Source organism: Pantherophis guttatus, chromosome 2 (genome assembly GCF_059756535.1).
Source record: "Pantherophis guttatus breed Tessera chromosome 2, ASM5975653v1, whole genome shotgun sequence".
NCBI lineage: Eukaryota > Metazoa > Chordata > Lepidosauria > Squamata > Colubridae > Pantherophis > Pantherophis guttatus.
This window is the reverse complement of record NC_142064.1, coordinates 80,838,500-81,126,857: the sequence shown is the minus strand read 5'-3', so window position 1 is coordinate 81,126,857 and position 288,358 is coordinate 80,838,500. Positions and strand designations below refer to the sequence as shown.

At 39.9% G+C, this 288,358-nt stretch overlaps 1 protein-coding gene across 15 annotated transcripts; it reads left to right on the top strand.

The window, feature by feature from the left end:
- Nucleotides 1–54,397: 54,397 nt before the first annotated feature.
- Nucleotides 54,398–264,319, top strand: ELAVL2 (ELAV like RNA binding protein 2). 15 transcript variants are annotated; one of them, XM_087886313.1, is made up of 9 exons: nucleotides 54,398–54,603; nucleotides 109,810–109,925; nucleotides 180,707–180,797; nucleotides 182,818–183,061; nucleotides 223,116–223,219; nucleotides 247,157–247,310; nucleotides 252,112–252,337; nucleotides 258,896–258,934; nucleotides 261,546–264,319. In XM_087886313.1, exons 3-9 carry the CDS (start codon nucleotides 180,726–180,728, stop codon nucleotides 261,874–261,876), a joined length of 1,170 nt encoding a protein of 389 aa, XP_087742439.1. In that variant the 5' UTR covers nucleotides 54,398–54,603; nucleotides 109,810–109,925; nucleotides 180,707–180,725; the 3' UTR covers nucleotides 261,877–264,319. The 15 variants fall into 15 exon arrangements, with proteins under 15 accessions (XP_087742439.1, XP_087742447.1, XP_087742442.1 ...); XM_034410533.3 differs by having other exon boundaries at nucleotides 54,518–54,603; nucleotides 182,821–183,061; nucleotides 261,549–264,319; XM_087886318.1 differs by having other exon boundaries at nucleotides 54,518–54,603; nucleotides 182,821–183,061.
- Nucleotides 264,320–288,358: the final 24,039 nt, after the last annotated feature.

Here is a 288,358-nt window from a genome sequence, read left to right as displayed (position 1 = left end):
CTACTTCTGCTGACTGCCAGCTGCCAGCAATTTGGCAGTTCAAGTCTCACTGGCTCAAGGTTGATCAGCCTTCCATCCTTCTGAGGTTGGTAAAATGACCTAGATTTTGGGGGCAATATGCTGATTCTGTAAACCGCTTAGAGAAGACTGTAAAACATTATGAAGTGGTATATAAGTCTAAGTCCTATTGCTATTGCTATTTCAAAGGATTTAACCATTTGGTTAAAAAATTGACATCCCTACAAAGCAAAAAATCTAAAATTTTCTTTGAAAGCAATGAAAAATTGGATTTCATATTGAGGGTTTTGTTCTAAAACCTTATAATTGCTTGTCAATTGTAATGTTTAATCCACATACATATACAATTTCTCAACACAGAATGTAAGATTTAGTCATATTCCTTTGATGTCATGTTTAATTTTAATTTCAAATCTATGGGATATATAGATACATAATACAACTTAAGGGTCATTTAACCTATTTGAGCCGTGGTGGCACAGTGGTTAGAATGCAGTACTGCAGGCTTCTTCTCCTGACTTTCGTCTCCCTTCAGTTTGGCAGTTCAAGTCTCACCAGGCTCAAGGTTGACTCAGCCTTCCATCCTTCTGAGGTCAGTAAAATGAGGACCCAGATTGTTGGGAGCAATATGCTGACTCTGTAAACTGCTTAGAGAGGGCTATAAAGCACTATGAAGCGGTATATAAATCTATGTGCTATTGATATTGATATTTTGCAAAATCTCTGGATACACTATTTGACTTTAGATGGCAACAGTGGTGAAATCCTCCTAAGATCGCCACTGGTTTGCTGCCCGTGCATGCATGATGCACGCCAAATATTCGCTGCACGCATGCATGCATGGTGCATGCCAAAAGCACGCTGCCCACACATGTGCAGTCCGCACCAAATGCACTCTTCGCATGGAAAAAGAAGATTTTACTAGGTTAGAACAGCAAGGGGGGGAACAGCTGTGCCGTGCAATTTAACTTCGCTAGAAAGCAGGATTTCCTGCTTTCTAGCGAAGCTAAACCGCACAGCACAGTTGATCGTCGGAAATATTGGTTCACACAAACCAGTAGCTTTTTTTAACTACCGGTTCCACCGAACCAGTAGCTTTTTTAACTGATAGTTTTTATGACTACCGGTTCACCTAAACCGGAGTGAACCAGTAGCATTTCACCCCTGGACAGCAAGTTTTAAATAAGGTTTCAACTCTTTTCCATTTTGATATGCTAGTTTTCTCAGAATAGGGAAGCAATTAGGGGAAAGAAATTTGATAGAGGTATTACTACAGATCTTGAGAAAGAAAGATACTTGAGAAAAACCTCTATTCCATATCAGTATTTAATTTTATCATGAGGCCTTGCATTCCCCCTCATCTCTTGGTTGGATTACTACAATGTGGTCTACATGGGGTAGAATATTTAGAAACTACAACTGGTACAGAATGCAGCAGTGCAGACAGTTCTGGAGGCCCCTCAGATGGCACATGTAACTCCACTGTTGTGTGAACAGCACTGGTTGCCAGTTTGCTTTCCAGTCCAATTCAAGGTGTTTGTCATTACATTTGAAGCCCCTTATGGTATGGATTCAGGGTATCAGAGGAGCAATCTCACCACAACAGGATTAGTCTTCCCAACTTGCTCCAGCGGAAATTATTAAGGAATTTCAACTGGCAGAGTCAAAGAGAAGAGGCTTTTCTGTTGTGGCCCCCACCTTTTGGAATATCCTTCCCCTGGAAATGACTCTGGCCTTCACACTTCTCATCTTCTGAAAGAGCCTTAAAACCTGGCTCTGCCAGCTGGCCTGGTGTCCCAATAGGGTACTCTACACTGGGGATGGCTGGTGGGCTACTGAGAAGATTCCCCATCCATATGGCACCTATACTCTTGATTTTTAGTTTCTTATTTAGTCTTCTTAATTGTAACTGTTCTCCAATATCTTTTTTCATTTTGTAAGCCTCCCATAAGCACTGCAACAAAGGCATAGGTAGCATATAAATTTAATAAACAAATAGATTTTAGGACTAGAATAAACTATTTTCAACTTGTAAAAACCCCTCTGCTTAAAACAGTTGTGTTTTCATCCAAGGTAGATTTTGGAGATCTGCTTTGAATATCTTTTTTTAAAATGACATATTAATGCAATTTGTTGTCTGGACTTCACCGCACAATTTGTGTTGAAGAAGAAACATGGAATTACATACAACACAGAGTTTGATCTTACTGCTCTATTCACTAACAAGAGTCTACCATTTTCTATATTTCAATCAGCGATAAAAAAGTAAGTGGTTAGTGTGTGTAGAAACGTTGTTACTAAGGTGGATATAAATGTTGGAAGTTGGTGTGTTTCTTGCATATAATTTGAGCATTCCTGAGAGCAGGAAGCTGACCTGAGCAAAGATTTGTGGAACAGCTCTTAGATCTATAACAGAAAAAAGATGTATTTACCAGTAATGGATTAGAAGGATTGGCAAAGCCTAGCATCTAGCAAGCTACATCACAACAAGGGAAGAGTTCCTAGACCATGTGTTCTGCCCCTGTGTGTGATTCCAGATTAGCAGCCTCTTAGACAAAGAGCAGGCAAAATTCTAGACAGAAAGGCACAGAGTAATTCCTTTCTCTCTATCTGCACCCTACTGCCCCCTTGTGGTCAGTAGGTCACGAGACGCTGAAGAATCAGTGCCATTTGTTTTGGCTTTCCATGACTAAAAATAAATAAAAAATGGATAGTTATAAATAGGCAATGGTAAGATAGCTAAATAAAGTTGCATTTCTGTACTTTTAGAAATAATTATTGATCAAATTTGTATGTTGCCTGGCTCTCAATGACTCTGGATGTCTCAAATAACTAAAACAAAGAAAATGCAGTAATAACCGGTAAAAAAAGTAAAAGATGACAAGGACAACAGACTGAACAAGAAAGAAGGAAAAACGAGCTTCGTTCTTCCTCACCAAAGGCCTGACTAAATAACCAGGTCCTCAAGGCCCTTCTAAGTACCAGCAGAGTGGGAGCTTTGGAGTATCCTAAACTAAGAAACCAAAGTCATGAAAACCCTTCCTTTATTATAAGATTATAGTAACAGAATCTTGCAAGTCTGAATGCACCTTCCTCCCCTCTCCATTTGTCTACAATACAACTAGGGAAGGTCAAGACTGAGATGTTTACTCCAATTACACTCAAATTTCTTTTGTTTGACCATTGTCTTAGTTGAGGCTCTTCCCCCAGTTCCTCAAGGTTACTCTTATTACACCATCTGAATTGCAATTTTGGTTTTGTACACACCCAGATTCTGTTAGAGTTAGGTGGCTATTACAAATTTTATAAATAAATAAAAAATAAATCAAGGCCACACAGTGTCACCCATGTCAGAAGCAGCATGTCTCTACATCTTAATGACTGGAAACATGAATAGGAGCATACCAACCTTGGTGGGTTTCCATATGTTGCTGAATGCTTGACTAGAGAACCTATCATCTAGATCGGCTTTTCATCCAATACATTTGGATGTTTCTAATTTTAAGGCTATGGTCAGGGAGGAGGAGAGAAAAGGTAAGTCAATAGTGCAAAAAAATAAAATAAAATAAAAAAGATCCCCCACCTCATTACTGCTGAGCTTCCCTCATTCAAGCCCATTAACATTAACCATCCACTGTGCAGCACAAGAGCTTTAGGATGGAAGACCCATCACTTAATGTCACAGTTCATCTTTTCATGCCAACCCCCTTCCAAACAGTGTCTTCAGTACAAGGGGAGACTAGGTGTGGCTTAAAATCCCAGATTCCAATTATAATGCTCAACTCCATTCATTCCATTCCAGCTTCCTGCCTACCACAGATTTTCTTTTCAAATAGTCAGCCCATCTGTCCATCATTCCCTATGAACATTCAGAAATGCTTCCTGATGAAGGTGTCCAATGAAATACCCATTTAATCCAAAGCTGCAAAATAGTCGCCCTTTTCCTTTTCTTTATCGTTCCAACTGTGAGAGAGTCGCTCAGAGGCATTTGTTGAAATTGTTGCTTTTAAGCTGGCTTTTGTGGAAAAGGATTTCATGACTCTTGACCCCTGGAGGGCTGCTCTATGACCCACCACTTTTCTTTACCATCTGGCATGTTTACTTGAAGCAAATGTGCCAGTTCAAAGGTCAGCATAGACATGCAAAGGGCAGCTTTGTCCTAAAAGTTGCAAAGAATGGGTTGGTGTGCATTTCATGCAACTGTAGCTGAATACAACTAGGCAAAATCAATACTGTAGTTCTATAATGTGTGTGTCTGTATACATGCAAATGTTCAAACATGCATATGTATATGTACACACACACACAAATACACACACACACATACATATTTTATATATATATATAAGGCTGTGATACATATAATGCAGAGGCTTTCAGTCTCCTTGGAAGTGAGAGGAAAGGGTCTCTTTTTATTGGTCAGCATTAATACATTACACAAAGGACTGGACATAGCCTAGAGGCCTTGAATCATGAAAATTAGAAGTAGGCCAGTTTGAGTAAAAAAAGATATCATGACTCCAGCTGTCAGGTCAACATTTGTTTACATCATTCCCTCCCCCGCCCCAATCAAAAAAGCTCTGCACAAATTGGTACTTTTATCATTTTATGTCTTTTAAAGGACTTGCGGGAAATCACTATTAAACGTGGTGTGTTCTTTTAAATGAGTACACTGTTCATAAAATATAGGAAAGGGAATTATAGCTAGGCTAACGTTATCATTTGGCTGCAAATGCTTTCCCTCTTTTGGCTCAAATGTTTTTGTCATTTAAAAAAAAGGTATATTCTGTCACTTTTCCCTCCGACTTCCAGAAGGAGAAAGAGGAGCTTTTCTCAAATGGGATAGGAACATGAGTGGGCTATTGCATATGTGCTCTTACTTTTAACTTTATCAAGCTAGAAACAAGAAATAAGTATGAGGCATCTTTTATTGATTTACCAGCAGAAAAGAAACAAAACCTATTTTGGGAGGAAGGAGTATTGTTATGTTCGCTGCCTTGGTTGTATATGGGGGAAAAGAGGCAGAATAAAAAAAAAAGACCTTGTGGGGTTTTATTTACCCGGGTTTAAGGGGATGAGAGATGAACAAAATATGTGCTCTAGTGTAGTAGATGTTGTTGTTTAGCTCCCGGTCCGATTACCCTGTCTACAATTAGCCAAAACCGAATCCTATCTGAATCAGCTAGTTTATGGGTTGATGCTGGTGTTATCTGATCCCTTTTATTTCCCTATGCAGCCACAAAGAGAACTAAGCTTTTATTCTGAAGAAGGCCCCTTCTTACATGAAATATTCTTTCATCCATATTTAATAGTGCAGCTATATAAAACTGTATTAGATGCAGACTACAAATAAGGATGTTGTTTGAGTCAGAAATTCCATAATGCTCTTCTTGGCAGATAGCCAGATAAATCAAAACAAAAACAATGAAACAATCTTAATGAATCTTGATGTACCAGCCAATTATGAACCTTAGCATTTTTGTTTTCTTAAGAGAGGAGTCTCTTTTCAAGAGAGATCACCCACCACATAGCTCTGTTAAGATTGTTTCTAGCTCTTCAAATATCATGCTGCTTTCAAAGTTTCAGAAGGGGTACAAATATTTGGCAGAGCTACAGAAGTCTGAATTAAGGGCGTACATTCTATTGAATCCTTATAGAACGGTAACAATAGTTGTCAGGTGATTGTTGCTTCAAAAGCAATTTATACCCCACAATTTATTTCTGTGGACTGGGAAATATTTGTTACACAGTGCATAGGAACCCTTGTTTGAACCAGTGATTGCATAAGGATAAAATGCAGAGTAAGTGGGAGAAGTGTACATCCAAGAACATTTTAGTCTGATCCATTAGACTATTTAGTTGCCACTTGTGTCATGATGAAATGACTAGTAGCAGGTGTGTTGCACTATGTTTATTGAAAATAAGGCCCACCCTGAAATTCTCTTGAGATCTTCAGTCTAGAGAGCCCCAGGCCTGCTATGCTTTTACCTTACTTCCTCTTTCCACTTGCTAATATCAGCTCCCTTTGTCTCAGTCACTCTACCATAGTGTCAAAATTCTCAGGCATGTGGGTGTGTCAATTTTCAGGGGCAAGCTACTATTTTTAAGACAGTTTAGTTGTCATTTTCACATTTTTTTGACCGCGTTTAAGCCATTCACATTCTTTTTTTTTTTCAATTCTTTAATATTAAAAAAATGCTGGCTGCTCACCTTCCCACATATGAATGAATACATGATGACATCCGAAAATAGTCTCCTGTGAAGGGGAAAAACAACCTTTGTAACCCACAAATATCAAACATATTCTTACCTCTATCTTGAAAGATCTCTGAGTCCTAACAATCACTTGGAGTCAAGCTCCTACCATACCCAATTTACAGATTGGCAGTGGATCCTTTAGTAAATCCCTGCCCGGTGGCCTAGTAAACCTACCTACCTACCTACCTACCTACCTACCTACCTACCTACCTACCTACCTATTACATTTCTAAAATGCCCAACTCCAAAAACAATCCATGGACTTTCACAAAATTAAAACCTGAACCCCCAGACACATAGATAATCCTATGAAAAAGGTGCCAGGTTTTGAACTACTTCACCAACAATGGACAATCTTGAATAAGATTTGCACCTCACAAGGCATCTGCCGGGATTCGCTATATAAATGGGTATAGCATCCTCCCCTCAGTGTGACTGTGGGATCCCACGCCAAACTCAAAGGTTTGATCAAAGGTCAGCAGTCCGGCGGTTCGAATCCCTAGTAGAGGTCTCCTCTGTAAGCAGGGGGTTGGACTAGATGACCTCCAAGGTCTCTTCCAACTCTGTTACTGTTACATCATGAGTGGCTGTAAGCTGAGGGCATATACTGGTTCAGTATCTGATTTATTTTTCCGCTAAAGGATGAGGTACTTCATGGTTAGATGACCTAGACATTGGTATCAGAATATACATCTTTTAACATTCATATATTACTGTGTTTTTAATTTAGAGTGAAACATACATACATACATACATACATGCATACAAAAATGTATGCATGTTATGCCATATGCTAAATAATAAAATAAATTAAAAAACTTAAAAACAGAAAAAGATGTATGTGTCTCTTTATATCATTATACTGATTTACAATATTTATATTATAATTTGAAATATGTAAATAGTAATTATAATGGGTAAATAAATAAATGTGGTTTTTCTTTCTGTATTCGAACTGCTTTACTCAATAATGACTCTACAAACACACACACACACACACACACACACACACACACACACACAGTGTGTACCATGTCCCCACAGGCCAATTACAATACATTTTATTTATTCCCCCTCCCCTTAAGAAAATGTTATTAAATTTAAAAATGCTGAAAGACCACACGTCAAATGAGTAAGGCAACATGGCAGCTAATTCGAACCTTTAAGGCAATTTCTATGCCATTACATATAATATAACTTACATTATTATTATTGTTGTTGTTGTTGTTGTTGTAAATATATATATATATATCATTACACATAATGCAGTTTGTGTCTCTGGGACTGGCCTATGATATACACACGACCAAGAAAACAAATGGGGGGGGTCACAATTTTACCTCATGGCCTGAGGGAAGAGAGCTGCATTTTTAAAGCTTGCTGGAAGGTGAATGGGGTGGAGGCCGAACCAATTCCTGTGGAGGGGATGCTATTCCAGCACAGAGCACAGAGAAGGCCTCATCCTGATCCCACGTTGTTTAATTGTGGGACTCAAAATCCATCTCACATTGCCTAATGGTAGTAGGCCAGGCAGAGATCCCACAGAAAACTTCCCTTTGGAGAACATGGCCTGAGGTCTAACTTCAGGCCTCAGGGTTGGCTTATGAATGGGAAAAATCTGACTCTCTTTTATAGGATAAAAGTAGCAGTGATTGTCCCAGGAGCCCCACGCAGAACTGAGATCCACCAAAAATACCGGTAGCCCTCAACTTACAACCATAATTGCCCCCAAAATTTCTGTGGTTCGGTGATACATTCTGTGCTAACTGAGCTTTGCCCCATTTTACGACCTTTCTTGCCACAGTCATTAAATGAATCGCTGCAGTTGATAAGTTGGAAATCCGGTCGTTCAGGGAATCTGGCTTCCCTATTGACTTTGCTCATCAAAAGATCGCAAAAACATGACTTTGGGACAGGGGTGAAATCCAGCAAGTTCTGACAGGTTCTGGAGAACCGGTAGTGGAAATTTTGAGCAGTTCGGAGAACCGGCAGTGGAAATTTTGAGTAGTTTGGAGAACCAGCAAATACCACCTCTGGCTGGGCCCAGAGTGGGGTGGGAATGGAGATTTTGCAATATCCTTCCCCCAGGAGTGAGGAGGGAATGGAGATTTTGCAGTATCCTTCCCCTGCCACGCCCACCAAGCCACACCATGCCCACCAAGCCACGCCCACAGAACCGGTAGTAAAAAAATTTGGATTTCACCACTGCCTTGGGACACAGCAACGGTCATAAATATGAACCAGTTGCCAAGCATCTGAATTTTGATCACATGATGACAGGGATTTGCTGCAAAGGTCATAACTGTGAAAAACGGTCATAAGACACGTTTTTCAGTGCCCTTATAACTTTGAACGGTCACTAAACGAATTGTTGTAAGTCAAGGACTACCTGTACAATTCAGTGACTGGAAACACGGGACGGATCAGGGCCTTGCCTTCTATTTATTTATTCATTCATTCATTTTGTCGCATTTTTAATGCCGTCCAACTCCCAAGGGACTTTGGGCAGCTTACAACAGAGAATAAAACAATGCAACAATATCCCATATAAAAGTTAAAAGAAGACATTAAAACATTCTAGACCACCCAACTAAGCCATTATAGTATAAAAAATTCGTTTTGATATGTTGGTGGGATCAAAGAGCTCAAATCATCCTTCTACTTCAGGTCTCTCAGCATCACATAAATTATTCAAAATCTAGCCAATCATGTCACCAAGCAAACTTAATCAAAGAAAAACTTCTGCTATTTCAGCACCAGTCTCCTAAAATCATAAACATTTCTCAGGGAAGCTCAACATCAGTTTCAGAGCTTCTCCACCAAGAGAGATGCCATTCATATCTTTACAGGTAGTCCTTGATTTACAAGCATTTGTTTAGTGACAGAAGTTATAACAGCACTGAACAAAGTGACTTATGACAGTTTTTCACACTTACTACCGTGGCAGCATCCCCACAATTACATGATCAAAATTCAGATGCTGGGTAATTGGTTCATATTTATGATGGTTGCAGTGTCCCAGGGTCATGTGATCACCTTTTGCAACCTTTTGACAAGCAAAGTCAATGGGGAAGTCAGGTTCACTTAACAACCATGTTAAGCACTTAACAAATGCAGTGATTCACTTAACAACTGTGGCAAGAAAAGTCGTAAAATGGGGCAAACTCACTTAACCGATGTTTTACTTAGCAACATAAATTTGGGGCTCAATTGTGTTTGTAACCCGAGGACTACCTGTATTGGGAAATCTGCAATTAGACTGCAATTAGATGATAGAGCCTATCATCAGACTCAATGGTTTTTGCCACTCACACCCAGCCCTCAACAATCAGCTATGAGAAAAATTTGATTCCTCTCCAAATTTGTCACATCAGAATCTGGAGCAATGCAAGATGAAAGGGCAGGAATCTAAAAACATACCAGGAATCTGTCCAAATCATCCATTTGTCATTTATTGTGGGATCTCAAGCCTCACGTCACTTCTCCTTACCGAAAAATTGTTCTGTGAGATCATTTTCCAGAAGCAGCTGAGTCAGACAAAAGTCAAGCTCCAAAGCAGTGCTTCTCATCCTTGGTAACTTTAAGATGTCTGGACTTCAACTCCCAGAATTCCACAGCCCGCATGCCAGAACTCTGCTTCCAACAACATGGTGACTGGAGAATTCTGGGAATTGAAGTCCACCCTTCTTAAAGTTGCCGACAGTGAAAAACCCTGGTCTAAAAGAGAAACCTGTCATACCTTTAGGGAGAAGGAAGTCATCCCCTCGAGTAGTAAATACCAGGAAATGCTTACAAACCCAGTCATTAAGGGTAAACTGTGATCAAAGGAGACTCATAGTCTGATTCTTATGCCATAATTGGAGAATTCCCTTTCTATAAAACTAAGACCTGATTAAATTAACATCAGGTTAAACTCTTGTGCTTGCTATGACATTTCAATTTGTCCTCCTATGTTTTAATGCATTTTAAATTGCTTTATAAATGCATTCTTTTTTTGTGTATTTTTTTTAAAATGATGAATTATACTTTTTAGATTGCATACCGCCCTGCTATCTTTGAATGAGGGGTGCTTTAAAACTATTTTAATCGTAACTACATTCATAACTAAGAGTATAATAAAGGATCAGTGTTATAGAATATCTATTAATTCTGTGTTTTTCTAGTCCTCCATACACAATAGTCTGAAATTCTAATTCTTAAGATGACCTATGAGATAGGTAAATTTAAGACTGTTTTGTGGAGTTTCACAGAGGAACATGACAGAACATGGGATGGCAGATGTCAACATACATTTCTCCAGTTCGCAGTGCAGTGAAATCTATGAAACTGAGGAACTGAAAGTATAGACATAATGCCAAAATAGTTGCAGAAGCTGGATTTTGAACCTCCGATTGAATAGAACATAATTTCCATTTTTTCATCCAGCTGCATACTGAATCCTATCTTCCAAAGTTTTGCCTCAGAAACCTAAACATCTTTGTTTTCAATCCCTTGCCAATTGGGTAAAGATTGTACATTGCCTTGAATATATAAGCCATTAAAGTCAGTAAACAGCTAAAATGAATAAAACAGTAACTTACGCATTTTTAACACCTCTGAGTCAAAGGGAAAAAAAGAACAACATGGAAAAGGAACAGATGCTCTCTTCTAAATACTAGACCCACAACTGGGAATATGGAAGTTGTAACTCTTGCCATCTGTTTTCAAGTGTTCATTTTTGCCCTGCCCTCCTACAAACATTTCTGATTGTGGATATCTACTCGGCAGAAAAATAGACAGAATCAGCAGCATATCAGGAAAACACGAAAAATGTTCCTTTAAATTTACCGAAACAAGAACATTTCCTAGTAATTGTCCAGCATGTATTCAAATTGTGCTGTATCCTCTTTGTCTTTTTTTTACATATTTTTATGTTATTTGTTTTATTTTAATGTGTGGAATGCATACTTCCTAAAGCCAACCAATGGAATAGTTCATTCATCTTATATTGTATAATAACCAAGCATTTTTAGGCATCAGTATAAATCAGTTCTGCTTTGCAGTCCACTTGAGACAGCAGCTTTCCATTTCAACAAAGTGATGTCCAGATTTTCAATAAAATGTCTGGACATGGGTTTGCTAGTTTACTTGGAAGCAGAGGGAGATTTTACTTTAAAAAAAACACATGTAGTGAGCTGGAGTATTGGCCTTTTCTTTTCAGAGCAAAAGCAGTTCACTAATTCTCTTTGGCATCTATTTAAAAGGTAACTGTTTTCCTTCTCTAATCATTTCTTACTCTAGGGAGTGGTGCTCATCTCTGTTTCTTAGCTGAGAGAGCCAGATTCCATGGATATGGAGCCAGCGTGACTGTATGCCAAAATGTGCTGCACACTATTACTTTCCCACCGAAGTAGTACCTATTTATCTATTCACATTTGCATGCTTTCGAACTACTTGGATATGGAGCAAGAATGGGAGCTCATCCTGTGGCATGGTACTTGGGTCTCAAACTACAAACCTTCTGGTTGACAGCCCAGCATCTTAACCACTTGGCCACCGTGCCCCTTTTGGCCTCTACTTAACTTTTGAAATACTTCTTGGAATGATCATGTGACCATACACAATCAGTGTTCCATATAATTTCTGCTCTTGCTGGTGGGGCTCCAATGACAAACATCTTCCATTGACAAGTTGGCATTCAACATAAATCTCTACATGAAATAAAAAGGTTTTGTGGGTAAAATTGTAAGAATAGTGACTGTGACACAAAATAGAACCCTGGTAAAATATGGAAACCAGTATGTGTTTAATTGAATATACAGATTTGTCTGCAAGCTCCATTTGAGCAATGGTAAACGTAGACTTATCTAGAATACTCATACCGAATGGATTTAACAGCTGAGTGGAGCAATAATTATTCAGGTAGAATTGGAAAAGAGAGTCTGGCACTATCCTGAGAATGGGGGACTTTGGCATTCAAAAGAAATAAAAAGTCAAGCCATCTTTCACATTTCAAAAATGAATCAGATTCTTTTTTTTTCTGCCAGCTGATGTTTATCCCACCATGAACAGGTGTGGCTTTCACTTCAAGATTTTATATCCTTAATTTGGTCTAATCAAACTGTTGGAGAAACCAAGAAAAACTGAACTGGAGGCCCCTTGGCCTACATTCTACACTCCAGTACCTAAAATTAGAACATCTGGGTAAAACATGGAAAGACCGAAAGCACAATGCTCTGTCCGTTGAGCTTTGAACATCACATGGGCAACCTGCAACCTTCAGCTTGCACGAGACCTTCATAAATCTTCAGTGCAACTGACATAGATGCCCAAGCTGGATTTTATTTCTGCCAAATTCTCCTGAAAACTGCACTCCCACAAGTGTACCTTATTCCATAAAGATGACAGGCATTCTACCTTTGCAGGCAGAATGATGTGCAGGGATGACTCTTCCTAAGCATCATTGCCCTGCTATAAATTATGGTACAAAAACCAGATCACAGCTCACTGAAATCATAGTTACGATGGGAAGAACAGTGATGCAAAAAAGGGTGAATTACACTTGCTTATATGAGAATGTGTGTTTATAGTTGTGTGCAAGAAAGGAGCCAGAAAAAGAAAGAACAGTGGCTGTATGATTTTATATTTGAAGGCATAAATGTGTGTCTGTGGATATGTGCAATGTGTAATACTTAGATGTGGGAAGATGTTATATCTGCGCTGCTGCACGCTGAACCAGTTTAAGCTTTCAGATAATCTTCAAGAGCATATTTCATAAAACAAATTTTAACTATCCAAATGTGAGGTGATTCATAGTCAGGGAGACTATAACATAGTATTTAACTCTGGAGTTTTTGGGGTCTGTCGAAATTGAGAGAACAGATATTTCGCTAAAATTACTGTAGTTCAAATGGCTGAAGTGAGATCTGAACCAAGGATTTCCTAGCTCATGAACTGAGACACTAACAATTACACCAAAGAAGTGATCCTTTCTATCTTGTGTAAAAGAGACAACTTCCCTATCACAATGTTCCTATTGAACCTGCTGATTTCTAGTCCTTTATTTTGAGAACAAAATTCTGAAAATGATTCTGCAAACACATTCAGAAAGATTATCTAGGATTTTATTTAATTTGTGGCTCGGCACACCAGTAATTCTCAAACTTTTGCTGGATGTGTCGGAAAAAATGATCCAGCTGGATGCCATGTTTTTTCCCCCCATTTCTTCAGTCAGCCCAGGATTAATACATTGGCTGGCTTCAGCAAGATGCCAATTTATAATATGGTTATGATAAATCCTCCCTTGGCTAACCTTCCTGGTTTATAAGATTCATTTAAGTTGATTGTGAGAACTACTTTATTCCTCCATACTAATTACTTGCATTCCAATTTCCATCCTAGTGCTTTTTGAAAAGAAAATCAATTTTTCCTTGACCATTGTTGACCATTGTAGTAAATATTAAGTACAATATTTCTTCTATCTATGTACATAGTTGCCCGTTAACCAACACCAACCTGTAAAATCAATGGCCAATGGGAAAAACCTGTCAATGGGTAAAACCCAACTCTAGACCTTGATCTTCATTCCTGATAACCATTCGCATGCCCTGACAATGTTATCCTTGCTCCTTTCTGGGTTTTATTTACTTGATTACTTAACTACTTGCTGCAGTTTATATACTGTCCCAACCTAATAGGTCTCTGAGCAGCGCACACACATCTGTACAAAAGAAAATTAAAAACAATAAACAATAAAAATGAACTGCAACTGCAAGAAATATATACATCTATAACAGGAGAGTCCCATTCATAATAAATCCATTCCCAAAGCTTTCTGGAATAGCTAGGTTTTAATGGCCTTTGGAAAATCTAACAAGGTGCAGATAGCTTAATCCCAGGGGAAATGCTGTTTTAGTGATCAGGGGTCACAACTGGAAAGGTTTGTTTCCATGATCCCTGAAGAATGACCCTTCCTGGGGGAGGATCCCATAGAAAGCCCTTCAGATTTTACTGAACAGGCAGAAGTCACTATAAGAAGCCATCTTATACTTATTCAGGTCCTAAGCCATGTAGGGCTTTAAGGGTGACAACTAGCATCTTGAATTTTACCCAGAAGGAAACTAGTAATCAATGCAGCACTTGAAGCAGAGGGAAAGCCTTGAGGTTGCATCCATAACCATTCTGGCCCAGATGAAGCTTCTGGATAGTCTACAAGAGCAGCTTCGTGTAGAAAACTTTTCAGTATTTCAAATGAGAGGTGACCAAGTATGAATAATTGTGAGCAAAGCTTCCCAATTCCAGAAAAATCATAACTGCTATATTATATGCCACCTAACCATACTTGTCACCTGCTGTGAGTTCAAGAGGATTCCAGGATTACAAATAATTTCTACACAGGACAGAATAACTCTGTCCAGAATCAAATAGGGTAAATCTCTAGTATCAGAGGGCTTTTAAACCCATTGCCTTTCCATCATGCTGGGATTCAGCCTGAGCCTGTCCCTCTGTCTTCAGACCACAACAATCTCCAGGTACCAGAATGATTGAACCCTCTAGGGCCACGGCATGGGTGGCTATATGTGAACTTATTGGAATGAGAGCAACTTCTATGTATCATGCACTACTATATGCAGCTTTCACATATAGCAACTTATTTCCTTTTGTCTTGCTCAAAAGATGTGATTCCACAATGGGGAATCCTATGTTCTGACCTAGGCTCCCTTAAAAAGCAGGAAGCAGAGTCTTGGTCCCGGCAAAACCTCTTTTATTTACATGACTATGAATTCCTTTCATTCACAGTCAGCAAGGCCTGTCCAAACAGTTTTTCAAAGGAACATTTATCAACACAGACCTTATCTCACTTGGAAAGCTGCCAGGTAACTAGTTTCCAAGGCAAAACTTGGCACAGAGTCTGAGAGTCACGGAACAAACAAATTGTTTCCTGCAAAAGCCCACTTCCCGTTGGCTCCTCTTTTGTTTCTTATGGGAGGGGCCAATCACCTCCAAGATGTGGCTTTACTCCCAAGTCAACCCTGCTTTCTTAGTTGTTCTTGTCTTCTGGCAGCTCTGCGCATGCGCACACTGGGAACAGGCTCCAGCTGTTCCCTGCCTCACTGCTGTTTAGCTCCCTCTCTGCCTCCGACACAGAGCCCTTGTCCGAGCTTTCCCCAGCCCCCAGGACTGGCCCATGTTCCTCCCCAACCTCCTCACTGTCCAACTCTGCTGCCAGCTCCGCTGGTCGCCGGCTGGCCACAATACACTATTCTTTTTTATGGCGGACATTTTTTTTCTTTTCTCTGAATAGCATCAAGCATGCCCAAGGTCTCCGGAAAAATAAAACGGTGGCTGTGAAAAGACAGTCACCAAAATCAGCTCAGCTGCAGATGAGTTCTTTTTCCCTAGGATGAAGAAGCAAACAACTACCCTTTGCTCCAGAATTAGTCTCCAGAAAGGGCAATGATGATGAACAATGCAGGAGTAGGAAGAAACACTTTATTCATCTCCAGAGAACCAGGCTAGCAGAGAATTCACAAGCTGTATCCTGGTGCTTTTGACCACTGCATGACTCCTGAGGAAGCAGATATCATTCTTAAAGGTTAAGCGCAACAAACAAATTTACCTTACGATGAGAAAAATGTCAGGGGAAAAAATTAATTACATTTGAAAAGATGCTCGTGTGTAGCCAAAGACTTACCTTGCAGTTAAATCAAGATCTTACAGTTTCTAAAATGTCAAATTCATTTTTAAACCTAAAAAAAGGGAGTGATGGTAGATAGAAGGGCAGAATATTCTTGGTGCAGGGTTGCTAATAAAAGAACCATCAGTGCTGCCTCCGATAACCTTACCTTGCAAATAAACTTTGAATATTAAAACAAGAGACAGCAGTGAAACTAGTATCTGCAAACTTATAAATTCTTGCAGGAAACTTAGCCAGGAAAAAAAAACCCTGAGTGCTAAGATGCTTAAGCCTTATTTGGGCATTTGTTAACAAGTTTAGAAGCTTGGTCTAATGGAGCATTATAATTGTACTAATGTAATAACTTCACTGCAGACTTAACTATCTAAATGAACTAACTTAAAAGTACTTAGTTTATAAAGTGTATTGGTTTTGATTCAGGAAATAATAGATGACTATCATGTCATTGATGGTTTTTTTTTTTATATTATCACATAGCCCAATTCTCCATGAATTTATCCAGACACCATCTAAACTAGTGTTCATCATATCAGAGAGCAGCAAATGTCATCGTTTAATTATACATTAGTCACCATAACTTCCCTTTCTGAGAATAAACCACTTTTAATTATGATTGATTATGTGCCATCAAGTCATTTCCAACTGTTAAAACTACATAGACAGATTTTTCTCCATGACTGTCTAACCAGGTTTATTTATACGGTATATAGAGGGTAACCAGTAGCAAGGTGGATGGATTCAGTTATAGTAGCAATGGATGCAAAGTTGGAAGATAGATAGATAGATAGATAGATAGATAGATAGATAGAGGTGGAGGTGGAGGTGGAGGTAGAGGTAGAGGTAGAGGTAGAGGTAGAGGTAGAGGTAGAGGTAGAGGTAGAGGTAGAGGTAGAGGTAGCTGCTGGTTATCCTCTTTTCTTTCCTTCCACCTGTCTCAGCTTTAGAGCTTTTTTCAGAAGAGTAATTTTCATCATATATCTAAGGTAGGGTAATAAATCAGTCACTTCAAATTAAATATCCATACCATCACTGAATAGTTGCCACCAATTTTTGTCCCTTGAAGCATTCTTAACCCCCAACCCTAATATGGGTTGGGGGTTAGCCTACTCGGATAAGAAATCCATACAAATTAAAAGTGAGTTCAAATAATTTTAACCAAAGTTCTCGGGCATGTCCTAGCCCTCACATCTTCCACAGAACAACTTGTGAAAGGAATTCTGAGAAGTAGTTTAGGCAACTAATCTGAAAAAATCAAACTCCCGAGTGAGCTGCACTCCAAACATAGAAGCTCACCAGGCACAACTTATTATTACAAAGGCTTGAGTTTTGCAGAATAAATTTTTCATTCACTCACAAGAGTGCTTTCTTCCTAAGCTTCCACTGCTTAGATGCTTCCAACTGTGAATGGACTGCTTTGCAGGTTGGTTAGTCCAATCTCTGGTTTTTGGCTCTGAATATATAAGATGAAGTGGCAGAGTTGTGCTGGTTAGCAAAAATTTTAAGGGATGTTTTAATGCTCTCATAAAACTGCCACTGGGGCTGATCTTTCCATAAAGAAGCTGTGGGGTGGACATAGTTAAGAACAGCTGAAGGTCTCCTCCATTTCTCTAGCTAGGTTCTCTGGGATGTTCCCTTCCAGCTTTTTCTTAGGGAAATGGAGGCAGTTCCAAACAATAGAAATAGCACTTAGATTTCTCTTCTGCTTCACAATGCTTTACAGGCCTCTCTGAGCAGTTTACAGAGTCTGCTGACTGCCGGCTGCCAGCAATTTGGCAGTTCAATTCTCACAGTCTCAAGGCTGACTCAGTCTTCCATCCTTCCGAGGTCGGTAAAATGAGGACCCAGATTATTGGGGGCAATACGCTGACTCTGTAAACCCCTTAGAGAGAGATGTAAAGTACAGTGAAGTGCAGGGTTGAAATCCAGCAGGTTCTGACAGGTTCTGAAGAACCGGTAGCAGAAATTTTGAGCAGTTCGGAGAACCAGCAAATACTACTTCTGGCTGGTCCCAGAGTGGGGAGGGAATGGGGATTTTGCAGTATCCTTCCCCTGCTACGCCCACCAAGCCACGCCCACAGAACCGGTAGTACAAAAATTTGGATTTCACCACTGGTGAAGCGGTATATAAGTCTAGGTTTATCACTATTGCTTTGAGCAGGGGGTTGGAAGACTTCCAAAATCCCTTCCAACTCTATTATTCTATGTTCTGTGTTCAATTGTGGTTGTTAGTTGAGGACTACCACTAAACGGTTGACACACTGGCTCACTACTATCTTTGTGGTTTGGAAAGAAGAAGTCTTGGAAACCTGTAAGAGGATGGTCAGGATGGTGCAGCTATGAAAAGAGGAGAAGGGAAGATGTTGCTAGTGCAATGGCATTGATGCTGGGGCCAAGTAATTAGCCAGGGAGAGAAAGGGAAGATGCGGGAGGGAACAAATTTCATTAACTCAGCCATTAACTCAGAGTTTTGCATTAGAAAGTACATATGCTGGTTCTCTTAAATGGAGTCATGTCTGGCCCTTGGTCTCCACTGAAACATAATAGGTGTTCTAAGTATTTTTTTCTCCTCTTCATTCTGCAGAATCTTCAGCATTGGGGTAGCCCTGGTGGCTCAATGGTTAAAGTACAGCATTGCAGGAAAACTCTGCCCACAGTCTGGAGTTTGATCCTGATGGAGCTCAAGGTTGATTCAGCCTTCCATCCTTCTGAGGCCAATAAATTGAGGTGCCAGGTTATTGGGGCCAATATGGTGATATTGTAAAGAAAGTACTATAGAAAGCTATGTGGCGGTATATAAGCCTAAATGTTACGGCTATTCTGTCTGGTTCAGGCCGTAATTGGTTTTATGTATCATACCCAGCCATGTTAACTTAGTTTGATGCATGATGTGGGGTAACCTCAAATAACATGCTTTTCCAAAATGCCAGGTTCAACCAAGTTCTTCATCCCATTTAGCTGAAATGATTCTCAGATATGGAAATGTAGCTCACTCTTCAACTTCTCTGCTGAGAAGCAAGCATAACATTATTTTTAGCAGAGACATCTACCCGACTTTATTCGAAGGAGCAGCACACAGTATTCAGCTAGTATACCATGGGAAAGGCACTCTTTTGTTCTGACACTACAAGTTACTCTGCGCTTTGCTTTTTTGAGTCACAACTGTCTTCTTCAACATACAGTACAGACGACTGTAGGCAGTAAGCCTACTTTTATATGCCCTTTGCAAGCGATCGGTTGAAATGATTTAGTGAAAGTCGTTTGTCATTGCTCGGGAAGAGGTTGCTTTGAGAGACAAACAAGGGATTGACAGGAAAAGTGAGAGAAAGGGAAGTGACAGAAAGGGGGGGGGCAGGAGAATTCAGAGAAAGAAAGAGTTGCTCCCGTTGATATACATTCTGCAAGAGGTTGTGTTAATGTGATCTTTAAAGATGCTGAGCCCTGGGTATTCCATTACATCAGAAAGCTTTATATCTGTTGTGACCTAGGCCCAAGTAGTTATTACCAGACACAATCAGTCCTAAACAAACATATTTTATTAGAACAGCTGAGAATTAGTTTATTCTCAGCTTAGTCCACATTAAACAGTCCTTCGGCCTTATCACAAACCTTTGTCTTCTTTGGCACCATGCCAAAGGCTTTTCTTGGCAAAACCCCACAAAGTTCGGAAGCAAGAGATGCCGACAAGAAACAAATGTAGCAACATTGCTTTCCTACAGATCCCAAGAGCTGTTGCTGCTCTATTAAGCCTTATGGGAGGGCCAATCATCTCCTGGCCTTACTCCTGAGTCATCCTTTTTGCTTTAGCTGCTCTTGCTTTCTGGCAGCTCTTCACATGTGTGCACAAGGAACAGGCTCCTCCTGTTCCTCTGCCTCTCTGCTATCCACCTCTGGAGGCTCCGGAGTCCACGCATCGCTCCCAGATGGCCCTGGCCCCATCTCTGCCTCCAATGCAGAGCCCTCATCTGGGCCTTTCCCTGACTCCAGGACTGGTCCATTGTCTTCCCCAGCCTCCTCATTGTCCAACTCCACTGCCATCTCTGCAGGCTGCTGGCAGACCACAACAATATCAGAGGTATCCAACCCTGGTCTACGGACCAATACCAGTCTGTGGCCTGTTAGTAACCAGGGGCGCACAGCTGGAGGTGAGCAGTTGGCGAGCGAGTAAAGCCTCACCTGTATTGCAGCCACTCCCAAATGCATCACTCCTCAGTTCCACCTCAGACCGTCAGACCAGTGGTGGGTTTCAAAATGTTTTACTACCGGTTCTGTGGGTATGGCTTGGTGGGCGTGGCATGGCATGGCTTGGTGGGCGGGGCTTGGTGGGTGGGGCTTGGTGGGCGGGGCAGGGGAAAGTTACTGCAAAATCCCCATTTCTTCCCGATCAGCTGGGACTTGGGAGGCAGAGACTAGATGGGGGCGTGGCCAGTCAGAATAATTACTACCGGTTCTCTGAACTACTCAAAATTTCCACTACCGGTTCTCCAGAACTGGTCAGAACCTGCTAAAACCCACCTCTGCATCAGACATTAGATTCTCATAGGAGCATGAACACTACTGTAAACTGCACATGCACGGGAACTAGGTTGCATGCTTCTCATCCCCCCCCATTAGAATTTAAACCATACAATCTCCATCCAAGGGGCAGACAATCCTTGATTTATAACAATTGAGCCCACATTCTTTTGTTGCTAAGCAAGGCAGCTGTTAAGTGAGCTTTGCCCCATTTTGCAATTTTTTTTCCTACAGTTGTTAAGGAAAACTTTGCCGTTCTTAAGTGAACCCCGCGAGTCATGAAGCGGATCTGACTTTTTTGACTTTGACTCCCTATTGACTTTTTTTTTTTAATTTGATTTATATGCTGCCCTTCTCCGGAGACTCAGGGCGGCTTACAGTGCGTTAAGCAGTAGCCTTCATACTTTTGTATATTTATACAAAGTCAGCTTATTGCCCCCACAAACTGGGTCCTCCGACTTTGCTTGTCGGAAGCCAGCTGGGAAGTTTACAAATGGTGATCACATGATCCCACAACAATGCACCAATGCAACTGTCATAAATACATGCCAGTTGCCAAATGCCATAGTTTTGATCATGTTGTAGGAAGTTAGCACCCACCCTTTTCCTAGAAGAATGAAATGTTTTAGGAAATATTAAAAAGGCAGAATATTATGTTTCCCTGGATGAGAAATGGAGAAGCATGTTTTGAAGACGAAGCAGCTCCCACCTTCTTGCCCCACCCTTTGTCAATGCGCCAGAGGCAGAAACTCAATTCCCTCCCATCTTTGTCAATGGACCATCATCTGCAACACAATAGGACCCATCTAGCAACAGAAACTCACCACATGGCACCTGGGAAGATTACATCAGCCAGCAAGGCTAGCTAAGACCCCCCACCCCCTGGGAGACTGACAACCAATCAGGATACTCTTTCAGGGCCCCAGGAAGTTCAAAGCCAGAGAAGGCATAAAACCCGGGGACTCACTGCATCTCAGCCCTTTTTCTGTTCAGGAACTCAAACCATGTGATCCTGTCCACCATTAAACCATCTTTCCAAGCAGTCTTCATGTTTCCAGTGTCTTTTTTCCCCACTTGGAGCTGAACCCAGAAGGATATTTCTTCTAACAATGTGATGATGGAGATAGTTCAAAGATCGTAAGTATGAAAAACGGTCATAAATCCTTTTTTCAGGGCTGTTGTAACTTCAGATGGTCACTAAACAAATGATTGTAAATCAAGCACTACCTGTATTTCTCCAAAAAAAAACCCACCAAACAAGATGAGGCAACTAACCTCATTACCCATCTGGTAATGTTTGTAAAATATTCTTCTCACCAAACTATTGCCATGGCCTATTTTAATCATGTTTCACATGCATATTTTTAAATACTATTTTAAAACTATTTTAATATTGTTCACACTACTGCTTTACTGTTGCCTTTATTATAATATTAGGGTTGCATTTATTGTTATAAATATTATTATTGACTTCTTGATTTATTTTATATTGTTTTCCTTGGTACATGATGTTTTTAGTGGAAGGCTGCTGCTTTGTTTTTTAAAAAAACAATGTTAAGTTTTATTAATTTAAAAGAAAGAAAGAAGAAAGCATACAAAATACAACTGCTTTGTCTGTTTTATATTGCTTTTTTCTTGTCTTTTACAATGAAGCTGAACTGAATCCATTTCTTTGCTTTTTTAAAATCGATTTTTACAGTGCTAAGAGAACTGTGGTTATTAGCTGTTTATTAGCTGTTTAAAAATACATAGCATGATAAATAGGTGGATGAAATGAAATTAGCTCTTTGTAGGCTAAAATCAAAGATTTTACAGGAAATGTTATATGATATATGAGAATGTATATATAAGCTACTTTTGAGCATTAAACACTTTTACCAAGAATGAAAAAGGAAGGGAGGGGGGAGGAGAAGAAAGAAAGAAAGAAAGAAAGAAAGAAAGAAAGAAAGAAAGAAAGAAAGAAAGAAAGAAAGAAAGGGAGAGAGAGGGAGGGAGAGAGAGAGAGAGAGAAAGAAAGGAAGGAAGGAAGGAAGGAAGGAAGGAAGGAAGGAAGGAAGGAAGAAAGAAAGAAAGAAAGAAAGAAAGAAAGAAAGAAAGAAAGAAAGAAAGAAAGAAAGAAAGAAAAGAAGTGTTGGGTAGATTTTAGTAAGAAGGAAGATAGGGTATCAAAAGGGAAGAATGCTAAAATGCTAAAATCGATCATCAATCATTTATGGTGACTAGCTTTATTGATCAGTTTTGTTTTGCTTTGCTTTGCTTTGGTTTTTCTTCAAAATACCTTATTTTGTTTCAGAGAAAGGTATATGATGCTCTCTCTTTTTCTTTCCTGATATTAACAAGTTTTTTTTTTTTCCCAAAAGCAGAATGGCGAAGCTGTGAACACTGTAAAGCAGAAAATAGATTTTTGATATCTTGGCTTTATTTTTCAGGATCCAATTAGGAAGGGCTCATGTCCCCCTCTGGGCTTGAGGATGAGATAAATGACGCAGAGCCACAGAAAAAAAAGGAATAAAAACTGGAAAGTCAGAGGTTGATGATGATGAGTTCCTGCTGCATCAGGGTAAGCAATGTTTTAAGCCAAGTGATGTGTTTTGTTGTTGGTTTGGTTGTACATAATAACAATAATAATTCTGTAAACAGACTTTGAAGGCTGCACGTGGCTGGTTGTGATATCGACAGAGGGAATAGGATCAAAATTCTGCTTTCTGGACCCTGGAGTGTTGGAGGGAAACAGAAATCTTAAATAGCAATAGCACTTAGACTTATATACCGCTTCATAGTGCTTTACAATCCTCTCTAAGCAGTTTTACAGAGTCAGCATATTGCCCTCAACCATCTGGGTCCTCATTTTACCGACCTCAGAAGGATGGAACACTGAGTCAACCTTGAGACGGTGAGAATCAACTGCCAGCTGCCAGCAGTAGTCAGCAGAAGTAGCCTGCAATACTGCATTCTAACCACTGTGCCACCACGGCTCTTATGGTGGCCCCGTTTGCATGGTTCTCTTTCCTGTGCCCCCCTCCCCGTTCACATACATTTTGTCACTAATGATTGGCAGCATGATTTGAAGAGGATTACTTGCAATAGTTGGCAAAATGGAGCCATGAGATTGCATATGACCTACTGGCTGATCTTATCTTCTCACTGGCCTATTCAAACCAAGTTTCAACAGATATATGTTCCTACACTGTCTCTGGTCTTTGCTGTAATATCCATACAGCTACCTATTGTTTAAATTTGAAATCACAAGGTCAACACGTTGTACATTTATTTATTTAGCGTATGGCACACCGTACATGGGTTTGCAATATATATTAACACTAGCTGGACACCTGTGCTTCACTACAAAACTATGTGATCGGGCGTGATGAATGGACATTTAAATCCTGAACCTTAATGTAGAATGTGTAATTATGTAGCATCAGAGTGTGTTAATATAAGGCAACTGACAGTTAAAACAGAGGGGGGGGGAGCAGAATCCCAGCCTGCAGGCTGGATGAGTCATGCGTTGGCCACGCCCATGCCCAGTTTAGCAAAGGGATAGCATCACAGCATGTTAATATAAGGCAACTGGCAGTTGGGACAGAGTTCCTTTCAGGTGGGGAGGGGGAGTAGAACATATAACTCCTTAGCATCAGAGTGTGTGAATATAATACTGTATATGAAATACTAATGATCTGATGGGCATTTCGAAAAATCCTTTCTTAGCGAGCACCTAGAAGCCAAGAGGAACATATGTGCCAAATTTCAAGTATGTAGGCTTTTCCGTTCTGGAGATTTCGTGATGAGTGAGTGGTATTTGGCTATATATATATATATATATATATGTATATGTATATGTATATGTATATGTATATGTATATGTATATGTATATGTATATGTATATGTATATGTATATGTATGTATGTATATATGTATATATGTATATATGTATGTATGTATGTATGTATATATGTATATATGTATATATGTATATATATATAAAACATATTAACATATCCACATTTCACTTAAATCTAAAAAACACAATAAAATATGAATGTTAAAATGTTATACTTTGTACATGAAAAAAATGGATAAAGCAGATGCTTCTTTAATTATAACAATTACATTAAACAAACACAATGTCATTTCTAAAAAATGGAGGAAAGGTTGACTAAATGTACAAGATTGGAAGAGGATCTTCAACCAGACACTCACTGGATATACAGCATTTTATATACAGCATTTTACAAACTGCTTGCCCTACAACTTGTCTGTTATATCCTCTCTACTTAACTAATCAGGTGCTCTAAGAACACCATCTTGGCAACGATCATTCAGATCATTAATCTTTCCCATTTGCAGGCAGAATTTCCTGCTATTTAAAGGTAGGCAGTGGTGAAGCTCTTGCTTAATAAGTAACTTTGTACCTGTACAGCTTTAACAATTATCAATTAATATATATATATTTATTTATTCATCATAGGTATATAGCCACCCATCTCACCATCATGTTCTAAAGTAGACAACAGTGCTGCAGTAATAGGAGCTCTCAGATAAGATGTATGATCTTGGTTCCTTCCAGTCTGATTCAGACCTACTTTGACATGTGAACAACCTTTGTTATTGAGATGGATGCTCTCCACCAAGAGAGAGATACCAGGAATATAGCATTATTTTTTTTAAAAAAATAAATTTTATTTCTTTAAACAAATACAAACAGAAAGTTTATCAATAAACAGATTGCGGTGAGAACCTTACACAATATATTACATTCAGTCCAAATATACAAATGAGAGATAAAAACTAAGCTAACATTGTCCTCTTTTTATTCTATTATTTAACCAAACATACCATAGGTCCTAACACTGGAAATATGCGGAATCTTTTTGATCTCTTAAAATTTTTGTTAGCCTATCGGCTTCTGCACATTCCATAATTTTCCCTAAAATCATATCTTCAGACGGTAGGTCTTTACCCTTCCAATTTTGGGCGAGACATATTCTTGCTGCAGTTGTAATATAGACAATCAGATACCATTTGTTAGTGCCTATTTTATCTGGCCTAATGTTTAATAAGTAAAATTCAGGTTTCAATTGTAATTTGTATCCAGTAATTTCTAACAACCACCTCTGAATAAGTTTCCAAAACTCAATTACCCTGGGACAGGTCCACCATACATGGAAATAAGTACCTAGCTCCCCACACTTCCAACAGTTTGGGGAGAGTCCAGGAAACATTTTGGATAATCGGGCAGGAGGAAGGTGCCACCTGTATACCATCTTGTACAAATTTTCCTTATAGGCAGTTGCCATCAAAAATTTCAATTGTCTAGACCAAATTTCTTCCTATTTCATCAAATCAATTGATGAAGGAATATAGCATTATTGATAGTATTAAGTATTTGAACAGATTGTTTTGTAAGTTTCATTGACTACCATATTTTCCTGGAATTTTGGAGGAAGTAGAAGCAATACACTCCTATCTCCCTGAGTCTGGAAAGAGTTCAGAAAAGAGCAAAAAAGATGATTAGGGCACCGGAGTCTAAACCAGTGGTGGGTTGCCCCTGGTTTGGACTGGTTCGCAAGAACTGGTAGTAAAACTGGCGGGAGGCTCCGCCCACTGACCTGGATGTCATCAAAGTTGATCTGTGCATGCGCAGAAGAGTGCGCGCAGGTGCAATGCGAACCGGTAGTAAAGGTAAGTCGAACCCACCCCTGGGCTAAACATATGAAGAACAGTTGCAGGAATTGGATTTATGTAGTCTAGCGAAAAGAAGGACTAGGGATGACATGATAGCAGTGTTCCAATATCTCAGGGGTTGCCACAAAGAAGAGGGAGTCAGTCTATTCTCCAAAGCACCTGAAGGCAAGACAAGAAGCAATGGATGGAAACTAATCAAAGAGAAAAGCAACCAAGAATTAAGGAAGCTTCCATTACAATTGTATGTCAACGATTACCTGTATTAAGTTAATGATACTCAGTTATGCTTTTCCTTTCTTATGAGCTCAGGGTTGGATTTTTCCAGAGTGAACTCCTCTCTGTCTCCTGATTGAAAAGGACTGAACAAACTGAAGCTAAACCCCGATAAAGCACAACTATTCCTGTACAAGATCTGGGTTTCAATCTTTCAGAGACAGATTGTTGTAGAAGACATGCATTCACATTCCCCCTCATTGACCATAAATGCAGTCCACGAATCCTTCTAAAACCAGTATAGATAATGGATAGTCCCATAACAGCCGAAGCAGAAAAAGTCATATATCAACCACCCACAAATTTGCAGTGAATAGGTGGCATATACATCTGTCATATAGATAAACAGACTAACTCTTCAAAACAAAGTCCCATTCATATCTGACACCCGGCAAATTTAGTCAAATTTACCATGATGACAATAATCAGGGTGCTGGAGACATTATATAATTCTGCATTATGTAACACTGCTCAAATGGCAGGTCATTGCTTACCACTGAATCATATACTTATTCTCAAGTGCTCCATAAAAGACTGGATTAACTCCAAAGATTTAGAATTTGCATTCTGTTTACTAGCAGCCGTTAAAATAAGTATTGCACAACATTGGGAAGCAATAAAAAGCACTGAAATTTTTGATCTGGAATAGGATATGCAATTAACATGGCTCATAAAATCAACTTATTCTATTAGAGGTCGACAGAACCTCCATAGTGATCAGTTTGTACAAAAGAGGTTGGTATGTATAAATGACACATTTGAGGTTATGATCCAACTGTGGGTTTGGGTTTTTGTTTTTTGATGTTATCATTGGGCTCAGAATGTGTTTGCAAACGTGCTGTTCATAAACCATAGAAACAAGACATGGTGAGGAAGGAAGGAATAAATAAAACTTTCTTATTCAGTCAAGTAGGAAAAAGCTGGGAGAAGGGGAGGACTATTAGTATAGTACTATAATACTATAGTACAATGATGGCTAACCTTTTTGCTGTCGCGTGCCAAAAGGGGGAGTGCGGGGAGTGTGCACGTGTGCCCATACCCATAATTTAATGTGCCCCACCTCCCCACGCATCCACATGCAACCCCCCACTTTTGACATGCGTTGGCACGGTGAGTCCGGTAGGCCCGTTTTTCGCCCTCCCTGGGCTCCAGAGGCTTTCTAGGAGCTTGGGGAGGGCAAAAATGGGCCTTCCCCACTCCCTGGAGGCCCTCCAGAGGCTGGAAACGGCCCGTTTGCCGACTTCCGAAAATCAGATGCGGGCGCTGGAGCTGAGCTAGGGCAACACTCACGTGCCCACCGATATGGCTCCGCGTGCCACCTGTGGCACGCGTGCCATAGGTTCGCCATCACAGCTATAGTATATTGTTTTCTTTATTTAATTCCATTTAGCAGTAGCATCCAAAGTAGGTTGCATATGATACTACGGACTAAACATACTGGGTATATCTGTTAAACATTTAACATGCAATAAGAAATTTTATTTAAGTGAAAGCTAAAATTTAAGTGGCTTTTAATGTTTGAAATAACAAAGCTGAAGATGATCAACACCCTTAAGCTGCAGCACGACTTTATATTTCTATTATACCTGCTTTCTGTAAAATTAAGAACTGGATAACATCAAGAAATGATGCCTGCGTGTTCTTGCTTTCATTTACCCCTAAGATTTTATTTTATTTTATTATTTTAGAAATGTGGCATGTGGGGTTTGTTTGTTTTTTAATTATGAGCTTGAAATTAGACTTGAGAGCAGGATATATTTTTTTTAATTGATCTGTAAACTGACTTGGGCTTTGATAGCTTTAGGGTAAGCTATAAATGTTTTAAGTAAAAAACATTTACTTAAACTTAATATAAAGCCAACTATTCAAACCAATAATCTGCAGTACTAAGGAGATATGGCATGATAACATCCTGAAGTCATGATTCTTAAAAACAAATGGCCCACATTATAAATAATAAACAGATAGTTTATTAACTCTGGCTGATAATATTTAGCTGTCCTAAACTGCAACTGGGGTCAGAAAGCATCTGGAGAAAAACTGAGAGTGGTGAAACATTTAAGGATAAGAAACTGAGGCTTATAGCTTGATTCTATCCAGTTTCTCAGAATAAGTGGACCAAATTGCTTAAATTCACCTCTTGGAGTAATTTGCATGGAACATGGATATACGACCACAATCGAACCCAAAATTTCTGTTGTTAAACAAGACTGTTGTTAAGTGAGTTGCCCTCCATTTTATGACATTTTGGCCAGTTGTTAAGCAAATCACTGCAGTTGTTAAGTGAATCATGCCATCGTTAAGCGAATCTGGCTTCCTCCGTTGACTCTGTTTGTCAGAAGCCAGCGACGAAGATTTCAAATAGTGATCAGATGACCCCAGGACAGTGCAACTGTCATATGTACATGCCAGTTGCCAAGTGCCCAAATTTTGATCACGTGATCATGGGGAGGCTACGATTGTCGTAAAGGTGAAAACCAGTCAGAAGTCAATTTTTTCAATGCTATTGTAACTCTGAGCAGTCACGAAATGAATGGTTGTAACTCAAGGACTTCCTATAGATTATATTTCTAAATAAGTAGGAATAATAGTTCACAGTAATTCCCCTCCCTTCCCCACACATACAGTTGGAGTAACAGTTTCATTTCTGACCAGAAATATTTTGGTTGTAATGTGATTGCTGATTGTCCAAGATCACACACTGTGTAAGTCCTTACAAGGGGGAGCAACCTGTTACAAAAATAGTGGAAGCCTATTATCTTTTTTTTTTTTTTGCTTTAATTTATATGCCGCTCTTCTCCGGAGACTCAGGGTGGCTTACAATGCGTTAAGCAATAGCCTTCATACTTTTGTATATTTATACAAAGTCAGCTTATTGCCCCCACAATCTGGGTCCTCATTTTACCTACCTTTGAAAGGATGAAAGGCTGAGTCAACCTTGAGCCTGGTGAGATTTGAACTTGCGGTAATTGCAAGCAGCTGGTGTTAATAACAGTGTTTTAGTCCACTGTACTACCAGGGCTCTATTAACAGGCAAACAAGGCTCTATTAACAGGCAAACAATCCCCAAAATAAGAAATAATAGTTTTCACATTCAAAATTGAATCTCACAAAAATTCAGTAATTAAGCTACTTTCTCATCTAAGAAGCCTGATCCAAACTGTGTCACAATGTAGTGCATACAAGTTTAACTTGATCAGAACTTTCTTTTATTAATTAAAATAAATGGAGATCCATTTCTACTAAAACAGAAATATTGCAACTACTGAATTACCACTGAACTAATAAATACTAGGAAATGAACCTGTCACAAAACTATTTAATTCAGGTGTGTGGGCCTATGTCTGTCTGTCTGTCTGTGTGTGTGTTCAAGACAGCTTTTTTGTGGGGGGGGGCTCCTGCTAGCTACCTAAGCTAGTTCCTGCAGCTTTCTTGTGAAGGCTTTTCAGAATTGGCTGCTTCCTGCCTACTTCCTTTGGCTGAGAGAGAGTGACTAGCCTAAAGTCACCCAGTTGGCTTCATGTCCAAGGTGGAACTAGAACTCATGGCCTCCCAATTTCTGATGCCTTAACCATCTATCTCTAACTCTATCTATCTCTATCTCTACTTAAATCAATATCCGTATCATCAATATCAATACTTAACCATGTATATCCTAATTGGTGGTCACCACAATATTAAAAAATTGCTGAGAGTCTGGAAAGAATGCAGAGAAGAGCAACAAGTGGGCTGGAAGCTAAAATATATAAAGAACAGTTACAGGAATTGGGTATGTCTAGTCCAGGGATGGGATCTACTTACCTTTACTACCAGTTTGCAGTGGGGCCACGCTCTCTTCTGCGCAAGCGCAGAAGCGTTTTGATTATGTTGGGGTCGGTGGGTGGAGCCTCCCGCTGGTTTTACTACCAGTTCTATAGAACCGGGGGCAACCTACCACTGGTCTAATCTAATGAAAAGAAGGTCTACAAGGAGACTGATAGCAGTGTTCCAATATTTGAGGGGCTCCTACAAAGAGGAGGTCAAACTATTTTCCAAAGCACCAAAAGGCAAGACGAGAAACAACGGATGGAAACTAACCAGGGACAGAAGCAACCTAGAACTAAGGAGAAAATTCCCAACAGTGAAAACAATCCATCAGTGGAATGACTGATTCAGAAATTATGGGTGCTCCATCACTGGAGGCTTTGAAAAAGAGACTGGACAACCATTTTTACAAAGTGGTATAGGTTTTATTACTTGAGTAGGGTTTGGACTAGAAGATCTCCAAGATCCCTCTCAACTGTATTATTCTATGTTCTATAGTTTTAATCACTTGTCATCCTTTGCTTAGGTATTAGGCCATGAAAAGAGAATTGAAATAGGATTTTCCATTGCTCAAGAACATTATTTACTTAACCAGACTTTAATAAACAAGCCAGGATCAGATAGATTCACAAAAATGCAGACACAAAACCTATGGTTGATGACTAGGCTTTAGCATTATGCTACAGTATGCTAAAATCAAACAACTGATACTCTTAAAATGGTTTTGTATCATTTTCACTTCCAGCCTATAATTGTAAAGAGTATGGTTTAATTAAATTTGTATTTTTGCTTTACACTTAAATGCAGTTCACCCATCAGGTAAAACAATTGCTAATAGGTTATACATTGTTTATATTTTGTACCTATCTATAAAATCTTATTATCCAAAAATACTTCGGGGTTTGTGGGTTTTAGTTCAGAGTCTTGAAAAGCAGATAATAATATTTCTTGTTTATAATGGGATTGAATTGATTTAATTAAACTTTAATTTCTCACTTTGAGCAAGGACATGTTTCATATATGTGTATTCAGTAATAGTCCCGGGCAATTTGAATGTTGTTACTTTAAGGCTTCAGAAAGCTGAAGATTGCATAAATATTTTCTTGCATGGGCTGCTGTTGTATTATATCAAGTTCAATCCTTGATCTGGGGGGAGGCAAAAGAGTAAAATGGTTTCATTTCAATTTAAGCTAGACTCAATTTAGATTGTAACCCATTTGTCATCTTTATAGCCATGTAAGCTATTTAGCTTGTCTGCTATCTGCTCCTTTTGATCCAAGCCAGAAAAAAAAATGAAAAAGCTAGGATAAATCCTGAATGGATCTCCAAGGCTACCTGCCTCTGAATAGAACTTGGTGGGAGAAGTTTGGGTTTTCAGTTTCCCCCTCTTGAAGATCAGGCTATTAGGAGCAAAAACAAAGCCCTGGGATTTAAAAAAGATACTTGGGGAAAAATTTGTTTTCTTTTTAGACCATGGCGCATCCTACCAAAACAAAGGTAATTCTTGCAGGACCAGGGATGTATACAGATAGTCCTTGACTTATACCCACAATTGAGCCCAAAATTTCTGTTGCTAAGTGAGACAGTTGTTAAGTAAATTTTGCACCATTTTACGATCTTTCTTGCCACTGTTGTTAAGTGAATCACTACAGTTGTTAAGTTAGTAACACATTTTTTTTTAAGTGAATCTGGCTTCTCCATTGATTTTGCTTGTCAGAAGTTTGCAAAAGGTGATCATATGACTTCGGGGCACTGCAACCATCATAAATATGAATTGGTTGCCAAGCATCTAAATTTTGATCATGTGACCAGTGAACGCAAGTATGAAAAACAGTCATAAGTCACTTTTTTCAGTGACGTCACTTTGACTGGTCACTAAATGAACCATTGTAAGTCGAGGGCTACCTGTATATGTGTCACACTTCAGTTCTGTTGTCCTGATTAGGGTGGATGTTCTACCCACTGACTGCTTGAGGTGAATCAGATAAAAAGCCTTTCCTTGAGTCCTTTGTCCAAACTAATGACTGGCTGCACAGTCATTCATATATATACATACATACATATATATATATGAATGACTATATATATATATATATATATATATATATATATATATATATATATCCTCCTCCCTCCCTACATCTCTCTCTCTCTCTCTCTCTCTCTCTCTCTCTCTCTCTCTCTCTCTGTGTGTGTGTGTGTGTGTGTGTGTGTGTGTGTGTGTGTATAAGCCTAACTTTATTGTAATTACTGTAATTAATGTAATTTTATCACATTTTGCAAAGCATTCACGTATAAAACATGAATCAACAATCAAGAGAAAAGATGAAGTATGAAAAAAAGAATAGGGATAGAAATGTGACATGGTATTTATACAGTATATAAAGAATGTCTTCTTCCTTTTTTTTCCAAAAATGTAAAGAACAGTTATTTTTGACTATTCTCCCCAGTAAAAGAAACAGGATTTTTTTAAAAAATCTTCTTTTTCCTTTTTAAATTTTAACAATCATCAAATCTATAGGTCAAAATTTGATTTTTCTCCATCTCCTGCAGAAAGTCCACAAAGTGTTTCCAATTATAAATGAATTTCTTGAAAGAGTTTTTTCCCCCCATGAGGGCCATTAACTTAGCCATCATTGCCAGTTCTGTCATCTTTATTAACCATTCTTCTTTCATAAGACCTTTCCAACGCTGAGCATTTAGAAGTGGTGCTATGACGAATCTCATTTTAATAAATTGTATTCCGTTGCTCTTGGATGCTTTGAAAACTATTTACAATATCCTTCTTAGTAGACTGTCTGTACTTATCTGGCTGAGTTACTGCTGGCTGCAGAATACCTGGAACAAGATTATGGATATCACTGCATTAGAAGAAGTAAAAAAGTCTTCATTAAACCTCAGACTTCATTGTTTCAGAAAGTGGCAGAAATACCCTGAAATTATCCTATGAACTGAGACTTTCAAATGCTTATTGTCATCTGGGTACAAATATCTTTGTGCAGTAATAATCAAAGTTTACAACAGTATTCATTACATTAATATTAATTCTCTGATTTTAAAATACTAATATTGAACATAATAAATATACGTATTCACTTCTCCCTTTTAACATGTCTTCTAATAAGAATATAATAGTAATATTAAACATAATAATCATAGTATATGTCTCTCTCTCTCTCTCTCTTAACATATTTTCTATATTTCATTAATCTTCTTCTTTTATTTCCATATTTCTAACTTCTGTTTTTTTTCTAACCATTGATAAAATAATTCCCATGTCGTGTTGTATTCAGTTTGTTTTTTCTCCTTAATTGCAAGTGTTAATCTATTCATTTCTGCACATTCTAATATTTTCCTAATCACAAAACACTCCACATTCTTACTGCCACATTGAAAGAAGTGAAGCAATCGAAAACTGCATGTGATTATGCTTGGACTTCCATGCACACATACTTTATTAAACTCAGTGAATATAACAGGATTTAACTTTGTGTGAATATACATGTTGATGGCTCTCCATCTTTAGAAATCTTCTCTAGTCTGTTTCAGAGCAAACCAGCTGATCACCCTGCCCAAATTTCCCTATCAACAGCATACAAAGCAATAGTCCGTTATTCTGAAAATTGGAGCATACCAACATCACTGTATTCGGGAGACTTAAAACCTTTGCTGGCTGCCTGCAGAAAATAGAATGAGAAAATGTTTACTGTTCTCTATCCATACAGTCTTTTTTTAAACCAGAATCAAGTACAGGTGGTCCTCAACTTACAACATTTCATTTAGTGACCATTCAAAGTTACAAAGGCCCTGAAAAAAGTGACTTACGACCATTTTTCGCACTTACGACCTTTGTAGCATCTCCCGTGATCATGTGATCAGAATTCAGATGTTTGGCAACTGGTTCAAACTTAAGACATTGTTGTGTCCCAAGGTCATGTGAACCCCTTCTGCGACCTTCTGACAAGAAAAGTCAATGGGGAAGCCGGTTTCACTTAAAAACCAGGTTACTAACTTATCAACTTCAGTGATCCACTTAACAATCGTGCCAAGAATGGTCATAAAATGGGGCAAAACTAGCTTAACAAATCTCTCACTTAACAACAGAAAATTTTGGGCTCAATTGTGGTTGTAAATCGAGGACTACCTGAACAGGCAAACCTTGACATGCAATCTTTTGTTTAACGACCAAAGTTACAACGACCCTGAAAAAGTGACTGACGAACATTTTTGACACTTACAACTGTTGCGGCATCCCCATGATCATGTGATCAAAATTCAGAGACTTGGCAACTGGCTCATATTTATGACAATTGCAGTGTCCCAGGGTCATGTGATCACCTTTTGTGACAATCCTGGTTGGCTTCCAACAACCAAAGTCATTGAGGGAAGCCAGATTTACTTAAAAATCAAATGGTTCACTTAACAACTGTGACGTGATCCCCTTTTGTGACTGTCTGACAAGCAAAGTCAATGGAGAAGTCGGATTCGTTTCATGACTGCGTTAACTAACTTAACAACTGCAGTGGTTCTTTTAACAACTGTGGCAAGGAAGGCTGTAACATGGGGCAAAACTCAGTTAACGACTGTCTCACTTAGCAAATAACTTGAAAATGCATGGAGAGATGGATCTCACACGCCCTCTCTCCCAAGTCACAGCCTGTCTCTGATTTTATAAGAAGAAAACTGACCAATTTTATGATTCTGTTCTAGGAATCATAGGATTTTAACTTGGTTCCTCATATTCATTCTGACATTTCTATTTTATCTACCCTTCAAGCAATGACAAATCAAGTTCTCTCCCCAAATAGTCATCTTATGTCATGGGTCTCCAGGGGAAACTGAGTTGATAATTTTAAACAGTCCTATAATTATATACTAAAATGACTCTACAACACTGGTTCTGTCTTAAATATAGTAGTGGCCAAAACTGTGGAAACCTTTTGGGAAAAGTGTATTTTTTTTTTTTTTAATTTGATTTATATGCCGCCCTTCTCCGGAGACTCAGGGCAGCTTACAATGCGTTAAATTTTCTAAAACTAATTTTCTAAAACTAGCTAATAACATCACTCTTTTTTTGGAGTAGTACCATAAAATTATATATCAATGAAAGATAATTTAATCAAGGATGTAATGCGATAACTTTCATGAAGGATTTGCTATTAGAATAGCAGTTACAGTATAAAGAAGAAAAGTGAAACACGTAGAAAAAACGAGATATACAAAAATTATCACCATGTCAGTTAATACTTGGTTGGGTAACTTTTAGCATGAATTATGGCCTTACAACGTCTTCCCATGGAGTGAACCAAGTCTTTTAGTTCTGCAGCTGTTATAATGTGAAACCAAGATTGAACGATTGCTTCTGTTAACTGGGTTTTATTGCTGGGGCGTTTCTGACTATCAAGTTTCTTTAGTTGCTCCATAGATTTTCAATTGGGTTAAGATCTGGGCTATTCCCAGTCCAATCCAGTAGTGGAATATCTTAAAACTCCAAAAAAAAAAAAAAGTGGTTTTAGAAAATACATTTTTCCCAGAAGGTTTCCACAATTTTGGCCACTACTGTATATGGACTCGAGTTTAAAACAAAGAAGCTGGTGATAAAATTCACCATTGCACAACAGACTGACAGTTCTATGACATTTAGTCATTTCTATTTGTTAATCGGGAGGATAATGAATTCTAGCTTTACTTCCATTAATCCAAAAGGATTAATTCAGAGATCATGGAACTATTTTGTTTACTCTAAGCCCTAATAAATTAAAGCCGTTATTTATCCAAACATAGAAAGCGATTTATAAAAGATAGAGGGAGAGACTGAGCTTGCCTACATCAGATAACTGATCTTAACTTTTATTATTTATTACCCCAGTTATTTTTAACCACTATAAAAGGTAGAAAGTCATTTCCGTTTTTTTTCCCTTTTGGGCAAGATTGGCCTTTGCTGTGGTGGTAACTGCAGGTTCCAGTATTGGAAAAATAGAAAAGCAAGGAGCTTTTTGACATTTAAGGGTTATTGCACTAGGTAGGCTAATAGGATGGACAGACGGCCTTCCTGGGCGCACAATCACTTTCCTTTTGAAGCTCCCATTGATTATATTAAATATTTATAAGATTTTAAACAAACGCTCTAATACGGGGAGCTGAGATCAGACATAAAGATTCCGCTCCCATTTCCTAGCATCCAGCTTTACTTATTTAAAATGAGCAATAAGCTTCCATAACAACAATAACAATAACAACAACAACAATCTTCTCCTTCGGGGAGATTGAAGATGCTTTGAATTTATGAAAAAAAAAGGAGGGGAGGGGGAGAAAAGGACAGAACTATCCTCTAAAGCCTCTGAATATTTTTAGTTTTCAGATGATGGTCGTTAGCTTGCTAGTGATAAAACATATTGTAATACTTACAAACAGGAGTTCAATTATTATTAAAGTAGTTGTGAACAAAAGTTAGTTTTTTCCCCTACTCTCCTGAATTTTTTTCCCTCAACATGAGATTCCATGATGTTCCCCACCAGAAAATATTAGGTAAAAAAGAGGAAATATATCCCATCCCTGCCTCCTCTCCGTGCTGTATTTTCTATGTCCCTAATTTCTTCATAGTAAGGTGGAGGTAAGTGTTATAGCATATTGTCAGAACTGCTACATGAGGAATAATTCAGTTGTCTGGAATAGCAATAGCACTTAGACTTACATACCGCTCCATGGCGCTTTACAGCCCTCTCTAAGAGATTTACACAGTCAGCATGTTGCCCCCAACCATCTGGTCCTCATTTTACTGAACTCGGATGGATGGAAGGCTGAGTCAACCTTGAGCTGGTGAGAATCGAACTGCTGGCAGTCGGCAGAGTTAGCCTGCAATACTGCATTCTAACCACTGCATCACCAGGGCTCCCGGTTATGGATATTTCTCCATCCCATTCATACGTACATCATTTACTGACTGTAGAGATATCTTCTCATTCTAAGGATTTCTCATTCTTTGAATTTTGCCTAGCCAAAGAGCAAAGAGCAGGAAAAAGAGGAACAGCACTTAGTCCTGTGTAAGGCAGATTTATTTACTGTAAAACATACGTTCTCAGATTCCAGACACACCTAGGTTTCTATGCAAAATGCTTCTCTGATGCTAAGGTTCCTAATGAATACAAAGAGGAGGTTTTTTTCCTTAATAATTACGAATTTCTTTGTTAAAGTGAAACAAAGTTATATTCCTGAAAGACACTCATAGATTGCAGGCTAATTCTGCTGACCGATTCTCACCGGCTCAAGGTTGACTCTCACTTCCATCCTTCCAAGGTCGGTAAAATGAAGATCCAGATTATTGGGGACAATATGCTGACTCTGCAAAATGCTTAGAGAGGGCTGTAAAGCACTGTGAAGCCAGTGGTGGGATTCAGCCAGTTTGGGAAAAGTAGTTAAATTGCTCACTGGCCCTACCCCTCCTCACCCCGTCCCTTCCAGGAGTCCCCACGTGCCCCATTTTGGTTCCCAGTTAAGTGCAGGAAGGCCTACTAGGCCCAAAATGGGGCATGGGGTTGCGGTGCCCCCCCCCCCATGGCCTGTTTTTGCACCCAGGAGGCTTCATGGAGGCCTCCTAGGCCCAAAAAAAGGGCCTGGTGGCTCAGCAGACTGATAACATTGTGATTAACACCAGCTGTCTGCAATTACTGTAAATTCGAATCTCACCAGGCTCAAGGTTGACTCAGCCTTCCATCCTTTCTAAGGTAGGTTAAATGAGGACCCAGTTTGTGGGGGCAATAAGCTGACTTTGTATAAATATACAAAAGTATGAAGGCTATTGCTTAACGCATTGTAATAGCGCCCTGAGTCTCCAGAGAAGGGTGGCATATAAATCAAATTTAAAAAAATAAAATAAAATGGAGCCCCGGGGGGGTGCAGTGTGGCCCCCCACAGCCCATTTTCACTCTAAGGAGGCCTACTGGGCCCAAAATGGGGCGCAGGGGGCAGCACATCCCCTCCATGGCCCGTTTTTGCTCCCAGGGGGTGCAGGAGGCTGAGTGCTGCAGTTGCTCTTGGCCAGATAAGAGTCTTGGAGGTTTGAAGAATTCAGGTCCTCATCCTGAATTTCTTGGTCCTTTTCTGTCCCCATCTCCTTTTATAATTATATGCACCACTGCTGCCACTTCTTTGGGACAGAAGGCCCTTTCCTTTTATGGGTTTATTTTGCACCTTTTTGGGTCCCTTGTCCCTTCAGATATGCATGTACAGCTGAACCAATTGTTTTTTGTGTTTTTTTACTCTATCCATTTGGTACTTCTTCTCTGTCCTCCAGCAATACTTCCTTTTTGGGGTTGCTTCTCTTTTTAGGCTTTTTGCTATATCTTGCAAAAGAATCTCCATATCTCACCCTGACCTCACGAGGATGATGGCTGTGCTGTTTATGAGGATGTTTAGAATCTGGCTTGCTGCCTTTCGGTTTGGGTTTTCTTACCTAAGTCATCTGAGAACCTCCAAATATTACTCAACTATTATCTCTCTTCAACCCAAGCAAGCATGGCCAATGTGAAAGATGCTGAGAGGTGTCATTAATAGAGCTGGACGACACAGAGATCATGTTGGCATGGACTGCAGAGTAATAACAATTAATAACTTCTGGAGGGTCCTGGATGTTTCACCTTACAAAAATAAATAATAACAATAATTCAGAAACAATTTACTGAATTTTCCTGGCTGCTTCAGAATCTACAGGCTTCTTTCCATATTAAGGTGGATCACTGGTACTTTCTAACAATAATAATTATTATGTGTCTTTGAGGGAACAACAAGAAATCAACTCATCTCTACTCCTGAGTTTTTTATCCTGGAACCCAATAGAAATAACTAGATCTTCACTGAGAGGCTTAGTAACAAGCAAATATTCTAATTGTTTTTGTTTGATCAACAACTTTTCAAACTGAGGGGCAGAAATCATCCACATCTTTTTATAGATGGAGCAACATTTATTCTGCATTACCTCCTCACCATAAATCAGTACTAAAAGAGGTTTTAAAATATTGCTTGTTGGAAACAGTTGCTTGCATTTTGTTAGAAACTTAAATGGATAAGAGCTTTTCTTACTATGATTCTGACCTAATTTTGAGAGTTATAAACCTAGCACCAGAACTGGAGGACATCTGCAATAGATAAATTACTTCAACTAATTCCTTACCTTAATTACATTTTAACATTGCATAGCAGCACACGCTGGTTTAATGCTGAATAGTAAAGATAGATGTGCTAGATACCCCTTTGCGTACTTTAAAATATGAATTGGCATTTAATATCTTCCCTTCTGTGAAATAATATTTTTCAAAAGCCCTGTTATTGGACCGATTGTGCCATTTACCACGGCCAAGTACATTATTGAAGATTTCCTTAGAAACTTCAGTTTTGTTTTCTAACAGGAGTAGGCTATCTTTTGGGGGACCACGAACCACTTTTGGAGGTTTGAGAGATGCCATGGGCACAGTTTAAGTCTGTTAAACATGGAACATAAAACACTCCTCTAAAGACTCATTTCAGTTCTAAGCATTAAAGAAAAAAAGTTATTCTGAGTACATAAATCTGTGGCAAATTTATGTTGAGAGGGAACATGCTTTAATAGACCTCTCTGTGTGGGCGTGGGTGTGGGTGTCCATCTACAGCCTCACCAGATAAAAATTAGGTTCAAATCTAAGTGATCTCTTCTATTTTTCTATGTAATGGCATGTAGGAATGATGTAGGGGACAGGACAAAGAGATGCTGCCTTGGGAATGATCAGATAAGAGAGACATAATCTACAGCTCCATAATGGGTGGAGCAAGAAGCTCCAAAGGGAATCTTCCTAAATTCTCAGGCTGTAACGGCAACCGTGGGAGAATTGTATTTTTAGACTTGCAAGATTCTGTTAATGTAGCTTTACAACAAAGTAGAATTAGCTGTTGTGTTTCCTGCCTGGTCTACCTGTTAAGGATGACAACTGGGGAAAAATGTTTTATTTCTTTAATTATTTCAAAAATATTTTAACAAAAATATAAACATTTTAAAATCCAAACACTTAAAATTTAATGTATTGTTTCTAATTAATCTGGTTCCCTAGTCCGTTATAAACTTTCTTAAGTTAAATTCTTGTCAAGATTATTGCTGTTGATCTTAAATTCTTTATATTGTTATTTTACTCTTTTCTTTAATTCTTTAAGCTGGAATTATCATTCACTGGGTGAGGGTTTTTTTTCCTTGCTGCTCCAAAAATGTCTTTTAGCTATAAAAGAATTATAATCCAGAGCTGTTTTAAGAAATTAGGGTTTTAGTGAACCCAGTATCTTTACAAGCTTCATTGCGGCTGTGACATTAGGTTTTTTTTTGAAAGAAATGTTTTATTTTTTAAAACAAAACATAAAAAAATAAATCCATCATCCATACAATTGCAAACAGTGTGTCAGTCGGGTACAAATCTTTTTTGCCTCCTCACCATATTCATTACTACTAATTATCTAATTTTTCAGATTACCAATCTAATAAGTATCTTTATAATATAATCCTCATTAATCATTCAATTTTGGTTTCCCCTTCTTTCCATAGAGATTATTTTGAAATATTTGTATTATAACATTCATAGTCATATAACTTTGTATTATATTTTGAGGCTGTGACATTGTTGACTTTACTGTGGCTCCTGGTACTCAAACTCATAAATTAACCACATTCCTGCATTCTCCTCACAAGGAGCAACTGCCCGAAGCACAAGTTGGCAATCTCTTGACCTCACCTTGTCTGAGGTGGCGCCATTAGCACAGGCTTATTGCCTAACCATTGGTCTCTACTGCAGTGTTGTTTCTGCTCTTTTGGAGACAACTCAGTCTGCCATTACCTCACCCAAAAGTTCTCCATTCTACTCAGAGAAAATGTGATTGTGACAGTTCTTATATGATCTGTTTGATGGTCAGAGACATCAGTAACAGGCTTCTATAAAAACTCACTATAAAGAAATCAATTTCATGCCTACTTTAATGGAGCCAGAATATCTCCTGCTGCTAAGAAAGACCTTCCTCTCGCTTTTCAGAATATGGGCTTGATAGTTAGAGTTTAGCAGAAAGCTCACTGGTTGTAAGAACTTTTCCATCAGTACATCCCTTTTCCATAACCAAAAACAGCTGTATATGATTGGTTTTTAATAGGAGTTACTAATTTCTGATTGGCAACTAGATATTAGGAGAGAAAATCCTATTGTAGCTTGCCCAGTATTTCCACTATAGAGTAGAAAATTGTCCTCATCCATTATATGTGTGTTTTTTTGTCAGGTACCAGGAAAGACTGCATATGGTAAGTTGTATCAGCTATGGATAAGGTGAACATTCAAAGCAAGGCTGTGTGATTACGTAACTTGGAAAACAGCTTGTTTTGACTTGGACGGAAACCAAATTAATAGATCTGCTTATAATCATGAAAATACATCTACTCTTCTTTTTTATAAAAAAAAAAATCAGATCTGCAATACTCATTCTATTATTTGTGCCAATTTTTATGTCTCCTTCTCAGCTTTCCTAGTCAGAGTGACAGCTCTTCAAACTGAAGGAGGTAGTGCCAAGTCCGACACCCATTTTAAACTGGTCTTAGAATGTATTCTTGGAATTGCCTGGGTTCAGCATCAAAATTATCATGATTGGTGCTACCTTGCAAGCAACATTAATGATGCATCATGTGTGCTTATGCTACCTAGGCCAGCCATCTCAGCAGTTTCAAACATATTGATGTGCAACCCACAGACACTGATTTGTAAGACTTTTACAAATAGGAAGGGGAGGGAGACACATTTATCCAAAGAAAACTTAAGTGATGCAAGAAAGATTTCTTGTCGTCCCAAATGATGGACCACAAATGGGTAGGGAAGACACTCCAACCCAATTTTCTCAAGTTATCGTGAAAGTTTGCGAGATCTGTATAGGTTCAAAAGTAAGTGATTTTTTTTTCATATGCAAGATTGTATATTTGCAATAGAAACCATTATTTAAGTTTTTAATTGTTTTAATCATCAACCAGAGTAATTTTGCCCAGCCTTGAAGTTTGGCCATGCTGCAACTATTTACAGTATTTGATTTTTTAGAAATAAAAAGAAAGCAATAGAAAGGAGTGATATTGTGGTGGAATGTAGTCTGGATTCCCAGGAGGGAGGGCCTGTTTTCCAGACGACAAAGAGGCAGTGGAGCTTGGAAAGTTTCATCAGAAGGAAGAGGGCTAATACAACTTCTCTCTGCCAGTCCCAGAGTATATCTCTAGCTATGCAGATAGTTTGCTTAATCTGGCAAGATTGATGTGAAGCCCCCAAAAACCAAGAATGACATGCGGAGTTACTTCTGAGTATTTTCCTTTATTGCTCTTCGCCTACAGATGGAATCTTGCCAGAATCAAGCAACTATCTGAATAACTGTAGATATACTCTGGACGAGCTAGCGAGGAGCCGTTTTAGCCCTCTTCCTACCAACCAAACTTTCTAACCTCCATTGCCTCTTTGTCCTCTGAACAGCAGTCCCTCCCTCCCAGGAATCCAGTCTACATTCCACCACAGATATTTTTCTATATAAGTATTACTCGTAGAATTGGATCCTCACATAGGCAGATTCAATATTAATAGCAATGTATCTACCAGTGGTATCCTATATAGCAGGGATGGCTAACCTTTTCCAGACCGTGTGTCCAAACGGTGTGCGCACTTGTGCACAACCGAACCCTCAAAATGCAATGCACGTGCAACCCCTGCGCATGTGCCCCGCCCCCTGCACATGTGCACGTGACCCCTCACATGTACCCCACCCCCACGCATGCACACACGGGCCCACTCCCCGTGCCCCACCCCTTGCACATGCACAGCTGAGAACCAAAGACCAACTGGCCGGCGGGAGCCACACGTGCATGCGTAGCAGAGCTGAACTGGAGCGACCATTCACGTGCCGACAGAGAGGATGCTGCATGCCACCTCTGGCACGCGTGCCATAGGTTCGCCATCACAGCTATATAGGATACCTGGGCTCCAATAGCAGGCCCCACTTATTGGTCATACCAAATGATTGAGATGACTTTGTAATGCCATGGGCACCTATGGTAAAAGCAGCCTCCTGGATTGAATTTCTGCATCTCTTCTTTTTTCTCTCTCTCTCTTCAAACTGAATATAGGGGTTCATGTTAAAAAAAAAAGTTTTAAACATCATTTTCATTGAATGCTTGTTTATGTTGGGCATTACACTATTAACAAGTGGCAATTTTGCATGGTTTCATTGTTTTATCTTCTTTGTGAAACCCACTTTGGGCTTCTTCTTTTAATGAAACGCTGGAAATAAATGTTCTAAATAAATAAGTAAACTATATTGATTCCAAGCCTTCCAGTGCATGGCTAGATAAAGAGATGAACAAACAGATCAATTCTATCAGTCAGAACAGGGAGATCCAAAACTCAGGCCAGGCTCATATGCTAGCAAGATGGAAGGGAGTGAAGAACTGAGTATTTCTGCTTGCTTTCTTTTATCACATTCCATCTTTCTTTCTGGAGAGGTTTTATAGCTTGACATCTATTGCCACAGTTTTCAACCTTTCCAGCTTAGCGGACTGGCAGAGGCGGCGGTAGGCGGCAGAGGGGGGGAGGGGGAAGAGGGAATCGTTTCATGCCCATGCATGGCTTTCACAAATGCAGCTTGATGCACACATGCGCATACGCACGCTCACCCATCACTTACACAGCCTGGTTCTGAACGAGCTACGGCCCAACACTGGGTCATGGACTGGGGATTGGGTACCTCTGATCTACTGAATTCAATGGATCCGTCACATATGCTCTCAGCTTAGTTTTTGCCTCCTTTTTGAAAATGTTTAATAAGACCAATAGTGGGATTCAGTCGGTTCAGGCCAGTTTGGGAGAACCGGTAGTTAAATTGCTGCTGGTCCCTCCCCTCCCCACCCTGCCCCTTCCAGGAGTCCTCACGCGCCCCATTTTGGCTCCCAGGTAAGTGCAGGGAGGCCCACTAGGCCCAAAACAGGGTGTGGGGGGATGGCGCCCCCCCTGCCGCAGCCCGCTTTTGCTCCCAGGGGATTCCTGGAGGCCGATTGCTACCTGTCACGCCCCCCTGACCATGGCCACGCCCACGCAGCCGGTCACTAGGACAGAGAACCGATTGCTAAATTATTATTATTATTTTTTTAAATTTGATTTATATGCCGCCCTTCTCCGGAGACTCAGGGCAGCTTACAATGCGTTAAGCAATAGCCTTCATTCTTTTGTATGTTTTATACAAAATCAGCTTATTGCCCCCACAAACTGGGTCCTCATTTCACCTACCTTAGAAAGGATGGAAGGCTGAGTCAACCTTGAGCCTTGGAGAGATTCGAACCAGCAGAAATTGCAGGCAGCTGTGTTAATAACAGGGTGCACTAAACCCCTGTACTATCAAGGCTCATTTGAATCCCACCACTGAGTAAGACTGCCTTTCTAGATATAATTCCCTCGGATCAAAGTCCCAATGACTGAAAGAAAGCTTCTATGCAAGTTGACAGCACTATAAAAAGAAATGAACTCAAAAGGGGTTTTTAAACTAGATTTACAAACTGCCTTTCAGCCAGGAGCACAAAGTGGAAGTCAACCAGTAAGCTTTGTGGTTGAAAGTGAACCTAGAACTCCTTGCTTCTATTTCAACATCTTCACTACTATACTAATTTTGCTATCAGTTTTCAAGCATCATGGTCAAATACGATGAAAAAAGGTAGTTGAAGGTCAATGCGTGGACATCTGCAGGATCTTTTGGCATTCATCCAAATGATAAAAGCCGCATTACACTTTTGTGACTCAAACTTTTTATATGTGCATAATGTCACAACAGATGTACAAAGGGGGGGGGGAGAGGCTTGTATTGCAATGGCATGATGCTAATCCCATCATTCTGCCACCTCTGTACTCAGCATTCACCCCTTGATGTTGCTGATCCAGTATCAAACACAATGATGACACATGCATCATCACATCATTTTGAAAATGACAAGAATTATATAATTTGCGGCATGACATGGCTAATATAATTGAGATCATTTACACCATGTTTGCAATGATGTCATAATGCACATGATGTTACCCATCCCCTTACATCAGGGGTAAGGTGTGGGATTCTACCAGTTTGCCCTGGTTCAGGCAAACCGGTAGCGGCAGATGTCATCAAAAATGCTCTGCGCATGCGCAGAAGCTTCTGCCATGTGCAGAAGCGCTGTGCCTGCACACTACCGATAGTGAACTGGTAGCACCAGGATTTGAATCCCATCTCTGTCAGGGGTGTCAAACTCAATGCTCGCAGGGTGCTTAGATCTGGCTCACAGGGCCGCCCTGGAAACAGAGAAGGACCAGCCCGTGGTACCTCTGCATGCAGCCCTCCCAAGCTCCATTTTTGCTGGCAACGGGTTGCAGGAAGCCATTGCAGCTGAAAACAGAGCTCGGGAGTCCATTTTCGCTGGCAGAGCTCTTGGGCTGCCACAGGTGCCCCGACACAAGTGACATCAAGCTGGCCATGCCCCCCCAGCCCCCTCCCTGTTGCGGCTCTCAATAAAATCGCGTTTGACATCCCTGCCTTACATACAGAATATCAGTGTTAACCAGCCCAACTTACATTTTGATCAATAATGGTGTTTCAGTCCACAGCTGAGCTGTAATGGAGGGTGGAAAAACTAAAGAAAATCTCAGCATTTGCTTTTCTTGCTTATATTTATATATATATGCACATAAGCACACATATAATTTCAGTGGTTCCACACCACTTTTTGAAACTCTTAAGTAGTATTTTCTTTCTCCTTTTTTCCCCAAAACAAGCACATACAAAAAATGAAGTGACAGTTTGTGGCACACAAGGGAGTGCAATTAAGAGTATTCATATTGTCACCTCCTGAATAGACTTGTCACATTGCTATTCAGAGTTTCTGTCTGGTGACAGAGAAATATCAGAAAATATTCTGATTTTTTTTTTTTTACAGAAAAGCAAAAATCTATTGTACCGCCACAAGATATAATCGTTATCTGCATGTAATAGCCTTATTAAAAAGTTTGCAAGCGACTGCCTTCTGTGATTCTAAAGAAGAAATGTAGGACTGTGTGCGTGTGTGTGTGTGTGAGTGAGTGAATGAGTGAGTGTGTTGAGAGGAGAATCATGATATTTAAACAAAAAGGAATTTTAAAAAAAGATGGGAAGTTGATATGGGGAGTGTTCCCAAAACTGTAATATAAAGAACAATAAAAGATCTCAAAGAAACAGTTAAAGCCGCACATTAAAATTGGGTTAAATATGCTTTGTTTGCTGTCCAGGTCTCATAATATCCATGTACAGTTTTGCACTGAAGTCCATAGGAACCTTCATCTATATCTGACAATATGTATAACTTTTTGCATGTCCCAAAGGTGTTTTTCCAAAAGGCAACTGGGGTTTTTTTTCTTGAAGATGTTTCACTTCTCATCCTAGAAGCTTCTTCACTTCTGACTTCTTCAGTCAGAACTGAAGAAGCTTCTTGGATGAGAAGCAAAATGTTATCAAGGAAAAAAAAAACTAAGAAAGTCCAGTTGGAAAAGCACCTTTGGCACAACCATGACCTGGAACCATGACCCCCTAAAAAATGAACCTCAAACCTCCCCCCCCCTCTCTCCCTCTGTCTCTGTCTCTGTCTCTCCCTCTCTCTGTCTCTCTCTCTGTCTCTCTGTCTCTCTCTGTCTCTCTCTCTCTCTGTGTGTGTCTCTCTCTCTGTGTGTGTCTCTGTCTCCCTCTCTCTGTGTCTGTCTCTCTGTGTGTGTCTCTCTGTCTGTCTGTGTATATGTCTCTCTCTCTGTGTCTCTCTTTCTGTCTCTCTCTCTCTCTGTCTCTCTCTCTCTGTCTCTCTCTGTCTGTGTGTGTGTGTGTGTGTGTGTGTGTGTCTCTTTCTGTCTCTCTGTCTCTGTCTCTCTGTCTCTCTCTCTGTCTGTCTGTCTCTCTCTCCCTCTCTCCCTCTGTCTGTCTCTCTGTGTGTGTGTGTGTGTCCCTCTCTCTGTGTGTCTCTGTCTCTCTGTCTCTGTCTCTCTCTCTCTCTCCCTGTCTGTGTCTGTGTCTGTGTCTCTGTCTCTCTCTGTGTGTGTGTCTCTCTCTCTCTCCCTCTCTTTGTCTCTCTGTCTCTCTCCGTCTCTCTCTCTTACCTTCCTTTTCTCTTTTCCTTTTCCATTCCTCATGAATACAGCAAACAGAAAATTGTTTTTTCTATATATCAGTATCACGTTTCGATTGTGATTTACGTAATAACATCACCTATTATTACCACCTTTTTTCCTGCAGTTAACAGAAGCTGGGCAAGTTTTCTTATCTGTTACTGCCATTAGCAGCCTTCTTGCTCTGAGTAATCCTATGGGGTGAACAGCATCACAGCTCCAAGGACGTCACAAGCAATAAGTCTACCATTGTGTTATCAATCTTTGCTGCAACTTATTAGCATGGGAAAAACAATACAAAGGAAGCAGGAAGCAAATGCTTAGCCAAATTTCTCTTTCATTTTTTAAAATTCATTTCAGTTAGTTTACCTGTTGATTGTATGAACCGCATAGGACTGCAACCATCGATTATTGGAGAGGCTCTCTTAAAAATAAATCTGTACAGGGGACATTAAAACATAAGGGGCATGGTATGGACACACCTAATGTTATTCAAGCCACTTTAGAATCTGATGCAACAAACTGCTCTATGCCTAACATTTTATACTTTCCATTTTTTCCAGCTTAGGTTTGGTAGCCTTAGTTTTCTCTTTTTAAAACAAAAGACTAGTTAGTTTTTCTCTATTACGTCAAATTAATTCCACATAATTGCATATATCCTTCTCCATAATAGTACAACATGAATATGCTATGAAGAGAGGCAGAATAAAATCAGTCACTTTCAAGAGGAAAAGTAATAGAGTATCAAAGAAGTCCATTTTAGAAACTGGCATTCCTTAGCATGTTTTCAATAATTATCAGATTTTTTTAAAAAACAATTTTCAGTTTTCAGAGAACAGAAGTAGTTTCCAAGTAGAATATATATGGGTTCCAAGTAACAAATCCAACTCTTTAACCCTGAAGCCATTTTGGAGCCTTTTCAGGGCTGTCAGAATACTTATTATGGGGAAGACTAAAGAACCACTAGCATAGGGATGTCAAACTCACAGGCAGCGGGCCGGATGCGTCACACACTGGTCATGCCCATCCCCACCTTAGCGAAGGGGGAAAAAGTCATGACAACGACTTACGAGGGGTACTTACGAGACCGCCTTCTGCCTCCAATAGCCTCCCATTGACTAGTATGCTCCCACAGAGAGGGTCTCCTCAGGGTGCCGTCAGTTAGACAGTGTCGATTGGCGACCCCCAGGGGGAGAGCCTTCTCTGTGGGGGCACCTGCCCTCTGGAATGAGCTGTCCCCGGAGATTCGTCGGATTCCCGACCTTCGTACCTTTCGCCGTGCCCTTAAAACACTATTATTCCATCAAGCAGGGCTGGCCTAAAATATGATTTTAATGGGTTATTTTATTTTAGATTATTGGCCAAACTATTTAATAATTTTAAATTGTTTTTAACTTTTATATTGTTGGTTTTTATCTTGGCTGTACACCTTCGGGAGAAGGGCGGTATAAAAATTTAATAATAATAATAATAATAATAATAATAATAATAATAATAATAACAACAACAACAACAACAACAACAACAACAACTTCATTAAAGAAGTTTGAGTAACTTCTTTAATGAAGAATGGTAAGCTTTCCTACTCTCATTCTTTTGAATTTGCACAAATGTAAAATATGGGATTTTAAATTTAATAAGGTTGTTAGAAATGCCGGTCTGGATTGGGCACCATTAATACTTGAATGAGTTTCTTCTGTGTACACAAGATGCAACCAAAGCAGGCAAAATCATAGAAGAGGATGGAATAGAACTAGAGAATGAAGAAATGATAAAGGCAATAAAATCAGAAGAAGGCTACAAGTACTTGGGGATTTTAGAAGCCTCTGACTTAATGCATAATAAAGTCAAGGAATTAACTTCAGCCAAGTACATTCGGCGAATTCGTAAGATATTAATGTCCAAATTGAGTGGAGGAAACATCATAAAAGCCATAAATACCTGGGCTATACCTGTGATTAGATACTCTGCAGGAATAATTGACTGGACCCAGATGGAGTTAGACAATTTGGACAGAAAAACAAGGAAGCTTATGACAATGAATCATGCCTTGCACCCTAAAAGTGATGTTGACCGATTATATTTACCAAGAGCAGAGGGTGGTCGAGGACTCCTACAAGTAAAGCAGATTGTGGAAGAAGAAAAATGCAGCTTGAATGATTACATCCAGAAAAGTGAAGAACCAATGATTAAGGAAGTAAATAAAGGAGGCCTTTTAAAGACAACTAAAACAAGAGCAGAATATAAGAAAGAAGTAATTGAGCAGCGAGCTGAAAATTGGAAACACAAAGCTCTGCATGGCCAATACTTGAAAAGTATTGAAGGCAAAGCTGACCAGAAACTAACTTGGAACTGGTTAAGATCAGGAGTACTGAAAAAAGAAACAGAAAGCTTTATTTTGGCAGCTCAAGAACAAGCCCTAGCCACAAACTGCATGAAGGCAAAAATTCAACATGTTACTACCAACAGCAAATGCCGCCTCTGCAATGAGAAAGATGAGATAGTCAACCACCTGATCAGTGGGTGCAGCAAAATTTCACAAACTGACTACCTACAACGCCATGACCGTGTTGCTAAGATCATTCACTGGAAATTGTGCCAGAAGTTTGGATTTGAGTACAGCAAAAACCACTGGGAACATCAGGTTGAGAAAGTTTTAGAGAATGAAAAAACTCAAGATCTTGTGGGACTTTAGGATTCAGACTGACAGGCACTTGATCCACAACACACCTGACATAACAATAGTTGAAAAGAAAAATGTATGGTTCATTGACATTGCAATACCTGGTGATGCACGGATTGAAGATAAGCAGCAAGAAAAAATCACAAAGTACCGGGATTTGCAAATTGAAGTTGAGCGACTGAGTGGAAAAAGAAATCGTGTGTTGTCCCAATTGTAATTGGAGCCCTTGGAGCAATACCCAAAGGGCTACCCCGCTATTTAGAAATTCTAAATTTGCCAGACTTGAACATTTTGACTCTACAAAAAACCACCTTACTCGGAACAGCTTACATCCTCCGATGATACCTTAACAGTTCCTAGGTCCTTGGTTAGGACTCTAGCTGCTGAGCTATTAACCAGCCTCAAAGGCTGTGAATCTCACTAAAGATTAACCAATAATAATAATAATAATAATAATAATAATAATAATAATAATGCCACGACACCCCTGCACTAGCATTTGTGTTGACACATCTAAGAGTTGGATACTGAAGAAATCACTGGAAACTTTCAAGAAGAGACTGGACTGCCATTTGTCAGAAATGGTGTAGGGTCTCCTGCTTGGGTGTGGGGCTTGGACTAGAAGATCTGCAAGATCCCTTCCAACTCTGTTAATCTTTTAATCAAATGACCGCCCATGAATTCAAGATTGAAACGCCACGGGATTGCAAAGTTTCTAGCCTTATTTATGGAGAGGTTGGATCATAACACACGTTGTGCTGATGCCATGGTTTATTTTAACAATGGTTTCTTAAGGAAGTCATGTTGTCCCTTAACTGAGATGGAAACTGGCTGCTTGATGTGATGTTGTGCTTTTAGGTTGATGATGGTGATAATGTATTTATGGTGAGAAATCTTCATCACAGGTTCAGCAGGTTCTGACCAGTTCTGGAGAACCGGTAGCGGAAATTTTGACTAGTTCGGAGAACCAGTAAATACTACCTCTGACTGGCCCCACCCCCATCTATTCTCTGCCTCCCGAGTCCCAGATGATTGGGAGGAAATGTGGATTTTGCAGTAACCTTCCCCTGGAGTGGGGTGGGAATGGAGATTTTACAATCTCCAAGCAAGAGCCTGGATAGCTCTGCAGACAAAAGCACTGTAATTTAATACCAGCTGTCTGCAATTAAAGTAAGTTTGAATCTTGCCAGGCTCAAGGTTGACTCAGCCTTCCATCCTTTCTAAGGTAGGTTAAATGAGGACCCAGTTTGTGGGGGCAATAAACTGACTTTGTATAAAAATATACAAAAGTATGAAGGCTATTGCTTAACGCACTGTAAGCCGCCCTGAGTCTCCGGAGAAGGGTGGCATATAAATAAAAACAAACAAACAAACAAACAAAACCCAATATCCTTCCCCTGCCACACCCACCAAGCCATGCCACACCCACCAAGCCATGCCCACAGAATCAGTAGTAGAAAAATTTGAATCCCACCACTGATCTTCATCCAATGCCAATCAGCTTCAAACGACATTTCGATGGCCAAGCTGCAGAGGGAAGGGAACTTTGATTTGATTTTTTTAAAAAATTAATTCTTATGTCAAGCAAAATAGATGGCACAGCTTGTGATGTTCCATCTCTCCTCTCAAGAATCAAGAAGTTTGTCTTTATTCTCTGAGTAACGGCATATGTTTAGTTATTTTGCACTAACTCTTTTAACACCAGCTGCAATGGCTTAGGAAGGCACGGCCTCTCTGCAATTTCACTAGGAATGCTCAACGGACAAATGCCAGCTTTGTGAACATGTGCTGGGTGAAGTCAACACATGCTAAGGAATGCCAATTTGTGTGCCTGAGCTGCATTTCTGAGCAGAGGAAGAATCCAAAGCAAAGAGAAAGCATTATCTCCCCTTTTCTCTGTGTACATTCATTCATCTATGGATTGAATACAGAGAAGAGCCACAAAGATGATTAAGGAACTGGAGGCTAAAACATACAAAGAACGGTTGCAGGAATTGTATGTCTAATTTAATGAAAAGAAGGACTAGGGATGACATGATAGCAGTGTTCCAGTATTTAAGGGGCTGCCACAAAGAAGAGGGAGTCAACCTATTCTCCAAAGCACCTGAAGGCAGGACAAGAAGCAAAGAATGAAAACTAATCAAGGAGAGAACCAACCTAGAACTAAGGAAAAATTTCCTGACAGTTAGAACAATTAACCAATGGAACAGCTGGCCTTTAGAAGTTGTGGAGGTTTTTAAGAAGAAATTGGACAGCAATATGTCTGAAATGGTATATGATTTCTTGCCTAAGCATTAAGTTAGACACCCCCCCCCCAAGGTCCATACCAACTCTGTTATTCCCAACTCAAAGAGTGTGATATGAACAAGGTGATACAACTATTTTTGGGAGGTTTAACATTTTATTTCAAAAATAGTTGTACAAAAATGTGGATTACTGGAAAGCTACTTATATTGATCACATTCAGTCAACAGGATGAGCACTCTTCAAATATCTGACTCGTTGTCACATAGACGAAAAGTGGGATCTTATTCATTGCTAACCCAAAAGGCAAGAACAGGTTAAAATTTCAGGTTAGATTTCAAAAGGAGCTTCCTGACTGAACTATTAGCCAGTGGAATAGGCTGCCACATGAATTGGTATATTTTTCTTCAAACAGAGGCTGTGGTTGGATTAGAAGACCTCCAAGTTAAATATATTACAGTAATAGATTAAATAAGTAATTTGCCCAATTTGAGACTATCATTTTTTCCCTTCAATGTTATGTCATTATAATAGACTATGGACTATCCCCACAAGTATTCATTCCATTTTTATTAGTTGAAGGGACAACTATGACATGTGACATAATTTAATTGAAAAAATAATGTACATTTGGAGACATGCCTTTCTGCAGGTAAAGAAATTCAATTCTGGTTTTGACCTGTGATAGTTCTTTTCATTGATCACTTCTGTTTTCCAAATATGCCTTGGATCAGGTTCCTTACATTTATTTTACTTGCCTGTTTCTCAGTGTGTTCATAACTACTTGTTCCAGTAACCCTTTCACACGTGAAGATCACCTACATCTTGATTCAGCTGAACAAGAAATGTGCATTTGTGTTATAACCTAAAACCCTGGATTCTTTTTACAGTTGATTGCTATATATCACATATTCTGAAATCAATACTTGCTTCCTGGGTGCACAGTTTACAGTAAAATATGACTCCTGGGAATTTTTGAGACAAATGGGGGTTTTATTCAATGGACCAGGCATTGCATTTATTTGCTGGTGAATCCATAGATTGCCAGTTCCCAAATATAGGCTGTCTGGAGTTTGGGGAGGAAAGATGAGATAGAAATTGAAGAAATAAATAAGTAAACATGCAAGACTTGTACACAGATGTTTCTAGTACTGCGTGGTTAATGTCTGTCTATCTGTCTATCTGTCTGTCTGTCTGTCTGTAATGTATGTATGTAGCACAGAGAGGGCATTATAAGCAGACCTTCCTATGTTGCCTCAAATGCAATCACTTCAGCTTTGGTCTGAGCTACCAATTACCAAGCAAACGGCAATCAAGCTGATAAATTTCAATTAACTTGCAAGCATGTCCAAACCAGCCAAGATAACCGGGGATGCTGGGAAACTGGATGTGGAAAAGCAAGGTCCCCGAGATGTCATACACATCAAAGGAAACCCAAGAGTATGCGCGTTAAGCAGGTCCAAATCTGAAACTATCTTGATTTTCTCCTATTTATATTTTGATCTTGATTTTCTCCTATTTATATTTTCTCCTATTTATTTATATTGACACTTTAAAAAAGAAAGAAAGAAAGAAAGAACAGCAAGCAAGGGCACAATGTCAGAATGCCAATCGTGTTTTTATTTATTGAGAGAAAGAGAGAAGAGAAAGGGTGGGGGGGGGGGCGAATTCTACTTTCTGCCTGACTGCTTCAGTTTTATTGAAGGAAAATTATCCATCACTGGAAAGCTCTACCAGAGTCAGCGAAGCAAGAGATGGGCTATCTTTTAGTCAAGGCTCCCTCATCCCCATCCCCACCCCCAACCACCCCCACCTCTTTTCAAAACAAGTGAATGTGCAATGCATCTTTATAGTGGGGTTATGTTGGGGTGGTCCTTATTAAGCAAATATATATATATATATCTTCAAAGCTATGATAATTAGTTCAACCAGCTTGGCTCTATCTCTCGAAGGCGATCGGACTAGATTTTTTTTTTTTTGGTGGGGGGAGGAGAAAGAAGAGGGGTGGTCTGCTCTTTCCGTTCTGATTGGTCAACCATCGCTCCTTTTGTTTTGGAGATGATTACAGAATTGACTTTCAAGTGCTACGCTCGCTCTCTCTCTCTCTCTCTCTCTCCCCCTCTCTTTCTCCCTCTTTCTCTCTCTCTCTTTCTCCCCCTTTCCCCTGCCTCCTTATCCTTAAATGGTACGCGCGCACACCCCGCATCAATCCTTCTGAACAGGCGTAAAGCTCCCTTTTTATGCAAAGCCTGTGGCCAGACATTATGCGTTTGCAATGGTAAGTGCCTTTTTTTTTTTTATTACGGATTCCCTCCCCACCCACCCCCCCCTCGCCCCCAGACTTTGGGAGGGAGTGGGAGGAGAGAGAGAGAGAGAGAGAGAGAGAGAGAGAGAGAAGGTCTGAGGTTATTTTTTAAGGAAAAAAAATATGCAAAAGGTTTTGCGGGTGTGAGTGTTTCGAACCAGTTTTCCACCCCCGACCCACACCCCCATTAAAAGTGTGCGTTAAGATGCCCGGGCAAACTTCAAGCTTATGTGGAAGACTTAAGGGTGTAGTAGTAGTAATAGTAGTAAGATGGTATTGTGGTGCCGAACTCCGCGGCTATTCTTCTTATTGCCGGAAGCTACTTTCGGAAACCCGAGGTGCAACTTAAAACGGGTCGTGAATGGTGCCAAAGGAAAGAAGGGGGGGTGGATTGGCGGGAGGGGGGGGGTCCCGATCTCTTAGCGCCGCCCAAGAACAATGGAACCACTCGCTTCCCATTCATAGCAAACTCGCCGCATCTCCTCGCCCGCCGTGCGTTGCGCGCGCCTGTTAACCTTGCCGCCTGTTCGTCGCTCGGCGCTGGCGGTCAAGTTTTCCCACGGATCCCTCTGCCACTCCGCGCCTTTTTTGGTGGCGGTGGGGGTGGGGGTGGAAGCCCCGTCTCAGCTTCGCCTTTGCTGTTTGGATTGCCTTGTCTGGTCCGTCCCCTAACTACCCCCGCTTCACACCAGGAACGGTTAACAAAATTGACCCCCCCCCCACTTCCACGGGTTGCCTTCGTAGGAAGGATGGGAAAGAAGGGCGAACTTCTGGGCTACTGTTTATTTATTTATTTATTGGTTCGATTTATATCTCGCCCTTCTCCGGAGATTCAGGGCGGCTTACAATGCGTTAAGCAATAGACTTCATACTTTTGTATATACCTGCTTAGTAGGGCTTTGCCCCCCCCCCAAACGGTGTTCTTTTTTTATATACAAAGTCAGCTTATTGCCCCCACAAACCGGGTCCTCATTTTACCTACCTGGAAAGGATGGAAGGCTGAGTCAACCTTGAGCCTGGTGAGATTCGAACTTGCAGTAATTGCAGGCAGCTGGTGCTACTTAACAGCACTTTAGTCTGCTGCACCCACCAAGGCTCTTAACAATCTTGATGTCTGTCCGGTTACTCCATACGCCACAAACTGCTGGAGGAACCCGACAAGCTAAATTGTATTTCTGGTCAAATGAAGCGAGCTTGTGCCAAAGGTGCTTTTTTTTTTTTCCCCAAAAAAGGCAACTGGGCTTGGTTTTGTTTTGTTTTTCCCTGAAGACGTTTCGCTTCTCATCCAAGGAGCTTCTTCGTGTTTGTCTTCAGGGGAAAAACACTTGCCTTTTGGGAAAAAAAGCACCTTTGGGAAACCATGACTTAGATGACTCAAAGTCTCCGTAGACACTTAGCAAGCTTCTAGACCACATCTTAATTGTGTGGATTTTTTTTAGAGATGGAGAGATAGAAAGCTTAGTGGTTCTCAGTTCTCCAAGCTCGGCCTCCCTTGTCCTTCAGATAGACAAGGACATCTTGAACGGGAGTGGTGGGAACTGCAGTCCAACTAATCAGGTGGGGAAATCTGTCAGAAATTATCCAGGCTGGTTTAGTCTTATCTTCCCAGAGATAAGAATTGCGGTATCTCCTAACTCTAGATTCTTGTCTTCTGTGGTACAGAAACCCATCTACGTGTTTCTCTTAGATACAATTCCTGCAACGTTGGAGATTGGAAAAAAAAAATAACAAGAGGATGCCACTGTAGAATAAGGCTTTGGATAGGGTGGTGAACTGTTGTGCTAACATCCTGGTTTCCTTCCAGGAAACATAGTTTCCCATAGTTTTTGAAGAGGGGGTTCCAATTTTTAAAGAGGTGCTTTACATAGTTATATCACACACAATGATTCAACAAACTGAGAACTTCACAATTGAGTTTCTATCAGCTTTGGGGTTGTCAGGTTGGTTTTTTTTTTTTGCTATAAATGATTATTGGATGAATAGTGAGCAGATTGTCCAAGACTTGTTGTTGTTGTTGTTGGCTAGTAATTAGCATTGATATGTGTGTGTGTAAATGTGTGTGTGTGTATACACACATGCACAAAGTACCACTAAGTCTTGGCATTCTGTTCCTGATTATTTTCATATACAGTAGGGAACAGATCTTTATGGTTGCTAGCTACCGTATATAGCACAAATGTACCAGCCGTGAAATATAATAGTGAGTCATTATAATTATTGGCAAAATTTTCCCCCCAACAAGTATATACCCCATCTTCCTGTTTCAATTTCAAGAACGATCCTAGGCAGAAGTTCAATGGGACGTATTTCTAGTGCACTGTGATAAAGGTCATTCTGCAGCCTTTTAAAGAAATCTGCATTGTTTGTAAAATAATAATGTAATCATAATAATAATTACTGTCACTTGTGCGGTGGAAAGGAATAATATTTCCTGTCACTTGTGCAGTGGAAAGAGCATTTGACAATTCTGTTTAACCTACTGTTTGGCTCTGATTTGTAGGACCAGCAAAACAACCGGAAAAAAATCCTGAACTGTTGTTTCTACAAATGTCAGGGGTCCCTATAATTTGCTGTTAATAAACCTAATTATTTTTAATGGAATGCCACTAATTGCCATCCACCTCCGTTCTAATCATTAGTGCTATTGAGCACCATGCAGGCAGAACTTCAGATACTCAGCTGGCTTCAGTCTTGCTGAAATGAAGGGGATGTACATTGGGAAGAAAAAAAAAAACTCGCAGTACAACTAAGTTGTAAGAAAATAATGGCTTGTCTTGTTTTTTCTCAGCCAAGCTTGAAAACAGCTTTTTATAAGAAAGAGATCGTTGAATTAAAAATACAGAGCCATGGAAGGGTCAATATCCGTCATATGACATCTACAGTTTTAGGTTGTCCCATTATACTGAAACAGTACATTTTTGGCCGTGGGTTGTAACTTTGTAAGCAAACACGATTTTCAAAATGATTTTAAAATGGGGACTGTCACTTGGTTAAAAAGTGGCCTGATCTGCCCCTGCATTTTAACAATTACTTTGATTTATAAAGGGAGAAGCTTTATTCCCTAATTTTAGCACATTTAGTGACTGTTAACCAGAATAGCTACATTAACTTAAATTCAACAAATAATATGTTACAATGAACTTATGCTAAGCTCTAAATTAAACTTCTGCTAAATCCATATTTGTCACCTAATTGAAGCTACTATCTTATTGATAGGATTGGCTGAATTGCCTAATCTGCCGATTAAATATCTAAGCTATTCTTAAATAAAAAAGCAAGGTAGATATAAAGTTAAAACTTCTTTTTCCATCGGTACAGTCCAGTCTGTATCCTTAAACCTGGTTAAAAGGCAAGAATCTAATAGGTATAGCTCCTTATACAAGGGCTCCTTTTCAAAGGCACTGGGGGGGAACATTGTGCTTATCTTCTGATAAAAGTACTGCACACTCTTGGAAAAAAAGATTGGTTAAAAGAAGATGAGCCTAAGGCAGGAAAAGTTGAGAATGGAGTAGAAGTTCAGTCCTTTGGCAAGACAATAATTTAGGGAGAGGTTTATTTCATGCTGAATGAACAAACACAAAAAGGGATTTTTGGCTTCGTAAGACATTAGATTTTAACCACTTTATCTTATATACAATTCAATGGATTTGCAAGAAAGGCAGAGTCAATAGCAACATAGAAAATATACAAATTGTACCAGTAAATTTCACTGTTTAGAAACTCAAGGATGGAAGTCCTGGCTGCTTCTGCATTTGGCCACTTTACGCCCAACAATAATTGATTTCATATTGTCAGCAAAATTGGCCCAGACAATGCTGGAAATGAATCTGCATTTCTGCTACGTTTAGGACCTCTTTCATGAACTCTTCTCTAGACCTATCTTTGCCTAGTGAGTTGAAACTCTGGGGTGTTTTTTTCCCCTTCCTTCCTTCCTTCCTTCCTTCCTCCCTCCCTCCCTCCCTCCCTCCCTCCCTCCCTCCCTCCCTCCCTTCCTTCCTTCCTTCCTTCCTTCCTTCCTTCCTTATGTACTCTAATATAATTAACTGTGCTTGAGAAATCTCTATTCAGATTTAGTGGCTTGCATCAGAAATAGGTCTAAAAATGCCAAACCCTGCTAATTAGTACCATGCCTGGCCAACTTTATAATGTTGGTTCCATTTTAGAGAAGAAGGGGGGGGAAAGTAAATTACTTTCTCTCAGTGGAAAGTAACCCCAAAGTTTATTGGAGACATAAAAAAAATGGATTTGTATTTTCGGTGATCTCATTTGGCATCTGGTTCTCCAAGCCAACTGGGCCTGGAAAAGGCTACAAATGAGTCAGATTTTCTGTTGTGGTGGAGGACATTGTGCACAAAGTCCATTTAAGCCCATCTTTGTGTAGATTGAATTATCTCTGTCTGTCAAGCCAGACCTTTTTTCTTTTTTTCCAGTATGGAAAATGTATTACAGTAGTTTCCCAACTCACAAACCACTTTCTTAACCAGTACGGATGCCATAGTCAAAAGACTCCACTGGAAATATCTTCCTTTTCTTGTACGCATCCACTGACAAAAGAAGAAGACATAATTTGCTCCAGGATTGTCGCTCGAATCTAATGGAACAATAGGTAATGTTGCCAGGGAAGATAATGTTGACAAGAGAATCCAGCTGAGAATTTTATTTGTAACAATACTGAAGGATTCTGAAGGATTCCTTTTCCTCTGGACCAAATTCTGCAGACAGATAGCTATTAGTGAACACACTAATGGCACTGACTGCAGTCTGTGCAAACCACGTTTATAAGGCATGAACAGGAAAGCCGTGAAAAATAAGAATAAGAACAGCTAATCTAAGTAGAAAAACTTATTTAGATTAGGGGACAGACAGGAGAGGACATATAGATTTAATAAACTGATTCATATATCATACTAAGCCATATGAGAAAACACATATTTTCTTTAATGACTGACAATTACGGTAGCTGGCTTCAGACACTGCTAAACCATAAATCATAGTTTTCAAACAACTACTAGTTTTGTGCAACACATTAAGACCAAACCTAAGACAACACATTATGACAGTGTAGACATATGTAATCCATAGTCCTTTGAAAGCCTAGGATGAGAATTTCCTAGATCTGCTAAAGGTTTATAACGTGTAATGCAGTGGTGAAATCCAATTTTTTAAATTACCGGCTCTGTAGGCGTGGCTTGGTGGCCGTGGTGTGGCTTGGTGGGCATGGCAGGGGAAGGATACTGCAAAATCTCCATTCCCACCCCACTCCAGGGGAAGGATACTGCAAAATCCCCATTCCATCCCCACTCCTAGGGGAAGGATATTGCAAAATCCCCATTCCCTCCCCATTCCTGGGGGAAGGATATTGCAAAATCTCCATTCCCACCCCACTCAGAGGTGATATTTGCCAGTTCTCCGAACTACTCAAATTTTCCGCTACCAGTTCTCCAGAACCTATCAGAACCTGCTGGATTTCACCTCTGGTGTTGTGCAAGCAAAGAGAAAAATTATTAAATACACGGCTGGAAATTAATTGTGTTCCCTATCTTTAATTTTCACTAAAAGCAAATGTAAATAAAATCCACTTTAATGGTCCTGTTTCTCCTCACTCCCTTGGGAAAGCAGGCTCCTGGGCATGCATCAAACATGGACTATAACTTCCAACTTAGTGTGATGTGTGTGAGCCCAAGTTTTATGATGACTTACAATAGTCTTTGCCAACCTGGGTTTTTTTTCTTTAAATATTGCATTGCTTCCCCCCCTCCCCCCTGTCTCCCCCATCATCCTCAATTTGTATAGCTTTTCTGCATTGACTGGGAATAATGAATGTTGTCGTTAACACATCTGGGAGACTCTGGACACAGAAAGATGTGCCTGGGATGTTCTCATACAAAAAAGGACTTCTTCCATACCTATGCAGAAAAGGACAAGGGAAGAGAGACAGAAGGAGGGAGGGGGAGAGAGAGAGAGAGAAAGAGAGGGGGAGGGAGAGGGGGAGAGAGAGAGAGAGAAAAAAAATCTCCCTTATTCATCCTAATTTCTTATGTGCCTTGATAAAATAGGAACAAATATACATTTATGGTGGAAAGTAAATAATCTGTGGGAAACAAACTGTTAAGCAAACTTCTTGAAGTATTATTATTATTGAAGTTTTGGGATAGAGCAAGTCTATCTGGAATTTGGAAACGCACATATTTTGGGAGTGTATCTCTATCAATACCAAGAGTAGCTGACTGACTACAAGTGATGGTGAAATCCAGTATGTTCCTTTGTTCTTAACCTTCAGGATAGGAACACGGTCACCTGAACCTCTACCCCCAAAGCTTCATCCTATTGATTTCATCATTAGGGGATTAATTCCTGATGGGGAAGCCACGTTTGGGGGTTTCGACCATTGTAATTTATAAATCCTGGTTTGTGACTAAGCGCTCTGTGCCGAAGTAGAACTAGGGGTGGTTCAACCAAATCAGGGTGAAAGCAAACCATAGATTAGGGCCGTCATCACGCACCATGTATGTGTACACACCTTGGAGACAAATTACGCAGCATGAGAGATCAGTGATGAGATGCTTGGCCTTAAAAACCAACCATTTAAAATTTGTTACGTAGAGTTTTAGTTTTCACGAGAGCAGTGATGGGGGGAGGGCGGCAACTATTTAGCTTCTTCAGCTCAGGCTATTTTTCATCCCATGAAGCCACCTTCTCCCCAGAGTAGAGAAAATACATACAGATCTCTCTCTCATATCTTAATTTCTTCTCTTATTTCAGGGCTAATGCCCCGGGGTGCATCTATGACATAGGTTGAGAATATTATGAGGGATGATGGACTGTCCCTTCCTTTAGCGGTGCTCTTCTAATCAAATTTAAAACACTCTAGAGTACTACAGCACCAACGTCACCACGCCTACTACTCTCTTCCTCCTCCTTTAAGTTTTCCAGCCTTTCAGAATGTACCATCAGAGAGCAAGAAGTATAAATTATGGTGGCATTTTTCAAAGTTGTAAGGGAACTAATTGTGAAGGCGCTCCCTATCGTATTGTGGATCAGGTGAATGTGTGTGTGTGTGTTTTTCCCCCTAGACCTGTGATGATGAACCTATGGCATGTGTGCCACAGGTGGCACGCGGAGCCATATCGGTGGGCACACAAGCTTAGCTCCGGCTGTTTCTGCCTCCGGAAGGCCTGGGGTGTGTGGGGAAGGCCCATTTTTCGCTCTTCCCAGGCTCCAGAGCCTTTCTAGGAGTCTGGGGAGGGGGAAAACTGTTGGACCAGAAGTCAGTAAATGGGCTGTTTCCGGCCTCCGGAGGGCCTCCGGGCAGTTGGGGAAGGCCGTTTTCACTCTCCCCAGGCTCCTAGAGTGGCTATGGAGCCTGGGGAGAGCAAAAAAGGGCCTACCGGGCCCACTGGGCCATTGCATGCCAAAAGCGGAAAGAGTACGGGGGGGGGGGTTCGCACGCACATGCGTAGGGTGCATAGAATTATGGTGTGGGCACATGTGCACAGGACCTCCCCGCACTCCCTCCGCTTTTGGCACGCGATGGCAAAAAGGTTAGCCATCACTGCCCTAGACAATTGCCCAGCAAGAAACACAAATAAGGCACTACAAGTGGTCCTTGCCTTACAACAGTTCATTTAGTGACCATTCAAAATTACAAGGGCACCGAAACAAGTGATTTATGACCATCTTTTACACTTACCAGCAATCCCGTGTTCATAGGATCAAAATGCAGATGCTTGGCGACTGACTCATATTTAGGATATGAACCTAAAGTTCAAACCACAAAACTCATACAAAGTACACAAGGTTACGATATAAATGGTGAGGAAGTCCCACTGAATATAGTGTAATGTAGGTAGTCCTTGACTTACAACGGTTCCCTTAGTGATCGGCACTGAAAAATGGCACTGAAAAAAGTGACTTAAGAACATTTTTCACACTTGTGACCGCAGCCCTATGATTTACATTCGGATGTTTGACAACTGACTCACATTTATGACCGTTGCAGTGTCCCGGGGATCATGTCATCACCTTTTGCAAACCTTTTGACAAGCAAAGACAATGAGGAGACCAGATTCACTTAAGAATGTTACTAATTTAACAACTGCAGTGATTCACTTAGCAACTGTGGCAAGAAAGGTCGTAAAAAACTCATCTAACAAAGCAGAAATTTTTGGGCTCAGTTCTGGTCGTAAATCAAGGAAACCCTGTACATGCGCTTAAAAAGACTTAAAGAGGAACAAAAGTAAAAGCCACACCCTTAGAAACAGACAAAAGGAAGTAACAGCTCACTCCCGTGACTCATCTTCTCTCCCATCGAACCTTTAATGAGTCATTTCAAAATGGTCTATGACAATGGTCATTCAACATGCGAGTAGCCAGAGTGGAAGGACAAAGGGATTGTCAGGAGACACACAATTATGTCATTGGATAAAGCCTGGGATAATGATTGCCAAGCACAGTTCATCCAAATGATCCCTGCAGGGAGTTGCAGAAAAGAGTGTCCCTTATCCACCCCAGGTTTTGTGCCTAAATTGTCCCCTGGGTGCAGGCATTCCCTCGTGCTGCTGAGATTAATGTCAAACAAAGGCACCCATAAATAAGAACCATCAGGCTCCTACTGTAGACGTCAAGGGCGTAGCACTAAATTCAGTGAGACTTGGGCATGTGCGTCTCTGTGAGATTGTATCTTTTAAACAATGGCTGAACATCAAGCTTACTTCTTCCTTAGTCAGAGGGAATTTCAATATTCCCTAGGCAGAGGTGGGTTCTACTTACCTTTACTACCAGTTCGCAGCAGGGCCGTGCGTGCACACGTGCACTCTTCTGCGCATGCGTTTTGATGATGTTGGGGTCGGTGGGCGGAGCATCCTGCCAGTTTTACTACCGGTTCTATAGAACCGGTGCGAACCGGGGGCAGCCCACCACTGTCCCTAGGACCATGGTGGCAAACCTATGGCACGTGTGCCAGAGGTGGCATGCAGAGCCTTTTCTGGGGGCACGCATGCCATCGCCAGCTGCTCTTCTGGTTTCTGGTGCACCAGCCAGCTGGTTTTGCAGGTGCCAGACCACTGGAAAATGGCCAAAAATAGCCAAAAAAACAGGCATGTGCGTGCCAGCCAGTTGGTCTTCGGATTTCCAGTGCTCCGACGCATGCAAACACCAGCTGGCTGGCGCGCATGTGCATGCAGGAAACCCAAAGACCAGCTGACCAGCATGCAGTTGTGCACCAGCCAGCTGATCTTTGGGTGTACAGTGCTCCGGTGTGCGCACATGCACGCCCATGCACGCGGGGCACGGATTTGGGTATTCGGTGCCGAAAAGGTTCGCCAACACTGCCAAAAAGGAAGAAATTACCTCTCAATGACAGGATAATCACAACCAAAAGTGAAGGTAGATGTGAGTGTCTCAGAAAGTTGTGGGTGGAAAGTGGTGTGATGATGATGATGAAAATGATGATGATGATGAGCTGATTAATACCCCTTCAATGAATAAATGTTTTAAAATCCCGGATGCTATCAGCCTCCTCAGGGTCATGTTTATTTATTTATTTATTGGTTCGATTTATATGCCGCCATTTTCCAGAGACTCAGGGCGGCTTACAATGCGTTAAGCAATAGCCTTCATACTTTTGTATATACCTGCTTAGTAGGGCTTTCGCCCCCCCCCCCCCTGTACAAAGTCAGCTTATTGCCCCCACAAACTGGGTCCTCATTTTACCTACCTGGAAAGGATGGAAGGCTGAGTCAACCTTGAGCCTGGTGAGATTTGAACTTGCAGTAATTGCAGGCAGCTGGTGTTACTTAACAGTGCTTTAGTCTGCTGTGCCACCAAGGCTCTTGTTGAACATGAACTTGTCCATCCAGAAAAGTTGTTCTGCATAAATGTTGCATGGGTCAAAAGGAGAAAGGGCAGGGAATCCTCAATTTACGACCACAGATGGGACAGGAATTTCTGTGGCGACTAAGCCAGGTGGCTGTTAATTGAGTTGTGCCCAGTTTTTACGACCCTTTCTTCAACCAGTGTTAAGTGAATCGCCGGAGTCGCAAAGTGAATTACGCAGTCCTTAAGCGCATCCGTCTTCCCCCATTGACTTTGCTTGTCAGAAGCCAGGCCGTAAACGGAGATCGCATGACGCCTCCCCCACGCTCCCTCCCCAGAGGCTGCAACCGTCGTAAATACATGCCGATTGCCAGATGCCCACATTTTGATCACGTGAGCTATAGGGATGCTGGGATGGTCGTAAGTTCGAGGAGTGGTTGTAAGTCGCTTTTCGGTCCCTTTGAGCGGTTGCTAAATGAACGGTTTGTAAGTGGAGGATTCTCTGCGTTGGGTGTCCCCATGTCTTTCACAGCTGTGCAACGAAAAGAAACATGTCACGTCATTGTTGTCGTTTTTCCTGCTTCACCCTCAAAGCTCTGCATATGTTGCCTTCTCCATCATACTTAAAAGATACAGGAAGCTGATTGCTTTTGGCCTTTGCTCAGGATCCCCATCATGCAGAAGAGGCCCATCTGCAAAGCAAGGATCTTCTGAAGCAGGAACGGGAGAGCGGGAGGCTAATTTGAAAGGAGGGAGGTGGAGGAGGGGGGGGAATCTATTTTCGACTGCCATTTGTTAGCAAGTCAAGCATTACCTTCTAAAAATATGCTCCACTCTTTAACTTCCCAGTAGGTGCATTCTAAGAATGCCGCCGTATTTTTAATGTATATTAAACACAAGCCGAGGAGGCATCAGGGCTACAAACTGTTGTTTGGATACAAAAGTGTTGCTTCGGTGTAGTTGGAGATATCTTTTCCAGAACTGAGCTCTATCTTGCCTATCTTGCCTCTATCTTGCCTCACTGCTCATTCCAGCCATTAATTTTGTTTCTTCCCTCCCCCCACTCCTTTGTTTCTAAGCAAGCAGCCAATTAAATTTCACAAGGCCCTGAACGACCATGGATGGAGTTGTGTACGCTAGAGTCCATTGTCTTGTGTAGGGCAGGCAAGAAGGAAGCAGATGGCTCAGGGAGACCAGCTAAAGAGAGAGAGAGAGAGAGAAAGAGAGAGAGAAGATGAACAACAGGGAACCTGCTGTGCCCTTTCAAATGTGACCTTAATTTTAGTTATTTATTTATTTGTTCAATTTGTAGAGCTGCCCATCTTAAACCAACGACTCTGGGCGGTGGACAATCATAAAAATAAAACAATTAAAACAGTTACAACACAAGGCAACAACAACAAAAATCAAATTAAGTACAAATAGCTGCCAAGGTTACTATCTGTTAATATCAACCAGCAGCTAAATGCTTTTAAAGAAAGACTTGGGAGTCTCAGACATAATGTTGTAATGTTCTTTTTTGTTTTTTTTTTTATACAGAATATATTTGCAGATTTTTTAATTTTTTTTTAAAAGGAGATTTCAAATTTTAGATAGGGGTATCAAAATTCATCTCTCTGGGGGAAACTTTGGGATGTTTTTCCGGCTGATACAATTTGGGTTTTTCCTTCTGAATTTAGAGGTAGGTTTTGACTTGGGACCACAATTGAGCCCAAAACATATGTTACTAAGTGAGACATTTGTTAAGTGAGTTTTGCCCCGCTTTACGACCTTTATTGGCACTGTTGTTAAGTGAATCACTGCAGTTGTTAAGTTAGTGACATGGTTGTTAAGTGAATCTGGCTTCCCCATTGAGTTTGCTTGTCAGAAACTCACAGAAGGTGATGATGACATGACCCTGGGACATTGCAGCCGTCATAAATATGAATCAGTTGCCAAGTGTCTGAATTTTGATCACCTAACTATGGGGTTGCTGCCATGTGAAAAGCAGCCATTAGTCACTTTTTTCAGTGCCACTGTAACCTCAAATGGTCACTAAATGAATTGTTGTATGTGGAGGATTACCTGTATTTGATCTTCTGCCTTGGCCTACAACCCAACTGACATCCATTCAACAAACATGTTTATTAACCTGTTGTTGAATACAAAGCTCTAAGTTAATGAATTAGCTGCTTACTGAAGGAGAACACAGGACAGCTGTGTTGGGTGTGCAGGCAGAGACTTGCATGCAGTTGTGTATGTAGAATTCGGCAATTCATGCAAGGATGTGTGGATTGGGGGCTTCCACTCAGCATTGGGATTTGAAGCAAGATATTCTGAAATTTACATGTTTAGAATGTCTTTTTTTAAAAAAAAGCTGTTTATTTTTTTATTTTTTAACAAACATATCAATACGTGAACAGTGTGGCACCTGGGTATCATACATTCTAATACAAATAAAACTAGTAGAATTAATCATAGGTATTACATTCAATCAACTTATATATTTCTAATGATGATACACATTTATATTAAGTTGCAGTCTGTCATTATTCAATTATTCCATGCTTTCTCTTGTTATTGCTAATAGAATAGAATAGAATAGAATAGAATAGAATAGAATAGAATAGAATAGAATAGAATAGAATAGAATTCTTTATTGGCCAAGTGTGATTGGACACACAAGGAATTTGTCTTTCATTTTATTATATGAAAGCATATACACTAATATTTTTAATATTAGTGTATTTTTAAATTGTTTTTAAAGTTTGTATTATGTGTATTTTATCTTTTGGCTGTCCACCGCCCTGAGTCCTTTGGGAGTAGGGCGGTATATAAATTCAATTATAAAATAAAATAAAATAAATAAATATTCCCCCTTCTCTTACTTCTATCTCTTATTCTAACTTTTAACCATGTCACCCTTTATTAAAAGACGTTTTCTTTCTAGCCTACCTAACTTCTAGTCATGTCACCTACCTAAAAAAAAGAAAAGAGAGAGAAAAGGAAAAGCAGATCAGAACAACAACAAAAAAGAGAATTCATCTATCCATTGTCTGTTAAAATGTCTTGAAGTATTATTTATTTGTATCCTGCCTTTATTATTTTTACAAATAACTCAAGGTGGTGAACGTAACTAATACTCCTTCTCCTATTTTCTCCACCATAACAACCGTGTCAGGTGGTTGGGCTAAGAGAGAATGACTGGCCTAAGGTTACCCAACTGGTTTTGATGTCTAAGATGGAATTTGAACTCACACTCCCCAGTTTTTAGCCTGGTGTGTTAACCAGTAGACCAAACTGGCTGTACACTTATACTACATCTATATTTATAACTACATAACTTATAAATATATACTTGTACTACACTGGCTTCTCTAAATTCAGAGGGACTTGATCCCAGCAGGAGCAACCAATTTGATACCTAGGGGATTTGGCCCCAACACTAATAGCACTTCATGCTTAATCAAAAAGATCTGAATCCCATTAGGTTGTCTACATCTGATCTACAGCAATGCAGCCCAAGATTTGTCCTTGTTTGTGGTCGTGGGAAAGTTTGTTGCATGGGTAAGGAATTTATTCCCCTTTTCACCAAGGAATGAAGCTTCTATAACTTTTGGTAGAAAAAAGAATATTGAAATGGATATAAAATGCAATGCAAGCTGAAATTCCAACTTTGCACAGAGCTTCAACATTGTCAAATGCCTTCTTGGATGTTCCTATAGAAGAGAATATATGTAGCTCAGGATGGAATTGTGGAGTCCTTGCCAATTTTGGTGGGGGTGTAATTTTTTTTTCCTTGATAGTTCCTTGATTAGAATATAGTATGTTTTCTGCTTGATTGTTTGTTTTAATCCTTGCTTATCTGGGTATTGGCTGTGTTCTCGTCTTCTTGTTTCATCCTTAGCTTTTTGTGGCCTCTTTTGAATGGTGTGCAAATGTGGTTTATTCTAGCGTGTCTATTAATGGCTGAGAACTTGCTTTTCTCCAATACCCCATGTAATATAGATGGACAGCACAAGTCAGAGAGCCTCCTCTTTTTTTGGGGAGAGGGGTGGTTTCCTGAAATTCCGGTTGCCGAAGATAACTGATCAGGTTTTCAGTTATGAGATGGGAAACACACCAATCTTAGCTTCATTCACAAGGGTGATATGTACCCTCCAACTTCATGCCACCCACTCTTTTTGTTTGTTTTGTTTGCTTTTGCCTTCTAAATTCTTCAGTGGGATCCTTGGCCACCAAAAGGCTACCTACAGTAAAGATGGACAGTGGTCCAGAACCAATGCTGTTTTCTCTGCTCCTAGCCCAAGATTTTAACTACGGCACCATACTGGTTATCAGTGTGATACATTTAATGATAGGACCACGCACTGTTTTGGTTTTGATTCCAGAAAAAACAAAATTTCAGATATGACACATGTGTACAACTCTCAAAAACAGTTGGGCTTTTATTGAGATCATATGGCAGATGCAGAGGGCAAACTTATGGCTGCTTTAAGGCGTTCCAGACAGAACTGGCCTCATGCTCCTGTGTGCTCCAATGAATCTTTTTTATTATTATTATTTCCAAAGTTAGACACATTCATACTTGATATGAATTTTGCAGCTGCCCCCTCTTTAATTTCCTGTAGAGTTGAAACTGACACCACATGGATTGGGGTTATTGTACATTGTTTCTCCCAGATCTTTTGGTTTAAAAAAAAATCCACGTAATGTGGCCTTTTAATTTCAACTATTTACAACAATGGGTTTCAAAAACCAGAATAACCAAGTGTTCATACTTTGGGGACAGAAATGGATTTTTCCAAACACGAAACCTGGAGACACTCCAAGTGACTGATGGTCGAGATACCTTATTGGATTGTTGCACTTTTGCTCTAGAAGAATTCAAAGGCAGTTGCACAACATGGTTTAAACATATTGTGCATTTTGTTGTCTGTATCTGGGCCAGTAACAATGGAGGATATCCATCTCTGAACCCAATTCATTTAAGATGCTGATAATAATCTTCACCGGTTCTTGACAACTCCTGATCTCAAGAGCTTCATTTGTATAAAACCTAAGAATCTATGTCTTAATTTCAAAGCATCTAGTTCTTACAAGGATACATTAACCACCTTTCTGTGTCTGTTTCATGAAAATTCTCTTAAAGTACTGCTACAGCAGCAGCATGTAGGTTCCCTAAGCATCCTTTTTGTTTTGGTTTGATTTTCTCCTTGGAATGGTACCGTATATCATGTTCTGACTCCAGAAAAAGATCAGGGAGCCTTCTTGGATTGTGTCAGCCTTTGTCATCCTAATCCTTTAAAGATTATTGAGAAATCACAGAATTTCCAGATAGCAAAGTGAGAAGGATGGGGAGTTATCCCAACACATCTGCAAATAGCATGATGGAGAAGCCGGTCTGGCCAAATAGCATGATAGAGAAGCAAAGAACGAAAAAGAGGAAAACTTCCCCTCCCTCCAAAAAAGAGAGTTAGAATAAATATGAGTGGCCCTAGAATTCCTTGTATTAATAAGCAAATGAAAACAATGATTAATCCTCAGTTGGGGGTATGGTGGCCTAGTAGTTAAGATGCTGGGCCTTGTCAACTGGAAGGTTGACAGTTTGAGACCCAACCGTGTGACAGGGTGAGCACCCATTCTGACCTCAGCTGCTGCCAGCCTAGCAGTTTGAAAGCATGCAAATGCTAATAGATAAATAGGTACCACATTGGTGGGAAGGTAACAGCGTTCCATGCGCCTTTGGCGTATAATCCTGCTAGCCACATGACCACCAAAGCATCTTCAGACAACGCTGGCTCCCTTGCCTAGGAAATGGATTTGAGCACCATCCCCTAGAGTTGAACACAACTGGACAGGGGAAACTTTTAATTTTAATCCTCAATTATAGGGGAGAATGTGCTGTTGCCCAGATATAGCGTTATTTTTAGATTAAGCACAAAGATTCCTTAACAGGAGAAAAATACAGACTCAAATAATTGTATTTAATAATTAAAAACTTTAAAACTTGGAGGTCGAGGATAACATCTTGTTGAGGTTTGATGCTTCATCATTGTTTACCAATGTATCACTAGAAGAATCAATGTCCTCGATCAGCCAAATATCAGAAGGACTGCCTAAAGATATTACATATCTGATAAAATTTCTCATTTCCTTTAGAAAAGAGAACATTATAAACATAATTCTGTAAGAGCTAGGTAGTCATTGCTGTTAATAGTTGTTACCGATATTATTCTAGAAGGCTCTAAGCAGACAGCTTTAAATCTGTGCTGGCTTAGATATATTAATGTGCTTGTATTGTCTGACACCATGGAAAAGAGCTGTTGAAATTTGTAAACTACTCATATGGACAACATGAGGCTATAAAATTCATTAAAAATAAGAATAGATTCCCATTCTTGGATATTATAATGAAATGATGTGATGAGACACATCTAAACCAGGAAGTGTACAGGAAGGAGATCTCATGCAGACTTACTTCAATGCTGCATCCTCAATAAAAAAAAAAAAAAACATTGGTTATTAAATCACTGATGTACAGCGCTGACAAAATAAGTGATGCAAATAGTGCACCGAAGGAAATTAATCACCTGTACATTACAAAGGATATAACTGCAGGAAGTGAAATAGCAGAATGTCCAAAGAAGGATTATATGCAGACCTTCCATTCAACTCAAGTGCGATTTGTAGGCTAAGGAAAAAAAGCCACCCTATTAAATAGAAAAGATATAAGAACCAGGACTAATATGGTGGACAACAGCTGCTCTTTTCTGTTAAGGATAAACTTCCCCCAGCTAAGATCCAAAGAATATATAAAATAAATTCTCAGTGTGGGGACAATTACAAAAGGTGAGTGCATTGTAATTAATGCATTTGCTGGTTTGAGCAAAACTCATCCAGTTGTGGTTTACTGAGCCGATTATGGTTAAGTATAGTTTTCACATGGTTGTACATAAATCAAGGAGGTGGTACCTTGGTACTCAGCTGCTTTGAAACTCATTGGGTACTCAATGCATTTTGATGCAAAAATTTTGTCCCGGTACTCATCATTTGGTAGTCAACACACAAGCTAGAACTTGGTGTCAGTTGTCAGTTGGTGTCAGTGACTCACTACATTATTCCTTATGGGAAAAATATGTTTGGTACTCATTGTTTTTTGGTACTCATTGCGACTCCCGGAATCAATTAATGATGAATACTGAGGTACCACTGTAGTAGAATTTCAAAATAGAACAAACCTGTCTGGGCTAAGATTTTTCTTCTTCCACAAGCTTGGAAAAGTCAATTTAAATATTAGGGGGAAGGCAGGTCCATCACTTCCTTTTCAGTGTGAATAGTTATTGAACGGATAACTGAGAAACTTGACAATATTATAAAAATTCTGGGGACGTGCAAAGCCATCTTAATCGTGATAGATAAGTACTGTATCTATTCAGAGACAATAAGTATGTCTGTGGAGTTGGTTTTGCATTCAACGGATCTACATGAAGATAGCTCAGAAATATGTTTCAATATTTGCCACATTTAACATAGCTTCACCTTTTTCACGTATGCTTTGTTTAGTAAACAAAATTTAATATTATCGTCCAATAAAATATTGATGCCTTAGTAAACAGGGAATTATCATATGTTTAGGATACACAGACATGCAGCAGAGAAGCCCATGTTGGCTATAAGAAAACCTATAATAGGGTCAATGTATCATTAACTAGAAAATCAGAAAGAAATATAGACGCTTCTTTGTGTTTCCCAGAAATCTTAAGACAAAATGGTAAATATTTTTTTTTTTTTAAAAAGGAGGAAGGCAGCAGAAAAGACCAAACGTGGTCTTAAAACAAATATGGAATGAAATTGCCCGTATTCATGTTCATCTCTCAAAGTGATGATTTTTTTGTTCTATCTAGAAAAGACGCTGAGATGGGGGAAAAAAATGCACAATATTTAAAAATATAAAATTCATTTTTTATTATGTGTGTCTAACTCATAAGTTCTCAGTAGCTTCTATTGGATCAGCAATTTTGGCTGATTCTTAGAAGATCAAATTATATTCTACAACCCATAAACCAGATCTAGCTCTTGGATTGGTAGCATTTTATCCCCTCCATATCCTGGTGATCACAAAGGCAGTGTTGATCAGTATTTCTGACAACAGATTGGGTAATGGATCTCTCTGTTGGAGGACTAAGTACATCAATTTGGCTAATGTATCCTCTTTTCTTACAAAATAACTATGGGGCAGAATTTGTTGCTGACTACGTAGGAATGTACACATCACATCTTTTGTAGTTCAGAAGAACTGTCATTGTTGGTAATACTTTACTAGAGAGCCACTTGAAGTAGTTAAGGCACCTGGATAGAAACTGGAAGACTACTAATTCTTGTCCCACCTTAGGCAACAGAGTCAATAGGCACTCTCTCGCAACCCTAGGAAGGACACAATGGCAAACACATCCAGAAAAAAATCTTGCCTATAAAAAACTATAGGGACTTGACCAGGTAGTCACCAGGAGTCAGTGCTGAGTCAAAAATATAATAATAATAAGAACAACAATAACAACAACATTCTTTCTAATTCAAAAGACCCAGCACTTTTGTGATATACTCATACAACATATTGCATACACTTGCTGACTTTACAGTTGTGCTAAGCCATGCTTTACTAACTATTGGTTGTTTATAAAGGTCCAATGGCTGGGTTCAGAGATATAACATGGTTTACAAATGACAGTGGTTGGCTTCACAGAGCGCTTGAAACCACAACCAACCAAACCACATCATGAGTTAATATAGTGTCACATCTGGTTGTGTATCTTTTCCTTTAAAGTCAGTATCACTTTGGCCATTGCCTATATACCAGGGATGGCGAACCTTTTTGGCACCCTGCACGCTCTCGTCTGGGCACAACCTGGAAGAGGAACTGTCCAGGGCGCATGCGTGCGGCCAAAAATGAAGTTCTGGGTTTTGGCGTGCAAGAAACCCGGAAGAGGAACAGGCGATGCCATGCGTGCCAGGCAACATGGCTCCGTGTGCCACTTTGGGCACGTGTGCCATAGGTTCACCATAACGGGTCTATACCAATTTCCACTAGTTTATGGCATCCACATGTTCTGGGTTGCAACTCCTCATAGGCAGAACCAGGGGTGAAATCCAGCAGGTTCTGACAGATTCTGGAGAACCGGTAGTGGAAATTTTGAGTAGTTCGGAGAACCGGCAAATCCCATCTCTGACTGGCCCCAGAGTGGGATGGGAATGGAGTATCCTTCCCGCAGGAGTGGGGAGGGAATGGGGATTTTGCAGTATCCTTCTCCTGGAGTGGGGTGGGAATGGAGATTTTGCAGTATCCTTCCCTTGCCACGCCCACCAAGCCACGCCCACCAAGCCACATCACGCCCACCAAGCCACACCACGCCCACCAAGCCACGCTCACAGAACCGGTAGTAAAAAAAAATTGAATTTCACCACTGTACAGAACCAATATGGGGAATAGCCAAAAATAGTGCAAGTTTGAACCTTAATCCAGAAATCTTGAATCTTGAAAGCATTTCAGTCTAAGCCTCTATCTGGGGACCCCTTCTCTTTCTCTATTTATTTGTTTGGTAGAAGCCATAAAACTGAATCCCATCTCTGATATTCATAACGGTATCTGGTTAACCTCATATTGTGACACTGTCATTTCCATCATCCCTACCGTGCTACCTGCGACAGAGTTCAGCAGTACCTGAGGGACCACCTGGGCCAAAACCTACAAAACAAGTTTGAAAAGAAATACTTTACTGATCATATGTGAATATAATGTGAATTATATCATATCTGAATCAGTGATGGGCTGCTACCGGTTTGCCCCGGATTGGACGAATCGGTAGTGGCAGCGGTGGGAGACTCCGCCCACCCGCCCAAATGTCTCTGCGCATGCGCAGAAGCCCATGAGCAAACCAATAGCGATTTGAAACCCACTACTGATCTGAATATAATGATGGTCAGATCCAGGATCTTTCTGCAGCCAAATACCTGTTACTTTGCTAGGCTGCTTAAGCCTTCGGATATTTTTTTCCCCCCACCACTATCACCTGGTTATGTTGTCTGCTTTAAAAAAAGAAAAAGAAAAACAGAAAATCCTCTAAAATGTTATGTCCTTTTAAAATTATTATTAAAAAGGAGAAAGAAGCACATACAATGCTGTTGAACTTGTTTTGTTTGTATGCTATTGAATAGTGCTCAAATGAGAATGATCTTCCCAGGTTTTTTTTTTTTTTTTTTAAAACAGGCTTGCCCAACCCAGCTGTATATTTTATATGCTAATCTAAATTCTATTTTTGTTCCCCTCGCAGTTTTTAAGTGATTATAATTGTTGCTCTTCAAAAGCCAAACAGATGATGATTGCTGCTTCAGGAATACACCAAAAAGAAAACTGGCTTTCATTAAACCTGCTCATCCTCTTCATAATTACCCCTATTTTATTTGGCTAAGAAGGGGGTGGGTGTGAGGAGTGGCATGTATGGTTCACTGAAGGCAGCCTGGTTATTTAAACACTGCTTTCATTGATCTAACAGAAGGTGTTAAAGGGGGGTGGGAGTGGATATTGACGCTATTCAGAAGGTGGAATTCTAGGTGATACTCTACTTACCATTCCTCTGGAAATCCAGAAATCCTAAACCGGCAAGCAATGCAGGCCAACTATGACTGCAGGAAGTCCTCCACTTACAACAGTTTCTTTAGTGTCCGTTCAAAGTTACAACGGCCCTGAAAAAAAGTGACTTATGAAAAGCGTGAATACATTTTTCACACTTATGCCCGTTGCAGCATCTCCACAGTCACGTGATTTACATTGGGATGCTTGACAATGGACTCACCTTTATGACGGTTGCCATGCCCTGTGGTCGCGCGATCCCCTTTTGCGACCTTCGGACGAGCACAGATTATTAAGATCCACTTAATAATCCGTGTTACTAATTTAACAATGGCAGCGATTTGCTTGACGAATGGGGCAAAACTTACTTAATAAATTTATCAGTTAGCAACATCAGGGGTGGGTTCTAAATTTTTTTACTACCGGTTCTGTGGGTGTGGCTTATTTTGTGGGCATGGCTTGATGGTCATGTGACAATTCTTTAGGATTTAGCAGAGGTACTGGTCTACCAGGCTTTTAACTGCTTGCAGAGCTGTACTGATCTACTCACTTGTTTTTAGAGGCACTGGTCTATTTTTTAATTTTGCAGGCACTGGTCTACCCATTTATTTTTGCAGGCACCGGTCTACTCATTTGTTTTTGGAGGCACCGGTCTACCATCACACTGTCTTTTAACACTGATCAGCTGTAGGGCGGCCCTTTGAAGCCCGGTGGCAAGAGTTTAAACAATTTTTTTCCTTCTAACTGCTCAGCTGGGACTCAGGAGTCAGCAATGGATTGGGGGTGGGGCCAAATAAAAGGTAAGAATAACGTGGCGGGGGGGGACAGAATCGGTTCGGTGACGTCATATCGTCACCGCTACCGGCTCGGCGGAACCAGGCCGAACAGGGAGGAACCCACCACTGAGCAACATACATTTTGGGGTCAATTGTGGTCGTAATTTGAGGACTGCAGGGCAGTTTTAATTTCAGCATCTCTGGGGAAGGGAAGGGAAGGGAAGACTATTCTGGTAAACATGCTTATAATGGCAATCTGATAATTATTTCCCAAAATATCTGTTGGAAATGAATACTACAGAAAACTACTCATGGTGGTAATTAGAGGAAATATGGGATAAGACGCAGGCAAAGAGGAGCCAGGGGAAGTGGAAGAGAAAGCCAGCTTCATCCATCTTGTCAATATGTCTTCCAAAGATTTGGGATGTTGGGGGGCGGGGAGGCAGGGTGCAGAAGAGGAAACAGAGCAGCCAGTCAGCAAACCGAAGCCTCCTTTTTCAGATGATGGGTATTGTGGTTTTTGTTCTTAATTTCTATAATGTGGAAGAGAAACATTCTCTGGTCTTCTGCTGTTCTCTATCGTGAATTTCCTGTAATTTTTAAAATAATAATAATAATAATAATAACAACAGCCAAAAGAACCATTTGTCTCTTTAGCTGCAGGGCGATGTCTTTAAATGGATCTCTCCTGCTGATTGAAGGAACAGGGCAGATTCACTAAGCGAAAGGCAGACTCTCAGCTAGCCAGACCCTAAGCTGCTGAAGGTTTTAAAGGTCAGCATAAACACCTTAAATTATATCCAGTAGTCAATTGACAGCTAGTGTATATCTTTCATTGCAGGCATACAATGTACTGTTTAAAAACCTGACCACCACATTTTGTACCAATTGCAATTTCTGGACACTTTTCAAAGGCAGCACGACACCGAGTACATTGCAGTAGTTGTGACAGGTTATAACTAAAGCGTAAATAACCGCCGTCAAGTCTGAACTGTTTGCAAAGTATCAGATTTTTGATGTATTAGCTATAGTTCTTGCACTTCTTGCTATACAGTAGCTGCTGCTATGAATCCAAGGTAGGGCCAGAGAGCATTCCTAAATTATGAATCTTGCTCTTTCCGGAGTGGGAGAAGCTTCTTGGATGAGAAGTGAAATGTCTTCAAAGAAAAACCAGAAAGTCCAGTTGCCTCTTGAAAAAAGCACCGTTGCTCTTTCCGGGGATACAATCCCGTTCAAAACAGATTTTATCTGAATCCTGAAGTTCTCCCTTTGAATAATACTCTTCCATCCGATCTGGATTTAATTCCCGTTTTTCCCCCCCTCATATCTAGCCTGCTATTGAAATTAGGCAAAGTTTCAAGTTGCTTATTTGAAGTTGGATGATAGGATACCATAGAACTGGATGACATCAGGATATTGAGGGCATTCCACTCCAAAGCTCTGAATCAGGGGTAAAATGCACTTACCTTCACTACCGGATCGCAAATGTGAGCGCACATGCCTCCTCCATGCATGTACAGAGGGTCAAAAACAGGACATGATGACATCCGGGTGGGTGGGTGGAGCCTCCCGCCACCAGTCCTACCGGATTGCGCAAGCCGGATAGATCCCGCTGAATTTCACCACTGCTCTGAATGATCTCCATCAGTTTCATACCGATGTGAAATGGCATAGAGCAAGGGGCTCCAATCCCTGGGACCTGATCCTCTCCTGTTCAGAACCGGGCCATGCAAGTGCCCGAAGATCATGCGCGAAACTCCATTTGTGTGATTGGTGGGCACGCGCTTGCCTGTTGCTTATACAAATCGAACTGCGTGCATGAACACCCAATCCTGCTGCTCACATGGAACCATCCCCTCCCCCGCCGCTGGGCCACCAAGCCGGAAAGGTTGGGGGTCACTGGCATAGAGTACAACAAAGAACTGCATGGGAAACCATAGGCCCGTGATGGTGAACCTATGGCACGCGTGCCACAGGGGGCACACGGAGCCATATCGGTGGGCACACGAGCATTGCCCTAGTTGAGATCCAGCGCGCATGTGTGCGCCGGCCAGCTAATTTTCGGGCCCACCGGAAGTCAGGAAACGGGCCATTTCCAGCCTCCGGAGGGCCTTCAGGAGGGTGAGGAAGGCCGTTTTTGCGCTCCCCAGGCTCCTAGAAAACCTCTGGAGCCTGGGGAGGGTGAAAAACAGGCCTACTGGGCCCATTGTGCCATCGTGTGCCAAAAGCGGGGGGAGCACAGGGGGAGTTGCGTGCGCATGCGCGTAGGGCAGGGCGCATTGAATTATGGGTGTGGGCAAGCACATGCGTGACCCTCCCACACTCCCCCCGCTTTTGGCACGCGACGGCAAAAACATTAGCCATCACTGCCATAGGCCAATGACTTAGATTTCAAGCAGTAATCCCCAAATCCACCTTGTGGACAAACTTTACGAATAAAGGCTGGAACCACTGTGAAACAGGGCTTTTATGGCCTAACTCCATCCGTAAGCACAGGGAGGATATCATGGTTGATGGTACTGAGAGCTGCTGTGATGTCCAAGAGAATTAGTTGTCATATTCCTACTTCTAGTATAACAGAATTTTATACAGGATCTATCCTCCCTTAGTCTCTTAAAGCAGAGAGATACAGATGTTACATTAGCTCCATGTTTGATGATACCCAGGAGGGATGAAACAAGTTACATGGTGCCTCCTGATGGACAGTGTACAGAAACTGAAAATTCCTACACCTAGTTTGTTGCATAAATTACTCGTCAAGGCAACGCAATCTTAGTACCACACAGGGTGGATTTGATTTAAATCATGATTTAAATCACTAGTAAAAAGGCTTGATTTAAATCAACTCGATTTAAATCATAATTTTTAAAGAGCAACTGTCATCTCTGCTACTCCTTTGACCCACTGTTGACTCACCGATAGTCCCAGTGTTGCAGAATATACAGCCTAATGCTACATAACTAAGCTCCATTTCATGCTGAATAAACTAAATTATTTATTTATCTTAAATAGAAAACTATTTTACGATAGATTTTTACCCCAAGTTCTTTATTAAAGTAAATTCGATAAAAATAAAAAAAATCCGATTTAAATCAAAAAAATCCGATTTAAATCAAAAAAATCTGATTTTTTGATTTTTTTAAAAAAATCATTTTTATCCACCCTGGTACCACATCATAAATGAAATCCTGATGAAATGAGTCCAGATAGATTTAGAAAAAGAAAGACTTCATATATTTTGGGAGGAATGGATTCCTCTCTTAATCTTGGGCCAGGATTTAATTAGCCAAAAGGGTCAAACAAGCCAATTGTGGTTCAGATACTCTTTCCACATCCTCAAGATCTAGAAGCTGAAAAGAATCCATATCAATAGCACACAGTTTCCTGGATTATCTGTCTATATCTGGCTATCCACGTGCTGTGGAATAAAACCCATTTGGCATCAATTTTCCTCCTTTTTCAGATATGGAATAAAATAAATGGCTGTGCCTAATTGATCCAGATGATTTTAGCAGTGTTGCTGATCTTTGGGAAGGATGTTGAACTGAAACGTTGCTTTAATTATTTGGGTAGCTGCTTTGAGTGCTATTAGTAAAAAAGGGGGACAGTAAAAATAGCACATTAAATAAACAGATTATTAATTGCACTGAACCTTAGAAAGGTATGATTGATGCCATTTTCATCCCTCTCTGTTCTGGTGTATTAACAGGTTGAAATCTAGGACTGATCCCTCCTCCTCCCCTCAGCCCCCCCATGAGTTGAGGGGGTGAACCCAAACAATTAGGCTGAAACAGTTAGTTTTAGATACACTATGCTTTTTAATGGGAAGGAAGGAAGGAAGGAAGGAAGGAAGGAAGGAAGGAAGGAAGGAAGGAAGGAAGAATGGATGGATAAAGGTGGACTTTTAATTTATCCAAACGCCAGAGAATATTTAACTTAGTCACATTCCAGAAGCACCTGGCAGAGTGGCTGTATAGTACCAATAGGCAGCCTAGATAAATTATCAGCCAACAAGGTCATGGCAAATTATCAAATCAGTGTCCCTAAATGACAGATTATCAAATCAGTGCCCCCAAATGGCAAATTATCAAACCAGTGCCCCCAAACTCCAAGGATAGAACTTCAGTACCTACTTTAGGTGACACCCCACACAACCACTTTTAAGAGTGAGCTGCTACTACCTGGACCAAGAGACGGGGGACTAGTGGGAGTATCTATGTATCCTGCTGCAATCAAAACCATTGCTTTAGGCTACTAAGTGCTGACGCTACAGAGTCTCCAGATCAGTGGAACTCAATGGAACGTATTTCCATGGGTGGAAGCTAGAGGCATATTCCACCTGTATACAAAAACTTGGCATCTTTTGTAGCTTAGCAGCCTCCCGAGAGCAGGATGATAAATTGCTGTTGCCACAGGAAATCCCACTGAGACCAGCACACATCTGTACTGTTCCAGTAAACTTTCACACTAGATGTTACACTTTAGTTTAAAAAGTTAAATCCACAGTCCTATCTGTCAGCCTCTACTAGGATTCTGGTCTCTCCAGAAATGTTGGCTTACATCTCCCAAACGGAGGCGGGTTTCACATATTTTTTACCACCTGTTCGCTTTGCGCACGCACCTTTCACGCATGCGCCCGGCCTTCCGCACATGTGTTTTGCTCATGCACGCTCCTCCCGCACATGTGCCCGGCCTCGAAAATGTGGCTAAATAGGACGGCATAGCGCCTGGGCGTGTGGGCAGGCCCAGCTGCGATTGCCATTACCAGTTCACATGAACCGGCTGAATACCATCACTGGCCCCAACAGATTTGGCCAGCAAGGCACATAGTGAATGATGGGCTTCCAGTTGTATTTGAATACAGTTGATACATACGGACTTCCACCTCTCTCGTCCTTCAGTTTATAGCGCATCAAACCATTGCTCATCAGATTATACCGCTGATAACTTTTTTTATCTATTTGGCTTGCTTGAGTTTATTAACCACTTTATTAACTGTGCAGTGGTTAGAATGCAGTACTACAAGATACTTCTGCTGCCTGCAATTTGGCAGATCGAATCTCACCAGGCTCAAGGTTGACTCAGCCTTCCATCCTTCCGAGGTCGGTAAAATGAGAACCCAGATTGTTGGGGGCAATATGCTGACTCTGTAAACCGCTTAGAGAGGGCTGTAAAAGAGGACTGTGAAGCGGTAAATAAATCTAAGTGCTATTGTTACCGCTATTATGCCTGGCTACTTTTCTCCTTGGCTTTCTTTTTTCTTTTAAATAAATTTTTATTATGACATATAGGCTTTCTTCACAATGAAATATCTGGTTATGAGCTTGTGGACTACATAGCTCATACTGGAAATAAAGGCTGAATCAAAACAGGGCAGTCTTTCCTAATGGGTATTATCTCCAGGTGTGTGAGGCTGGAACAGCTATCATCTGCAACCAGATCAGGAATAGTTGGAGCTATCCCCTCTGTGTTGCAAAAATCCAAATGACCATTAGAGGACAGCAAAAGACCAGAGCTCTTTTTACAGTGGTCCTTGTTTAATGACCACTTATTTAGTGGCCATTCGAAGTTAACGATAATGTTGAATGAGTGGTCATTATGACAAGCCCTCGAACTTTCAGATGTTGTCACATCCCATTGTGATCTGCATCCTAACCTGCCTCCTTCCCACAAGCAAAGTCAATAGGGGAGCCAGCCAAAGTCAAGTTGGACGCCATAGTCATGTGAAGCCAGGGGTGAAATCCAGCAGGTTCTGACAGGTTCTGGAGAACTGGTAGCGGAAATTTTGTGCAGTTTGGAGAACCGGTAGCGGAATTTTGAGTAGTTTGGAGAACCACTAAATACCACCTCTGGCTGACCCAGAGTGGGGTGGGAATGGAGATTTTGCAATATCCTTCCCCCAGGAGTGGGGAGGGAATGGGGATTTTGCAGTATCCTTCTCCTGGAGTGGGGTGGGAATGGAGATTTTGCAGTATCCTTCCCCTACCACGCTCACAAAGCTACACTCACAAAGCCACACCATGCCCACAAAGCCACACCCTCAGAACTGGTAGTAAAAAAAATTGGATTTTACCACTGTGTGCTTGCTTAATGACCCACATAGTCCTCACATAACAAAAACAGCAACCAGAACTACTAGAACTGCTGTCACTAAGCAGCGCGGCCGAATTTTTTTTTTTTTTTTTTTACTTATGACCAAGTCACTTAATGACCGAATTTCTGATTGCCAATCAGCATTAAACAAGGATTATACATGATGTTAAATTGAATAAGTACATGGTAGCAGAGCCCTGGATACCTTTTGGAATGCTGCAGCTTTTCAAATATTTGCTGTACATTGTATTTTAAACAGCCTACAGTTTTGTGTCCCTCTTTGCTAACATGCAAAGCACCTATCGCTCTTTAAACTGCCTCCTTCTATCCTCTAGACCAGTTACACCAGTATTGCCATTTATCTTACATCTTCCTCCTTCAGGCTGGCTAATGCTGCATTACCTTTTCATAAGTCCAAGATTGCCTGTCAAGGAGATCTATAAAAGTAGGGCTGTCAGCGGATTTTTCTGGGAGACAAGCTGTATTAGTTGTGTGACAAGGCTGCTTTCCCATTTTGTCAAGGAAGGATTTATTCCAAGGCTGTCCTCTCTTGCATGGCAATATCCATACAAAAATTGACCTGTCGAGTTGGGCAAAAGGTATGATTTTTACAAGATGAGATAGTTGGTCAACAATTCAGAACAAGAGCACCATTTAGATGAAGGAGAATGGATCATTTCCACCTTCTCGGGGAGGGTTTCTGATTCTATACTTCTTTGGTCTCTTTGGCTTTGGTAAACTCACAAGTTCTGTCAGCCTTGTAAGGTAGTCCAGATAAGAAGCACTCCTAGAAATGGGCAGTCATATGATGACCCATTTAACAACCATCATGATTTATGGACTCGATTATCATCGTAAGTTGAGGACTACCTGTAGTTATTGCCCTGTAATCAAGGGGAGGGGAGGCTTGAAGAAACTCATTTAAGAGTGGAAATGGATGGAAACTGATCAAGGAGAGATTCAACCTAGGAATAAGGAGAAATCTTCTGACAGTGATAACAATCAACCAATGGAACAGTAGTTGCCTTCAGAAGCTATGGGAGCTTCATCACTGGAAGCTTTCAAGAAGAAACTGGACTGCCATCTGTCAGAAATGGTGTAGGGTCTCCTGCTTGGGTGGGGGGTTGGACTAGATGACCTACAAGGTCTCTTCCAACTCTGTTATTCTGTTCTGTTAAAATATTAATTCTATGTTTGTTGTAAGTTTACATTAACAGAATCTTGCAACTCTGAAAGTACTCCCCCACTCAGAGGTCTTTACAGTCCAAGAAACTAGGGAGAGTCCTTTCTGAGATATTTGCCACACCAGGATTCCTTCTGCAGGCTCAGCTGTGACTTGTCTGACTATTGTCTAGTCTGTGGCTCTTCCACCTGTCTTCCAAGGTCATTCCCACATATCTTTAAATGTTCTGAGCATTGGGCCTGGTTCCCATTTTGCACAAAGCCATGTTTATGTTTAGTCACTTATTACACTGTCATAAAACATGTTCTACAAACTTTAATGGCTGAATTCACACAATATAGCAAGCCAACAAATCACCATGTAGGAATTCAACATGCCTATTGTAGGAAGAAAAAGCTGGTCCGGTTCCAAACTGACAGAAAGATCCTGGAAATAAAATGGAGGCTTGTTGTAAGGAAGGAAGGAAGGAAGGTCTCTGTTTATTTGGTTTCCAGAAACTTCAGTGACAGCAACATGTTTCTGGGGTGGCTGACAAAATGGTTGTGTGAGTGGATGGATTTTTATAGAGTTCTGGGGTTTGGTGATTGAGATGCTCCAGGGGGTTTTGTAATGTAGCGAGCCTTGTGTCTTTTGCTATTCTAATGGTGGTGGGTACATCCGATTATGTCCTAAAGGCCCTGTCCTGTCCTTTGAATTTGGATGGGGGAATGTAAACTGTTAATCCCATCAGGTCCAGCCTTCTGTGGGATTCCTGGAGTTGAAATCTACAAGTCTTAAAGTTGCCAAATTGAAGACCCCTGTTCTAGAGGACTTCCCATATAGCTCCATGTCTTTCCTGCTTACGTTGGCCAAGTTCACGTGCTGCAGTTGTTTACATTTGATCTAGCACACTTTTATTTATTTATTGTTTATTTATTGGTTCAATTTATATGCCGCCCTTCTCCGGAGACTCAGGGCGGCTTAAAATGCATCAAGCAATAGCCTTCATACTTTTGTATATACCTGCTTAGTAGGGCTTTCGGCCCCCCACTAAGCGGTGTTCTTTTTTTATACAAAGTCAGCTTATTGCCCCCACAATCCGGGTCCTCATTTTACCTACCTCAAAAAGATGGAAGGCTGAGTCAACCTTGAGCCTGGTGAGATTTGAACTTGCAGTAATTGCAGGCAGCTGGTGCTACTTAACAGCGTTTTAGTCTGCTGCACCACCAAGGCTCTTACTTTTATGAACCCAACTACTCTTGTTGGTGAACATAATATGCAAGTGATAAATGATGGTTTGTTTTATCATGTGAAGTCACTAATCTTGACTGATGATTAAGAAAATAGTGTCTTATTGTGGCCTACACACACACACACACACACACACACACACGTGCAAGAGAAGGCTGGGGATATAAATGATAGTGGGTTGAAGCAAGAACTTTTTTTTTATAATGTTGCCCTTAGAAGATTTGCAAGATTGGCTTAGATTTTTCAAAGATGCTGTCAGTGGATGAATGTCTTATTATAGGACAGTGGAACGTTGTTTCCTAGAAAGGAAAATGTGAAATTTGTCCTTAAGAGGTTTATCGATGCTGCTTTTAGGAAGTTTCATCTATAAAGTGTCAGCGGTGCTGCTGTCCATCTACAAAGATATCCGATAAGGATGAGTCAAAGCAAGGCCATTTTGTGGATCTCATTAAATATTTAGAATCCTTATTGCACTACTGAGCTAGAGGCAAGGTTGCCAGTCTTGGGGTTAAGTTTCCTGTGCCTTCAGTTCACCGAAGCAATATGATGAAATATGTCATTGCAAAAATAGACATTTTAGAGAAATGGCACCCCAAACATTTTTGCTAAGACATTATCAGCTTTGTGTCAATCAACAACATATGGGCTTTAATGACCATGATGTTATGGGTAGATTTTATGTTCAGAAAGAATCATCATTGTAAACAGGGACATTTGATCTAGAAAGATTTCTTCAGATGTGGTTAACAGTCCCAATAAATAGCCATAAATTTCTCAAATATAGTTCTCAAAGCTATATTGAGAACTAAGCAGATACGCGGCGTTCTATTTTTGAAGTCCTCCACTTTTGATAGGGTTTGGGCTGGAGTTACAATGTAAGCTGTAGAAGAGAGAACACAATATTTCCTGTGGCAATCTTAGAATTAAATAGAATTGCCTAATCGCAGCAATCAACGGGGAGAGAAGAAGAAACAAGCATGTAATAATTGCAAAAGGGCCTTAACACAATCATAACCCTTTTTTAATTAATGGAGTTTTGCACCGCAGTCTCTGGATTTCAACTGATCTTTGCAAATCCAGAGGTGAAATTTTACAAAATGCAAGGCAGTTTAGTCCTGAATAGGATCAGGAGGTATATTAAGAAATAGTAGTGTGCACCATTTTTTTTTTTAAGAAAAGAAACCCTATAGAAAGGCACAGATTTATAGTTTACATTATTGGTGCGATCCTATATGTGACTGCTAAGAATTAAGCCTCTTGGAATTCAGTGAGACTTACACCCAAATAAATGAACACCATATCCCACCTTCAGCATTGGCCCTAATCGGTGGATTATCAGACTGGTTTAATTGAATGATGCGAAAGAGGGAAAGGTTATTCTAAAAATAGGCATGGCCTGGACCAAAATGAAGTTTGATTTAATTTAACTTTACATTTCAATTATTAACTACTGATAATACTTAAGTACTCCCAATGTATTTAATCGTTCCTTCCATTCTGCCTAATTAAAAATCATCTTTGATAACATATTTAGAGGAACTCTCGGGAATGTAACTTAAGGCTTTCCGAGCCTGAGATTTTGTGCGTGCTGCGATTTCTTTCCTTTTCCTGTTTAGGAAAAATAAAAATAAAAATGAGGACAGCAGTCTATTTTACCAACGTTTTGTAAAAATAACAGAGATAACATGAGTGTGAAGCACTCTGTACATTATACATGCATCAGTAAATAGCAGGTATTGCTAGTGTTTGTACGTATATTTACCCAGACAAGGGTATTTGCTTCCAAAAGGTCATATAGCTGCTACACAAGTACCTTTACTGCTATAATCAGAGAAAACCTACAGTTTTCAGACAGAACAAGGGATAATAAAATAATATAAATGTCATATGTTGTATCCTAAATGACACCGGTTATAGTCCTGAATTTAACACTTGGGAGTAAGTAACCACTGGATTCTAGGGCTTCGTTTTCTCGTATCAGAATGTAGGCCCGTTAATTTAGTCAGTTCCTCACATTACTTTAGATGTGTTTTAAATATGCCTCCATCCATGGTACAAATCTGTCTCTTGTACATGTGATCTTATTATCTGAAGATCTAATTATATAGTACTCTAACCATCAAGAATATAGAAATCCCCCCCTTTAAAAAAAAGGTAGTAACTGGTAATGGGCAATAGCCATTATTTTACAGCACTATATCATTAGCAGAACAATTACTGTAGAAGAGAGATATTTTAGTGCAATGCATCCGCCTTTTTTTTTTCCTGCCTTAGCTAATTGCATGAAAACATAAAACCCCTGTTCCTGAAAGCAGAATTCATTTGTAGCTTATTTTAACTTGTCATACAGTAGGTGCACACTCATCATTAAATTAGCTGGTATTTCCTTCTTCTCAAAGGAGCTTTTCAAAGTTCATAAAAGCGGTTAAGATACAGTACGTAGATCTTACTTGTTGGAATGCCTAAAGAGTTTGGAAGGAATTTACCTGACATTCTCTTAAAGAAGTAATGCATAACATGCATTATTAACTAGGGAATATATTTGCCATTTTTGAATGTACGTATATATGTATGCATTCAAAAATGGCAAATATATTCCCTAGTTAATACTGTATATATTATGCACCGTATTGCTTGTCATATGTGTGTGTTTGTGTGTGCGTGTGTAAAGCAGTTTATGTCATAGTTAGCTATATATATTTAGATAGATAGATAGATAGATAGATAGATAGATAGATAGATAGATGATAGATAGATTGATTCTATTTTCTCAAAGTCCTTCCATATCTGGCATTTGCATCCCATATCAGTTGGGCCACTGTGTTTTCATACCCAACTTGGGCAATTGAAACTAATTTTATAAAGTACAGCTCAGATTGAAAAAAAATGGCAGACTTTGGAGTCCTTCATTTTCCCCTCCTTGAGAACTCTTGCCTCCTTTCACTTCCTAATCGCTTGAATTTAAAACTACCCGGTAGATTTATCAATGAGCCAGATTTTATCCTCCTATTCAGTTTCTAGTCATGTTCATAAACCTTCTAAAAAACTGCCAGCCTTAATATTCCCTGTTTATAATAAGTAACGGGCTTAACTAACTCTAACTCTCCTTCCTCAACGCCCTTCCCAGCCCCTGGACTCAAGGGATCCCTTTTGTGTGAACCCTGCACAGACCTAGCTCTAGTGATTATCAACTGCAACCCTCAACTGTGGTTGAGAATGTCAGGGAAGTGCCTGGCTGCAAAACCAGAGTCATCCACCATGGATTAAGAATGATGGCTTGACAACCAGACAGCTTTCCCCTTGTACCAATAGTTCAATTTTTGTGGGTTTGGGGTTTTTTTTTTTGTGTTTTTTGCAAAGTGCACATAACATGTATTGAAAAAAATTGGGTAGGAGCCAGTCATTTTGCCCCCCACCCTTACTGTGTAGTATTTGGGCGATGAAGGTTTGTTACACCAAAAGGGGTAGGATTTGCATGGGGAAAAGTATTATTTTTTGCATTCTTCTATTAATTAGCTGGAGAGCACACTGATTGCTCAAGTGTTCCTGCCTGCTTTCAGCTTTCCAAGGTCAGCAGGAGTGAAGGTAATTGTAAGACTGACTTCAACATATTTTGGCAAGAAAGTAGAAAGGATACTTCATGGAAGTGCCGAAAAGTCAGGAAAAAGGGGGAAAGGAGTCAGAGAGCTGCACTGATCTTAAATAATTGCACTGCCTGTGCAATAAGGGTGCCCAATCTAAGACTCCAGGACTATATTCAGCTTCTGAAAGCTTTGAGGTGAGCCCGCTAAGTAACTTCATAACTGCTGCTATATTGAATGTAATAAAAGGGGGAAGTATTACATGCATAGAGAAGTATCTTAGCAAATGCATGCCCATTTATTTCATTTAAGGTGAACTGCCTTTCACTTTTGAATTCAATTTAGTTTTTCTCCTGGTCCTTACCACATATGCAGCTCAAATGCAACCACCCACGTTCAGGCTTCCCAACCTCCCACCCCCAAAGTTATAGCTTCTGATGAACAGAGATAAGCTGCACTTCCCCCAAAATTCAGCAATCTCTTAAGGATTATCTCTTTAAATCCAGGATGTGGGTTTCTTCCATAAGACAACAGCTTTATGAAAACTAGCCCAGAGTATAACTATATCACTCTTGGGTTACAAATGAGTTAATAGCAAAAATCAAATGAACAAGAAAGCAAATGGTATAATGTTATTTGGTACTGTCAGCCCATTGTAAACAAGTACTGGTATTACAAATGCTTCTCTTTCAAAGTGATGGATTATTATCGTTCTTCTTATCCCTCTGTTAGTGATCCAATCTGGTATTCCTCAGGTATTTTGAGCCACCTCTTTTTATCAAGTCCAGCCAACATGGCTAATGGTCTGTGATGATGGGAACAATATCTAGAGAACATGCAGCTCCAACAAGGAAAAGAGCTATGGCTATAGATATACTGTAGAGAATATAATGGCTACCTCCCTTATTGTTCTAGATTGTGATCCAGAGTGACATTTTAATTTACTTTATTTCTATACCACTCTCCACAATGCTAACTAGAATTCTGAGTGCTAACTGCAATGGTGAATCAGATGGTTGGAATTAGGGTAATTGTCTGAGCATAAGCCTACAGCCAGCTGATGCCAATAGCCATTATAAAATCCATATTTTTGATAACAAGATCCTACGTGCCAGTAAACCATAGTTGCAAAGCCAGAAGTTACATGACCCATGTCAGATTCATGTATTTCTAAAGCCACAAAAATATTGATTAAATCAATAACATGGCCTCCTCGGGATCAATGAATTGGCCATTTCAACTTGAAACGTTCACTTGAAGGATGCTTGCCTTTCTATTTACAAAAGTGTTCTGAGACAGTGAATGTTTTAAATTGCTAAATTAAAATGCTTTTTAAATATTAATTTGACCCATTAAGCTATATTTATTGCTAGCTCCCAATCACTGTATGTATGTATGTATGTATGTATGTATGTATGTATGTACTTTTTGTTGTTTTATGAAAATTAAAGTCATTATCTTTTATCCTAGTTGATTTAACCACTGTTAGTTGCTACTTGGAGCTGTTTGGGAAGAAAGGCAGTATATAAATATATGTTAAATGAATCAACATTGACTGCCCATGTTGCCAAGCTTGTAGAATCTGGTTTGAACCACAAGGGATATGAATATACTTAAAAGGTCCAAGAATTTTTCCAAGAACCGTTCTGTCTTCAGCTAAACAAAATCTGATTTCCACCAGAGCCAGGATCTCCTTATTGAAGGAGATACGATCCTGGCCCCTGACACCATTAGCCTTTTGGGCAGGATTTGTTGCTTACACAAACATATGGCTCTTTTTTTTTTTTTTTTTGTATACCCATTCATTCTTCCAAAACTCATTAGTCTGGCTCCCTCTTCCCCTTTCAGAAATGACTTTGCTAATTTATGATCCCTAAGGGACAGAGTCTCTGCCTCTGTCGCTCACTTTCTCTCCCTTCCCCCACCCAGACATATTTACATATGTACACATAGAGAGGTCAGGTAATATTTGAGCTCAGTTCAAAGATGTATCCCTGTAGCTTGTTTTGAAACACTACGGAAGTCATTTGCCATTATCTCCTTCTGAGATTTCCCACCCCCCATATCAAGCATTCTAGCTTCCTGCCCTGCTAGTATATGGTAGACCCCCTCCCAGAATTAACAAGCTGGATTCTGTTAGCTTCTGAGTTGAGATAAGGTTGGAAGAAGGTAGTGGCAGGTATTGTTGCCAAAATAATAGAACTCAGCTTGGTATTGAAGTTCTTACTTTATAACCATATAAGTCATTTCTTCCCTACTCATACTTAGAAAGCCTTATAAGAGAGGCATCATTAAGCATCCAATCTACAAAAAATGCAATTGCATACGCTTTTCAAAGCTTTGCAGCCTTCCATGCAACTTTGAGAATTTACAATCAAAACAACAGCAATGATTATTTCAAAAAACAAACAAACAAACAAAAAACAAAAACAAAAACAGAGCTGAGCAAAGATGGATACAGGTCTGATTACTTCCACTCCATTCATACTGGGATAGTTTCATTGAAGCTAAAGTTTGGCTCGTTGCAAAGCTTCCTCCTTCCCCCTCCTCCCGCCCCCATATTAAAGTGATTATCTATCGAAGACCTCTGGACCCATCCTCATCTCTGCAGCGTGCTGATAAGGCAGCTGCTTCTCTGCCGCCGTGTCTCCCTGGGCCTCGGTCTGTCTTTCGGTACAAACTCTGGCTTTGTTACCATGGCCTGGTGCTGTCACTTTCTCTGTTGTGCAGGCGTTTGATCCGAGCACAAAAGGGGGTGGGGTAGGGTGGGGAGGCGGCTGTGGAGCTGATTGTCTGGTTGATAGTCGTGGCCTCCTCCTCCTCCTCCTCCACTTAAACATGCATGGCACCCAAATGGCATAGAAGCCACGGGAAAGGAAGACTCAGAGCACCTAAAACAGTTTAGCTCCGAGCTGCTTCCTTCTCCTTTTATTTTCAGCAGCTGGAAGAGAAGTAAGGCGACTTCTCTCGCGCTGAGTGCAAGCAGATGGCTTCCTCCAAGCTGAATCCAAATAACCATCATTTATCTTACCTTTCACGAAGTTTAAAGGGTTGCTGGTGTCCTTGCCTGGAACGAATAATTTAAATGCCTCCCACTCCCAACTCGCACAGAAACACACACGTAAGACTCTTCGTTGGTAGTTTCTTCAGCGGTGCGAGCAAAACGAGGCTTGGTACTATTGAGGTTGCCTTGAATTTGCGCGCGTAAAGGGTGTGTGTGAGCGTGCATGTATGCGTGGCGAGAGAAGGGAAAGGAAGTAACTTGCTGAAAGCCTCAACCTCTCAGTTTGATTTCAACACGTGCAGCTGCGATCTTGGGCGTTGTTTCGGCGGAAGAAACCTTCCCACAGTTCATTCAGAGATCCCGGTCCTTATAGCGAGAAGCTTTAGTTTGTTTTAAGAAGGCTTTTCTTCCAAGTCATCGTCCGGCTTGCAGTTCGGCTGTTGTAATTACTCCTAAATGCATTCTCTGGGAACTACTACGGTGTGCTTCTGTGGCGAGAAACCGGAAGGAACCAACTAAGAAGAACGCGCAAGCCGAACGATGGCCGAACGTTTAAATCAAAAGCAGGGAAAGAAAAAGGAGGAGAAAAGTTGAAAAAGTTATTGTAGATGGGATGTTATTACGCGACGCTACACTTAAGGACTGTGGCCCTTCTGGATGTGCCCGTGTGCTGTTGGATCTCTCCTGGTGATAAACGTGAAAGGCTCCCATTGAAAAATAAAGTACTCTAAAAGCTGCGTGCATCCACCCACTTTCTGTGATAACTTGGCCTTAAGCATAATACATTCTTTGATATTTAATTGAAATTATTTATTTCTCTCTCTCTCTCTCTTTCTCTCCCCCCCCTCGTGTGTTACGACTTGTATAGAACAATGCCTCTCCAAAAGGAAGCTTAAAAAACAAAACAAGAAACAAACAAAAAACCCCACAAAGCAACCGTGTTGCTTTTGACTCTTAGCACCTTTGAAAATTATTGCTTTTCTTCTTTGAGCCCCTGTTTTCACTTCCTTCAGCACCGATCGTGGCAGGCGAGAACGGTGCGGTTTAGCGAGGAATTGAACCACGCGCCACCTCTCTCCATGGTCCTGAAAACAACACCCCGAAGTTTAAGATGGGAAAGCATTGGAAGCTGGCTTTGAGATTCCCCTCCATTCTCACCCAGTACATAGTATATTCTTTTGCTGCTAAATCTTTCGCAGTTGTGATAGCGAGATTGTTTTCCCATCACACTTATCTTGAATTCTTGAGTTCGGTTATGTTGTTATTGCTGTCCAAAATATGCTTCTTACCGGTTCATGTGCACCTAAAAGAAGAGAGGAAATATTCTGCTTTAAACAAAAGATGCCCATGATCAGAAGACACTGTTGTTTGTCAAGAAGAAGTGTGTTTTTGTGTCTGTGCATGTGTGTGTGTGTGTGTGCATTTTGAGATTTAGTTAGTGTGTGGGATAGACTTTCCCTTCATTTGTATGTGTGAAGGTTTGATGTTGGAAAACTAATTTCTTTTGGAAAGTGATTTTTGCACAAGGCCAAGTACACATTAAAAAATAGTAATTAAAAAAAGGATAAAAACTAGAGTGATACTGGTCTTTCTATCATTTTTATTCCTGCTTAATATTATTTGCTGCACTGTCAAGTTCATACACGCTAAAAAGTTTTTTATATAAAAGAAAAATTCGATCCAGGTAATTGACAAATGAGTACCATAGCACTTGTCCTGTGTGTGGGTTGTGGCCCTTCTTCTATAAACCTCATTTAATAATCCTGGGGGAAGTTTGGCAAAATCTCATTTCTTACGTAAAATAATGAGGAGGAAGAGATGGGGTGGGGTGGGGTGGGGATGGGCGGGTGGGAGAAGACGAGGAGGAGGAGAGCAGGAGGAGGAGATGCTTCTGAAGCTTCTGAAACTTGATTTTGAAAACTTAGCAAAGTGTTGCTGTTCAGAATTTTTTCATGGGCTGAACCGAAGATAGAATATCAGCTTAGTAAGCATTCTAACCGTTGCTAGCATCACAGAATGCTACATTCCTTTTACTGCTTCTATAGCATTGCTACTTTTGTTAATATATCTCCGGAGTCCTGACTTCGGGTTAGAACTAGCAAGATAATTGCCTTGGTTTTGCCTATTGATAGCCCAGGGTGAGGAGCCTCTTACCTTCTCTTCTCTTCTAACTCATTCTTCAAATGCCGATTTTCCCAGACAATGGTCGGGCTTCATCAAAGGGACAATAAGGAACGAGGGGCGTGTCTTTATGCAAGGATACACTGTTTCAAAAAAACACAAACCGAAGTTGCTGTGCTTTTCTTCAAAACGTTGGCATTGTTGGGCATGACCGAATCCAAAAGGATAGCTTGTGGATATCTTTTTCATGCCCTCCTAACATCAAAAGTTTCAAGTAGAATAAATAAAGGCAAGCACCATCTCTCTTTTTCACCCACCCCCCCAATACATATAGGGTATCAAGCTTGGAAATCTAACCCACACCTTTCCTTAAGGTGGATATTGGTTTTAAAGAACTGCAGGACTTCTTAGGAAAGTGACGTCCCTGATCTTCGATTGCTCTAATTTGGGAGAGGGGGGTGTCGATTTTTCTCTGATGCCAACTCCCTGCTGCTATGGCTGCCCGCTAGGATTCAACTTTCAAGGAGTTGGTGCTGGAGCTAGCATTCGGTTAGCCTTACGTGGATGGGAAGGGTAGCTTTGGTTGCATCTATATGTTGCTACTTGAAGTAAAAGAAAAAGAAAAAGAAAAAAAAGAGCAAAGCTTCCCTCTCTTCAGAGTGTGTCGGCCAAACAGTCAGGTCCTCGCAAGCTCTCATCCGTGGCATTCCTCTCTGCTGAACATTCAAGGGCATGCTATCACGGAACACTAACTTGCGTGGCCCCGCTCTTCCCAGTCTTCCCTTAAATCTCTCCCATGCAAAGGTTTCGGTTGGACTAAAGAGATAAGGGAAGCGCGTGTGCGCGCGCGTGTGTGTGTTGCGGATCACTCTCCAAAGGACACGCAGTGCTTGATCTGTGCAACTCTAAGTACGCTAGGCAAGTCACGCCATCCCCACCCCCACCCTGCCCCGCCCCACCCGCCCCCGTCTTTTCTCTCAGCAGATGTGGGCTATCTAGAAAGCTGCTCCTCTTGGAGAGGAAACGGGTTGACTTAGGGAGAAGGACGCGCGGAAGGGCAGAGGCGTGAAAATACCCCCTCTGTTTTGTTGATGACCACCAAAGAAACAAAATCCTCAGTGAGAATTAACTGTAAATAATTGGGAGAATGGGCTTAAGTATAGGGGATATCAATCTCCCCCCCTCTCTCCCTCTCTCTCTCCCCGTAAGGGGGGGTACGTGAAAGTATTTTCTTCCCCATACTTCGCTCTTCCAACAGCCCCTCCAAGTTTAAGTCGCGAAAACGTGCCGTGATTTTTGAGGCAAGTTCATGGAGAACCGAGCACTTGTGGCAGCCGCAAAGTTAGTCAAATAAGCTAAATTAACCCTCCCCGCGATCTTTTTCAACAAAGGAAGAAGCAGGCCCAGCTTTTGTTTTCCTTTGGTTTGAGAAGTTGCCGTGTTTTTTTTTTTTTTTTTTTTTTTTAAAAATCGGACGTGGTTCCTATTTTATGGACAAGTTCGGAGAGGGAAGTAGAGCCCGCCCAGTTCTTTCTTTCTTTTTTGGGGGGGCTTCTTAAAAGTTTTTTTTCTTTCCTCACAACCTTTGGCAGCTCAGTACTCTTGACAGGGAGGAAAGAAAAAGGGCTAGAGAGGTGTGTATGTGGAAGGCGCGACTTCTTTCATTCAGTGGGAATCTCAGCCCACGCGCCACGCGCTTGGAACGCTAGTGACAACAGGTTTGTGTGCCTGAAGCTTGTGAAACATCCTAGCGGAGCCGTTCAGGGTCCAAACATACCAAGCTCCCACCCCTCACTCAAAAAAAAGGGGGGGGGCGGGTGGGAAGAAGATGGTGCAAGGATTCCTCAGGCTTGCAATTGTCTCGTTTAGGGGAGGAAAAGGGGGGGGAGGGAGAATGGAAAGTGGGGGAGGAAAAAAAAAAAAAGAGCGAGAAGGACAAACGCAAAAGACGCGTTCGATTGCTTCGCCGCCCGTTCGCCCTGACGCCGAGCAGGGGTATCTATCGCTCAGTACAACGCACCTTGAAACGGGACTCCATCGAGCCCGCCGGAGTGGCACCGAGCGACAGCCAATCCGATCGGCCCCTGGCCGGGGGCGGCGCCAGATGCAGCCGCTCGGACCAATCGGAGGCAAAAGAGACCCTGCGAGCAAGTTCCGTTGTCTCTGGATTCGGCGTATACTTCCGCGCGTGGCACTCGGGATAGGTGGGAGAGCCTGGCACGGCTGCAGAGACACATACACGCGCACACTCGTGCGGAAGCAGAGGAGCGCCGGGTGATACGGTTCCTATAAATCTGTGCTGTAGTCCACCTCCCATTTAAGGCGACCTCCCCCCTTCAGCCTGTTCTCAGATAAGAGATGCTGCAGCTTACTTCGATTGGGAGCTGCTAGAAAGAAGGAGGAAGAGAGAGGGAGGCTGTATTTTAAGAAACCCTCCTTTTCATCCCTTCTTTCCTTTGTTCTTACCTTTTATTTCTCCTCCCCTCCCCCTTTTTTTTGTTTAGTTGTGTTGTAACAGGAAACCATTCGATTTTGCCACGCTCCTTTTTTTTTAAGTTCCCCCTTTCTTTTTTTTAACCCCCCCCTCCCAATTTCTTTTCGTGTTCTGGGAGTGGAAAAAAAAAAGAAGCTTTGATTTAAAAAAAAAAATCCTCCATTTTTAAAAAAATCTTCTGTTTGCAACTGTCCGCAATTTAGGTTTTGGGTGTTGTCTTGAGACCTACCCATTTGATTTTTTTTTTTTTTAAATTGGGAGACCTTACAGTATTACCTTTTTTTTAAAAAAAAAAACCTGAAGCGAAAAAAGGTAAGTTGTGCTTTATTTTATTCACATTATTATTGCCAGATAGCGACGATTTTAAGTTTTGGAGGTGTCAGGTTGGCTAGGCTGCCTTGAGAGAGGATAAAAGTGCATGAGATCCAATTAAGTTTATTGCTCACACGCTTCCGCTTGGTTTCTAGCAGCTTCAGCAGCATCAGTTGAACAGGGTTAGCTACTCCATATCATTTAGAGTGGCAAAAGGGGTAGACGATGTACAATTTTGTGTTACATTTTGTGTTGTGTGCATACATTTAGGAACTCGCACGCAGAAACTGTGTAGCTCGCTAGCTTGGAGGTGTGAAGTTGCCTCATAACAGAACCGCTGACCTTCCCGTTGGATCAGCGGAAAGTGCTCAACGCTCGGCTGGGGTGTGAGTAAGTGACTGACTGAATGAATGAATGGAAGGAAGGAAGGAGTATCGCTGTGAAGAGCTTAAACCGGCGTTTGCAGATCAGACGGGATTAAGCGTCCAACTCTAATTGTATTAGCCGAATAGCATTGACTTGGCTGGGAAAGGAGGAGAGAGAGAGAGACGGAGAAAGGATGCGTGGAGCAGGGACTTGAAACGGGGAGGGGAAAAAAATCTGCAGACCTTGGTGTGTTAGCTGTCAAAGCGGATGCCTCGAGATATGCCAGGTTGTGTGCGTGTATGTGTGTGCGCATGTGAAATATATATGCATGTGCGGGTATAAAGGGACTGGATGGGAGAACCAGGCTCTTTAAAACCCCTCTAATGTCAATTACAGCGCTCTGTAGGGAGGGTTCAGCTTTTATATCCGGGAGCCACGATTTTCTTTGTTCTGAAGAAGGTTGGGGGGGGGGGAAGAGACCCGTTTCAGTTCTGGATACAGCCGAAAGGCGTTTTGCTCGGGAGCTTTGCTGGTGTGTATTCCTCGTTAGGTGCGGGCAAGCCATTTCTTCTAGCCGCTGTCCTTGGTCCTGATTGGGGAGGGGGGTGCGGCCAGGGCGGCTGCGTTCCAGCCTGGGGATAACAAAGGCATTCCCTGGGAATAATAATTTTTTAAAAAGCGAAAGTCGGTAGAGTCAGCCCAATACCGACCCGTGAATGCTTCGGTTGTGAAATTGACACCATGCCGGAGAGAGAGAGTATGCGAGGCGTTCCCGGTTCCAAACCCTGCTTTCATTTCGCCTGGTGTCAGCATCTCGGGAGGAGAAAAAAAAAAAAAAGCATCGCCTCCTGTTGTTTAATAAAGAAAGATGTCACACAAAAACCCTCTCTGTCTCACCCCCCCCCCCAACCCCCGTCGCCCCGCTCCTGACTCGGACGTGGTTTGTAAGAAAGAAGTTGGTGGCGGAGGAAGACGGTGATCTGGCTAGGTAGCAAGCCAGGCATTTGAACAAGATGGCTTGAAAGGAAGAGATCTGCCGTCTCTTGTGGCTGAAATTACGGAGGTTGCGGTTCTATCAAGGACCAGCCTCAGGCTATGCTGTTGTCGCTTAATTTATGCCCAGCACGTTACTGTGCAATGCATGCATACAGCCATCTCTCTTTCACAGGAAGAGCGTTAGTGAGTGCTTAGTCCGGGTCCTTAGTTGGTTTTCCTCTCGAGTTTCTTTAAGAAAATAAGAGGGAGCATAGGAGCAAGTAGTTGTGATTGAATTAACCATGTAGGATTTCAATTGGCTGGGGGGCAGGTGGCTTACCAATACAACCTACATATTCCGAACTAGGCTGAATGTTAGACATCTGAGGGCTTGCTCTTTATAGGCTAAGCATCCATCGTGCCCGATGTGCAGGTGTGAATAAAATAGGACCGTGTTAATAAGTTCTGCTATCCAGCTGCATTCAAGTATATGAAAGACGCCTATAGGATGGGAGAGGTGTTTGTGGGATCCTCTGGAGGGCAAGGATTTATTTCATCTTCATACAAACACACACACACACACACACCCTTCAAGAGCCAAGCCCATTTTCACTTTGCACGTGGTGGTGCTACTTAATGAGCCTTTAGCTAAACGAGTGGAAACATGGCTTGGTTTCCATCTTTACAGGCTACTTACTAGATAGGAATTGTTTGAATTTTGGCTTTTCCAGGCCATGTTGTCAACCAGGGGAGGTCAGGTGATTAAATGCTGGAAAGTTAAGCTACTCTCTCAGTGGAGGGCCCACTTAAGAGGAGCAGCAAACTCAACCTGCACCACACTTACAACCTAATGTATTTCATATGGGGAGTATTGAGGAGTGCAGCAAGCCAATACAGCTGTTTGTGAAAGGGGTATAGCCCCAAACGGTTGTCCCCTGAAGTGGGTTAGGTACCTCTACTATTTTAGGTGGGGAGAGAGATAGCCAATGAGTTCTATCAAATATTGCTAGTCTCGCAATATTGTTAAGCCATAATAAAATATGCCTTATCAGTGCCCTGACCTTGTATGTCCTCCCTATTCAACAAAGCGGGCTGTTGAGACGCTTGCCAAGCAAATATGGCCAAGGTGATGCGGAACATTGTTTCTGAAACTACCTTGCTGGGTCAGCCTATGAATTTAAAAAGGTTGCAGGCCTGTGCAAAGCCCCACTTAAGAATCCTTTAAGGGACCACCCTGCGGCAGGGAATGTAAAGGCCCCCTGGAAGGAACCGTGAACTCAGCCAGATTCTCCCCACAAGGTTGCCTGCAAAGAGCTTCCTAGTGACAGACTTTAGGGAAGCAGAGAAGGATGCCACCAGATTGATCTGGCGAAGGTCACACGTAGGGCACCTTAGCCAAGAGCCAGAACAGAAACCGGAGCTGTGGATGATAGGATTTACGGACAAGGCTCAGGTGAGAAAGCTCGAAGGTAGACTTTGAGCTGTTTCCCCTTTATGGATGACCTTCAAGCTTTCAGTTTGAGATTGCATTCTTTACCGCTTTCCTTACCTCCCTATGTTGGGAGTGAAGGGTTGCAAATCTCATCTAGCTGGCAGGAAAACCATGGTCCCAAAGCCACTTCTATCCAGACATCTTCCCTTTCCAAGGGCTTTAGGCCCCTTGGAGCTAAAAGGAACCATGCCAGCATTGGCATGATGAGGAATGCCAGCAATCTTTACCTAGTTGTAAGTCCCACACAGATCAGTTGGGACTTCCTGTAGAAAGAATGAGTATTGGAACTCTTTCCAATTGGTGGGGCTATGACTCTCAGGTTTTGGGAAGTTGTAATCCTAGTTCATCTGGTCAACTGGTGAAGAGCTTCAAGGTGGCCAGGCTGTAATTGTGCTTTTCAGGATTTGAGAGATGCCAGAGACTGGACACAAGACCGAGCTCCTATGGAAAAATACCATAAGTGCATTCCCCAACTCCTTAAGAGATGCTGGGAACAAAACTAGCTCTGGCCCTCCACAACCAAAAGTACAGCTATCTGGAAAGCATTTAAGTCAGTTTGGATCCAATGGGATTTTTGGCCAAGCAGCCCTCTCCTCCTTGTTCATTTAGAGAACAGGACTTTCTGTTCAAATCTGAAAACCACCACCATTACCCTTGGCATGACGGCTTAAGTGCTTTATGGATGGGAGCCACAAATGATTTCCCTCACGGAGCTCCATAGCCGAACATTAATCTTTAACGATATGCGCTGCAGAGTTAAGAGGCTTTATGGATTACAGCCAAAAGATTGCTAATTCGAAAGACTTTATTCCATAGTCATCCAGCTGACCCGTAGAATTATTTTAAAGTAGATTACAGCCTGATCTGCTTGCTCACTTTCTAAGGTTACTTTGAAGTAAGTGGGGAAAACAAGAGGGACTTTTCACTGCATACAGGTTCCCCCTTTTTTAAAATGTAAATGACACTGAATTTTTGGTAAACATCAAGGCACAGCTCCATTCTACTCATTAGGTACAGTCAGGAACTACTGAGCTGAAAGGGATCTACTTCCAAATATGTGCCCTCATGGTTGGGCAGGTTTAGAACCGAGCTTGCATGCTCATTTCATGCAAAATTGTTAATTTACTAGGATTAACTTCTTAGTAAGCATGCACTTCGGTTTGTAGATGTAATCCTAGGCACCTATAACTAAAGGGCAAGCCTGCTATAATTTCACAATCCTCTGTTCTTAGAAAATACTCAAGGAGAGAGACCTGTGACTTTACACTGCCTCAAACACCCTGCCTCTAGCTAGGAGATAAAAATCCCATGTTTTGACACGGGCCTATTGGCAACCCTGTTCGCTCTTGTTCCCTTTGAAGGAAATTCTGGCGAAAACGAGGGAGATTATTCTGGTCGAGACCTACTCTATAGGCTGAATTAACCCCATTAATGTAAATAGAGTTGATTTTGCTTCTTAAGAAGTACCCACAATACGCGTGGCCTTCATACAATTGGAAGTAACTGCTCCTCTAATCACTTTTTGGATTTACTACGAAGAGCAGGGATGCGTCCCTCCCCAATAAGGGGGCACTTAACACCATGGGTTCAAAAGAAGTACTCGCGGCAAAGATTCGCATGCCTAAAACCCAGTACATCGCACAAACGTAGTTAGAAAAATAAGCAGCAATATAAATGAAAGCTTCGCGCAAATCAATGTTTGAGGAAACCCCATTGGATAGTAAAGCTGTTTAAAAAAAAAACAAAAAAAAAACCGGAGATTGAAAGCGAAGACTTCTGGGATTTAAAACTTATTACCGCAGGATGCAAAGAAAACCTCGATGCAGGTGGGTTTGATAGGAACCCATGAGTTGTTTTTTTTAAAAAATTCTTGGTTGACTCCGCCATTTCGGCGCAGGCGCATTTCAGGGCTGCCACCTTTTGGTGAAGAGTTGGAGGGGCCGTTTTTTTTTTCCCGCCAGTGCCTGCATAACGTTCTGTGCATAAGGCTACGCCAAGAGTAATTTTTGCACTGAAAATTGCAAAAAAACAAAAGAGAAGAGGTCAGATATGATTTTTCTGCAAGGGGGAGGGCGGACAGAACTGGATATTTTAGCCATATACGGCTGTTGCAAACCCACCAGTGATTTTTTTTAAAAAAAATATTAGCGTTCCCCACTCCTCACCCCCCCTCAAAAAAAAGAGCACATACAAGCGAGGTCCTTTGCAATTCGTTTATACATATGCCAAAAAAGGATAGTCGGCATTTCAAGGTGCTTTTTTAAAAGACGGTACGTCCTGGTACTTACTCTCTCCGTTGCAGTACTCACGTACTAAGTGTAAGACAGAGGTCTACGTTACTATTTAGAATTACCATTGAACCTATCGGGGATTGCCCTGAAAGTTTTTTTTTGTGGGGGGGAGACTATCGGTTGATATATTAGACGTAGCGCTATGACGCCTTCCACTCGAGTAGGGCAAAGTAAAAAGTTTAAAACCAAGTAAGTGCCTCTCCTAACCGGCGCTTTTCCTTTTAGCCAGATTAAGAAATTCCCAGGCAGGCTTCTCCTAAGCAAAAGCGCTTTTTTTTTTTTTTTTGGAGCTCCAAAAGCTGCTCGAAGCCCAGCTGTAGAAATACCGAGTTGCACAGAGCTCACACCTCGTTGGAATGGCAGCCTAAGGACGATGCCCAGAAGCGCAGCTAATTCGGGGCGCGGGACAAAATCTGAAGCATCGGGCAGGAAAGGGGCAAGACTCGCTTCGGCGGTTAGGTGTGGAGAGGCCCCAGGGAGGGAGGGACGGAGAGATGGACATATGCAATTTGCAAACAGCGCTCATCCAGGGGTAGTTTAGTAGGAGCAGGGTTTTTTTTTTTTTCCTTGAGTTGTATTAAAAAAATAATAATAAAAAAAATCCAGGAGACTTTTGAGGGGTTTGCAAAATCAAATGCAATTTGCTAGGGGGAAAAAAAAAAGCACATACACACACACAAAAAAAGCCCACCCAAGATGGCTCGGTCGGCAGAAGGCCGGCTCCTTGCAAGCCGCCGCGATCATTTTTGCACCCGGGAGGAAGCGCTTGGCTCGGCTTGCGCGCCACCGGCAAGGGGTGGGTGGGTTCCGTGGGCGGGGAAGAGCCGAGCGAGCGAGCGCCCAGCCGGCCAGGTGTGCCGCGTGCCTCTTAATTCCCGGCCCCGCTCACGCGCAGGTGCGAGGAGCGCAGGTGTGGCGCGATTGCCGGACCATCACGGGGTGGAGTTGAAAAAGGCGTGCGCGGGAGCGGCTACTTTGCCTTCGCTCGCTCGTAAGGTGTAGGCTTGGATCGCCTGGGACTCTGCCGAGTTCAAGCTTTGGTTTGGGGCTTTTATCAGGTTAGAAGCCTCGTCGAGGTGGGGGAGGTGAGAAGTGGGTGGAAGGGGTGGGGTGAGGGGACCGGGTTGCCACCGCCTTGAAGTAGGTTATAGTTCGACTTTTTAATACTTTTTTCCCCCAAGCTTCCAGTAAATATAAAACAACTTAAAATGTAGGGGTTGTGTAGGTAAAAACCTAAGGGGTTCTCTTGTGCTGAAAGCGAGGACCGTAGCGGTATTTGGGTGTGGTGTGTAAGTAGAGCCATATGCACAGCCATGCTGCCTGTTGGATTTGAAAAATGCTGTTTGTATTGTAGCTGAATCGCCGCCTTCACTCTAGGGCTTTTCCCGGTTTTAAACTGGGTTGTAACTCTCGCAGGCCATAGTTGGTTTGACTAGCAGCTGCACAATTTGAGGGGCTGGGATACAATAGCAATAGCACTTAGGCTTATATACCGCTTTACATTCCTCTCTAAGTGGTTTACAGAGTCAGCATATTGCCCCCCTTTCCCCCCCCCCCAAAAAAAACAAAAAACAAACAAGCTGGGTTCTCATTTTACTGACTTGGGAAGGATGGAAGGCTGAGTCAACCTTGAACCCCTGAACTCCTGGCAGCCAATAAGTCAGCAGAAGTAGCCTGCAGTACTGCATTCTAACCACTAGTTTGGAATAGGACAGGTTATAAAGCAGTGTTTCTCAATCTTGGCTACTTCAAACTCCGTGGACTTCAGTTTACAGACTTCCCAGCCAAAGTGGCTGGGGATTTATGGGAGTTGAAGTCCATGAGCGTTAAAGTTGCCAAGGTTTGAGAAACACTGCTCTAGAACAAGAGGTCTCCAAACTCAGCAACTTTTAAGACTTGTGGACTTCAACTCCCATAATTCCTTGGCCATCATGGCTGGCTGGGGAATTCTGGGAGTTGAAGTCCACAAGACTTAAGTTAGTTTGGAGTCCACAAGACTTAAGAGAGTTTGGAGTCTCCTGCTCTAGAACAAGGAAATGAATGAGTTTCCAAAAAAAGCACTGAGCAGAGTTAAGGAAATTCTAAAATCTGGAAGACTTGATAGATTTGGGGGGAGGGGGGAAGAAGCCAGGTAGATTTCAAAGCAGTTCTTTGATTAGGTTCTGCAATTGTGGATGTAGCACTTCCAGTTAAATAATTCTTTATATTAATATGTTGACACTAATGACATTAAAACTGCAAACCATTGCAGTCTTATGTTGGAGTAAACCCCATATAGTTAACTGAAGCTTTTTAAAATCAATACCCTTAGTCACAGTGGTTACTTTTATGTTTGTTAGTTGGAATATTGGAAACAAACTTGAATTCTGCCAATTCAGTTAGGTTAGTGATTCTTTTCTTAAATAAAAATTGAACCTAGGGGAAGGAGTTATAGAGGACTCCCCCTAAAGCAGCCCCCTGTGATAATACCCCTGAGGGGTTCTTATGAGTATGCACAATTACTTTTGGGAATACAAGTGTGTGCTATTTTATTCCCTGTATACCATTTTGCTAAATTACTGTAGAATCCAAATTGGTTTTCCGACCAAATTAATGCTTGAAGGAATCTGAGTTGCTGAAGGCCACAAATGGAGTTGATGAGTCTTATTGCATTTTTTAGGAGGGGGAAAAAATGACTGTAGTTGAAAATAGTGAAAGTCCGGGACCATGAGTTCTTATAAGTGGGCTGGAGGGGAATTTCTCAACGTGGTGGATTAGATGGAGTGGCGATTACTCTCAGTGAAGTATAATAGCATTCAGTGTAATTGAAAGCTAAATGCAGATGCAGCAAATTGAATACAGTAAGGAAAAAGTGAGGCAGGCCAGAGCCAGCAATTATTGATGTATGATCTGTATGCATAGACATCTAGGTGCATATACATGCAAGCATCTCAGAAATAATCTGTAGTGCATACATAAATATTAAAAGCATTGACACCATTGCATTTTCTAAATTAGGTAAATATAAATTATGGCTATATCTAAGGCCTTTTGATTTGAATTGGCAGAGATGTTTTCATCTCATTAAATGAATGGCAATTACACAAGCTGGATTGGGCCATTGACCAGATTCTTGCTCTGTAATGCTTATTTAAAACAATGTTCTATGCAACCTAACAACTGAAAACTGCTTTTCTTACTATATTGCTTTGCTTCCCTGTCATTTCTAACTGTTTTTAGTAAAAAAAAATATTCTCTTATTAGTCCCTTTTTCTTCTTTAACTCATTGACCTATTTTGGGGCTCAGGAAAAGCTAAGACCTCTGTACCTTGTGCATCCTTAAATAAAATTTCAGCACAAGATTAGACTCTGTCCTGCATCCTGAACTGGTAATTATAGTAATTATTGCTCCTTAATTAATCTTGAAATTTCATGTTTTGCTGAGTGTGGTAAAGGTATACTTTCAAATGGAGTCTACCATATTCAACATTGAGCCTGCATTATGATGTATGAGCAAAATACAGTTATCAGAGTAGTAGAAATGGTTGATTCTGGATCTAAAACGGACATTGATCTGAAAAGCTAAAATATAAAGTTATTGGTCTACATTTGGTTTGAGGTAGCAAAAATTGTAGAGACCTAATGTAAAAGGTTATAAGAAACGAGCCATCTGGACTCTGTAAGTGTAGCATAAGAAATGCTGAACGTTATGATTAAAAACTGCTTAAGCAGAACCTTATGAATGTTTGTATGAAATTAGAATTCCAAAATGAACATGAGAATGAACATGCATGTAGGTAATGATTCTAAATTGCAAAGGGGGGGGGAAGAAATCTTTATCTGAAAAGCATATTTTGCCTATTACTTGACTAAAACGGTTGTGCCTCAACTTGGTTAATATATACTGAGTCATTACTTTCAAATGCTCCTACAGCCTTGGTTTTAGAGACATGAATCACAGAAGGCAGCTTATTGCATTGATGGTGAACAAAGATGGAAATTGTCTTGTATAAAAATAGAGCTGCATTTGAAAAGGATAGTTTTCATTAGGTCCATTTTTGTTACAGACCACCAGATGAAGAATGCTGGTTTGTGCTTCCCATTAGGATAAACTGAAATACTTCAGTATTACATTTTTAAGTCAGGGAGCATTTTGGGAATAGTCCTTAGCAATGGAAAAGTGGGCCAGTTGCTTGTTCCACCTCTGCAGAATTTGTCCCTTGTAAATGACTGAACAAAATCAGATGTCACGTTTTACATTCTGTATATATTATTAGGTTCTGGCTTCTGGATGAACATTGATTCCATTCCTTTGTAGTGAAGCATTGCCCCAGACATTTAATTGCCAGATGAATTGAGAGACTTCTTTCTTATTCGTCTGTTTTCTTCCCGGTGTTTGGCTCTGAGCAAGAATACTGTATGTTGACTGATAAGCCAGAGGCTTTTTGTCACACCTAAAATGCTTACCAAGCCATCAGAGCTAATGATAGTTTTGTTTATTCCTTCGTAGTTAGCCACACATTCTGCACTATCCATCACTTTGCTAAAATAAAGCATGCAGATAAAATGATGCTTTAAACCGCTTAGAGAGGGCTGTAAAGCACTGTGAAGCGGTATATAAGGCTAAGTGGTTTGCTGCTTATCTGCTGCTGATTTTTTTTTCACCCTGTTGGTCTATGCTGGTGGGGGAAAGAATTTTTGATCTTGCTTTCATGTTAATGCACATACATGGAATTTCTCAATATTTTATTTTGAGCCAAATAGTTCAGCCTTTTAAATGTGAAGATTATTTCTTGTGGTTTTTTTTAATGCTTGTTGCTTAAAAGTCTAGGTACTGAATCTTTCTATTTTGGGTTTAATTATGTATATATGGAGGACGGGTCTCAAAATGTGCATTCTGAATTTGGTTTATGAAAGTTAGTATCTAGATTATACTCTTCCATGCACTGGGTTATGTCCAGTGATGGGATTCAAGTAATTTAACAACTGATTCTCTGCCTTAATGATTTCTTCCAACAACCAGTTTGCCAAACTGCTCAGAAAGTTAACAACCGGTTCTCCTGAAGTGGTGCAAACTGGCTGAATCCCACCACTGGTTATGTCCCACATTACTTTAAGTTAAAACTTGTGACTGATGATCAGGGCTCTGGAGTCGGGAGATAAATGTTCCGACTCCGACTCCTCAGTTTTTGTACTTCCGACTCCGACTCCAGGTACCCAAAATTTCCTCCGACTCCTCGACTCCGACTCCACAGCGCTGCTGATGATATTATTGCAAAGAAGAATAAGAAACACCTTTTAGAAAGCAAAAGCCTCTTTTTAATTTTTTTTCTTAAAAAGTAACCGAGCATGTGAAATAAAATACCAAACAAAAGAGAATGTAGAATGCAGCAGGTGTTTTATCCCTTTCTGCAGAGAAAAGAACTGAAAAATGCTGCCAGTATTTGAAGATCAGCCTATGTTACTAGCTCAGCAGGCTTTGTTGTCAAATTGTGGGGATTCCAACATCTAATGGATTACAACTAGAGCTGTGTTTCTATATTATGTGCCAAATTATACAGATAGAAAGAGACTGTAGACTTAACAGTGCTGCCTTGCTTGATTCGGCTGATTTTTTTTTTTAGCAAGGGCTGCTGAGATTTGGACTGCAATTTGAAGAATGCATATTTGGAATAAGCCCCATTGAACTCAGCAGGGCTTTATTCTTGATAAATATTCCATTAGAATTGCACTATCAGCCCAGGAATGGTGGGGGGAGCTGGTGAGCCATGAAGCATTACAAATATTTTGGGGATTCCAAGCATGTTCTCTTATTTGCAGGTTTTTTAAAAAATGCTTGATAACACTTCTGCATATGTTGTATTTAATTGCAATACAACAGGGATTATAATTTGTTAGCAATTAGTCAGTTTGGTTTATATAGGACCTGCAGAAGAAATGTTATCAAAATCCTCTCTTCAAAGAGGAATATAAGCTGGTTTAGTGGAAGCTTTTCCACTTTGCAATCAAAATCTAGTTAAAGAGAACTACTAGTGTTTTATAAGACTAATGTAAATAAAGTTAGATTTAAAAAGATCTTCTGATGATAAATAGTACAGTTTATGTTTGGTAAATGTTAGAACTTAGTTTTGTAGGCCTACTAAAGAGGTGATTATTACTTAGTGCTACAGTAAGGTGGATGGTGTTTTGCTGATGTAAATAGGTCTATGTCTAAACAGATTATAGTTAGTTTACATGGTGGGAGATTGGGAAAGAAGAAAATAACCTCAAATCTGATGCTTTGGTTTCTGTGTTTTTCTAAGTGTATTCCTACTAAGACAACAATCCATTTTTACAATATTCAGAATTTCTTTGTAGTGAAACATTTGGGAATGCCACCTTAGTTTTTTTAATAATCAAAAATGCTTTTCAAGTTCACATGGCATCTGCTGTGTCATAATAATGACAATTGGGTTATGGTACCTAGCTAAAATCTTTGAGGCTTGGAATAGAGACTTACAGAATTTTATTTTTCTAGGGATCTGATCAGAAGCAAATAACTAGTATTGAGCTTGACAATTGTAAGAACAATTTAGGAATCTGTTTTTGTAATAGCAAACTGCTAGAAACTATTTCTTTATTTCATTACTTAGCAATTAGCACCCACTATTGAAGATTTGAACTAAGCATTTTAACTTTCTAAACCCCATCCTTCTAAAGTTCCTTCTGTTGTCTATCAATAGAAGCTTGGAACCCATCAAGTCATGTGTGAAGTTACAATTTTTTTACTTAGTGTGTTTTCTCTTTCCTTGAACTATAATTTTAGTTGCATTCCTCCATCTGTAAAGAACATTTTATAGCTTTTCTGTACCCTCCCCTTTTTGTTTTTAACTACTTTAAATAATAGGATGTCACTGGCAAACTTACACCCTTCTGGCATAGGCCATTTATGAGCAAGCTAACATCAGTCCACATACAGATGGTTTTTAGAGCCTATGTTTCCTGTGTTTTAACTGTGTACTTGTCCCATTACTGGGATTTTTTAAAAAGAATACAGTATTTTGGGAATACTGTAAATAAATAGCTGTGCTGACATCTAAATCCTTGTTTGTGGACATTCTTAAAACCTACAAAGGTTATTGACCTAATGTTTACCTTTCCAGAAATTGGGATAGTCCTTTTTACCTTTTCATAATGTTATCTTAAATTCTTTTTGCTAATTTACCTGGAAAAAGCACTAAGGCAAGTGGCTTGTTTATTTTATTTTGTCACCTGTTGTAGATTAATAAATATTTAGGTCCAAACACAAATCCCTTAATTTGTTGTATGAGTCTGAACAGATGAAGTAGGAAATTTTGTTGGGTGAATGACTTTAGATAGATGATAGAAACTTATAGTATCTAATATAAAACTGAAGTAGTTCTAGAAGTGGCTAAATGTGTAAAAGGTACTTCTGAATGTTGCTTTTTCAAAATGATATTTTTCTTAAATACCTAGATAACCCCTCATTCCACTGCTGTCTCCTTTCCCTTGTCATATCAAGTACAGGATTGTAGAGGTGTTAAAAGCAGTTTAACACTTGAGCTTGTGAAAGTTATAATTGGTGTTAAGATTAAACTTGTTAAGAAGTGTTGCAAAATCCCACGTAGTATTATGCTAGGTGTTATTGTGAGAAGGTATATATTGAGTGAATATAATAGGAAAGGCTAAAAAAGATGCCAGTTCTAAAAACATCTGTATAAACGAAGTGCTCTCTTTTACAAATAGCTGCTTTGGCAGGTAATTTTGGGAGTGCAATCCCTGTACATCTGGATTGTGACAAGTTGGGGAAAGTAGATTGATGTATGCGAGGATTTTGTAAAGTGCTAATGTTCGCTTCCAAAATGTTTTATTTCTGAGTTTAATCAAACTTAACTGGGGATTCTTTAGTAGAGGAATGATTTTAACTTTTAAATTGTCATACATACTCAGAATTTAAATCATATATGATTTTATATAGCTTCCCAGTTGTCTCCCACATGATGGAATATTAGATTCACATCTGTCTTAAGTCTTATATATCTGGTGCTGTCAAACCTATCACCGGACTGTAGTAGAAGAATCCTTCTAAATAATACATCTTATTTCCTGCCAAAGTTTGTGGTCAACTGAACTGTTCAAACTACCTTTTTATTTCAATTTTGCTGCCCTCCCAAGAAGCCAAACAGCCATGAACATCAGTGTCATGGTTTAAAATAGCTCTTTTTCCTGAAATAAGAATGCACCCCATAATAGCTTTAGGCCCAAATACTTGCTTCAGTAACGTTAGCATTCTTATATGTGCATGCTTTGAAAGAAGTATTTTAATATGTAAAATTTAATTTTGCAACTCTTAAATCAGTTGGATAGGACCTCTGTTCTGATGAATGTGAATTACATACCGGTATATGCTATTCTCGGGAAATCATTCAAATGCTTATCAATGTACTTGAACTCTGGAAAGATTTAGAGTGTGATAAAGTTTTGCATGGTTGCTGTGTTGGATGTTGTTTGGTTGCTTGCTCAACTATAGTAAAAAAGAAAAACATAAAAAACAAACTGAAATTCTGGCTAAGAAAATTGAGACATTAATAGTTGGGTCAAAATGTGTCTTGTTTGGTCAGGAATCTGATGTTTTCTTGGAAGCTAAGTTTAGTTGAACTTGACTTCAAAATTAAGAATTGTAGAATTAATTGCTGTTGCAGTTGAATTGTGTACCGTATGGTGGTTTTACAGAAGAACTGGTTGCTGTACATATTTGCACAAGGTTTACGTTAGTATAACCAGCGTGGCCCCTGTATTAATAATTTTCTGTTAAAAAACAAACTAGACTAATAATCTGATTTGTTTGTTCATTTAATAGCAGAACGTTCCATATGCTCCAGTTACAACTCTGAGCAGGATTTTTGAGACTGACTTGCATTTCTGTATGTACCACTCACTTCCAATCTTGAATCTGCAAACATAACCAATTAAAAGGTAGGAGGCAAGCACTGTTATCGTTTCTCTAACTAGATTGTTTTCCTTGAGTCTTAAAATCACAGTGGGATCAAATTAATAGTTTATATCTGCTATTAATTTACAAGTATTATATGACAATATATTCCTTTGCTGTTTTCTTGAACCCCAATGATAGGAAGTGCTATTTTGGATGCTCTACTAATTAGTAGTGTAGACACATGTCTAAAAACATCCATTAGACATTCTAAAGGTCCCTCTGCTTTCCCATAATAAATAATCAGCTATATTTTTGATCTGAGAAACATGAAAAGAGTTATAGGTATTGTTTTTTATAACCTGTCTATATTAAGAAATTCATTAAATATGCCTGATAAGTGTGTTGTGTAAATTAAAAATGCAGGTCAGAATAGTATAACCAAGCCCATAATAAAGCCAAAATATTCTTATTCATATCACAAACATCTACATTTTTTTAGCATCATACTTAACTTGTTTTGGAAAATCACTCCAAAAACAGTTTGTTACAGTACTGGAAAGGTAGGTTGTTTTTCTCCTAAATGTATTATTGATACTGGCCATTATTGTTGTCCTTTATTGTTGGTATTGCTTTACCAAATAAAGTAAAAGCAACAGCAGTAGGCATTATGGTTAAAATGTTGTATATGCAGATATAATGTAAACACCATCAGGTGTATCGGATTTGTAAATTTAGAATTACGCTTTTAACGTAAGAGATAGGTCTGCAGTGTATGAGAATGGATTTGTAAGTAAGGTAGTCTTTGACTTACAAGTATTGGTTTAATGACTAAAGTTACAACAACACTGAAAAAAAGTTACTTACAACTGGTCTTTGCACTTACAAATGTCAACAGTATTGCCATCATGGTCATGTGATTAAAAATTTGGGCACGTGACAACTGGCATGTGTTTACTACAATTTCAGTGTACCGGGGTCACATGATCACCATTAGTGACCAAACTGGATTTGCTTAATGATTGTGTGATTGCTGTGTAATTCACTTAATGATTGCGACAGAAGTCATAGAATCGGGCGTGATTTACCAAAGGCATCATTTAGCAATGGATGTTCCAGTCTCAATCAGGAGAACTGGTATGTGTGTGATTACTCTGTGGCCCCAAGGCTAAAATACTCCAGATTTGCTCTGGAATTGTTTTATTTTTCCAAAAGCCCCCTGCAATCTTATTGCTGAATTTAAATTCTGTGATTTACAGAGTTCTTTTCTGCTATTTTGTTCTTTTCTGTTATTTTGATGAGACAAACTCTATCTCTGTATAGCTCTATCTCTGTAATATGAACTGTAATATGAGTTCATATTTTGAAAACAAACCCCAACAATTTTAATGCCCTAAAAGTTTTAAGAAGGAAAGAAGCAGCAAAATTCCTCAACTCTCCCACTCACATTTACTTTACACTTATTCTGTGCCCAAATAGTTAACTTTCAATTACATTTTCTTGATTTAGGAAGAGAAGAAAATACTAAGTAGCAAAAGCTGACTAAATATAAAGAAAATATGCTGCCACCATGCTAAGAACATGGTAAATACTTTTGTACAAATTACATAACCAACATAACAGCTCTGAGAGGATTCCGGTTATATTTCCATGAAATGTATTTGGATTGTTGGCAGGGTATATAAAAGGCCCTTAATGAAAACCATAAAGCTCAGGCAAAATCATAGTGGAGACTGAGTTTCTATTAGATGGAATGGTTTGAAATTGCTGCTTTGTGGAAGTGTTTTTATGGATGGAAGAGTTTGGATATTATAGGCCATATAATACTAAAAACTTGTCAACACTTTGGCTGTAGTGCTTTTGTTTTTCTAAAAAAAACAAATCAAATGATACAAACATGATTGCCTCGTTGAAAATGTTAGAGAAACTGATTTGGTTTTGTAGTGTAATTAATTTACACTTTGCATATATGGTAATGAGCAGATGTCCAATTGAAAAATCCATTAATTTTTTGCAAGAAAAATAAGATTTATACTACATTGCTTTCAATAAAGTAGAATATTTGTAGCTCAGAGTTGACATTTATTTATTTATTTATTTATTGGTTCGATTTATATGCCGCCCTTCTCCGGAGACTCAGGGCGGCTTACAATGTGTTAAGCAATAGCCTTCATACTTTTGTATATACCTGCTTAGTAGAACTTTAGGGTCGCCCTAAGCGGTGTTCTTTTTTTTATACAAAGTCAGCTTATTGCCCCCACAAACTGGGTCCTCATTTTACCTACCTCAGAAGGATGGAAGGCTGAGTCAACCTTGAGCCTGGTGAGATTTGAACTTGCAGTAATTGCAGGCAGCTGGTAGCTAAGTGCTACTTAACAGCACTTTAGTCCGCTGCGCCACCAAGGCTCCAGTACTAGACAGCATCATCATTGGCACTGATGATGTGGTGTAGTTTGGGTCATGAAACTTCTGCAAGAAAACAACCAAACTCAGAACACCTAGGACCCCTCCTCATATTGCTTTTCTTGGGCTCCATTGGAGAAACAAGGAGTTGGTTGACAGGTTTTATTTTGGAGCATTTATATTTAAGTGTAGGAAACACATTCAGAAGTAACAAACTATAGAAAATGAAAGGGCCTTTGCAAAGCTCAGAAGTATTTGTCTTTACTTGACCAACCTCTCCTAACATATCTGGGGAGAAATTATAAATGTTATGTTTCAAGTTTTTTTAGCTGCCTTTCAGCATCATATTTGAATCCTAAATTGCAATTAATCTTCAGTAAATATTATTTTTTTTAAATTGTTGAAAATAGGACCATTTAATGTAGATGTGCTTGTATAATATAGATTCTAGACTTTGGCATTAGAGTTTTAAAGCGAATAAGATTCTTTTGAAGCTGGGCTATAGGATGAGTCGAGGTGGCGCAGTGGTTAGAGTGCAGTACTGCAGCTACTTCAGCTGGCTTCTAGTTCAGCAGATCAGCGGATCAAATCTCACTGGCTCAAGGTTGACTCAGTCTTCCATCCTTCCGAGGTGGGTAAAATGAGGACCCAGATTGTTAGGGGGCAATATGCTATTTAGTATGCTGTCTTTGGTGTAAGCCACCCAGAGTCTTCGGAGAGTGGGCGGCATAGAAACATGAATGAATGAAGCATGCAACTTTATGGCTATGTCTTGCTCTTTTGCTGTGTGGAGCTATAGTAACATAAAGTAGCTAATGTCTCAAAAATACATTGAGTGAAAATCAACTCAGACCTACAGTAGGTAACATAGTGAACTAAGAAACTTTGCTCCTTCCCCAGCTGTATTTTTGAAATATTCCTATAATAAAAATAAAATGAGTAAGTGACATTCGGTAGATCACTAATGTCTAGGCTTTATTTGCAACATGGAGTTTGGCCCCCACAAATACTCCAGTATGGTAGAAGGAAGCGATGGCAGAGGCTAAGTTTAACTTCTGTTAATGTGGTGCCTTCTATCCCAATGTGCTGATTGTGACAAATCCATCTTTAAAATACTTGATAAGTGTACTTACCTGTCTTCGTAATTTCAAGTATGTCACCTTCTCCCCCAGAGCTGCCTGCTTCTGACTCATCATCAAGTGGCATTTTAAAAATTAACATGTTTATTGCATTTTCGGTTGGTTTGCTTAGAAGTGTTAAATTCTCTTTGTTGAGACACATTGAAGTGAAAGTGTGTTGTGGTTACTTGCTAATCATCAAACTTAGATTTATTTATTTATTTATTAATCAAATTTCTATACCGCCCTACTCCCGAAGGACTCAGGGCGGTGAACAGCCAAGATAAAATACAGATAATACAAATATTAAAAATCCCTTAAAATTATTAAATATTTTGGCCGAAACACAGATTAAAATTGATCACAGATTGATCAACATTTAAAAATCAGCAGAACAATTCATGTAGTAAATTCCATATGTTAAATAAAAGTGTCTAAAGTACACTGGTGTATCTATATCCTTGCCTACTATCCAGCTTCTTTGACTAAGTCTGATTGGTAGAGGAGACAAAACCTATTCCATTAATATTGTATTTTTTTTTTCTAAATTGAAAAGGCCTAAACTCTATATCTTTGTTTAGAGAGGACATTCTACATTGGATTGGATGGATTATTTTAGTAATAACATGTATCTTTTGCAATTCCACCTTTTCTGAGATATGGGACAAGAACTATACAGTATTTCTAATGGGAATAAAAATATAATGGACAGTATCAGAAGGATTTTATCCAAATACCAGTATCTATCACACTCTCGCCTATTTATCTCCAGCATAGAATATGATCCATCCACTATACTTGAGGTTGATATCTTGTGTCCATGATTTTATTGTTCCCTGGTCTGTTCAGACAACATCAGAAATCAGTTATCTTCCCCAAGTTTTTTTTTAAAAAAATGTTTAGCCATTTTTTAAAATTCTGGAATAACTCCTGTTATCTCCTTATTCCCCAAATTAGGTTGACTCTTTGCAATCAAATCTAAATATTGAAAGAAGTCCCCAAATAGCCCTCGCTTTATGGAGGTGGTGCAAAATAAGAGAAATCGGGGTGATTTATTTGCAGACTTGTACAAGTTTGATAGTGTGCAAGTTAAATATTTTTATCTGGAAAATATTTTCCAGATAAAATCTGGAATGTTAAGGGTCTAGACTAGCTTGGAAAATAGAAAAAATATCCCAGAAAAGAAGATCATGATAAGCCAGTTTCATAATACCATCAAGAAAACTACTTGAACTCAGTGATGAAATCCAAATTTTTTTACTACCGGTTCTGTGGGCGTGACTTAGTGGGTGTGGCTTGGTGGGCATGGCAGGCGAAGGATATTGCAAAATCTCCATTCCCACCGCACTCTGGGGCCAGCCAGAGGTGGTATTTGCCGGTTCTCCGAACTCAAAATTCTGTGTAGTAACCCAATAAATATTAATGTGCTGTTAAAATATTTACTTTGCAGGTTGTAGAAATAAAATGTTTTCTGTAGTGTTGCTTTGTGGGGTTCTGTTTCCTAGAGCAGTGCCCCCCCAACCTTTTGGGCACTAGGGACCGGTTCCGTGGAGAGAGGTTTTTTCGTGAACCAGAAGGGCTTCGCTTGTTTGCTTGGGCCCGATTTCTGGCATGTGTGGACTGTTGCCAGTCAATGGACCAGGAGTTAGGGACCCCTGTCCTAGAGTTCCCCAATTTATTTTGCTGCTTTTCTAACCATTGAAATTGCAATTCTCGGCAGCCCCATCCAAAAGTGATCAAGGTTAATGGCATTGGAGTCCAATCTTGGTCATGAGAATAGTGGGGAGAATGTAAAAGAAGGAGCTTGCTATTATAAACTGTTGTGATTTGTTTGTTCAATATCGATCCTGTTTTTATCCCCAACAGCTCATGTTGGCATAAATAACACACACTCCTGTAATTTTTAATCATGACAATAACAATCACTTTCTGAAGTGTAAAGTGGGTTAAGGCAGAATGATTGTCAAAAGGTCACCAAGTTTTCATGGCCGAGAGTGGACTTGAACCTGAGTCTTCTGTGTCCTAATTCAGCACCTTGAGTTGTGGTTTTGTTTCTAATGCATGCTACCACAAAGTTGGTCCTGTGTATCTAAAACAGGTTTACAAGCTGTGTTTATAGTAAAGACATGTAACTATTTCCTTTAAAAGCTAGATTATCGTATTTTCCATGCCACATTTTCCATGACAGTGCATGTAGACCTCAACTTACGACCGCAATTGAGCCCAAAATTTCCATTGCTAAGCAAGACAGTTAAGTGAGTTTAGCCTCATTTTACAACTTTTCTAGCCACAGTTGTTAAGTGAGTTACTGCAGTTGTTAAGTTAGTAATACGGCTGTTAAGTGAATCTGGCTTCCTCCTTGACAGTAAACCTTTCTTTGCCGTAATAGCAGTGGTGAAATCCAAATCCAAATTTTTTTACTATTGGTTCTGTGGGCGTGGCTTGGTGAGTGTGGCAGGGGAAGGATACTGCAAAATCCCCATTCCCTCCCCAGTCTGGGGCCAGCCAGAGGTGGTATTTGCTGGTTCTCCGAACTACTCAAAATTTCCGCTACCGGTTCTTCAGAACCTGTGAGAACCTGGATTTCACCCCTGCATAATAGCTTTTGATTGGCTGGTCTTTCATTAATTTGGACAATTCTGTTTTAAGCCTAATCCAGTTCTTTATGTTTACCATAGTTGCTGGCAGCAAACTCCATAGTATAGCTATGTGAAAAAAAATACTTCTTAGTTCTGAATCTCCCTGCATTTAGTTGCAGTGGATGACCTCAAATTCTAGTATCATGAGAGAGACCAAAAAAAGGTTCTTTGTTATTGAATGGGGCATAATTTTCTAGGCCTTTAATCATGCCTCTTTTACCCTTCTTCACTCTAAACTAGAGTCCTGATTACTATAGGCTCTCCTTATAGGAGAAGCTGACACAGCCCTTGTTCCTGGCCCCTTTTTGTACTTTTTTTCTAATCTTAAAGTCATAATTAGCATGGTCTCTCCAAAATTTGTTCTTTCCAGAGCCATTAGACTACAATTACTATCAACCTCAGCAAAAATGATTGAAGGCTAAAATGGGTATGCTTAAATAGATTTGGAAGGCAAGTGGTTTAAAAAAGATGGGATTAGTGAATTAGCTGATAGTCCCTTGTTTTTTCTCCTGTGGCACGGTTGCAAAGAAACCTTTTGTTGGTAACTCTGATTTTCTGTTGGCTTTAAACTGAACAAATGAGTGTTAATGGTGGCTTACTGAAATAAGTTCTAGTTATTTTTACCGTTAGCTTGTTTCAATGAACCTTACATAATATTAACTATACATTGCTTAGAATAATAACAAAAATTTAAAATGCAGTTAGCCGTGAGTTTGTGTCCCTTCGTTTTAGTGACTGTTCAAAGTGACTGTTCAAAGACAGTCGTTTTAGTGACTGAAAAAAGTGACTTATGACCAGTGCTTTCATTTATGACGTTTGCAGCATCTCTATGTTCACATGATTGTGATTTGGAATTTGGCAACCAGAATGTATTTATGATGATTGCAGCTTCCCAAGATCATATGATCATTATTTGTGACCTTCCCGGAGGGAGGGGGTTCTGTCAATCAAAGCGAGATTTACTTAACAGCCATGTGACCAATTGCTTAGTGACAGAAGTTCCAATCCCAGTTTTGGTGGAAGTTGAGGACTACTTATAACCAAAACCTCCCCTTTATCATGAAGACAACCCACAAAAATAAAGTCTACGTTTGCCTACAGACATTATATAATAGTTATATGTCATAATAAATACTAAACATTTCCACAGCTTTTGTGGCAGCCCAATTTATTAAGTAATTGCTGTCATCAGAAAAGAAAATTTATTCCCTCAATCCAAATTTGAGCCTTTCTGTTCCATCCACTAATATCTTTTGATGCAGAAGGAGAAAGGGAGGCATAATTGTTGGCTGTTTCAGTTTATATTGTGTGCATGGCTTAAATTGGGTGTATGCGGCTACCCACTTGTGTTGGTAAAAGGTTGTAATAGCATGTGAGAATTTATTTATTTTATTTTATTTATTTATTTTATTAAATTTATATACTGCTCTACTCCCGAAGGACTCGGGGCGGTGAACAGCCAAAAAATAAAACACATAGATTACAAAATTTAAAACCACATTAAATAATTTGGCCCGGGACCTTGGAACTAGGGAAGAGCCAGAGTGCCAGTCAGATAAGGGGCAGCTTATCCCTCAGTAGGAATATGGGCATGAGAAACATCTCAGAAGGGACCCTCCCCATTTTCCTGGATTAGAAAGGTGACAGGAGAGAGACGTACTTTTAGACATTTAAGATTGATATCAACCTTGTTGAGGTAGTAGGACACGCAGATATAATAGAAGAACTACTTTATTATAAGGCCATGTTAACAGAACGTTGCAAATTTGAAAGTATATTCCTCCCTTGCTGTTTTTGCAATCTTGGTAGTACAGTGGTCTAAGGCATCCTGTTATTAAGCTGGTTATTAAGACCAGCTGCCTGCAATTACTGCAGGTTCGAATCTCGCCAAGGCTCAAGGTTGACTCAGCCTTTCATCCTTTCTAAGGTAGGTAAATTGAGGACCCAGTTGTGGGGGCAATAAGCTGACTTTGTATAAATATACAAAAGGATGAAGGCTAGTGCTGAGCACATTGTAAGCCGCCCTGAGTCTCCGGAGAAGGGCGGCATATAAATAAAATAAAAAAAAAAAATCTAAGAAACTAGAGAGGGTCTCTCCTGAGATGTTTGCCATATCTACCCACATGCCTACTGCAAGCTATAAATTGTGTTCTTACCCGGCTCCCAAACACAACAAACCCTCTCTAGTAACCTAATTGTTCCCTTTACTAGGGGTGCCAGCAGCCCCGGCAAAAAGTCTTTTTCTCTCTCACACAGCAGGCTAACAAATCTGCCTGGCAGGGAGATGAATAGTTGTCTGCCCCACCTATTCATCTCCACCCCCTGTGTTTTATCCCCAGAGCTAGGTTGGGGCTTCGCTAGCAGCGGTGGCTCTTCCGTCCCAAGGACCGTCCCATAGATTTTCACTACTCTCCTCTGCCTTCTGCGCATCCACGCGTCAGGCACTGGACCCTCCTCTTCCTCATCAGCCACCTCCAGACCTGGGGGCTGTTGACTCTCCATCTGAGGGCTGATGGATGGCCCAGGCTCCATCTCTATCTCTGACAGCTCCATTCCCTCTTCCCCTTCAGAGCTCTCAGATTGCCTTGATGCTGGCCCTGACTCCCACGCCGCCGCCTCATCTGATTTGGCTGCCGGAGAGGCCAGTGGCCGACAGGCCACAACAAGCTGCTGCTTATCTGATCATTGTCCTGGCTACAGTCTTCTCCCTGTCTTCTAAGGTGCTATGCCCATAGGCTGTTATAGAGCTGAAGGAAACACCTTATGATATGTTATAATATATATAATATATAATAATATAATATAATATAATAATATAATATAATATAATATAATATAATATAATATAATATAATATAATATTATATTATATTATATTATATTATAATATAATATAATATAATATAATATAATAATATAATATAATAATATAATAATAGTATAGTACAGTACAGTACAATACAATACAATACAATACAATACAATAATAATAATAATATAATATCTCTGTTTGTTGATGACACTGCTGATTCTCCTTTCCTGCATGGAATAAAAGCTTGTAAAGCTCTTAATCTAAACGCCAATACAGAAAAACGTTTGAAAACTTTTATTTACATGGAAGCTAGGTGGCAGCACCAGCAAACCATGACCACCCTAATAGCACCTACATTGACCTAGCTGAATTGAAGTAAAATCATTTCGGTGGCAGTCTAACATTTTGGGTCTCAATGAACGTCTCTGAAAAATGACCCTTATTTTTGCACATTTCAAGGTGCCATTTGGTTCTATCTGTTGCTACAAAACAGTTGGAAGGATACAAGATATTTTGTGAAAGGGTGGGAGACAGTATATGGCTACACTTGTTTTCCAGTTAGTTTGATATTCATGTGCCAATTTCACCTTTTTGGCAAATTCTTGAATGCTTTTAGGCATTTTCTAATCAAATTACAATGGCAGGCATATCAGAGGTCTAAAGGATGGATAGTTAATGGTGGCTGCACTGGAAATACAGCCCTTAGTGTCAGTGGTGGGTTTCAAAATTTTTTACTACCAGTTCTGTGGGCGTGGCTTGGTGGGCATGGCATGGCTTGGTGGGCATGGCAGGGAAAGGATACTGTAAAATCTCCATTCCCACCCCACTCCAGGGGAAGGATACTGTAAAATCTCCATTCCTTCCCCAATCCAGGGGAAGGTTACTGCAAAATCCCCCAATCCTCCTGGGACTCGGGAGGCAGAGAATAGATAGGGGCGGGGCCAGTCAGAGGTGGTATTTACCAGTTCTCCGAACTACTCAAAATTTCCGCTACCGGTTCTCCAGAACTGGTCAGAACCTGTTGAAACCCACTTCTGCTTAGTGTAATGGTTGTGTGTGGCTTATCTGTAAGTGGAGGCATTTGTTGATTTTTCTTGGTTCTGCGACTTTAGGAGAATCCGATTGAATTTTAAAATATGTACAGCCCTCTCAAAATAAATGATATGACTGAAACATGCTTTGGCATGCTCACATGAAGTGGGTGCAAAAATTGAAATGAAATTGGCCCATTTCTTGTGCCACTACACATGTTTGAAGTTCTCTGTTACATTTCTGCAGATATTTGCATTGAGTGGTTTGGATAACAAATTTAGGACAGGTGGACTTCAACTCCCAGAAATCCCCAGCCAGCCTTGCTGCCTGGGGATTTCTGGGAATTGAAGTCCTCCTCTCTTAAACTTGCCAAAGTTGAGTAACACTGCACTAAAGCATGCTTGTTTGTTTGTTTGTAAGTAGCTGGGGGTTAACATGTTTTTAGTGAGCCCAGTTGAAAACCACAGCTGATAGTGAAATCTGATATTGTGGTTTATTCTAAAAATCATGATTAAACGTGTTTCTGCATGCTATTTCTCTATGTGAAATATGAATTTAACCTTCCAGTTGATACACTTAGGATCTTGGTAGCGTTTGGGTGACCAACCTAGGTGATGAATTCTATATTTTAGAGCTGCTTAATTTTAGTTATACCTTATTTATACACATATTCAAATTTTAGGCCACTGTTTCCCAACCTTTTTATGTGGGCCTCAATATGATCAAAAGCTTTTGAGGATCCCACCTTCAGCACCCTATATAGGCCGTGTTGCTAATATGAGATGTGTGAGTATTATTATAATACCAATCTTCTAGATAGCATTTGTGAGATTGCAACATCAAAATTTATTTTCAGCTTTTGGTATTCATATTTGAAATATTGTGAGATATTGTACAAGAAGACAATGCCCTCCAAATTTTGGTCATTCAAGGTATATTTTTATTTTGGAGCTGACCACAGGGACTCTCCTGAGCCATAATTTGGGTGATTCTAGAAAATCTCAATTTATTTAAACCTGTTTATAACACTTTCAGAATGAAATATAGCAGTGTTGGCAAACCTTTTCGGCATTGAGTGCTGAAACAGGAGCGCGTGCGTGGGGAGCGCCAGAAACCAGAAGAGCAGTCCCTGGCATGCACATGCGGGGGAGCCCTGAAAACTGGAAGAGCTGAGCTTCCGGCGAGCGCATGCGCATAGGTCATTTGGTCTTCCGGTTTCTGGCACACATGCACGCACAAAGACAATCTAGCAGAACACGGAAGAGCAACAGGCAATGGCTAGCGTGCCCGGAGAGATGGCTCTGCATGCCACTTCCGGCACGTGTGCCATAGGTTCGCCATTACGGAAATATAGCATTGATTATTGAAGGCAAAGTTGAGAACAGGTATACTTTAGTGTAGCAAATAAGAGTATTAATTCAGAGTGCTGTTTAGATTATTTCTCCATTTTCTACGTATTCTTTGTGTAGCTACTATTTCATCATTAGAAGTGAAATCAAACTGATCTGTATTATTGTAGGATTAATAATTAACTAGTGTATATTTTCCTGGAATGGATTTCACAAGTCATAACTGGACATGTTGCTTGTTTGGGTTTGACTATGTCTATGCAAAGTAAGGTGAAACCCACACAGAATCATCTTGTAGGGGTGATAGGTGGCATAAAAAATTAGTAATTAATAAAAAAAAGTAAACAATTAGGGCTCTCCAAACTCTGCTAAAATTATTTCTGACAGTAATCATGTTGGTCTCTCTTTATTATCCAGACTATTCTCTGTGCCAACAAATGACACGTTAGATATTTGCCTGGAATGGCTTACTTACTGTAAAATGGTCTTCAATGTTACAACAGTATGAAAATTGGAAAGTGCTTGTTTTCTTTTTTGCTACTGTTTTGAAGGCTGTGATTTCTGTGACATCAGAAGTTTATTTTATTTTGTACTAATTTATTTGTTTTTATCCTGCCTTTATTATTTTTTATAAATAACTCAAGTGTGAACTTATCTAATACTCCCTCCTCCTCCTCCTATGTTCCCTATAGCAACCACCCTGTGAGGTAGATTGGGCTGAGAGAGAGGGACTGACCCAAAATCACCCAACCGGCTTTCATACCTAAGGCAGAACTAGAACTCCCAGTCTTTTGATTTCTAGCTTGATGGCATTTTTTAAAAAAAGATATTAATATTCCTCACAAGTTTGTAACATTAAAGGCAGGGGTGAAATCTGGTTCAGAAGCGCATGCACCGCGTGCATGTGCTTGCTTCGCTCGTGCGCGCATGTACGTCCCGTGTGCCTGCATACCTTCTGCGCATGTGCAAAACCTGAACAAGCGCAGAAGGTAAAAAACACATTACTTTCTGGTTAAAACCAGGAAGTAATGACACCCGGGCGGACTGCCATCGCTACCGGATCGCCGAACCACCGGCCAAGATTGCTACCGGATCAGGTGATCTGGTCCGATCTGGGAGCATTTCACCCCTGATTAAAGGACATTGTGAGGTGAATTGGCAGGGGCAACGTAAGTGCTTATGTAGCCCAGTTAGGATATGTATGCAGTTGGGTTCATCCTTCTGGATTTGGCTGTCCTCAGTGGAAAGCAGTATCACTTTTATGTGTGCTAAATTTGTTTTAGCATAAGCAGATTATTCAGTGGCAAACTGAAGTTAAACAGTGACTATATTTGGGCTGCTTTTATTGTCATAGGTGTACTTGTAGGCTTAAACCACCTAATAAAACAAAAGCTTCAATGAAGCATTCATACTAATTTGTTTGAAAGCAAGCTTTAATTACTAAAATGTACTTCTCAAGCACTTTAATGGACTAACTTAGTAACTGCCTAAATGAATAGAATTCTATTATGTGTCTGTTAAACCAGGGGTCCCCAATCCCCAGTTCGCGGACCAGCAACCGGACTGCGCAAACAAGTGAAGCCCCAGGGATGCAGGCAGCACACAAAACCATGCCCCCCTCTGGTCTGTGGAAAAACCTTTCTCCACGGAACCAGTCCCTGGTGCCCAAAAGATTGGGGGCCACTTCATTAAACTATTAAACATATTATACAATGCATAGAAAATGTAAGCCTTTTGTAAATAATTGGTCCAGTAGTTAAGGCACCAGGCTAGAAACCAGGAGACTGTGAGTTCTAGTTCTATCTTAGGCAAGAAAGCCGGCTGGGTGAGTTTGAGCCACTCACTCAACTCATGATGTCAGGTTCAAGCAACAAGCTTGTCAGTCAGTTCCTGTCACAACCAAAGGTTCAACATTCAGTTGATCTGGATAGTGCACTCTGCATGTGTGGGAAAGACACAAGGAAAAGAACGCAAGGCTTCTGAGATATGTAATGAAGTCAAATATAAGAGCAGATGTACTTTTTCTCTAACACTTGAACCCTTCTTATAGCTATATAAAAATCATATTATTCCATTTTATCTAGCTTCAGGAAAAAATTAAAAGTTTCAGGAATAAGGTTTGGAAATTCAGTGATTGGCACCTATTACATTTTTGGGGAAGAGAATGATTTTGCTGTTGGGTTCGCTGTTCCACTTAATATTAACAACTGTAGGATTAAAATTATACGGAAAATGGAAACGTCTAGAAAAAGCATTATCCCCCTCCCTTTTTTTTAAGTTGAAAAAAGCTGCTAAAATATTTCCAATTTTTTAAAAGAAATAAAAGAAATAGTATCACAAAATCTATTAAGCAGCATAATCTATTAAAATACTCATACTAAATTAAGAAAAGGAACAGCATGCTAAAGTCATCTTCATTCTGAAAAATTAAAATGTTCTGAATTCCATGGAAATTATTAAAAGAATTCAGAAGCATTAGTAACTGCTAACAGGCTTCAGTTTTGGAGGCTTATTTTGGTTTTAGTGTTATCATTTTGTTTAATTTTCCTAAACAGGCAAAATTGAAAGAAATTATATTTTAGATCAGCAGCTTTTTGCTTCATTTATAATAAATTTGCTCAAATGAATAATTAGTAATTGAATAATTTGTATAAATATTGGGTATCCTTGTTAATTTCAACCAAATTAACATAGTGATTTTATTTCTATAAAATGTTCTAAAATATTAACTGTATTTCGATTTTCTCAGTTTTTACTGTTCTCTGTCTTCAAAATTTTCTATGTTGCTTCAAAATAAATATCTGGGAATTTTATAGTTCTAGTTTTTAACCATCAGTAAATATGAGGTGACCTGCTTATTTCAGTATGCCTAATATACCTTGGTTGCCTTGGATTCCCCACTTAAAATCTCTAAACATTGGAGAACAATGATTACCAGATGTATTTTGAGTAATTATTTTGTTGTTGACCAATTTAGAATGGTGTACAGTACGTTTCAGAGATATTTTTGGTGGGAAGTTTTATTTTTCTACACACATTGCCAGTTAAGACTTTCACTGCATCAATGGCAAATATATAACTGCATTGTGAGAAACAGTTTTTTTGATTTTATTGAAAAGTCCTCAAGTTGCTTTGCCTTATTTGCTTTGATTTGATGTGTCCTCTTACTGTGCCTTGGAGCAGAGTAATGATGTTACAAGAATTAATTGTTCTGATAGTAGACTCAGAATATTCACAGACAAGCTATGCATTTTTGTCCATAGTGTTGTCGTTAGGACATCCGAGTGTTTCAGTCATGGGCTGGTAAAGTTGAACTGTGATTGAATAAATAAGGGCAATGTGAATTGTGTTCCTTTTGTTTGAAGATAGAAAACTAGTTTGGTGAAGAATGGTGATATAGTACAATAGAACGTAGAATAATTTGTTTAAAATGTACATGTTAAAAAAGTACAATTTATTTGTATTAGTCTCTTACAGGAAGAACAGCACTTAGTTTGTGAATAGTTTGTGAAGAAGCTCTTTGGCGAATGACAAGTTTGTATGTATGTATGTGGGATGTGGTGGCCAAGATGCTGAGCTTGTCGATCGAAAGGTTGGCAGTTCAGCGGTTCGAATCCCTAGTGCCGCGTAACGGGGTGAGCTCTCGTTACTTGTCCCAGCTTCTGCCAACCTAGCAGTTCGAAAGCACGTAAAAAATGCAAGTAGAAAAAATAGGGACCACCTTCGGTGCGAAGGTATCAGCGTTCCGTGCGCCTTTGGCGTTTAGTGATGCCAGCCACATGACCACGGAGACGTCTTCGGACAGCGCTGGCTCTTCAGTTTTGAAACGGAGATGAGCACTGCCCCCTAGAGTCGGGAACAACTAGCACATATGTGCGAGGGGAATCTTTACCTTTACGTATGTATGTATGTATGTATACACACACATAGAGAGCTCATTCTATTATTGTCCTGCTGATCTTAGACACTGAGTGCTAAACAACCACAACCAAAATAGAGTGTCTTCAAGATTTAAGTTATATCATACTTTTTCTGATGTAGTAAATATTTCAATTCAGGGTCAGACTGCTTGCTATGGAGAAAGAATCTCAAATAGCTTAGAGTTTTTGCTTTCTTCCTCCACTAAGAACACTTGGTAGCTTCTGTGTAAATTATTATTGATTACTCTGGTTATCTATATAACTCTCTGCTGACCCCATTAAATGTTGTTGAAACAGAGCGTATTAACATCAGAATTACTGCTGTTTGGGCTTAGTTATACCAATGCAACTGCACTGTAAGATTGTTCAGATTCAGATTCATCTTCATTAGCTTCATTAGCTAGTGATTGTTATTATAATAGTAGAACTTAGAAAACTCTAGCAAGAGTATGGATGTCAAATGTTCAAATAGTTTCTTCTTTTCATTAAAGACTTGCTTTCAGTAAGAAATATAGTATGTGCCCTACAGAGATAATACATACCTTACAGAGATAGTGTCATGGTTGCCATAGAATATCTTTAATAAAGCTTGTGAAAAGTTGCCTCTGCAATTCAATAATCTGATTAGGCTGGAGCAGGAATAAGTTCTTTACATCTGTTTTAAAGGACTTTGCAGCTGCAATTCTAGTTTGCCCAGATCACAGCAGAAATCTTTTTAAAAATGTAAGCTTTAAGGCAGGGGTGAAATCCAGCAGGTTCTGACAGGTTCTGGAGAACCGTTAGCGGAAATTTTGAGTAGTTTGGAGAACCGGCAAATACTACCTCTGGCTGGCCCCAGAGTGGGGTGGGAATGGAGATTTTGCAGTATCCTTTCCCTGGAGTGCGGTGGGAATGGAAATTTTGCAATATCCTTCCCCCAGGAGTGGGGAGGGAATGGAGATTTTGCAGTGTCCTTCCCCTGGAGTGGGGCGGGAATGGAGATTTTGCAGTATCCTTCCCTGCCACACCCACCAAGTCACACCATGCCCACCAAGCCACATCCACAGAACCGGTAGTAAAAAAAAATTGGATTTCACCATTGCTTTAAGGGGTAAATATCAGGTGACAGACAACCATGACTATTGTCTTATATGTTCCGGATAAGATAATACAGATGGTACAAAGAGCTCCTTGTAAAATTTTAAAATATCTGTAACATAACTAAGATGAGTTTATCATTTTGCAAGCTAATATATTTGCATTGAGTGTAGAATCAAGTTTTGGACTGTATTTTTAGGATTTGTAGGATACTAACTTTGTTCTTGGCTTCATTGAATATGATGGTTAATATAGAAAGTGTGTATAAATCATGGAGTAAATCAGATGAAGTTATTAAAGAAGCTCTTCCAGTTAATGTGGAAATATTTGTGGCTAAAATGGGATAGTTACCCCACCCCAAGAACTGTTGTGCTTCTGCTTTTTCACCTGATCTTATTGGTTAATGTTAATCTATTTGTACATTTGTTATGTAGAACTGCTGCCTCTGAAGATAAGCCTAGAACAGGACTTCAGTAAGAATTATAAAGTTTTAGCAGATTTAACATGGGTGAAGGTGGTTCATAAGATAGAAAAAGTTCTGTGATAATGGTAAGTAATTTTTAGACGATTAAGATATTATTAGCATAAGGCTATTCAGAGCATTTAAGGCAGAAACATAATTTTGGTTCGAATTTGGAAATCAATGTAAATGAAACAAATTTTATAATTAGATATGCTTCCCTAGTAAATAGCAAGGACTGTTTCTGGACTTATCACAATTCCTGTAAAGGCAGCTCCAGATAGAAAGCATAACAACACCAATCCAGTCTAGAAATAACTAGGAATCCTTAAACTATTTAAATCATGTCTGTTTTTTCTCAGTAAGTTGAACCCTTGTAGTTTATATTCCTTGTTTTACTTCCCAAGCTTTTGTTTTTGGTTCACACAGTTACATTTCTGGTTGACCAGATAACATGGTAAAAACAAACCATTATTAGCCTATATGGCATATTGGTTAATATGTAGTAAAATGTGAAAACTCAGATTTAGGCTCACCATTAGCGATGGAAAGTTCACTAGGTAATTTTAAATCAGTCATTTTCAGACCAACTTGCTTCATAAGATTTGCTATTGTGGAAGGGAGTTTCCTCTGTAAACCACTTGGAAAATAGTGGCTATAAAACAAATTAATAATAAATAAAGTTGTGTTTCTATAGTGTTCTAGCACTAAATATGTCCATAGGCTGTCTTGTATCAACAGATCAAAATGGAACTTTTCTTTTTCCAAGCTGTTATATAGTACCGTATTTTTCGGAGTATAAGAAGCACCTTTTTCCCCCCAAAAAGAGGGTGAAAATCTGGGTGCATCTTATATTTCGAAGATAGCTCGGCCCAGCTTCTCAAATGGTAGTTTCAGAGGCTGAAAAAAGCATCAGAAACGAAGCTTCAGAAAAGAAGCTCCCAAACAGAGCTTCAAAAAAGAAGCCCCCAAACAGAGCTCCAGAGGCTTTTTTTCTGAAGCTGTTTCAGAAGCAGAAAAAAAAGTTTTTTCTGAAACAGTTTCAGAAGTTTCAGAGGTAGAAGAAAAAGCAAAAAAAGCAAAAAAAAAAAAAAAACCAATGCACAGAGCTCACAACCAAGGAACCTGTTGCTGAAATTCACTTCTGGGAACAGCTGATTGGGGGTATTCCAAGAGACTGATCCACCTGCAGATCAGATTTTAATACGGTAATTAAAACTTATTACCTAGCCTCCTAAAAACTAAGTAAGAGAGATGTAACACGGCAAAAAAATATTTATATTCATGGACCACCTGACATGTGAGAGCCTAATTCAGGGAGCATAAACACAAAACATCAAGAAAGTAAACCAATAATAGAGGACGAAATCTATAGCCCAAAACAGAAATGTCTGTTGATAGTTTGATATGGCCATAAAAGCCCCAACTATTGTTAATGGTTCTTTCAGATTTTTTTAAAATAATGAGCACAAGTTTTTTTCCACTACCAATTTTATCCCAGGCTAAATCAAGTATGCACCTTTACTAGACAGTTAACCTTTGAGGTAAGACTATAAGCTGAATTTATATTTGGCGTCTTAAATCAGAATGACTTAGGTGACATCGGTGTTTTCCACAAGGCTGTACAGGTAGTCCTTGACTTACAACAGTTTGTTTAGTGACCGTTCAAAGTTACAACGGCACTGAAAAATGTGACTTACAATCATTTTTCATAATTACGATCTTTGCAGCATCCCCATGATCATGTGATCAAAATTCAGATGCTTGGCAACTGGCTCATATTTACAAACTTTGCTGTGTCCCAAGTTTACCTTTTGCATCCTACTGACAAGCAAAGTCAACGGGGAAGCCAGACTCACTTAACAACTGGGTTACTAACTTCTCAACTGAAGTGATTCACTTAACAACTGTGGCAAGAAAGGTTGTAAAATGGGGCAAAACCCACTTAACACATGTGTCACTTAACAGAAATTTGGGGCTCAATTGTGGTCGTAAGTCGAGGACTACCTGTATTTATTATATGTGCTACCTTATGAAATGGGAACTTTTTGACTAGTAACATGTAAAGCCAAACAATTTCTTAGCACCTCAGCTGATCTTATGAACTTCCTCCACAAGTGATTGTGGACAATTGAGGAAATCACTGCTTCCATTTGTTGTTTTTTAAACTGGGTTGTAATAGTTTGATGCGAGTAAATTCTTCCATTGACTCTTGAACAATGTAGAATGGGACAGCTTTGGCCGTTTTCATTGTTCAAACTTCCTTTCATTGTGCACCAGAAATTCTTGTTTCCAAATTGCAGGTTTTTGTACGAAGGCTATAGTGTTAGATCTCCATCTTGAAGTAGCCCCTATTCCAGGAGTATGAATCTTTCATTTGCCTGTATTCCCTGCCATGTGGAAGTGGGCAGTGGTGAAATCCAAATTTTTTTACTACTGGTTCTGTGGGCATAGCTTGGTGGGTGTGGCAGGGGAAGGATACTGCAAAATTTCCATTCCCACCCCACTCTGGGGCCAGCCAGAGGTATTTGCCAGTTCTCTGAACTACTCAAAATTTCCACTACTGGTTCTCCAAACTGCTCAAAAATTCCGCTACCGGTTCTTCAGAACCTGTCAGAACCTGCTGGATTTCACCCCTGGAAGTGGGGCCTGATGGGCTTCTAGGAGACCTGGAGATGTTAGTGCAATACTTCCTAAACCCAAATAAATTACCAAAATTCGGCAGAATTTTTTTCTTTTTCTTTGGGTAACAACATAACCCAATTTCCCAATTACAACAGGCACATTTAAAGTGTTTTTCCTACACTGGGTAAAAAGGACTTTGTGATAGATGGTTTTGATCGGTAATGAAGGAAAAAGTTTGGGAACCACTGTGTTAGTGGGAAGCTACAAGAGAGAACAAAAGATTCTGAATAATGGAGATATGAAAATCTATAGCCTGACTAGGTGGCTCAGTGGCTAAGACACTGAGCTTGTTGATCAGAAAGGTTGGCAGTTTGGCGGTTTGAATCTCTAGTACAGGTCTCCTGCGTGAGCAGGGGGTTGGACTAGATGAACTCCAAGGACCCTTCCAACTCTGTTACTGTTACATGTTACAAAATATAACCTTCAAAAAGAAATGCTAGTTTTTCACCATAAGTGTCCACCTTTGCATATTATTTTACAGTTAGACTAAGCAAACAGTTTGGTTCCGAAACCAATTTAAGGTGTTAGTTATCAGGTTTAAATTCTGTTTCTGAATCCAATTCAAGGTGTTATTACCTTTAAGGGCTTGTGTGGCATAGGTTGAAAGCAACTGAGGATCTCTCTTGCCTCAGTGAGATTGGCCCATCCCAGCAGAAGAGGCTGTGGACCTGGTCCTGTTGCGTCCCCTGCCCATTGGAATACTCTGTTGCTGGAGGTGAGATCCACTCATTCCTACTTTCTCCATCTTCTGGAAAGAAGGGCCTTAAAACTTGGCTCTGCTGGCTGCCCTGGGACCCCATGGTGGATGCTGGAGAAGGCTGGCAGGGTAGAAAGAAGATCCCACTGCATACTGCCCGTTCCCTTGCCTTTTAGCTCCTATTTAATTCTTATTAGTTGTTTGGTGCAATAGCTGCAATAAGACTGGGTGTTTGGTTAATATGATTTATTGGGTTAGGGATTTTCTGTCTTCACTCTGAGTTGTATTGTGTTGGGGTGGGTGCACTGAGGGAGCTCAACCAATCTCATTGTACATATGTTGTGCACTGACAATAAAGATTTGAATTTTATATATATATATATAATTTTGTGAGCCACCCAGGGTTGCTTCAATAGTCAGATGGATAGCATATAAATTTAATAAGCAATCCTTTGAAGTATTTCTAAACCAATTTCCAAAGATCTCTCAAGGAGTTGTATGTCATAAGTAAATAAAACAGTGAAACCATTTAAACCAGTCAAATTTCTTATTTAAAAAATTATTGTAATGGGGAATAGTTTTCATACACTTTTCTAAACTGCCCAAATTCCCAAAGAAAGAACGCAGATTTCAAAACTTCGAGGTAGCAACTGAAAATATCTGACCTCTAACCATGAAGAACAATTATTGATAATATACGTAAGTCAAACTTCCTGTAAATGACCCAAATCTAAGCCATTTTAGGCTGCAACAACAATCACTGGCACTATGTATTTCATTCAGGAAATTATGAGATAAAAGTTTAGGGTAAGATCACTCAATTCGTACATAAAAATTCATATGATGTAAAGTGAAAATCCATCTTAGAGACTCATTATTTACAAACTTCATTACTGGGTAACCCTGATTTAAGCACTGTTTTTGGTGCTCAGAAGCCATGGCAATTATATAATGTTTCCTGACAAGAGATTCTTAATGCATCAGTCAAATGGAATATTCTTCAAATTTCTAAGGATCATATTTAAAAAAAAAAATGAATATAAATAGGAATGTCTAAGTGGATCTAAAAATATGTTAATATTAGGTCAAGTATGTGGAACTTGCTATTTTCAATATTTCAAATCCTGATCCTTTTGTTCATATTCACTTCGAAATAAACCATGTTTTACTTGGTCGATGCAGCAGATATGAGACTCAAGGACCCCCAAAACAAGGAAAGAAAACAGCTTAATTCCATTGTCCAACTGTCCTATTCAACTATAATAGGCAGTTTCCATCAATAATTACCAAATTTCACAGAATGGTATAGAATGGAAAGGAATGCTTATATTATTTCCCTACAAATGGAGATCATGATAGTAGCATCAACTTTCTCCTAATGTCTATATAGATTTGTTTTTCTTTTTTTAGGAAAAAAGAGGTACACCTAGGTCCGTGATGGTAAACCTGTGACACGCGTGCCAGAGGTGGCACACAGAGCCCTCTCTGTGGGCATGCGGGCTGTCGCCAGCTGCTCTTCCGGTTTCCGGCGCATGCTGGCTAGCTGATCTTAGCATGTGCCAGAAATCTGAAGACCAGCTGGCTGGCGTGTGCATGCTCGCCGACCAGCTGGTCTTTGGGTTTCTGGGCTCTGGCGCACACACAAGTTCCAGTTTTGGCACTCTGTGCCAAAAAGGTTTGCTGTCACTGACCTAGGTCATCAGTAGCAAGCTCTAGAGATCTCTGTAGTGCAAAGTAGCTCACCAGTGGTAAAGATAAGTCTTAATTGTTAATTCAAAAACAATTGAAAGAAAAATAAGACTTTCTCAGCTGCTACAAACTTGATTGAAATCCTGGTAGGAAATCTGAATTGAATAATGCTACTGTTTCACCAGTCCTGCTTGCTAAAATAATGGGGTGCATACTGCAATAACTTTTACTCAACCTTTATTTTGAAGCCTTCTGTTCAGCTTTTCCATCAAGCTTTCTTATTTTTTTTCATTCTGGATTGAAGCTATATCGCTAATCAAGCATACATCTGAAATAGCCATATACTGCTTTTTGTTTATCGTGATTTTACTTCTTTTCTTCAGTCTTTTTTGTCTTCAATTTTAGATTATGTTCTCTTGCACTTGGCAAAGTGACATGCATAATGAAGGACAAATAAAAGCAGCAACAATGAATAATTAAGGGATCATATTCCAAGTTTCCTTTTTAGCAATTTCCTCCCACATTCTAATGTAAACTGTTAAATTAAAGGCTTATCCTAGAGATTTTGTTGGAAAGTCCGCATATATTGGAAATATCTGAGATTCTTGCTCTAAGCATTCTAGGGGTATTTTTCAATTCTTTTTTGCCTTTAAAACTTGTCCCAAATTAGGAATATTTTATAACAATCTACTAAAAATCTAAAAAGACTAGCCATCATTTTATAAAATGGCTTCATGTTGTTAGTAATTCTGAGTCCTCATGCAAAGTATATAGAAACTATATTTTCAACTTGGAAATGTCTGTTCAAATATTGATTATAAAATAGATTGCCATTTCATAGGCCATATTTTTCCTTATGCAAACAATAACATTAGCTAGCTGTTTACTTGTTCATTTGTTATTTTAGCTTCCTAAGATTACTTTGTCGGAAGCTCTATTGATGAGATCTGGGTCGCCTCATATACTTTCCTGCCTTCTGTTAACCTGTTTAGGAAAAGTGTCTTTTGTTTTCTGTTTGGTTCATTAGCACCTGGGAAGAGGATGTCCCCAAAGAGTATCTTGTGGTACTGTCATATACGCAGCAGTAAAAGTAGAAGTGGGCAGAATTATAAGCATTGTTGGTTGGAAAGAAAAAGAAAGAAAATAAAGTAAGAGGGTTTGAAAAAGTCTGTTTTGCAAACAGTTCACAAATATGGAATGCTTAAAGCTGTTCTGGGAACCTGGGATGAAATTAAAACAGACACCTAGCTGTCTATATAGCAAGTTGAAACGCTGGTTTGGGACATTGATTCTGGAAATGTTACTGAAGCTATGTACCGTATTTTTCGGAGTATAAGACACACCTTTTTACCCCCAAAAAGGGGGTGAAAATATGGGTGCATCTTACACTCCAAATGTAGCCCCACTCACCCACTGGCTCCCACCCTTGGGAAGTTGTCGGCCTCCGTGCGTCGCATTTTCCGGTGGTTTCAGGTGGTGGGGATCCTCACATGGCCAAAAATGAGCATCACATTTTCGGTCTCCACATGCTGGGAAATAGGTGGCGAAACAGTTAGGGTGCTGCTTGGAACTGGCTGAAAACTGCCGCCACCGCATTTTCATGACGGTGCACAGCTGTGTGAATTGCATTGGGGAATCGGGGAGGAAAACGCCAGAAAATGCAATGCATGGAGGCAATGCTCTTGCGAAGTGGGTGCTTCTGCGTGAGAGGTGTAAGGCAAGGTGGCTCACCGCCCAGCCTGCCCCTTCTCCAGACAACCCAGGCTGAGGGTGGTCAACTTCCGCTCCTGGCCCAGGAGACAGATTTGGCCAGGAGGGAAGAAAGAGAAAGTGAGGCTGCAGAAAAGGAAGAGGAGGATGCGCGGCTTTGCAAATTGCTTCAGGGAATTGGGGAGAAAAATGCCGGAAAACGCAATGCATGGAGGCAATGCTCTTTTTCCTCCCCAATTCCCCGAAGCAATTCGCAAAGCCATGCACCCTCCTCCTCCTTTTCTGCAGTCTCACTTTCTCTTCCCTCTTGGCCAGATCTGTCTCCCAGGCCAGGAACAGAAGCTGACCACCCTCAATCTGGGTAGTCTGGAGAAGGGGTAGACAGGGCAGCAAGCACCTTGCCTTACACCTCTCCACGCAGAAGCATCCGCTTTGCAAGAGCATTGCCTCCATGCATCGCATTTTCCGGCGTTTTCCTCCCTGATTCTCCAATGCAATTTGCAGAGCCACGCACCCTCCTTCTTGGTGACTAAAGGGGAAGAAGAAAACTCTGGGCACGTTAAGAAAGCACACTCTCCTGTTGCTGGAAGAAGGTCGAAGTTGGTTCCCCTCCCCCTTGCTTTCTTAAACTGAACTGCACTGCTTTTCTGACTTGTTGATAAATGATCCTGGGAGAAAGCAGCAGCCGGCACTGATCCATTTCTGGTGGTCAAAATGCCAAGTGGCTGTGGGGAGCTGAGACATTTCTCCTTCACACCGCCTCCCCCAGCTGCTCAGTGAGTTCAGTTTAAGAGAACAAGGGGGGCGGGAACCAACCTTGACTGCGGATGGTGTCCCTCTGAGCATGAAGACCATTTGGGAGGAGAAGGTGGCTGAGGAGGGAGGAGTGTAGGCGCAAGGACGGCGGTGGGGGTTGGGGGAAACTGCAGGAGAAGCAGCCCTTTTCCCCTTCTTCCAGCAACAGGAGTGTGTGTGTTCTCAATGTGCCCAAAATTTTCTTCTTCCCCTTTAGCCACTGAGAGCTCCGAGTTCTCCCAGGGTCTGCCTGATAGCAGCTCCAGCAGTTCTGCCTTCACAACTTGTGCGAGGACTGGAGATCCCCACTCCCTATAGCAGGAGACTTCTCCTGAACCTCCTGAGATTTCTGCCCCCATGAAAATCATCCCCCACCCCACCCTACCCAGTCCAGTTAAATAGATAGGATTTGTTTTAAACTGATAAAAATATCTCTGCTACTCATTATCAAAATCCAAATGGAAGTGAGGATGCCGGTGATCCTGATGCTGATAGGCAGAGGCAGAATTCTTTTTTTCTTGTTTTCCTCCCCCAAAATTAAGGTGCGTCTTATACTCCGGTGCGTCTTATACTCCGAAAAATATTGTAAGTCTTTTTTGAGGCTGCAGATACAAATCTTGAAAAGGCAGCTTAAAATTGCAGGAGACTCTATTATTAAAACAGTTTTGGTCACCACATTATAAAAAAAGATGTTGAGTCTTTGAAGTGCAGAGAAGAGCAACTAAGATGATTAAAGGCCTGGAGACTAAAACATACGAAGAACGGTTGCAGGATTTGGGTTTGTCCAATCCAGAGAAAAGAAGGACTAGGGGGGACATGATAGCAATATTCCAGTATTTGAAGGGCTGACACAAAGAGGAGGGGTCAGTTTATTTTCCAAAGCACTAGAGGGCAGGACAAGAAACAATGGGTGGAAACTAATCAAGGAGAGAAGCAACCTGGAATTAAGGAGAAACTTCCTAACAGTGAGGACAATTACCGTAACCAGTGGAACAGCTTGCTTTCAGGCATTGTGGGTACTTCAACACTTGAAGTTTTTAAGAAGAGACGAGTCACTTGTCTGAAATTGTACAGGATCTCCTGCTTGAGCAGGGGGCTGGACTAGAAGACCTCCAGAGTCCCTTCCAGCTCTATTCTGATTCCGAGTCTCTATAGTATATACCATCTCCCCTTGTAAGGTTCAAGTGTCATCTCAGGAATGGAATGGAACCGAAGAGAATGAATTTCCCTCCTTAAAGAAAGATGCATTTTCTGACATCCTTCTAAACTTCATCTTGTTCGGTAAATAGTGCATACTGTAGAGCAGCGTTAGGTTGCCTCCGGTTTGGACCGGTTCTATAGAACCGGTAGTAAAACCGGCAGGAGGCTCCACCCACCGACCCCAACATCATCAGGAAGCTTCTGTGCATGTGCAGAAGCGTGCACGCGAGTGAAGCGAGCACGTGCACGTGGCCCCATTGCAAACCTCTAGTAAAGATAAGTAGAACCCACCAGTGGTGTAGAGTGAACAACAAAACACAATGACTTTCCAGAAGCAATATTTATTATTTTCTGTCAACCAACCAGATTTCCTACGGAGCTGCTTCTTTACTTACATTTTCAATGAATGTCTTGTGTCTCTAAATAAGTCTTGTCTGACCTTCCTGACTTTCTCAGCCCTACCTATTTGTTTTTTTGCTTCTATGTTTTAGGATATTCATTGTATCTCCTGATCTCCTAATACTAGATGTTCAGGTAGAAGAGAACTCCAGAATTAATCTTCTCTCCCAGTACAGACTCTCCCAGTGACTGTTCAAAATTACAGCAGTACTAAAAAAGTGATTTACGATCATTTTTCACACTTGCATCCGTTTCAGCATCCCCATAGTCAGCTGATCAAAATTCAGATGCTTGGCAACTGTTTCATATTTATGACAGTTGCAGGGTCTCAGGATCATTTTGTGTTCACCTTTTGTGACCTTCTGACAAACAAGGTCAAAGTGGAAGCCAGATTCACTTAACAACCACGTCACTAACTTAAAAACTGAAGTGAGTCATTTAACGTTGACGAAAGGTGATAAAAAGGGGCAAAATTCACTTAACGAATGTCTCACTTAGCAACAGAAATTTTGGGCCCAATTTTGGTTGTAAGTTGAGGACTGCCTGTACAGTGCCAAATTTAACAAAGGGGAATTTTTGCTGCTACAGTGTTCTTTTTGCCGAATCCTTTTGCTATTACCTGTAATAAAAATCTATCTCAGATTTTTTTCAGGAGAGACATTATATGTTATGTCTGCCTTCTTCTGATAAGGAAACTGTCACAGAAGAACCGCCTCAGGAAGACGAGTGTATAGAAGAAAAAATGTTTGATCAGAATAGTGCATGGGTGTTCTTTAGGTTCATTGAAGTGAATCTTTGTAGTAGGCCAAGAAAAAAAAGATTCGTTATTAATCCTAGATAAACATGAAAGCCTTTCTTGCGGAAGGGAAAGATGGGCCAGAAAAGTAAACAGAATAGTTCTGCTACTGCTCAATCAAGAATGCACTGTCAGTGCAACATGCATTATAGCAGTAGCACTTAGATTTACATACTGCTTCACAGAGCTTTCCATCCCTCTCTAAGCAATTTACAGAGTTAGCATATTGCCCCCAACAATCTGGGTCGTCCTTTTACTAACCTTGGAAAAATGGGAGGCTGAGTCAACCCTGAGCTGGCAGGATCGAACTGCTGGCAGTCAGCAGAGTTACCCTACAATACTGCATTTTAACCACTGCACCATCACATTTCTTTATGCTGTTTATATGCATGCATATTTTAACCACTGAGTCACCACATCCCTATGAGCTGAGCTTGTCAATCAAAAGGTCGGCAGTTCAGCAGTTTGAATCCCTAGTGCCGCGTAACGGGGTGAGCTCCTGTTACTTGTCCCAGCTTCTGCCACCCTAGCAGTTTGAAAGCATGTAAAAATGCAAGTAGAAAAATAAGGATCACCTTTGGTGGGAAGGTAACAGTGTTCTGTGCGCCTTTGGCTGGCCACATGACCACAGAGACGTCTTTGGATAGCACTTCGGCTTTGAAACGGAGATGAGCACCGCCCCCTAGAGTTGGGAACGACTAGCACATATGTGTGAGGGGAACCTTTACCTTTTTATATCTTAACCAGATAATTTTCTAACATGAACATAATGATTGCTTCAAGCTGAGCTTGACTGCTGGTGAAAAACCCACTCTTAATTTTCAAGTGGGTCTCTAGAAAAGTACCAAAGGAGAGAAGATGAGATTTCTCTTCCAGAAATTAAACTGAAGAACAAGTCAACGTTTCTGACATTATACCAATTTTATATATAAAAGTCCAGGGCTGCATTGGACGGTTGGTCAAATTCTGCTTCCCTAACAGTGACGTCCATCTTTAACACAGGAAGTGTATGGACTAGGCAGAGGAACTCCAGATACCTATGCCTTACTATGTCAAAATATGAACAGTGTTCTGCTATCTTCACTTTTGAAGAGGTGATAGATCTCCTCTAAGATAGGAATAAAAATTACTTCTTACAACTTCTTCATCCCAGTTCCTTTACAATGTAGGTGTTATAGATAGAACTCAAACCATGCAACCCATTAATGCATAAATGGAATGATTGGTTATAAGTCCTGGTTTGCATGTAACCCCAAAATAAATCACTTTATAGCATAATGTTGGGTACGGACTATAGTATTTGCACAGAATTTCCAGCTGCATATAGCTTTTTTAGACATTTATTTTATTTATTTTTATTTTATTTCGAATTTATATACCGCACCTTCTCTCGAGAGACTCAGGGCGGTGTACAGCCAGATAAAAACATACAATACAAACATTAAAAAAACAATTAAAAGGATATATATTAATTTGGCCCCAATTTAAGATAACAAACCAATTAAAAAAATAAAAATATGTTAAAAAATATGTTAAGCCAGCCCGGCTTGCTGAAAAAAGAAAGTTTTAAGGGCACGGCGGAAGGCACTGAGGTCTTGGATTCTCCTTATCTCTGGGGGCAGCTGATTCCAGAGGGTAGGTGCCCCCACAGAGAAGCCCTCCCCCTGGGGGTCACCAGCCTACATTGTTTGGCTGATGGCACCCCGAGGAGGCCCTCTCTGTGGGAGCGCACAGGTCGGTGGGAGGTCATCGGTAGCAGCAGGCAGAAGATAACTAGCTCCTATGCCATGGAGCGCTTTAAAGGTGATAACCAACACCTTGAAGCGCACCCGGAAGACCACTGGGAGCCAGTGCAGCTCACGCAGGAGCGGTGTTATGTGGGAGCGCCATGATTACCTGCGCGGCCGCATTCTGGACCAGTTGGAGCCTCCGGGTGCTCCTCAAGGGGAGCCCCATGTAGAGAGCGTTGCAGTAGTCCAGGCGTGAGGTGACGAGGGTGTGAGTGACTGTGCACAGGGAATCCCGATCAAGAAAGGGCCGCAACTGGCGAATCAGGCGAACCTGACAGAAGGTCCTCCTGGCTACAGCCGTCAGATGTACCTCCAAGGACAGCTGTGTATCCAGGAGGACTCCCAGATTGCGTGCCCTCTCCGCGGGGGCCAAAGACTCGCCCCCGATAGTCAGTGATGGAGTCAACTGACTATATCGGGATGCCGGGAACCACAGCCACTCAGTCTTGGAAGAGTTGAGCTTGAGCCTGTTCCTCCCCATCCAGATCCGCACAGCTTCCAGGCACTGGGACATCACTTCAAGGGCACATTAGAGAAAGACCTTTTAAATTCTAAAATTTAGAATAAACTATAGCTAATATCTTAATCTAATTTAATCAGAATAGAGCTCGAAGATACCTTGGAGGTCTTCTAGTCCAAACCCCTGCTCAAGCAGAGACCGTATAACACTGATGGCTAACCTTTTTGCCATCGCGTGCTAAAAGTGGAGGAGTGCAGGGGGGGGTTGCGTTCACATGTGCCCACACCCATAATTCAATGCGCCCCATGCATGCACGTGCAACCCCCCCACCCCCACTCCCCAGGCTTTTGGCATGTGATAGCACTGTGGGCCTGGTAGGCCTGTTTTTCATCCTCCCCAGGTTCCAGAGGCTTTCTTGGAGCTTGAGGGCGAAAACGGCTCCCCCCCGGAGGCCCTCTGGAGGCCGGAAACGGCCTGTTTCTCGACTTCCGGTGGGACCGGAAGGCCTAAAAATCAGCTGGTCGGCGCATGCATGCGCGCTGGAGCTGAGCTTAGGGCAACATTTGCGTGCCCACAGATATGGCTCCGCATGCTGCCTGTGGCAGCCTGTTCTAAGTTGGTTCTCTCCTTGATTAGTTTCCATCCATTGTTTCTTGTCTTGCCTTTTTGTGCTTTGGAAAATAAGTTGACCCCCTCTTCTTTGTGGCAGCCCCTCAAATACTGGAATACTGCTATCATGTCACCCCTAGTCTTTCTTTTGTCTAGACTAGCCATACCTAATTCCTGCAACCATTCTTCATATGTTTTAGTCTCCAGGATTTTAATTATCTTAATTGCTCTTCTTGATGTAACCATGTTATATACTATATCATATAAACCATTCACAGATATAATTATGATCTAACCAGCACATTAGATCTGGCATTGCATATTTTATATAGTACTTAACCAATGCTTGGTTTTGTATATTTTGATTATGATTATTTAATCTTCAATTCAATTCACAGTCTGGGACTGTTATTGTTATTTATTATCATTATTATTATTATAGAAGAAAATGTCCAGACCCAAATGAATGTCTAAGCCAGTGATGGTGAACCTTTTAGACACCGAGTGCCCAAACTGCATGCGTGCGCATGCCCAAACTGAAAGGTGTGTATATGTAAATGTGCACACGGACATGAGTGTATGCGCAGCAGAGACCTGAAGACCAGCTGGTTGGCGGGAGGTGGGACATTCCAACACCGGCAGCGTGGCAAGAGGTAAGATCTTTTTCTTTCGTGAGCTTCTGTTTCTTCATTTGCAGGGAAACAGAAGCTCATGAAAGAAACGCCATGGAGATCTGACCTGGGGCGACGGTGCGCGTGCCAGCAGAGAGGGCTCTGTGTCCTATTTTAGGTACGCGTGCCATAGGTTCGCCATCAGGGGTCTAAGCCAAGTATCTTTAGCTTAAAATGACATTTTTATTCTACACTGAGCTGATATCATGTCTGGTTGAGTATAATTCAATATTGGTTTATGCTATTTATGAGGCATAATACACACACCTCACACACACTTTATAAAAACAGTCCTAATGTTTGTTAGTTCAGTGCTAATTTATTTCACCATTATTTTTTAACATCCATCAGATCCAGTCCTGGGTTTCACCATCTTGCATTTACAGTTCCTATAAGACAGAATGTGGGTTTGTCATGAATAAGTAAATGTGAATGCAGGCATCTAAATTGCTCTTTTTTGGCTCTCAGTGGAAGAGAAAAAAAATAAGTGTCTCTTTCAAACAAATCAAAACTAAACAGTGGTTTCAAAAGTGAGGAGGAATGAGTTTAGGATCTGTACATTTTTTAGAATACTTGTACCGTGTTTCCCCGAAAATAAGATCCTGTTTTATATTTTTTTGAACCCCGAAATAAGCGCTTGGCCTTATTTTCGGGGAGGTCTTATTATTTTGGGGCACATGGAGCAAGATGGGGCTCCTTTTGCCATCGTACCTGATTTCCAGCTCTGCGTTTAAGTATTTTTGGGGAGGGCTTATTTTCGGGGGAAGCTTATTTTAGCGCTTGCGCTCAAAAGCCTGATTGGGCTTATTATCAGGGGATGTCTAATTTTCGAGGAAATGGTACCTCAGGGTTGGACTGTGGGATCCCAATACAAGATGTTTACCTAGTTGTGTAATGAAATGTCCGCCAAAAAACAACCAAGCTCAGAGAGCACCAAGGACGTTGTGTTTGGTTACCTTACATTATATATAGGTAGTCTTCAACGACCACAATTGAGCTCAAAATTTATGCTGCTAAGTGAGTTAAGTGAGTTTTGCCTCATTTTACGACTTTCCTTGCCATATTTGTTAAGTGAATCACTGCAGTTGTTAAATTAGTAACATGGTTGTTAAGTGAATCTGGTTTCCTCACTGATTTTGCTTGTCAGAAGGTTTGTAAAAGGTGAGCATATGACTTCCGGACACTGCAACGGTCATAAACATGAGTCAGTTGTCAAGCATCCGGATGAAAATCATGTGACCATGGGGCTGCTGCAACAGTCACAAGTGTGAAAAATGGTCATAAGTCACCTTTTTCAGTGCCGGTCATTAAAGGAACTGTTGTAAGTCAAGGACTACCTGTATTAACTCAGTGTTGATAAAAATAGATGATTTTTTTAAAAAAATGAAAAAAATCAGATTTTTTTTAATTTAAATCGGATTTTTATCAAATTTATTTTAATAAAATGCTTTTGGAGTAAATATCTAAAGATAGTTTTCTATTTAAGATACATTAATAATTTAGTTTATTCAGCATGAAATGGAGCTTAGTTATGTAGCATGAGGCTATATATTCTGCAATATTAGGACTGTCGGTGAGTCAACAGCAGGTCAGAGGAGGAGCTGCTGCAGGACAGAGATGACAGTTGCTCTTTAAAAATTATGATTTAAATCGAGTTGATGTAATCAAGCCTTTTTACTAATAATTTAAATTGTGATTTAAATCAACTTGATTTAAATCAAATCCACCATGATTACACTATTCAGTGGGACTTCCGCACCATTTATATTGAAATCTTGTGTACTTCGTATGAGTTTTGTTTTTTGAACTTTATATTCATGTCCTGTTTTCATTCAAACCAACTTTTCAGGCATTCTGAACTGTCCTTTGTTATCTTTTTTGTTTGTGTTTTTATAGTCTTTTGGGGATTTTACTAGCTAGGGTTTACTAGCTAGGCAGGACCTTCTCTAACAAAGATATGTGATATGAATGCAGGATGAGTTTTAGCAACTTTGTTTTGATATGAGCTGATTTGGTGACTGTAAATACAACTAAAAAGTAGTGTGGAATTAGATTGGAATTAGATTATAGTTAAGTTATCACATGTCCCACTTAGAGGATTTATTTCCTACCTCACTCTGTGTGAACTACAAATTAATAATCAATTAATAATCAATTAAGTACTGTAATAAAAGGATTCATTATTTTTTTTCTTCTCAGGAGCTGACTTGTTCATGTGTTTCTATTTTAATATTGGGAATCGGAATTTTGCTTGACATTCCAGATCAGCAATATTTTGAATACAATTTTTAAATTGCTTTTATCAAATTTTAGTAATAATTTGTTTTTGGAACTCTGCACTTTGATATGGTCCAAGGGCTAATCAATAAATAAAGATCAAAGAATACAACTAAAACTGAAATATTGGATGTAGCTAAGCTCTGTCCCTTCAGGACTTCAACTTGAGAGGGAAAGATACTCTTATTTTTTAATTTATTGTAGATTACAAGTAGTCCTCGACTTACAACAGTATAACTTTTGAACAGTGACTGTTCAAAGTTACAGTGGCATTGAAAAAAGTGACTTATGACCATTTTTCACAGTTACAACCTTTGCAGCATCCTCCTGACCATGTGATCAAAATTCAGATGTTTGGCAACTGATTCATACTTATGACCATTGTGACCTTTTGACAAGCAAAGTTAATGGGGAAACCAGATTCACTTATCAACCGTATTACTAATTTATCAACTACAGTGATTCACTTAATAATTGGGGCAAGAAAAGTCGTAAAATGGGGCAAAACCAGTGGTGAAATGCTACCGGTTCGCACTGGTTCGGGCAAACCGGTAGTGATAAAAACTACCGGTTCGTGAAAACTGGTAGTAAAAAATAGCTACGGGTTTCTCCAAACCGGTATTTCCGACAATCAGCTGTGCCGTGCAATTTAAAATTGCTACAAAGCAGGAAATCATGCTTTCTAGTGAACCTAAATCGCGCGGCAGAGCTGTTCCCCCCCTTGCTGTTCTACTTCCCTTCCCAAGCCTCCCTTTTCCGCATGAAGCACGCATTCATCACACAGTGCACATGTGCGTGCATGCAGGGTGCGTTTGGTGCACTCTGCATGCGTGCGAACTGGTGGCAAACCGGGGAAGATTTCACCACTGGGGAAAACTCAACAAATGTGTCACTTAATAACATAAATTTTGGGCTCAATGGTGGTTGTAAGTTTAGGACTTACGTGTATTTGGAATTATTCCTGGCAATGAATCTAGACTAAACAGCAGTCCCTCATTATGGCTGAATTTCTATTTGTTTTGAGAGGGCATTACCAGGGCATTATGAATTAAGGTATGAACCCAACTCTAGCTGATGTATTCTGATTGCTGTCTCATAATTGAAAAAGTAATACATGTAGTTTGCTTTCCACTAACACATTAGGTTTTCCTGGAAAAGAACAATACTATATTCCCATCTCCTTGTTGAAATCATAAACAATTTCTGTCCAGAGTTTTCATGCCAGGAACATAATGGTTTTGACACTCAGCCTATCAAAAGATTATCCCAAAGGATTATCTTGCAATCTAATTGTCTTTCTGTGTGGGTTCAGCTGCCTAACATGGATTGATTGGAAATATACTTGTGCGGGTTAGTCTTCCCCAGTGCATTTTTCTGTTGATTTTATCCTTTTCCTATTTCTTTTTTGGTTATATTTTAATCCCGTTATGTAACTGCCTACACTTGTGGTTAAAGTAGCATATAAATTGATCTACAAATAAAAATAGAATAAATTGTGCTGAGGTGGTTTTGCTGTTTATATTCCTAGATAATTAAGCCCAGCTAATCATACCCTATTATAGACTCAGAAAATGGTGAAATAATTGATGGAAATCAGATTAGTAGCGCCCTTAATTTTTTATTCTAAAGCAATAGGATTAGAGTTAAGGAGTAGATACCTGCTTTTTTTTTCATAATTTGCAGAAACTAACTGGATCTGCCTTAAGAACATTAAAATAGTAGAATGCTTGAATATACCAGTATGCCAGTAAAGTTTTTCCTCTGAATAATCCTAATTTTTTTTTCTCCAAATATTGTGCTTTTGCAATTTACTGTGATGCTGAAAGTGTTCCAACCAGCTGCAGTTAACATCTTAAAATGTAATTAGTAATCGCTAGTTATGTACCTTTATGGCTTGCGTATGTATTAAATGTGTTGGCCTCCGGGCAAGTCAGCCTGAGTAATCTGAGTGTAGTTGCTTGCAACTCACAATTAATTTAGCAAAGAGAAATTTTAAATGACTTCAGTTGCTTCAATTCCCATATCTCTGTTAAGAACACTAATTATATATATATATATATATATATATATATATATATATATATATATATATATCACAGGTATGCAGAGATTTAAGGTGGGCTTCACAGTCACGTCAATAATGCTTTGAAAAATTCATCTTATGTCTATGGTTTAAATATTAGATGATTAAAAACATATGTATTTAGATGACAGTAAAGTATTTGTTAGATTTATTTGCTGAAAAGTTAGGTTAAACTAGGAAAGTAAGGCCAGGCACATTTTTCTGCATTAGGTGTGATGGTTGGTAACATGTTGTCCCATTTAGTGCAAGGTTCTCAGCAAAAGTGCCATTCCTTGTTTACTATTTTTGGGGTAAAATAGGAGTAGGAAATTCTGGATTCTTGATAATGTTCCTATATTTGTGCTTGCAGATATTCCAGAAAGAATTACAGCACACCTGGTTTTAATTTGGCCTTCTTATATCCTTGCCTGGGAATCCCCAAAAACAATGCCTGAAGCACCATAGATTATATAGTGCAGATTTCATGCCCACAGCAGTTATGTCTGTATATAAACAACCAGGTTACTATCTAGAACATGTAAATATAGTCTGGATTCATCTACTTGTATGTAGACATTTCGCATAGTGAATTTTTTTAAAGTTGTGATTTCTTTCAAATACAGCCTGAATATTGTGCAATGTTCTGTTTTCTGAACATTTCTATGTATTGAAAGCTGCTTTTGAAATTGCTATTCAAATGGATAGAACTGAAAGAGGTAACTTTCCTTCATATTTTCAACTTGATTTAGATTCTGTTGAAAAGAATTTTAATCTGTTCCTAAATTAGTACCTGCCATGCAGTTAGTGCAAGCATGTTGACAACAGTGTAGGCTGTTAAACAGGTAAAGAGAGTATTCTGACCTAGGCTAACTTAAAAAGCAGGAAGCAGAGTCTTGGTCTTGGCAAAACCTCTTCTATTTACACGACTGTGAATTCCTTTCATTCACAGTCAGTAAGTCCTGTCCAAACAGTTTTTCAAAGGAATATTTATCAACACAGACCTTATCTCGCTTGGAAAGCTGCCAGGTAACTAGTTTCCAAACGCAGTACAAGGCAAAACTTGGCACAGAGTCTCTCAGAGTAATGAAACGAACAGATTGTTCTCCAGTGTGATAGTGGGAGGGTCCAAGAACGGGGTTCAATGATGTCCTTTCTGCCCAGAGACTGAGTGATGAATTGAAGCCATGCTCAGTTGCCTCTCTCTCTGGCTCCAGTTTTCAACTCAGTCTAGCCTGAGAGAGACGCATCTGGTCAGATCGGGCAATTGAAAAACCCATTCTTGGACTCTGGAAAAAGAAACAAGTTTCTATTTGATTAGCGGTGTATCGGAGCAAGCGAAGGCAGCAGGAAGTCTCACCCTCCATTTCCGCCAATGGAACTCAGCTCTGCACTGAATGGTCACGCTGCCCATTGCCCACGCTGTCTGGCAATGCCGCTAACCTACTATCACCTCAACTGAAAGCCATGAGGATTGTACTGGCTAGACCAGTCCGATCTAGCACAGCCACCGAGCTACAAAATTACAGCGATCACGCCCTGCCTGCTTCAAAAGCAGCCTCTGGCGCCAGATTCTGCCTTCTGAGCCGCCAGTGAATGTGCTGGCTAGTTTGGTCCGCCGACAAAGCCGCCACCACCCTTTTTTCCCCCGCTATCAGCCTTGCTGACCACCGTTGGAGCCTCTGCCTTGGCTCCCAGGCATTTTCCGTTGTTCCTGTCAGGAGCTGAGCTGTCAAAATGGTGGACTGGTCCCCTGATGACAGGAACGAAGCTAACAATCAATCCTCATCTTCCTTGCCAGCAAAGGATCGGCAAAATCTAGGTTGGCTTCTAAGAGGGCAGCCGACAAAATTAAAACCAAAGCAATCCGCTCCTCAAAGTCTAGGATCAGCATCGCTGTGGAGAAGAATGCTAAGAGGTACTTCAAAGCCCTTGAAAAGCAGTTTTCAAGGGCTGCAAAGAAACAGGGCAAGCAGCCAGAGACTCCACTGACAGCTTCAAGCATTTTGTGCGCTTTTCAAATGGAGCCATTGGCCCAGCCACAAGCTGCAGTTCTGCTGGAATCACCACTAGAGGGAGCGAGGGAGGTATCTCCTATCTCCCCTCAGCTTGACAGCAGAGAAAAAATACCCAGATCCCTTTGCTTGCATAGCAACAGAGAGGCAGCAGGGATCTTCTATTAGGTCAGCTCCTGTACCTACCTTCACACCCACTGGACAGTGGAAAATCCGGGGCTGTCCACCCAGTGGACAGTCAGGGGCCTGAGATCTCTCAGGACATGTGGCTTATAATTTCTCAAGCCATTTCCCAAGGTATTGTTGCAGGCTTGCAGCAGACCTACTGCCCCAACTCCTTGGCACAGGAATTTCCCCTTATTTATCTCAGCCATCGTCACCTTCAGCTGGCAGGACTGTTTACCAGGGTCCTCGATCCCACAGCCTTTCTGTGGGGAGTCAGGAATCCCTTTTGGGAGATGAGAGACATAGGGAGCTAGATCTCTCTGAGGATGTGAACATGGTCCCTGACCTTCCAGCGTTTAATAATAATTTTATTATCATTGTACATTATACACAGTATACTCATACAGCGAAAGTCACTTAACACCAAAGATCAGGTCCAACACACATATAACAATCCCTAAACACACTCCCACCCACCACAATTCCCCACCCCTAAACCACCCAAACATCCACACAACAGACCAAGTAATACTGTCCAACAGCTCACTGATGGTGGCCCTTTAGTTCATTGTTGAGTACAAGTATAGCTCTGGGATAAAAGCTATTCAGAAAACATGTGGTATGAGTTTTAATTGTTCTGTATCTTCTGCTAGAAAGCAACAGTCCAAAAAGATTGTAAGCAGGATGGGAAGAATCTCTGAGAATGTTATGCAACTTTCTCAAACAGCGAGATTCGAAGATGTCGTCCATTTACTGGGCTCTTCCCTCCAGCCCTATTTAAGCCTTTACTACACAAGGCTAGATCTACTACCAAATTGGGAGTGCAGACAGCATCACCTGAGGCTCCTCAAGATCCCACTGAAAGTCTCTTTCATGAGCCTAAGGCGGAGCAAGAGGAGATCCCTACCCCAAGACTATTTCTGGATGTTATTCAGAAACAATGGGATCATCCTGGGGCGTTTCCCACCTCAACAGGCAATGACAGGCGTTTTTACAATGCAGGGCCTGATCTAGCTGCCCTTCTGCAGCTGCCTACACTGGACGGTCCAGTGGCAAACCTCGCCGCATCATCCTCCATTGTGGCTGGGGACGTGGCTGACAACCTGAGGGCCAAGGACAAGAAAGCAGAACTTGTCCTTTGAAAGACCTACGAAGCTGCAGAATGGGCGATGAAGGCGACCACGACTGCTTCCTTTTTTAACTGCACTTCCTTGCTCTGGCTCAGCCAGTTGCAAGCGAAGGTGCCAGCACAGGAAGCGCATCTACACCAAGATATCAACAAATTGGTGGCCGCCACCCAATTTTCAGCGGATGCTACCTTAAATGCTGCAAAGTTTGCCTCCTGCGCCGTCTCCTCCTCTGTCACCTCAAGGAGACTGTTATGGCTTCACAATTGGCAGGCGGATGCCAGGTCAAAGTGGAGCCTGGCCTCTGCCCCTTACAAAGGGGCTATGCTATTTGGGGAGGCTCTTGACCCAATACTGATTGAGAACAAAGACAGGAGGAAGGTTATGCCAGGCATGTTCCGGAGGGCGGACTGCAGACCTTCCCCCTACTACTGCACACCTGCATTCTGGCCTCACGAGATGGACAGCTCTGTTCTGACCTAGGCTTCCTGATACAATAAAAGCATACAATGAGTCCCAAAAACCCTCTTTATTTCAACGGCTGTGAATTCTGCTCATTCAGAGCCTGTTCATTTTCAATCTGTTCATTCACAGATGAGTCCCAAATAGTTGTAAAGAGTCCGACAGAAGTCTGCCACAGTTCTTCTGTTAAGGCTGATAAACACCAACCTTTATCTCCCTTGACACGCTGCCAAGACCTAATTGGCAATTACCTTTGCAAGGCCACACAGAACACAGAGTCAACATGGAGCTGTAGTCTTGTAGGCCAGCACGAACAAGTTGCTTCCTGCAAAGGCCCACCTTTATGCCTTATGGAAGGGGCCAATCATCTCCAAGCCCTATTCCCGAGTCGGCCCTTTTGCTTTAACTGTTCTTGCCTTCTGGCAGCTCTGCGCATGCGTGCACTGGGAACAGGTTCCCCCTGTTCCTCTGCCTCACTGATGTCTGACCCTGGAGGTTCCGGGTCCGGACCTGGCCCCATCTCTGCCTCCGATGCAGAGCCCTTGTCCGAGCCTTCCCCTGACTCCAGGACTGGCCCATGTTCCTCCCCAGCTTCCTCACTGTCCGACTCTGCTGCCAGCTCCACAGGCTACCACCGGACCACAACAAGCTCCGCTCAACAACGGTTTGGGCTGCAGCAACAGGACCGACAGCCAAAGAAGTCTGGATTTTGTGACTGACCCAATCAAGCCTTTCAGTCCTGCTGGCCCTTTCAAGGAGAGGAAAGCCATCCATTCCGTAGAGCTAAATGACTTTCAGACCAATCCTCCCATTGGTGGCAGATTGGCTCTTTTTGCCCCCCAATGGGAGGAAACCACCACAGACAATTGGGTACTCAATACAGTGAGGTTAGGCCTCTCTCCACGCCCCCAAATCACTTTGTCCAGTTCCCTGTCTCCAGCAACATCAAAAAACATGTCCTCATGGAAATGGCCATTCAACACTTGTTGGATATTCAGGCTATTGAGCTGGTCCCACAGACCAAAGGAGACAGGGGTTTTATTCCATCCTGTTCACCATTCCAAAGTGGGTGGGTGGGTGGAGAGCAATTCTGGATCTAAAACATCTGAATACTCATTTGGTCTACAGGAAATTCAAGATGAGCTCCCTGCAGTCCATCTTGGAGGGCATACGGGTGGGCAACTTCCTGGCCTCTATCGATCTCACGGAGGCCTACCTCCATTTTCTGATTCTACCCGGCCCATCATCGGTTCCTGAGATTTCAATACGGGATGGGTCACTATCAGTACAGGACCTTACCCTTTGGGCTGGCTCGGCCCCCAGATGTTTTACCAAGGTACTGGCAGCACTGGCAGCGCACCTGAAATCCATCCCGTTCAGGCTCCAGTGCTACCTCGACATCCTCATCCAGGCCTTGTCTCCATCAAGAGCGACAGAGGATGTACGTATAACAATTCAAGTCTTACAAGCCCATGGCTTCTCTGTAAATTTCAAAAAGAGCCATCTAGTGCGAACAACGCGAATTCTGCACCTCGGGGCTGTGATCGACACCACACTGAGCGCAGTATCTGTCCCAAAAGCGCAGGGACAACTTGACTGCCATGGTGAATCAAGTGCGGGAGAGGCACACGGTGTCTGTGGCCCTACTGTCTCAGCTGATAGGGAAGATGGCTTTGTGCATTTCCATTTTTCCTTGGTGACGGCTGCACGCCCGTCCCCTGCAGTGACTCCTGCTTCTATTCCAGCTGTCTGGGAGCAGCAACTCACGGGTCAGGATTCCAATTTCATCATTGGTACTCCTCTCATTTCGATGGTGGACATTGCCAGCTCTGGCCAAGGGCCGTCTCTTCCAAGAGCCTGATAGGTTGATGATTACATCGGATACCAGCCTCTTCAGCTGGGGCACCCACCTGCAGATCCATATGATACAGGGTTCTTGGATGCCAGCTGAGCTCGCCAACAACATAAATTGGCTGGAGCTCAGGGCTCTGACTAGTCCAGGGGCATCACGTCCTGATTATGACCGACAACGTGGCCGCAAAAGCCCACATAAATCAGCAAGGGGGCACCCACTCACGGGCGCTCATGACCGAAGCGAGTCACTTGGGTACTTGAGCAGAGGCACATCTCCTCTCCCTAAAAGCAGAGCACATCGCTGGGTCCACGAACGTACAGGCGGACTCCTTGAGCAGGAACACGATCGACGACTCCAAATGAAGACTTCACCCAGACATCTTCAAGGAGATGTCCTGGAGGTTCGGTCACCCAATTGTGGACCTGTTCACCTCCCCGGCAAATGCCCAAGTACCACGCTTCTTCACCAGATTCCCGAATCTGGGGTCAAAAGGGACCAATGCCCTGTGCAGTCCTTGGCCAAAGGACCTTCTGTATGCCTTTCCACCCCTTCCCCTCATCCCCGCAGTCATCAGGAAGGTACTAGTGGAAAGGGCAGAGGTGCTGCTGGTGGCTCCTCACTGGCCCAGGCATCCGTGGTACGTGGACTTGGTGAGTCTATTGGTGTCACAGCCTTGGAGGATCCCTCAGGAGAAGGTTTCCCTCAGCCAGTGGGTTCTGGTCCATCTGGAACTTAATGGCTCCAGTTGACTGTCTGGCACTTGAAAGGAATCACTTGAGGGTGGACAGATATTACTCCAGGGTCATACAAAGAGCCTTGGTGGTGCAGCCACCAAGTAGCACTTAGCTGCCTGCAATTACTGCGAGTTCAAATCTCACCAAGCTCAAGGTTGACTCAGCTTCCATCCTTCCGAGGTAGGTAAAATGAGGACCCGGATTGTGGGAGCAATAAGATGACTTTGTATAAAAAAGAACACCGCTTGGAGGGGGGGGCAAAAGCCCTACTAAGCAGGTATATACAAAAGTATGAAGGCTATTGCTTAACGCATTGTAAGCTGCCGTGAGTCTCCAGAGAAGGGTGGCATATAAATCGAACCAATAAATAAATACAGACTATTCAGGCCTCCAGGAGGCCATCAACTACCCAGATTTTCAATGCCACCTGGAAGGCGTTCACCACTTGGTGTTTGAAGAAAACCATTGATCCTAATCCGGTTTCAGTGTCACAAGTCCTAAAGTTCCTCCAGGATGGTCTGGATAGGGGTATCTCATACAACACCATCTGCAGGCAAGTGGTGCCCCTCTCCACGGTGTTGACTGGCAGGGAACGGGACCCCCTATCTCATCACCTGGTGATCCAACAATTCATCAGAGGGGCGGTTAACTTACATCTTCCTGTGGTCCATAGATATCCCACTTGGGATTTGCCTATGGTAATGCAGGCGCTCATGTCGGCACCCTTCGAGCCGCTAGGGACTACTACTACTCCGTTTTATGACCCTGAAGGTTGTATTTCTAGTGGCCATCACATTGATCAAGCGTATTTCAGAGTTAGCGGCCCTGTCAGTTAGAAACAACCTCTACATATTCCATTCAGACAGGGTGGTCCTCAGATTAGATCCCTCTTTCATTCCAAAAATTAACATCTGGTTCCATTGAGCCCAGGGGATTGTCTTGCCTAACTTTTGTCCAGGACCTTATCATGCTCTAGAAAGACATTGGCATACCTTAGATGTACGGATGGCTCTTGGATCTACATCAAGAGGATGGCCAAAGATAGGAAAACAGAGTCCCTCTTTGTTTCTTTCCAACCATCCTCTATGGGCTCTAGAGTAACCCTATCAATGGTTGGCAGATGTTTGAGAGCTTGCATAGCCATGGCCTACCAATCTAGGCCCTGCCACTACCCGGATGGATAATGGCGCACTCAACTAGGAGCTTGGGCTACCCAAGCCTCCATTGAGGAATGGAGGCTTCCATTTCCTCCATTGAGGAAATTTGCAGGTCGGCGATGTGAGCTTCCCCGTCACCATTTATTAGACAATATAAGTTAGACAATTCTGCATCGGCCGATGCAGCCTTCGGGAGAAGGGTCTTACAGAAGATGCATTCCGCAGGGAGACTCTGGATCAAACGGCTTCCCACCCTTAGAGCAGTAGGCTTTGGTAAATCCCATTCTTGGACCCTCCCACTATCACACTGAAGAAGGGACATTGGTCGTACCTGAGACGTTCCTTCTCTGTGGATAGTGGGAGGGTCCAAACCCATCCTAAGCAACTGTATGGTCCAGAGTCAAGGGAAACTACTGGCACGGACAGATTTATTCACAACTATGCCTTCATTGAAAACTGGAGCCAGAGAGAGGCAACTGGGTGTGGCTTCAATTTATAATTCAGTCTCTGGGCAGAAAGGACATCATTGAACCCCATTATTGGACCCTCCCACTATCCACAGAGAAGGAACGTCTCAGGTAAGACCAATGTACCTTTCCTGCAAAAGCCCACTCCCCGTTCGCTCCTCTTTTGTTTCCTATGGGAGAGGCCAATCACCTCCAAGGTGTGGCTTTACTCCCAAGTCGATCCTGCTTTCTTACTTGTTCTTGTCTTCTGGCAGCTCTGCACATGCGAACACTGGGAACAGGCTCCAGCTGTTCCTCTGCCTCACTGCTGTTTAGCTCACTCCGATGCAGAGTCCTCATCTGAGTTTTCCCCAGCCCCCATGACTGGCCCATGTTCCCCCCCCCCAACCTCCTCACTGTCTGACTCTGCTGCCAGCTCTGCTGGCCACCGGCGGGCCACAGCAGAAAGGTTTCTGAAGTATAATATGCACAGATAAATTCCCTCAGCCAATTTTAAGATAGGTAGTCCTTTAGTGACTGTTTAAAGTTATGATGGACTCCCAAAAGATTCTTATAACCCAATTTTGAAGTTCTGATGACTCCACGCCCTCCTCCCCAGTGTCTGCATTTCGGATATTTGGCAACTGGCCTGCATTTATGACTGTTTGCATTGTTCTGAAGTCATGTGACTATGATTTACTGTTGATCCACTTTATGACTGTAATGGCTTATGTCCATAATGGACATGCTCCATTATAGTAATAAATCAAGGACTGCCTGTATTACCTAGTTTCCAACCTTTGTTTTGATTGCAAACCATAATTGGATAGGCAAGTTTTGGTTTGTGTTTTCTTGAAGTTTGGCAAACAACTACATTTCCTAAAATAGTATCATAGCCATTGAATCTGAATTTATTTATTTATTAAATTTATATGCTGCTAATCTCACTGATAAGGTAGTTCTGGGTAGCTTGCAAAGAGTAAAAAGATAAAGAGAAAAATAATTAAAATTATAAAAAACTATACGAAAAACTAGAACCAAGGAAACAGACAGCACAGGAATAGATCATCTTTCTTACACCAGTGAGTGAAATTAAGATTATATATCTTGAGAAGATAGAAATATGGATGAGAAGATAGAAACATCTCTGTTCTTTTGCTTATTCCCGGGCTATAAGTGTTGAAGAGTCGTTGCTGTTTTGGATTTGATAAATTTGCAGAAAGTAAAACACCAAAGACATTTTTTACTTGAAAATAAATAGTCTAGTGAGGTTCTAATATTGCAGGTTACAATAATATAAATAAAAGGCAATAATTTCAGTTGCTTGTTTTAATCTTTTCTATTTATTAAATTTATATCCCACCTTAATTCATGCACAAGACATATTGATGGGCAAAATATTATAAGCACACCTTCCTCTTGCTGACTGAAATGCCTGTAATCGTTTTCCTTCATTAATTTGTATCTATTGAAGCAAATTGGGAGAATGTCAGAAAAATACTAAAATAACTCTTTGCATTATATTTTTACTAATCAATTTTTTTTGAATGAAAAAGGTGGTGTATTTGATAATTTCAGATACATCTGATCATTTCAGGTATATTTTGAGTGGTGCCCCTTCCAGTTTGGGAGTCAAGGACAATTTTTCTAACTCTCCCTTTTTTAGTCAGGCTTTTTGTGTAGTGATACCTTAATGACAATCATTCTTACCTTTAAATGTTAAATTTAGAGAAAGATGCAAAAGTAGAATGGGCAATATAATATTATTTGAATACATTAATTAAAACATTCACTCATCTTTCTGTAAATGTTTGTATCTGCTGAAAAATAATTGAGAAAAAAATCTGAAAAAGGAAAAGAGCCACTCCTGTCTTTTTTATATCTATGTGTGTCAATAGAGTGAATAGAGTCAATTTAGAAAGTTTCTGTTTGGTAGGCATTTGGTTGTAGACTTGATTTCTGATTATTGTAGATTTAGGGCTGTTGCGGTAAATGTATTTTAGAACAATGTATGATATCTTCAAATCTTACCCCTTTTGGGAACTCTGTGCTAATTTATTTTTGTACTGTGCTGCCAATATTAAATCAGTCAAGGTATATGTAGACATTCTTTAACAAGTAGATGTAATTCTTTTTATCTGGGAAACAATATAATTATGAATAACGCCAAACTATACATTAATAGAACTTATATAATATATCTGCTGGCATGAAAGTAATGTGTTTCAAACTTGTTAAGTGTTAACAGTTTCCTCAGTTTCCCCCCAAAAATGCCTTTTATTTGATATTACTAAAGCTTCTAGTGAATATTTTGTTAGTGTTTGCAGCAATTCAACCAGCACACAAGTAAATAATTCAGCAGGATTCATATATAAAAGAAACTTCTTTATATACAGTAATATAAAGCATGATGCATGTATACAATACCCATGCAGCAGAACTCTGAATCCAGAAGCACAGAATCAATATAATCACAGAAGCAATATAATACAGAACCTATATTGCAAGTGTTACATATGTAAATAGCAAGTGAAGCCAGGGATTTAGGCTTCACTCAGGTCCAGGTTTAGCTGGACATTTGCATGCCCACCACTGATTGGTGGATTCAAACAGGGCCCGCCACTGATTGGTGGATTCAAACGGAGGGAAATGTAAAGCGTTGTCAGTAGCTGAATCGGTGGGACTGCTCCCTTTAAAAGGGAGTGCTGCCGGCTAAGCCTTTGCAGAAGTCACTTACTTAAATAAAGAGCTGAAGTTACTGTCTGTCTTCCTGCCTCTTCATTGCCTCCCATGATCTAAACTGGCAATGAGGGTCTGGGGAAGTAAGCCAGGCTGGGTCCGCCATACCCACAGAAAGTTTCCAGGAAGTTATATACCTGTTGTGGCTCCGTTGCCTGAGCCTGGGCTATCAACAGATGCAGACTCTGAGAGTGAGGGGGAGGAGTTGGCAAGGCCTCCCTCTCCAGGACCCTCCTCTCTGGCAATGCCTCCAGAGGACACCGAAAGCCAAACGATAGACTCAGAGCCAAGCACGTCCCCGCAGCCACAGGTGGACAGTGATGAAGAAGATAAGTGCTGGCTGGACCCACGACAGAGGCGCAGGGAGAAGGGTGCACAACAGAAGGGAAGGTGTGCCAGAGATTAGCTGAGTCACTGGACCACACCCCACAGGGTATAAATGTGGGTGTGGTGGCCGGTTCAGTTTGTGACGAGCAAAAACTGGAAATACTCCATGATCTCTGTGTTACTGGACTTTGCCTGCTTTATCGGACTGCATTTGGATTAATCCTTGTATTGACACTCTGCCTGTTTTATTGGAATGCTGGCAGTCTAATCTTTGTTTTCTGTGAGTAAAGTCTGAATTGGCAGCTAGCCACTGGGTTGCTGCCAGCTTTATCATCGAGTTTTGTCGTGTGGCTTATTAACTCTGGGCCATCTGTGGGGGTGCGTGAGTGGGAGGGGGACAGAACAATACCAGGGAGTGGGAGCAGCAGCAGGCCTGACTACCGAGGCCGCTGCCGCTAAGTCGAATGAACCACGCAGGTCAGGTAGGAACCATCAATGCCCTGCCTACTTATGTGACTATGTGTTGTAGACACTGATGATTGGGTAAGACTATTTCAGAGGGGAGGAGTGTTACATATGTAAATAGCAAGTGAAGCCAGGGATGTAGGCCTCAGGTCCAGGTTTAGCTGGACATTTGCATGCCCACCACTGATTGGTGGATTCAAATGGAGGGAAATGTAAAGTGTTGTCAGTGGGTGAATCGGTGGGACTGCTCCCTTTAAAAGGGAGTGCTGCCAGCTAAGCCTTTGCAGAAGTCATTTACTTAAATAAAGAGCTGAAGTTACTTTCTGTCCTCCTGCCTCTTCATTGCCTCCCACGATCTAACAGCAAGGACAAAGTAACTCTTTTATACAGACCAGTTAGGCTAAGCCACTCATGCTCAGAGCTGTCTGGGTCACCAAACAGTCCCCACTGGCTGACCTGTTACCATGTCTATTCCAATTCATGAACTCTTATATACTGACACTCCTCCCTTCATGACTGGAATAGACATAAAACCAAGTAACTTAATATTCTTCCCGTGATGCACTCTACCCAATGGCTTGGTCATTATATTTGTCAGATTGTCCTCTGAAGAACAGTGAAGCAAGCTAATTAATTTGCATTTGATGGCTTCTTTTACATTATAATGTTTAATATCCACATGCTTGCTTCTATTCTTTACTCTGTCACCTGTTGCCATTTTAATGCAAGCAGCATTATCCTCAAACCATAGCATAACAGCTTCACTTACCTTTACATTTAAATCCTTTAACACCTGTACGTACCAGGTTACCTTTGAGCAAAGTTCAGACAGAGCAATAAATTCTGCCTCTGCTGTAGAAATGGCTACAGTTGTTTTTTTCTGGACTTCCAATGAATTAAAGCCCCTCCAAACAATACCACAATCCCAGAATTGGATTTACTGTTTTTTACATCATCGGCATAATCATTATCAACATAACATTTCAATTTCAATTCTTCAGAGACCTGTATTTGAAGACCCAAGTTCACAGTTCCCTTCAAATACCTGAGAATCATCTTTATATCCATCCAATACAATTGCATTGGTGCAGCAGTAAAACGACTTAAGATGCTTACTGCACAAGCTGTGTCTGGTCTGGACCACTGTGACAGATATAACAAGTTCCCTATTGCTGACTGGTATATCTCTTGAACACAGGCTTCACTTTTGTCCTCACTCAAATTTCATTAGCAGAATACCTGTTAGGTGGAATCCCCTTGTTCCATCACACTGACCTGCATGGCATTGACTGCTCTTGTGTTTCAACCCTCTCTTGTTTCATATCCAAGTCATCATCTTTTCCTTTTCTTGCTCTCTTTCAGTTTCTCCTCCCTGAATGCTGTCACCATCACTAAGTGAGCTCATAGCCTGTAAACCTGAGCTTTCTAGCCTTTGGTTCACCTTTTCTCCTAATTGCTTTTGGAATATGCACTCATGCATTGCTTCCAAACACCCTTAAATGTGCCGGAAATGGCTTTCTCCCATATAGCGGAGCAGTAGTGAAATGCAAAATTTGTTACTACCGATTCTGTGGGCGTGGCTTGGTGGAGTGGGGGTAATGTGACTAGGTGGGCGTGGCCAACTTTTTAAAATTTATTTTTAAAACCATTTATTCTACAACCTCTTCAGCCGAAGAGATTGTAAAAATGCTTTTAAAAGTCTCTGCTGATCAGGCAACTCAGCTGGGATCTCAGAGCCTTTTAAAAGCATTTTTTTCTACAACCTCTTAGGCTGAAGAGGTTGTAGAAAAAATGCTTTTAAAAGCCTCTGACGCGTGATCATCAGAGGCTTTCTTTTTACTTTTAAAAGCATTTTTTCGGCTGAAGAGATTATAGAAAAAAATGCTTTTAAAAGCATTTTAAGCATTAATCTGATGATTGCGCAGCTCAGTTGAGCATGGGGCAGGGATTTTTGCTACCAGTTCTCCGAACCATCCGCCTCCATCGCTACCTGATCCGGCAATCTGGTCCGAACCAGGAGCATTTTACCCCTGATATGGAGTATCATTAATAGAGGAACTCCACAACCTATTGATTAAATAATTAGCAGTCAACATGGCTTTGCCCCAGTATGACCTGCTCAGACCAGAATCCTCCAGTAGTGAGGCCTTCATTGTTTGTAAGACACCATTCTGTCTCTCAACCACTCCATTCTCAGCTGCTGTGTACAGATTTGTGTTTTATACCTAACTATCCCAACCACTGTTGAAAACTTGCTGACATGAATTCTGAACCTCTTTCAATTGCAGCTGACATACCTGTTGTTTATATCTCCTTTCTACGAACTTTACCCATTGCTTAAATTTCTGTATCACCTTTATTTTACTCTTTAGTAAATAGCAGAAACCAAATCTGTGTGGTTGTTGTTAGTTGCGAAGTCGTGTCCGACCCATTGTGACCCCATGGACAACGTTCCTCCAGGCCTTCCTGTTTTCCACCATCCTCGAGTCCATTTAAGCTCACACCTACTGCTTCAGTAACTCCATCCAGCCACCTGTTGTCCCCTTCTTTTGCCTCAATTTTTCCCAGCATTAGGCTCTTCTCCACTGAGTCCTTCCTTCTCATTAAGTGGAATCTGCTGTAGTCATCTAAAATGACCAGCTTTGCTCCTCCCAAACTGGCTTGCATTGCCCCAACCAAATCTGTATGTACCAGCTCTAGAGCTCTTGTTGTCTGCCTTGTGCTACTCTTGCTTACAGCAAATATCTTGGATTTTGATGATTTAAATACTGAACAGTCCAAGTATGACTTACACCCTTTTAAATTTAACCCTTCTCCAAACTGTTGCATCTTTTGCAAAACTCTGAAGCTGGCGTGGCCAAGCTTTCTGTGCAAGAGATAAATGCATGAATCATGTGCCACATTTCCAAATGTTTGGGCACATTGAACCTTTTGTTCCTGAAAAACACACAAAGATTATCCTGTTTTATGCCCTGTGCATAAAACTCCCATTTCTTTTTATGAGACACTTCCTATTTACAAATGTGGTCTCAAAACCTTGTTTTGCTGTCTTGTTTCTTTCTTTTTAGAAAACCATTGCTGGGTTATAATCCAATCTCTGCAGACATCCTGTCTGTTGCTTTTCTCTCTCTGCTCCTTGGACCCCCATCTCAGGAATTTCTCCTCGTGGCTTTTTCTAAAATGGTGTTTTCTTCAGAAAATATTCTTAAATCCTGTTCTGGTTTGCACTCAAAAACAGCTGAAACAATGTCCAACGTTTCATCAAGACTATTTAACACCAACAGTACCTTCTGAGAATCAGGAATCTGCATTCCACGCTTTTCTAATTCAATAAATAAAGTTTGAATTCACAGCAAATGTTTCTCCACATTTTCTTGTAGTAACAGTCTGGCTCTGTACAATTGTCTCAATAATTACACAGTATTGCAATTCAGCCAAACCTCCTTTGCAGTTTTTAAATTAGCTACATTCAGGAATTGTTCATTTTCTAAACTTAAGATGATGTAGGCCAGTCCCTTATCGTGCTGCCTTTGCTGCTGCTAATGGTACCTGGGGTGGATTAATAACAATATCCCACAGCTCCTTAGCTTTCAGGAAGCATTCCATACTTATTGGGTTCTTTTATATCAAAGTATCTTGATTTTTTTCCCCCAAATACCTTCTAAAAGCTAGAAATTATTTAATATGTGTTGAAGTCAGGCTTGGCTTGAAATCTTGTTGATTTCCCATGTTTGAGGCATATGTAATTTTTAAAAAAACATTATCACAGTTTTTTTGTCAATTCTGTTTAGCATCCAAAGTCCTTCTGTTGAAGGTTTTTTTTTAGTTTTCTGTGATTTTTTTAGTTGTCTTTAATTTGAACAACCTTATAGTGAAAAACTAGATAACAGATTGATAGCCAGATAATTTATTATGCTAAACAATCAGCTTATACAATTAAACTAAAATTCTACAATACCATATAATAGAGATTTTGCAGATCACTGAGCAACTTAATAGCATACAGAGGCACAAAACCAAGTTAACTCTATAGGTAATATGAGAATAGTGATAGTATAGAATTGTACCCTAGCCCCTTGATCAAAAATTCTGAAGAATAGGATGAATTGGCCAAAACCAATGATAAACACTACTACATGCCTAAAAGTGTCCACAGTGCCTATCCCACATAACAACAAACAATGGGAAGTTGGCATTTTGTGGAATCTTCCAGAAAGAGAGCAAAATGTTAATCCTTGCCAGAACAAAGGCCTAGTTATTTAAAAAATACAGCATTAGTAAGATTGGGGAAATGATCATTTTATGGTATCTCATGGAGGTATTACTGACTACTTATTTTGTTGCTTTTTGAATTTGGGTATGGAATACAAATAGAGACAACTTTTAAGATCCACATATGCTGATTTAAGTGGTTCAACACGTGTGGCTTTAATTTAAGGTAGGTGTTAAATATAATCCTGGTTGCTATTTGAAGAAACTCAAACATTAGTCAAGGAGGAATCCATTCTGTCTCAGATGGAATCTTCCTGTAAAAGACATGGCTTCATCCAGACAGAAAAATGGGAGAGGTGGTGTATATTGTGTCCCTCATTTTTTCCCCCTATTCATATGATTTTAATGATTGTCAAATCCAGCCCTAAGTTTTGATAGCTATAGTGACATCAAAACCTATAAATTATTTGTGCTTTTATTTTTGGCACTGAATAGCTATGAAAAGTTTTCCAAAGATTTGCAGAATCAGTATCTAGGCTTCTGTGGAGTGGATAATGTCCCTATCTTGTTTGCTAAAGATATGCTTGATTTTTTTTTAAAAAAAAAAGACTTCTAAAAGAACCAAACATCTATACTCAAATTATTTTTGAGTTCTCTAAATATTTCATGTCCCAGAAGAACAAAACTTGAAACATTTTGAGTATTCTGCCACAGGGTAATTTTGATTCTCTGATAATGAATCTAATTGATTCTTCCTCACTGCCATCTACTCTTTCCCTCAACTGGTTTGGAATATTTGTCATCCTTTTAAGTGCATACTTTAATGCATTATTATTAACATCTAAATAATTTTTGGGACTGATCAGTTTCAATAAACCAATAGTTTTTTTAAAAAAAATTAAAGAGTTGGTTCCAGTAGTAGATCTGTATTACTGCATTTAACTGGTACAAAAGTGAAGTAGCTCTTGCCTATGTCAATTTAGTGACACAAGCTATAAATGGTTATGTTATGTGAAATGTAGCCCCTGTATTTTGTTAAATTGATGCTCATTGTAATAGGTGACATCACTACTTGTTTATATAAAAGACTATCAGAAATCTAAAGTGGATAAAATGGGAAATAGTGACTAAGAGATTTGCGCAAAACTATTGAAATCGGATTGACCCGAATAATGATTTTTTAAACCTGTGAGAGAAACCCTTCCAGGTACCTTAACAACACCTACTATCTTGAGCAGATAAATAATACTGCAAACATGATCTCCACATAGTATAAACCAGTGATGGCGAACTTTTTAGACACCTAGTTCCCAAATTGCGTGTGTGCGCATGCCCAAACTGAAAGGTGTGCGCAGCCATGCGTGTACATGTGTATATGTGTGAATATGCACATGCACATGAACATGCACGCATGCGCAGCAGAGACCCCAACACCAGCTGGCCGGCAAGAGGCAGGGCATCCCAACACCGGCAGCGTGGCAAGAGATAAGATCTTTTTCTTTCTTGAGCTTCTGTTTCGTCATTTGCAGGGAAACAGAAGCTCACGAAAGAAACGCCATGGAGATCTGACTTGGGACAACGGCATGCGTGCCAGCAGAGAGGACTCTGTGTGCCACCTTTGGTACGCGTGTCTTAGGTTCACCATCATGGGTATAAACAGTCCCTTCTTAATTGGGCGTGTGTGATTCTTGAAAGCTCAGAAGGTGTCAAAGAACAGAATTATACAACTATACGGTGTCTCATTGATGTTGGTTATTCATGTTTTTCTGCAGTAGGCCTTTTTTGGGAATTGCATACTTGATTATTAAATTTTGTTCAAATATTCAACAAAATACCTGTTATATATTTTCTAGGTATATATATATATAGGTAGTTTATTGATTGATTAGTCTTACAACTATATCCAAAATAGAAAATAAATAAAATGCAGGATATAAGGATGGGTAAAATAGGTAAAAGGAAACATAGTAATACATATGGTAAATCAACATTCAGATAAATACATCATTCAGATAAATTCAGATAATTACTGGATACTCCAATCTGTTTGATATATAATGAGTTTTTCAATCAACTGCCTTAACTATAAACTAGGTTTATATGTAAGTCAGAAATAACTCTTAAGTAAATGATTTGAGGATAATAGGATGGTATTTTTATTTGATCATTATTTTCAGTTCCATACTTCATTCAATGTCTGTTTATATTGTTTTAATATAAAGAGAATTGCAAAATGGTAGAAAACTTAAAAGAATTATCCCTGGCATATGGGATAGTTAGAGATAGAACAGTTTGCACAGTTTGCTCTTGGAGTTCTTAATGTCTCTGTTACACTTTTTGGAACTCTGACATAAGCATAGACCTCTAAATGAGATCTTGACTGAAGTACGACCACTAATTTTCAATTACAAGTGAAAACTTCATCATTACTTGATGTTCCTTTTTTCTTGATATATATATATACATACTAAATCAACTCTGCAAGTTGATATTCAATAGTTACGTGCCATTTTTTTAATGAGGGAATTCGATTAATCCAAATGCTACTGATTTCCGCATTCATCTAAGTTACGTTAGCTGTTTATTTTATAGGTCTCGCAGTCCAAGCATTGCAATTTATGGGACCTGTAGTCTGAAAAATCCAGAGGCTATTATGGTTTCTTTGTAACATAGTATTTTTTCCTGCATTTTAGCCAATATTTCATTGTCAAACCCAAAGCATAGGATTTGGATTAGGAAGGCTGTGATTGGCACATTATTCTTAAACTATTGATACCTTTTAAAGTTGAAGCTTTATAACTTTACAACCTGGAAACTAGTAGACCGATTTTCTTCAGTTACAAGTAAGCTCCTTGTGTATATAAAATGAAATGTACAGATGTACTTTTGGAAATACTAATTACTTGTTGTGACAATTCACATTTGTAAATGTAAATTTGGAACCTTTTTTTGGTGAGTCCCTCCAAACAATAATACGCAATATATTTTCATGTTTTTCCTCTCCTGCCTTCTGATGAGTAGGCCTCATATTTTTGTTTCTCTTGGCTCTGAATTGATGCATAATTACGACAGCTAGTGTTCTGGTTTATTTAATTGCTTATACAAGTAGTCTCTAAATAGTAGAATGCTGGAGGGGGAAGTTGCTAGGAAGATTGCAGCTTTTCAGTGATAAAATATCTTGCCTATTTTTTAATCTTCAACCACTTTTTTGCATTTTTTTAATCGCTGCTCACCAGTTTAAAGTTACACAGGTGTCTTACTGTTATCTCGGAAAGAAAGTGGTCTCTTAGAAGTACTCCACTTGAATCCTTTATGAACTGTTTGCTGCTGCTTATCCAAAAGCTTGGAGAATAACATGTCAGGTATTCCAAGGTATTTGACAAATGACCCTTTTTCCTGCTGGCTTTGCGATTTGATGTACTAGTTGCAGGATTCCCAATGGAAAAATGATGCAATTTGCATTTTTTTCCCCTGCTGGGAAGAGAGTTCTTTCATTCAGAGGCTTATGTTGTTTCATTTTAGTATTAACAGAATTCTGTCAGGCTTTTGAAAACCTTTTATTCCCATATAGCGGCCAGATGCTTTGAACTATTTGTCATAGCAGTCAAAAGGCTTTTCTTGGAAAGCTAAAAGAATATCTTATTGTGAATGTTGCTCATAAGTTCTATTACGAACGGTTTGCATTTTAGTTTCTATCAATTCAAAGGCATTTTATTTATTGATGCACTCTGGCTTAAAGGGAAAAAAGAGATATGGCTTATATCTGCAAAAAAGAGATAGGAAAAACTGGATCTGGTTCTTAAATAGAGGAGATGACAAGGGATAGTAGATGAAGAATTTGAAAGATTTTTCCCCCCCCATAATTAGGCTGAGCGAGCACATTGTATGTGAAATGCTTGATGACTTGTTATTTTTTTAGGGATGCATTTAAAAGCCCATTCTATCAAAGGAGTACTTGGTACTTCAAAAGCATATTGCAGTTACATAATCAGTGTAGAGGAAAAAAAAGAGTCCAATTATATTACAACAGCTTCTTCTAGCCTAACAATGTCAATTTATTTTTGGATTGTAACCCTATATAGCTTTAATAATTTATATTTTTTTTAAAAAATATTTATTTGGCTCAACATAACTCAGTTTAGTATGAATATGGGAGATGCCAACATCTCTGGAGCTTAATTGGTGGAGAATAAAACCTTGTATATGTTTGTGACATTTCCTATTCTGTTGGAGTAGTACAGGTAGTTCTCGACCTACAACAGTTTATTTAGTGACCATTTGAAATTACAGCGGCACTGAAAAAAGTGAGAGTTTTTCACACTTAACAAACATTGCAGCATCCTGATGGTCACATGATCAAAATTCAGACGTTTTAGCAACTGACTCATATTTATGATTGTTGCAGTGTTATGGGGTCATCTGATACCTTTTGCTACCTTCCAACAAGCAAATTCAGTGGGGAAGCTTCACTTAACAACCATGTTAACAACTTAATTAACTGTAGTGATTCAAATAACAATCTTGGCAAGAAAAGTCGTAAAATGGGCAAAATTCACTCAACAACCGTCTCACTTAGCAACATAAATTTTTGGCTCAGTTGTGGTCATAAGTTCAGGAACTGCCTTGTTAAACATTTATTTTTTTTCCTTCTCTCATTTAACTTGATGAAAAAAAAAACCCTACTTTCAAGGTTCCTCTCTGTTATCCTAAGAATAAAATAGACATTTTCCTTGATTTGATCCTGTATTTTGTTTGTTTTGTTGTTTGTTGAAAATTTGCAATTTCTTATATTTTTTTTAAACTTTCTCTCTACTGCAGTTTTCTGAAATTTGCCAAGAAGCTAGGTGTGATTCAGTAGGTTAAATTTAGCTAAGTTCATTTGCGCTTCCCCAGTAGATCGTAATGTAACAGTACAGTACATGTTGGTGTAATTCGAGACAGAAATTTTATTGATAGAATTTAGATGTAAAACACAGAGATAATTTAATTATTTATCCAAAGCTAATGTTGAGATCCCGCTTGTACTGTAGCGATATGACTGAGGTGATCTCTCTCTTTTCTGGAGGTGTACTAATTATGAAATGCTATCATTTCATATGATCTCAAAGAATGTCCTTTATGTCTCCATTGTGATGGAGATATATTTACTTGGAATAAAAACACAAGCTGTTCTCAAAAGACTGTAGAAATTGTTGGTTTCAGTGGCTGTACTGAAGATGTGCAGAATATTTAAAACAGAATCACTCAGCATTTTTTAAATGCCCTAAATACAAAATGCCCTATTTTGAAAGTGTTGTTTTGAGTGGGAAATGGAGTATTATGAACATCTTAGAAGTGTTCTGAGCTCAAAACAATATGATGTACTCTACTTGGAACAAGCTACTCTAAGCATACCATGTTTCCCCCCAAATAAGACGGGGTCTTATATTAATTTTTGCTCCAAAATACACATTATGGCTTATTTTCTAGCTAGGTCTTAGTACTAAAGGCCTCTAATTGCTAACCATCTGAACAGGGGCTTATTTTTGGGGTAGGGCTTATATCCGGAAAAATCATGCTAGGTCTTATTTTCCAGTTGGGTCTTATTTTTGGGGAAACAGGGTAGTACATTACTAAAGTGCTTAAAACATCTTGTTTTGCATATGAAATAGCTGTTTCAAGTTGTAGAAGGGGCATTTTTCAGTTGAAACAGGGTGTTTTAAATTGAAACATAAACACTAAAAATTTCTCTGATGATTGGTTAAGGATCAAGCCTTTTGTTTTTAGAAAAGTATCACTTGAGTGGCATATGCAATTTATGTACAAGTAGTCCTTGACTTACAACAGTTCATTTAGTGACGAAACTTACAATGGCCCTGAAAAAAGTGACTTATGAGCATTTTTCACACCGATTACTGTTGCAGTATCTCCATAGTCAAGTGGTCAAAATCCAGACGCTTGGCAACTGACTCATATTTATGATGGTTGCAGTGTCCTGGAATCATGTAATCACCTTTGGCGACCTTCTGACAAGCAAAGTCAACAGGGAAGCCAGATTCACTTAACAATTGTATAACTGCAATGATTCACTTAACAACTGTGGCAAGAAAGCTCATAAAATGGGGGAAAAATTCATTTAACAAATGTCTCACTTAGAAACAAAAATTTTGATCTTCATTGTGGTTGTAGGTCAAGGACTACCTACATACATATGTATATTTTTCTCTTAAGTCGGACTTAGATAAATATCTAAATTTTATAAATTGGATTTAAATCTTGCCCAAAAATCTTGTTTTTCTTACATTTTAAATGTAAGTTGTGCTAAGTGATACTTTTGTTTTAGCAAGGTAGAAATATATATATATATATATTATCACAAAAAAACTCATTGAAATAAAGTGGATGCACATTCCTTTATAGAGTTGCAAAATCAATAGCAACTTTAATAGAGATTCATAAGCCTTGGCTAACTTTATTTCTGGACATTGCTATAAATCTTTTTCCAGATATATAGCATATACATGGAATGTCTTAGTATAGAAAGGAACTCACTAACCCTCATTCTTGATGTCAGCCTTTGGAAACTTGGAAGCAGAGTTAACCAGTCATTCAACCATTCAGTGTCATTAAATAATATTTTTGAAATGCAGCTTGGTCATTTGCACAGATGAAAATAAGCCTGGTGCTGGACATGACAGGACAAGGGAAGGGAAGGGATCTTGGAGGTCTTTTAGTCCCACCTCTTGCTCAAGCAGGAAACCCTATATCATTTCAGACAAATGGTTGTCCAATCTCTTCTTAAAAACTTCCAGTGTTGGAGAATTCACAACTTCTGGAGGCAAGTTGTTCTACCGGTTAATTGTTCTAACTGTCAGGAAATTTCTTCTTAGTTCTAGGTTGCTTCTCCTTGATTAGTTTCCACCCATTGCTTCTTGTCCTGCCTTCAGGTGCTTTGGAGAATAGTTTGACTCCTGCTTCTTTGTGGCAACCCCTGAGATATTGGAAGACTGCTATCATGTCACCTAGTCCTTCTTTTCATTAAGCTAGACATACCCAATTCCAGCAACCGTTCTTTATATGTTTTAGCCTCCAGTCCCCTAATCATCTTTGTTGCTCTTCTCTGCAATTTTTCTAGAGTCTCAACATCTTGGTATAAGGAGGAGAGTTCATCTGTATGTCACTGGGCACAGGAATCTGATACAAGTAGTCCTTGACTTACAACAATTTGTTTAGTGATCGTTCAAAGTTACAAGTTCAATGAAAAAACTATGTTATGATTGTTTTTCACACTTACGACTGTTACAGCCTCCCCATGGTCACGTGATCAAAATTTAGATGCATGGCAAATTGACTCATATTTATGATTGGTTGTAGTGGGTCATGTGACCACCTTTTTTGACCTGACAAGCGAAGTCAGTGGGGAAGCCAGATTCATTCAACAACCTTTGAGACTAATTTCACTGCAGTGATTCACTTAACCACTGTGACAGGGAAGGTCGTAAAATGGGGCAAAACTCACTTAACAGATGTCTTACTTAGCAACAAATAGTAGTAAACGATGTCTATATAATTTACTGTTGAATAACACTGTTGGCCTTTCCAATGAAAACAATAGTGGAGACTCTTTAAAATGAATCCTTGACATACTGATAGAAACCAGTAAACATATTTAAGGTGAAAGGGATTCAAGGAAATCTGTTTGATTGTCCAAGAAGGTAAGGTATAGAACAAGGTGGAAGATTCAAGGTGGATAATGCACATGGAGAAGAACTTCAGAAAGGAATAAATTGTTTTAAGTATTTGGGTAGATGTTAGATACCCCCAAGCCAAAACAGACTACATTTGAAGTGCTCCAAATTGACAGATTTAGAGACATGTCCTAAAAAGAGGAAAAAGGGCTTTGTCTTACCTGAAAGCCCGTTCTGAGGACGGAAGGACCAGTGGTCATGCATGGGTTAATGACCAGATCACGCTGATCGAGTCAGACAGGAGATAAGCTCCTCCTCCTGCTGCTTCCCAGCTTTCGGACGAGGAATGCGATGTCTGACGACGCGCCCGCCATCCTGAAACTAAAGAGAAATTAAGGAAAGTAGGAGTGCTTCGGACAAGCGGACTAGCGGATGAAGAGGTGGGAATGACCACTGGTCCTTCCGTCCTCAGAACGGGCTTTCAGGTAAGACAAAGCCCTTTCTAAGGAGGGGAAGGACCAGTGGTCATGCATGGGACATGCCAAAGCCCAAAACTATTGGGGGGGATCTGTCCGTGATGAATCTGGATGGTCCGCGCACACTTGCTGTAGCACTCGACGTCTAAATGCCGCCTCCGCTGAAGCAAAACGGTCTATCTTGTAATGGCGGATGAACGGTGTTGGGGACGTCCATGTGGCCGCCCGACAAACGTCTAGAAGAGACGCCTGGGTGGCCCAGGCCGCAGAAGTTGCTGCACTCCGAGTGGAGTGCGCTGTGATCCTCCTGGGGACTGGCATGGACAGGATCTCATAAGCTGAGGCGATAGTTGCCCTCAGCCACCGGCCTATGGTAGGTGAGGAGACCTTAAGGCCCAGGGAGGAAGGCTGAAAGGAAACGAAAAGGGCCTCAGACCTACGGAAGGAGGAAGTCCGCCGTATGTAAATGCGTAATGCCCGGCAAACATCCAGTGAGTGCCAAACCCGTTCCCTGGGGTGGGAGGGATGAGGACAAAAATCAGGGAGAATCAACTCCTGAGACCTGTGGAAGGGAGAGTTTATCTTCGGGATAAATGTAGGGTCCAAACGGAGAACTACCCTATCTGGATGGAATACACATAGGTCCTCCCTTGTAGACAGGGCCGCCAACTCAGATATGCGCCTAGCTGACGTAATGGCTATTAAAAAGGAGACCTTGTATGAAAGGAACCGAAGTCCCACCGTACGAAGGGGCTCAAATAGTAAGAGCATCCAAAACCTTGGATAGATTCCACGTGGGAAACCGGTGAACAGGTTGGGGTCTAAGGTTAGAGGCTTCCCTCAGGAAAAGTTGAATTAAAGGACGATGGGCGAGGGACTGCCTAGAACCCCAGCAAAGGATAGAAGACAAAGCAGCTACTTGCCTGCGTAAGGTGTTGGGGCCAAGCCCTGCATCCAACCCTTTCTGGAGGAAAACCAGTACCTGTTCGGTGGACGCTGATCGGGGTTCCAAACCTTGCGATGTGCACCATCTGCTGAAGGAATGCCAAGTCGCTCCGTAAATCCGTATCGTTGCTGGACGACAAGCAGCCAAGATGGTATCCACCACGTGTCCGGGCAAGTTGGTTCCAGTTAAAAGTTGCCGCTCAACCGCCAGGCGGTCAGTTGAAGCCAAGCGGTGTCCGGGTGACGAAGAGCTCCCTGGCGGAGAATCACATCGTCGGGAGGTAGATGCCAGGGAGGACGGACTGACAGAGCCTGGAGGTTGGCAAACCAAGGCCGACGCGGCCAATGAGGGGCGATCAGGATCAACTCCGCCCGTTCCTCCAGGAGCTTCTGAATGACTCTGGGTAGGAGGGGAAGGGGAGGGTAGGCGTAGAGGAGATCGTTTGGCCACGTGCAGTGAAGAGCATCTGTCGCCTCCGCCTGTGGATCCGGGAACCTGGAAAAGAACCTGATTGGCGATTCTTGTTCGTCGCGAACAGGTCTACTGCTGGAGATCCGAACAGATGAGTGATGCGCAGGAAAAGAGCCGGGTCCAGTTGCCATTCGCCATGGTCCATGGTTGACCGGCTCAACCAGTCCGCTTGCGTGTTGTTCAGTCCGGAGATATGAGATGCCCGAAGGGATCTCAAGTTGTCCTCCGCCCAGGCTCCCAACCTCTTGGCCTCCTCCATAAGTTGGCGAGAGCGGGTCCCCCCTAGGCGGTTTACATGAGCCTTGGCGGCTAGTTGTCTGTGCGGACAAGTACATGGCGGTCCTTGACCGTGTCTTTGAAGACTCGTAGGGCCAGATGAATGGGCCGGAGTTCTAACCAGTTTATGTTGTGAGCCCTGTCCTCTGAAGACCAGAACCCCTGGGCCATATGGGACTGGACATGGGCCCCCCAGCCTTGTAGACTGGCGTCGGTAGTCAGAATGATGGGGTCGGATTCCCTGAACTCCCTCCCCTTGAGAAGGGCTTGGGATGACCACCATCGGAGGGATTGAAGCACACTCGAGTTAAGGCGAACAAGTCTTTTAGAAGCCGAAATACGGGACTTTTGATACGGGAGAAGAAACCACTGCAGGGCTCTGCAGTGAAGACGGGCCCATGGCACGATGCCGATGCATGAGACCATCTTCCCCAAGAGTTGAGAAAGAGTCGCCAGGGATAAGGGAGATCCCTGAGCGACGGAACGGACCAGGGACCGCAGGCTGGCCAGACGCTCCTCAGAGAGGAAGACCCTGCTCTCAACCGTATCAATAACAGCCCCAAGGTGTTGAATGCGAGTGGTTGGTACAGTATGACTCTTGGTTTTATTGATGGAAAAACCATGAGCCGTCAAGACCTGGATGGTGGAGTCCAGATTTTGCCGTGCCCGGACCTCCAAGCTCGAGAGAATGAGAAGGTCATCCAAATAACATTGGATACGGACCGGTCGAGCTCGGAGGTGGGCCGCTATGGCGGCCATTAATTTGGTGAAAACTCGGGGAGCCGAGGAAAGGCCAAATGAAAGGGCACAGTACTGATAGTGGCGACCCGCATGACAAAACCTGAGAAATTTAGACTAAGCCAGATGGATAGGAACATGTAAGTATGCTTCAAGTCGATAGACAAGAGGAAGTCCCCTTTCCTAATGCCCTCCAGGATGGATTGGAGAGACTGCATCTTGAACCGCCGTTAGGGAATCCAGCGGTTCAAAGACTTGAGGTCTAGAATAGCTCTCCAGCCCTCCAAAGATTTCTGAACGATGAACAGACGAGAATAAAAACCCTGTCCATGCTGCTCCTGAGGAACAAGTTCAATGGCTCGAATATCTAGAAGATGTTGGATGGCTGTTGCCAGCAGGAGCCAATTCTGCCGATCCCTAGAAAGAGGGAATCGGAGAAACCTGTCGGGAGGGGTGGAGAGAAATTCCAGGGAGAGGCCCCACCTGACTGTCTCCCTGACCCAAGCGTCCGAGGAGGTGGACTCCCATTGGCTGGTGAAGAGAGCCAGGCGGCCCCCAATGGGAGGATCAGACGTGCAGTTAGCGGGACCTGTTATACGGGCACCCCCGGCCACCCCGGAAAGAACGCCTGGATTTCCTCTCTGATTCTGCGGGCCCTGGCGGTCTGGAGGTCGGAAGCGGGCCGGAAAGGACCTGGAAGAGCGAGCCCCCGAATAGGAATTGAAGGAACGAAACGAGGTAGAGGAATTCCGGTGCTCCGATCTTCTAGACACAGAGGGAAGGATATGTCACTTGTCTTTGGTCTCGACTAACAATGGTTCCAAGGGAGCCCCAAAAAGGGAAGGACCGTCAAATTTGGAAGTGGCCAAACACCACTTGTATTTGGCGTCCGCCTGCCAATTACGGAGCCATAACAAACGTCGAGAGGTCACAGAGGAACCAATCAACTTGGCCGTGAAACGGGACGAGTTAAGTGTCGCGTCCGCAGAAAATTCCAGGGCTGCCAGAATTTTGTTAATATCCTGATGGGATCTAGTGTCTGAGACTGGAAGTCTATGCTGTAATTGCTTTACCCACAGGATGGCAGCCCTGTTAAAAAATGATGATGCCAGAGAGGATTTGGCTGCCCAGGCTGAAGCCTGATGTGCCTTGACCAACGAATGTTCAAGGCGTTTATCCTCTGGCCGGAGGCTATCCTCGGGAGGTCAGCTAGATTGGAAGAAGAGGACAGAGCAGCTACAGGTGGGTCCACAGTAGGAATTTGGAGCAGGTTAGCCAATTCCGGGGCAAGATTATACATACGCCTATCCAATTGATTGGGGTTAGGCCCCGAGGCTGGACTTGCCCACTGTTTCTTTAATACTTCCCTGAACAATTTAGGTCCTGGGATTTCCTCCGTCTCTACCACTGGTTCTTCAAAAAGGGGAACTGAGGGATCAGTCTCTCTGGAAGAAGGTTGTGATGCACCCAGCCGGGTGTTCAGCTTAGCCTTATGTAAAAGAGAACGAAACAATTGTGGTTTAAACTATGAGTGTTCAATTAACAATTTTTTAAATTATAATGAATTATTTTTGAATTTGATTCTAAAGGAGCAATGGAGGGTGCGTCTGATCACTAGCAGATCGAGTCAGTAAGCTGGGAAGCAGCAGCAACAGGAGGAGCTTATCTCCTGTCTGACTCGATCGGCGTGATCTGGTCATTAACCCATGCATGACCACTGGTCCTTCCCCTCCTTAGAATGCCTGTAACTCAGTGGTGAAATCCAAATTTTTTTACTACCAATTCTGTGGGCGTGGCTTGGTGGGTGTGGCGCGAGAAGAATACTGCAAAATCCCCATTCCCATCCCACTCTGGGGCCAGCCAGAGGTGGCATTTGCCAGTTCACTGAACTACTCAAAATTTCCACTACCGGTTCTCCGAACTGTTCAAAATTTTCGCTACCGGTTCTCCAGAACCTGTCAGAACCTGCTGGATTTCAGCCCTGCTGTAACTCCTTGTAACGATATAGTAAAATGATGCAACTTCAGATTGGGATTATATAAATTTTCTCCGTGCGCCTGATTTGCAAGTACATTCTAGTGGAGATTCCTTCTTGAGCATACTAAGTTTTCCAAGCTTTGGCTATATGGTAGCCAGAAGGTATTCTTTGTCGAAACACCAAGTGAAACAATTTTTTTTCTCTGTTTAGTTTTAGTTGGCATCAAGCCTTGTGAATGTTTGGTGCCAGCTTATGATGTATCTGTTCACCCATAACTGTGGTTAAGTCTGTGCTGTTGTGCCTTCTGTTCTTTTTCCTCCCGATGTCCTGTGTTGTAGAACTTTAACATGGTTTATGGTTCTAAACATATGGTATATTAATTGTTTTATTTTTTTAATTTCATATTGTATTTATCTTTTTAAAATATGTTTTATTCTTTTTTGGGATTGTTCATCTATTGTCAATGGAGTAGAAATTTGTAGTAATGTGAGAATGGGCATATAAATCTATAATACAGTGAAATAAAAAGATACAGTGGGTTATAATTTCTTTATATTACTTTTGTAAGAGTGCATGAAAAAGCATTTGCCATCAGGTACAATAACAACAACAACCTGCCGCATAACACCCCGTACTTAACAGTTGTCGATAAGAAAGACAAAAAGTCTGAATAGTGAATATGGCAGTGCCTGGAGACAGCAGAATAGAAGAGAAAGAACTGGAGAAGATAACAAAATACAAAGACCTACAAACAGAAATAGAACAACTATGGCAAAGGCAAGCAAGGGTAGTACAAATAGTAATAGACGCCTTGGGTGTAATTCCAAAACAACTGGAGCATCGCTTGAACACCATTTTTGTTGTTGTCAGTTGCGAAGTCGTGTCCGACCTATCGCAACCCCATGGACAATGTTCCTCCAGGCCTTCCTGTCGTCTACCATCCTCTGGAGTCCATTTAAGATCACGCCTACTGCTTCAGTGACTCCATCCAGCCACCTCATTCTCTGTCGTCCCCTTCTTCTTTTGCCCTCAATCTTTCCCAGCATTAGGCTCTTCTCCAGTGAGTCCTTCCTTCTCATTAGGTGGCCAAAATATTTGAGTTTCATCTTCAGTGTCTGGCCTTCTAAAGAGCAGTCAGGGTTGATCTCCTCTAGGACTGACCGGTTTGATTGTCTTGCGGTCCAAGGGACTCGCAGGAGTCTTCTCCAGCACCATAGTTCAAAGGCCTCAATTCTTCGGCACTCAGCCTTTCTTATGGTCCAACTTTCACAGGCATACATTGCAACTCGGAAAACCATAGCCTTGACTATACGCACTCTTGACCATGAACACCATAGGCATTTACAAATTTGCCATCAGTCAATTGCAGAAGGCAGCTTTACTTGGAACAGCTTCTATCCTGTGATGATATCTGTAACACCAGATTTGCCTATCCCAGGTCCTTGGTAAGGACTCCATAGGTAGACAAAAATGCCAAACCCAGTCTGAACATCTGGCTGACTGTGCGATGATCAATAATAATAATAAAAAAAACCTAAAGGCTTAAAAACACTCCTCCGCATAATTCTTTTAAAAAGAGGCTCACAGAGAGGCTACTGCTGAGGATATGCTTTAGACATCCTGACAGAATGTTCAGGGTGAATTTAAGATTGTGAATAAAATCAAAGAAGAAATCACGAGGACAAAATGAATTAATTTATATTCTTAAATTACCATTACCATGCACCTTCCAGTTGAATTACCAATATGTAATCTGGTCACAGTTAAAAGGATTACATTTCTAGGTGCCCTAAATCAGTAATGAGTAGTCTTAGTAGCTGACTCCTTACTTTAGCAGGCTAGGGATTGAATTCAAAATTTTTCCCCTCTAAAGAATGTTTCTATCATGAAACATGTCTTAGAGCAGTGATAGAGAACCTTTTCGGCACGAATGCCAAAAAGGTCACGTTGAAACGTGTGCGTGCATGTGCGCTCATCGGGGCTGCGCTCCAGAAAAGCCGAACTTCCAGGTCATAGCGTGCATGCGTGCCCAATGATCAGCCGGCCAGCACGCATGAGCAGGCCGGTTTTCGGCACTGCCGTGCATGTAAAGGGGTTGCACTCTGGAAAAGCCGAACTTCTGGGTTCTGGTGTGCATGCGCACCCAACAATCAGCTGGCTGGCATGCATGTGCAGACTAGTTTTCAGCGCTGCCACGTACGCGAAGGACAGGTGATCATCGTACGTGCATGCACACCAGAAACCCAGAAGACAAACAGGCAAGGCAGCGCATGCTGGGCAACATGGCTTCACATGCCACTTTGGGCACACATGCCATAGATTCGCCATCTTGGTCTTAGAGTGTACATTACAGTTTTTACATCTAATGTTTCAAAGTGCAGAAAAATGTACTGTCTGTTATCAGCAGTAATATGTCCAAAATTCAACAGAGTTAAATCTCAGGTTGCTTTTCTGTGACTTCAAAACACATTGTGCAAGATGTTTGCTCCTGTAGTGATTTGTTACATAACTGTGGTACTGATAAATTTAAGCATAGGTAGAATGATCAAGAAAGTCGCATTTAACTCAAAAAGAAATGAGGGATTAATTGAAAAGTAGGGAGACATGCCCAACAATGGATGATCAATTAGAACAGAGCTGGCTGAGGAATTCTGGGAGTTGAAGTCCACAAGTCTGAAAGTTGACAAGGTTGGAGACCCCTGAATTAGAATGTATACAATAAATAGGTTTCAGGAAACCCAGGAATCATCAATATGATTCTACTCATGATTCTAATCAAGGATTTTGTTAGAAGAAAAATAAAATATTCCTCAAAGAGAACAAACAGTAACATAGACTTAACACAGGGAATTTAAAAAGTAAAAAAAAAAAAAAAAGTGCAAGGAAGCAGTTGCAAATAATATTAACATCTAGAACCTTAAAATATATTCAGTGAATGGAAACGAAAGCAATAATGTTGATCTCTTGGATTTTAAAGAAGACTTCAGAGAAATCTCTGGTTCTGTTTTCATTCCGGATCTTACAGGGTAGGAAAGAATAGTAAGAAGACAGCCTGAGGGAAATACTGAATAAAATTGGACTAAACTGAGGTAGTAATAATGAAAAGAGATCCTCTTTCTGGATCTTGCTAACAAATTGTTCGCAATTCACCAAGTCTAAATGGTACCCTTCTGAAATTTCTTAATTAAAAAGTGAGAAAACTTTCTTCCCAATGCAATGAAGGTTTTTTTATTAGAGAAATGAGGATTTCCCTATATAAATGCTGATTTTAAAATGGAGATATGCAGGTATTGTAAAACACTAGCTTTTCCAATTATAGCACATACTGTATATAACATGTCTTGTTGAAGAATGCAGAAGAAACATGTGCTTCTGCAAATGTAAGGCTTGCTTAAGTAATTTTTAAAAAATATTCTTTGAATATGGCAGCATGCAGTGAATAAAAATAATGTCCTCTAGTCATTTATTTATCTGGATTTTTCAAAAGGGCTTTGGTTATTGCTTTTCAAGAATTGTTGAAAAATGCTGGTAGCCAAGGGCAACAGGTGATGGTATTCTTAACTGAATTCTAATTGTTTAACAGAAAATAAAGGTGGAATAACTACAGTTTTATAAAAGATTATAAACAGCAACTTGTTACTGGGATTGCTGTTTGATAAATGACTTTGTGTTAGATTGAGCAATAAGGGGTTCAAATCTGCTAATGTTCTCAAATATATAGAGGGGAGGAATGAGGAGGAAACAAACAAAGCAACGGTTTTGAAAGTTTTCCAAGGACATATATAAATAGATGTTTATTGATGTGAAAAACAAATCTTAATGGTAAGGGCTGTTGATGACTGACTTGAAATGTTTTGTAGCATATCTCTGTGAAACAGCCACTCAGTGTTTAGTGACTGAAGACATTTTAGTTCCATATGGGGAATCATTAAAAATAAAAAGTCATTTATTGCAAATGAAACTGTTATCTACATTAAAATGCATATAACACCCACCTTTGCAATGCAGTATGTTCCTCTCATACCTCAAAGGATAGTGTAGAGCTGGAAAATATATTGAAATGGAGAATCAGATTTATTAAGGCGCTTAAGTCACTTTTGCATGCTAAAAAGGATTACAGTGTTTGAGATTCTAAGTTAGAAGAGGAAATGGCAAATAGAAAGTGAAATGACACATGAGAGAAATGTGGATAAAATTACTATGTAGAGGATGAATATCTTTCTAAAAAAACATTAAAATATGGAGATACCCAATGCAACGTAATGGTAAAGATTGCTGTTTCACAGCATATTTGTGGCCTGTGAATTTCTCAAAACTGGGCATAGTATCTATGATAGAATATTGTGCTGAAATTTTTGGTCTAATCATGCATACCTATATATGAAACCAGACATTGTTTTCCATTTCTGATTTATGGTGATTATGATGATAGTGATAAACCCCAGCATTCTTGTAGTCCTACATACATGTTCTTGGTAGCTATTATAAGTTTGCCAGTATTCATAGCCATTGTAAGGCTGACATGTTTGATCCAACTTGCTTAGTATTATATATAATTTTCCTGGATTTCTAACCTGTTTTTTAGCCACATCTGCACATATTAAGGATTCAGTTTTTCTGCTGGAAGTATGAGCTTTACCCCTGAGCTTCAACAATGCAGATAAATGAAATATATTACAAGTTGAAGACTTACCAATCATAAATTAACTTTGACTCTGGTGGGTCTTTTAATGCTGACTTGAAGATTAATGTGCCTTTAAGTTTTGAATTTCATTTTGTTTAGGTGCCTCAAGCAAATACACAGATATATAAAATGGTCAGAAACTGCATAAGATTTAGATTATTGTCTAGTTTATTTATTTATTGGGTTGATATCCAGGAGTTCAAGGTTTCCTAAATAGAGCTTCTTTAGTTTGGGCTAAGAGCGAGTCCTGAGTCTCACTCTTAATCCAAAACCTTAGTTTGTATGCTAGTTGCAAAATATTTAATTTGGTTTTTATTTATGAGAGTGGTTATAGTATTAATTTCCTATCCAGTTAAATTTCTATTTGGATAAAATCCATCCTTCCCTACTTTGGTACTAAAGCTTTTATAAATAGGATGATAAAGTTGATATTATAGATGTTTTCAAATACTAAAATATATCACCCAAATGACAGTGCCAGCTTTTCTTCTTCTCTATCTCGGAAATCCTACCAAATCCCCATTTCTACCATTCTGAACAAAACTATATATATATTTTTAGAATTCTTGACTTTGCCTAACATGTTATTGTATTTCTACTATAGTTCTAATATATTTTTGTTTCCTAAATGTTTATCAGATTTCAAAGGGAGAGTTAACAGTTTGTGATCCAGGTTTCCAGGATGTAAGAAGTAACTGTCATGCTGATTTCAAGAAGAAATCTTTATTTGGTGTTGGCATTTTTATCCTTTCTTTTATAGATGTTGGGTATATCTCCCATTTTCTCCCAACTATATATTCCAGTTCAGTAACTACAGTCAAATTTAAACTCTTTAGTTCTTAGTTAGTTGCGTGTCTGTGTGTGTTTGTGTAATGATTAGTTGTGAAAGAATGTATTTTTTGAAAGCAGCTAATTGCCCAGATGTATTTTTTTTAGTCTTAAGTTATAACTAGTGTTGCTTCTATGCATATTGACAGAATTTAAGATTAGGCCTATTAATGTTTTGCATTCTCTTCTGTTGTTCTAGGAAACTTTCCCTGCAGTTTTTCAAGGATTAGGCTTTCTTTAAAAAGGGAGCATGCTTAAAGAACCATGCTGCTTTTCAAGTATATTATATTTACATTTAAAGGAAAGAATTATATGGCACCAACGTAACAGAAGGTGTTGCAAATTGGTCTAATGCAGAATCTTACCAATATTTATTGGTATTTTTCCAATTATAAAAGCTTGCTTTCTTTTTCTTCCATAGTGAATCATGTGAACTATTTTTAATCTTCTGCCCTCCCCCCCCCCTGGTTAATTATTAGTGGATTTTACCGGGGTAACATAGGTATAATCAGGGGTGGTATTCACTTACCTTTGCTACTGGTTCGCAAATGTGAGGGCCTTCCACACATGCGCAGAGCGTCAAAAACGGGACATGATCCTGCTTCCGGTTTACTTGAACCGGATAGAACTGGCTGAATACCACCACTGGGTATAACCCTGGTTTGATGTGATGTTTCAGTCACCATGCTAGAAACTGGGAGACTCTGAGTTATAATCCTGTAGTGGGCACAAAGCCAGATGGGTGCCCTTTCGCCAGTCACACACACTCAGGCCTGGGAAAGAAGCAATGGCAAATCACTTCCCAAAAATCTTTGCCAAGAAATATCCAGGAACTTGCCCAGGCAGTCACCAGGAGTCAAAAACTGACTTGAAAGCCACAAAACAAAACTGATTGACATTCTTAATGAGATAAAATACTCGGCAGTTGATTACCCATTTATGTCTTTGAACTGCTATGATGTGCTAAATCTAAACTTTTCTTGCTGTAACACTGAGGCCCATGTTGACAAAGAAAATTGGCAATAACTTTTACTTCTTTGGAGGAATGAGAGGACGTGATGATACAGATATATTGACCAGATAATATCGCCAATGATAGAACACAAAATGTACTGCTGTTTTATTAGAGTTTGTCAAGGTATTATACAGTCAACTAATAAATTCAATTTTGGTTGGAATGTATTCCATTTCATGCTGGATTTTTCTCAGTTTATCTAATTCATATTCTACGTGGAACTTCTGTCCTTAGAGATTCACTGTTTTACAGTAGTGTGTATGCATTTCTGCATTTAGAAGGGGTGAAAAAAAACCCTTTTGCTAATATCTAACTGCTTGAATGAATCAGTATGTAGTTCTGTTGCAAGTAATGCTTTAATTTTAAAATAAATTTGCAATGGAAGTAAACATTATTCAAACTTTGGATCTGGCAGATTTTGTTTTGGCCAAAGAAAATGGGTAATATTTTTTGGGTGGATCCATAAGAAGGCCTGTCTTAATCAGTCATTTTATTTCTTCCTACAAATAACCTACTTATTATAAATAACCATATAAATTTATAAAACCATCAAATGAGCCATGTGAATTTAAGGTGTGGCCCAGTGACTGGTTTTCAGAACAATGGTGCCTCAGAAACCTCAGGGAATTAACATAGATATCAGTGTTAGCTTTCCATCTTACAAGGTTATGTTAAAATCATGACATGTTATGTAAGTGGCATGCTGATGCATTAGTCCCTTTCTAGCTGTGCAAAATTCAGATGTCTGGTTTTATAATTTGTGTGGGACAGCATATTATTGAAGACGTTTCTATATTTTATCAGCTCAATTATTTCAGTAATACTGCTTGAGTCTTTAAACTTTGTCTGTAAATAAATACTGAATTAAACTTTCAGTTGCAACATCAATTGAATTCATACAATCAATGATATTTATGGCATAACTGTGCAAACAGGTTAGTCTACAGAGCTGGACAGCAATTGATGTAATCTCACAAACTTCATAAAAGGTTACTATGAAAGCAATCTCTGGCACAAAAAATTAAATAATCCAGCTGTATATTTTTGCCATTATTTCTACCTCACCCAACCGATTTGTTTTTCAGCACCAGATCTTTGTTTAGCTGAGATAGAGTTCTTGTAGCCATATGTCAGTATATAGGTTTAAAGATGGATGCAAAGTAATTAGTTTGTTCTGCTCTTTTAAACCCGGCTTCTAAAAATATCTTAATTCCTGAAAGAAAAAGACTTTGAATGAATTTGAAAAGATTAGATTGGAATTGCCTGAAATTCTATTAAGCCACACTGCATGGACGTGCTGGGAATATCAATACAATTAATGTAAATTTGTACGAACTGATTTGTTGCATTATCTTGCTAATCTAACATATGGTACTTTTTGTGTCCATATTGCAGACGGCAACTCCAAACTAACATGGCAGTCAGACTGTGTGATGTGGCTTCTCTGCTTAGAAGTGGTTCGTGGGCAGCAGAGCCTTGGACTGGGGTCTGTGGGATTTTTCTTAAATTCTGTAGGCTATTATTAACATGTTGCACTAGTGCTGAGGCCATACCAAACACTTTAAATTATATTTGAATTAATTTTGTACGCTCTCTTACAAGTTCTGGCATAGCTATTAGACTATATTCTGGCTTGGGGCAAGGTTCATGGCATACTTGAAACTTGTAAATATAGATACAACTTTTTCTAATGCTACCTTTCTTCATAATAACTTGAGTTTTGCTCCAGTACAATTTTCTAATAAAAAGAACAGAGTTTGTATTAAATCTGCTTTGGTATGGTCTGAATGCTGAATAACCATAACTCTGGAAATGACTTTACATTGTGTATTTTTTTGGTTACTAAAGAAATTATAGAGTTCCATTTGAATCATAAATTTTCTTGGCTGGAAATAAAAAACTAAAATTCAAAGCTGCTGAAAAACCTATTTTTCCAACAGGTGAAAACTTTATTTACGGATAGGGTATATTTCTTTAAAAGATAGAATATTGGTATGTTTTATTTTGAGTAGCAGATGGTTCTGTAACTGAGACACCGTAATTTCAGATTATATAGGGTATTACAGCTGTTCATTTGAATGTTGCTTTAGGATTTCATTCTTGCCATCTAAGCACAAAAATAAATATGCAGATATGTGAAGATGGTTAGTTATCCTTTAAGAAAAGATCAGTTTAATAATGCTTAAAATAACTTTCTAGAAAGCTTCAGTCTGCAATATTGTGGCCCATATGTTCTGCATGATACAGTAGGAACATTTGAATAACAAACTGCTTAAAATATCCTTGGATAGTTTGTACACGAACAATTCAGTTCTGTTTTGAAATCAGAGGAAAGAGGTTCATAAGGGAGCATATGTTAGAGGAACTGAAAGGAGTGTTCATTAGAAGATATTTGGACCTCTTAAAACAAACATTGAAGGCATGCCTCATTATCCCGGAATTGGTCATTCTCGGGTTGATAGCTCATAATCTCCTACCTTCCCTTTTTCAAGGGTAATATTTATAATTTCCAAGTATTGTTGTTCCATTTTTTTTTACCGAGATAATAATTTGGACTTTATTAAACTACCTAAGATTGAAAATAATGGATTATCAAAAGGCCAGCTGAGGAGAATATGAGGCTGAGTTCCTTCTTGAAGCAATATTATGGGCACACTAAACTAGTTCTTGACTTCTAAAATGAGTTCTGTCTTTTCAGATTTGATTAAAATTTAAATTCCATTCTTATCTGGAAATAATAGCTAATAGGTTTTCTACAGTAGCATTCCTAAAATAAAAGTTTTTCTATATTTAGGAAAGCTCTTGCTTCAAATGACAAAATCTTTTACGCTTCTGTCAATAACTTCAGTTTTCTATTAGCTCACTTTAACTGAAGACATAGTTATACAGGTCTGAATTCACTGCTTTGGGGGGCACTGCGAGAAGCAATAGAGGTCAAAAGTAGTTGATAATAATTGGTGATGAAGCAAGGAAGTGTTCATGTGGTTATTCCAGCATTTGGTACTTCTTAATCCTTGTCAATCACAAAGTTTGGAAGAGAAAACTCTTATTTTGCCAGCAATATAACTAATGTGGCCAATCCAGTTTAATATTTGAAAAGTAACCAAAACAGTACATTTGTTTTTAATAATGTCTTTTATGAAGTCTACTATTGATTGTCATTGTCAGTTCATCATTTGCAATAATTATTGAAAGCTTTATGAGACATTTATTTGAACAGCGTTGAAACTTTATCAGAATTTAATACTTAACCAGTTATTTCTTGGGGTTTACTGAATTAGCTTTGGCTTAGAAAAAACGTTTCAGTAAACCTTTGTAGCTTTATTTTTTCTAAATCGGCTTTATTGTGAGAGAATTACAACAGCTTTGTTTTTATTATAGAACGATAATTGCAGTCTTGACAATTGGGCACTCTTGCATAATGTCAAAGCTTTAAATTCATAGCTAGAATCACTAATAGATGGTGAAATATGAATTCTGACAGTTCCTATTTTCTCTGTTTTTAGCAGGTAATTGCTGCCATGGAAACACAACTGTCTAATGGGCCAACTTGCAATAACACAGCCAATGGCCCTACTACCATAAACAACAACTGCTCATCACCAGTTGATTCTGGGAACACAGAGGACAGCAAAACCAATTTAATAGTCAACTATCTCCCTCAGAATATGACACAAGAAGAGCTCAAAAGTCTGTTTGGGAGCATTGGTGAAATAGAATCCTGCAAACTTGTAAGGGACAAAATCACAGGTATGTAAACAACAGGCGTTTGCAATTTTACATAATATATGCCCTCTATTGAACATTTCTAATAGCATTACTTGTGAATGGCAGAACAGTGTCACATTCCCTTAGAAGATGGATTAATATCTCTTGTGAGCTACAATATGAGAAATGAGCTTAAAAATATATTCAAAAAATAGTTGTATGGGCTGACAGTGTCTTTTGCATAAAATTACTTAGTTGCAAAGACAACATGCTATTTGTCTGCTTCTTAAAGGAATAGGAAATAAAGGCGTATAAAATTGCCTGCATATAGATGATTTTTTATATAGTTGAGGTGAATTGGTTAAGAAGACATTTCATTTATTTACTAAATTTACATGCCACCCACGTCTCTATACTGGTTGATTATCTTCCATCTTTGTCAGCATTGTTAAATTAAATTTGCTACACAAAAAGATAACAGCAATTGAACTTGTAACATTTAGACCCAGACAAAATTTAGACATCCTCCTCCCTGACACCCCCCCCCCCAATAATGGATAAATACATTTTCTTTGAAGTTGTGTTGATGAGATAGTAATGACATCATTATGCAGATTGATGCACATTACACATTACGTAATTTGTGTAATGATGTCATTACACAAATGTTGTAAATTGTGAATGACATAATTTGCATTTTAATGTGCATTTGGGAGTAACAGATGCTCCCAGCCTCTTAGATATTTGAACATTGTTATGTCAGCCCTAATCCTTCTTTTCATTAAACTAGGCATACCCAATTCCTGCAACCGGTTTTCATTATAGTTTCATAGGCCTCCAATCCCCTAACCATCTTTGTCGGTTTTCTCTGTACTCTTTCCAGAGTCTCAATTTTTTTTTATATTGTGGTGACCAAAACTGGATGCAGTTTTCCAAGTGTAGCCTTATAAAGTGGTACTAAACACTTCATGTGATCTTGATTCTATACCTTTGTTAATGCAGCTTAGGATCGTGTTGGTTTTTTGGACAGCTGCAGCAAACTGCTGGCTCATATTTAAGTGATTTTTTTTTTTAATTTGATTTATATGCCGCCCTTCTCCGGAGACTCAGGGCGGCTTACAATGCGTTAAGCAATAGCCTTCATACTTTTGTATATTTTTATACAAAGTCAGCTTATTGCCCCCACAAACTGGGTCCTCATTTTACCTACCTTAGAAAGGATGGAAGGCTGAGTCAACCTTGAGCCTTGGAGAGATTCGAACCAGCAGTAATTGCAGGCAGCTGTGTTAATAACAGTGTGCTTAGACCACTGTACCATCAAGGCTCTTGTCCACTAGGACTCAAAGATCCTTCTAACAGTTACTACTATGGAGTCAGATACCACCTATTCTATACCTTTGCATTTGGTTTTTCTCGCCTAAATGTAGAACTTTACTTTTTTCCCCATTGAATTTCATTTTGTTAGATAGGACCCAGTGTTCAAATTGTCAAGATCTTGAGCCTATCTGAGAGACTCAGTCCTGAGAGTCACGTCCTGAGAGGAGACACAGCCCGGGCCATCAAATCAGCATTGTACGATTAGTTTTTGATATCAAGCATTCCCTATCCAGTCTAAACTAATAGTATCTATAACATGATTGTTCCCTTTTACTATAATAGCTAAGCTGGAAAAATGGGAGAAAAAGCAATCTAGTTAAAAGCCGCAAATCAATACTGTAATACTCTTTAATATACTGTAAGGGACATCACTGAAAGTTTTGTTTGTACATTTTGATTTGAGCTCTGAATGGTCAATACTTCATCACTGGAAAAATTGAAATATTTTGCGTACTCCTACTGCAATATCTCTGTTAGTTGCTATCCCTCCCTCCCTTTCACTTTTAACTTTATTCTGGACATACGTTTAGGTTGTTCATGTGATTTCATATTGTGAAATCCACGAATTCTTAAGCCTCCAAATCCTACATAATCTCTTTTCTATCAAATTCTCTGTGTGGTTTCCAGTTGGCCATAGTTTACCATTGTTGTACTGTTCATCTGGGTCATTTTCTCAAATTTTGAATGTTGTGTTTCAGAGTAACAAGGAGTAAGATACCTCTCTTAGCTTCAGTGTTCTGAATTTGCAGAATTTTCTTGGCACCTTCTAGAACTGCATTTCATTTTGTCCAGTATTTATTCTCACTCATTTCCACATTGGAATCTTGGCGAGACAATACTTTGGTTTTATTTTATTTTTTATTTTGGCAAATCTCCTGAAATTTCAGACTCAAGAGTCAATCTAGGAATCTGATACGTTGCAAAAATCTAATACTTCATAAATCATACACTTTATAATTGAAAATTGGCTTGAATAAACTGGTGGCTTTTCTAATTAGGTGATGCTTTAAAAGCATTGTTTTGTTTAAGTCTAGAAATAATGCAAATCTGTTTGCCCACTCCATTTCATTCTGGCCTAAATCCCTTGCTTTAATATGATGATACGGATTTCTCTCTTAATAATTAAAGTTTTTAATATAGTGATGTTGACCTTGTGTTACCCATTCAAAATAGGAGGTCAGGCAATACATAACATAGAGCAGAAAATAGAACAAAGACCCTAGAGCAATTGAATTTGTTCCTACATAATTTGCTTGTTCTTTATTTGTTTACCTTCCAATTGAAGGTGACAAATAGACAGGAAAGTTTTAGTATGATATAGATTTACTTGTAATGCTTTAAATGTTTAAAGGCACTTAAACATTTAACTTTCCACCCTTCTGTGGACTCATTCGTAACTAAGACATAATGTTGAAGACATTGTGTGAAGACATAAATGTTTAAAAGATGCCCCAAATAAAATGCTGCTGCCATTCAAATACCAGAGTAGATAAAAAAGGATTTCAGACATACTGCTATCATACACAGGACCCAGTCCCAATAATCACCATAAAGTAGCAAAAATGATCAGATATAGATGATCAGATATTGTCTGCACATTTTACATGAAATATACAGGTAATCCTCAATGTACGACCACAATTGAGACGAAATTTCCGTTGCTAAGCGAGACAGTGAGTTGTGCCCCAGTTTTATGACATTTCTTGCCATGGTTGTTAAGTGAATAACGGCAGTTGTTAAGTTACTATTAACAACTACTATTAATTCAATTTGTATGCCGCCCCTCTCCGAAGATTCAGCACAGCTCACAATGCATTTAAAATCATTATAAAAAACATTTAAACATTAAAAACATTAAAAACATTAAAACTCATTCACACCATTCATAGCCGGATCTCGCTGGATCGTAAGAGGAAGATCAACGGCCCCCAGGCCTGCCGGAAAAGCCAGGTCTTCACCGCTTTTCGGAAGGCCGATAGGGTGGGGATGGTCCGGACCTCAGGAGGTAACTGGTTCCAGAGAGCTGGGGCAGCCACAGAGAAGGCCCTCCCCCGCGGGCCCCCCCAGCCGGCATTGTTTAGCTGACGAGATCCGGAGGAGACCAACTCTGTGGGATCTTACCGGTCGTTGGGAGTTATGCGGTAGAAGGCGGTTCTAACACGGTTGTTAAGCATTGACTTTGCTTGTCAGAGGGTCTCAAAAAGTGATCACATGACTCTAGGACACTGCATCCTGTTCGAACCAGTTCCCAACCGTCCTGAATTTTCATCACGTGACCACAAGGATGCTGCAATGGTTGCAATTGTGAAAAACAGCCATTAGCCACTTTTTTCAGTGCCGTTGTAACTTTGAATGAGGACCACCTGTATTGATACTTTAATTGCCTGGCTTTCTGTCTTGTCCCATGGTTTTCAATGAGGAAAACCCCATTTTTTTCCTAGCTCGCCTTGTGTACTGCTATGCATTACACCAAGGAAGTTGGACTGAGAACCTAATAAAGACTGGTTAATCTGACCATCCATTGGTTAGAACAAAGGTTCTTTCTCTTATCAGCTTTATTTTTCATCCCAATGTTCATTTTATTTTTACCTGGCTTAAGGTAAATAATGAAACCCTCATAGTTTCAACTTCAAACTGTTTACCCTGGACCTCACTCCCTTCTTAAGAGGTCCGTAAAGGGGATGTGCATAAGCGCACCAGCGTACCTACCGTACTTGTCTTACTGTCCCCATTTATTTAGGGACTTCCTTTGTTTATGTTTATGCTCATACCTGTACTTGTCATCTTGTACATATTTGACAAACAAATAAAATAAATGTCTGGTACCTGCTAAATTACAAGTTAAATCTGCACAATCTTGGATGGAAGTCGCCTGTATGTATGCGAGGCAGGCAATCCATAGTGAGGTATAAAAAGTGTCATTCCAGAGATACCATGTTTTATGCATTGTATTTCTATGCCAAACTGTTCGCTATGTTGCATGACCACGTTCTGTCTGGTTTAATTTTTCAGAGATCCCCCGCACTTGAGTTTTAGACTAAATTTTGCAAGGCTAAAAGGGTCTAAGGGTCTGAATCTGATATATTTTTTAGTCTTTAAAGTCTCTTCTCTTCTTGCCCCCTTTTTATTTTATTTCTTAAATGCTATTTACAATTTTAAATAGAAAGTAAACAGGTCAAGCTTCTGGTGATTATATGAACATATTCATGTTGTTTTCTTGACAATAGTATGGAAATTAAAGCTATTTCTCAAACATGGCAGGCGGAAAAAAGAGGACTTTGAAATCTACACTGGATTGCTGGCTTGTTTCTGCATATAGCTACTTCTTGTCTATTTAGACCTTACCTTCTAAAATGGGCTTTTTTTTTCTTTCTTCTCTGCAAAATAAGTTCAGACCGGTGCTTTGAGTTTTATTTCTTTTTACAGAGAGGTAATTTTGTTCTTTAGATGCACAATTTTCTTTGCTTTCTTTCACTTCATTTAGAGTCATGTTGAGCTCTTAATTGTACCTTTATTTCAGAAATGAACTCTAAATCGGGGCATGGAATTCGCTTAAGTGATGGTTTAAATAGGTAAACAGTTGGGTCAGCAGAATGAAAGCGTAGCAGAGCCTTCTTTTGAAATCCCATTTTTTTTAAAAGGTAGAATATCTTATTCTGCTTTGGATAACTTTCTTCCCTACCTTGACTAGGTAGATTGCATGTGTGAGTAGCCAAATTCTTTTATCTGGACTATTTTCTGTCACGTTCGAGACTTTCTTACAGCACTGAGGCAGCACTGATTGACTTATTAACCTTTGGCAGGTGCAGGATAGAAGTAGCACATCCATCCTGGCCTTCCTTGACCTCTTTGCATCAGTTATGGTATTCTTCTGGACTGGCTCAGAAGGTTAAGTGGAGGACACATGGTGCTGCAGTGGTTTTCCTTCTTCCTTCAGTTCTTATCAGTATTGGTTGGTGTGGAGTAATTATGCCTGAGGCCTCTGCTTTACAAGATTCCTCAGGTCTCTTTCTTTCCTTATTTCTGTTTAACATCTATATAAATCTCTGAAGCTTTATCCATTTGACCTGGGGCAACACATCATCAGTATACATAGGTGTGCATCTCTGCCCTAGACTGACTCAGTTCAAAATTTTTTACTACCGGTTCTGTGGGTGTGGCTTGGTGGGTATGGCATGGCTTGGTGAGCATGGCTTGGTGGGCGTGGCAGAGGAAGGATGCTGTTAAATCTCCATTCTCTCCCCCTCCAGGGGAAGGATACTACAAAATCCCCATTTCCTACCAATCAGCTGTGACTTGGGAGGTAGAGAATAGATGGGGGCGGAGCCAGTCAGAATTTTTACTATCGGTTCTCCGAACTACTCAAAATTTCCGCTACCGGTTCTCCAGAACTGGTCAGAACCTGCTGAAACCCACCTCTGGACTGACCCATGTTGTTGAGGTTCTGCCTAGATATCTGGAGCCTGTGGGGATCGGGATGGGAAAGAACAGACTTCAACTTTACCTTGGTAAGATTTGATCGCTCTTGAATTTTGACCACCCACCGCATCCAATGAGTTTTCATCTTTATCTCTAACACTCCAAAGTTGGTGCCAAATGTGGGATACTTCTTTGTTCACAGCTCCTGCTTGAAAAACATGGGTCTTTACATGGGTTCATCTTTTGTACCAGTTGTGCCCATTTCTGGATGGGGGGGGCAATGGTGGGTTCCCCCCGGTTCACGCAAACCGGTAGTGGCGGCAGCAGGAGGCTCCACCCACCTGCTCGGACATCATCACAGACGCTCTGCTCGTGTGCAGAAGGCCCACACGCAAACGAAGCGAGCACGCTCCCAGTTCCGAACCGGTAGCGAAGGTAAGAGGAACCCACTACTGATGTGGGGGGGCACTACCCTTGATTACTCATGCCCTAGTCACCACCTATCTGGATTACTGTGGTGTGCTGTCTATCCTTGATGGACATTTAGAAGCTGTAACTGATCTAGAATGCAGTAGCCTAGACAATTTTGGGCACTTCATGATTTCTACACATATCAAGAGCAGTGGAGATGGTCTTGAGGGAAATATTCAGAAACTGTTAGAGAGAAAAAAGGAAGGCAAGGAAAAACGCAAATGGACCCCCTAAATTCTAATATAAAGACTAATTCCAATCTTCTGATGGAGTCTGTTTCCTGATCTGAACAATCTGGAAGAATTCATACTCATACCTTGGTCACCTTCTACTTAGACTATTGCAATGTGCTATGCACAAGGCTTTCTTTGAAGACCATCCTGAAGCTCTAGTTCGTCTAGGAAACAGCAGCATGGATAATTATGAGTACAATCTCATGCTCAGTGTAATTGCCTTTTGGAAGCCACAGTGGTTTCTAATAGCAATAGCACTTGCATGGATACATTCTCTACACTGCTGCTCTGAGGATTTTTTTCTAATGGAATACTAGAATAAAGCATTAAATGAAACTGTCCATCTTAGCAATAGCAATAACACCTAGATTATATACCACTTCACAGTGCTTTACAGCCCTCCGTAAGCGGTTTACAGAATCAGCATATTACCCCCAACCATCTGGCTCCTCATTTTACCAGCTTCGGAAGGATGGAAGGCTGAATCAACCATGAGCCGGTGAGAATCAAACTGCTGGCAGTCAGCAGAATTAGCCTGCAATACTGTATTCAAACCACTACGCCACCACGGCTCTTGACCCATGCAATGTCATAACTTTAAAAAGGTGGTTTACCTAAGCGCAGCACAGAAACATGCTTAGCTGATCTTCTAGTAAGAATTAGGATAACTTGGGATCCATTGATAGGTCTTATACTCATAATTAGAGGTTTTGATTAGGACTTGTCATTGAAAAGAATACATCCAGAAGCTAGAGTATTTTTATCAGTTTCTACATTACGTCTTAAGAAAAGCTGTTTCTGTACAAACAGGGAGGCTTTTCATAGGTCCCACAACTCTGCTGCACAGGATAGTACAAGCAAAGATTGTGATGTTATGTATATTTGATATAGAGTCAGAAAGCCAGTATGTTTAATGCTTACCTGCGATCCCATGTCAGTAGAAATCATACCAATGTATGAAAAAGGATGTAACTTATAGAGTCTCAATCTAGATGCTCAGCATATTTTGTATACCTCTTGCCCTATACTACCATTGTGAACTTGGTCATATTTTAACAACTCAATCATTAGATAGTTTTAGGAGAAGCCTTCTTAGGCCAACCATGAGAAGTTGCCTTCAGAACCATGTCATCACTGTGTATGAAGGAATGTTAAGAGCTTTATTAGAAATTTTAGGCATATGGACACTGAAGAAAAAATGGAATTCTGGAATGGCATTCCATAGAATTTGAAGAACATCAATACCAAGAATACTATAAAATTTGAACAACATCAATACCAAGACACACAATACCAAGAAAAAAATGGAATTCTGGAATGGCATTCCATAGAATTTGAAGAACATCAATACCAAGACACACCTTGTTTTACATCTTTGTAGGTAGGGGTATTCTATATTAGGGCAACATTATATACCCTGTACAGATAGTCTTCAATTTACAACCATAATTGATCTGGAAGTACAGTTGTAAATTATGGTGGTCATTGAACAAACACACACACACACACACATACACACACACACTGGTTTTCTATCGAAGCAACCTGGTCTACTCAAATATGGGAAGGAGCATACTGCTTCCTTTTTGCCTTTCAGCCCCAATCTAGGAGCCCTCAGGCAGCTGCTTTCACGACAAACTATTTTGCGTTAAATTTATATTTACTGACAAAGAAATAAAGGGAGACTAGTATAGATCTATTTCAAGCTATTTAGCATATGCATATGCTATGCTTGCATATACTTGCATATGCTATGCTTGCATATGCTTGCATATGCAAGGAAGCCCAGGTTCGAATCCAGAAGGAGCTAAATAGCTTGAAATAGATCTATACTAGTCTCCCTTTATTTCTTTGTCAGTAAATATAAATTTAACACAATACACACACACTGGTCATTAAACGAATGCAGTCATTAAACAAAGCCATTATGCCCAGTGGTTGCTTGGAACTGGCAGTTTTTCCAAAAATCACAGTCACATGATGGTGGGATGTTGCAAATGAGTGTAAATGCAAACAGGTTGCCAAGCACCCAAAATGCAGTCACATGACTGCGGGAGTGGATATAGCTAAGTTCTTCAGAACTTAGAAATCAGGTTGTAAATAGCTCTGAAAAGGTCTGTCTTGACTTCAGAAGGTTCCTAAGAAAGAACTACATATATGCAGTTTCAGATAGGAGTTTGCAAAAAGGTTTCAACCTATACACTTAATCCATTTTCTAAAAGGTGAACTTACTCCCTCAATACCCTTCCCCAGTTGTTCTTTCTCATTCTAATGGAAGATTTCTGGAGGCCCCCTAAGTATTGCCTCATAGCTGTACTTCTGGGAGCATTGTGGTTTCCTGTACTTTTTAAAAAAAATTAAAGTTATATATATTTATTTAATTGAAAGGTTGCGTGAGATAGGAACCTGGTTAGCAGCAAGCAACATACTTGGTAACATACTGATGCCTGCAGGCAATACGTTGCTCATCCCTGACTTAAATAAAGTGAGCCACTGAGATTTGTTCACATTTCTGACATTTCTTGCAGGCTGAAAGTTTAATAATGAAAACACATTAATTTACAATGAGCAAACATTTCACACTAAAGTGGGACTTGAGTGTAATTTTTTAAATTGTGGGAATACCAATAGCCATTTTTTACTAGATGTAGTGCCATAAGAATCTCCCCTCTTGTTTTGCTTCACATGCTGCTCTCCCACATAAGGACAGATTTTTTTTTAACAAAACCCCATTTTGCACATGTAAACCACACTCAGATTTAGCAGACTTGGAAAGCTCAGAACTTCTGGTTGAAGCAACAGCAGACAACTAAGATGAAAAAAGAACATTTTCATGAGATGAAAAACTGATGAATTTAGGGATTTGATAGGTAATTTGCATGTTACCTACGCATATGTGATAGAACCATTAATTTGTTTTTATGTGACTATTAGTGTTAAATATTTATGGAGGGATTTAATTATAACTTATTGTTTTAATTAATTTCAACTTTCTTGATTAAATTAAAATTGTGGTTTTTTTTAAAAAAAAAATCACCCTGCTTGTAAAGTGTTCTGAAACTCAAATCTAGAGGAAAGAAGAATCAGAAAGGATATTTGAAATGTGTTACGTTTCTTATTGTAGTTTGCTCTCAAATTAGCACAAGTGGGAGAGTTCTGCATATTGGTTCCATTGGTTGGGCATGGTAGGAATAAAATGCTGGACAAATTTATTCTGTCCCCCAAGACTCCTTCATTCTTAATATAATCCTACAGAGCTGCTCATTAAATTCAGTGGTGTTTTTCCTTAGATATAGGATTGTGGTTTTTGTTGCCATCTTCATTGCTATTATTCTATTGCTCAACTCCAAGGTAACATTGAGAAACAAATTACTGTATTTTTTGGAGTATAAGACACACTTTTTTCCCTTCTAAAAGAGGCTGAAAATTTGGGTGCATATTATACTCCAAATGTGACCCCGCCCACCCACCGGCCCCCACCCTTCGGTCTCTGTGTGTTCTCTTCCTGGCTGCAGAGATTGCCACCGACAATGTGGCTTGTGTTTTTTGGGCTCCACGTGTTGCGTTTTCAGCCTCCAAACACTCCGTTTGAGAGACCTTCAAGGCTGTGGGGGGTCCCCAAAGCACATCGCCGCCGATCACCACCCGAAAACATGACGCGTTTGGAGGCTGAAAATGCAGCGCGCAGTGCCCAAAATGGTTACCTGGAACAGCTGATGCCTTCTCTTACCCTTTCCACGCTTTGCTTGCTTTAGTCACTGGAGCTCCCTTCGACGATCAGCTGTGCTTTAGAAGGTGTTTTTTAGCTCCAACCTGCCCCAACCTCAAAACAGCGAGCGAACTAATGTGCTGAAGCTGACCAGGCTAGCTTTTTTTCCCCTATTTTCCTTCCCAAAAACTAAGGTGCATCTTATACTCTGGTGTGTCTTATACTCCAAAAAAATACGGTATTTGATGTTTTAAAAGTGTCTTAGCTTATCCATATGCAACTTATTAGCCACTCTGGTATTATCTTAGTTACTTGTTTGCTAGATCTATATCCCGCTTTTCCTACAGGAGTTTAAGATATCATATACACTTGTATATAAGCCCATCTGTGGATAAGCCAACCTTCAAAAATGTTAACTAAAATATGAAAATTTGTGAAAATTAAAACATGACCATTTTATGGGTTGGCTTATTGGGATGTTGCTTATCCTTCAATATATATAAGCATTTATAGGTATTTTGAAAAGGCTTAGGGAAAAATCTAAGGTATGTATATTCATAGATAAGCCAAATCCAATATTGATGGTGTATTTTTGTCCTTAAAATCCTTGGCTTACCTCCCAGTATATATGGTAATATTTATTCATTTATTTAAAATATTTCCATATCAGTTTTTACAGTTCAATTCTGGGTGTTTCACAACAACAGAGAAACAAACATCCAGCACTAACTCATTTCCCTGGGATACATCCACAGCCCTCACAGCCCTTTATCCCAATACTTGATTTAAAAAGGCAGGTCTTGATGGCCTTCCAGAAAGCTAAAAAAGTGGAGGGCCTGTGAGAGGAGAGAGGATGTTCTACAAGTGTAATGGTATGTGGCAATGACCTGGGGAAACGGGACAATGAAATATAACCATAAGAACATCTAGATCAGGGGTATCAAACTCATTGTTATGGTCCGCCAGCAGCCTGTGGAGCTGGCTGCGGAGTCGGACAGTAAGGAGGCTGGGGAGGACAATGGGCCAGTCCTGGAGGCTGGGAAAGGCCTGGACGAGGGCTCTGTGTCGGAGGCAGAGATCGGGCCAGGGCCATCGGGGAGTGATGCGCAGACTTCAGAGCCTCCAGAGGCTGACAGTAGAGAGGCAGAGGAACAGGAGGAGCCTGTTCCTAGTGCACATATGAGAAGAGCTGCCAAAAGGCAAGAGCAGCTAAAGCAGAGAGGACGACTCCGGAGTAGGGCTAAGAGATGATTGGCCCCTCCCATAAGGCTTAAAAGACCAGCAACGGCTCTTGGCGTCTTTGCCGGAAAACAAATGTTGAGAGATTTGCTTCGTGTTTGGATGTATTTCTTTCTTGTCAGTGTCTTCTGTTCCTGAACTGTTGCCAAGAAAAGCTTTTGGCAGTTTGCCTAATTATCCCAAGGTCAGAGATAAACTGAAGGTGTTTTGAGAACTTTGCTTTCATTTAATTGGGAATAAGCTGAGAATGAGTTAATTCTCAGCTGTTTTAATAAAATCTGTGTTTGGAACTGTTTTGCATTTAATATTAACTACTTGGGCCTGGGTCACAACAGACAGTGAGGAGGCTGGGGAGGACAATGGGCCATCCTGGAGTCAGGGGAAGGCCCGGATGAGGGCTCTGCGTTGGAGGCAGAGATGGGGCCAGGGCCATCTGGGAGCGATGCGCGGACTCCAGAGGCTCCAGAGGTGGACAGCAGAGAGGCAGAAGAACAGGAGGAGCCTGTTCCTACTGCACACATGCGAAGAGCTGCCAGAAGGCAAGAGCAACTAAAGCAAAAAGGACGACTCGGGAGTAAGGCCAGGAGATGATTGGCCCCTCCCAGAAGGCTTAAAAGAGCAGCAACGGCTCTTGGGCTCTTTGTAGGAAAGCAACGTTGCTACATTTCTTTCTTGTCGGCATCTCTTTTTTCTGAACTTCGTGAGGCTTTGCCAAGAAAAGCCTTTGGCAGGGTGCCAAAGAAGACAAAGGTTTATGATAAGGCCAAAGGACTTTTTCTGAAGGACTTGTTTTCGAATTAATTTGGACTAAGCTGAGAATGAAGTAATTCTCAGCTGTTCTAATAAAATATGTTTGTTTAGGACTGATTGTGTCTGGTAATAACTACTTGGGCCTAGGTCACAACACCTGTGGGCCAGATGCATCACGTGCTGGGCATGCCCAGCCCTGTTTAGTGAAGGGGGAAAAAGCTGTGATACATACTACAACATGACGGCGCGAGTTTGACACTACTGATCTAAATTGGGTCACCAACCTTTCGGACCTCGGGGACCACTAAATTCATAATTTTAAATCCCGTGGACCACTAATATGATTTTTTTAAAAAGATAAATAGTATTTAGTGCAATATAAAAAATGCAAATAATTTTTCTGTGGACCACCAAAATTTTCTCATGGACCACCAGTGGTCCACAGGCCACCGGTTGGTGACCGCTGATCTAGATAAAAGGCAGCTTAACCTGGAAAACCAATGTGGATAGGGTAGAGTTTGGGGGCTTTAAAGGGAATGTGACGGAGACAAGTACTTTCAGACCTGCAAGATTTTGTTAATGCAATCTTTAAAAAAAAAAAAAAGCTTATCTGGTCGTGTTTCCTATCTGGTCTACCTCTAGCCTGACATCTAAATTTAATCCCCAAATAACTCCTTTTTTTTTGGTAGGAGATAATTGTTTTAGCAGCTACATTGAAGTTGATAGCATGGTGGTCTCTATTCTACATCAGTCTCCCTATGACATGTTTTTGAAGTGGGGAAGACTTTGAAAATCGGAGTGATTACCTTCCTCCACTAAGTCCACCAAGCTTGATTCTTTATCTTGATACATCATTTTAAGATCCCCTCAACCTAAAAAAAATACATGATGGTTGATACGTTACATTAATATTAATCAGAGATCAAAATATCTCCTTTCAATCAACACAATGTTGACAGCTCTTCAAGGAATAATTGGTCTAGTTTAAAAAAAACTTTATTAGCAACAGGAATAGGAATAACATGTAATTGGCTTAGAACCTTTTTGTTTTTTGTAATTAAGATAAGCATGATTAATTGTTTTATGGTTCTCTTTAATGTTCTTAAGCATGCTCACTTTATTATGGGTATTTTTTTTTAATTCCAGAAAAGTATATTTCATAATATCATAGTAGAACATCTGTCCTGAAAGATCTTGTTTCAGGATTCGAATCATGGAGATTGCTCTGAGCTTTAAAATATCCTTCATTAACCTGGCACCCTTTGTATATTTTGGGTTCTATCTTCCAGAAATTCCAACCAGTTTTCTGAATATTGTAATCCTAACAAATTTGAAGATCAGTAGGAAGAACAAGGCCTGAGATGGGGATCTTTTTATGGATAATTGAGTTGCTGTCTGCATAGCTTTGTTCTATTTCTTTTGTATAATCAAAAGTCTTCCATCTTGTTCTTAAAGCCTTTTAATGGGGAAAATGACTGTCGTTGAGGGAATTCTTGGGCATAATTTTTCCCCCCTTAGCCCCTCAATCCCTGAATAACAAGTTGGAGGTGCTCACACCAGAGACCCCTCTGGGCAGCTGCAAAATAGGTTTGAGAAACATATAAGCTTTAGTTTGCCCATTTCTGTGGTGTTCTCTTTACTGGCTTCGTTGTACAGAAACTCCTTGACTTACGACCACAATTGAGTGGAAAATTTCTGACCCTGAGCGAGACAGTAGTTAAGTGAGTTTTGCCCCATTTTACAACCTTTCTTGCCACATTTGTTAAGTGAATCACTTCAGTTGTTAATTTAGTAACAAGGTTGTTAAATGAATCTGGCTTCCCCATTGCCAGAAAGTCGTAAAAGTTGATCACATGACCTTGGGACAGTGCAATTGTCATAAATATGAATCAATTGCCAAGTGTCTGAATTTTGATTATGTGACCATGGGGATGCTGCAATGGTCATGAGAGTGAAAAATGTCCATAAGTCACTTTTTTTCAGTACCGTTGTAACTTTGAATGGTCACTAAACAAACTGTTGTAAATCAAAGACTACCTGTATTGGGGCAGAATAATTGATGCTAGTCTCCAGCTAGGAGGATTCATTTTATAGTGTACTACAATGAAGTACTTATTCTGCTTACTTTAAAAAAGAAGAAATAATAAAATAAATTAAAAATAGAATGCATAACGAAGCAATGTAATGAAGAAAAGTTGAAAAATTAGCCAGCGTAGTTGAAATTAAGATCTTTTTAAAGTAAATGGTAATGCTAATAGGGATTTAGGAGAAACATGGCAACATTTCTGGAAATTTTCAGGTCTGAATGTAGGAAGTGAGCAGTTTTGATTTTTTTTGTGTGTGTGTATTAATAACCAGGGCAATGAGTAAGTAAATACAATGTGTTCTGAATAGGGGATAAATGGGTATAACAATATAATTTAATTTTTTGCTAGTCTCTTATATATTTACACAGAGGAAGTGAAGGGATGCTATGCCAACTTCTTAAAAATGTCACTGCTTTTTTAGATTCATGATGGCTTATGGGTAACAGTTCAAAATGTTCTCAGTAAGACAGAAATAGAAATATATATATATATATATATATATATATATATATATATATATATATATATATATATATATTGGAAAATTGGAAGTGTCTTGGCGACATTTCGACAAAGTCTCATTCGTCATCTTCAGGCTGTGTTTTCGGCTTCGTGCTTCTAGGAGCAATGTGTGATCGCAGCTGTTTCTTCCTCTTAACTGCTAGTGGGGGTGGGAGCTTGGCTGGGGGTGGAGCTTGGCCCACGTAAAATTGGAAGTGTCTTGGCGACGTTTCGACGAAGTCTCATTCGTCATCTTCAGGCTGGTGTTTTCGGCTTCGTGCTTCTATTTCAGAATGAAGTAGTCTTATTAAATACTTTGTTCTTTACATACAGTAGTTTATACACTGCTCAAACAACTAAAGGAAACACAAAAGTACTGTATATAACGAACAAAGTATTTAATAAGGCTATTTCATTCATTCAGATCTCGGATGTCTTCTGCTTGTGTTCCCTTTATTTTTTTGAGCAGTGTACACACACACACACACACACACACACACACACATATTATACACAGACACACATATATACAGACACACACACACACACACACACGTGTGTGTGTGTATATATATATGTATATATGTATGTGTGTACATTATGTATGTATGTATGAATGTATATATAAAAACTAGGAACAGTATCTATGGCTATTAGAATAAAATGTCGGTGGTGAACAACCTATAACATCCAGAATGGATGATTAATATAAAAGTCATAATTATATCAATCTTACAATAGCAATCACCAGTAAGAAAACATTCACACACCAAAGGCCCTCTGGAATAATTTGATTTTCAATGCTTCTGAAAGGCTGTCAGACTGTATGCAACTCTAGTATCTACAGGGAGTCTGTTTCATAATCCTGGGTCCATAATAGAAGAATATTTAATAATAATAACTTAGGTTTTAGTCTATTTAGCGTGGAATCATGTTTTCCACTATGATTATGAATATTAAAATGCAGAGTCTATAGAGATCGATCTTTTATTTTTCCAATAGTCAAAGAGGCTACATTAAGGAATATCGTATTCATGAATGTCACATTTTGGGCCATTTAATTTAGAGAATTATCAAAGTTAATTCTGGATGAAATGTTTAATAAAAGGAAAAACTCTGCTTTCCACTAAGTATATTTCCAACAAGACACACTGTATAAATTAGAAAAATAATTTCTAGATTTGTTAGCCTTAGTATGTAGTAGCCGTGTTGGCGCTGTGGTTAGAATGCAGTATTGCAAGCTGACTCTGCCCACAGCCTTGATTTCGATTCTGAGTGGCTCAAGGTTGACTCAGTCTTCCATCCTTCAAAGGTCGATAAAATAAGGACCCAGATTTTTGCAATGAAGCAAGCGCTGAGGTGGCGTAGTGGTTAGAGTGCAGTACTGCAGGCTACTTCAGTTGACTGCTAGCTGCAGTTCAGCAGTTCAAATCTCACCGGCTCAAGGTTGACTCAGCCTTCCATCCTTCCGAGGTGGGTAAAATGAGGACCCAGATTGCTGGGGGCAATATGCTGACTCTGTAAACTGCTTGGAGAGGGCTGTAAAGCACTATGAAGTGGTATATAAGTCTAAGTGCTATTGCTGTTGCTATATAAATCTAAGCGTAATTGCTATGTAGGCCAGACAGGAAATATGACTAGATGAGCTAGTTCTGCTTTATTGTAAAGTTGCATTAACATTCTGAAAGTATTTCTTTTCCCCATTCCCTTTACAGCCCAAGAAACTAGGGAGGGTCTCTTCTGAATCTCTTGCCTTGTCCATATTTTTACTGCAAGCTAAATTGCCTTTTATTTGACCATTTCATTGGCTGGGTCTCACTCTTGTCTCCGAAAGTCATTCACACATGCTATGCTGCAGGATTAGAGACACTGCTTACAAAGAACAAGACAAACATGCTTGGAATAACACTGAGCTTTGGTTATGCTTGTGGCATATTGGCGAGAATGTGTCATAACTGACCATTCTCTTAGCAAGAAATGCGACATGACATAGGTACAACTATGGCTAGTAACCTACTCTACCCCCTACTGTAAAGTGTTAGTGGTGGAAGTCAATACTCTAGGCACATTTCATGACAATCGTATGAAAGATTATTATGTGACATATAAGAGGAATAAATGATAAAGTGTAGGAAATAAGCTAAAGCAAGAAAACCCCAAATGTTATGCTGTATGTCTGAAGTTAACAGAAATGGGAAAGATTTAATAATGCTGAATGAAGATGGAGTGGAGTTAATATATGCACAGAATTGAAAGGCTAAGTTTAATTATGAATCAATGAATAAAAAGTATGTTAGAAGACATGAATTGGTATAATACAGATTAATGTGAGGGCCTTTTAATATAGAAATCTGTACATTGTTTGTAAATGCATATTATATTCCACTTCATCCTTCATCCTGCAGTGTATAGACAATGGCTAAAATGATGATTCCACCGAATGTTGATAAAGGAAGAATGAGATACATTTTCGAGGAAAATGTACAATAAGAATGTGATCAGGGAAGAGAAAGGGATTCTGTTAAATGACAATAAGATGAGAGAGTTCATAAACAGTGATTGAATCATTTGGAAATCCAAGTATGAATGAGAATGGTGAGTGGTAAATATCTATGCAGAAAAAGTTATCTTTGTTTTGAATGTATATTTTAAGCATTCGGCTATTCATGCATATATACAAGGTAAAGAAATGAATATCAAGTTAAATGCATGATTGATTTTATTTTATGATAAAATGGATAGAAACAATGAAGGACACGGGGGTGATAGGTGATGAGTGTAAGAGATAACATTTGTTGATAGTATGATGAAGAGTGGAGCTTGGAAAAATGGACATGGAAGAAAAGTAAAAATAAAAATAATGACCTATTCTAGGTCAGGGATGTCAAACTTGCGACCCGCAGCCCAGATGAGTCACAAGCTGGCCACGCCCAACCCTGGTTTAGTGAAGGGGGGGAATTGTGATACATCACGTGACGACAGTGTGATGCCGCAAGTTTGACAGCCGTGTTCTAGGTGAAAAGAGTAATACTGAAGGAATAGAATTTGTGAGTTGTGTATAGAAAAAAATATTAAAAGATAGATCAGTCTTTGTCCATCGTCCCAAGGACAATGAATGGAAAGTGGATGTAAGAAAAAAAAAGCATGTGGAAGAAAACACACAGTGGAAAGAATTACCAAGCAAAATCATGGTGTGGGAAACTATGCTAATGGGAAGTGTGAAACAGGATGCATGGACAATGATGAAATGAAAGAAGCTGTGGATGAGAAAATGTATGCAAGAGAATAGTGGCTGCTAACAAGGAAGATAAGATTGTATTCTAAGTGGTATCATAGAAGATAATGGTAAAGAATGTAGTCAAAGAGATCAAGGAATGGTGAAGATTAAAAGACAGAAAGAAAATGCAGAATGATTTATTGTTGTCAAAGTTTGTGAAGAGAGCTATCCAGATGGAATTCACTTTTTTTAAAAAATGATGCAAAGTAATAAAGAAAAGTAGAGACCAGATGTTATTCTTCTGCAGATCATTGAAAAATGTATGAATGTGAGAAATCAAGTTTATTGTACATTTAATGATGTAGAGGAAGCATATGATAGACACAGTGAATCGACTTGTACTGTAATGTGTTTTATATGAAAATGCACTTGAAAAATTTGAGAAAGATAGGATATGAATGAAGAAAGTAAAGCATGCATGGGAAAAAACAGAATGCTTAATGAGTAGTTCAACATTGACCAAAGAGTAAGACAAAAATAAGTGACGTCTACTAGATTATGCATTCTATTTACTCATCGGTGTACAAGGAATGCTTGTAGTTACATTACACTGGTGTTTTGGTCGGGCCACAACTAGATGCTGAATGAATGTGATTGAATGCAAAGTAAGTTGAAATGGTTTAGTCATACAGAGAGAATGAATGTCACAAATCAGAAAACAAATATATGAAAGAATGAATGGATCACGTAGAAGAGGAAAAATTGTGCCTAGATAAGATTCTTAAAATGACAAAAAGGAAGGGAAGGCATTGTAAGAAGTGGCCTAGAAATGTGGAGGAAAGAATGGTTCGTAGAAATACAAAGGTGTATGTTGATTGTAGATATTGTTCATGTAAACCAAATTTAGCTGTTTTTCTTATCTTCCAGAGCTTTAATTTCTTCGGCTTATTATTTTTTGCAGCCTTTCTGTCCTTTTCAAATGTTTACTCAATGTTTGTATAAACTTCTCTGGTTCCATGTAAACAGCTTTATGTCCATGTTGACATTTTGTTTAGATACATTTAGATACTGTTCAGTCCCTGAGACATTCTTAACTTTGTAAATAGGATCTCTTCCTTTTCTTCTAGGTTTTAAAAATATTATAAACTTTTTAGTTCAGTGCTTCTCAAACCTGGGTAATAAAATGATCCAGAATTGGATAAAAGTGGTTTTTCTTTGGGTAACAACACACAAACCATTAATGCTTTTACAGAACTTTTACAGAACTGCAAAAGGTATTATTTGAAGAAAAGAAGAATCCTGTGGAATCTTTTTGATTAACAATTCACAAGGAACATCCTGTGGGAAATGGGGTGGTTATTTGCAAACACCTACATGTGGAAGTAGGATTTTCCAGTCTTACCTTTACAAAGAACACAACTGTTTGCTGAACCCTGAAAATGGTTTTGGATACTGAAGGAAAAAGTTTAGGAAGCACTGTCTTAGAATAGTCAGAAACTGCTGATTTGTAAAATAAGTTTTATCTTTATATTTATAAAAGATATGAAGGGAATGGAGTGCTATAAATAAGCTAAGTGTTATAAATTGTTTCAAAATATTTGTCTCTTTGTAAAACGTGTTTTTACATTTTCTCCAAAACACACGAGTCTAAATTTTATGTAACAAGAAGTCTCCATCTCTGTTGTAAAGAGTAATGTGTCAATTTCTGTTTTGAATGGGTTACTTACATAAACCACTAGAGGGAGCTAATTTACTACCCAGTATAGTTATCTGCTAGAAAAGATTAGTAAGCTTTCACTGTGTTTTGGATTTGTTGATTGGTTGATTTGATGGTGGTGTTAATAAATTGGCACAACCATTTCTTAAGTAAATAATATGACAAGGGGAAAACTCAACTCTGTTGTTTAAAGTGTCTTTTTTCTCTCTCATTTCAAGTTCTGGTACCATACATCTTGGGTGAAATCTTTTTTCCCTCTACAGAGGATATCAATACTTTGACAATAACCTGTTTGGTTAATATGCAACATATAGCCATCTTAAATTTTATTTGTCATGCTTTTTTCATGCAGAGGATTAATAAAATTGGATAACTAAGTTTCTTCTTTCTCCATGCTGCTCTTGTAAATACTAATATATTAACCTTTAAGCACTGAACAATGCCTTTACTTGGAAATAAACCATAGTTTAGTGCAGCATATGATTTAATCCTTATATGGCATGCTATCTAACTATTAACAAACCATAACTAATTAAAGCAGACTACTGTGTGATAAGTTGCTGATTGTAAGACTTGCTTCCTACTGTCTACTAGAAGATTCTTCACAGTTCACTGTTCTTACCTGCTGAGGAACAGGTAGATGTGTGTTTTCCTTGATAACTATGGGATACGTCTTTGCAAGACTGGTTTAGTAATGGTGAATGGTACAGTACTGAAGACTGCCAGTCTTCTAGCAGTTGTTTGAACTTCGAGTTGCAAATACAAACAAGGTGTAGTATTTTTCACAAATACAAAAGCTAACATGAAGGTTTGGGGTTGTTTCTTGCCTCCACACCCACCCACCGTAATTCCTTCAGCCTAGTCATCTGCTGGCTATTATTATAATAGTGGAAAAATGGAAGTACCATACATGTTCATTCTTCACAGAATTATTACTAAACCAATCACTCTCTAGGGATTTTTCTTGATGTTTTCTTGATTGCTTGTGGAATCGTGGCCTTTTATGCACTGAGCAAATTAATGCTCAGTTAATGCTATTCATTGTATGAATAGAAACTCTTCAGTGGTGTACCATTCATACATTCAATCACATGCAGTGGGTCTGGTGCCACAGCTGTTGTTATCATGTTGGCTGTGGAATTCTGAGATTTGAAGTTCAGACACCTGGAAATTGCCAAAGTTCCATCCAGTGGTGGGTTGCTCCCGGTTCGCACCAGTTCTATAGAACCGGTAGTAAAACCGGCAGGAGGCCCCACCCACCGTCCCCGACGTCACCAAAATGCATCGCATGCGCAGAAAAGCGTGCGTACTCAATTTGCTCTCATGCGTGGCCCCATTGCAAACCGGTGGTAAAGGTAAGTAGAACCCACCCCTGGTTCCATCCTATGTAATTGCAAGATTACAATTGGATGGAGCCATGGTGGCGCAGTGGTTAGAATGCAGTAGTGCAGGCTAATTTTGCTGACTGCCGACTACCAGCAGTTTGAGTCTCACCAGCTCAAGGTTGACTCAGCCTTCCATCCTTACAAGGTCGGTAAAATGAGCACCCAGATTGTTGGGGACAATATGGTGACTCTGTAAACTGCTTAGAGAGTACTGTAAAGCATTGTGTAGTGGTATATACTGTAAGTCTATGTGCTATTGCTAAGATCAGCAGTTCCACTTAGAGCTTTATTATAGTAGTCCATTAGAAAAAAATCCTCAGAGCCGCAATGCAGAGCATGTATCCATGCAGTGGAGATCAACAAATGAACATGATAAAAGGGAAGTCAAAGCTTTGTTACTTAGGGGAAGGCCTGGAAAAAGAGACCACTACAACCTGAATTGCTGGCTGTAATGGTGGCCGTTTCTGAATTACAGTAAAGATTTAGTTTCTTCTTCTTGCTCAGGCCTATCTTGAGAAGGTGACACATCATCTTCTCTCCAGAATTTTCTAGAGCAGATTTTGAAGGCTGATGCATTCTCAAAGGAATTTCAGCACCATCTTACTATATACTAGGCTGTAAAGGAATCTCTGGCATCAACATGATTGTGATTATTTTTATCAAGGTGGCATCTCTTAAGAATCCAAGCTGTTATTTTTCTGGGGTCATGAAAAATATTTGAAAGAAGTGCTTTACCTCCAAGCATTTTAGTACTAGCAGAACAGCTGTGCCCCCTTTAAGTATTAAAGCAGCTTCTTCTACCAGGTATGCAGTGCAAATTGGGCTGGAACAATAAGTGTAATCCAGGGGTGGGTTCTACTTACCTTTACTACTGGTTCGCAACGGGGCCGCATGTGCACTTCTGCACATGCGCAGAAGCTTCTGCGTATGCACAGGTCGTCATTTATGATATCCAGGCAGGTGGGCGGAGCCTCCCGCTGATTTTACTACCGGTTCTATAGAACCAGACAGAATTGGGAGCAACCTACCACTGGTGTAACCATATATATAGTGCTTGCAGACAACATTTGAAGCAGTCAGTAAGAATTCCAGAGGATGCAGTTGCTTTAAAGCTGCAAAAGAGAAGTGAAGCTTTAGAGCTTCCACACAGTTTATGAAGAAACTTTATGAAGCATTTCTTTCAAATCGAACCAATAAATAAAAAACAATAAATGCTTGGCTTGATCGGGTTTTTTTTTTTTTTTTTTTAACCTTCCTGCTTTTCACTGTGTTATAGCTGGAGACTTGGAGCAAGAAAGTTAAAATTTCCCCTTATGATGTTTGCGATATGCATTTTTCCCTGCCACATGATGTTCTTTCTCATATTGTTTCAGGCTTTGTTCTGGTTTTTAATTATGTGCCACATAAAATTGGCTTTGAGTTAATAGGTCAGACTTAAAACTCAAAATTATAAACTTCACTAGTTTTGACTTTTTCAATTTCAGAAAAATAAGATTTTATTAGAGTACTTTGTAAAGAAAGCTATTCAAAGCACCTTCCAATTTTGACTCCCTGTTCTTTTCCATTTTTAATGATGATCTGAAATAAAAAATGTTATCAAGACTGTCATAGATTTCAAGTGTTTCAACAAGATGAACAAAGTATTAAGTTGGTTCTGTTAAAAAACAGGATTTTTTTTTTTTTTTTTTTTTGGTTATTAACCAGTTTCTTCAAAATTTAACATCTGTTAAATAGTTCCAATCATAGCTGTGTATTTCAAGTTGGAAGAGATCAGGGAATATAAATGTGCACATACACACATCCCCAAAACAAAACCAATAAAAACCAAAAATGCATATTATAGCTTTCTCTGATGCAAAACACCTATATTATATTGATGTAAACACTGGGCATTTACCAAAATACTCATAAGCATTGGGCAATATAATGGCAGAATCTCAAAGATGCTATGTCAGGGGTGTCAAACTTACGGCCCGCGGGCCGGATGCATCACATGCTGGCCCCACCCCCATCTGGTTTAGCAAAAGTCTCGATATGTCACATGACGTCGCTGTGACAATGCAAGTTTGACACCCCTGTGCTATGATATGATGTCCTATATGCCTTTTATCTTTTCCTTTATTGAAGCTGTTTTATTCAGTGGAGGTTTTTGTTAACAGGACCAACTTTTGTTCTTTTAGTATAATTAAGGATGACTCCCTTGAATGTGCCTTTTCTTCTACCTCGAAATCCCATTGAATAGTCCTAATAGATGTAAATGGATGAAAGTCCAAATAACACTTAACATTTCGTATTTGTTACTGGAGTTTCATTGAGTTCCATTGGCTGGGATTCAGCAGGTACAGGCTAATGTAAAAACTTACGAGAATAGCATGAATAGTGCTAGATGTAAGAGTAGATTCGTTTCCTGACTTTGCTTTTATTAAAGTTGTAGCAGTGACTTAATGGGCAAAGTCATAGCCTATCTTGAAATGTAACTAGCTCATTACGGACACATTATAGTAACTCCTTGGATTGCTAGGGATTCCACGTGGAAAGTAATGATCTGATTTGACTTTGGTCTCTTAATTGCATAGGCCTTACTCCACTAAGGTACCGCTTCTCTCAAAGATATCTATTATGTTCATAAAATGTTTTCAAAGTGCAGAGATAAGTAGGACCAAATTAAAAACAAAATGTGGTGGCATGGTCTTTCTTTGCTTCATGAGCTTTTCGACATGATTCTCTGGAATGTCTTAAAATTGAATTATATTTGGAATTAACATGGAAAAGAGAAGGGTCAGCTAACTAGTTAGCTTTTTTCAACTGGAATACAGCAGAATAGGCTAAGAAGTGAAGTTACCACTGCTTGTGCAATCCTGTAGAAATTAGATATATTATGTTCTAATCTGGACTTGGAAATCTGGAATTTACTAAAGGCCAGTCTTTTCTTAATTCAGTCAGGATAAAGATAAAGGCAAAGGTTCCCCTCGCACATATATCTAGTTGTTTCCGACTCTAAGAGGGCGGTGCTCATCTCCATTTCAAAGCCGAAGAGCCAGCGCTGTCCAAAGACGTCTCTGTGGTCATGTGGCCAGCATGACTAAATGCCAAAAGCGCACGGAACACTGTTACCTTCCCACCAAAGGTGGTCCCTATTTTTCTACTTGCATTTTTTACGTACTTTCGAACTGCTCGGTTGGCAGAAGCTGGGACAAGTAACGGGAGCTGACCCTGTTACGCGGCACTAGGGATTCGAACCGCTGAACTGCCAACCTTTCGATCGACAAGCTCAGCGTTTTAGCCACTGAGCCACCGCGTCACTTTCAGTCAGGATAGTATTGTACAATAGATCAGGTGGGTTGTGAAGAGCTGTCAGTAGTTGTATGACCTTCCATTTAACAGGGAAATAGACTACCTTGAGCATTCCCCACATAGCCCAGAGAAATAAATTCTTATTTTCCTACCAATTGGTTGCCTCTGTCTTGGAGACTTTAACTGCTCTTACTTGTTTATCACATTTGTGCCTGCCGCAATCAAAAGAGGGCTCTCAGTGGATTGTGGTAATTAAGAGCAACCAGGCAAGGCACTCAGAATTAAAGCATTCACATTTTTAAAGTACAGTAGAGGCTAAACGTAAAAGGCATACATGAGGACCTTGTCATTCATCTCAAAATAAGTCTGTTTTCTCAAAATTTCTAGAAGGCTAAAGCTGCGGAGAGCAACCTGGATTTTGAAAGAGCAGTCTTGCTGGTGTGCAGCTTAGGTATTTTGAAACTCCTGGCTTGAGTGAGAAATGTTTGTCCAATGAACATTTATTAAATAAATTAAAATTTAAAAAAATGAATTAAACATTTATTAAATAAAGATGCCTGCCTTGGGTGTGGTGTGTGTGTGTGTGTGTGGAGTAGAAGACCTCTGATATCCCTTCCAGCCCTATGATCCTAAATTATCCCTGTTTTTCTTGCTGTCTTTGGAGCCCCTTTATACCGGTAAATTGAAGCCCCTTTATACCAGTAAAAATTTGCTTCACTTCACTTTATTCTCTTCCTTCTTCAAATTCTTAGCAATTTATATCACGATTGTGCCTTATTTTAACTTGTTCTATAGTATTTTTCCCTTCTGGAAAAATCTTTGCTTCTATTAATCTCATACGTTATAACTGCAGAATGCTGTCCAGTCATTTTGTTATCTGTATGAGGCTGTTTGAAGAAATCGGAACGGGCATGAAAAATCAGGAATTTCAATGAAGAGAACAACAACTGGCAAGGTCGGGCTTCTTAGTGATGAGGTTACTGGAACAGGACTTTTGAGAGATTCAAGTCAGCCTTGATGGCTCAGCTTTTCTTCGGTTAGAATAGTTGAAGGATGTTGTTGCTGAATTCTCCAAAGCTTATTTTGCATTTCTCCCCTATTGGTTTTCATTCCATTTTATGAAAGAGTCTATTTTAGGCATTTTTTTTCTAGAGAAATTATCAGTGGAGCTTGATGTTCTGCTTAATGGGCCACATCAGGGGTGTCAAACTCAAGGCTTGTGGGCCATAACTGGCCCGTGGGGTGCTTATGTCTGGCCCTCAGAGCTGCCCTGGAAACAGCAAAGGACTGGCCTATGGTACCTCTGCCAGCAAAAACAGAGTTCGCGGGGGCTGCACACAGCTCTCACAAGCTCCGTTTTTGCTGGCAGAGGGTTGCAGGAGGCCATCCGGAGATCTAGAGCCCGTTTTCACTGGCAGAGCACACAGGCCACCACAGGCACCCCCCAATGAGTGATGTCAAGCTGGCCATGCCCACCCCGGCCCGCTGAGGTCAAACACAACCCTGATGCAGCCCTCAATGAAATTGAGTTTGACACCTCTGAGTTACATAAGTGTTGTCTGAATATAGTCTTTCAGTGTATGATAACCCCTTCAGTTGACTATAGCCTTCCAACTCTTGTTTTAAAAGAGTTGGGAGATCAGCCCTTAATTAGAGTAGTCCATCCTAGATTGATAGACAAATGGCATAATGTAATGTACAGAATTGTCCCTTTCCTTCAAAAGGTTCTGCTTAGGGGTTAATCCTCTGAAAATGATGGCCATCTTACATTCTCTGGTTGAAGGATGGCAGTGATTGATCTTCCCCAAAGATTTACCAAGCAAATCTTTTGCCATAAGTTGCAAAGTCCAAGAATCAAAAATCATGACCGTTCTCCTACATTGTTCTAATGCATACTAATTTCTGTGCTTCCTTCATTGGACTCATTAACCCCTTGTATGGCAGCTAGGGATAAATAAGGCAGAGTAATCTCCTATTTTTCATGAAGTACCTTATGCCTTCAGCATAAGAATTTGGATTTTTATAATACATCTAGTTCCTTCTGCTTTTGGGGTGGGAAAATAAAGAAAAATTACAATCACACATATTCTAGGTCTATGTCATTTCAGTTAAAAAAGGATTGGGATAACAGAACTTGAACCAACCTTGGATGATCACTTCTCTAATAGAGTAACTAGCCTTGGTAGATCGTAAATCAGTTCAAGATAACTTTGTGTGTTCGCATGTTTTGTTTTGTTTTAAATTTGATTTATATGCCGCCCTTCTCCGGAGACTTACAATGTGCTAAGCAATAGCCTTCATCCTTTTGTATATTTATACAAAGTCAGCTTATTACCCCCACAACTGGGTCCTCAATTTACCTACCTTAGAAAGGATGGAAGGCTGAGTCAACCTTGAGCCTGGCGAGATTCGAACCTGCAGTAATTGCAGGCAGCTGGTCTTAATAACAGGGTGCTTTAGACCACTGTACTACCAAGGCTCTTGGTTAACATCTTAGAGCCATGATGGCGAACCTATGGCACGTGTGCCACAGGTGGCACGCAGAGCCATATTGGTGGGCACGTGAGCTCAGGTCCTCCGCGCATGCGCGCCCTGGCCAGCTGATTTTCGGGCCTTCTGGGCCCACTGGAAGTCGGGAAACAGGCTGTTTCTGGCCTCCGGAGGGCCTTCAGGGCGTGGGGAAGGCTGTTTTCGCCCTCCTCAGGCTCCTAGAAAGGCTCTGGAACCTGGGGAGGGAGAAAAATGGGCCTACCAGGCCCACCGTGCCATCGCGTGCCAAAAGCAGGGGGAGTTCGGGGGGGGATGGGGCACATTGAGTTATAGGTGTGGGCACGCGCACGCACAACCCCCTGCGGTCCCTCCGCTTTTGGCACGCGATGGCAAAAAGGTTAGCCATCACTGTCTCAGAGCAATGTGTTATGATTTGAATCTTAAGTCTTGGGAGTCCGTGGCCACAAAAGCTATGTAAAAGAGAGTCTGTAGTGAAGGAAAGGTTGAGAACCACTGATCAAAAGCAATAGTTCTCAAACATTTTAGTCTCGATACGTAATAGAAATTAAAACAGCAAATCTTTTTAAAAATTGACTTCATGGAGGCCCTGAAATGATCTTGGGGTTCTCAATGGTCCCTAGAGCATATTTTAAGAACTGCTGAACTACAGAATAATATCTGTAGTATATTACTAGTCTCTCATTGTCTGCTACAGTGTTGGTGTGTCTTAAATTTTTCATTACTAACTGGAAACATTTGAACCAAGGTTAAAAAAATAAATAAAAAGCTATAGTAGCACAAGATGGAAGGAAATGCTGTAATACTGCCAATAGTTTTTCTATACTTATCTGCTGACTTTTCTTCTCTCTTAAGTGAATATTGAATGACAGATTAAGTGATTTTAATTATAGGAAGGCAGAGAGGAAGCTGTTTAAAAAAGAAATGCAGGGTGATCCTTAAAATCCTTCATATCTTAATACCAAGCTTTTTGTCACTTGATGATAACGTCAGTAAACATATATTTTTCTTTTGAAATATTTAAAATAGCATCCCAAACAATTCCCAGGTATAAGTGTTCCAGCAAGAACAGAGAACACTTAAATATCAACTTTCCTTAAATAGCTTCATGTTCATCCCAAGTCACCAGAATAGTAACAGATTTAAAGGCATAGTCCTATTTCCCTCACCAACTGTTAAGTTGTAAATTAGTATTCCATGCTCTTTATAGTGGTAAAAATAGTTTATAACAATTGTTGTTACTTTATCAAATCTGTACATTTTTTTCTACATTTCTCTCAAATTTAGTAAATATCTTACCTATAGTCAAAGAGAGATAAAGATGTTCTTGGCTATTTGCTACTTCAAATACATCAGTTCATTAATTTCAAACATTTATGTGGCTACCTGTCTTAAATAGTTAATTCTAAACAGTGAAGAACCCATTTGCAAACAGCAGCATAAAAGAACCCAATAACCAATGCTAATATATTCCAGAAAGAGGACAGAAACCCTAAGGCACTATATAACAAGCTTGTAAACCAGACACACTTATACTGGGGTTTAATATAAGGCCTGGTGAGAAAGGTCTTAACAGCCTTCCGTAGGGCTGGTACCATATTTCCTTGAAATGGGCTTAGAATCCAAACCATATTTTTAAAAAGTGGTATTGCTATTGAAACAATCATTGACTAGACCAGGGGTGTCAAACTCAAAAGAAACGGCAAAGGACCGGCCTGCAGTGCTTCTGCCAGTGCGGCCCTCCCGAGCTCTGTTTTCACTGGCAGAGGGCTGAAGGAAGCCGTGGCAGCCAAAAACGGAGCTCGGGAACCCGTTTTCTCTGGCAGAGTGCTTGGGCCGCCACAGGCGACCCCGACAGGAGTGACTTCAAGCTGGCCATGACCACCCTGGCCACGCCCACCCGGGCCTCCTGAAGTCAAACCCAATGCTGCTGCAGTCCTCAATGAAATCGAGTTTGACACCCTTGGACTAGACTCTCATGCATATCATGCACAACTTGTGTTCTCGGGGTTAAGCCAGAACGTTGGCTAATGAGTTGTAGTTTTTAATGGGATAAAAAAGGGAAATTATACATGGGAAACATTGATACGGACTGTATTTAATGCAAGTTGGCTCACTTTTAAATTATATCAGATTTAATTTTGCACTGGCCACCCATTGACATACACATGCTACTCTTAAATATAAGGAGGCTTAGATAGCTAGTAAAGTTACTAATGAAAATACAGCTCCAACTCTGCATATTTTTTCTTGACTTTTTCCTATAAGTAGTAACACAAAGATGATCAACAGTGGCAAAACATCAGAAGGTTATTAGTAGAAAGTAAAGTGCAGCCACTTAACCTCTCTTTTCCAAATATAAGTTCACGTAGAAGAAGGAGTTGCAGAAAGTAGAGGTAGAGTCAAGAGAGGAATCGGTCTGTTATGCTTCCACAAACGGTCTAAGTCCAACTCCTCTTGAATTTCTTTATCTAGCACCAATTTAGTGCTGAGTTGACTAGATTTTCTTGTATAGGCATGAGCAATAAAGCAGCTTAACTGGAACTTAACATGTTATCCTGACTCATCACATCTGACATTTCATGAACAAGGCATGATGATTGTATAATGAAAAACTTTATTTCAGTGAATAACTGTTCATTTTGGAAGACAGGATCATTCCTTTGTTCAAACACCATATAATAACTTCAGTAATAGATTAATAATAGCTTCATTGATTTTTACCATATCATAGTATTGCATTATAATTTTCTGTGGATTTCGTATAGTATAATTCCTTCTTTTCTAAAAGTTGTTAATGTAAGTATGGATAGTTCAGTGGCTAGAATATTTAAAAAATTCTAAGAAACACAGTTTTGTTTTAAAAAAAATTTAAACATCCATCCTTAAAGATATTAATAAAGAAGAAGATTTGCTTTCAGCCTTTCTTTAAAAACCAGTTAGACTCTTAATGTTATTTTGGTTTCTGACTATAAAGTCAGAAACTTGAATGCTTTTTAATTTAAATTGAAAAGATGAGTATGATTAGCTTGGCTTTTATGTCTTTATTAGGAAAAGGTTTTGCTTTCTAAGCTTAGAAGAAGCATAGGAAGATTACATGAACGACTCAAGACCATTGGACATTTGAGAAACATGACTGGTGGCGACATCAGTTTTTCCTTGACCTCACTACATTTACACTGTTATTTTCTTAATTTGTATTTCCTTTGTGAATGTCTTTTATTCATAGAAGAAGCATAGAAGCAGGAAGATAGTTGGATCATTCTACTAACTTACTTCTTGCTTGTAGATTTTTAACGCCTTGATTCTGTGGGTCGTATCCAGATTGTTTTCTGCTTAGCCTTAGACAGGGTGGATAAAAATCTATGATTTTTTTTAAAAATAAATTAAAAAATCAGATTTTTTTTATTTAAATCAGATTTTTTTTTCTTTTTATTAAATTTATTTTAATAAAATGTTTTGGAGTAAAAATCTATCTAAAGATAATTTTCTATTTAAAATACATTAATAATTTAGTTTATTCAGCATGAAATGGAGCTTAGTTATGTAGCATGAGGCTGTATATTCTTCAATATTGGGACTGTCAGTGAGTCAACAGCAGATCAGAGGAAGAGCTGCTGCGGGACAGAGATGACAGTTGCTCTTTAAAAATTATGATTTAAATCGAGTTATTTTAAATCAAGCCTTTTTACTAGTGATTTAAATCATGATTTAAATTGTGATTTAAATCAAATCTACCCTGCCTTAGAATAAAAATTCATTGCCTTAGACATTAACACAATACTAAGAGGTGTTCTAAGATGTACATAACTTTGTTGGATTCAGTAGTTCAATTTCAAAGTCTTGTTCATGAACGTGACAATTCAGCATTAAAGTTCAAATAGTTTGCCAATGGTGACTTTAGCCATGTCTGAACTTTTATATTGTGTTCAAATTCTGGTGTACAGCAATCATGTTTGACTCATGACAGCTGACATTCCTAGTGATGTCCCTATCTTTTAGTTGTCAAAGTTTGATATTTTTATAATTATTACTCTGAAATAATTGGCATGAGGTTGTATATAATGTGGCGCGCATATTCACAAATGAACATATGTCAGATAACTTGTGCATGTACAGTTTTTTTCTTAAAGCAGTGAAATTCTAGAAGTGGTGAGCAGAGATGCTGAATTATCCTTCTGTCCTTGAAATGTAAAACTGAAAAAACAAGATTTTTGCATTTTCATGGGTAATTCAGATCTAATTTGAGACATCTGATTTTTGTCTCTTCAGGAAATCCTTATTCCATTTTTGTCTTGCAAAATAGGAACTAAATGTCCTCAGTATGAAACTGCTATAAAATTATCTGATCCCTTGTGGAAATATCCTCTACTCAGTTGCTTTCACTTCCTTTGTTTTTTGGGTAGCGAAATCTGGATTTGGGGTCTTGCTTGTAATACTTAGTGCCTTGTAGATTACATATCCTGCACTTTTTTTAATTAATTGAATAAATCTTTTTTTTTCCTTCCTGGGTTGTTATACTCTTTTGTAAACTAATCTGACATTATAAAAATTGGTTTTTACTAATGGCATTTGCCTGTCATTGCCAAGGTTGATTTTTAGGCCTTAGCAATTTTGTAAAGCCCCTTCAGGAATATTTGAACTACATCATAACAGTAACTTCAGTATGACCTTACGTATTTTTAAATTTGAGTTTAGCTTGTAGGAATAGCTGTAAGGTCTGCTGCTATGCTGAACAAGGAACTGTTAATGACATTAATTCAGTTTTTCTCTTAATGTAGGGATGCATGCCTCCATCTTATCTAGACCAGCGGTCCCCAACCTTTTTGACTGCACAGACCGGGAGGGGGGGTAGGTTCGTGTGCTCAACCTAATTCTGTGCATGTGTAAATGAAGCTTTGCACACTCCCTCACTGCTTGCATGGTCCGGTTCCCAATGGGCCACCGGCCTGGGGGTGGGGGAACCCTGATTTAGATAACTTTTCACTGGGTTGGACAGTGTAAATAGTTCTGTGGAATTTCCTAAACATTAGAACGCTGTTCAAAAATATGGTTCCAATACCATGTTTCCCCGAAAATAACACTTATATTTTTTGAACCCCGAAATAAGCGCTTGGCCTTATTTTTAGGGAGGTCTTATTATTTTGGGGCATGTGGAGCAAGATGGGGCTCCTCTTGCCATCTTACCTGATTTCTAGCTCTGCGTTTAAATATTTTTGGGGAGGGCTTATTTTCAGGAGGAGGCTTATTTTAGCGCATGCACTCAGAAATCCGATTGGGCTTATTATCAGGGGATGTCTTATTTTCAGGGAAACAGGGTATTATTAACATCCCTTTGCCTATTATCATTTACCTGTGTTTTATTGTTTTTATAATAATTATAATAATTGGTATTTGTGTCAGGCACGAAGGATCAGGACCATAGTAAGTTGCTGTTCAAAAGATTTATTGCTAAAGCCTATACACAAGAATCTAATCAACTAAAATCCAGGATTAAATTGGTGTGAAATAAGGGTCAACATAATTTAAGAGGGGCTAAATTAAGGTCATTTGTGTGAACGTAACAACTCTAAACTGATGACACACTTAACTCTATCCCCAGCTCTGCCTACTCACCTCCTATAATTTGCTAACTATTGGTTTTTAACTTTGTAGCAGACAAACCAAATTCATATGTTTTGTGAGATGGGCATCTATAATTTTTTTTTTTTAAAAAAACATGATTAAGAGATTGCTTTGATCTGTAGCAGCAGTGCTTATTACAGTTGCAATATAACCTGATCTTTGTACTGTCACTTCAAAATTACTAAACCCTCTGAAATGTAGTAGCTATGTCATGTCACAATTTTTAGTTAGTAGGCATAATGGACTCTGAGCTTCCATTATAACATATCACTTTATCACAGCTATAGCTCTTAGGAATAAATCTCATTACTATAATTCTCTAAGAATAGATTCCACTTTGTATAATATCCATATTTTAACATTTATTTTTATTGTCTATCATATTTTGTTTAATTGATATGAGAACCACCTTGCTGAATAATTTATGTAAGCAAAGAATACACAAACTAAATGAGTTATTTCAAAGTCAAGACTATGATAAAATGCATCTTGCAGGAAAAAGGAAAAACACATTAGAAATCTCTTATTAATAGGTAAGATAGAAATAGAATAATGTAATAGAAATAATAAGATCTAAACATATTGGGTAAGATGGTTTAAATTTAAATTAAGGGGAGTTTAAATTTTTCATCAGTGATGCTGTACTTAAGCGACAGTATCTAGAGAAGCTTAATCAACGGAGGTGCTAATCTCCTTCCCAGACAGTATTCGTTGGTCAGCGTGAAATAGACAAATCTATTTTAATACGTTGTTTTATTAGGAAAGATAGAGATTATCTTGATGAATCATGAGATTCAATCATAGAATAAACACTGCATCTTGCAGGCCCAAAATATAATACAAGCAGTTAGATTGAGATCAAGAAAAGTATGTATTTGATGAAAAACAACTAGGATATTTCTGAGCAGATAATAAGGGTGGTCTTGGAAGCTCTTGTATGTACTATCTTTATAGAGATGGTAGATTTTACTGAGGTTGTCAGGAGTTGATGAAACTGCATTTGTGCAACATTACTATTTTATTTGTTTCAATTGACATAAGATGACAAAATGGTTGCTAGATGCCCTTTTTAATGTTTTGAAACCTTAACTAAAGGAAGGCATTTCATGCTCAGATTGCATATTGGCGGGCGATACGTAACTAATGTTTCAATCTTCTAAAGACTTACAAATATTTTGTGTCAACTCTTGGAAAGTTGTCTTCATTTCCAAAGGTTCATCACAGGTCCACCTTGGTTTTCTAATAGCTATGTTACTATTCAGGTTATTTTGATCTAAATAAAACATTTTATGGAAGGGCCTGACCATCTAGTCTAGACAGGATGAAGCAATCATTTTCCTTCAGGTTCCCATACTTCTGTTATCTGTTTCATTTAGTAGCCTTATACTTTGCCTCATTCATATTGCTCAGAGTAAGCAGTGCACCAACTCTGTGGAGTAGTTTTCCAGTTACATACAGAAAAACAGGAGAACTGGCTTCCCCATAACATTTTGTGTTTCATGAACAAATCCATCCTTTACCATGGTCAACTGAGGGCTTATTCTCACTGTGCTTTGAGACAGTGTTATTTGGGAAAAAGAACAGGACTAATTCAGGAATGCTAACAGAACAGTGAAATGTCTTTCTTTATAAAGTGTGCTTGGGTTTACCAGTTCTAGGCTTTAATCTTAGATTAATCTATTAGGTATTTGTATTTTCCTTTCTACTTTGGATTATTTTAATGTTCTTCTGATTTTTAAATCTGTATACCTCTGTATTTTTTTTTGATGATTAGACATACTTACCGTATTTTTTGGACTTTAAGACGCACTTTTTTCCCTCCTAAAAGAGGCTGAAAATTTGGCTGCGTCTTATACTCCAAATGTAGCTTTTTTGAAGCTTTTTTTCAGCCCTAATGAGGCACTAGCAAGTGAAGCGATCTCCGCTTCCTTGCTTTGCCTGCTCTCAACTGTGAAGCTTTTTTTTCAGTCTTAACAGGTGCTAGCAGTGAAACGCGTGAAGCAATCTCCGTGGTTTGCCTGCTTTTCTCATTGCTTCTCTCTCCAAAGATCAGTTGTGCTTTAGAAGCTGTTTTTTATCCCCAAGCAGGGGATAAAAACCAACAAACGAATGTGCTGAAGCTGACCAGACTAAGGACGCTAGCCAGATGAATACCTGGTAGACAGATTTTTTTTTTCCTATTTTCCTCCACAAAAACTAAGCTGTGTCTTATACTCCGGTACGTCTTATACTCTGAAAAATATGGTACGTAGCCGTCAACTCTGCTCCTTTTCAGAGTAAGCAATATCATGTAAAGCACAGAAAAAGTGTAAAAAAATAATAGCCGAATTAAAAGCATGAGACAGAGGATGGGAGAGAAGAAAGTGCAGCTAAATCAAATATATACCTTTTAGTGTATTTCTCAATGCCTATTTGTTAGACTTACATGGTTACCAAATCAGAAAGCTACAAGAAGATGTTTTTGTATGTTTTTGGAGCCCACCATTATTCTTACCACATCCGTACCTTGCTTCATCTATTGGCTTTGTTCTTTAAACAATTCACAGGCATATTTTTGAAAATCCATCATTTTCATCCATTTACGATTGTCTCCATCTTCCCCTCCCTTTCAACCCAGTCATTCTTCCTTTGTATATTTGTTTGCAATATGATCCTGATTCTGTGTAATCAAAAATGCAATGAAGAACCGAGGAGATTATCCTAGATTCTTGTTTAATTCCCTGCTCAGAATCAAACCATTGGCTAAACATAATAGGTATTCTCACAAACGTTCTTCTTGCATCCAGAAACTCCATATTAATGTAAGCCATTTTGCAACTGAAGCCTATTTACTTTATCATACGCTTTCTTTAACATGTTCAAATATTTCCCTGCTGAAAAGCAAAACAGTCTAGAGCTAGACAAACATCCGGCCTGTAATAAGGGCACACTGCATTTCCCCGGTTTTGCTTGTTAGCAGTTCTCATATTGTCATCTGTGAATCAGAAGTCTCTTGGGTCCTTTCTGAGGCATACTTAACTATAATTATTTTTGGCTGTTTTTTGTAATTATTTCTTCCTCTGTGTGTGTATCCTATATTACTTGTCCTGCATCTTTATTTTCAGCCTGAATATATGGGGAAATAAGCCTCCCTGTGTAAAATGTATGAATAGTTCTAGGCTTACAACAGTTCATTTAGTGACTGTGCAAAGTTACAACGGCACTGAAAAAAGTGATACGACCGTTTTTCACACAACTGTTGCAGCATCTCCATGGTCACATGATCAGAATTCAGATGCTTGACAACTGACTCACATTTATGATGAATGCTGTGTCCCGGGGTCATGTGATCACCTTTTGCGACCTTCTGAAAAGCAAAGTCAATTGGGAAGCCAGATTCACTTAACAACCGTGTTACTAACGTAACAACTGCAGTGATTCACTTAACAACTGTGGCAAGATCATTGTAAAATGGGGCAAAATTCACTTAACAACTGTCTCGCTTAGCAACAGTAATGTTGGGCTCAATTATGGTCATAAGTCGAGGACCAGTTTACCTAATACCTAAGTGTGAGTAGGGGCTTCCTTCACCATGAGTTGGGGGAGGATGTAAATCCTGTTCAATAAATTATTAAATTTATTTCCGTTTCTATTTTGCTTGTAGCAAGCTATTGAAATGGTTATTTGAGGTTTTTCTACTTGTATAGATTCTTTAGGAACTTGTCAAGCCAGCTGCTGAGGAGAATGTATCAGCTTTCTGTCAGCGTAGTTCTAATTTTGATCTGTTTCAGTAATATGGCATGTGTTCAGTTCACACAAAAATGGATGACTCATTTCTAAAATATCTGCCCCTTGTTGATCTTCCAAGGTTTAATCATCAGAGTAATGAAATCTGGGAGTCCAAGGACCCAATATTTTATTCTTTCAAGAACCTCCAGTGTCACTGATACCTTGATGTATCAACAGCTTCCTTGTTTTAATGCTTTGATGTCTGCCTGGAGCTTGTATTATGGATTGTATTCTTGCTTTGTTGTTTCCTTAATTGAATTCTGCTTACAACACCTACTATTCTCTTGGATATTATATCTTTGCTATTATTACTTATCATTAGACAATGCATATGCTCGTTATTTTTTAGATTATAGCTTTTGCTTCTGCTTTCTATACATTATTCTTGCATCTTATTTACATATTGTGCCATCTTTTTTCAATTATAGGTGTGAATCACATATGTCTTAATTCTGTCTGCTTATAAACAGCTTCCACCGCAGTGAGAATAGTAGTATATTGCACCAAAGTAGAGTTCCTCTGATCCTTTAAAGATTAGCTTATTTATTATGAGGTTGCCTTTCAGTGACTATAATCCGTTTTGTTAAATCCTTGAAGCATTATCTTTTAAAAGAGAAAGGGAAAATGATTCAAAATGGAATCATAAAGTAATGAAATTACAGGTTTCTGATACCGTGTTTCCCCGAAAATAAGACAGTCCCTGATAATAAGTCCTCCCCCGAAAATAAGCCCTCCCTGAAAATATTTAACTGCATGCACAGCTGGTCCCCGCCATTTCCTGGTTAGGGTTAGGGAGACAGAGCTAGGTAAGATGGCAAGAGGAGCCCCATCTTGCTCCACACCCCAAAATAATAAGTCCTCCCTGAAAATAAGGCCATGCACTTATTTTGGGGTTCAAAAAATATATAAGACAGGGTCTTATTTTGGGGGAAACACGGTAATATTATTTAACGGTTTGCTTGTGCCTAGGTGGCCTGTAATTTTCCATTATTGAGAAGATTGAAAGTTGAGTTCACACATCTGAAAGTTTCCAGATCAGAAAGATTTCAAAAACTCTAACATTCTGTGTTAGCATTCTCTTCTGTGTGAATATGTTTTCATAGGTTATTTAGAAAACTGCAGGGATTATTAAAAAGGATAAAACAGCAACTTTACTAGATACTATTTTATTCAAGCATTGGGTTTTGGTTTAGCAAAGTCCATATTTTCCCCATTAAGTTCTATGCAGGCTTTCGGATTTTTTTCTGAGATGTTTTGGGGAGGTTTATATATTCCTCACTAAACATCTAAAACATAAGAGTAGGAGTCGATGAATCCTTTGTAGAAGAGGCCTAAGTAGCTAGACAATGCTAGATGCCCAGAGTAGCTCTTTGCTTCCTGAGGTGATGCAGAAATATAATGCAATTTGTACCTAGGATTGTTGTTTTCTTTCATGAATCTTTCCTTAGCTTGCTTTAGTTTACTCTGCCTTTGATTTATATTTAAATGTATTATTCTTGTCTGCCACCATTTGTTGGAAATGTAGAATGCAAATCTAAAAACCATATGTTTTATCAAACTTCATGATACGGAAATAGCCTTGTTTCAGTAATTTCTGCAGGTTTTCAGTCATGGTACTTTTCCTTTATGGATGGTGGCTTAGTGGCTAAGATGCTGAGCTTGTCGATTGAAAGGTCGGCAGTTCAGCGGTTCGAATCCCCAGTGCCACGTAACAGGGTGAGCTCCCATTACTTGTCCCAGCTTCAGCCAACCTAGCAGTTCGAAATCACGTAAAAAATGCAAGTAGAAAAATAGGGACCATATTTGGTGGGAAGGTAACAGCGTTCCGTGCGCCTTTGGCATTTAATCATGGCGGCCACATGACCATGGAGATGTCTTCGGACAGTGTTGGCTCTTTGGTTTTGAAACAGAGATGAGCACCGCCCCCTAGAGTCGGGAACGACTAGCACATATGTGCAAGGGGAACCTTTACCTTTACTTTACTTTTACTTTTCACGGAATCAAATATGACTTTGTTCACAACTTGAAGAATTTCTCAGAGCTAGCAATGTTTACTTTATTTTTAAAGGATCAAAACTTTATGAGGAATCTAGTTCACTCAACCATATACATGATTTCACCTGCTATCCCATGAAATTCTGGGCATTTTGAAATGAAATCATTTTTAAAGTTGTTACTTTGTCCCTATGAAATTATGTGAAATCGTGTAATTTTAAGAATGACTTTCCTGCTAAGTGATCCATGTGAAAATAGTGAGATTTTGTGCCACTGCAGTTTATTGAGATTCAACTTCAGCCATTGCAGAAGATGTTAGATTTGATCTCTATATAGTAGCAGTTTTTGCTCTACATGCTAACTTGGAAGTGTGATTGCTTGTGATTGTTATTTTTTGTTACTTTCAAGCAGCTTTTTTTAATTTTACCCTGATTTTTTGGGGTCTATGACCATACAGCAAACAAAATCAATAATGTGATATTGCCCACTACTTGAAAAGGTTTGCTGATTCTTGCTATTAAAATATTTTATCTGCCTTTTCTAATGGATTGTGTTTCATTACTCACAAAATTTAGATATAGATAGTCCCTGACTTATGACCAAATTTGAGTCCAATTGAGTCCAAATTTTCTATTGTTAAGTGAAACATTTGTTAAGTGGGTTTTGCCCCATTTTATGACCTTTCTTTTCACAGTTGTTAAGTGAATCACTTCAATTGATTAGTTAGTAGCCCAGTTGTTAAGTGAATCTGGCTTCCCCATTGACTTTGCTTGTCAGAAGGTTGCAAAAGGGGATCACATGATCTTGGGACACAGCATTGATCATAAATATGAACCAGCTGCTAAGCATCTCAATTTTGATCACATGATCGTGGGGATGCTGTAAAGGTCGTAACTGTGAAAAATGGTCATAAGTCACATTTTTCAGTGTTGTCGTAAATTTGAACGATCACTAAATGAACTGTTGTAAGTCAAGGACTACCTCTACTGGCTATATTCCTGATCTGTTTGTCTATGGCAGTAGGGGTCTCTGGTCCTCAGAATCGGAATGGGACAACTTGCCACAACCAACTCACATTGGTCAATTCACTGTGAGACAACTTGCCATGGCCAACTCACCTGGGGGACACCTCACTGCAGGACAATTTAACAATTCAATTTAATTATTTAAAATAAATAAAAACTTATTTTAATTTTTGTCATTCACATTTCATTTGGTCCCTCCTTTTGCAGCCTTTCTTTAATTATTCTATTCCATCATTTCTTTGATATTAGTGTAACTCTTCTCCCATGGCGAGTTGGCCATGGCAAGTTGTCTTGGAGCAAGTTGACCATGGCAAGTTGGCCGTGGTGAGTTGGCCGTGGTGAGTTGGCCACAGCAAGTTGGCCGTGGTGAGTTGTCATAGACCCCTCAGAATCTTCTTATAGGCAGGAGGTGAAATAGTGTTCCTTTTTTGTCAGTCCTTTTCTTGGTTTGTTGATAGCTACTGCTTCAGCAAATTCTGGATAGCAAATTGTGGATTTTGGATGAATTGGAAGAATGAAAAATAGAAATATAAGCAATATCTTAACTTGTTCATAAACATGCTTACTAATTGTTAAATATAACACTATAGTTAACATCTTTTAAATGTGTTTTCATTTTTTCCTGTCTCAATTGAGCGTGCTCCCCAAATTGTTGAAGTTGTTTTTTCTCATATAGTACCTTTAAATGATTTTTTATTAATACAGAATTCAAACGCGAATGTGAGTTCTTAATGTACTCATGTAACTTTTTTTTCTTATCTTTTCTTAATCTCCAGGACAGAGTTTGGGATATGGATTTGTGAATTACATTGACCCTAAGGATGCTGAAAAGGCAATCAATACTCTGAACGGATTGAGACTTCAAACCAAAACTATAAAAGTATGTAAACCTTTGCGATTAAAATTAATGCTAGAATAAAATAGCTTGAGTAACCTGTCCTGGGTATTTCCAGAAGCTATATAGTTTGGGAACTAATTATAATTTGTTCAAAAATTATTGCCTTTGTTTGCTGGAGCTTACACAGGTAGTTTGCATCTATTTGCAATCATATCAAAAGAAAATCCCAGTATCTATCAAGTTATGTGATACTGTATTAATATTGATAATAATATAAACAGAAAACGACTTCCCTGATAAATGTTCCCAGCAGCTGAATTTTCCTTCTTTGAATTCCCTTGTGCATTGTCTCATGGTTTTCATAGACAGAAGAGTTCTAAATAAATTCATTTTTTGCCTTGCCTGAGGGCTGCAGGAGGCACAGCTGATTATGTCTTTGGAATAGTCATTGAAATGTGTTTGTTGCAGTGAGAGAGGTTTGGAGGTGACAAATGGGGTGCTTGGGGAGACTTCTAGCCTATGAGCCACAACTGTTCTCCACTTTCCTAAAATAATACATTGATTTTCTTGTCATTTGAGATATACTGTAGATTTTAAGTGAAAAAGGTATGGGGAGAGTTAGATCATCCTCGCATTGGTATCTGAAATCATACCCGGCTATATTTTCCTTCTTCTGAGGTAATAAATGTGGATTTTTTTGAGTTACTGCTTTTTGCACATTTTTTTTAAAAAAAGATATTGAATGAATTTGATTGGTACAATAGATTCTTTACTTAGGCAAGAGTGAATAGTGATATATCGGTGAAACATCAGATGCAAGTACAGGTACTCCTCAACGTACAATAGTTCATTTACTGACCATTCAAAGTTATGATGACACTGAAAAAAGTGACTTATGACCATTTTTCACACTTAAGACCTTTGTAGTATCCCCATGGTTACCTGATCAAAATTCAGATGATTGACAACTGGTTCATACTTAATGACCGTTTCTGTGTTCCTAGGTCATATGATCACCTTTTGACAAGCAAAATCAGTGGCGAAACCAGATTGACTTGTCAGCCATGCTACTAACTTATCAACTGCTATGATTCACTTAACTGTGGCAAAAAGGTCATAAAATGGAGCAAAAGCAAAACTCATTTAACAAATGTCTCACTTAACAACAGATATTTTGGGCTCAATTGTGGCTGTAATTTGAGGACTACCTGTACTCTAATCCTCATGAAAACAAAGTAAAATGCTCATTGTTTGACCAGTTCGCTCCCACAGAGAGGGTCTCCTCCGGGTGCCATCGGCCAAGTTATGTCGGCTGGCGACACCCAGGGGGAGGGCCTTCTCTCTGGGAGCCCCAGCCCTGTCGAACGAACTGCCCCCGGAAATACGTAAGATCTCCGACCTCCGGGTGTTTCGCTGCGCACTGAAGACCCTGTTGTTCCGCCAGGCTGGACTATCAACATAATAGTTTTAAATTGGGGTATTTAAATTTTTGGGGGTTTTAAATCTGAGCCAATTTATTTAATTATTTTAAATTTTAATTGCTGTTTTGTCTGTGTTTTTAAATAGGCTGTACACCGCCCTGAGTCCTTCGGGAGAAGGGCGGTATAGAAATAAAATTATTATTGTTGTTGTTGTTGTTGTTGTTGTTCAGGAATTCATGTCCTTAATGAGGCTAGCCATTTATTCCTCATTAAACGAGAAGGCCACATTAAGGGAAGGCAAAATATGCCTTGAATGGGTAAAGTATATCTTAAATGTTCATAAATGGCATTTGTGTGCTCCCCATGAATCACAGCTGGTAATTAGTTACCAAGCCCTTGTCATGGTCAGTCATTCACTCCTTCGACTAGACTTTCGAGCCTCTAACCTCCGCCGCAGGGAGTCGGAACCGACCAGGTGGTTCCATCCCAGGTGCCTGATGGATCCGGATAGGTTCCTGACGGAGCTTGGGCCATTCCCTGAGGCTCTGGCTCACGACTCGACTGAAGAACTGGTGGCCGCCTGGTATAGGGCGGCTGCTGGAGCTTTGGACCGCATCGTGCCTTTGTGGCCTCTGACTCGGTGCCGATCTCAATTGGCTCCCTGGTTTTCCGAGGAGCTGAGGGAGATGAAGTGCTGGAAAAGACGCCTGGAGAGCGATTGGAGGTCCAGCCGCTCCAAATCTGACCAAATACTAGTGAGGTCTCATATTAAGACCTACTTAGTGGCGATAAGAGCAGCAAAATCAAATTATTTTTCTGCTCTTATTACGTCTGCAGAGAACCGCCCAGCAGCCCTGTTTAAGGTGACCCGCTCCCTTCTTCAATTGGGAGCGAGGGAAGACCCCTTGCAGGGTAGGGCTGAGGATTTTGTGCAATTCCTGCATGATAAAGTCACTCAGATTCGGGAAGGCTTAGACTCCGATTGGGTAGTTTCAGATGGGGTGACGGAGGTGGGTCTTGAGAATGTTATCTGGGAGGGGTTTGTCCTTGTGACTCCTGAGGACATGAACAGGATTCTGGGTAGACTTAGCACTGCCACATGTTTATTGGACCCATGTCCCTCCTGGTTGGTGCTGGACTCCCGGGTGGTCACACGAGGCTGGCTCCAGGGGATTATTAACGCTTCGTTGAGTAAGGGGTTCTTCCCTCCCTCCCTAAAAGAAGCGGTGGTGAGGCCCCTCCTCAAGAAGCCTTCCTTGGACCCAGCTGTATTAGCAAACTATTGTCCAGTCTCCAACCTTCGCTTTGTGGCGAAGGTTGTTGAGAGTGTGGTGGCGCGACAACTTCCCCAGTACCTGGATGAAGCTGTCTATCTAGATCCGTACCAGTCGGGCTTCAGGCCAGGGTACAGCACGGAAACGGCATTGGTCGCATTGGTCGATGATCTCTGGAGGGCCCGGGACAGGGGTTGTTCCTCTGTCCTGGTCTTATTAGACCTCTCAGCGGCTTTTGATACCATCGACCATGGTATCATGCTGTGTCGATTGGAGGGGTTGGGAGTGGGGGGCACCGTGTTGTGGTGGTTCTCCTCCTTCCTCTCTGACTGTATGCAGTTTGTGTTGGCAGGGAGTCAGAGGTCGACCTCGAGGCGCCTTGTTTGTGGGGTGCCGCAAGGGTCGGTCCTCTCGCCCCTTCTGTTCAACATTTATGTGAAGCCGCTGGGTGAGATATCCATGGTTTTGGGGTGAAGTGCCATCAGTACGCTGATGATACTCAGCTGTACATCTCCACCCCGGACCACCCCAATGATGCCCTTGATCTGATGTCCCGATGCCTGGAGGCCGTGCGGATCTGGATGGGGAGAAACAAGCTCAGACTCAACCCTTCCAAGACTGAGTGGCTGTGGTTTCAGGCATCCCAATATAGCCAGCTAGCTCCATCACTGACTATTGGGGGTGAGATCCTGATCCCCTCAGAGAGGGCTCGCAACTTGGGTGTTCTCCTGGATGCACAGCTGTCTTTAGACGACCATATGACAGCTGTGGCCAGGGGAGCTTTCTATCAGGTTCACCTGATTTACCAGTTGCATCCCTTTCTGGACCAGGACGCCTTACGCACAGTCACTCACGCCCTTGTCACATCCCGTCTGGACTACTGTAATGCTCTCTACATGGGGCTCCCCTTAAAGAGCACCCGGAGGCTCCAACTGGTCCAGAATGCAGCCACGCGGATAATTATGGGTGTGACACACGCACCCATGTAGCACCTCTCCTGGGCGAGCTGCACTGGCTCCCGGTGGTCTTCCGGGTGCGATTCAAGGTGCTGGTTACCACCTTTAAAGCGCTCCATGGCTTAGGACCTGGGTATGTACAAGATCACCTTCTGCCACCAGTAGCCTCCACTGGTCAATATGCTCCCACAGAGAGGGACTCCTCAAGGTGCCGTCGGCCAAACAATGCCGACTGGTGACACCCAGGGGGAGAGCCTTCTCTGTGGGGGCACCTGCCCTCTAGAATGACCTGCCCCTGGAGGTTCGTATGATCCCCGACCTTCGTACCTTTCGCCATGCTCTTAAGACCATTTTGTTCCAACAGGCTGGGCTGGCTTAGAATATGAATTTTAAATGGGACTGTTTGTCAATGTTTTAACTTTGTGGGCCAAATTTTATATATTCGTTTTAGATTGTTTTTAAATTTTGTGAGTTTATGTGAGTTTTAATCATGGCTGTACACCACCCTGAGTCCTTTGGGAGAAGGGCGGTATAGAAGTTTAATAAACTAACTAACTAACTAACTAACTAATATGCTATATTGGATTTCAACATCCAATATTTCTACTCATCGACTTTCAATGGAGATTGAAATCTAACATGAGGAGGGCCAAGTCATCATCAGTCACAGAGAAAGCGTGCAATGTAGAATTGTTGAAATAACATTTTATACATGTTTCTCAACCAGTGAAATCACATAATCAAAAGGCATTTTCCTCCCTGGGAATTACAGGTAATCCTTCACTTACGACAACAGCTGAGACCAACATTTCTGTTGCTAAGCGAAACATTTGTTAGGTGAATTTTGCCCCATTTTATGACCTTTCTTGCCACAGCTGTTAAGTGAATCACTGCAGTTGTTATGTTAGTAACTTGGTTGCTAAGTGAATCTGGCTTTCTCATTGACTTTGTTTGTCAGAAGATCACACAAGGTGATCACATGACCGCACGGCACCGCAGCAGTCATAAATATGAGTCAGTTGCCAAGCTTCCAAATTTTGATCACGCGACAATGGTGATGCTTCAATGGTCATAGGTGTGAAAAACAGTCACTTTTTTCAGTGCTGTTGTAATTTTGAATGGTCATTAAATGAACTGTTGTAAGTCGAGGACAACCTGTACAGCATTTTCTCAGGGCCAGGTTGTGGGGGAGGCATGCGGTGGGTGGAACTTACTTAAGGAATGGGTACATGCACCTGTTCTCTTTTCAGATACAGTTTTTCTTGTTCTTGCTCTCTCCATCTCAGTCTCCCAAGCAGCAAGTTACAGGGAGGAAAGAAATGGCTCTTGGCAAAATCTTGAACTGATTTCTTGCAGGGAACTTTTAAAATTAGTCTACAGGCCATAAGTTATCCATTCCTACCTTACTCTATAAAGCGTGTTAGTTTTCCATAGGGCTAAGGATGGTCAGATAATTCTTTTCAAAGTTGTATTTATGTAATATTTTAGAACTGACCACCATTAATGTTTATGTAACATTGTTACCTGTCAAAGTAATATAGTTATTTTTAATCAAATTAATTAAGTAGGTTTTCTTCCCACTTCCTGGTATTTAAAAGTTATAAATGCATTATCATGAAGGAGTGAGTAAGAGGAAAAATTCATCCCACTCCCTCTAACCCAAAGATTAAAAACATAATAATAATCTCAGTTTCTCTTTGCAACAATTTTCACTGTGGAAGAGGCACACAATGATCAGAGTTAAAGAGTCATTTGCCTCTGGGAGTTAATTCTCTAAAAGTTGGAGAAAATAAATATATTGACGAACGCAATATGATACATGCCTAAAAACCCTAAAAAGCATATCATGAGATGCGGAGGATTCCCGACTTATGTACCTTCCGCCCGGCCCTCAAGATGCTTTTATTTCAACAAACCGGGCTGGCCTAATTTTTAAATTTTTTAATCGTCAATTTTTAATTTTAAATGTCTTAATTGGATAGTTTTATTTTAATTAGATATGGGCCAAACTATTTAATATTTTTTAAATTGTTTTTAAATTTTATATTTGTGTGTTTTATGCTGGCTGTACACCGCCCTGAGTCCCTTTGGGAGAAAGGTGATATATATATATATATATATGAATAAATGAATGACTTAATGAATTTCAACACGATGCAACATTCAGCATGCAGCACTCACAACAATTTTTTCAAACTAAATATACCAATTATCCTGTTGAAGAGACTTCTGTATTATTTATTTTTTAATATATGCATCCCTTTTTCAATGAGTTAATTGCTTAAAATAGATCTATCGCTAGGACCGATAAGACAGCTTTGCAAGAAAATAATACTATACTCTTAATGTATATATTTGCATATATGCACATGTGTCACATAATCATAGGTAGATGAGAGTTTTCAATGGTGATTTCTTTTTTGATTAGTGAATGTGACAAGAGAACTGTAAAATATGTATATTGTATAAAACCCCTTTAGAATATCTGAAGGAAATGAAGTGTGAAGGTGAGGAAGAAGCACCTTCACAACCTTTGTGTTCTGTTCTTTCCATATCATAGAACATTGATCCTAGCAAGTGGCAAAATGAGATCCTATTTGGAAGTTTAATTAAAGTGAGTGAATTTTATTGATGCTATCAATCAGCAGAGATTGAGTGAAAGGGCTTGGTGCCAAACCATTTAGTGCTCTTGACAGGGTAATTAAATACCACAGGACTCTAGTCTCAAGATAAAGTGAAGAGCCTTCTGCAGATGTGATTCTTTTGTTGGGACAAAAGAAAGGTGTTTTCCTTTCCTAAATGGTATATAGGAAGACTTTAAAAAATGACCGCTTGTTATTTATTTCTCATATACAAATTGGTTGATTTTTGTCAGCTTGCATTTTTGAAGGGTTTGCATAAAATACTTGTATAAAAATATTTTTTAAATAAAAAGACTTTTAGAATGCACGGTAATGTAAAATTGGGACTTTTCTTGGGGGGGGTTGCCCTTACGTTAAACTCAAGTTTTTTGAAAAACAGCATTATTTATTTATTTATTTATTTATTTATTTATTTATTTATTTATTTATTTATTAAATTTATATACTGCCCTACTCCCGAAGGACTCAGGGCGGTGAACAGCCATAAATAAAACAAATATAATATAAAATTTAAAAACAAGTTAAAAGAGATATTAAATAGATTTGGCCCACTAATTAAAACACCCCTATTTTTAAGAACAGATCCGAATTAAAAATTAAACAATTTTATTGATGGAATAAACAGGTCTTGAGGGCACGGCGGAAAATGCGCAAATCCGGGATCCTCCGTATCTTTGGGGGGAGCTCGTTCCAAAGGGCAGGTGCCCCCACAGAGAAGGCTCTCCCCCTGGGGGCCACCAGTCGACACTGTTTGGCCGACGGCACCCTGAGAAGCCCCTCTCTATGGGAGCGTACTGGTTGGTGAGAAGCTACCGGTGGCAGAAGGCGGTCTCGTAGATAACCAGGTCCTGAGCCATGGAGCGCTCTAAAGGTGGTAGCCAGTACCTTGAAGCGCACCTGGAAGACCACCGGGAACCAGTGCAGCTCGCGCAGGAGAGGTGATACATGGGAGCGCCATGTCGCTCTCATAACCACCCGCGCGGCCGCATTCTGGACCAGTTGGAGCCTCCGGGTACTCCTCAAGGGGAGCCCCATGTAGAGAGCATTACAGTAGTCCAGGTGGGAAGTGACGAGGGCGTGAGTGACCGTGCATAAGGAGTCCCGACCCAGAAAGGGACGCAACTGGCGAATCAGGCGAACCTGATAGAATATTAAACTTCACCAGTCTAAACTCCAAAAATGCATAATTTCTAAGAACATTCATTAATAGGACCATTAAGTATTGACTGCTTTTGATTTTCCTAGTTAACCCGATTGTTGAATATTCTGTTGTTATTTGAGGCTTACAGAGAACGTACAGAGAAAGTTGTCAGAGGTGGCATATCAGAGTCTGTTGGAATAGGTCAGTCGGACTTGAATAGAAAAGCAAATAAATCAAAATAGAGTGCAAAATCAAGACACAAAATTACCTGATTATCAGAACAGCCTCTAAGTGACTGAAGCTTCTACCTAACAGGACTATAGAAAGGTGTAGGTCCAGTAAAGCATTAAAGTCAGTTGAAGACTGACTTTAGGTAGCCATAATAACATAATATCATTTACATTTTCTTCAAAAGCTGTCTTAACTGTGAAAGGTGCATTGTCTGATTTCATGATCACAGATTTAGTCAGCTCTATCTATTAAGTAAGGAACAGTAAGTCTGTTCTGGCCTGGAGATCTTGAATGTGAGATCAATAATCTTTCCTCAAGAGAAGCAAGAGCGGGTAACTGGAAATTATGATAACTATTCCATGGAAGGTGATTCTAACTAGTTCATTAGGATCTAAAACCACCTTCCTTATCCTGTGCAATTAAAATAGCCACAGTGCATCATCCAACACAGCTGCACAGCATTGGATTTATGGAATGCTAAGGTAGGAAATATATTGAATGCCTTTTTCAAATACCCTTGCAAAGAACTCTTCAAATAAAGGGCACATTTTAACATTCTTTTTCTATCTTATGTAATTATATACTAGCTATGAGTAGCTAGTAGTTTTAAAATAGAAGGGGCGTTGGTTTTACCTGATATGCTCCTTCTCGTTGAGTGGAGATAGCATCCAAGAATGGGTTGTCCTCGTCTGCTAGCCAATAGGACTGAGTCTGTCAAAGCTGTGAGGACACGCCTACCCCAACGGTCCCCAGCTTTTTGACTCAGTTCTAGCTAAAGACAGACATGCTTTTACTGAGGGCTTTCAAATTTCTGGATACTTCTCCAATTTTCCTTTTTGACAGCTATACTGCCAATGTGACAGCTATACCCCCAAAGCTGCTAGCTGTATTACCACCGAATTCCAGCGAGAAGAGCTTTTAGCTTGAGTCCACTGTGGGCCACATTGCGGCGGGTCAGATCACCAGCAGGTGATCCTGACAGGGCAGCCAGGTCGGTCATTGCTCGGAGCGCTGACCCAGGGGCTTTATGGAGCTGGGGACAACACTCCGTTTCTTTCCAGCTAGGCGAGAATTTCGTGCTTCGCTATTAGCCAAAGGGTGGTTGGGCAGTCAGGTAAGCCTTGGACTGTTGGTTTGACAGCCGCCACTGTGGATTTCTGCCCCATAGAGCTGAGTCCCTGCCCATTTGTGGGCATACTCCGAAGTCTCCGATAGCCGCCCTTAATCAGCAGCAGAGCCTTTTAAGATGAGCCTGCTTGGCAGCATATTTAAAATGGCAACCGTGGCTGCCGCTGTCAGCGAAAAAGTTGCTTTGACGGAGGAAGCTTCAGATTACCAGGTGGGAAGCGGTGGAGATGCAGGAACCTCGGGATTGAGGTCTGCCAGCCAGAAAGCCAAGGCTAAGATCTCTTAAGAGATCAAAGGCATTTCAGAAGGCTTCAAAGGCAGCAGACCGGGAGGCAGCCAGGTGCCAAAAGGCAATCGAGGTGGCCAAGGCTCTTAAGGAAGCTAACCGCAGGAGAGAGATCTTCCTATCTGTCTCCCGACGGGTGGATTCCTGCCCGCTGCCTTATTTCTGTCGCCAGCCCTTAGGGGGTTCGGACGGCGGATTTGGCCCGCAGCACCCACAGCGCTGAGACAGACGTTATGCAGAGACAGGACCAGCAACAGGATAGGGTGGGGACATATAAGCAATTTCCTTCTAAACGGCCCTTTCAAGGGGGAGGAAGCCATTCTTTCAGACGCCAGAAGTAATTCCATCATTGACTCTCCCATTGGGGGACGCTTGGCCATGTTTGCCAAGCAACAGGAGAGCATTACTACGGATGCATGGGTTCGGGAGACAGTCCGCTCGAGCCTCTCTTTAGAGTTCCTCTCCACACCCCTGAGGTTTTTCATTCACTGTTCCGTTTCAGGGAACAGAATCAAACGAAGTCTCATGGAAACCGCTATTCAACATCTGTTGGAGATCCATGCGATCCAACCGGTTCCTGAGGACCAGCAGGGGATGGGATTCTATTCCTCTTTGTGATTTCGAAACCCTCGGGATGGGCGGGGGGTGTTATAGGGCAATTCTGGACCTGAAAAGGCTGAACTGCCTTGTCATCTAAAAGCGGTTCAAAATGCATTCACTTCAGTCCATCTTGGATGGCATCAGAGAGGGCGATTTCCTCACCTCTATTGATCTTACAGAGGCTTATCTCTATGTCCCAATTTTACCAGGCCATAGACAATATCTAAGGTTTTTTTACGCAGGCTGTCACTATCAGTATATGGCACTGCCTTTTGACCTATCATCAGCACCCAGGGCATTCACGAAGTTACTAGCTGCCTTGGCTGTGCACCTAGGGACTCTCCCCGTACGGGTCCAGTGCTACCTGGATGATATTCTGATCCAGTCTACTTCCAAACCTCAGGATCTCAGAATCACCATCCAGGTGCTTCAGGACCACGGGTTTTCCATTAACACCACCAAGAGCCATTTGTCACTGACTAACTGGTTACTGCATTTAGGTGTGGAGATTGACACCCTGACATGCATGGTGCACCTCTCCCAGGAGCAATAAGTGAGCATAAGGGAATTACGAGCCAGTACGGTGCCCCTGGCCACACTTTCACAGCTCCTGGGCAAGATGGTGTCCTGCATATCAATCGTGCCTTGGGCACACCTGCATGCCAGGTCTTTCCAATGGTTCCTTCTCCCTCACCAGAGGGCACGCAGGAGCAATTCCCCATTCAAAGTTAGGTTACCAATGGAGGTGATCCGTTCCCTAGAATAGTGGAATTCCCCAGCAATCACTAAGGGACGTTTCTTTAAAGAGCCAGAGCATCCAGTCTCTTTGGTTGGGGGGGCACATCTCCAAATCATAATGGCCCAAGGGCGGTAGTCACAGGCTGACCTGAGCCACAACATAACTGGTTGGAACTCAGGGCAGTACATCTGGCCCTTTGACAGTTCCAGATTATAGTATTGGGCAGGCATGTCTTAATTCTGACTGACAATGTGGCTGTTAAGGCAGGGAGGAACCCAATCCAGGTCCCTTATATGAGAAGCTGAGAGGCTATGTCACTGGGCAGAAAGACTCCATTTATCATTACAAGCTGAACACATTTCAGGGGCCACATATACAGGCAGATTCACTCAGCAGGGCCACCTTTGATCATACAGAGTGGCACCTGCATCTAGCTTTATTTCAGGAGCTGACGGAGCTTTGGACTTTCAGTCATGGACCACTTTGCAACCCTGGACAATGCCCAGCTGTCAAGGTTTTTTGCGAGGTTTGCAGTTCTGGGTGTGGAAGGAGCGATGTACTTTGCAGCCCTTGGCTGCCAGGGCTCCTCTATGCCTTTCCCCCCTTCTCTTCATCCCGAGGGTACTAATAAAGATTTTGGCGGAACAGGCAGAGGTGCTTCTTCCGGCGCCACACTGGCCATGGCGACCATGGTTTGCTGACTTAAGTCACCTCTCGGTGGCCAGCCCTTGGAGGATACTGTTGGACAGAATCTCCCTCAGCCAGGGGACCTTGGTTCACCCGGACCCACAGTGGCTCCAGTTGACCGCCTGACGTTTGAGCGGAGGTCTCTGACCCAGGACAATTATTCCTCCAAGGTGATAGACACCATACAAGCCTCAAGGAGGGCTTCCACGAACAGAATCTATGACACAACCTGGAAGGCATTCTGCTCCTGGTTCTCCAGGTCGCGCTTGAACCTTACTTTATGTCCGTGCCTCAAATACTGGAGTTTCTTCAGGCGGGGTTGGACAAGGGGCTACCGTCACCAGGTGGCTGCCCTGTCATCAGTCCTTACTTGTAGGGGGCTGGACTTCCTTTGCATACCTGACTGTCCGCAGGTTCATCAAGGGCGCAACGAACCTATGGCCTCCAGTGATTCACCCATACCCTACATTGCGTTTCCTGACCTACAAGGTAGCATTCCTGGTGGCCATAACATTGGCCAGGCGGATATCGGAGTTGGCGGCACTATCTATCCAGGGAGATCTCTGTGTGCTCCACCCTAACAGAATGATCTTACATTTGGACCCTTCCTTCATACCGAAGGTGAACTCATGATTCCACAGGGCCCAGGAGCTTATTTTGCCCAACTTCTGCCCAATCCAGTGCACGCCCTGGAAAAGACGTGGCACATGCTGGATGTCAGGAGGGCACTCTGGATTTATATCAAACAAACTTCCACATTCTGGAAGATGGAATTGCTCTTTATGTTGTTCCAGCCAGCTTCCCTAGGAGCCAAGGTCTCATCATCAACCCTGGACTGCTGGATTTGGGCATGTATCACCAAATCTTACGAGATACAGGCCCTTCCATTGCCCAAGAGTATAATAGCACACTCCACAAGGAGTGCAGCCACAAGTGTGGCGTGGGAAACACAAGCCTCTTGGAGAGAGGTTTGCCATGCAGCTACCTGGTCCTTACCATCTCCTTTCATCAAGCACTACAAAATGGACGGCTGAGGCAACCTTTGGTAGGCGGGCCCTCTAAAGGGTGCGTGTGGATGACGGGACCTCGGGCTAGGCTGCGGCCCACCCATAAAGACAAGACCGCTTTGGTATGGCCCATTCCTGGATGCTATCTCCACTGCAATGGAGAAGGGGCATTGGTCTTACCTGATACGCTCCTTCTCGTTGAGTGAAGGTAGCATTCAGCCCCACCCTGATACCGGTGTCAGGTTCCGGACTGATGCTTGGAAAGAAGACAAACCAGGTTCCTGGGTGTAGCAATCTTTATCTGGCACTCCGCACGTTCCAACAATCAATCATATTGAGAACAAATAGTCAGCACTATCGCACAGTGCTCCCACCATCTTTTTAATGTCTCCCGCGCTCCACCCATGACTCCACCCCCTAGCCGTGCCCCTAATACGCTTTCGGCTTGCAAACTCAGCCAACACCCCGCCCCTTAATCCAGGCTGGCCAGCTAGTTCCTTAGACAAACCGAGACTCAGCAAACACACTGAGACTTGGCTCTGTTGGCTGTGTAGTGGCCCCGCCCCTCAGCTGCAGAGTGGAGACTGCAGCATTGGCTTCCGGGCACATGGCTGTGGCCGCAGCAGCGACAAGGGCTTCATACTGTGTCTGGCATGGCGGCAGTGGCACCAGTGCTGGCGTGGGCCGGACAAATCCACAAGTGGCATTGGACCTGTATGTGAGTTTCCTGGGCCCGCCTGAATGACAGCCCCAAGCATCGGCGCATCGGGGCTGATAGCTGGGCTGGTCCTCGGCTCATCGGGGGAAGAACGTCTGACCATGGCATATCGGGTCTGTCTCTATGCTTTCGCCAAAAGCTGGGGACCGTTGGGATAGGTGTGTCCTCACAGCTTTGACCGACTCAGTCCTATTGGCTAGCAGATGAGGACAACCCATTCTTGGATGCTATCTCCACTCAACGAGAAGGAGCATATCAGGTAAGACCAATGCCCCTTCTATGTTAAAACTACTAGCTGCTCATCAGAATTTGGGAAACCTTTGCACCACAGAACCTGCTAGTGCATGATGATTCACCTGATAAATCATTTAATTCATATTTAGTTTTCATTGTTTAAACCAGCAACTTGAAATGTCAGAATAGAAAATACTTGCTCAACCCAATGTGATTGACAGGGGTGGGACAATGGCTTTTGTTATTATTGCAGGTAACTCAGCATTCTCTGTTTCTTGTTCTAAAAGTTCTGAGTCATCTGTTTGTATGCTTGAATTGCTGCAAATTATTATTTTGATCCCAACCTGGCAAGGCTGTGTAAGTTGGCTGAGACATTGGTACCAATTGAGACATTGGCATCAGGTTTGTTGGGACATCATTGCCAAGTAACTGTTTTTCAGCCTTATTTCAGGACGAATAATGATGAATACTTTCTTTGCTGATTGTGTTATTTTAAGCAAGACACTAGAAGATTAAAGCAGTGTTATAACTGAAGAACAATAATCATTTTATTTAAATAAGGAAATAAACACAGTCAAATGCATACATCGATCCATTTGGTGAGTTTTATTTAATTTATCCAGAAGACCAAATCCTGCCATCATCCTCTTGAGAAAATTCTTTAGTAACTGATAATCATCCACCATAGTTTGTATTTTCCTAGCAAGGCACAAAGATAAGAACATATAGAGCCTAAAATTTATGTTCTTCATTTTACAACCTCTCTTGCCTCAATTGTTAAGTGAATCACTGCAGTTGATAAGTTAGTAACCTGGTGATTAAGTGAATCTGGCTTCCCCATTGAGTTTGCTTACGGCCATAAATAGGAACCAGTTGTTAAGCATCTGAATTTTAATCACATACCCATGGGGATGCTCCAAAGGTCGTAAGTCACTTTTTTCAGTCCCTTTGAGCCACAGTTGTTGTCCGCTTTCCTAAAATAATACATTGATTTTCTGGTCATTTGAGATATACTGTAGATTTTAAACAAAAAAGGTATGGGGAAAGTTGGATAACCCTCTCTTTGATATTTGAAATCACAGCTGGCTATATCTTTCTTTTTCTGGGTTAATAAATCTGGATTTCTGGAGTCCCTGCTTTTTGCAAGCCCACAAAATTAAAAAAGAGAGAGAGAGATTGAAGGAAACAATGAATTTGGTTGTTACAATAGGTTCTTTGCTAAACAAGAGTAACTAGTGATATTGCAGTGAATTGTAACTTTTAAAGGTCACTAAACAAAATATTGTAAGTCAAGGACTACCCATATACAGTCACTAATGTTAAAAGTTTTTCATAGTTCCACCCAACTATGGATCCTGAAAATAAAAGATTTTTTTGTGTGCGTTTTCCAATTGCAAAAAGACAGTTATTACAGACACACAAAGGCTTCCATGGTCCAGAACAAAACAAAGATAGTAAATCCTTCTCTGTCCAGAGAGGGTTCTTATAACTTTATATTTCTTATATACTTCTAACATGCCTCCTTTTTAAGGATCGTTTTACTAAACCACCTTCTCCCATTAGCTTACTTCAAGATGCACCTTCTGATAAAAACTAAATGAAGAAAACTTCTCCTTAGCACAGGGATGGTAATAGGTCAGGGGTGAAATGCTACCAGTTCGCTCCGGTTCAGGTGAACCAGTAGTGATAAAAACTACCAGTTCGGGTGAACCGGTAGTTTAAAAAGCTACTAATTCCTCCCAACCGGTATTTCCAACAATCAGCTGTGCCGCGGGGTTTAGCTTTGCTAGAAAGCAGGAAATCCTGCTTTCTAGTGAAGTTAAATTGTGCGGCACAGCTGATTTCCCCCCCCCCCCCGCTGTTCTACTTACCTTACCAAGCCTTCTTTTGGCAGGTACTGCGCATGCGCATGTAGCACACGTTTGGCACGCAGTGCACATGTGCCCGCAAGCAGAGTGTATTTGGCACGCAGTATGCATGCACGGCCAGCAAACCGGTACTAAACCACTTCAGATTTCACCACTGTAATAGGTACTCTAGCTGACCTTTGTCTTCTTCAAAAAGAGATCCCAACAAGTAGTAGCATATCAGTCCAGAAAAGAAGGTGATTTCAGTAGGTGCCATACAGAAGTAGCAACATGAACAAATTTGCTTGCTTAAATACAGGTTTTAAAGCTATTTGTACTAAATAGTGGTTTAACAGTTTTGAAATATATATCCAAGGCTTGGTTTAAATTATTGCTTGCTTAGATTTGTTATCCTCATATGTATAAACAAGAAAGCTATTGTATTTTTTTAAAAAATAATATAAAGTAATAATACAGATTTTTGTTTGCTGTTCTTCTGTCAGAATTATGGCTGACTGTACGTTTTTCTCAGAAATTTATAAGAATAAATGTACAGGTTTATAGAAAAAAATAGAGCCACACATTCCCCCTTAATGTTTTCATAATAAACTACATTTTAATGCTGTAATGCAGGTGTTCAATCCACAGTCAATAGGTCAAATACAGGAGCCAAAAGGTTGGTCATGCCTGCTGTAATAAGTAATAACAGGAAGGAAGTTGCAAGTTATTTGAAATTGAAAATTAGGCTTCCTGTCTCCTTCATGTCACCAAGGAAAGAGAGGAAGTAGATAAGGATTAAGGAAGGTAACCTTTTCTTCATGCCATTGCTTAGCATTGTGTTCAAATCCATTTTCATTTACAAATTTTATTATTAAGAATTCGATTCTGCTACTAATAAATAGATTATATTGTTAATGCTAACAAAAGTATTCTAATCTAATAACTAATCCATTGCTGATAGATAGGAAACATGTTATGCCACTAAATCTTTGTGGAAAGACATCAGTTAAACTTCAAGAAAATAATTTGGTTTGTGCTATAACTAGATAAAATCTTTATACGGTATTATGCAACTAAGTGCCTCTAGGTCTTTTAATTTCAAAGCACTTGCATGCAGTTGTAAAAACAGAAAGGGATTTATAATCCCTTTTCTCTGTCATTTCCCAGATGTAAGTGGGCACATTTCCCTGAAGCTCTAATTAATCTAGAAAAGGGTAAATAAAGATATAATTCCTTTGTTGGTAGCAGCTTATATATGTGGAATTGAGACCAAGGAGCTGTGAGGGAAGAAAGCTAAATTAAGTATATTTTGATATAATTTTTCCATTCGGATTGCCTACCAATATAGTTGTCGGGGTATGTGTAGAATTTCAGGACATTTTGATCACATACTTACTGTCCTAAGAAAAAGAGATTCAAAAGTGGATCTGTATTTTTTTCCCTGCATTGAGGTGCTGATCAAAATTTCTGTACCATATTTCTGCTATATTATCACATCTTGGGTACAGCACATTCTTGGGTTATTACATTTTTTTTTTCATTTTGAAAGAACTGAAGTGGTGTGCTGCCCAAAAAATATCATATTAACTATACACCTATTATAATTCGGCTAACAAAGATAATCCTGGAGATCTCTCATTCTGCTCCAAATAACAGGAGCAGATAAAGCTCATTGAACTAAGGTTAGTAATCCCCACAAAGCAGTGACTTTCCTTTTTGCTAGATTCTGGCAACAAATAAAAATTGATCTTGCTCCTTCCAGCATGTTCCAATACACCATATTGCAAGCCTCTACCCTACTACTAACTTGTAGAAGAATATATAGAAGGATGTGGTGGTACAATTGCACATGTGTGAATCTTTTTTTTTTCAAGATTGTTTCAGCAGTAGGCACATATTGAATTATGTGAACTTGTGGGTGTGTAGCTGCGATGGAATGTGGGAGAGATGTCCTTTCTTAGAATGGTTGTCATGCGTAGTCACGAAATAAAAAAGTAAGGAGGGAGTATGGAACTTAGAGAAGCTATTGGAGAGTCCTCAGTTGCCCTCAGGTTTACACTGTATTGCAGATTTTAAAGAAACCTTATCTTAGAGTTCAAGACACTGAAAGATTTCACAAGGGGTGGCTTTAAGTCCTTGCCGTTTTACAAAGCACATATTTTTTTGTAGGAACAGAACTGAACAGAATAGAATAGAATAACAGAGTTGGAAGGGACCTTGGAGGTCTTCTAGTCCAAGCCCCTGCTTTGGCAGGGAACCTTATACCAGTGATGGCGAAGCTTTTCAGCACCAGGTGCCGAAAAGGGAGTGCTCATGCAAAAATGGAGGAGCTGCCCAGGGCGCATGCGTGCGTCTGAAAATTAACTTCCAGTTTCAGCCAGTTATTCTTCTTTTCTTTTCTTTTTAATTTTTATTAAACAGTTGTCTTGATTTTATATCATAGTTTTCATCTTTACAACACTTCAGTATCAGTAAACATCCAATATATATACATAAACATTCTATATATATATATATTAATTATATACCATATTTTCCGGCGTATAAGACGACCTTTTAACACATAAAAAACTTCTCAAAAGTCGGGGGTCATTTTATACGCCAGGTGTCGTTCTGTAACCAGGCAGACCAGCCTGAAAGGCTCTGATGAGCCTTAAATGGCTCTGACGATCCAAGCCCTGACGATCTGCTAATCAGGCAACTCAATTGGGATCACCAGAGCCATGGAGAAGGGAAAAAGTTTTCCCCCTCCAGCTTGCTTACCTTAGCTGCTTGCCTTGCTTCGCTTGCCTTGCCTCGCTTGCCTGAATCCATTCCATCAGCAAGCAACTCCCTGCCTGCAATCAAGCAGGCAGGGAGTTGTGGATTTCAACTCCCAGAATTCCTCAGCCAGCAAAACAAAGCTGGCTGAGGAATTCTGGGAGTTGAAGTCTACAAGTCTTAAAGTTGCCAAGGTTGGAGACCCCTGTTCTATTGGGTAAGTTTTTTTCCCCTTTGAGATCTTTAAAAAAAATAGTTAATTGGGGTTTTTTTTAGTTGTTCTTTTTTAGACCTAGCCATTTAAAGTTTAGGAAGTTTTAAATTTAGCTTTCATATAAAAATTAAAATAAAATAAAATAAAATAAAATAATATTTGTGCAGCTTTCTGAGATTTAGTATGTTTTTGTAGTGTTTCACTCTAACTACACAAACACACAAAATCTCACAAAGCTGTATGTGGAATTTTGTGTGTGTAAAGTGTGAAAGTTGGGTTTTGGGGCTTTTTGTGGCTGTGTGAGGTTCCTGCTTGTTGCAGGGGCCATTTTGGGTCTAGCACAGCTGCTTTTACATTGTGGGTGAGCCAGTTGATGTTTTTTAATTTTTATTTGGTGTGCGTTGGAAGAGCGGTAGTCTTATACGGCGAGTATAGCCCAAACCCTATATTTTAACAGGAAAATTTGGGGGTCGTCTTATACGCCCAGTTGTCTTATACGCCGAAAATACGGTATATATAAAATGTTTATGTATATATATTGGATGTTTATCTAACCAGTTGTGTCATACATTCCAAATCAAATAATATTCGGTTTCTCCTCTATTATTTCCATTGTCTCCCAGGTTTCTGGCGTGCATGCGCATGTGACAATCAGCTGGCCGGTGCGCATGCTCACGCAGGAAAATGGAAGACCAGCTCTTCTAGTTTCTGGCACTGCGCATGCAAAAAGGCCAGCTGATTGTCGCTTGGTCATGTGCGCCAGAAACCCGGAAGAGGAATGGGCGATGCTGCGCATGCTGGGCGACATGGCTCCATGTCCACTTCAGGCACGCGTGCCATAGATTCACTATCACGGTCCTATACCAAGGGTGGGCAAATGTGGCTCTTTTACAACCTGTGGACTTCAACTCCCAGAATTCCTGAGCCAGCTTGGCTGTCTCAGGAATTCTGGGAGTTGAAGTCCACAGGTTGTAAAAGCGCCACATTTGCTCACCCCTGCCCTATACCATTTCAGACAAATGGTTGTCCAATCTCTTCTTAAAAACTTCCAGTGTTGGAGCATTCACAACTTCTGGAGGCAAATCATTCCACTGATTAATTGCTCTGTCAGGAAATTTCTTCTTTGGTATGCTTGCTTGTTGAAGTTTAGGAATTGTGAAATTGGCCTCAATGGTTTTTCAGTTATGCTAAATCAGTTACTTTTTCTGCTGGTTTCATGCATCAGATAAAGTCTTAGATCCTTTAACTATGACTGTCGAATGCTTGTCTTTCACCCCTTCAACCTGGCAGCTTGGCTGCTTTTAGACGCAGGTCTGTTGCCTTTCAAATGGCAACTATGAGGCAGCGCAAGATGGCTTCAGCCAGGTTCACTTCAGAATTCTGAATAGCCTTAGCAGCCTTACTAAGATGGAGAATATTGCACTGGCAGCTTATCTTTTGGGGCAGTTTGAAGTTAGTAAAGCCTATATACCAAGTTCTTGTTCACGTTCACCCAAGTTCACGGCTCAAGTAAGTGAAAGGCATGTATTAAAATGCAGTTTAATAAAGCAGAGCTGTTGATTAACAAGGGCCTGCCTCATATAGTGGAAAGATGGAACAGAAATTTTATTTGGATGAAGCCCAATAATTGTTGCTTTGGCTAATCTTTAGGTTTAACACTGTTAATTAATTGTGGATTGATACTGATAGCACAACTGCTATGTCAAGTTTGCTATGTTGGGGAAATGTTTCCAATTTAACAAGCAAACCAATTCAAACCTAAGAGTATGCTTGAAGGCAAAGTTCTTCCAACTTCGTGAGTTACATCGTGGCTGGTGTGTCCCAAAGGTGCTTTTCAAATATTTTGCTTCTCATCCAAGAAGCTTCTTCAGTTCTGATAACCATGAGCTCATGATTGAGAATCTCCATAGACATGGCTGGTATGAGTATGAAATTTAAGTCTTCATACTTACTTAGAATATATTTGGGTTAAATATACTTAGAATATATTTGGTTTAAAACAAACTCAAATCTATATCCAATTATCCTTATTCTAACAGATTCTTTTTTTAAATAAATAGTAATATGAATTCTCTTCCCCCCCCCCCAAAAAAAAGTTGAACAGGACATCTGCCAGTGAATTAAATGCATTTGTCTGAATCCATACAATTTTCAGTTTACATTGGAAAAGTTTACAATTGGTTTATAATAACTAAGAAATTTAAACTGCCAAATTTACAAAATGTTGTTTTAATAACTTATATTTATTTATGCAGTGGCCTTACTCTTATTTCACAAAATGTATTCAAATTTTGTGTAGTGAAATGTGCAAAGGCGATTACATCTTATTGGAAGATGTATATTTTTTTCAAATAGAAACAATTTGTGGTTATGTGTAAATCTATTTTCAAACGAACAAAATTATGAAAACCAATTTTTAAAATAAGCCATTAAATTGGCAATTCTGAAACGATGACATGATGTTGAACTTTAAATATCATTAAATTATAAATTGTTCTGCTTCTTGGATGCTAGCTAACCTGCGTATAATGGAATATATTTCTTTCACGAACAGATATTGGTATTTTAGAATGGAAGACAACATATTGAAATGCAGGACTGAGGCAGGGACACCAATCAAACTTTGCTATCCAGAGCTCAGCTGTTCCCTTTTTCTTTTGGAGGGACTCCTACCCCAAAATTCAACAGCAACATTTCTTTGCAGAAGAGTTTTTTTTCAAAAAAAAATTTTTTTTTTTTACTTTATCTTTTCCCTGTGCACTTTGGGCAGGTTGATTATTGATTTTTATCACTTCCTCTGAATAGTGCTGTGACTCTCCCAAAGTCATGGTAAACAGACCTAAGCAGTTTCAGTGTAGTCATTTTAATGATAGATAGGACTGGTTGATCTTTTAAGAATTAATTGAATTCACACTGGATCATTATGGCGCATATTTTTGTTTGCAGTTTTCTCTGTTGGGCACAATTTCTTCAAATACTGTTTTCATGGGCATACACATTTCTGTACTGACTATCCCCTAATTCATTTTTCCCATTTCTTAATATGGAAATTTCAAAAACGTATTTAGTAACTTCAGGTTACTAAATTTCAGTTCAAAAATATGTCTAAAAGTTCAAAATAAAAACACAGAATGAATTTCCACCTGCTTCCTACTTAGTATCACTAATACTCTTTGCTAGATAAGGAGTTCAGTTATATTGTCCCAAACAATGCAGTTATTGCTGAATTACATGTCAGAGACAGTGTGCTATTTTGGTCAGCGTTCTTCCTTCTTTGAAATATTTTTGTATTTGGAGCTCTTATTCACTTTGGCATCTCTGATTTAGAGCCACAGAGTATCTTTTTGAGTGACTGAAAAGTGCTCCAAAGCACCAATTTGCTTGGGAATAAATTAGCTGGCAGTTCTAGTTCCAAGCAATTTTACAAACCAAATAGTGTTCTTTAGACAATTTAGTGTGTCTTAACGAATCATGTAAGAATGTTATATAACTTTGTAAATGAAATTTTGATGAAGGAAGACTCTTTTAAGACAAACCTAAGGAATTCCATGCCCTGCTTCTGAATTAAAGTTAGGGTTTCAGTAAAAAGGATTGTGTATTTCAACTGGATTAAAATAGATGAAAAAATATTTTATCAAACCTTACTGATAAAAATCTTAAGGAGTTGCACTGACTTTTAGAAATCCTTTATGTGAAAAGCAATACTTAAAAAAAAATAATAACCTGACCTACATGGGGAAAATGTGTGATAAAGCAGTTTTATATATTTGCTATATTTACTATTTATCATATTCATTCTGCTGTAACATTATTAGTTACAGCAGCTTTTCCCAAACTGGCACCAATTTCACAAAGTTCAGGTTACACTTCCTTATTTTTTTTAAAAAATGTATTTTAAACCGTATGAAATAATTTCTTTAAATAAAGTCACCTTTTTTATAATAAAAAACTATAGAACATTTTATGCAATTGCTAACACTTCGGGTACCACTATTTATATTTTTGCATTTGTCGTACATACATGTAATTTTTTTTTTTAAATTTGATTTATAGGCTACCCTTCTCCAGAGACTTAGGGCGGCTTACAATGCGTTAAGCAATAGCCTTCATACTTTTGTATATTTATACAAAGTCATCTTATTGCCCCCACAAACTGGGTCTGAAGGTTTATTGCCAACCTTCTGTAATATAATAATTGAAAAGCACAAATAAGGGAGCAGGGAACTAAAGCTTTGCTGAAATATGTTTATACTTCAGTTTTCAGCTTAAAACAGAAAACATTTTTGGCTTCCTGAGCTTCAATCATAACAAGACAGAAATTAATGATATCTTAATAGTAGTTTTATCAGCAGGGTGTCCACACTATATAGCCAGTGAAATCAATTGACATAACTTCATTTCCTAGAAAAAAATTTTTTTTTTGAAAAAAAAAAAATCCAAGTAGAAGGCAACAAGAAATAAAGATGCTTTAATTATTTCTTGCCAATAAAAAAACCTGCTCTTCGCTGGTAATTGGCAATTATGATTAAAAAAAAAAAAACACCCAGCTGGCTGGGCTGTTTTGTTTTTTTTTCCTGGCAAGCAAGAATAAGATGTCTATGGCATTTGAGCGCATGCAGTGATAGCTCTACTCGGGGCCTGCTCAGTAGCAGCATCAGAACACCAGCAGGTCAAGGAAGGTGTTATGCAGTAGAGTTATGGTGGAACAAATCTGACAGCATCGCTCATGACAAAACTAAACTTAAATATTACTGAATTTTGCCCTACTTCCCTGTCTCCATTCTTTGCCCTGCAAGTATATGATACTATAATCCTTTTTTAAAAAAAGCTCTTAAGACTTTTAAACAGATAGATAAAATCTAAGGTAACAGTAAACAGAAAAAGAAAAGCAAAGTAAAAGCAAAAAACGTAAGAAAAGGAAAAAAAATAAAGAAAATAAAGAAAAAGGTATAAAGACGTAACTTTCAGTATTCTTCACGACAGTTATAAGTGCAAATATATTTTAACCTCTCTTTCTAAAGTTACATTATATTTCTACAGTCTTTCTTGTCTAATTGTCAAAACCCTAAGTCACAAGTTCATCTTTTCCCTCATTTTTATGCAAATGTCCGTAAGAGGCTTCCATTCACCAATAAATGTAAATAATGCTTTTTCTGTAATCAAATAAGTTGATTTATCCATTTCAGCAAATCTGTCAACTTAACCAACTATTCCTCCTTAGTGGCTGGTGTTGAATCTTTCCTTCTCTGTGCCTAAAGTAATCTTTCTGCTGGATCATATATTGAAATAATCTTTTATGGGTGTTTTTTCTAACTGCTTGTTCATTAATCGTAAAGTTCTGGCTTCAACGGAATATTAATCTTTAAAATTCAGTGTATCAAAGTATATATTGGGATCCAAAAATTTTCAGCCTTTTCAGCTTGTTCATCAAGCGTGATAAAATGTCCTTTCATGTTGTTCATAATGCCAGCATACATTTGAAGTGCCTTGATGCATACTAGATGATATAATACTGAATATTTGTATCTTTTTAACCTCTCTGTTGCCAGTTACTAAGTCCAAAGGTTGTATTTGCCTTCTCACTTCCTGGTTTTTTAACTTCTTTCTGGTAAAGGGTTAAAAAAAACCTGCAGGGGCACAGTAGGATTTGGTACCACCATTAATGTGTGGCATGCCAAGCTTCTTGTCCACTTTTGCATTTTTTTACTTTCCTAGGAAACTCTAGGGCATGGGTGGGGGAACCATGGCCCTTTTATGACTTGTGGGCTGGCTCAGGAATTCTGGGAGTTGAAGTCCACAAGTCATAAAAGGGCCATGGTTCCTCTGCTCTAGGGCAACAAAGAAGAATAGCCACAGAGAGCATGCTGATCCCAAACAAAGCGGTCTCCTTGTGGCTTAATATAATTCCATTAGGTTTCTATACAAATGGCATTCTGCCTTCCTTCCTTCCTTCCATGACACAGTAATAGACAAAACAGGCCAAGGATGTACGATCTGAAAGTCGAGTTAACTCATGTGTTTTTAAAAGTAGGCAACCGTCTAGTCCAACTATACGGTCATTTGCATGATCAAGTTGCTTTTTTTCATTGTGCAGGTTTCTTATGCACGGCCAAGCTCAGCTTCTATTAGAGATGCAAACCTGTACGTCAGTGGTCTCCCAAAAACTATGACTCAGAAAGAGCTAGAACAGCTGTTTTCCCAATATGGACGTATTATTACTTCCCGCATTCTCGTTGACCAAGTCACTGGTAAGTAGAAAGCTGCTCTGCCCTGTCTTTCTCAGCCTTCAAAATATTGAATATATAAAAGTTTATGTGGGGCAGAAAATACAATTTTCTGCTGGAATTGTTCATAAATATGCATGGATAAAAATAACTCCTGGTTTGTAGTCAGGCAAGGCTGAGTCATTTCCACCTTGAAGCTGCATATTTGAAGCCTGTTTCATGCCTTGTAATAAATTTATAGTTGCTGTAATCTCAAGCATTGAATGAAGAAAATGTTCCTTGTAAAATGCTAAAAAAACAGTGTATATTTTAAAAGGGGGGAAAAAGTAAAGCCTTGTATTGTAGTGATTCTTAGCAGTTTCCTTAAACTAAGAAAATGTGAAATGTAAACTCATAATCATCATTTAGGCTTTAAAACAAATCTTACAATTCCCATTTTTCAATGTTAGGATAATGCAAGATCCTGAGAAAAACTAATTAATTTAAAAAAATAAGACTGAAAAGAAGATTGACTAGATACATAAATTTTGAGGTCATTTTTATTGAACCCGATTTTTGTTCTCCAGGTATTGCCAGCTCAGTGAATACATTGGTCTTGTTATTTTTCGATATATGATATGAATGAAGCAATTTAATGCATTGGGCAGATTATATTAGAATTTGAGTGCTTTATTTTCATAGAAATTATAAAATATTAGGAAAGTATTCATTAGGCTTCTGTAAGCACTTAAATTTTAACAATTTGATTGGGTTCCTTTAAAAGTTTAAACCAAGTTTCAAGCAAAAAAAGGGGGGGTACATCTGTGGCTTGTTTTAATAAAACAATTTTAAAATAACACTTGGGTTCCATTTAGTGCAAAAATAGCATGCATCATTTTGTTTCCCACAGGAATGACGAAAGAAATCTGCTTCTCAAAAAACAAGGTTTTCTATGATGGTATAATTAGATTTTTATTTTATCTTTTATTTTTATTTTTGGCATTAAATTGATGGGGTTACATCAGCTACTAGGATTTTTTTAAAAACAGTTTTTGATTGCAAGCAAACAACTACCATGTTTCCCCGAAAATAAGACAGGGTCTTATTTTCTTTAGGCTTGAAAATAAGCACTTGAGCTTATTTTCAGGGAGGTCTTATTTTTTTGGAGGTACAGGAGGCGGCGAGTGTGGTCACCTCATGGTTGCTTGGCCCCTTAACTGCTTAAAATTACTATATATTGCTAATATCTTATTTCTTTCTTAGTCATCACTGTTGATAGAAACAATTGATTAATGGATCACAAGTTGCTGCAGCCAAGATTTCAGAACTACTTATCTGAACTTAAATGAGCTGCCTCTTTAAAGACAAAAAACATCTCCAAAATTTTGAAGCTCTGGGGAAAGAAACGACATTTTTAGAAAAATAGTTTTTGCAAAATAAACTTTTATAGTGTAGTAAATATTCCTATATTAAATGTAGCAGTATAAATTCTATCGTAATACAAAATTGCCATTTGATATATTCATAAATAAATAGAATAATGCCCTTTACCTTTCTAATAGCACAATGCTATGCAAATCCTAATGAATTCAGCGGAATTGATCCTTGGTAAATATACATAGAATTGTAGCTTCACCAAGTATTAATTCTTTTGGCTACAATTTTGTGTATAAGATATGGGAATAAGTCTCACTGAACACAGCAGGAGTTTCTTCTCTAAGTAAGGAAGCCTAGGATTGCTGTGCCGGGTTTCTCGGAGGCTGCCTTCATCATAATCATTTTAAGGGAGAGATGAAAAGGTCTGTTACTAGATCAAAACGGCATCTAATAAAGGATAGTTTCCTCTAATAACGCCAGATTAGATCAGAAGTTAGCAGAACAAAGCAAATAGCACTTTACAAGCAACAAGAAAAGTGGGGGAAAGCCACATATCCTCCTTGCATGAAAAAAAGGAAAAAAGCAGGTCTGTCCATTTTGCCTTGCTCCCTTTTTCAATTCCAAATTAAATATCTAAAACCTTCATATTCCTTGACTAAGAGAAATAAGGCTGTTTGGAGATTGCAGGCTTCTGAGGATAATATCTCTTTACCTTGAGAATAAAAGTGTTTTGCTGCAGGAGACAAGCTGGAAGAAGTATGCGGTGATAGCATAAGACAGATGGTTACCTAAGTAGTTATAAGGTTACTTGTTATAAAAGTCTACTCTAAAGTCATCAAAATAGTTATTTCCCCCCCCCCCTCAGATTATTAAATCTTTTCTCTGTCTTTCGCCCAGTAATAATAGCAACAGTTTTAATGCAGATATCCTATAAGCTTTCCAAGACTGTCAGTTGTATTACTTTAAATAGACGTATAACTACGTTTTTGTATGTGTGTATTTATTTACTGCATTTCAGTCCTCTCACTTCAGATTTATTGGTGGTTTGGGAGAAGTTGTCATTTTACAGCACAGATGAAAATCAACAATATATCTAGAAGCTTTTGTGTTTCAATATGTTGAACTTAGTTTCCATAGGCTTTTCATCTGTATCAATATTTTTGTACATTTGTACAATATTTTTTATATATATTTTTTAAATTGCACGATACCTAGGTCCGTCCGTTCCCCCGAGAGCTCAAGAAATATGTCAGGGAATCTTCCTTAAATTAGAATTGCTTCTAAACCACAGCTACACAAAGTAGGATGGGCTGACAAAGAATAGAGTAAAATTGTTCAAAGAGCTCTGTGGTTAGTTGGGATTTGAACAATGGTCTCTATGGTGCTATAACGATTAGGCCAGGGGTGAAATATACTTACCTTCCCTACCGGTTCAGAAGTGCGTGCACGTCATGTGCTATTTTGGACCCTGTGCACATGTGCAAAGCCGCCTGCGCATGCGCAGAGGGTCAAAAACAAGTTACTTCCTGGTTAAAACCAGGAAGTAACAATGTCCAGGTGGGTGGGCAGAACTTTGCACTGCCACCGCTACCAGCTCACCAAACCACGTACCGCTGCCAATTCACTTGAACCAGTGCAAACCGGTAGCATTTCACCCCTGAATTAGGCTGTATTGTCTCTAGTCCTTCACAGGTATTTCAGGATGAAGTGTATCCAATAGATTCCCCTTTCCTGCTCCCAGCCATACACGATCACATACACACATTCTCTTGCAACTCTTCATGTCACAGACTGATGTTGCATTTAACTGTAAGCAAGCAGGCAATTAATAATCCTGGATGTACTTTGAATTCATGAAAATTTCAATACACTGTTCTGGGTGTCTCCCTATATATTAGTTTGCAACAACATTAATTTTCCTATTGGATTTTTTTCTGTAGTAAAATTTCTTGTGCAAGTTGAATGGCAAAATAGAAATGTCTGATCCTACTATCTGCTACAAAAATTCCCTTCTACTGGTTGGGTTAAAGCTGTCCGGATCTGAGGACTTTTCATCCATTCTCTTGGATGGGGTAGCATTTCCCAATTAAGGCTGTTGTGCAGTCTGAGGGTCCTCTTGGACTCACACCTCCTGCTCAAAATAGCAGGTGGCAACTCTATCCAACTCTACCCTTTGCTTAGCTCTATCTGATGCAGTAGTTCAGGAAGCTTTTCAATGAGTCTCAATCTTAGTCACCTTAAGGTTTGATTTGCAGTGCACTCTACATGGGCTAGCCTTGAAAAACAATTGGAAGTTTCCACCACAGAATGCAATGATTTGGGCATTGATGGACAGTATGTTCATATGATGCATCTCTTCCATGAGCTGCACTGGTTAACAGTCTGCTTCTAGGTGCAATTCAAGTTACTGGTTATTACCTACAAAACCCTTCATGGCATGTGGGCAGATTATTTAAGGAACCACCTAGCTCCCATGGTTTCTGCATGGCCGGTACATGCTAGCAGAGTTGACATGCTCTGAGTCAGCTAGCGAGACCCAGGAAGCCACTTTCTCTGTTGTAGCACCCATCCTTTGGAATGAGATTCCCCTGAAATCTGTGGGCTCCCAGCCTGTTCGCATTTCATAAAACCTTGCAGTCGTGGTTGTTCTCCCTCTTGTTATTTTTATTTTGTCTGTATTTTGTGTCTGGATCCCATCTTGGTTTTGGTTTGCATTGGTTTTCATGTAGTTATTTGTGAACCGCCTAGAGTTATTTGGACTTGGAAAGTATCTAAATTAAAATAAATAGCTTAATGTGAATATGTCACATTATACAAAACCCAGAGCTATCTTTATAACTAGATTTAATATTAAGCTGGGTATGGTATTTATTTGTTATGGCAGTAGAATAGATGTTTCTGTGTTGTTTCAAATAGGCAGCTCTAGGCAGCTTGTAATAAATAATTAAAAATTGTCAAATATAGTAAAAACAATAGGAACTATCAGCATAAATTCAACTTAGTGGTAATATTAAAATATATAGCATCTTGTAATAATCAAGCAGCCAGATCCATTCCAACTCGGGTACATCACCCATTCTTGTCACAATCACCAAATGCACATCTAAAAAGCCATTATTTTAAAAAGTTTAAATAGTAGGAGAAAAGGTATGGGAGGGCATAACAGAGTTTTTGCCTGTATTTTGATGCCTTGTTTCATTTTGCTGTGTCTCTTATAAACAGATGTGGTTTCACCCACCCTGTTGGCCCCCATCTCTTGTGTTCCTGCTTCCTTGCCAATGCTTTATATGTTATATTGTTTTTCCCCAAAATCCACTTCAGTTGTTGAATCTGGGGTGGGGTGTTTTTTTTTTGTGCTTTGCTTTCTGTGATTCTTACTTATGCCTGGGGGGGAAAAACAGTTCTTTTGGGGAGGAGGCTGCTATAATGCTTGGAAGTAATGGTCGGATTCATTTGTGCTTTTATGCAGGAGTTTCAAGAGGTGTGGGGTTTATCCGGTTTGACAAGCGGATTGAAGCTGAAGAAGCCATCAAGGGCTTGAATGGGCAGAAACCTCCCGGGGCCACGGAGCCCATCACTGTAAAGTTTGCCAACAATCCAAGCCAAAAAACAAATCAGGCCATCCTCTCCCAGCTGTACCAGTCTCCAAATAGGAGGTATCCAGGACCTCTTGCTCAGCAGGCTCAACGTTTTAGGTACGTGGAACTGTACATTGTTTCTTATCTCAACCATTCTGGAATTTTTTTTCCCAACCAGTATCACTCTAGAAATATATTTTCCTCACATGAGAACTGTTGGTTGTTAAATTTAATATCTGACAGACATAGCAGAAAATACTTTGAGGTACTGCCATCTGTTGGTAGCTATAAAAAGAAGAGAGTTTTATGTAGGTAGGTAGTAATATTTAACTGGAAAGTATCTGTCGTTCAATTTGTGCGATGCTTTTAGGAATATTTGTTAAACTGTTAGAATAAGACGTTTCTACAGAGTTAGAAAAACCTGTCTAAATCCTATTTCTAGACAAAGTCTTCTTTACTTTGAAATAAATCCTTTTTTTTTTTCTTCCCTGCAGTGGAGTCTTAGTAATTATTCTGCATCCTTTTTGGAATGGGGAGAAATGGATTTTTTCCCCCAGTAGTTTTCCATTATTTTGTATGGATCTCTCTTCTCATGACACACAGTGCTATCAACCATACGTTTTTCCCTGTCATATTTTAGTGCACTGAAAAAGACAGATGGCGTGAATTGAAACAAATACTGTATTAATCTACATTCACTAACTGCTCGGGGCTTTTATTTTAGTGTTGTTTTATGAAAGATTTGTGTTCGAGAGAGGGGGAGATCAAGAGATGGGATAAACAGGCTTATTTTGAACTTGATGCTATTTTCCTGTGTGAATGCAAGAGAGAGAGAGAGATTAGTTGTGCTCATTAAGTAGCAGAAAACTCAGATAAACTTTGTTTTGTAGAAACTTTGGGACTTTAATTAAAAACAAACAAACAACGTGCTTATTTAAACACCTGGCCAATGGCAGTCTCACCTAAACAACTTAATCCAAACAGCTTCTTTGCATGTTGTGCTATTAATTTATTCACCCAGGGTGGGAAAAAACATTCCTTCTAGTGAACCATTCTGTTGGAGAAGGGGGAAAAAAACCCAAATGGTTTTTTATTCAGTATTCAGTGGATTTCTGGAGTATTCAGTTTCTGCTCTGTTTTGTTGTTCAAAGGATATTCTGTGAAGCCGCTGAATATTGAATAAAAGTAGACTTGCCCTTTCTCCATAGGCAGACTGCCTGCTCCAGAACTGAGGGCAGAGTTAGCAATGGTCAGAAGAAGAATTCCAGATTGCCTCGTGCCTGAAGTAAGGCCACTGGGGAATTGTTGCTGCACTGACATGAACAAGAGGTAAATGAACTTTTGCAGAAATAGCTGGTGCCAGGGTTGGGGCACGCAATCTCCAGTGGCCTTAAAAAACCCTGACTAGATCTTTCTCACAGTGCCATGGGCTGCCGGCTTATCGTCTAAAGAATGTTCATTATATCAGCGGTAGTGGTAGATGACTCTGAAGGGGATAGGCCCTGAATGCTGGAAATGTGCGTTACAGGTTCGGAAATGGAGGAACGAATCCTAAGGTTGCCATTAGTTTTTGACCGCGTTTTCCATTCCACAAAAATAGACTTCACTGCATTTCATTTCATTTTCTTTTTAAAGCAGCACATTAGATCATGTTGTCTAGAGCAATTTTAACATCGAATGTTAAGGATTGCTTGAGTTTTTAATCCGTTCTGCTCTGTGATTTGTCAAATAAAAGAGCCGTGTATTCCAAATGAGAACGGTGTTGCTTGCTCGGTTCATATTAACTTAGGCATTGTTCGGGTTCCTCTCTGAAATTTAGGAAGACATTGCTACACACACAAAATCTAGAAGAGTGTATGTGTGTGTGTGTTTGCATAGATTTTAAAGAGCTTACCTTTGCAGTTGTCTTCGATGGGTACTAGATCTAGCTCTAGTACACTGAGGCAAATACATTATGCTTGCCATTGCTGTACTCTTACTACTGTTGTTAGTCAAAGTGTTTTAAAGGCAGTTAAAGAAAGCTTGAAGGCCTCAGAGGCTGGGAAAGTATATGCGTACTTTGTAACTCTCTTTTTATTTGGCACCGGCTCTAATAAGCATCAGACTTTAAGCAGAAACTCACATAAAATAGCAACTTTAGCTTGAGTACACAACTTGAGTCTGTGTGACTGTTGTTAGGCGATTTTATTATTCATGCCATTCTGTAAATTAAAATCTGGATCTTTAGAACACTGGAAAGTATTTCCACAAGTCGTAAGTTACTGCAAAGGTTGTGCAGATAGTCCTCAACTTACGAACACAATTGTTAAATGAGTTTTGCCCTGTTTTACGACTTTTCTTGCCACAATTGTTAAGGGACTCCTGCAATTGTTAAGTTAGTAACACAGTTGTTAAATGAATCTAGCTTCCCCATTGACTTAGCTTGTAAGAAGGTCACAAAAGATGATCACATGAGCCTGGGACACTGCAATGGTCATAAATACTGTATGAATTTTGATCATGTGATCATGGGGATGTTGCAAAGATCGTAAGTGTGAAAAATGGTTACGTCATTTTTTTTCAGTGCTGTTGTAACTTCAAACAGTCACTAAACGAACTATTGTTAGTTAATGACTGTCTGTAGAGACAAGATTAAATGTGTTGGTTTGGATATTTTTCCAGAAAACAATCCTCGGTGATGAATTGCATTGTAATACAGGTGAAATCTTCATGTCTTGTATTGAAGTGAGACGGCTGAGTCAAGGAATATGAGTTTTTCTGTCTCTTTCAAAGGTTTCCTTAAGGATAGTCATTTCAGTGCATGGTGCTTGATAATGCAGTGAAAATTTCTCAAAAGGTTGAAGCTTGGAAGTATTAGAGGTGTGTGAATTGTACTGGAGGCTTTAAATGGATATCCTCTAAAACGGGTCTTCAACCTTGACAACTTTAAGACTTGTGGACTTCAATTCCCAGAATTCCTCAGCCAGCAAAGCTGGTTGAGGAATTCTGGGAGTTGAAGTCCACAGGTCTTAAAGTTGCCAAGGTTGGAGACCTCTGCTCTAAAATACATCCTAAGATTTCAGAATATGAGTCTTCCACCAGCACGGAGAGAACAGTTACTAAAATGCTTGATACAATATGTTTTTATATGTTGCTTACTTGGTAAATAAAAATGATTCCTTGGATTGCCATTATCAAGAGTGTTGATAGTTTAATAAAGCTATGATTCAGGTTAGCTTTGGCAGGGGAGCTAACCTTTTCCGTGGGCAGATATACATTTTTTGGAATTTACTATTGAGAACGACAATGAACAGGGGAGCAATAATGCAAGAAAGTCAGCAGAGGGCACAGTGCTGAAATTTGTTATTCTTTTCCCCTGCTTTGGGGGTATTTTCCACTGTTTCATTATTGGAGTTTTATTTCCTGAGAAAAAGACAGAAGTAAATTGCATCACTTCTTTTTTTTTCTTTTTGTCAGAATGTTAAGTTCCTTCTAGGGAGTTTAAGAGAAGGAGCAAAGCTGGTACTGAATCCAGTCTGTGAAAAGCTCATTCTGAGTTGCAGAAACCAATAATATTAAATCAGTAGTTTTAACTCATGCCATTGCATATCTACCTGCAGCTGCCTAAAGAAGATGCCAAAAATGTCAGCTAATCTTAGCAGGTTAATTATGTGCAGCAACCAAAGTAGCATTTTAATATCTGACTAGATTCCACTTCTAAACATACAACATTGAAAAAAATGCTATTGTTTTTATGTTCCTTATTTCACATTGGGAAACAAATTAATATATAAACTTGTACAAGCATAATTTATTTTTTTAAAAAGATCTGTACATTTTTCTGCCTGGATTTGTTTTGGAAATACAGAAGCAACTGAAACTTTAAGTCAGTCTGTGATTTGTTAATGGAGCTACCATTATACAAAGTTTTTTTTTTTTTTAAGTGGCAATTCATATTTCACTAGTGCTAGTTTGGTGTTCAGTCATTAATACTTGCATAACATCCTGGAGATAGAGATGGTAGGATTCAAATTATTGGCTACTGTTATTCACAAAAATAGATAGATGGAGACTGTTTTAATGACAACTTCTATACAATTCTTACTACTTGGTAATGGATGTAAATGACAGTTTTGTTAGAAGCTGTGTGTTTTACAATAAAGTTCTTGAAGGTGGAAGTAGTTAAATGGAAGCAGTGCTACTGTTAAAGCAAAAATAATGTCCTCTCTTCACTAAAATATAGAGGAAAATATTCTGTATGTATAACTACAATACAGTAATTCAAAAGCAGTATTACCTTTTGTGAATATCTTCCCATTCTTTATTCTCTCGAGGAACTTAAATGTGTGATAATTTGTATTCAGCTGGTTGAAAGACTTGAGTTCACATGCCAACAATCCCAGGTGAAATTGATAATTATTAGAATTTTGCATTAAAACATAAATATTGCTAGTCATCTTATTGTTAAAAGTTGCATCTTTGTTCCCAAACTGGTAAAATACATATTTCTATGCATTCAAAAATAATTTGATTTATCATCTTATAGGACATTTTTTGAGCTGGTTGATGTGCAAGTATTAGCTGAAATATCGATTTAAAAAAAAAAAAACCCTGTCAATTTACAATGTGGTTTAGAAACTTGTAAAGCACACAGCCCATTAATGAATATCGGTACTTCTCACATATTTTTCAATCCATTTTTAAAAAGGAAAAGAAAAAGTCTCCATCAGTGTTTTTCTCTCCCTTTTGTGCAATTGTTAATTAATAGTTAACATATTTTAGATTTAGGGAATGAAAGACTTTTAAAAGACTGGCCAAAAAAGCCTGTTATAAAAGTAAGAGCTCTACATTTGCTTCTACTTAAGCAAAATAAATCATATCTAATTATCAATATCTGAAGATAGCAGAAGTTATACCCAGATTTTGAATTTGTTATTAGGAGGTTTAACTGCAGAAATCATGACTCTTGTCAACTGCTTTTCAGTTGACTGAAAAGCAAGCCAAAATATTCCATGTTTGTTTCTCCCCATTATTCTTTATACAAAGGACATTTTGGTTTGCTTTCAGTGATAAGTTGATAAATAATATGGAACAATCTTAATACGCTTTTCATCATCAGCATCTCCCCCCGCTCCCGTGTTAATTAAGCCAGAAGCAAATTTATAAATCATTTTACATCTTTTAGATAGGTGAATTCCTTCTTGGAATGATGAAGACGGTCATGACCATACAGAAAGCAGAGTTTGGGTTGGAATAAGGATAAATATCAGGATATTTGAGATCTTGATACAATTTCTTTGTCGTTTGGAAGGCTGTAGCCAGAAATAAAAATCAAGATAAGATTCGTAACCTAGGAATTTCAAGTTATTATATATTATGTCACAGCTAAAGCTGTTCTAGTTTTGAAAGTAATGACTCAGCATCCATGTGAGTGTTTCTGAAGAAAAGGTTTTGGTATATATGATAAATATTTTGGCATTGTCCATTCAGTTGTAGTAAACTAGATTGCTTACTTAATTTTTCTGAATTTCAGAATCAGGATACTGACAGATTGTTGATACTGACAGCATTTCATTCTGATATAACCACCATAAGGGTGTTTTAAAGGACAATAACAGTCATGGCATACAAAGTTTAGACAAAAGAAAAATTGGCAGCAACTTTAAATGTTAACAGTCCACAATCTAGTCTAACCAAGCACTGCAGCACCAGATGTTCTTTTACTTCGGAAAGGCTGTGTATATTTGCATTCTCTTGTAAGTTGCACATTGTAGCTTTTCTGGAAATGGGGGAAATGCATCTAAAATATATCTTAATGTGAATTTAAAAGAAAATGGGAGCCAGTTTTGCAATGCATATGTCCTCTTCTCATAACTTGTCTTTAAAGATGGCAATCATTTTCATTGAGGAATATAGTTAATATTATAGCCTGACTTGCTTTGATTTTTCAGCAATTATTTAAATCCAGCATTACCCTAAACATCATTTGTATTACATTGGAGCAAACAACTACTTGGTTTGTAAAAAGTTCATACTTCGTGATAAATCAAATGCTAAGACTAAAAAAAATTGGGATTCCTTTTGTTCTTTTATGCTGAAATGGTAGATTTCTAACATAGCTGCAGTTTCTGGCAATAGATGGCTAAATCTTGCCATCTTAAAATGTATAGAGCATCAAGATAATTGTAATTATATATTCATAATCTAAAATCTTGAGAAATAAAATTGCTATTAGATTTTCTGCAGAATAATGTTATGTATGCACTCACACACAGACATACTTTTCATTCATTCATCCCAACGAGTTTTCAGAGAAAGGCATGAAAATATTGGCAAAATTGTTTAATCTTCAGTGTTCATATTTCTAAAAGGATCGCTATATTAAAATATAGCATCTGAACTAGATTAAGGTGCATATTGTGATATTAGGTATCAATGGTCTTGCTTATCCAGAATTAAAAGACTCAGTCTGAGTGCCTTTTTTTTACATAATTATATAATGTCAACTGAACTTGAAGCTGTATTTATGAAGTTTCTTGGACAGTATCTTTTCAGCAAAATTCAAGCAATGCCAATGTATAATCATTACACAACTGCAATTTTGCATACAGTGCAGTTCAGAAAATCTAGCAACATAACTTAACAAAGTAAAAGTTTGAAAGGCTAAATAAACCTTTTGCTAAATGTGTTTTGCAGGTTGGACAATCTGCTCAATATGGCTTATGGAGTAAAGAGGTAATAACAAATTGTGTTAAATCCATAATTAACTTTACTAATAACTTATTGTTTGAACTAAAAATATTGGTACTTCATGTGTGCGATATTGAGTGATCTTTGCATGTACAAAGGTTAAACAGTCATTTTATCAGCTTTCTAGCATTTTTAGGGCACCAGTATCTGCCATTTAAATGACTTATTTGGAAGTCTTTTGTATCGGTCTTTCACTTTGAAAGAATTTGGATGTCTTATATACTCAAAAGACATTTTAACAATTAAGAGGCCACCACCAGGTGTGTGTTTTTTTAGTCATCTTCTGTATGTATAACAAGCAGGTACAGATTTGGAGCAATATTAAGGATACCATATCAAGTATGATATTTTATATTATCTAAAAAGTTAAGAAGAAGGATTATAATAATTCCATAAGGCCATTTAGAGCTTGAGTTTCAAGATGTATGTTTCATGTAGGATTTGTTTGTTTGTTTTATCAAATTTATATAGCCGCCCATTTAGCCAAAGGCAACTCAGGGAGGTACACAACAATAAATAAACCAAAACCTAGACGTAACATCAGAAATCTGAAGCTATTTTTTTCTGTTAAATAAGTGTTCAGTTGTGTTAAATAATTTGCTAAATCCATGGTGAAACAACATGATAAAGATTGAATATGAACAATTGAATGAACATTTGTACTTTTTACTTTTTCACCATTCTGTTATTAATATAATTGTCTTTTGAAAAAAAAAATAGAGATGAGTTAATATTTTAGTAAGGTTTTTAAAAGGAACTAAACAAAAGATTCCTGGAATTGAATACTAGCACTATAAACAAAACTCTTACTGTTCCTTTCTCTTTTTAAAAGAAGATATTGCTAGCCAGTCCTTAGCTAAAATAATAGAGATTTCTGTCTGATTGTGTCCATCGAAAAGCACAACATGAATTTTTAGTAGATGGATTCTCTCAACAGCACCTCTCTGCAGCCCATGTTCTGGAGAACTGGTATCTGGAGCCATCGGGGGGGGGGGGAGATCCACTCACCTTTTAATAGGTACAGAGTTTTGAACAAAGCTAGTTGTTAAAATTAAAGTGCTTAGTTTTTATATACTATTTTTGTTTAGACTATTCCCAACACACAAAATGCAAATTCTCAAGAACCTTGGTTAACCACATTCCAAACGTGGCAATCACAATATTCCTTAGGCTTTCTAATAGCTGACTACAGTTTGCTTTTCTGTCATATCAGCATTGAAAGTAATTAATTAGTCAGTTTATCTACAGCCCAGGCAAAAAGCAGAATAATCTGACTTGAGAAAGACTTAACTACAGAACATCACGGCAACTATATTTTATTGTTCGCAGTAAATTTGTATTAAAGTCACATAAGTGGCACATCCCTTTGGTCAAATGGCACTATAACATTAATCAAGTGCTTTTTTAAAAAATATTTTTATCCTGCTTTTATTGTTTTTATTTATTTATTTTATTTTATTTTATTTATTAAATTTATATCCCGCCCTTCTCCACGAAGGGACTCAGGGCGGTGAACAGCCGAGAATTAAAATAACATGCAATATAAAAGTTAAAATAATTAAGAATAAATTAAATTAAACGGCCACCCCAATTTAAAACCCCTAGCAATACAATTAAAAACCCCTAAAACCTATTCAGGCCAGGCCGGCTTGCTGAAATAAAAACGTCTTCAGGGCCTTACGGAAAGTGCAGAGATCCGGAATCAGCTGTATTCCGGGAGGTAGCTCGTTCCAGAGGGCAGGTGCTCCCACAGAGAAGGCCCTCCCCCTGGGGGCCGCCAGCCGACATTGCTTGACCGACGGCACCCTGAGGAGGCCCTCTCTGTGAGAGCGTATTGGCCGGTGGGAGGTTATTGGTAGCAGCAGGCGGTCTCGTAAATACCCTGGCCCTAAGCCATGGAGCGCTTTAAAGGTGAGAACCAACACCTTGAAGCGCACCCGGAAGACCACCGGGAGCCAGTGCAGCTCACGCAGGAGAGATGTTATATGGGAGCTCCATGTCGCTCCCGTGATCACCCGCGCGGCCGCATTCTGGACCAGTTGGAGCCTCCAGGTGCTCCTCAAGGGGAGCCCCATGTAGAAGAGCGTTAGCGTAGTCCAGGCGAGAAGTGACGAGAGCATGAGTGACTGTGCATAAGGAATCCCGACTCAGAAAGGGGCGCAACTGGTGTATCAGGCGAACCTGATAAATTTTATCAATAACATAGGCCACAAAAACACCTAATAATCCTTCCTCTTCCTGTTTTCCCCACAATTGCCTTATGAGGTGGATTGGGCTGAAGGAGAGTCGCCCAAAGTCACCCAGCTGGCTTTCATGCCTAAGGCAGAACTAGAATTCAAAGTCTCCTTGTTTTCTAGGTCAACTTCTTAACCACTACACCAGACCGCCTTTGCATATGTCTATAAATAATGTAACAAAAATGCATACTTAAAGGAAGAAACAATTGTTCCACCAGATGTAGGCAGAAAGGCACTTAGTTTAAGTTTCTTAAAGCATGTTGATATATAAAAATAGATTCTAATCTTGAAAAAAGTTTTCTTCTAAAAAAAGAATTTTGTCTTTCTTTCTTTCTTTTTTTACCCTTTAACTTGGTTAGCAGGTTTTCTCCAATGACCATTGATGGAATGACCAGTTTGGCTGGGATCAATATCCCAGGACACGCGGGAACCGGATGGTGCATTTTTGTGTACAATTTAGCTCCTGATGCAGACGAGAGCATCCTGTGGCAAATGTTCGGACCCTTCGGAGCCGTGACAAACGTGAAGGTTATCCGCGACTTCAACACAAACAAGTGCAAAGGTTTTGGATTTGTGACTATGACAAACTATGACGAGGCCGCCATGGCAATAGCCAGCCTGAATGGATACCGCCTTGGAGACAGAGTCTTGCAGGTTTCCTTTAAAACAAACAAAACGCACAAAGCCTAATGAGGTGTCCTCAGCCCAATTTATATTTGAAAACTATTCGACAAAGGCAAGTTAAAAGAAACTTTATACATTAGTAAATGTCTTTGTAAGTCAGTGTTGAGATGGGGGAATAACAGACTAGCATCCTAAGAAATATTGCGAGATTTTTTATTGCTAGTATTTGAATTAAACTTCTTAAATATCTTATGTTTGAAATATGGACAAGAGGTACAGGGTTTTTACCTGTCACAATGCATTCTATTGCCTTCTTTGAAGAAGGTGGACCTTTTAAAAAATGTTTGAGCTAAGGGAAGAAATTTTCTTTTACACGACTGCCTTGAACCTGTGAGTAGATATTAAGGCTTTGTGTTAAAATTCCTGAGTTAGTTAACTTTATGTTGTGTTTGAGTTACACTTTAATGCCTTGCTGTTTAGTCTGTTCAAGAAGTGTTTTGAAGTTTACATTTTTATTTATAAAGTTTAAGAATATTTATTTTGTAATTATGATTTGGGTTGGGGAAGGGGGGTGGTGCATTATAAAAGCCTATTGTAAGATTAATGGAGAACTTTTCGTAAAGCTGTACCTTGCCAAAGAGATAAGAGCCTCTTTGATGTGGGTTTAAAAAAAAAACAAAGCATCTATTTTTATAAAAAAGAGAAAATTTGGAGAAACTTTTTACAGGTCCTGGAACAAATATTTTGACTTGAATACTTTGAGAAATCTCTTCATATGACACCTAGTGAGCTTTTAAAACTTACCAGGAAATTTGCAGTGGTTGGGGGAAAAGACTTTAGAGCGATTTATGATGTAGAAATTCTTTAAGAGATCTTTGTTACTCAAGAAATGGAATCACTGGGAGAAAGCACTGCTGGTTTTGGTTTTGTAATCGTTGGTGCAATCTCTGAACATCCTGGTTACTATGTGATAGATGGCTCACATTAAACTTGTGATTTTGAAACAGAAGAAAATTTAAAAGTATATAAGAGCAGGCAAGAAATTTAAATTAACTGAGATGGGGGAAAAATCTGTTCTTCCTATAGAATTCCCTTCAGATAGAGCTCACGGTGTTTAGTGATGTACTTGCAGTATTGTTTGAAGAATTGTTTTGTCTTAAAGAAAAAAAAAAGATGTTTGCACATGGTTTGCATAGTGGCAGACCAGGAAAAAAACAGTCTTGCATTGGATATATTTGAAGGTATTTTGAAAGTTATGTTCAAGGCTAACACCTGAGCTTTGTGTAATGTAAATAAGATCTTTTGTTGATGAACCTCTTTTCAGCTAATACTTCGAGTTTTCTTCTGGTTTTTTATTTTCTTTACTTAACATGCCAAGTGATGTTCAACTGTTTTTGTATTTTTTTTTCTTTGTAAATGGCATTAAGATTGTTACTTGAGGTCTGCTTATTCATTTTTGTTGTCCTGAGGACTTGAATTTACAGTGGATCAGATACGTTGCAAATTTTGTCTGTAGATAGTCTAGCTTCAGCTGTTTATGGTGATGCTACTTTTTTTGTTTATAAATATGTTTGTGGTAAAAAAAATGAGTATAACCATAGGTTTTGAACAAATTCCTTACATTTTTCATACCAGAATCATAAATACCTGTATGCTATTGAAATTTAACTTTGTATGATGCTTAAAATCACTTATTTGGGGAAATAATAAAGTCTTTACCATGTATGGAAGAAATTTAAGGTCAAAAAGTACAAATATTTTCTGATTAGCATCTAGCTTATAATAAATTTTTAAAAAGCTGAAGGCTGCTGTGCCTTCACCGGGATGCCCTGACAACTATATAGTTACGTCCTGCTTTTTGTATAAACTGAGATGCTCACATGCTTCCCCTTAGAACAAGCAATGTGCTATGCATAACATACTTGTACATGATCTTTGCAGTTGCTTTTTTTGATTATTTCTTTTTTAAAAAAAAAAATCGTAGTTATAAATTTTCAGTATAGTACAGTACATAAAACTGTTGGAAGAAGAGTGTTAAAGTGAAAGCGATTGTTCATGCTAGACCCATTCAATGCTATTCAAATCGATTGACTTTCTGAAAGACGTTCACTTGAGGTGCGATGAGCAATTGTTCTGTACTAACACAAACACTCTGCTTTGGAAAAGAACAATAGTAATAACAACAACAATAAAGAGATCCGTTCTGGGGAGGTGGGGGGAACGTAACTATACTCTCTGCTACTATATTCTACGGTAGCAAGATCAAAGCATTGGTGAGGAAGGCATGTCTATCAGGCTTCACTTTACACTGTTTAACAGAGCACTTAATAAAATGTAAGGCTGGTATTTATTTGAAGTTGTACAGTATGACTTAATTCACATCTGTTGGAGTAGAAAAATATATTCTGTTGAGTATTTAAAAGAGGCTGTACATGTTTTCTTTTGTGTTTGGATCCTTTGTACTTTTTCATGTTCAGTACATCAATAAACAAAAGTTGAAGGGAAAGAACACTGTGGTGCAGAGGTCTTTTAATAGTTCATGTTTCTTTTGAACGTCCTTCCCTGGGTTTATTTTTCCTCTAGGTTTTTAAGTTAAATTCAAACCCCTCAAAATCTAAACGGCTTAGATATGCCACCACATCTTGGTGTCCTAGTACAATGTGAAATTCAAGTCTTAATACCTACGTGCATGGTAAGCTTTCCTACTCAGTATTTCTATTCAGTAACCCCATATCAGAAGAAAACTTTTAAAAGCTGTGTTTCCTAGGATGCATTATTTTCTGAAGAATTAGTACTTGAGACTTCTGTATCAAGAAAGAGGAGCGTTTCAAGGAACATCAGATCAAATCATAGAACAGACAGCTCTAATTTATATGCATATACACCATTCTAAAAGAACTTAGTTAAAATAGAGATGATGAGCTCTTCTTCAAATTGTAATGAAGTGGCAAGCCAACGGTGGAAAAGTCAATTGATTAAATTTGTGAAGTGTATCATTTAGCAGCTGCTAAAATAAAAATGGCAAACTTAAACTCAACTTGTTTAGCTAATGTAACCGTCCTTTTTATTTTTCCATTTTTTGACACACACCCCTCATTTCAAAAGCACGTTGATGCAACCTGCATTCTTGTCTGCTCATTGGTTGGCATCCAGTGTTGATGTATGACACTAAGAAATTAAGCTTTTATTGAAGATGGCATCAGTTTACATAGATTGCTAATACTTTCAAAAACACAGTGATTGCTGTAACTCTAACCTTTCTGAGAAAAACAAAATTTTGGATGATTTTCGGTGTATACCGCTGATAAGAGTAAGAAAACTCAACTTGGAACGCGTCTGCCAATGGAGAAGATGATAGAATCCAGAATTTGCCTATTTCTGCAACCTGGATTAATTCTCAACTTGTATCTACTTTTAATTATTAATGAAAATCTAGAAATTATCTTTCCATATAGTGAGGCTTAAAGGGGTAAATTATCTTAATGAAGGATTATATGAAATAGAATTTGCTATGCATTGAATTTAAAGGGGAATTCACTATATTCAAAATTCACTTTTGAGATAGGGATAATTAATAATTATTCCAGAAATATTTACTATTCCTTGTGCTCAGATATTTTTTATATACAAAATCAAATGCACCATAATTCAACTTTGATGGATTGTGATGAAAGAGCTTGAGCTTCCTTTCTAGCCATTTTGTTCTAGATAAATTTTTATTGTGATAGAAGTCATGGCTCTAGCTGGGATTTTGCAGAAATTTGCAATGTAGTATTCAGCATATCTATAAAATTAAGTATATTGGTTTTCACTTAAAACAGCAAGCCTTAACTTCAGTTTTGCATGCACATTTTCCTCTCTATGATTTGGAGCAGTGTTTTCATTCCAAAAGTGAAATTGTGACTTCACCTCATACAGTCCCCCAAAAAATTCCCCACACACAAAAAAGAAAGTTAATAGCAGTGACAATATATAGTGGAATGTTAAAAAGCTGGAAGGGTTACAAACTGCAATGAGATTCCAGGATGTTTTATACAGGAATCTATAAATTACAGATAGGTTACATATTATACATAACCAAGCATCTATGAAATTGCATCATGATAATCAGAAGCTCAGCGGTTAAAGATGCTGAGCTTGTCAGCTGGAGAGCTGGCAGTCTGGATTTGGGACCAGAGCTCCACACAACGGTTGAGCTCCCATTAGTTGCCCCAGCTCCTGCCACTTAGCACTTTGAAAGCATGCAAATGGAAGTAGATTAATAGGTACCACTTTGGTGGGAAGGCAACAGCATTCCATGTGCCTTTGGCTTATAGCCATGCTGGTCTGGCCACATAACCATGGAAATTGTCTTCGGACAGTGCTGGCTCACTCGGACAAGAAACGGGGATGAGCACCGTGTCCTAGAATCAGACACAACTGACAGGAAAAACTTTACCTAATCAGAAGCAACATATGCCACAAAAGAAATGGTACTGATGTCATAGTTTTCATTTCTGTACCAGTGGTGGGTTTCTACCAGTTCGCCCTGGCCACCTGCCTGGACATCATCATGGACGTTCTGTGCACGCGCAGAAGCACCACAGGTGCGAAGCGCGCATGCTCACAGTTCCGAACCGGTAGCTAAGGTAAGTGAAACCCACTACTGTTCTGTACATATTTGTTTGATAGGTAGCTGAATCCCCAAAGATTTGAAGGTAATTCCTCAAATGGCACTTAAATACCATGAAATGAAAGCTAAAACAATTGCCTGCAGAGTAAAAATCAAAAGGTATAAATGCAAGCTTTTAAAAGAATGAAAGGACAAAAAAAAAATGGGGGAAAGCTTTTTCTTTAAACAGACAGTCAACTTTTATCTAATGTCATATATATATAATTTGGATGCCTAGTGATTTTCTCTGAAGATCAGAAGATCCTGAAGAGCAGGCTAAATTTCTTGTTTGAGGGAGTTATTTTTAGCAAATACAAGGATAGGTGACCTCAATTGACACCAATCATCCAGTAGATTTTAGCAGTGGAGTGGATGAGAAGATTTACTTCCATATGATCAGTTTTCATTCTTTCCTCTCTGAGATGTAAATTCTAATGATAGAATCTCATTTACTATATACTAATTCAGTTTCTCACTCATGCTTACATCATAGGCCTCCATATGCGCAACTCATTCAACAGTTGTGAACTACTGGTAATGCACAACCTGGGATCAAAGTTTTTGTTTCCTTTCCTTCAGAGGAAAATACATTCGGGCAGAATATATCCCATGAAAGCAGTTTGCAAGCTACTGTTAGGCAAAGGCTGACTTAACAGTTTGGCTTGCATTCTCCATACTACATTCTGGATCGTCAAAAACATAAGGCTTGGCATGAACCTAGGGAAATCTGGCTGTATTCTTTCTTAGTTAATGAATTCTCTGGTTAGCGTAACTTCCCAAACGTTTTCCCCACCACAGGTATTCCCTGAACCAAACCCATAGACCCAATCAACTGAATTTCTGCTGCCGATTGCAATAAGAAGCTTATTTAAAAGCTTATAAATAAATAAAGAGTTTTTATAAATAAAGAGTTTATAATGCCCTGCTATAAAATAACATACAATTTTTAAGGAAATGAACTATGGATATAAGCATCCTATTTAAACTCTGCATGTTGATTCATCAGCTTTAATCAGGTTTGGGCATCATTTTCAGCCTAGATCAGGGCTGTCAAATTCACGGCCTGCGGACTGGATGCATCACATTCTGGCCACGTCCGGTTTAGCGAAGGGGAAAAAGTCACGATACGTCACATGACAATGCGAGTTTGACACCCCGGCCTAGGGGCACAGTTATACTTTCTGTTTTGCCTGGGAAATTTGGTAGATCCTGGCTAATAGCTAAGATTTTATTGAATTTTATTCTTAAATTTCCTCAATGCCCCCTACATAAAAAGAGTGAATATTCAGAACTATCCTCTTTATGGTGCCAAGGGAGATTCCAGGTGTCCCACCTAGGCCTTTACTTCAGATTGGAGTTCAGGTGCACAGTTGTTTATACTGAGCAGGACATTTTTGACCAGAGTTGGCAAAACATTTAGCATCTAATTGAGTTGAAAATCTTTGCTACTGTTAATAGAACTTTGGAAATGTCTCTATTTTGAGAATTTGCAATGAACCACATAGATTTTTAGTCATTGTACATGGGTTGTCCATTAAGCCTTAATTGAGAAAATGATATTTCATCTGAATCATCTGCTCCTCAGTGGCTGGTGACATAATCAACTAAATAGGACCTGGTACAATTGCTGATTACTACTTTTGAAATGTTAACCATTTCTGATTGTAGGTTAACAATTCTAACTGGGCAAGCATAGACAATTCACATTATGTATAATGCTCTAAATTTGTTGACTAATTTGCTGAATAAATGTTACATCTGATGTGGGGAACCTTGTATATTAAACTGATTTTAGAATTCTCTTTTAGAAGGCTCAGTTGAATAGGGGTCTGGATCAAAATATATTCAGCTGTGATGTAAGATTATCAAAGTGAGGTAAAATATGGAATCTGCTGGGATTGTTCAAGCTGCAGAGCCTATCAACAGCTGACAATCTGAGTGCCAACTTGTTTGTTTCTTTAAGACTTACAAACTTCACGCTATCCATATAGCGCTCTCTCCTTTCAACTTGAGCTTTTTGTCCTTTATTAAAACGAAGTTTTATGTACTACTTCAAGCGGTGATGGTACATTTAGTGCCCTTCTTGGCTCATGGGCTTGGAAATTTAAGAAATAGAACTTAGCAAAAAAAAAAAATTCTCTCTCTCTCTGCCTAGAGTTTGTTCTGCCTCTGGGTTTTCCATCTGCATGAAGAGAGAATTTCACTGTTAAGTGTTAGGTTCAGGCAGTGTAAAAGGATTTCTTTTCTAAACCAGATTAAATTGTAAGGTTTTCTGTCTCCTTATTTGTATGTGCATCAACGGCTGCACATACACATACACAACTACATGGTTTTCTTGCTGTTGCTTATTTATCATAAGCATAAGTAGAACTTTAACATTTAATCAGTAGGTTAGTATCTCAAATCTTCCTAATTAATGGGTAGGGGTAACTTTTAATTAGCCTGTAAATTAAGTATACTTCTTGCGTTACAGTTACAGGAAAGGAAAAATAAATTATACAGAAGACGATTCTTAATAAATTAGCAGTATACAGGACATACCCTATAAACAAAATTGATAATCTAAAGGAGACCATTACATTAGAATTTGCAAACATCAAAAATAATTTTAATGTGCGTAGGAATGTTCAAAGATCAAGCATGAATCAAGTAAGGAAGTATTTAGAAGAGAACCACAACCAATTCAAGCATGTAATGTAATTTATATAATCAATTGTCCCTGGAGCCTATAGCTTGCTAGTACACTCTGTGTGTGTATATATAAACACACACACATATACTCACACAGCCTATCCCATGTTCTCTTCAATTCCCTCTCTCCAGTCCCCATTCCTGCCCAACACAAAACTATGTAAAATTGGCAAGGCTTCTTTACACACATCATGGAAAGAAGTAGGTTGTGTGGTTCAAGAAGACAAGAACAGTAGGGTCTTGTCTTCAATCTTTCTTCGTTTCCGTTTTCTCCTTGTCAATTTCCATGCCAGCCAAAATGAAAAGAAGTCTTCTCCCCACCCCACCCCAAGGCTTAGACGTAGAGGACTTCAACTTTTGACTTTCAGTCAATGACACAACTCTTAAAGTTGCTTTCTTGTAACTTTGAGAGGACTAAGATCATCTTCTTTCTTCCTCACCCCAAATTATAACCTTGATCTGGAATGATCCGCAATACAGATTGCAATACAAAGCTTTGTGTCAAGGATGGATGGGTGAGCTCCAGTGGAGTGTGCATGACTACAAGAATTTGGAAGGTGTTCATGGGACTTCTGTTTCTGACCTTGACTCTTTGTAACCTTCTGGAAAAGGATACATTTGGCATAAACACTAAATAGAAAAGGAAATAAACTATTATTCTAAATCTGCATCATTAAGAAAATCGACAGAAATACAGTTTTTCCTGAGTTTCAGATTGGGTTTTTCCCCTTCCCTTCACTATCTAGCGGGGTAGCACGGTGGCTCATTAGTTAAGATGCTGGGCTTGTTGACTGGAAAGTTGGCATCCCAGGTTCGAGACCCGAGCTCCATGCAACACAGTGAACTCCCATTCTTGCTCCAGCTCCTGCCAAATTAGCAGTTTGAAAGCATGCAAATGCAAGTAGATAACTAGATACCACTTTGAAGAGAACAGCAGCCAATTCAAATGTAATGTAATTTACACTTTGATGGGAAAGTAACAGCGCTCTGTGATGTCATGCTAGCCACATGAACATGGAAATGTCTTTGGACAGTGCTATCTCAATGGGCTTGAAATGGAGATGAGCACTGCCCGCTAAGTTGGCAACGGGACTCCTATCTAGTAATACCAGGGAATTTCTGAGTACAAAAGAGAAGACTTTTCCACTGAGCTATTTATGCTAGTCTATGACCATAATCAACTTTAACTAATGCTGAGCTACCATCCCTCCTTTTCTGTATTTTATTAATACATCTTAAAGCTTCTCATCAATGCCACTTTCTAAATGGCTTATACCAGTGAGAGGGTTTTTTTTTTCCTTACCTAAAAGAGCCAAGTTTAAATGAAGACCAGGAAGCAGTTTTTCCACAAGAATTTGGCAATCTTTTTCTGTACCAGTAGAGGAGCGCTTCTTGGATTATACCATTGAAGGATTCTCTCATCTGATAGAAATCATGGTTCTCGTAACTGAACATATTTTTGATAGGTGACATATGAAAGAATTTTGGATAGAATCATACTGTGCTCCCATCTTGTCAGACTTTTTCTTTTGGCAGCAGCTTCCTAAAATCAGTGGAACGGAAATTTGCAGAGTCAGTTGGCATTCTACATACACAGCATAGCATGGTGGCACAGAGGTTAGAATACAGTTTTGCAGGCTGACTCTGCTGACTGCCAGCAGTTCAATCCTAACTGGCTCAAGGTTGACTCAGCCTTCCATCTTTCCAAGGTCGGTAAAATGAGGACTCAGATTGTATGGGGCAATATGCTGACTCTGTACTCTGCTTAGAGAGGAATGTAAAGCGGTATATAAGCCTAAGTGCTATTGCTGTGGATACTCTACCACTGAGCTGGCATCTACCTGGAATTTATTTTCATTAAGCATGAAAATCAGTTGTCATTTGTTTCTACCAGAAAAATATCCCATCTTATATTTTTACATCTCTTAGCATGCTCATTCTCAGATTACAAATAGAGGATAGACTGGAACATAAATGTAAGGTAAGTAAAAAAAAAAAAACCAACACCAGCCATTTATGTATTTATTAAATTTGCATGTCATTCAACTCCTATCTCCACCGATGCCTCCCAACTCCCAATACAGCACCTCTGAGCGGCTTACAATATGACAAAAAGTCATAGAGGACACTTTTCTCCAACTATTATTAAAATACTAATATTAAAATAACATTAAAATTAAGAGCAATGGTGTTATGTATAAGGCTGGTATTTGTTTAGCCATTTATTTATTTATATCCCACCTTTATTATGTTTACAAATATTTCAAGGCAACAAACATATCCAATACACCTTCTTTCTCCTATTTTCCCCACAACCACAACCCTGAGTTGGGCTGAGAGAGAGAGTGACTGGCTCTAAGTCACCCAGCCAGCTTTTATAGCTATGATGGGACGTGAACGCACAGTCTCCTGGTTTCTAGCCAGATGCCTTAGACTAAACTGGTTGGCTCTTATTTTCTCGATAATAAAACAATTAAACAGTTTGCTTTCAAAACTAAATGAAATAAGTAAAGTTGCAGGGATCTTCAGAAGATCCTTTAGCTGTGTATTTATACACAGTACTCCACGTACTATACTTCTACATATGCAAAATGTGTGTGCTTATTCCTTTTAGGTTGGGGTCTTTATTAATAATATTCTAAATTTATTTTATGGGTTAAGGAATAAGGGAAAAAACAGATCTGTGTAAACTGCCCCCAGTGTTTAGCTGCTTAGAACTGTTTTGGGCATTTTAATAGGTTTTAGCAGGTGAAAATGATTTAATAACATCACAATTAGAGGGAAAGTTGCACAGTCAATGTTTGGCAACACCCTGTTGATTTTTTAGCAATACTCTTCTTACAACCTTTGTATGTCTGACAGAAAAAAGTTTTCAATATAGATTGAAGATTGCCTATTCTAGATTTTGAAAAATACTTCTTAAAAGAGTCAGCTATTTAACCCCATTAAACTAAAGAGGATTAAGAATACTGTACCAGCACTGCACTACTTTCAGGCCGATAAAATCGGAAACCAGAATCAAAATTTCCAATTCTTATTTCTACTGAATTCATTAAGGCAGCATCTCTAAATGATTTAATATGCTCCTTCCTAGGTTTCTTGACAGAGAAGCTAAATTGCCTTTTGTGAGATTAGCTGTCAGCTAACTTGCCCACTATCTCTTCATTATTTATGTATGTTCTCCTATTCTCTGTTTTCCCCTCAGTCACATCAGCAGTATATGGTTTTAAGGATTTTATTTCATATTTCACTCTGATGAGTCATCTGTCCACCGGAGTGCTGGAGCCAGTTTATATTAGCCATTTTTTAAAAAAAATTCAGGAATTTTGCAATCCAGTTGAGAACAGAACTGAACAATAACACCTACTAAGTTGATCAGTGTGTGGCATCTCACCAGGTAGGACCCAGATTGTTGGGGGCAATATGCTGACTCTGTAAATCGCTTAGAGAGAGCTGTAAAAGCACTATGAAGCGGTATATAAGTCTAAGTGCTATTGCTATTGCTATGTAGCCTTGTAATGGAAACTGAAGTCAGCACAGCCAGTTGTTATATACATTTATCAGCACACCACTGCATTTATCCCAAGCTATTATAGCAGAAGATGCTGTTGGCATTTTAATAATATATTTCAAGAAAATTATTGTTATTATATTATATTATAATATTATTAATATGGTGATGAATACTACAACAAATATGTGGATTATGATTGTTTAAAAATAACTGTACCCAGATCACACACTGATGGAAATTAAATGTTATATAAATAAAACAAATAAATAAACAAATAAAACATGGGGGGGGGAGAAAATTAAAATCTGAGGATTTGTGACCAGATAAATATAATTGAATACATGTTTTTAAGGAGAACTTCTTTAGTTAGTTCCATTTCATTTTTAAGAAAAGACAATTGATTCTGGATTAGCTTGATAATTTTCTGGATTATCAATAAGAATAGAGAAAAAAATTAAGGCACTGTAATAATATTAACAACTTTGTAACTCTATTGACAAGATATAAATGTGATTTCAAATTCGACCTTTAAATTGGCCATTACTAATCTTTCAAAACGTTTTTCAGGCACATATTCAGAGTAGTTATATTTCATGCAGGTTTCTTGGTATTAAATTCAATTATATATTCTGCATTTAAATGGTGAGTGTCTTCATTCTGGGAAGCATTTATTAAAAGCATGGAAATTTCTGAAAACCATTTTCTAAGCTGATGATTTAGATTCCTCACTTTGAACTGTAATTTTAAGTTGCTTAATTTACTTTTTCTGTAAAATTCGTAATAATTCATTGTCTGGTTATATGCATTAGGAAACGATGTTCTGTTAAAAACGTTAGGTTGCCTATGCATTGAAATGTCTTTGAAGCTTTTGAAGCAAGCATTTGAAATTGTAAAATATAGCTTATAGCAGTGGTTCTCAACTTTTTCTTCACCGGGGACCCCCTTTAAAACCTTTTGTGGCCATGGACCCCCCAAGACTTAAGTCAAGGTTTAAATCATAACATTTCTTCAAGCCTTTGTGGAACCCCTGTGACAACATCGCACCCCCCTCCCAGGGTCCATGGATCACAGGTTGAGAACCACTGGCTTATAGTAATTTTAATTTGCTGTCATGTCTGAATTTATAAACCATTAGACCAAACCATCATATCCATTGATATGATGGCGGTTCATTGGATGGACCTTTAGGAAATGTTCAGAACTTCCCAGGAACAGAGAAATGAAAACAAATAAAATCCAACTAGGGTTAGAGTTACATATAGAATCTGTATATTTTTATGGGATACTGTTAACAAGTTCATAATGATTTTTATTGATTTCATTTTTTCTCCACTCTTGCCTTCTGAAAAGCTATTTTGTGGGATTTTGTGTCCCTCTAGAAGTGATTAGAGTGAGGTGCACATTCCCTGAGTCTTAGATACACTAACTTTTGTTAGATTTTAATTCTTTCTCCAAATGGAATACGCAGGGTTCAGGGTTCTTCTAGATTTATCTGCATAAACCTAGTGTATGAAACCAATCGAATACATACTAGTGTCCTATCCAGATACCGTATTTTTCGGACTATAAGGCGCACTTTTTTGACTCCCAAAAGGGGGTGAAAATGTCTGTTCATCTTATAGACTGAATATTGCCGAAGCCCCGCCCACCCGCCAGCCATTTTTTGGCCTCTACATGCCCTGTTTTTGGCCCTTTTGGGGGGCCGTTTTTGAGGCTTTTTGGGCCCATTTTAGGGCTTTTTTTAGCCCATTTATTTGGAAAAAATGGGCCCAAAAAAGCCTCGAAAACGGGACAAAAAAGCCTTGAAAATGGGCCAAAAAAGCATCAAAACAGCCCCTCAAAAGCCCTCAAAACAGCCCCAAAAAGCATAGAAAATGGGCCAAAAAAGCATCGAAAGCAGGCCAAAAAAAGCCACGAAAATAGGGTGAAAAAAGCCTCAAAAATGGGCTGGAAAAAGGCCTGGAAACAGGCTGAGAAAAGACTGGAAAAGGCCCGAAAACAGGTAGGCCACAAACTTTTTGTTGTTTTCCTCTTCTAAATTTCGGTGCGTCTTATAGTCCAAAAAATACAGTAACTATTATCTCTATCCAAACACAAACTGCCCTCTTTCATATATACACAGATACATAAGCCCATCCCTCCTTTTAGGTATAGAAAAAAAAAAAGGAAAAATAGAATTATGGCAACAGGCAAAATGAAAATGAGCGGGGGGGGGGAAGTCCTATTTACTGTAGGTGTTAAGCATGGATTAAAATTTAACAGGCAAGCAGTTTTTTCTAAGCATTGGCTAAAGTTCAAAAACATTTTCACCAGTGATATCTGCAGTCATTTGCATGTTTACTCCATCCATCGGTTTTCAACAGCCCCTTTTATTATTATTATTATTATTTTTAGCAATAATCAATTCTGTCTCCCCTTCCTCCCATTCGCAGCTAATTATCTGAAAGAAATATACAGGTAATCCTCAACATACAACCGCAACTGAGCCCAAAATTTCTGTTGCTAAGTGAAACATTTGTTAAGTGAGTTTTGCCCCGTTTTACGACCTTTCTTGCCACAGTTGATAAATGAATCACTGCGGTTAAGTTAGTAACACCGTTGTTAAGTGAATCTGGCTCCTCCGCTGACTTTGCTTGTCAGAAATAGTGATCACATGACGCCAGGACCCTCCAACTATCATAAATATATGAGTCAGTTGCTTAACTTTCTCAATTTTGATCATGTGACCACAGAAATGCTGCAACAGTTGTAAGTGTGAAAAAAGGCCATAAGTCACTTTTTAAAATGCCATTGTAACTTTGAACAGTTACTGAATGAACTGTTGTAAGTCCAGGACTACCTGTACTTGATTTATTGGGTAACTATGGTGTGTAGAAAAGAAACTGTTATATGAAGGTTGATATCCATGTCAACTACAGTGACTGTTCGTATAAAATTTATAATTCATCTTAGAAACTTGCTTAATGTCTGCTTTAGTTCATACTTCCTGCAGGCAAATGATTACTTGGAATTTTTGAAGCAATCTATAGCTTTGTCCTATTGGGGTCCAGACCTGTAGCTGTGGATCTGGGTTTCAAGTTCTGTCTGAAGAAATGAAAGTTAACTTCCAGGTAAGCAAATGTTTTGGGTTGTTGGTTTTCACCTTGTTTTGCTTTTTTGTGTATATACGGCAAGAAGACATGCTGTTTAAAAGACTTTTGGAGGAACTTTGGAAAGCTCCCACCACCAAATCTATAATAATAATAAAATCTCTTATATAAATTGAAAGATGTCAACAGTGTTGATTTACCACCAGCTTACCAAGTACTTAGGAGGCGAGGGCTGGGCAGCCCAAGCAACTGACTTAAAAGCCACTCATCAACACACCCTGATCGACATCTAAGAAGCCACATACAACAGAGGCACTATAAATATCACACACAGAACAACCACACTGCTAGAGAGAAGTCCCCTGAAGATGAGCCTCCAACATGAGTCCAATAGCTCGAAAGACAAAATCTCTGATCCCGGTGACCGACCCAGATTGGCTCCTGAAGGACGTATTTCCAAAAATGAAGAATTTACAAACATTTGCTTGCTTCTTTCCACCCAGGAACGGGAGAATGCTGACGCTACTTTTAAAGCCTACAGTTAATGGCTTTTCATCAAGCCATGTATAGATATGGTTTCCATACCAACCTCATCTTTACGTTTTTTTCTTACTTCCTATTTTCTGACCAACAAGATCAGTTTAACTTTTAAGAGTTTTTAAATGTTGAAAGCTTGCAACTTTTTTTTTTTTGAGGGGGGGCATTCTTTTGTGCTAAGTTTGGGGACATACAAGAAGATACAGAAGAACCCATGCAAGAGGAAGTAAAATACTAATTTTATCTTAATGCTGTAAACTGGGTTCAGTTTCAATGACATATGACTTCTTAAGAATGGTTGACAGAAGCCATGTATTGGCATAATTTCTAAACTATAGTTCTGTGGATATGTTTTAAATTATAAGACATGTATGGTGATTACTGAATGTTGATTAGATTTCAGCCTTCTCCTCAAGCCTTAATGTGTCTCTATAATTGCATGTCCAGACCTAAGCCCATGAGATCTCATTTCAATATTATGTGTCAATGACATGGCCAGAAATGGAATAAACATTTCCAAAGATTCTCAGAAAAGAGAGAGTATATATATATATACATAAGATAAAGGTAAAGGTTCCCCTTGCACATATGTGCTAGTCGTTCCTGACTCTAGGAGACGGTGCTCAACTCCATTTCAAAGCCGAAGAGCCAGCACTGTCCGAAGACGTCTCCGTGGTCATGTGGCCGGCATGGCTAAACGCCAAAGGCGCACGGAACGCTGTTACCTTCCCATCAAAGGTGCTCCCTATTTTTTCTACTTGCATTTTTTACGTGCTTTCGAACTGCTAGGTTGGCAGAAGCTGGGACAAGTAACAGGAGCTCACCCCGTTACACGGCACTAGGGATTCAAACCGCTGAACTACTGGCCTTTTGATTGCGTCCCTGTATGTATATATACGTATATGTATATACAGGTAGTCCTCATTTAGCAACCTCGGTTGTGATCAGCTGCTTTGTGGTAAGTGAAGTGGTTGCTAAGTAGAAAATCATAGGACCACAACTGTGCTTCTCCTTTTTTCCCCTGTTCCCTGCCTTTGGAATGCTGGGATAGCTGGTTCAAAACTGGCAAGACTAATCAATTTCATTTTCTGCTTTTATTTACTTCTCAACCTCTCCCTGCTTTTTGGAATGCTCACCTCAGTGCTAGATTAACAGAAGGGAATTAATCTACATTCTTCCTCTCCAATTTCCATTCTGTGAGAGATTGAGGAAAAAAAGCAATTTCTGTAAGGCAATCTCTCCTGTATCTGACCTATTTCTTTCTTACCTCCTGCAGAGTGGTAAGGTTGGAGGGAAAGGGATCACAAGAGAGTAAGCATGTACACAATTGGGAATACACTAGACTGTTTGCACAGGGTGCTTATGGATCCCATCTTTGAGCATACTGTTGTCCTGCTCGTGACTATTGTTATTTTTTCCCCACTCTTTGAAATCGGAGAGATTGGAGAGAAAGGAATTACAAGAGACAAAGCGGGCAAAGCGAGGACTACTTGTATAGTGTTAATGCTGAAACTTCTGGCCCTTTAGATGCTGCTAAATGGCAACTCTCAGAAATCCCAGCCAGTTAGATAATAAACTCAGAGAGATGGAACCTGTGCTGTTCCACTGATGCTAATTTCATCGCCCAGCAGAAAATGGCAAAAAAATGCCCATTGGATATGCTGAATTTGCTTAACGACCACATGTGACTCGCTTTGTGACAAAGGGACTCGCTTTGTGAGCATTTTAAAAATGGCTCTAAAATCAAGTCTGCTCACATACCTTGATTTACGACACAATCCTGGGCTTTGTTTTGCTGGTAAGTTGAGGACTATCTGTCCTCAAATCGAAATCCTATTCAATTTTGCTTTGTTGTTTTTATTTACTCTCTCAGACTTTGCATCCATTTCAAGATGGATAGGCAGACTGTGATGAAAGCTGTCACGAATCCGGGAGTCTACTTCATTGTCAGTGGAGATGTGAAGCCGGCTTCTGTCTCCCATCAGTCTCTTGACACACTGCCAGCTTTCTTGCTCATTTTTCCCCCTTTTCTATAACAGGCTAGTAGGGTCACCTCTCTGGAGTTTTAAGTACTGCTCCAAGGATCTATCGAAACGGGAAATAATGGATGTTACTCTCCTCCCTCCCTTCTTAGGAAAGCATTGGTGAATATTGAGAGAAGCCTTCCATTGTGTCAGCAGACCGCTTGAAAAGAGGAAGGCCACGAGGCTTGAAAGATGTATTAATATTTCACTGATAAAGCATCTTCCCGTGGTGCTGTCTTGTTCTAATTTTTTTTTAGTAGCTGAGAGCAATTAGCTGGAACTGTTGCGGTCGCAGCTGTTTCGTAGCCGAGCTACCAAAGGCAATTAAAAAAAAAAAGGAGAGGGGTGGTCTTCTGGAACTTATGTGGACATGTGTATAAATGTCCTTTTCTTTCCCCACCCCTCCCTGAAATCTTCCATTTTCAAGATAGCAGGAGGAAGACACTTGTCAACCAGCAACAGCACTTGAAATATGCCTGCGGCTTGGCCTGTGAGCTTGGTTATAGTGCTACGACTGGCATTTGAAGCCCATCTTTATAGAACCAATTTCTTTGTGGCTTCGTTCAGGAGGAATCCTCTTCCTCCCATCTGTCCCAAAAAAGAGCCTAAGGCCAGGTGCTCACCTCTTGAATTACAATATCTCCTTTTCTTTTCTCTTCTCCACCCCGCAGTATGTCCGTAACTATATTCTTCCTGTGGAGCCAATGATGGGGAAATGTGCAAAATAGTATGACTTCCAGTACAGGTAATTCATTTAGTAAGGGACGCAGTAGCCCAGTAGCTAAGACGCTGAGCTTGTTGATCAAAAGGTCAGCAGTTCAGCAGTTCAAATCCCTAGTGCCGTGTAACGGGGTGAGCTCCCGTTACTTGTCCCAGCCTCTGCCAACCTAGCAGTTCGAAAGCACGCAAAAAATGCAAGTAGAAAAATAGGGAGCACTTTTGGTGGGAAGGTAACAGCATTCCGTGCGCCTTTGGCGTTTAGTCATGCCGGCCACATGACCACAGAGACGTCTTCAGACAGCGCTGGCTCTTTGGCCTTGAAACGGAGATGAGCACTGCCCCCTAGAGTGGGAACGACTTGCACATATGTGCGAGGGGAAGTTACAACATTGGGGGAAAAAATGGGACCGTTCTTCACCTTTACGTCCGTTGCAGCATCCCCATGGTCATGTGATCAAAATTCAGACACTTGGCAACTGACTCGTATTTATGATGGTTACAATGTCCCAGGGTTGTGGGATCCCCTTTTGTGACCTTCTGATAAACAGAGTCAATGAGGAAGCCGGATTCATTTAACTGTATTACTGACTGAACAACTATAGTGATTCACTTAACAACTGTAGCTAGAAAGGTGGTAAAATGAGACATTTAACAACTGCCTCACTTAGCAACAGAAATTTTGGGATCAAGCCAATCTGTAATTTGACAACAGGTTCCGTAAATGTCCGTACTCGCTATGTAAGCAAAGCTTTCTGGCACATATAGGTAGTCCTCAATTCATAAGTTGAATTCATAAGTTGAATTCATAAGTTGAATTCATAAGTTGAAGAGCCTTGATAGTACAGTGGTTTAGTGCACCCTGTTATTAACACAGCTGTCCGCAATTTCTGCTGGTTCGAATCTCTCCAAGGCTCAAGGTTGACTCAGCCTTCCATCCTTTCTAAGGTAGGTGAAATGAGGACCCAGTTTGTGGGGGCAATAAGCTGACTTTGTATAAAAATATACAAAAAGAATGAAGGCTATTGCTTAACGCATTGTAAGCCGCCCTGAGTCTCCGGAGAAGGACAGCATATAAATCAAATTAAAAAAAAAAAAAAGAAAGCTTTGCTTACATAGCAAAGCGAGTACGGACATTTACGGAACCCTGTTGTCAAATTACAGATTGGTTCTCCTTCCCTGCCTCACATCACATGATGGTTTAAACCTTGCTAATGAGCTGTAGCACTTCACCCTGCAAATGGGTCCTCCTGATTGAATGCTCTCTCTGGTTCCCTCTGTCTCACTCCCTCATACATCAAAATATATAAACAGGCATATGCAGGGAAAGAGAAATTGAGATATCAGGGAAAAGGCTAGGCATTAATAAGATATCTTTCTTATGACTCCTGGATTTCAATGTTGAAAATTTAAAAGAGTGGGGGAGAGAGACACACACACATATTTGAGCAGTCTGGAATAATTGATGGCATTTGCAACTGAGCATCTTATTTGAAAGATAGGCCTACAGCTCATATTTGCCCAATGAAACAGTCTGTTCAGGTGTTATTCCATAATTGGTGCTGGAAAGTCTGACAAGGAGTTAGCCCTGTGTCTTTTTGCAAGCGTCCCAATATTTTATTCAGTTACTATGCTTCAACAGAGCATGTATTTACTATTATGTCTCCCTACTTGTGAATCTAATAGAAAGTCAACTTAGCTTCTGTCATCCCTGCATGTATTTCAGGATTGTTAGTGTTTGCAAGAGGGATACACGGCACGTTAGGAGCCTGCAAACACATTGCCTTCAAAAAACCTACATCTAAGATCAACTAGCTCACATGCTGTATCTCCATAACGACCACCAAAAAACCCTCCTGGTAACAAGAGCACAAGTTTTTTCCAAATAAACAGCTTTCACAATTTCTTTGCAGATCGAAGGAGAAAATTCTAACTCAGACGTTTCCTTCAAGGGCAATTTTTGGGATAATCTGTCGTAAAAACATCAGTCTTGTCTTCCTATGTGAGGAAGAACCTATGGCGCAGTGCTAAGAATGCAGTACTGCAGGCTACTTCTACTGATCACTGGTTGCCGGTAGTTCAGCAGATCGAATCTCACCAGGCTCAAGGTTGACTCAGCCTTCCATCCTTCCGAGGTCGGTAAAAATGAGGACCCAGATTGTTGGGGGCAATATACTGACTCTGTAAACCACTTAGAGAGGGCTGTAAAGCACTATAAAGCAGTATATAAGTCTAAGTGCTATTTCTATTGCTATGTAGAGAGAGTATGTCAATGACTCAGAGTAAATGTAAGACAGTGTTACTTCCCAGCTATGTTTTCTGTGATGATTTGCATGTACACTGAGAAGACTTGTACGCATGTACACCCTTAGCCAAATAAATTATTCCATTCCATTTTATTCTGTAGCACTTAGACTTACATATCGGTTGGACTACTGTAACACCCTCTACATGGGGCTGCCCTTGGGATGCACCCGAAGGCTACAGTTAGTCCAGAATGCGGCCACGCGGGTTGTTTCGGGGGCTTCTCGGTACTCCCATGTGACACCTCTCCTGCGCGAGCTGCACTGGCTCCCGGTGGTTCTGATGAAAGTGAGTGACATTGAGTTGGCTACGCCCACCAAATGTTCATGGAGAGTTTGGAACTTCAGCCTTGCTCTTTTAGCCCAGCGGAAGCACCAGACTTGGCCACAGCAATGCGTGGCCGGGTACAGCTGGTAAATAAATAAATATCACTTCATGGTGCTTTACAGCCCCCTCTAAGCAGTTTATAGAGTCAGCATATGGGCCCCAATGATCTGGGTCCTTGTTTTATGGACCTTGGAAGGACAAAAGACTGAGTCAACCTCGAGCCGGTCAGAAAATAAACTGCTGGCAGTCAGCAGAATTAGCCTGAAATAGCATTCTGACCACTGCGCCACCACGGCTCTTATAATACAGGTAGTCCTTAACTTACGACCACAGTTGAGCCCAAAATCAATGTTGTTAAGTGAGAAATTGTTGAGTGAGTTTTGCCGCATTTTATGACTTTTCTTGCCACACTTGTTAAGTGAATCACTATAGTTGTAAAACAAGTAACACGGTTGTTAAGTGAATCTGGTTTCCCCATTCCTCCATTTGCTTGTCAGAAGATTGCAAAAGGGGGGTCACGTGGCTCCAGGACCACTGCAACCGTCATAAATGTGAGTCAGTTGTAAAGCATCCAAATGTAAATCACATGACCATGGGTTTGCTACAAGGGTCATAAGCAGTGGTGAAATCCAAATTTTTTTACTACCAGTTCTGTAGGCGTGGCTTGGTGGGCGTGGTGTGGCTTGGTGGGCGTGGCTTGGGCATAGCAGGGGAAGGATACTGCAAAATCTCCATTCCCATCCAACTCTGGGGCCAGCCAGAGTTGGTATTTACCTGTTCTCCGAACTGCTCAAAATTTCCACTACCAGTGCTCCAGAACCTGTCAGAACCTGCTAGATTTCACCCCTGGTCATAAGTGTGAAAAATGGTCATAAGTCACTTTTTTCAGTGCTGTTGTAACTTCGAACGGTCACTAAATGAAATTCTTGTAAGTTGAGGACTACCTGTATGCCACTATCTTACATATGCCGCTATTCTAGTCCATTCCATTCCATGAGAAGGTTAACAATGGGAAGGCACAGAAAAGGACTTAATTTTGCACCCCAGTCTTTTGCCTAACAAACAAGCATAAGTGAAGAGAAATATGTCTTCAAGGCAAAGCTAACAGGGCCTAAAATTTAGAGCCACATGGGAGTTGAAGGGACTCTTGTAGGCACTATGACTGACAAGTAGTCTTGAGAGACATGACAGGCTCCATTTTTATTTGATACAGCACACATCTCTTGAATGCTCAAAGTAATCCTAACTCTCTACGATTTAGTAATACCTTCCTCCTAGTAAATATTCCCTAGTTTCCTATATGTAAGATTGTAGGTAATTAAAAATAGATGGCTTGGAAGGGGAAAAAAACCCTTCACATTCTTTCACTTTTTATTTCTACATGCAGTTCAAGCTGTCCGAACTGTTCAGATAGATCTTTTCAGACTTTGGGATGGACTGTCAAGAGTGAAAGAATCAAAAATAGCTAGTCCTGGGAAACACATCCTATTTGTTCCCCCTTTCTGTAAAAATAAGCCAGTAGGATTGTTTAAATGCTTAAGAGGCCTTATGTATGGAAGGAACACAGTGATTACAATTCAGCAATATGCTTGCATGTCCCCACAATGCTGTGGGGCTTCTGGAAAGCTGAGCTAATTGACTCCTTGAGTTACTCGGTGCAGAGGAAATGCTGCCATTGCAGTTTTAGAGGGTTTCCTCCAAAGCTGCAGAGCAGAACAGCTACTCTGTAGTGGGAATTGGCACCTCTGGAATTCCCTGGGCCTCCAGAAGCCAGGAATTCCACCATCCTGCCCTGTTGAAGTAAGAGGTGGTTAACCTCTCCCTGAAAACGGTTGACTTGGGGTTTTTCCTTCCTTCACAGTGGAAAACTGGTGGATTGGAGAGAAGACAGACCAGGATGAGGAAGGTAAAATGAGGACAACAGGAGATACTGCTAGCAGCGTGAAAATGATCCTTTTGGTTTGAGCAGGCAGAGCTAACAGTCAAGGAAATTACCTTCTCTTACTTTCCAGAACAGCAACTTTGAGAGAAATGAATGTAAAACAGTGTATTGCAAAAAAGTGCAATTATTATTATTATTATTATACTGTCTTGACCAGGGGTGAAATCTAAAAATTTTCGCTACCTGTTCTGTGGGCGTGGCTTAATTAGTGGGTGTGGTTTGGTGGTCAGGTGACTGTGTGGGCATGGCTTGTTGGTCAGGTGGGCGGGCCAAGTCAACGTCACTTCTTTGCCCTTTTTTAACCTACAAAACACAACACAACTGGCTTACCCACAATCTAAAAGCAGCTGTGCTAGACCCAAAATGCAACAAGCAGGAATCTCACACAGCCCCAAAAGCCCAAAAAACCAACTTTCACACTTTACACACACACAACACAACACAACTGGCTCACCCACAATGTAAAAGCAGCTGTGCTAGACCCAAAATGGCCCCTGAAACAAGCAGGAACCTCACACAGCCACAAAAAGCCCAAAAAACCAACTTTCACACTTTACACACACATAACACAACACAACTGGCTCACCCATAATGTAAAAGCAGCTGTGCTAGACCCAAAATGTCCCCTGCAACAAGCAGGAACCTCACACAGCCACAGAAAGCTCCAAAAAACAACTTTCACACTTTCCACACATACAACACAACACAACACAACTGGCTCACCCACAATGTAAAAGCAGGGGCAAAATGGCCCCTGCAACAAGCAGGAACCTCACACAGCCACAAAAAGTCCAAAAAACCAACTTTCACACTTTACACACAGAATTCCACATACAGCTTTGTGAGATTTTGTGTGTTTGTGTAGTTAGAGTGAAACACTACAGAAACCCACAAAATCTCAGAAAGCTGCACAAATATTATTTTATTTTATTTTTATTTTTATACAAAAGCAGCTAAATTTAAAACTTCCTAAACTTTAAATGGCTAGGTCTAAAAAAAGAACAACTAAAAAAAACCCCAATTAACTATTTTTTTTAAAGCTCCCAAAGGAGAAAAAAACTTACAGGCAGGCAGGCAAGCAGATAAAGCTGCTCACCGATGAGCTTGATTGCAGGCAGGGAGATTCAGTTGCTTGCTGATGCAATGGATTGCAGGGATTACAGCAAGCGAAGCAAGGCAGGCATGCGAAGGTAAGCAAGCTGGAGGCTGGGGGGTTTGCTACCGGTTCTCCGAACTGCCCGTCGCGATCGCTACCTACTCGCCGGATCCGGTCCAAACCGGGAGCATTTCACCTCTCGTCTTGTCTCCCAATTACTCTTATGAGCCTGCTAGGACTTTAACGTCACACTAGTCCATGAAAATATATCCCTAAGGGTTTTCTTTGGTGGGTTTTTTTGTTTTGTTTTTGTTTTTTGGAGGGGGAGAGCTTCAAGTCAGTTTTCACCCTTGACAAGCCCCTGAGTAACAGAATAACAGAGTTGGAAGGTACTTTGGAGGTCTTCTAATCCAACCCTCTGCTCAAGCAGACCCTATACCAAATGGCTGTCCAATCTCGTCTGAAAAACTTCCAGTGTTTTTGGAGCACCCACAACTTTTGGAGGCAAGCCATTCCGCTGAGTAATTGTTCTGTCAGGAAGTTTCTCCTTATTTCTAGGTTGGTTCTCTTCTGTGGTTTTCTTGGCAAGATTTCTTCAGAAAGGGTTTGCCCTTGCCTGCTTTGTAGGGCTGAGAGAGAAACTAGGGGGGGTAGGCTTAAAATAATCCAGTTTGCTTTGTGTCTAAGGTGGGACTAGAAGTCACAATCTTCTGTTTTCTGTCCTGCTGCTTTAAACACTATGCCAGCCTGGCTTTTTATCACTAAGGGAGGAGCTTTATCACCATCTAAGTGATAGATGTCACATTGCCAGTGATAACTTGGGGCTCCTATTTAGAGACTTATGTTTACAACTGAACTGTTTTAAAAATTATTTGTTAGTTGCGAAATTGTGTCCGACCCATCGCAACCCCATGGACAATGTTCCTCCAGGCCTTCCTGTCCTCTACCATCCCCCGGAGTCCATTTAAGCTCACGCTTACTGCTTCAGTGACTCCATCCAGCCACCTCATTCTCTGTCGTCCCTTTCTTCTTTTGTCCTCAATCTTTCCCAGCATTAGACTCTTCTCCAGTGAGTCCTTCCTTCTCATTAGGTGGCCAAAGTATTTGAGTTTCATCTTAAAGATCTGGCCTTCTAAACATTTATTATATTGGATTTTTAAAAAGTGTCCAGAATAATAAACTCCACGTGTTTCAGGCTCCTTCTGTTTAACTTCTTTCATCAAGAGCAGGTTTCCTTGTCTCTAAAGAAATATTGTTTATCCAAATGCACTGAACAACCAATGCTTCATTTTCTCCCCCTGCCCTGATTCATAGAAACGTAGTTATAATTTGTTGTGACTGATCTCCAATGCGCATGTTTAGCGATGGCTACTTGCCATGAGTTGGAAAGTGAAACTAAGTGTTGTTTATCAAGAGGGGAAGTGATACCAAAATGAGACAAGGAGGTGTGATTCTAATTTGCACTTTGGTTTCGGTTGTGCCCGGCGGGTCCGCTTTTCTTTGTCAGGGCTGCTTCAGAGTGGTGACAAGGGGAGACGGAACCAAATGTGCTGCTAACAGATGCAGCAGCCATGCTAAAATTCCGCTTGCCTGGTGCCTAAAAGGATGATGAATGTGATTCTCGTTGTATGCGTTCCAGAGAGAGCAACATCTAACATTTTCTGCATAATTTCAGGAGCTGCGAATGTGCTGATTGAAATGCACGTGGAAGCTATTCCAGAGCCATGAAAACATCCTGTCGGTCTTCGCTAATGAAGAGCTCTGACAGGATTCTTTATCCTCCAGTCTGTGGTGCTAGCCCAAAAACACACATTACTCGTGTCAGGTGTGTATTAGCTGCTTCAAGACACCTGGAAGATATTTGCTGTCTTGCCAGGCATAGAAGCTGCTGGTGTAGTTATAGCAGCCCATCACGTCTTCTAAAATGGCCAGCAGGGAGAATAACAGACACGTCAGCAGGCATGAGATTTTTTACCTCATAGACAGAGCCATTCTCAAATTCACAGAGGCTGGGAAAGGTAGAGTAATGATCAAGGAACGGCTGTGAATCCTTGCAACAATGCCCATGAGCGGCCTAAGTCACGGACAAAAATACCTGAAGGAGCTTTTCATGAGCACAGACTTGGAATGCAGAATGGTCTGTGCAAGGTGGATTAATTGAAAGCTGCTTCCAAATATGGCTGCGTCTGGGACCCTCAATTCTTTTGAGATTTTAAGGAGAAAAATGAATATTTTTTGCTCTCTTACTTCCCAAACCACCTACCTCCCCACCCCAAAAGTAAAAATATTAATGATTTATTACATAGGCTTAAAAAGATGTCTAATTCCAACTGACTCCGAGCATCAGAACAATAAAATGAAAGAAGAGATGATATACAGGTAGTCCTCAAGATATGACTGGTCATTTAGCGGCCATTCGAACTTACAACAGTTCCCCCCTCCCCCTCCTCAAGCTACCGTACATATGACGTTTATGGCAGCTACAATGCCCCTGCAGTCATTCACCTTTATGACTGACCACGGGGACACTACAGCGTCCCCGACTTCTCTTTCCCCATCCAGCCTTGCCAGAACCCTGCAATCAGTGATGGTATTCAGCCAGTTCTATCTGGTTCAGGCAAACCGGTAGCAACCGCTGCGGGAGGCTCCGCCCACCCACCCCGATATCATCACGTCCCGTTTTTGGCGCTCTGCATGCGCAGAAGGCACGCGCGCTCACATTTGCGAACTGGTAGTGAAGGTAAGTGAATATCACCCCTGCCTGCAATGCTTGGGCCTGCTTCCCATGCCTCCTGGGAGCAGGCGCCATTTTCTGTGTTCTGACAATTTCTTGCAGAAATGGTATCTTGTTTCAAAGCTGTCCCTCCAGACCAGCTGGCTGTTGGGGAGACTACAAACCCTCTACTGGCTCTTGCTAGCCTTTGGGAAAACTGCAAAGGTGGCAATTTCAAGATGAGCTTTCCAGAACCTTTCCCTTGCTTCACACACACACACACACGGAACCCACATTTCTTCCATAAAGAAAACAAAATAAAACATTGGAGGGACAGATTTGTTGACTTTTCTCTCCACCCCCATTTCTCCAAATCTCCACATCTGCCCTCCAGTCTCGTTCACTTTTAACCAGGGGTGAAATCCAGCAGGTTCTGACATGTTCTGGAGACTGATAGCGGAAATTTTAAGCAGTTCGGAGAATCGGCAAATACCACCTCTGGGTGGCCCCAGAGTGGGGAGGGAATGGGGATTTTGCAGTATCCTTCCCCCAGGAGTAGAGTGAGAATGGATATTTTGCAGTATCCTTCCCCTGCCACGTCCACCAAACCACGCCCACCAAGCCACACCACGCCCACCACGCCACACCCACAGAGCCGGTAGTAAAAAAAAATTGGATTTCATCACTGCTTTTAACCGCATTGTTTGCTAAATTTACTACCTTATAATCAACATTCAGCAGAGAAATTGGTCTGTAAGACTGAGGTTTCTCCAGATCGTTCCCTTCTTGTAAACCAAATTACTATAGATATGCTTCTTCCCCTATCTTTCATATTGAATTGATTAATTAATTGATTAATTAATTTCCATAATTAATTCACATTTATTTCAACAGTTTTCCTTTAGCTTTTTGTTGTATTGGGCCTGGTACTTTCACAATCTTT

Excerpts from the sequence above, each read along its gene's own strand:
- ELAVL2 (XM_087886316.1), top strand. The coding sequence starts at position 180,726 with ATGGCAGTCAGACTGTGTGATGTGGCTTCTCTGCTTAGAAGTGGTTCG. Across the intron at positions 183,062-223,115 it reads TGTAAGGGACAAAATCACAG|GACAGAGTTTGGGATATGGA; the intron begins GTATGTAAACAA and ends CTTAATCTCCAG. Across the intron at positions 258,935-261,545 it reads ATGGCTTATGGAGTAAAGAG|CAGGTTTTCTCCAATGACCA; the intron begins GTAATAACAAAT and ends TAACTTGGTTAG.